Source organism: Schistocerca gregaria, chromosome 4 (assembly GCF_023897955.1).
Source record: "Schistocerca gregaria isolate iqSchGreg1 chromosome 4, iqSchGreg1.2, whole genome shotgun sequence".
Classification (NCBI taxonomy): Eukaryota; Metazoa; Arthropoda; class Insecta; order Orthoptera; family Acrididae; genus Schistocerca; species Schistocerca gregaria.
Genome location: NC_064923.1, coordinates 130850423 through 131085742, shown reverse-complemented (window position 1 = coordinate 131085742; position 235320 = coordinate 130850423). Strand labels below are relative to the sequence as shown.

At 41.3% G+C, this 235320-nt stretch overlaps 2 protein-coding genes across 2 annotated transcripts; one reads left to right on the top strand and one right to left on the bottom strand.

The window, feature by feature from the left end:
• The first annotated feature begins 60379 nt into the window (after positions 1-60379).
• On the top strand, positions 60380-141453 carry LOC126267633 (odorant receptor 43a-like). Its single transcript, XM_049972930.1, has 5 exons — positions 60380-61179; positions 90322-90421; positions 96875-96976; positions 129785-129940; positions 141397-141453. The coding sequence occupies exons 1-5, from the start codon at positions 60380-60382 to the stop codon at positions 141451-141453; spliced, it is 1215 nt and encodes a 404-aa protein (XP_049828887.1).
• Positions 141454-141598: 145 nt separating this feature from the next.
• LOC126267632 (odorant receptor 2a-like) lies at positions 141599-222028 on the bottom strand. Its single transcript, XM_049972929.1, has 4 exons — positions 221226-222028; positions 199149-199248; positions 176760-176915; positions 141599-141685 (listed from the first exon to the last, which is right to left on the bottom strand). The coding sequence occupies exons 1-4, from the start codon at positions 222026-222028 to the stop codon at positions 141599-141601; spliced, it is 1146 nt and encodes a 381-aa protein (XP_049828886.1).
• Between the last annotated feature and the right edge of the window lie 13292 nt (positions 222029-235320).

Below are 235320 nucleotides of genomic sequence, written 5' to 3'. Positions count from 1 at the left end.
CTCGATACGTCAGCGGATCTACATATTGAAATCGTTGGCAGGCACAAAGCATAATCCGCAATCGCACAAAATATTATTTTTAGCAATTAGTACACAGCCAACTCGAAGTGTACATGGTTGTGATAACGTACTTCACCTCTCAGCGACAATCTTGAGAGGATACAGAATGACATGATGGATACAGGAGTTAGTGACCAGGAGGTCGTTACAGCGATACTGAATACCATGAGACCCAATTCCGCCAAAAATAAACACAAAATCTATCCATTTAAAAAATCAGGTAAAATTTTGCTTGACGCCTTCCTAAGACACAGTCCCCATTCCTCTAACAAGATGTAAACATCGAACAAATGTTGCTCAAATTCTGAGAAATAGAGTTCACTCAAACTCAGAGTTTGATATGAAGTAAATTAATAATAGTTGGTACAGATCCCCCTCCTCTAGTACACAAAACAAGTCAGGATATTGTTGCAAAAACAACAAAAAAGCACGCTTGATGTAAAGGAAAGAAAATTTTCCAACATCAGCGATAGTTTACAGATGCTCCAGGCTTACTGCAGACTTCAGTCCAAGAGGCTTTTACTAATTCCCAAATCTCCCAGTCTGGCTTAAAATCCAAAGGGATTCTGGTCACATGTAATGTAACAGATATTCCAGAATTCGAATCAACAAAAGCTACCAACATGAATCATTTGGAATCAGCGACGAAACTCAACTCGCTTAACAGATCAATGTCTTCCATTCGAGACTATATACCAATTAGATTCCCTTCACAGTACCCCTGGACAATAGCGCCATACTTAGCAATCATATACAGTTGCTCACTCAACAAAAGACCATTACAAATGATTGGAAAGTTGCACAGGTCACACAATAGCCAAGAAAGGAAACTGGAGTAATCCAATGAAACAAAAATCCATACCACTGATGTCGATTTGCAGTACTATTTTGGAATAGATACTGCATTCGATTATTATGAATTACCTCAAAGCAAATGGTCTGTTGACACATAGCGTGGACTCAGAAAATATTATTATTGTCAAACACAACTGACTCCCTAGTCACCCAAAATAATGAATGCTTTTGATAGGGGATCTCAAGTTGATTTCATATTTCTAGATTTTCAGAAGTCTTGTGACACAGTTCCTCATAATCAGCGTGTAATCAAATTGCAAGGGTATGGAGTACAGTAAAATGGATCTGAAAACTTAGGGCCACCTTGACCAACCTTGGACCCAGGGAGCTTCATACATGGCCCATTCCCACCCCTTCCCGCCCCTTCCTCACAGTATGTATGTCAAATCAGTTGGACTGTGCTGAGGCATGAACATATGCTCAGTCATATTAGGGGAATAAAAAATAAAGTAGATGACCTATTAGTGTGTTTAGATGATCCCAAGAATAAGGAAGAGATTGATATACTCTATCTGTCTGAACACCATGTTACTGTGGGCATGGATAGTGTCAGTATATCTGGCTATAATTTAGCATCTTACAGTTGTACATCTAGGATGGATAAAGAAGGAGTTGCCATTTTCATAAAACAAAGGTATAGATGCAAAACATTAGAGGTAAGCAAATCTTGTGTTGATCAGCACTTTGAGTTTTGTGCATGTGAACTTCAGCTAGATAATGTAGTATGGCTATTAGCAACAGTGTACATGTCCACATTAGGAGACTGGGAGCTGTTCATAAAAAAGTTTGACTCCTTACTATGCTCTCGGTCAGACAAAAAGAAGAAGTTATTAATCTGTGGTGATTTCAGTGTAAACTTTCTAAATAATTCTGATAGGAAAAGTGAACTAGAAGTGTTATTAACAACATATAACTTAGAATCAATTGCCCTACACATATAGGTCAGGACACTAGCATGCTAATAGATAATGTATTTTTCCAGAAAGAGGATGTAAAACAAACACATGCTTTCCCTGTGGTAAATGGATTGTCAGACTATGATGCACAACTGATTAACTTACAAAACCTAACAGGGGGTACAGTTCGGAAACCATTAAGTAAAAGTGTGAGGTCCCTCAACCCAGTATGTATAGAGCACTTCAGAGAAAGCTTAAGAAATGTTAATTGGGGAGATGTGTATGATGAGTCAAATACTAATGCTAAATGCAACATATTTCTTGATAAATTTATATCCCTTTTTGAGCATTGTTTCCCAAAGAAAATTGCTAAATGTAACACCACACACTTTTCAAAGAAACCTTGGATTACTATAGCTATTAAAGTGTCTTTCTGAAAAGGAAAAGAGAATTGTATGAGACAGCAAGAACTAGTAAAGGTCTAGAAGCTGTTTTACACCATAAAAATTATTGTAACATACTGAGAAAAGGTGTATGGAAATCAAGAAATATGTATGTTACAGATGAAATTAACGACTCTGGCAATAAAATAACATCAATATGGAATGTTGTTAGGAGGAAGACAGGAAAAGTACTCACTGGAGTAGGTAGTGTTAAAGAGAACAAGACCATTCTAACCAACAGTACACAAGTAGCTAATGCATTTAACAACCATTTGTTACGTGTAGGAGAAAAAATTGGTGAGGACAGTTCAAAAGAAAAAGCCAAGCAGTACATGGAAGAGTCTGTTTTTAAAAAATTTAGTCAGATTAACTTTCATCTAACAACCTCTTGTGAAATAAGAGAAATTATTAAATCTTTGAAAAATTAATGTTCTGTTGGAATAGATGGCATCTCTAATAAGATATTACAACAATGTGGAGCAATTGCCGCTGATGTTCTGTCACATATGTAATGCATCACTAACTGAAGGTATTTTCCCAGACAGATTAAAATATGCCATTGTCAGGCCTCTCTACAAAAAGGGGGACACCATAGATGTCAATAATTGTTGGCCAGTATCCTTGCTTACAGCATTTTCAAAAATCTTCGAGAAAGTAATGTACTCAAAACTGATTAGGCATCTCAACAGTAATGGGATACTAAGTAAATCACAGTTTGGAATTCAAAAATACTGTTCCACTGAGACAGCAATGTACAATTTCACTGTCCACATAATAACCCTTAAACAGTAAAATGTTACCAACAGGAATTTTCTATGACTTGTCCAAAGCATTTGATTGTGTGAACCATGACATGATGTTACAGAAATTACAATTATATGCTATAAATGGAGTAGCATGTAAGTGCTTTAAGTCATACCCACAGAACAGGAAGCAAAACGTTTCCTTATATGGCTCAAGTGATTTAAATAAGTTTGCCACTTCATCTAACTGGGGTGAAATTTCAGTAGGTGTTCCACATGGTTCAGTCATGGGTCCCCTTCTGTTCTTGGTATATGTGAACGACCTCCCTTCCTATATGAAACAGGAAGCTGAACTGACACTGTTTGCTGATGATACAAGCATCATTACTAATCCAGTAAAAGAAACTTCAATTGAAATGGTACAAATAAGATCTTTGGAAAAGCCAATAATTGATTTTCTGTAAATAGGCTTACTCTAAACTTTGAAAAAACACGGTACATCCTATTTTCTGCTGCAAAAATTACAGTTTCTTCAATAAATATAACACATCAACAGAAGTCAGTAGACAGGGTAGAGAATTCTAAGTTTTTGGGTGTACATATAGATGAGAATCTTAATTGGAAAATTCATATTTTGGATCTTCTAAAGCGACTAGGTTCAGCAACTTGTGCAGTCAGAATAATTGCCAATTTTTAGGATACAGAAATTAGTAAGCTAACATACTGTGCATACTTTCACTCTCTGATGTCATACAGAATAATATTTTGGGGTAACTAAACATTTAGACAAAAAGTATTCACTGCCAAAAGAAAGTGGTTAGAATAATGTGTGCAGTTCATAGTCGCACATCTTGTATGCATCTTTTTAAAAGATTGGGAATTCTTACAACAGCCTCACAGTACATCTACTCACTAATGAAATTTGTTATCTACAACATCTACAGTTTAAAAACAACAGTGCCACTCATGATTATAATACCAGAAAAAAGAAAGACTTAACGCTATCCTTTACTCAACCTGCCTTTGGCACAGAATGGGTTAAAACATGCTGCTACAAAAATTTTCTACAAATTACCAGATAAAATAAAATGTCTGACAGACAGCAGTAATAGCTTCAAAAATAAATTGAAACCATATCCTCCTTGACAACTTCTTCTATAAGGGAATGGGGTAAATAATAGAAATATTAATCTTTAACTCTGTAATACACTCACACAAACACACACACACACACACACACACATTGTATATATATATATATATATATATATATATATATATATATATATATATATATATATATATATATATATATACGTATATGTATATATATATACAATCTATGTGCATTGCTTGTGCACTTGACACATTCCACATCATAAATCATAACAGCTACTGTACCATACAACTGATCAATAGAACACGCAACCAACTAACTAACTCAACAACCTCAAATTGTTGACTAAACGTTACACTTGTTGGAACTCAGAACAAATTTTGACTCATTTGCCTCAGCAACTCTCAACTTGCTGACTAATCTCTATGACTTAGTGTAAATAGCCATAGCTTGTCAGCACAAGTCTCAGCTTGCTTAGCCATCTATGTTCCGATTTTGCTGTAACATGATGATGTATGGGGCAACATATATCAGCTTCTGGTGTTAAAGTACAGTTTTGAAAAAAGGGCCACACGTGTGTGGCATAAGGTAGGCTGTACTAAGATGTGTTTGTAAACTTAGTCAACAGTCTTAACTTGCTGTTTTCCTTGTTGGAACAGGTCTTGGCTTGATGGCAGCGACAAGAATCAACTTTCTGACTTATTGCTTTCGCTTATCGAAACACATTGCAGCTTGTCAGAACACGTTTCAGTATGCTTAGTTGGCTATGAATCTGGCAATTCGTTACAATTTTGCTGTAAGACAGTGGTATACGGGGCAACACAAGGTCAGCTTCTAGTGCTACAACACAGTTTTATGATCCATTAGCTGACGCCCTGTATTAAATTACGGTACATACAATGTCACCATGTGTTTTGGGCTAACAGTAGTCATCCATGATCATATTAATACCAGTCACCAAGTCATCTGACCACCATTGCCCCACAGTAGTGTCCACGATAAGTCTGGAGTAATAGTACGCACCGTGATCAGAGTAATGGCAGTCACCATATGTCAACTGACAATGGTTTACCCAGTTGGATTCAGAGTAATGACTGTCACTATGACAGGGTAGTGGCAGTCTCTGTGTCAACTAACCATCGTTGCCCCATAATAACATCTACCATGTGTTCAGAGTAATGGTAGTCAGAGTGATAGGGATAATGGCAATCACCATTTCCACTGACCATACTTGCCCCATAATAGTATCCACCATGCGTTCAGGGTAATGGTGTCACTAGGATAAGTGTAGTGCTGACAATTATTGTTCCAATAGTGTACAATATACACTCCTGGAAATTGAAATAAGAACACCATGAATTCATTGTCCCAGGAAGGGGAAACTTTATTGACACATTCCTGGGGTCAGATACATCACATGATCACACTGACAGAACCACAGGCACATAGACACAGGCAACAGAGTATGTACAATGTCTGCACTAGTACAGTGTATATCCACCTTTCGCAGCAATGCAGGCTGCTATTCTCCCATGGAGACGATCGTAGAGATGCTGGATGTAGTCCTGTGGAACGGCTTGCCATGCCATTTCCACCTGGCGCCTCAGTTGGACCAGCGTTCGTGCTGGACGTGCAGACCGCGTGAGACGACGCTTCATCCAGTCCCAAACATGCTCAATGGGGGACAGATCCGGAGATCTTGCTGGCCAGGGTAGTTGACTTACACCTTCTAGAGCACGTTGGGTGGCACGGGATACATGAGGACGTGCATTTTCCTGTTGGAACAGCAAGTTCCCTTGCCGGTCTAGGAATGGAAGAACGATGGGTTCGATGACGGTTTGGATGTACCGTGCACTATTCAGTGTACCCTCGACGATCACCAGAGGTGTACGGCCAGTGTAGGAGATCGCTCCCCACACCATGATGCCGGGTGTTGGCCCTGTGTGCCTCACACGTTTGCAGTCCTGATTGTGGCGCTCACCTACACGGCGCCAAACACGCATACGACCATCATTGGCACCAAGGCAGAAGCGACTCTCATCGCTGAAGACGACACGTCTTCGTTTGTTCCTCCATTCACGCCTGTCGCGACACCACTGGAGGCGGGCTGCACGATGTTGGGGCGTGAGCGGAAGACGGCCTAACGGTGTGCGGGACCGTAGCACAGCTTCATGGAGACGGTTGCGAATGGTCCTCGCCGATACCCCAGGAGCAACAGTGTCCCTACTTTGCTGGGAAGTGGCGGTGCGGTCCCCTACGGCACTGCGTAGGATCCTACGGTCTTGGCGTGCATCCGTGCGTCGCTGCCGTCCGGTCCCAGGTCGACGGGCACGTGCACCTTCCGCCGACCACTGGCGACAACATCGATGTACTGTGGAGACCTCACGCCCCACGTGTTGAATTCCCACTATACGCCCTCGCTCAAAGTCCGTCAACTGCACATGCGGTTCACGTCCACGCTGTCGCGGCATGCTACCAGTGTTAAAGACTGCGATGGAGCTCCGTATGCCACGGCAAACTGGCTGACACTGACGGCGGCGGTGCACAAATGCTGCGCAGCTAGCGCCATTCGACGGCGAACACCGCGGTTCCTGGTGTGTCCGCTGTGCCGTGCGTGTGATCATTGCTTGTACAGCCCTCTCGCAGTGTCCGGAGCAAGTATGGTAGGTCTGACACACCGGTGTCAATGTGTTCTTTTTTCCATTTCCAGGAGTGTATTTACACAATGTATGTGACAATTGCCGAAAATTTTGTTGTAACATGTGATCTGAGGTATAATGTGTGACACTTTTCCTGTAAGATAGTGATGTATGAGGTAATTTGTTACAATTTTGCTGTAACATGGGGATGTATGGCAAAATTTATTACAATTTCACTGCAAAATGTTCTGGGCAATCTGTTACAACTTTGGTGTAATACGTCGATGTTCACAGCAGTTTGTTACAATTTTGCTGCAAATTGTCCTTTTATTGGTCAGTTTGTTACGATTTTGCTGTAACATGACGATGTATGGGGATAGTTTGTTACAGTTTTGCTATAAAATGACGTTGTATGGTGGGAAAAGTGTCGTGTAGTGTCTGCTGCCTGATAGGATCTGTCATCTGTACAAGATGACAATAAATTTATATTTCAAGATAAAGTTATTACCCTTACATGGAGTCACTATAATGTTTTGCTTCCTTCGAAAAGTAGTTGGAATTGGGATTTCAAAGCATAAAAACCGTTGTTTCTTACATATGTAAATGTGTATTACTACTATTCAGTTTGCTAATTTATCGGATTCTCGTGTACAGTTTCGCTCTGTGACAGCATTAGTTGGCATTATCAGCAGAAAATCGCAAATGTTTGGTGCTGCAAGATGAAGTTAATGCCCTACTTTGGGGGGGGGGGGTGGAGGTCACTATAATTTCTGGCAGACTGATACTGTTTTTAGCCAGCCTACGATGAGTCTTTGACAAAAAATAGACAATTTTTTACTTTGGTACAAATAACAAACTATTCTCGGCGACAAGTGCATGTTAAACTGTAAGTTAGATGAGCAGAACAGCCTAGTGTGTTTTGTAGTGTTATGGAACAAATCTTCATGTATGTTGATAAATAATAAACACAATTTTTGGTTCCTTTATAGTATGGTACAAGTACTGAACCAATCTTATTGGCAAGTGCAGCTTAACCTGTATGCCACATCAGTAGGGCCAATACGTGAGCCATGAGTATTTTTTAAATCTTATAGAACACTTAGGCTATATTAGAAGTGCCACCTTATTTTATAGTCTTTTCCTGTATTTTGATAAATAACACAGACAGTTTTGTTCACAGTCTAGGATCATTTTACGATAAGCAATCTGCATGTGTTTTTTACTCAGAATCTTTAGACATTTGTTAAATAATTTTTTTGGTACAATGATCATAATTTTTGGTATCGAACTTTCCTTTCTTTGATGGACCATGTCCATCATTGTTTTTGACAGAGTTGTGCTGTGTTTATACATCGTATTATGTAGTTACATGCATGTTACTATATTTGAAATTTAAGTGATAAAACACATTAATGTTCTTGTCAAAACGCCTCATTTTTAGCACAGTTTATTGCACTAAAATGTAGAAAAATGTAACATTAAATGACGAACATCCTACCACTATCTCCTACTTTTTGTATTTGTGGCATTATAATTAGATCTTGGTATTGTTGAGCAGCCCTTTATCATTTGGAGAGGAATTACAATCTTTAAACGTTTTAGAGACCCTTGGTAACATAAATCTGATTGGTAAATGTCACAGCCTTTCTTGAAACTTCGTTTTTGTACTGCCAGTGAAATATAACCTCAAGAAGACCTGAGACTGAAAGTCAGCCAGTCACAAACATCGATTGTATTTGTATAGTACAGAACATGATGCATTATATTCTTCTCCCTCTAAAATAGTGCTTGGTGAAGCGAAGCATTACTGAAAAATAATTTCTGAAAAGTCAGATAGTGGAAGTTCGATGTTTCTAACACCAGTAACATTGCCTTATCTAGGCACAAGATCGAAATGTCAACATATTTATGTATTTTGACAAATATTATATACACTTTAGACATGAAAATCACATTGTGACATGGAAATGAACATGATTTGCCGGCATTTTTGCTGTTCATTATAGATTTCAAAATTAGTTACTGTATGTTCCGCCCTCTATGTATTTTAGGTGCAGAAATAATGTTGTGGGCTATGAGATACATATTTCATCTGTGTATTTTGGTGCCTTATTTATTTACACATACTTTAGACATGGAATTAACAATATGACACTTGACATAGCCACTGTGTGTGTGTGTGTGTGTGTGTGTGTGTGTGTGTGTGTGTGTGTGTGTGTGTGTGTGTGTGTGTGTGTATGCATGCACTTACATATTTTTGATAAATAGTTCTGATAATTTGGATGTGGAAATATTCAACTTAGGGGTCCTATAGTGCCTTAAACAAAGTATGATACACAGATTGAACTAAGCTCATTAAGTCCTGCTTATCTTGTAGGTTCTATTTCTTGTGGCAGCTTACACCAGTATATTCTATTTCTTAAGATAGTTTTGATAAATAATCGAATACTTCTGGACTAGGCATAAAATTCAGATAGTTCAGATGTTTTTAAAGATGGCATCAATTTATACCATCACGTCATTTTAAATTTCTCGATTCCGTGCTGCCATGTAAAGGGGCTGCATAGTTTCTGATGCTATGATTACATCATAGAAACGAAACCTGGCTTGTGACACTATAAGTGACTAGTCATGACATCACCAGGGCTCAAAGGGAGTGGAAGTGGCCCAAACTCACCATAGCCATTCCTGCAAGTATCATCTCAGTTATGCAACTGAATTCATTATTTCCTGGCAGAATAGTCACACTTTATAGTAAATGAGGAAAAGTCATCCAGTGAAACTGGAGGATTATTTGGGGTTAAACTGACCATGTAGACTTTTCATTGGCAAAAGCTGAGCCAAAGTTGTTTCCACTTGGCGTTCCAAACAGGACATTACTTTCTACAGCTTCACTGTAAGATCTTTATGTGTCATAATGTCTCAATAATGGGCACGAGCTTCTCCACTCGAACTGATGGTGACAATTTTGTCATTAGAAACCACCATTTTTGAACAAAAGTCCTCAATTTCTTTTCGGTTATTATTAAAATTTGACAATGATTATGTTCCAGCACCAAATTCAACAGCAATAAATATCAACAACCTTAACTTTCATTGTTACAGCATCAAATTCAACAGCAATAAATATCAACAATTTCCTTACATTTCATTCTATTCTGCAAAATATCACTTTTTCAGGCTCACTGCCACCTTCTTTCTCACTAGCATCATGTTAGATTCACAATAAGCAATACAATACTGCATGCTGCAAGTCAGTATTACTCCAAATTGAATTTTCATTCTGCAGCAGAGACAGCACTGATTTGAAACTTCTTTTTAGCCTAAGACTGTGTGCCACACTTGTACCTGGGTGCAAGTGCTCTACAAACTAAGCTCTCCAAGCCTGACTCATGCCTTGTCCACACAGATTTACTACTCCAGGTACCTAATGTCCTACCAATCCAACTTCATGGAAGTTCTCCTGTATACCTTGCATGACTAGTATTCTTGGAAAAAAAAAATATTGCAGAGATACAGGTCAGAAACAACCCACGGAATTGTTTCCAATACACATTTTCACTCAGCGGCAGAGTTTGCACTGATATTATACTTCCTGGCAGATTAAAAGATTGTGGCACACCGGGACTCAAACCATGGACCTTTGTATTTCTCTGGGAAGCTCTCTACAGAATGACCTACCCAAGTACAGCTCACAACCGCCCCCGCCCCCCCCTCCCATCTTACAGTGTCACACCCACCAATATCTCAGTCTTCAGTTCCCAATTTCACAGAAGCTCTAAGGCATGCTTTTGTGAGCAGCAAATCTGGAAGAATGGATATTATGAGTAATGAAACTGGGAGAGATCTCATGCTGTCTGCAATGTTGTCAAGTTCCTCGAAGGTAAAGAAAAATGAAGACGCTCCTTTACCTGCTCTCCTCCAGACCAACTGGGTAAGATATAAATGCTGGGAAATTCAAAGCTGTGTTGTCTATTTAGTCTAAAAATACACTCCTGGAAATTGAAATAAGAACACCGTGAATTCATTGTCCCAGGAAGGGGAAACTTTATTGTCACATTCCTGGGGTCAGATACATCACATGATCACACTGACAGAACCACAGGCACATAGACACAGGCAACAGAGCATGCACAATGTCGGCACTAGTACAGTGTATACCCACCTTTCGCAGCAATGCAGGCTGCTATTCTCCCATGGAGACGATCGTAGAGATGCTGGATGTAGTCCTGTGGAACGGCTTGCCATGCCATTTCCACCTGGCGCCTCAGTTGGACCAGCGTTCGTGCTGGACGTGCAGACCGCGTGAGACGACGCTTCATCCAGTCCCAAACATGCTCAATGGGGGACAGATCCGGAGATCTTGCTGGCCAGGGTAGTTGACTTACACCTTCTAGAGCACGTTGGGTGGCACGGGATACATGCGCACGTGCATTGTGCTGTTGGAACAGCAAGTTCCTTTGCCGGTCTAGGAATGGTAGAACGATGGGTTCGATGACGGTTTGGATGTACCGTGCACTATTCAGTGTACCCTCGACGATCACCAGAGGTGTACGGCCAGTGTAGGAGATCGCTTCTCACACCATGATGCCAGGTGTTGGCCCTGTGTGCCTCGGTCGTATGCAGTCCTGATTGTGGCGCTCACATGCACTGCGCCAAACACGCATACGACCATCATTGGCACCAAGGCAGAAGCGAGTCTCATCGCTGAAGACGACACGTCTCCATTCGTCCCTCCATTCACGCCTGTCGCGACACCACTGGAGGCGGGCTGCACGATGTTGGGGCGTGAGCGGAAGACGGCCTAACGGTGTGCAGGACCGTAGCACAGCTTCATGGAGACGGTTGCGAATGGTCCTCGCCGATACCCCAGGAGCAACAGTGTCCCTAATTTGCTGGGAAGTGGCGGTGCGGTCCCCTACGGCACTGCGTAGGATCCTACGGTCTTGGCGTGCATCCGTGCGTCGCTGCGGTCCGGTCCCAGGTCGACGGGCACGTGCACCTTCCGCCGACAACTGGCGACAACATCGATGTACTGTGGAGACCTCACGCCCCACGTGTTGAGCAATTCGGCGGTACGTCCACCCGGCTTCCCGCATGCCCCTCGCTCAAAGTCCGTCAACTGCACATACAGTTCACGTCCACGCTGTCGCGGCATGCTACCAGTGTTAAAAACTGCGATGGAGCTCCGTATGCCACGGCAAACTGGCTGACACTGACGGCGGCGGTGCACAAATGCTGCGCAGCTAGCGCCATTCGACGGCCAACACCGCGGTTCCTGGTGTGACCGCTGTGCCGTGCGTGTGATCATTGCTTGTACAGCCCTCTCACAGTGTCCGGAGCAAGTATGGTGGGTCTGACACACCGGTGTCAATGTGTTCTTTTTTCCATTTCCAGGAGAGTATGATGCACCGTGTATGGTTTCCATATTTATATAAGATAGTCGATCGAATTGATGACCTGCCATTCCCCTTCCCTAAAATTTATTACTGATCAGTGTAATTTACGATTTGTTATTCCCACTATAATTTCTAAACAAAGAGTTGGTGCCAAGCATTTTCCACCCAATTACATTTATTGTGTTAACTGAGTCACATCTCCTTTCTTTGCGCTCATGTCGTATATACCGGGTGATCAAAAAGTCAGTATAAATTTGAAAACTGAATAAATCACGGAATAATGTAGATAGAGAGGTACAAATTGACACACATGCTTGGAATGACATGAGGTTTTACTAGAACTAAAAAAATACAAACGTTCAAAAAATGTCTGACAAATGGCGCTTCATCTGATCAGAATAGCAATAATTTGCATAACAAAGTAAGACAAAGCAAAAATGATATTCTTTATAGGAAATGCTCAATATGTCCACCATCATTCCTCAACAACAGCTGTAGTCGAAGAATAGTGTTGTGAATAGCACTGTAAAGCATGACTAGAGTTATGATGAGGCATTGGCGTCGGATGTTGTCTTTCAGCTTCCATAGAGACGTCGGTCGATAACGATACACTTGCGACTTCAGGTAACCCCATAGCGAATAATCGCACAGACTGAGGTCTGGGGACCTGGGAGGTCAAATGGTTCATATGGCTCTGAGCACTATGGGACTTAACATCTGAGGTCATCAGTCCCCTTGAACTTAGAATTACCCTGAGCACTATGGGACTTAACATCTGAGGCCATCAGTCCCCTAGAACTTAGATCTACTTAAACCTAACTAACCTAAGCACATAACCCACATCCATGCCCGAGGTAGGATTCGAACCTGTGACCGTAGCAGTCACGTGGTTCCAGACTGAAGAGCCTAGAAGCATACGGCCACCACGGCCGGCCCTAGGAGGCCAAGCATGACGAAAGTGGCGTCTGAGCGCACTATCATCACCAAACGATGCGTGCAAGAGATCTTTCACGCATTTAGCAATACTTTGGTTTTTTTGTTCTAATAAAACCCCATGTCATTCCAAGCATTTGTGTCAATTTTCACTTCTCTATCTACATTATTCCGTTGTTTATTAAGTCTTCAAATTTATACTGACTTTTTGATCACCCAGTACACACATAACATCATTATCTTTATTGTTGTACGATATGGTTCCCAAATAGTTTTTTGAAGTAGTCTTGTCTTGATTGGTATAATTTATGACCCAATATCAAACCTGGCTTGGTCCAAACTATGACATTACTGTGGACGTATACAAACGATGGGAAACTAACACAATACTTAAAAAAAATCTTTGTGATGCAACCTACATGGTCCATTTATGAAGAACATGTATATATGAGTGTTACGTTAAAAACACAATGTGGGTTACACATAAGATCTCGTTAAAGTACAGTGTGGCGATGTATAAACAAATTTACACTGCTATCTCATGATTCCATGTTTAATAATTACATGTACATATTTAAACCACTAGGTGTAGTAGGATGTGATAGTTATGAGTGCACGTTTATTTTAAACAAATACAGTACCACATCCACCGCACCTCACTGCCCCCTATACTGACTCCACCCTTGCAAGCAGCTATCCGACTCACAATTCTTGACTGATGCTCATAGCTGAGCCACTAAACGATTGCCTGACACTGTTCACTGAACGGCTAACACCACATCACCAGATCACAGCCCCTGTACTGACCAAGAGATCCACTGCTCTGTGACCACACTGCTTTATGGCAGTAGAGTGGAGTGTGGGCAGAGTTGAGAGGGATGTTGACATATTACCTGCAGCTGCATCCATGCAACTTGACCCCAGGCAATGCATTCCTTATGTGTGCCATCACCACTCACCTGACAAAGGCAATTAATACTGATACTTCGAAGCGCAATGTACAGAAGAGCATTTATCTCTGTGTCTAGTAGGAACGAAGGAAGGAAAGCATTACAACGATGTAATTATAGTGTCTTACCTGTCGCTAGCGACCACTGGACATGAACAACAACTGAGGCTCTGTGTTCGCTGGCACTCGCATCCTTTACAAACTGCCATCTTCAGCACTACAGATTATTTCCTTGTAAGGTAAGGACTGTACCAGACAGCTAAGCCTCCCGTAACCCACGAAAGCCCGCTGGTTTAAGTGATACAACTCAGCGCAGTCCAATACCGTCTTTTGCCTAGATTTGTATATCCATGGCATATACTCCATTCCTGCAAGACGGCAGCACAACCCAGGAAGAAATCGGAGCTGACAAAGAACTATCCATCTGTGTAATACAGGCACTCTAAAGCAAAGTAACCTATGTATAATATCCAAAACGTCTATTTATATTCTGTGTCCCTCCGGTCCAAAGTATCATTTAAGCTAATGTACATTGTTATGTGTCACAAAAATATTGCATTTTATTATCCAACAGAGCACTGTATAGTGACCTCCCTCATTTAATTAGGTAATAATCATGCACTATTTAGTGCGTTTTGTGTTCCAAATAACATGTTTACATTCACTGAGAAGAGAGTGATTATATCCTGCAACTGCGTTTAAGTCTTGTGGAAGGATGAGCCAAGGATTGCGTTTTTCATAGTAGAGCACTTACACGCTGCAACAGATCTGCAAAAAGAGGCTACCTCCAGAATACTTGTTCCTACTCTTCTGCAGCATTGCAGCACGCTATGGGATACAACGAAAAAAGTTGAAAGAAGGGCAGCCTATCGCGAAATGATGGAGGGAGTACCACGAAAATGAGGCACGACTTGGAATGGGAATCTTCTCCCACATGCACATGCATGCCAGCTCTGGGTCGTTTAGCAAACAGACGTTTCGTGTAGAGAAATACAACCTTTGGAACTCCAACATGTGTACAAAATCGACAGACGTAGTCATAATCTCGAGGCACTGGATTATTGTACGGCCACGATGGGTTATATTAGATAATGCTGGAATCTCCTTACAGATTGTGGTGGAGGATATCTCTATCGTTTCCATATTAGCTGTATTTTCTTGTGATCGTTTTGTGAGACATATGTGAGAGGAATATACAGCCCTGAACATACTTTGGATTCTTTATCAACTGTAAACCTCTCTGTAACACGCAAAATCTCTCGTGTAGCATTTAATACCAATGGAGTTTGTTTAGCATCCTGCGTCTTCTAAACTACTGAGTGCACGCTGCTATGCATTCAATCAATCAGGGATTCTAAAGGTACCTGTGCTATAAGACAATCGATGCATGTGTGTTTTGAACACATCATTTCTCTACTCACCGAAAGACCTACTAGGAAAGAATCTGAAAAGTAAAGCTAGCTTGCATTGCCCTCTTGTAGCTAGACTTTTTACAATACACTATGTTTCATGCAGTTTGTAAGCCATGCTTACACACCTATAGTGGCCTCTTTTTCCCATGGTAGTTTATATTCTCCTTCATTGAAACTATTTCACCAATTTCAATACATTAGTGCTTGGTTTATTTAACTTACATCTCCTCAATTTTGAGTTTTTCATATTAAACACACTTTATGAAATAAGAGTCCAGCCTCAGTCTGTACAATACATTGATTCTTTTTCTCAAGACGTATTGTATGAGATTATTTGTAGAAAACCACTTCATCTACATCTACATGATTACTCTGCTATTCACAGTAAAGTGCTTGGCAGAGAGTTCATTGATCAACCTTCAAGCTGCCTCTCTACCATTCCATTCTCGAACAAATGGATTATACAGGAACTTTTGCTAACTTCAGCATATGATCTTTGACTGGTTATCTCTAATGCAACACATACTATCCAGAATATCCAAAATCTCTTCTTATCTTCCAAGTCTCACAGTTCTGAAGTATCATTGACCTGGTACATATTGCTATATGTCACAATACTACCACATGTTAATGCCAGAACACTTAGAAAACGTAACAAATCTACTAAAGATACTGCATACAGTGCACTTGCATTTGTATGCATACTTTCATCCTAGTACTGCAAAATCTGTGAACACAGACGATAAACCAATACCTTTTATGTATGCTTAACAGACACACTCAGAAGGCATATAATACGAAAACAGAGGCTAATTATAATCATGAAACGAATGTCAGTACCTTGAGGAGGACAGACCACGCTTAACAAAACCAAGCCACCTATTTCAATAGGGAATATTAGCATTGTATATGTATTAAAGTGAGACTTACACTGTAGCTGAGAGTCGAAGAAAAAAACCGTTCCTACTTTATAATTTACAGAGCCTTGCCATCCTGCTCCTGACTCCTTTGCTTGTAAGAGCAGTTCATAACATACTTTCAATCCTATTTCTTTAGCAAATGGCCTATTTTTTCTCTGACAACAAGAACTACATCCAGGAAATTAAAAAAAAAACTGTAGCCCCATTAATCTAGACGAACACCACTTGAGACTGACATGGGCTATTGTGATAGCAGAACGCAAATGCATGCAGTGGCGAGGGGCTGTCTATATGGAAACCCATCATTTCAACCATGTAATGAGCTGTCAAAGCGATTTTGGTGTTCACAAGTACACTTTAATCGATCATTAGTCTATAGAAAAGCATCGATGTTACAATAGCCCTGGGCCTTGAGTTTGCCATTATAACTGAACTCAACACAACAATGTACAAGTCTTCAGTTTGATCAAATATAGTTGGAAGCGCTTCTGTTAAAATTTGTCATACATTGGAAGTCAGTTCACGACAGAATTCAACCCACATGATGTGGGCACAAATGTTTTCTCCAGCAGAGGCGACAGTACCAAAGCAGTAATGGTTGTTACCACCCCAATAGTAGTACTAAAGTGGTGTTACTGGATCCTTAGACTACACATAGCGTATGTTTTAAAAATGTGTTTCAAACTCATAAACTGAATATGATGCTATGTATTTTGCCATAGAAAGAATATGTGAACAAACCAGTTGTGTAAAAAAACTATGACAATTTGGTGGAAAGGATAATGTGACATAAAATTAGTCTGGGCTTTGAAGTGGATGATTACATGGTTACATGTGAACATGATCACATATATGCAGAATTTAACATGTACAAAGGACAATTATTTGTTAAAAATATGAGTAATAGAAGTAATTTTTTTAAAATCTTACAACATATATTTAATTTTGTGATGATGCATATTACTATATTTTCATACTTATGTTATACATAATGCTCCACATTACTATTATCACAGTGTGAGAGATGTATAAAAGTCTTCTGATCTGAAGTATGAGAGTGGCTGTATTCATTATTAACTGCAATGTGTGGTACAAATATCAAACTAAGCTTTTCAGCGAGCGTCGATTAAGCAGTAAGTTACACTAGTATCAATAGTGTCAATATATGAAGTATATGTTTTTCTTACTGCTATAGGTTGGTTGGTTTAGGGAGGAAGGAGAGGGACCAAACTGCTTGGTCCATCGATCCTACTGCTATGGCATTGTAACTTACTTACTGCTACAACATAAATAAGTTCCAACAGTAGTGCTACATGTGTTTTATTCTTGAAATATTACATATTTTTTACAAATAATAAAGAGAATTTTTATTTTTGTACACAGGACTGAATTTTCTAGACTGAAATCAGAGATCTATTTGCCTATTGGAGCAAGCAACATGTATGGTTTTACTTTTTCTGCACACTGTTACTCACAAACCAAAAGAACTACTTAGGAAAGAAACTTCAACGTTTGACTATTTTCCATTGCTATTTACAGTATATGCTGATATTTTGTATTCCCCACAAGCATCCTGATTTTTCCAGACACTATGTGTAACGCAATTAGTAAGCTTTGTTTGCTCATCTACAATGGCCTGCTCTTTTTCCAGCAGCAGTTTATATTCCTCCATCATGGCAAATAATTTTGACATACACTATACTTTTCCTTTCTTTTTTTATTTCTTTCAATTCTATTTCCAGTTTTCTTTTGCATATTCATAACACATTAACTGCACATGGACCTGTAATTTCTTTAATAGCGAAAAGATTAAGTCAATTTGAGGTGTTGGTTTTTTTTTAAGATCTGTGGAAGAGCATCCTTTTTTAGGAAACAGTCCAGAGTTGAGAGTATGTTTATATGATGGTATTGTGGAAATAATGTTCTGAATTAAGAAAAACATACGCTTCTCAGACTTTAATGTAATATTTCTGTATAGCATTTATTTCATCCTTGGTGGAGTCTCTGTTAAAGATCTCCACATAGTTTAAAGGCAGATAATTAAAACTGTAGGCAGACAGAGTCTACTTTATATAAATTATTATTGTTCTTGAATGTCTGAGAGTTGTATTTGAATGCCAATCAACTTTCATGTGTTCTCATTACCCCAGGAAGCAAATTCCAGAACAATGTTAAATGCAACACAGTAGCTCCTTTGAACGTTGTCTGAGAACATACACCATAAATAAGTCATTGGCACAGAGTACGGCAAAACATTTTCTAACTTCTGTTTGGTGGCATTTAATACATTTAGACAGTCTTACACTGAGTCAAACACACCATTAATTCTGTGCATGTCAGGGTGGTTGCAGGTGGGCATGCAGGGTGTTTTCCCAAAACGATAAATGCCAAGATTCAGGGGAAAATGGATGTTTTTCCCAAGAACTACCACTAAGGGATACAATGTTTGTCACAACTGGCTACTGCCACAGAGTGAACCCTACATGGTACAGAAAGAGCATTTCGCTCTCAATAGGAAGAACAGATGGACATGTCCACAGGCTAATGTAGCTGGAAGTTGACAGGCAAGAGAGCGACCCACTGTTGCGGCTGCTACCTCGTCACTCCAGTTGCTCACCTTACGTGACAGCACCTGGTCCTCCCATTGGTGGGTTTGTGGCAGAAAACTGGCGTCTCTCACTCAGAAATACTGAGGTGGCGTCCATAGCTCAGAATAATAGCGTGGGAGCTAGCCACAAGTACTGCAGAGTAGTTCATGTAACTGCTCACACCACCACCTGAGGCTAACTTAAAATGGTGAAAGTACAATATAATAAAAACTTTTTACCTATTTCATCTGTTACCATGTACATTCCATAGCTACAACTTTAGCATTAATCTGGTAGTAGCAGGTTTTTTAGCCAAGGAATACCTCCTCATAGTCATGTATCAGGGAACTTTATACAACTGACAACATTTGTTTCAAATTAATTTCGTTATCATTGGCAATATATCCACTTGAATTGTCTTTCATTATGAACTCACTTTGCAAATGTCAGTGTGATTCTGTAACATATTAATTATCACAGTTAATGAGTTTTATCGTTATTATTGTCACTTTTATTGTACTTACGTAACAGCAATGTCTTAACTTGTTTCTCTTATTCTGTTTGCTGAATTATATCTTTTTGTTGTGTATCCATTTATGCTATCAAAATTAGAGATGTCCTACATTATATCTATATTAAGCCATTCAGGCATCAAGTCGTATATAGTTTAGTTTTGCATTTCCAATCGAGAGATGAACTATGTTTACTTGTGATGATGATTTGAAATTCGTTACTTCTGGTTCCCCAGACGTTGAATAATGTATGTTGGCGTTTCTCTAAAACAATTATATAATAATCGTGCATTATATTCCACAGACACACTATTTTTTTCAACACAATGAAAGTATATATTCTACAGAAGTACCTTCGTTTGCAGTAGAACTTCTGACTCATTTTCTTTTCTCAAGGATGAAAGAGTCTGCTTGATTTCTTCCTTAATAATTAATCTTCCTGCTTTGTTGTCTCTTTCTCTGGCTGCATGTTTGTGATAGCAGCTAACCCCGAGGAAGGAAATGTGTCTTGGTCTTCATTCTCGTCGTAGTATATGGAGTATTAGCATTTTACTTTCGCCCCAATCCTCTGTGTGAGCCTAAATACGAGATAAATTCATATGAACGTATTCTACTGTGGATGATGAAGTTCATGGCGTGCTAGCTCAGGTTTCTTCAATCTTTGGGATACTGGCGAGGACATAGAGACGTTAACTGTAATGACACGACACGTACTTTAGTCAGGATAGTTCCACAAGTTTGGTGGGGATATGGGAAGTATCTTCGGAGAATTGCTTCCCTCCCCACCATCACTTTAAATGGACGAACTAACGGAGGGGAGCCTTTGAGCCTTTCTGTTGGCTCTGAGTAAGACAGAAGTAACTGCATTTCACCCTGCAATAGATATAATAAAGGATCAGAATGTTATTTAAGTGAGCTAATACACTGACACTAGTTCTTTGAGGTTTAGGTCGTGATTAGTTATTTTTATTTGTTGAAATGAGTGATATATTGTTTTTGGCGAGTACTTGTGAATTTTGTTAGAATGCTTTGTGTTCTCGCCAAATGGCCATGTCTTTGTGATCATACAAAGGGATCGTGTCTTGTTTGATTGTTTCATAAATTAAATTTATTGCTATTTAGTATATTACTGCCAAGGAAAGTAAATGCTCTTAACGTAGTTATGGCATTTGCGATATTTTTCAAGTTAATGGACTTGGATGAATCTGCCTCCATGTGAACCCGCATATTTGCATAGGTAGTGTAGAAGTCATGTAGCCTGAGCTTGAATCGCTCATTTATTTAATGGACATGCAAAATTCTGTTCTTGAGTAATTCTGAGGTAAAGTGCTTAACTAACTTTTCATGTTTTACTCATGTGCATCAAATGTTTGAATAGAATACAATTTCATTAATCTAACCAATATCTATGCATCCAATTAATTTTATTCTCTTCCGAAATCTGTATTTTAACGTATGATTTGTTGTTTCACTTATCTTGAGGCACATGTCCACCAGGCAGTCCGTACGCCCCTGTACTCACAATGAATGATTAGAACCCAGTGCTTGGAATGTATCTAATGCCGATTAATGTCCTAAATTTCGCAAAATTTAATGGTTCTTGAATTTTTAATTTCCGCCTGCCTTTGGCACTTTTCTTGGAACACAGTTTTTGCTGTACAGTTTGCATGCTCTTCCATGTAAAAGAGAAGTACCTTGTTTGTGTGGTATGTCAGATGCATCCAAATGCATATGACGACAGTGTGCTTTCCTAAATCCACCCCAAATCCTGCAAGGAAAATAATATTCTTATGACCATGTACATATAAGGAAGTGCTGTCCTCCATGTAAACGCTAAATCATTTTTTTTAAACGAAGTGACCAGTTTTGTTGCATAATTTGTGTATACCTTATGTTTAATAAGAACTGTTCCTTTTACTGTCCAATAAACCCCATGTGGACCTTATTAGCAGTCCATGACTACTATTTCACATAACCCTATCATACTTCCGCTCAAATTTATTAATTTCAACTATCATGTGTTGTTTGAAGTGGATTTTACACGAGAAAAAAGCAGTTGGTCATGATTGTAAATAAATAAATTAATATTATAGGCCTACCAATGGTTTTTTATGAGATATTTAAAAGTTGTTACCTGATATCAATCAATAGTTAAATTCAGTTGTTTCATCAGTGTGGTGAAGATGTCCTCTCCTCCTATTGTTTTATCAGTATTTTACCTTTATTGCCTTTAGCAGCACAGCACTCACTGACTGTCATTGTGAGGGTTTCCTCTTGATAACGAGTCAGGTCTCTCCTGAACCGTCAGTTCAGTAGCTAATGGTTTTTATAATTAGGTGTCGCTATCAGTATCCCTTACCCACTTGAGAAGGTACGTTATATATTCCTGTACCCTGCCAGGAAATATATTATTTTATTCAGAAGAGGTACATTTTATATTGCAGACCATGTCCAGGAGTAAATTATCATTAACATGGAAGTTTTATAGTGCTTTACCCTGTTAGGTTCATACTGTCTTGACACAGTCTCTCTAATTAATAGATATGTCTCATATTAAATAGCTGGCAAGGATCTACGAAATGTCGATAGAGATTTGTGTTTAGCAGTCAGGTACAAATACACACATTTATAGTTGTGTGTATCATGTCTAGTGAATGAATTTCTTTTCAGTTGTCAGATGTGTTGTTGATTTGCTGTGTTGCTTGCATGGTGTTCTGTCTTCTTTTAAAAAGCATTTTTATGTCTCTTAGTGTGTGCTGAAGTTTCCTGGGATGTTGTGTGTTATTTTTGATAGTGGGAAATGTATTGTACATGACGAACTTGCAGAAAAATGTGAGCTTTCATCTTTTATCTAAGACCAAGTGGAGATTTTGAGGGTTCCTCTGCATTAATAATCTTAAGAGCTTTTGCTGTCACTGTTTCTGTGTGTTGAGTGGATGACAATTTTTCATTGCCTAAAATAAAGGTGTTCAACAAGTCTTCTTGCCATGGCTTAAAGAGCACTTCTATGAGGGTGAGAGCAGTTGATGTACGAGAGAACATGGGTGTAGAAGCAGGACATGAGGGCAATGTATGCAATGAATTGCTGCAAAACATAATTGTCATATTTGAGAAGATATGCAGAGGGGCAAGGTATCAAGAGTCCAATTGGTGATCCATGAACTATGACTATTGTTTAGGATTTTAGATCTCTTGATAATTGTCACCCTTTACAACTTCATCGAACGTAAGTTGCTTCCCTGAACTGTGAAAGTATTTTAACGGATGTGTTAGGTTTTCCAGTTATGGCCACCACTACAACGAATACAGACATGATTGAGCAATATTCACAGATTAGAGTTTCTGTTAGCTATGCATATTTCTTTCAATGTCTCAAGCAGTTGGCTGACAGTACTGAGGATTTAAACAATGACTTGAACAAAAGCGTGAAAGAAGACTTTAAAGATTTAAGCAGAAATGTGGAAGACCAGGATGACAGACTGACAGTTAAAATTGCTTGGGTCCAAAATGAATTAGAGGAGGATTTGAAGAATTTGCCATGCAATGCTGAAAGTTGTGAAAGAACAGAAAGCTAGTGTTTGTGAAAGAGAAGAGACTAAAGTAGGAGCTGTTCAGGAAGTTGAAAACCAAACCGAGGAGCATACTGAGGCGCAGAAGGTTACTACAGAATTTGAATCTGCTTCTAACAGCACAGCTGACTATTAAGGCTGAGCAGAACCCACAAGGGGCATTGCCAGCCGGCGTTGGTAAATTAGGAAAAGTTACAGCTGTTTAAGAAGAGAGTGCATCGCTTACGACTTTTAATCCATTCCCAGAGAAAGAGCCTGAGAATATGGTAGCCACTGAGAATTTGGAACCATAGGCAGTAAAATGCAGGAATGTTTCTCAGGTAAAATTAGACAAGAGAAGGGGAATATTCAAAAAGAACACAGTGAAGAGCAGTAAATTCGGAATAGCTGTGACTCAGTTTCTAGTAAACACTAAGTTGGATTCTGTTAGCATTAGCTCATGTCATTACTTATGTCTAACATATGTCTGTTCCTATTCCCAGATGATTGTGAAGATGTGAACAAATTTATTTGTGGGGAAGGTGAAGAGAGCAGTGAAGTTCTAATGGATTTGGCAACTAAGTTCCTTTGTATTCTTGAGCAGGTATCTGTGTAAATGTGTGGAACTAAATTGGTAGAACGCAAGACACAAAAATCACGTTTCTCATCCTGCAGGTAAATCAAGGTTCAGTGTCGTAGCGTTTTGCAACCTTACAGCTCTTGGTTTGTGTTTTAATTAACTTTTCCTCTACATTTTTAAAGAACCAGGCAATTATTCATGTTCATTATTGTATGTTTTATGTAGTGTCAGTATTTTATTAAAGGGTGAGACATCGATCCTGTATTTAATGCTAATTTTACTGAGGACCACACACTAGTCAGGCTACATAATCATTTTCAGATGATGCTTAGGTATTGTTATTGATCATGAAAGTGGTTTCACAGATATTTTTTGTATTCTCCGTATTAGAGTTTATTACCTTTGTGAATTAATTTTCTGAATTATGTCTCTTTTCTCTTGGCTGTATGTGCATGAGGAAGTGGGGGGCTAAGTAATGCATTTCATATAGCGATAGAGGCAGCCAATTAACTTCAGGATGTCTCTTTATGTCTCTTTGCATGTCTCCTTTGATTATTGTTTCTGATACAATATAGGGGACGTGTGAATATTATGGGAACTTTGTGGAATGATAGTGGAGAATGGTTCTGCTGAGTCACATAACATTTTGCCAGATGGTTTAATACAATGGAAATGAAAGATTGTGGATGCTGGATAATTTAGCGAACTTATGAAGTATGGTTTTGATTGCTTGTGTATTTTGAGCTATGGCATGTGGTCGTGAGTAAATATATTTTTTATGTAATTAGACTTATTAACTTGTGTGAATGATTTATGCGAGTGGATTGATATAACGTGAAGGTTTGCTAAACTATTACTCTGAATGAGTGATGGTTCAGTTGTTTTGATGAAGCAAGGCTTCTGTTCTTGTGTGTTGAGTGAATTCTGGTTTTTGTAACTGAACGTGTTTTGTATGTAAGAAAGGTGGTTTGCGAGTGTCATCATTAATGAATCATTAGGAGTTCACTGTGAGAGTGATTGTGTATATGAGATGAAAGTGAGAATTGGTCTATACTTAATGAGAAAGATTTGATCATGAAGGCTCTGAGAAAGCTTGACTTGATACCATCTATTGCTGAATGTCTTGTGAGAAATGAATTAATTAATTAATGAATTTGAGTGTATCTATGGCTGATGAAAGAAAATTGGTTGTGCTTCATGTTGGAAACCGTTAGTAGTTGCCAAGGTGTGGATATTATTGAATGAGATAATGAGTTGTGGCCTGTCCATTAAAAGGTGACCATGTTTGATGATTAATGATGGCGCCAAACTGTGGTGAGAAATGGATAGTGTCTGACACAGGTTGTGCGATTGCTTTGTTTATGGCTGTGCTACGTTCTGTCAATATCAGGTTACCAGAAATTTATATTAGCAGAGGTTCATATGTTGATAGTTTTGTGTGCTGGGTTATGGATTAACCAGGAGAATGGGGGGGTTTGAAGTTCCATGAATGAAGGTTGTGCCAGGTAAAGTGTTTTTATTGTGATTTGTGTTTGAAGTAGACTAAAAAGTCTGAAAGAATACACACTTATATATATAGTAATTAACTCTATTTTTGAGATTATGAAGGATGGACTGCAAAGTATTTTGCTGGTGTCAGGGATATTTTTGCTTGTTTGTGGAATTTGGATGATTTTGACTATGCTAGCACCTGAAACGAAATAGGGCCATACCCAAAGCTGTTATAAGATTTCATTGGCGCCATATATGATGACCTAACGTTTATGTGAAAAGGAGAACACATGGAGAGTATCATAAATTATGTAACGAATGAAAACCTGTTTCTACCATTTAAGCCCCAACACTAGTCAAAGCTTGTTTGCAACTATATGTTTGGAAGAAAGCTAACTGGGATCTACAAGGGTGAAGCCACATTATATTCAGTATGACAGCTGCAGAGGAATGGAAATAGATTGAAGTGTAGCTATTACTGAAATCATTGGGAATGAGTTAATGAGGTATGACAGAGAAAACTGGACATGAAAACAAGGATATGAATAATGGTGTGAAACTTTTACCTTTTTATCCCCTTGTATTGGTGAGTTAGTCCTTTAACCCAAGGTATAGAAGTGATGGTAATTCGTGGTCCAAAATTTTAATAATTTCAAATGATTTTTCTCTCCTCAAAGTGATATATCGTATTAATGTGCATGATGTTAATGAACATGTCACGCTGTGTGTGTGCATGTGATTTGGGAATGACTTGGTGATGAATATTTGTGTGTCTGCATTGATGATGTTTATATAATATCGTTTCTTCTTTTAAATGCTGAACTGGATGGTTGTCTTGGTGTCATATATATTATCTATTTAATATAGTACATTCTAATAACTATGTAGGTTGCAGGAACAGATTTGATTACAGAAACATGTGAATGAATTATTGATGGAGAGCTATTGAGAGTGGTATTCAATGAGTATGGCACTGGAGATAAAGGAACCATTGAGGCGAGTTGAAAGATAAGAAAGGTTAGCCTGGTATATTATCAAAGCAAATATACAAGACGAAAACAAATGTAATATTGCGAGTTCTGGTCTTCAAAGGAGGCGATACAATGAAACAGAAGGTAAGATCCAAATTGTAAGGGAAAGAGTCATTGCAAGTGCTTACTAAGGATAAGTATTATAATCATTTCATTGAGGAGCAGTATACCATACTAATAATAACAGAGGTAAGATGTTAAATTTAATGTGATCGTTTTGTAGCTAATGTAGTTATTATTCGATTCATGTAGATACCGAATATTCTGTATTGAGTATTGGAAGGTAATAGTACATTAGGTTATGAAGGATGTTGAGCAGTCTTGATTTATATTCCTGGGTGGTTGTATGGTCACATGTGAAGAACGAATAGTGTTTGGATGTACAACAGTTGGAATTTTGTAGAAATTGTAGAGTGATAGAAGGGTTTTTGGATGATGCATTAACTTGGTATTTGACAGTTATATTCATAGAATCATCTGATAACTTGCGGATTTGTGCAGATAGTTGGATTGGCATACTGGGACTTAGTGTTCAATTGGGACCACACATGCTACTTTCGAAAGATTAGTGGTCTGGTGTGTCCTTTAGTTTTGTGGAAGATGCAAATAAAGATAAAGTAAGATTATAGATGGTCCAGGACATAAGGACTGAGGCCATTTATTTGAGAAGTCCATCATGGATCTATGTTGTTATAGTTTTGTGATGCTGTGCATAAATTCATTTGCTTAATAACAGCCATTGATATTTCAGTACTAATGTATCTGCAAAGTTAAGAAGTGGATCTTATGTCATTTTTGTTGTACTTTTGTGTTGAAGAAACTTTAGTATTCGAGAAGAAAATACAAGTAATAAATTCAAGTTTGAGTAGATTGAGTAACACTGTAAAAAATTCGTAAGTTACAAGTGAGGTCATATTCTGAGTTAAGAGCAGAAACTTCCAATGTCATAACACTGACTGCAGGAACAATGTAAGGAACACTCAAGGTAGAGCGATGCACAAGCAAACTCCGCTCAGTGATGGGCAATTCACTGGAAGATGTCCTTAAGACTGCCTTCCTGCATGCGTGTTGATGGTGGCAACTCTTCAGTAGTGCAACTACCCTAAGAAGAAGACCATGATGTATATGTGGCATGAGACTACATTATTTGTCTTTAAACTTGTTATAAGAAAATGAGATGAGGATTATCAAGACGAATTCAGCAATGTATGTTGATGCTCCAGCGATTACGCTGGTCGAGATAAATAGCTTTCAGACAATCTTATCTAAGCAGCGAAGTCATTATAGAATTATTATGCAAGGATGGAATGGTTATGGACATTGGAGAATAGATCTACTTTTGCAGCAAGAAATGCGACAACAACCAGTCACCATATTCTCCAAGTTTTGCTTCATGAAGACGTAATCCTCCTCCATAAAAGTCGCAACAACATGCCTCCAGACCCTAGTGTCTGACTGTGCTGCGCGAAGACTTACCACCAGTAGATTCCCGTGAATGTGTGCGACGTCTTTGTTTTCTGTTCTTTTTCTTTTCTCTTTCAACATTTTGAAAATGGCTGATAAAATGTCATTGTCTGTCTATGAAGTATTTAATGCTTCTTGTTATTGCCTTGTGGAAAACCATTTGACAATGATACTCCTTTAGCGTGGCATGGAACTAAAACATTTTATGCTAATGAGTTTGACAAAGTGTAATAATTCTATTTGCTGATCTGCAGATTTTTGTAATGTTCTATTTATGCTGCTGCAACTGAAGATGTCCTCCACTGATACATGTGTATTAATCCAGCCATACATCATGCTGTATGTAATGTATTCTTACATGTCCATATGAGAGATGTGTTTTCCCGTGTTTACTTGTGATGATGATTTGAAATTAATTAATTGTGGTTTCCCACACATACAATAATGTATGTTGGTGTTGTTCCAAAGCACGTAATAATCATGTATTATATTTTTGATGGCTCATATTGGTATCTATACAATGAAAATATATATTCTTTAGAAAGGCCTTCGACTGCAAGGCAACTTCTGACTCATTTTATTTTCTCAAGGATGAAAAGGATCTGTTTGATCTGTTTCATAATAATTAATCTTGCTGCTATGCAGTCTCGTCCTCTTGTTAAATGTTTGAGACATCAGCTAACCTTGACGAGAAATGAGTTTTTTTTAATTTTTAACTTTGAATGAGGAGTATCAGTGTCTTTCCTTTCATCTCAATCTGCTGTGTGAGTCTATATATACAATAAATCGAGCTGAACATATTCGCTTGTGGGCGACGGAGTTTGTAGCCTGTTAACTCAGGTGTACCAATCTTAGGGATCCGACACGTGCACAGAGAGATTACTACAGGTGCTTTCGTCAAGGTAGGTCTACATGTTTGGTGGGGATGTAGGAAGTACCTTTGGTGTTCTGCTTCCCTCCCCACTTCCGCTTTAAGTGGGCAAACTAATGGAATAAAGCCTTTTTCTGTTACTCTTCTTGTGGACTCTGAGAAAGACAGAAGTGGTTGCATTTCACTCTGCAGTGGATACAATGAAGGTATCAGAATATTGTTTAAGTGAGATAATACGCTCACACTAGTCCTTTGAGGACTAGAACGTGATTACTGGTTCTTACTCATTAAAAAAAAATGTGTGCTTGTGATTTTCACCAGACTGATTTATGCTCATGCCAAGCGGCCATGTGCTTGGGGTAATACAAAGGAACCATGTTTTCTCTGGTTGTTTCTTAAAGTACCTCCATTGCTAATGAGCAGAATAATACATAGATAAGTAAATGCATTTAGCACAGTTTCTGAATTTACGATATTTGCGAGTTAAAAAACTTGGATAGATAAGCCTTTGCGTCAACTCCCATAGTTGCTTAGGTTGTGCAGAGGTTATGTAGTTTGAGTTTAAGTTGCTCTTAAGTGTCTCAGTTTTTTAACATGTCCGTAAAATTCTGTTCTTACATAACTGCGAACTGAAATATTTACCTTCTTGTGTTTCACTCTTGTCCAGCCACGCATCCCTGACACTGCGACCTCAGCAACTCTCTTGAAACATAGTTTTTACATCTCTGTCCCATGCATTGTAACATTTTTAAACTTGTGTACTAAAGAATAGAAGTATCTCTTATGTGCGGTATGTCAGGTTGATGTGCATATGGATGTGTATGATGACCATGTGTTATCTTCTGTACAACTCTAAATCCCATGATGAGCAAACGATGCTATTAGGATCACGAATGTATAGGTGTAGACGTAGTTGTAGATGGAATATAAGGAAGTGCTGTCCTCTGTCTAAATGGTAAATTATTTTTTTTTAACGTTTTGCCCAGTTTTGTTAAGTAATCAGAGTATACTTTACGTTTGATAAGAACTCTTCCATCTAGTTAGTTAGTGTTGTGTACATAGTTTCGCGTAGTCATCGCGTACACAAGTTTCCCAAAAGAGCGCCCCCCCCCCCCCCCACTAAGCACAACAATGCAGGCGCAGCGCTCGTCCATCTCCACACTACGAGATGGCACTGTCTTAGAAACGGACCAAATTCTGCTTCCGCCGATCCATGTATTAATATGTAATGCAGACAATGAGATTGCTGCTAATATAGAACCTTTTCTCCTCACGGATCACACTCGCGCAGTGATACCTGAGCGCTTGAGATATTATAACGAGTGTACAGACCTCCGATTAGTCAGTCTGCACCAGTCTGCACCAGTCTATAATCAAGGTTCAGTCTGCGCCTAATATTACCATATTTCTGTACATAGCCATGAAGATAAATGAATAGACACTTTGTCAAGTATCAGAGATATGTGAGAATAAGACTAGCATACCAAGAACAAAGGAACTTCAGATTGTCAGTTGTAAACAGCATCCAGAATCAAGTTAAGTAATGTCTATGCTTTTTAATAAATGTGTGTGAAAATTAATCAGTTTCTGTTTAAAGTTGGTCACCGTCAATCTGCTACTCTAAGCATACAAGTGGCATTTATATTGTCTGACCTAACGGCAGAAGATAAACATGCCACGATAAGACCATGAGACATATTGCTGACACTCGCCTACTTTGTTAAAGCGACAAGTCAAATAATCTGATGGTGTGTGTACCGAAGGTCTTACAGTATGCACACCACAGTTAGTTATATATTCCATAGATCATTGGAATGATTCTTTTATCGAAATGGTTTATAATAAGTCATTTGACAATTGTTAATATTAATGAACACATTATTTTTTAGACCTTACGCCAATAAACTTAAAAACTAGCTTTTTTTTACAGGCTACCACTTTTTAAATTGAAATTTTCCCACGGAATGTAAGGAATAGTCGAGGAGAAATAATTTGAGGCTAGATTTAAAACTTACTTTGCCACATGCCAACATTTTATGTTATCGGCCAAACACTCAAAAATTTTTGTTGCTGCATATTGAGCTCCGTTATGAGCCACTGACTGATTTAATAACGGGTAATAAAGGGCACTTTTTTCTCTAGTGTTGAAAGTATGGATATCACTAATCTTCTCAAATGGTGCTGGATTATTTGTGACTGATTTCATGAGCGAATATGTGTATTGTGATGGTGCAGTTAAAATGCAGATCTCCTTGAAGAGGTACCTGCACGATGACTGTGTGTGAACACATATTATTCATTACTGCTCGCTTTTATGCAATCTACACCTTATTTCTAAGAGTTGAGCTACACCAGAAAATTATTCTATAAGACATTACTGAATGGAGAACTGCATATTAGGAGGCTGATTCATTTGTTTTCAAGACTAAAAATTATACAAAGAACAAAAGTAGCTGAACTTAATTGTTTGGAAAGCTCAGTAATATCTTCTTCCAGTTCAAGTTTTCATCAGTAACTACACCCAAAAACTTGAGCATTATACTCTATTTACTGACTACAGTAGATATATTATATCAGTTGTCATTATTACTCTATTTCTGGTACAGAACTGAATATAGTGTGTTTTCTCAAAATTTAGGGACAGTCTATTTTCAGAGAACCATTGTATAACTCTTTGTAAAACACTATTAACAGTCACTTTTGTTGTTTCCTGTTTATTACCGTTTATAACAACACCAACATCGTCTGTAAAGAGTACCAAGTCTTTCACATATATAAGGAATAGAAGTGGACCGAAAAGTGAATCCTGTAGATCTCCCTTGGTGATATCTCTGTAGTCAATAAAATTTTCTACCTTTTCAACATCACTAGAATTATTCAACACAATTTTATGATTCTGTTAAGTATGAGTCGAACCAGTTGTTTGTAAAGCCATCAGTTCCACAAAATGTAATAAGAGAAAAATATCTGTAAATGAGTCTGTATTCATTTGGGTTAAGGGTAAAGGAGTATGTGAATATAGACATGGTCTACACAATAAAATGCCTTTGAAAGATCACAAAATCCACCAACTGGCGATATTTTGTTATATAATGCTTGTAATATTTGGCAGCTGAATGTGTGACCAGTATTCCCAGAAGAGTAATCCTTCTGGAAACTAAACATTGATATGCCAAGTAATTATTTCTTACAATATAGCACTGCCTTTGTTGTTAAGGAGAATAGTGCAACGTTCATCTGGATATGCATGCATGTGCGAAGGAACAGGCAATGCAATGACTGCAGCCATTATGAAATACATGAAAAGTATTCACAGTTACAAATATGAACAACCATCGGGTGTATAAGGCAATGGCAACAAGGAAAATTTGTGCCGGACCAGGACTTGGCCCCAGATTTCCCACCACCTTCCTCTGGACATGCATGCATTCACATAATTCGTTAATTCGCATATTCCATCTATGGTAAAATAAACACAGCAACATATACACTTCATCGATTTCAAACACTTCTCTTTTTTAAACTTACACTATGTGTAGTATCACAATCCAATAATTTCAGTGCTGTACTAATGAACACAATTACTGTTGACGAGATAACATGACTGCTACTGGTATTGATGGCTCTGCTGGAGAAAACGTTCATGTCCATGTAGTATGGGTTATATTCTGTGCTGAATTGACTTTCGACACACATAGGATTTTAAGACAAGCGCTCTGTTTGATCGAAATGACGATTTCTGTGTTGTTGTACTCAGTCTAGTTCAATTACAATGGCAAACTCAAGGTCTGGCACTACTCCACCATCGACGTATTTTCATCTGAAAGTGGTCAATAATGCGTTCTTGTGAACACCAGCACAACTTTGACAGATTACTACATGTATGAAGTGGTGGGTTTCTGTACACATAGTCTCTCCCATACCTGGTTGCGGACTATCAGTCATGAAAGCCTATGTCAGTCTGAAGTGGGAGGGAGGCTCTAGGGGCTGCTATATTTTTAATTTCCTGGACGTGGGTCTTCTAATAGAAGAAAGCTGAAACATAGGATTGAAAGTAGGTCATGAACTGCTTTTATAAGCAAAGGAATCATACCAGCTTGGTGAAGTTCTACAAATAATAGAATAGGAACGGTTTTTACTTTGATTCTCAGCTGCAACATAAGTGTCACTTTAATATATATACAATGCTAAAATTTCCTCCCAAAATAAGTGTCTTGGTTTTGATAAGCCTTATCTGTCCTCCTCAAAGCATTTGCGTTTGTTTTGCTTTAATTATTTTGATACTGGATCTGTATTCACATATTTCCAGTGCTCGGGTAGTGTGTAACAACTGAAAGCGAAGTGTAATCAGTGTCATTAGTAGAACTGGTACATCTTCTAAGTGCCATGGTAATGACTTGCTGTAGTTCTCTGACATACTAGTTTACATGATATTTTGGATGTGGCAAATAGGTAGACTTTTTGGATATTCTGCATACTTTACAATCCATAACAGCTAAAGCTTAGGTTTTAAGAAAGAGAATCTATGTACAGAACGGACATAGCCAGGCTCTGCTAAACATATTACTCGTTTAAGTCCAGTTAATGTTTAAAACTCGAAATCGAGGAGATCTAAGTCAAATAAAGGAAAATGTAATGTGTTTGGCGAAGTATTTGCTGCGAAGGAGGCTATAAAGTGGTACTGCAGAAAGAGAAGGCCGTTGTAAATGTGCAAGCAAATCTTGCAAATTACTTTAAAAACAGTGTATTAAAAAAATCGGATACAGCAGGGAAATACAAGATATCTGCATTTACTGTAGATAGCAAAGGAATGTGGTCATAGATTGGAGTTTCCTCCCTAAGTAGGTGTTGTACAGAGTAACAGTATACCTATGAAAAATATACATATTGCTTGTCCTATGAGATAGGTATCATTCCAGTCCATGGTTTTGTACGAAATATTAAATTCTGTGTCAGTAAAAATAAAACTGTATGCATTATTTATGAAAATACGTAATATTTCGAGTATAAAACAGGTATATACTACTGGTGTTCTAACATGCTGCATGGAAGTAAAAAAGTACACAGGGATTCCTCATGATAGAACATGATATTAAGCTGCTGTTTATAATTTTATGGTGGCACTAGGCATTTTTCATACTAGCAACCAGTATTTACAATATCTCCCCTGTTATGTGATTCTATAGGGATGTGAACTTTAAAACTGCCTATCGTTTGCTAAAATTGTAGAAACTCTTTTTGTGTACATGAGAATGTGTGGGAAATGTCTGCCTATCGTTTTAATTATTTAATGTGGAAATAGATTACATAAAGTAAACACTATTTATAATTCTGTAGCAAACTTATCGATGTTTTAAAGTACTCTGTGGAAAGAAAACTGCAGTAACCCAGGCCATCGGCAGTTTTAGCAGGTCACTCTAAGGGAAGAGGTGGATAAGCTACAATGTATAGCAACAAATACACAATCATTTAGACAGCACGAGATGCTAAACAAACTCCAGTGGTATTAGATGCTATATAAAAGGTTTTACATATCACAGAGATTTTTACTGTTGAAAAAAAAATCCAAGAGAGTACATTTTGGGCAGCATATTCCTCACACACATCTCACGAAATGATTACAGTGGGAAAATAGAGCTACTATGGAAACAATAGAGGCACTTCCCACCTCACTCTAAGGAGATCTTGGTATTATATAGTGTAGAAAGTAGCGATTCTATAACAATCGTTTGACTTGAAATTATGACCACATCTATCCATTTAACCCACATATTGGAGTTCCAAAGCTTGTATTTTTGGGTCTCTCAGCATAGGGGCTATGGTCTGGTGGTGTCGTGTTACATACACACTGCGCAGCAGGAATTTAGGGACTCGGCCATGGGTCTCAGGGAAGCATTGTGAGTCCAGAGGTTGCTTACAAAAGAAGTGTTTGAGCTGGTGAGGTGTGGAGGACATGGTATTGTATTTATTTAAAATAAACACTCAGCTGTACCCATCACATCCTACTGTACCTGGCAGTAAGGCCTTGTGAAAACTGTTGAACATGGGATATCAGTGTAATTTGTTTATGCATATTGACAGTGTAATTTAATGATGTCATGCATGTGACCTAAACTGTGTTTATGGTGTAATAGTAGCATATACATGTTCTACATAAACAGACCATGTAGATAGCATCAGACAGCTTTTCATCATTCATCATTTTTCAACTTATGATAAGTGGATATTTTAATTTCCCATTTAATTTCACACCATTTGCAGATATCCACTGTAATGTCATAGTTTGGACTTACCTTGAGCAGCCATGTCTTATGGTAGGTCATAAATTCTACTAATAAAGATAAATATCTCTCAAAAAGAAACATCTACAGCCACATTGTATTATAAATTACGGTAATATAGGTAATGATCTCCTGTGTGTATATAGGAAATGAGTGGAAAGAAAGGAAATACTAATGAGTTCATAAAGTAAGTGAAATTTTAAAATTACCATGCTTCAAAACGATTTGACACACAGACCTGAAATTTAGACCTTTTTATTCGGTTTACTGTAGGCTTCAACACATTTGCTACTTGAGTTCATAGATAAAAAGCTAAATTTTCGCAAATAAAGGTTCTTGAAATTTTGGAAATTACAAAATCGGATTTTTTGCTTTGGGCAAATGTATGTGAGTAGTACAATATTCATTAATGTGTGTGCCGAATTATATTTTATTGCAACTTGTATTGCCAACTGTAACTTAACTACTCTTAGCTTGCAAACTGGTTCATAAAACTGCAGTTAAAATCAAGTTATTGAGTACTAATTAAGCACACTTTCTTTTATCGTTTTAAAACTGTACTACATCATGTCATATAACAATAACATAAATAATATAAGGGATAGTATACCTTTTCCATTTTATATTACTTTTAATTTACACTAATTGTAATTAATATTTACAGAACTACAGAAATATATATTCCTAATATAAGTCAAAAATATTGACTTGTGTTGAGAGTAATTCATTTAATTAGAGATGAATTCTTGAGATATAATTAATAAAGTGCTGTTAAGACATAGAGGTCGATTTTCCTGTGCAGCATTCCTCATTAAGCACAGGTGCCCAGGGGAGAAAATGGCTGAAAACTGCTGGCGTCATGACTAAAATTATTAACACACAATAAAATGTTGAAGGGCATATGTTAGAATTCGACAAGTACAAAGCACAATCAATGAAGTGGATTATCGTATTGTATATGTGCAGTTGAAGCATTTTAAACCCAGACATTGCCACATTTGTGCCCCTTTAACACATAAGGCTGTTCATAAAGAATCAAGCCAGTGGCTTAATAAAAGCATCTGAAATAAAAGTCGAAGTAGTTTCTTCAAAATTCATACGAATCAGTTGGAGAAGCAACACATGGTCAGTGTTAACTTTCTTCCAGTGTTTGAGTGGGATAATGTAATATATGCGTTCAGTCGCTCTTTTCTATGTGACAAATGATCGTGCAGCAGAAAAATGGAGCTTGTAAAAAAGATTGCACGACGACATAGCAGTCAAAGGGACTCGGAAGTATCATGCATTTATTTCTACAACCAAAGCTAAAGGTACCAAAAAAAAGTCTTTAATTTTAAGAGGTTCACTGTTCATAAAATTCAAGTTGGTCCAGATGCGCCATGCTTTTGAACAGATTACAGGGATCGTTGCTTGTGTCTATGATAACAAACGTTTGATGGCTTGTGTGCTGTTAAGAGCTGAAGAAGGAGAAGTAAGCCTTTTATTTAAGCATCCCTGTGGACCAGCTATTTATTTTTCATAACCAAGAAGACGATATTGACTGCTTGTAATGCAATAATTTATAAATTAAATCCAACAACTACCACTCGAAAAACATAGACTGTAGGACGAAATGCTGTGAAAAATCTCACATTTTACATTGGAAAATAACGTGTTGAAACTTCACGGAGTAAAACGTTTGTCGCTCAAATAACACACTGGCAAACAATAGGACCTACACCAGTGTTTAATAATGCTGATTAATATTAATGTATTTGTAAAATGAAGGTATAGTTAAGTGAATGACTTATAGTCTTTTATAACGTGTGTTGTTGTCGTGTACATCAAAGTATTATCACAGTCATCACTGTAAACACACCAGTGTTTAATAATGCTGATTAATATTAATGTATTTGTAAAATGAAGGTATAGTTAAGTGAATGACTTATAGTCTTTCCTTAGCGTGTGTTGTTGTCGTGTACATCAAAGTATTTTCACTGTCATCATTGTAAACACACCAGTGTTTAATAATGCTGATTAATATTAATGTATTTGTAAAATGAAGGTATAGTTAAGTGAATGACTTATAGTCTTTTCTTAGCGTGTGTTGTTGTCGTGTACATCAAAGTATTTTCACAGTCATCACTGTAAAGCCAAATGTGAATTTAAATTTATGCGTATAATTTTATAGCGCATTTAAAATAAGCTGCGACGTTTGACAGTCCAGTACGGATGGAGTGGAGGGAAGCGCAGTTGCCAGTGTGTGCTGCGCGCGTCAGCAGGCGACCACACTACAAGGGCCTACTCGACGCAGAATATCGCACGCTCGCTTACTGCGCGAACAAGTCGCGCAAGCCGGCCCATCTGCGATCTTTCTCAAACGAATTTAAGGAAACAGTTCTGTAATAAACTCTCATACTCTCACGTATTATAGTTTAATTCGTCAGCTTCACGATGAATCGCCCTATCATTTCGTTAATGGTTAGTTATTGTGATATTCCGATAGTAGGTCAACCACTGCAAGAAATCCTTAGTCAGCAGAGAAAAACAGGTGCCGTTATGAATGTGTGTTTTGTGTGTGTTAGGTTGCATGTTGCTGCGTATTACATGTAGACAATATACTGTATTATTCCTTAAACTTGGAAGGATCGCTGTTTTCCAATCTCGAGAACACTGAAAGCATGTAAAACGCTCCTTCACGAACTCGTGCGTAGGTGAATTACTCATAAATTCTTCATATCTCATAAATGGTTTGAGATATCTAAACAAAATTTTGGCAAATAATAGTGCGCAAAGACACGATTGTTTTACCACATGATTAACATTCGAAACTTCGATATCTACCGCGATATTCAAGCGACTACAGATTTGCTCAATCGATCGATAGCTGGTGAAACAAGATTTGCTATGGGTTTCGCAGCAATATAAGTGAATAAGTTACGTTTATTTTTGTAATGAGAATGTTTCATAAACTACTGACCTGACTTGCACTAATGGGTCAGTTTAATAGTACACTGTTTCAGAATTATGTCGCAATTTAACAGCATTAGAAAATTACTGAGATGAATATTTCTAAACTGTGCTGGGTTTTGACAAAAGAAGCAGATTTTAACATGGCAACAAGGTAAGTTACTTATTCCTCAAGACTGGGCACAGTCCATCATCAATTAATGTCTCCTCAACTACCTTCTTGTTATGGCTGAAAACTCAAGACCAGTCCTTTCGAGTAACATTTGTAGTGGCTTCTTTTGTCAGTATTTCAATCTCAGTGAGTGCAAACTTCTTGCTCTGTCGGATTTAAATGTGCATAATACGAAGAAAGCTTGATCAATCTATGCCCTTTACGGTTAGCCAGTTCGTCGACCTGGTAGCGTGAAGTTTTGGTTATACAGCACTACAGGTTCCATTAACTTCGCCTTGTACATGCTAGGTTCAACTGTATCTCAGGGAACATTTTTTGTGCACAGAGAAAAATATCCGCTTTACTCCACCGCATTGTTGGAGATTTATGCATCACTAATGTTGAATTCTGAGGAATGTTTTGAAATAGAACATTACCTTCCCAGCCAGTAAACGGTGATACTGAACGATACTTCCATTACAGATCTCTTATTCAGATGTACTGCACTGCTGTTATTAATTTAACGCAAACAAAAACACTTCTTCACAATACCGGACGGATACAGAACATTTCAATGCCAAAAAACACAGCTTTACAAAATGGTTCAAATGGCTCTGGGCACTATGGGACTTAACTTCTGAGGTCATCAGTCCCCTAGAACTTAGAACTACTAAGACCTAACTAACCTAAGGACATCACACACATCCATGCCCGAGGCAGGATTCGAACCTGCGACCATAGCGGTCGCGCGGTTCCTACAGCTTTACAAAGATAGTTGACGAACGTTGACGCAGCTAATAGTGACGCCACGTAGTACTGTTTATTCATGTTGTGGCAACAGGGCGCTTTCCCAGGCGAACCACTGGCCATGTGGTAGGGAAAGTCGGCTCGCCATTGGTGTTACCTGTGCAACGGCGTCACGTCCCCCTCTGGTCAGCCAAACGTCAAAAGCCGCAACTAATTTTAAAAGCACCATTTTTTAATAATAATGTAATGCACAAAAGTCACTAAATAAAAAATAATAATGACTTGACAGCTGCATTTGGTTTCTGACATTTAACGCTTGCATTACAACTTGGTAATAAGTCCAAAATTCTTCAGAGTACACTCTATGTGCTGCACTTAACTATAACATAAAATTTATTTTGTTATGTTGCCATCGGAGCACCATCATGTAATTTAACGTGCACATTAACAAATAATATATAGTGACATATTTGTTTGTTTCAAAACAAAAAAGTCCGATTTTCAAATATTCAGAATTTAAAATGTTTGATCTAAGAAAATTCAGCACCGTTACGAATATTGTCAAGTGGCACAATCTTTTAAAGCTTATAAGAAACTGAATAAAATGATATAAATCTTAGGTCTGTAAGTCGAATAGTTTCAGAGCTAATATGATTTTAAGGTTTCAAAATGTATCAAAAATTACATAATACTATTTTTTAAATTAATAATTCAAAATTTAAATGTCCAAAATATACTAATTTGAAATTTTCCATGAAAAAAGCTACTACTATCAATGTACAAAAAAATTATCGAAATCTGGTATGTCGAGGTTGATTTCATATGGACTGGCCCAAGATCCTTTCTTCCAGGAGTGCTGGTTCCACCAGTTATGCAGGAGAACTTCTGTGAAGCTGGGAAAATAGGACACGAGGAACTGGCAGATGTGAACGTGTGAGGGAGGCCATCAGTCGTGCTTGGATAGCTCAGTAGAGACAGCTCCTGAAGATGAAAAAACTAAGTTCTGAGCTTCGAGTCCTGGTCTGGAAAATAGCTATAATCGGTCAGGCTTAGTGTCAACTTGTTAACGGAAACGAGTCGCTGAAGAGTCGATGTTACAACGTAGCAGTGTGCCGTGAGAATTTAGGCTACTCTAGGCATGGGGTGTGGAGTGAGAGATCTAGCGTTACCTCCATTAACTCCCTCTCGCACGTAGTGATTTGACAACTGACTGGTTTTATCCGATTGGTGAGCCGATTGTTTCATTGTTCAGCTGTTTCATTTTTTTCAGTCCAATGAACAAACAGAATTAAATTTTATACGACTGCATAGAATTCCACAACCAGAGCCAGTTGACACGAAAGTTTTCTGAGTATTGTACTGCGTCATAATGTAAAGAACTGTGGTGGAGAAAACGTTTCGGCTACTGTTACAATGGACTTCTTTTAGGTCTACCGATGAAACTACTCTATGATCACGTCTGTCTATCTGTCTGTCGTGTGACGGCTCCGCCACCGAGTAGGTATCTTAAAAAGACATGCACTCGGTATCCAATCGATAGTCCTGTCCCGGGAAAACGTTAAGCCTCGCCTGCTCAACGTGTTCACGTAGTTCTGTAAGAGTTGTTTATTGACGAGCTGCTCGAATCACTTCTCGTCCCGTCATATCCCGCATGTCCTCAATTGGAAAATTGTACTGAAATGCAGGAGGATCGACAACGAATTGACGCATGGTGCAGGGAATGGCAATTGAATCTCAATGTAGACAAGTGTAATGTGCTGCAAATACATAGAAGATAGATCCCTTATCATTTAGCTACAAAATAGCAGGTCAGCAACTGGAAGCAGTTAATTCCATAAATTATCTGGGAGTAGTGATTTAAAATGGAATGACCATATAAAATTAATCGTCGGTAAAGCAGACGTCAGACTGAGATTCATTGGAAGAATTCTAAGGAAATGAAGTGCGAAAACAAAGAAAGTAGGTTACAGTACACTTCCAGAATGAGATTTTCACTCTGCAGCGGAGTGTGTGCTGATATGAAACATCCTGACAGATTAAAACTGTGTGCCGGACCGACACTCGAACTCGGAAGCTTTGCCTTTCGCGGGCAAGTGCTCTACCAACTGAGCTACCCAAGCGCAACTGACGCCCCGCCCTCACAGTCTTACTTCTGCCAGTATCTCGTCTCCGCAATATCCTTTCTTTCAGGAGTGCTAGTTCTGCTAGGTTCGCAGGAGAGCTTCTGTAAAGTTCGAAATGTAGGGGACGAGATACTGGCAGAAGTAAGGCTGTGAGGAGGGGGCGTGAGTCGTGCTTGGGTAGCTCAGATGGTGCCGGCACGGTAGCTCAGCGTGTTCGGTCAGAGAGCCGGTTGGCCTCTGTAATAAAAAAAAGCTGAATGGAAGGATCAACCACCGAACTTGAACAGGATGTCTTGCGACGTCCGCAACGACCGTACAGAGCACTTGCCCGCGAAAGGCAAAAGTCCAGAGTTCGAGTCTCGGTCTGGCACACAGTTTTAATCTGCCAGGAAGTTTACTACAGTACACTTGTTCGCCCACTTCCCTCACCAGTGTGGGATCCGTACCAGATAGGGTTGATGGAAGAGAGAGAGACGATCCAACGGAGAGCAGTGCGCTTCGTTACAGGATCCTTTAGTAATCGCGAAAGTGTTACGGAGATGATAGATAAACTCTAGTGGAAGACTCTGCAAGAGAGACGCTCAGTACCTCGGTACGGCCTTTTGTTGAAGTTTCGAGAACATACCTTCACCGAGGAGTCAAGCAGTATATTGCTCCCTTCTACGTATATCTCTCGAAGAGACCATGAGGATAAAATCAGAGAGATTAGAGCTTACACAGAGGCATACCGACAATCTTTCTTTCCACGAACAGTACGAGACTGGAATAGAAGGGAGAGCCGATAGAGGTAGGCCTACTCAAGGTATCCTCTGCCACACACCGTCAGGTGGCTTGCGGAGTATGGATGTAGATGTAGGTTTTAGTCTGGAGATCGTGTTGGCCATGGAAGTTACTGCACGTCTTTCAGAGGACGCTGAGTTTCACAGGCAGTATGTGGGCAAGCAGCCTGCTATTGGAGCAACACATCACCTTCCTGTTGCAAGAACGGCAAAATAGTGGATCTAACAACATTTTGCAGCGATCAGCGTCCCCTCCAGAAACACCAAAGGTGAACGTGGTTTGTAGCTTATCGCACCCGAGACCATTAGACCTGGGGAGGGGCCAGTATGTCTTGGACGAATGCACTCTACGAGACAGTGCTCACCAGGGCTACGCCGTACGCGACAGCTACCATCAGTTGCGTGCAGGCAGAATCTGCTTTCATTACTGAAGAACATGGCGCGCCATTCCATCTTCCAAGTGGTCCTCTGACGGAACCAGGTGAGCTGTCCACCTGGGTGCTGTGGTGTGAGTGTAAGACGGGCTAGAGGTGTGCGTACCCTAGCCCACTGCTAATAACCGGTTCGCAACAGTTCGTGTTGACTCGTCTGGACTCACAGGCCCTCTTATCTGTGCAGTGGTGCCTGTATGTTCTGTCACTACTGCCCTTACAATACGACCATACTGGCGGCCGTTTGTGCTGCATGGGCTTCCAGAACCTCGTCTATAGGTGTAAGAATGTTGATCACTGATACCATCGTCGTTGCGGAATTGACGCAGCTAGTCCACTTGTGAGGCAATCCACTCGGAAGACTACAATTTTAGCCCTTTCAAACTGACTCAGTTGGCTGTAGCAGGCACGGGCGCGTTTTCGTGGAATGGTTGCCTGCTTGCATCAAACGTCTGCACCACACGAACCCTTCTGGCTGTGAGCATTCCGAGTTAAAGGGTAGACACAGATGGTGCTCTGGTAGCAATGCCATTTTACTGTCTATGGCCGACGACATTGAATCCATCAGTACATCTACTATACCTAAGGAGCCGTGTGCCATCATTGTATCAAAATCGACTTCGTCTTCCCAGATGCATTAATTTTTTCCCACAGTGTATGTATATTGTCTCCAGCCGCTACGGTTACACATGCTCCATGAGCTGCGATATTTTTTTACAAACAAATATGGTATTTTGTTTGAAGGAAATATAAACAGCAAGTATGATCAAGTGGCTCTGGCTTCCATTCCCGGCTCGGTCGCGGATTTGCTTCGTCCGGAACTGTTTTGCGTGGTGTTCTCACCATAATTTGACCATTATCTAAGCGCGAGTTGCCGAAGTGGCTTCAAGTAAAAAAACTTGCATTAGGCGCCCGAACTCCCCAGAAAAGGACTCCTGACCAACAATGCCATACACACAGTTAATTTTATTTCGGCAAGAGCACGTGGAGGCAAGGAGCAAAGTTGTTGATGTTGAATGCACGCGCCATTTTACATTTGTTCAGCTCGCTAGAACTCACGAACTATTCAGTACACAAAGGTGGAACTGGGATCATTGTGTTCTGGAAGAACTGCATTTTGTTTTAATCTTGCGTTTATTAACACCCGTAAATTTTTAAGGCGGTTCACAGAAAATATTTAAAAAAATGTCTCTGAGCATTATGGGACTTAACATCTATGGTCATCAGTCCCCTAGAACTTAGAACTACTTAAGCCTAACTAACCTAAGGACATCACACAACACCCAGTCATCACGAGGCAGAGAAAATCCCTGACCTCGCCGCAGAAAATATTCAAAAATGCCTTACCTCATCACGTCACCGAATTTTCGATAGGCAGTAAAGTTATTGTTATCGGATCTATGTGAACACATAATGTGAAACAAACCTTGAGAATACCATATTTTCATCTGGTCCAAACCGGAGTTCCGTCAGAGATCTGTTACTCGATGTCATTTAGGTTAAATGTGATTCGTAATACTTCACTCTGGAGTGTAAAGTTAAGTGATCGCCTGTTTAGTTTCATTACCAGAAAACTGATCGCTGTATGTATAATCATTAAGAGGTACGTGAAGGTGACAAAAGTCATGGGATACCTCCTAATATCGTGTCGGACCTTCTTTTGCCCAAAGTAGTGCAGCAAAATCGTCGAGGCACGGACTCATCAAAGCCTTGGAATTCCCCAGCAGAAACATTGAGTCCTGTCACCTCTATAGTCGTCCACAATTGTGAAAGTGTTGCCGGTACAGGACTTTGTGCGCGAAGTCACTTCTCGATTATGGCCCAAAAATATTCGATGGCATTCATGTCGGATGACCTGGGTGGCCAAATCATTCACTCGAATTGTCCGGAGTGTTCTTCAAACCAATCGCGGAAAATCATGGCCCTTGGCTTGACATCGTTGTTTGCCAGAATGAAGCCCATAAGTGGATGAATAACTGCAAATGGTCTCCAAGTAGCCGAACATAACCGTTTCGAGTCAAAGATTGGTTCAGCTGAACAGGAGGACCAGTCCATTCTATGTAAACACATTCCACACTATTACGGAGCTACCACCAGCTTGCACAATACCTAGTTGACAACTTGGATCCATGGCTTCGTCTGATGCCCGCAGCAACCAAACCCAACCCTCAGCTCTTACCAACTAAGCCGGCCAGAGTGGTCGAGCGGTTCTAGGCGCTACAGTCTGGAGCCGCGCGACCGCTACGGTCGCAGGTTCGAATCCTGCCTCGGGCATGGATGTGTGTGATGTCCTTAGGTTGGTTAGGTTTAAGTAGTTCTAAGTTCTAGGGGACTGATGACCTCAGAAGTTAAGTCCCATAGTGCTCAGATCCATCTGAACCATCTTACCAACTGAAACCGGGACTCATCGAACCAGGCCATGGGTCGAACCAATATGGTCATGAGCCCGAGGGAGACGCTGCAGACGATGCTGTGTTGTCAGCAAAGGCACTCGTGTCGATCGTCTGTTGTCATAGAGCGTTAACTCCAAATTTCACCGAACCGTCTTAACAGATACGTTCGTCGTACGCTCCATATTGGTTTCTACGTGAACTCCGCTGCTCTCGGTCATTTCGGTCTTTATGTGAAAGCCGTAGGCCAGTGCGTAGTCCGTGGTGAGATAAAATGCCTGAAATTTGGTTTTCTGGGCATTGTGGACATCAGAATACTGAATTCCCTAACGATTTCAGAATTGAAATGTCCGATACGTCTGTCTCTAACTACCTCTCCGCGTTCAAAGTCCGTCAGTACCTGTCGTGCAGCCATAAGCACGTCAGAAACCCTATCACATGAATCACTTTACTACATATGACAGCTCTGGCAATGCACCGCTCTTTTGTACCTTGTGTACACAATACTACCCCCCATCCATATATGGGCAAATCGCTGTCCCATTACTTCTGTCACCTCAGTGCATTGCGATCAAACTTTTTATTAATTTCTAACATAACAAAAATATCTCTTAATCGAGGTGCGGAAATTTTCCAGTATCGAATAAAGAAGAATAGCGATGCGAAATACACCACCTTAGCATCGTAGCAATAATACTGCAAAAAATTAAAGAGATTTATTTAGTGTGACCGAGCCTCAATTTCTGAGACCATTCGGTCTCAGTTGGTGTGCCTCATTATACATACAAAAATGTTTTTTCTGTGCAGGTGTTTCAATCACACATTCAAGGAAATCGGCCTGTGCATATTTTTTGTGTGATGATGGAAATACTACACTGACAATACTCTCGTTCTGTCACAGGTCCCTGAAATGACAGTGTCAAGATAAGGGAAAAGAAGAAAGAAAGAAATACAATTTTTTCTTCTTTTCCCTTATCTTCTCTAGTACGGAAATCACTTTTCCACGATTTGATAAATTTTATTTTATAATTTAACTTGGGGCGGGAGGAGGGAGGGGGGGGGGGGGAGGTAAGGACTCTGTCAGTGAATCGTGTGAACTTTGTTCTGCGTGTTGTCGTATTTAACTGTTTGTGAATCGTATTCTCCGATATCGTGGGAGACAGTCTGAAAACCACACCAAGGCGTTGTAGTATTGCAGCACACGGCGGTTAATCGTCCGCGCAAATTCAATTGGGGTCTGCCCCGTCTCCCGGTTTCTCAAGCTACCGCGCTACGCGTTCCGATGTAGGAGCAGAACGTGTCGTTAGTTAAAGAGATGAGTGCCTCCTCAGTCCGCAACTTTATTTTTATACGTATTTACCCAATTTTCACACACACTTAGTTATTAGTGCAGGTGCTGTGGATAAAAATCGGAATTCGTCGGAGGGGGAAAGGCCTCTTTTCATAGGTAAGTACCACAAACGTCTAGTTACAGTACGTATAAATAAAAGTTGCTTTACGGTTTAATTGATGTTCGGATAGAGTGCAATGAATGAATAAAGAAGTAGGGCTAATTTATGTGCCTACGGTCTTAAGTTAACGAGACAAGTGCTAGATAAATTCTGCAAGTGTGGAAAGTGGGCTGCCAGTCCAATTTTTCAGTATATATACACATTTCGAGAATTTTTATTTGCAAATAGGATTTGTATATGACAATCTCAGTCATCATCCGTGGATTATACAGATCCAAGTCAGTGTGTTTATTTTAAAGTGCTAATAATAGGATACAATAGTATTATTACTTACGACGTGAGAAATGAGTATGTGCAGTTAATATTTTAGTTTCTCTAAGAAGCTCGGCAACACGAGAAAGTGCAGTACAGAATCCACCAAATAGAGCCGGCCGGAGTGGCCGAGCCGTTCTAGGCGCTACAGTCTGGAACCGCGCGACATGTGTATGATGTCCTTAGGTTAGTTAGGTTTAAGTAGTTCTAGGGGACTGATGACCACAGATGTTAAGTCCCATAGTGCTCAGAGCCATTTTAAGCATTTTTTTGAACCGACAAATAGATATGACTATAGCTTCTTCTCCTATGACAGAGCTTTGACGGTAGCACCAACAATATATTCGGGCGCAGTGTCCTGCGTCATATCACATGACACGACAGAGATTTACGTGTGCCAGCGGCCTTCTCCGGTGGGGAGCGAGTTACTACACTGACGGAAAAAATCGCAACACAAAAATATAATTCATGTAGAGTTATGAACTTTCGGGAATACGTTTGTCTAGGTCACATATTTAAGTTATTAAGATTGCTAGAACACAGGTATGCCATTGCAAATGTGGAATACTGGAACACTAATACCTGGTGTAATCGCCAGAATGCAAACGTGCATGCAATGTGTCGTACAGGAGCCGGATGTCAGTTTGTGGCGTGGAGTTCCATGCCTGTTGCACTGTCGGTCAACACATAGATGGTTAATGCTGGTTGTGGATGATTCTGGAATTGCCATCCGATGGTGTAATGCGCCAGAGCCATTTGCCGAATACGATGGTCTTTCTTCTAGGTAGTGCCACGTGGCCGTCCGGATCGCACATTCTCGCGACCACCGCTATCAGCAATGATTTACAGTGGCAACATTCCTGCCACGTCTTTCTGAGATATCCCAGAAGGAACTCGCAGCTTTTCGTAGCTCTATTACCTTCCCCCCGCCCGTTCAAAGCCAGTGAGGTGTAGAATATGGTGCCTTTGTTGCCTTAAACGCATTTTGACTGGCATTAACTCAACACGTCTAGTCTCAAATGTAGCCAACGCTGTCGACTGTTACGGCGAGTATTTAAAGCAAATCTGATTTGCATCCTCATAGTGACATTATTAGCGCCACTCTTCTTCTGAGACTGGCACGAAATTTGAATAGACACCATCTTTCAGATGTAGAAACACGCCTACCAACTTGCGTTTCTGCCGCACAACTCCTACTAGGTGTTGCGATTTTTTTCCGTCAGTGTATTTTAGACGAATTTAATAATTCTTAACTGCACGTTTAAATACTGCTAGCTCTCGATAACACACGACAAGGTTATGACCTTCAGTGGGTATCTTCTCATTGACATTGATTTCCTGTGGGCCTTGAATGGAACTGTGCGTTCGCGATGTATGGCGGGCAAGGCGAATTGTGGTGACAGTTGCCGCATACAAGCAAAATGCCTTTGCATCTGTGAATCTCTTCAAAGTTTTAAGCCAAGTTCATTCCATATATCAAATGCAAATTATTAACGTGTCTACGAAAGGCTTGTAGAAAATCCGCTGTACTTTAGAACAAAATATCTTTGTAACACAAATGTAATGACATTAAAAACCTGTACTGTGCTTCGGATAATCATTAGACCGCACCATATTCATGTGAACGTTGGCAAATGTTACGTTGGGGACAAAACATCTGTTCTGAACGTTTGAATACTCACACAATAGATATTCCTAATCTACATTGTGATTGCACGATGACAGTCCTCTTGAGACAGAATCTTCGACGAAGATTCCTTGTAGTAGTAGCAGTAGTAGAGGGGTTTCGGGCGCACGACAGCAAGGTCTTCAGCGCCCGTTCAGTAATACAGAGAGACGGGTGTCAAGAAAAATCCCAGAACATGAATATAAAACGAAACAGAAAACATGGGTAACAATCGTTGAAAAACATGTGCTCATCCACACCAAAGCGTGGGATGAAGCAGAGCGTCAGCAATAAAACATGGACAACACAGGGAGAAAATGATAGAGGGAGCTAAAACAATGTAGCAGATGGAAGTGGCTGGCTGCCCGCAAGGAAAAAAGGGGAGGAGTCAGCCACTCTGCAATACACTACAACTTCCAGCCTAAAAGTTTAGGCCAGAGTCCAGACACATCACAAAACTTAAAAACCCTAGACACCCACGTCTTATCATTAGCTAAAACAGAAGGCAGATCCATATCAACTTGTGCTTCTGCCTGTGCATCACGGTATAGCATGTAGTCTGTTAAAATGTGCCGGACAGAGATGTGCACACCACAAGCATCACAAAACGGAGGATCCTCCCGCCGTAATAAAAAGCTATGTGTGAGAGGACAGTGCTCGATCCGAAGACGTGTGAGGGCCACCTCCTCCCGCCTGAGCAACCGGCAGGAGGAACGCCACGTCCGAGTGGTTGACTTTATCAACCGCAGTTTATTGGCCGTCACCGCCAGCCATTCATCCTCCCACAACTCCATGAACTTCCTGTGGAGTGCAGCGATGACTGTCTGCAAGGGAATAGGACACTGGACCACATCATGCTCTCTGCAGGTCTCTTTGGCAGCTCGATCGGCCTGTTCATTGCCGCATATGCCGACATGACCAGGCACCCAGCAGAAGGATACTTCCGTACCCCGCCGTTGGAGCAAGTACAGTTGGTCATGTATCAGCTGGACCATCTCCTCAGTTGGGTACAGATTCTGCAATGATTGTAAGGCACTAAGAGAATCGGAGCAGAGAAAAAATCGATCGCCCCGAACACTATTCACCTGCTCCAGTGCCTTCAGGATCGCGTGGAGCTCCGATGCGAAAATGGTATATTCAGCAGGGAGGCGAATCCGGGTAACTTGATCAGGGAACACTATGGAACAACCAAGGAAATTCTCCTGTTTGGAGCCATCAGTGTAAACGACAGTGAAACCGTGATGCACATCTTCCTTGAGTGACTGTCACGTCGAAAGCCGTGTAGCCACATTTTGGTGTGTAATAAACTCTGTTGTTCAATGTTCAACGATTGACAAAACGGCTAATAAATTTATGACAGAATCAAGTTGAATTGGTGGTGCTATCCCATTTCCTAATGCTACTGATCCTGCTCCATCAACGTGAAAGTTATGTTGGTCATACGTCCTCACATTTAAAGTGAAACTGAGGAAATCTTATTTATCTGCTCTTTGTATCGTTGTGTTTAGCTTTACTAACTGTTTCTCCAATGCAAACGTATCGTACCGACTCTGCGAACTGGAAACTAGACAGTAAGTGCTTGTTTCAGTCATTACTGCGAGAGGAGAATCCACATTTGGAATAAGTGACTCACAAGACAGTTGAGGAAAATAAAACACACATGAGATGCACGTGTTCTAATGTTGCAGAGATTGAACGAGACAGTAGCCTAAACAAGAGTAAATAGACCTGCGTGTATTCTGCAGAAGCTCTGACTGGATTACAAAAGAATTGTCCATGCTGGAGCATCGTAAAATTCAGGAAGACTCCAACAAAACTTTTTATCGGCCTCTGTTTTCATACATGACAAAGTATTTTCGGAAAAGATGTTTAGGAATGGAAAACATGAGAAAAATACAGTGTCTGTTGGTAATTCTAGGTGAGATTGCTAGGGACCAGTGGGAAAACTCATCACGCTATTTCCTAATACATGTATTTTATGCTTTCAAGATTCCTGACCATCGAAATTTAACGGATTTCTAATAAGGAATTTCACTGTTGCTACAATAACTTTGTAGTCGAAGAAGTCTTGGAGTTTACAAAAATGGTTCTCTTCATTTCATTGTTGCCATACAGCCACACAGCTACTTACGTAACAATGGGAACTTCTCCATTGACAGAGTACTGATTGCTATTTACTTCCTCAACAATTAGTGATCACACATTAGGAAAACCAAACTGCTCCCTACTGTATATACACTTCCAACTTACAACACATTTCTAATTTTTTATAATGTACTTCAGTCTCAAGTCACTCAAATAGTGTGGTTAAAGTTTTCGAATTATTGGCAAGTCATAATCAAATGCTTACAAAACAAGAAAAATAGGAGCAGTAAAATGCTAGGAAACTAAATTGCAAATCAAAATAACTTCTATAGAAAACAATTCATAACTGATAAGTTGATAAAGTTAACAGCAACTCTTCAACTGAACAACTCTGTACATAAGTTCATATTGTGAACATAACTGCGCTTTAATTGTTCGAACTGAAGGCTACAGTTAACTATATAACAGTGTAAAATTGGTAATTCTTAAATAGTGAACATGAGACTAAGGATATGCACTGTATAAAATTGACGATGAGAGAAATCTTTACCGAAGTGGAAAATACAAAAAAGTTACTTAACTATTGGTGTCGGTAAACTAGACGTGCATTAGGTATTCGATAGATACCGCCCAAATGCAGAAGCAGTCCGCGTTTTGCAAACTAGTAGCTGACGATCGCAAGTATACATAAACAGTCAGAAAGAAACAACTGTTAAATCGATTATTAGATCTGAGAATGCAGGAAGAAAATGGAATCCCAACCACTGAAAGGCTAAAAACAGGGACAAGAGCCATCACAACCTGGCCTGGCATCACTTAAACTGCCGTATCCAGGCAACGACATCGAAAGCCCCAGGCATTTGGGTCAACCATAAGTTGGCCAATTGCCATAGTGTCCCGTGTGAAGAGGAGACATGAGTGAGGAAATCCATAGAGTAGAAATATCACTGGAATGACCATTCATTTGCGCAGAACTAATTTTGTGTTATCAACAAACACTGCCACCATGGTCACGTGATTTCAGGACGCCCATGTTTAAGTGTATTGCATCCCATAAACCACATACTTTGAATGTCTTTGTATCGCTAGTACAGATAGAATCCCTTCGTAAGTACTGTGGATTTCGTGCACGCGTTTTGTAGACACCATAACAATTTGCATTTGATGCCTAGAATAAACTGCGCTGTATTTATACTTTCTGACACGTCATGTCACGTCTGTTCTCTTAGCCTATTAAAGAACGATGAAAGTGAGGTTAAGGGTCATCATCCGTGATACAAAAAGCTAGAGTATAGTGTCAGAATTGAGGAACTGACAAAGAAAATGTTCATTAATGGCCAAAGTTAATTTCATAGCGTATTTTCTTGATCAGCTTTTTTACAGTGCTGAGAAGTGAAACATTTCAAAACATCAATATTTACTTGCTAGCGAAAATAAATATGCCAAACACGTCAAACAATAGCTAACAAGGACTAAATAAAACCTGTTTACCTTATCCATTATGTTTCTCTTCTTACATAACTGATAATGTCATTTATAATCAACTGTCTTTTTCTCCTTTTCACTTAAAATGTTATGTAATGGAAACTTTTTCGTCAATTTATGTTTTTATTTATAAACATTGTGGGTGTCGTCTCTGTCCTGTTATTGTAGAACATAGATAATTTTTCGGCTCTCACATATCTGACCTCGTTTGTCTAAGAACACGTAATCGAAAAAATATGCAAGTCGTCAAGGAAGATTTGTAGTTGCATCAAAAACAAAGCAAAAACAATAAAATTAAAGTTTATGAATACAAAAAAGCACAAAATTTAATATTGTAAAACGAGTGGTAGCGGCGAGATGTCAGCAGACCACGATACAGTCAAATCTTTCTTCCCGTGAAACCTTGACGACCAGTGCCATATGATGTGGACGGTTCCATGACGACATGTGCGAAATCCTCATTCTAAAACGCATTCTACAATGGTTTGATGTGACGTGAAATGATGGCCAACATGGGTTGGCTTTAAACAAACAGGGTCATCCGGAGATCACGTTACAATTCCAGCTTAATGTTGACAACATGCACAGAACGCAACGCTCGCTCCACAGATGTTTCTGTTCTATGGGGAAATCTCTCCTCGTTTGTCTTTCAGTGCTGACAACACGAACTTGCGGGCGCCTTGCACAGATCAGCAGCTATAATACGAATAAAACTATGAAGAGTTAAAAATTTTTAACGAATATAAATGATCCAAACTTACGTAAGTCGGTGTCCTACAGGATCGAGATATTATGTTTGCGGCGTTGACGTGTGAATGAAACGTATGCTTGTACAGCTACCGCACAACTCTCTGGCTGCAGGGGCGGCGGCGCGGTGTATCCCATCTCGATTGACGCTGGCGTCTCACTGTTATCAGCAAATGAAATATGGAAAACAAGTGTATAAGTGAGCGTCTAATGGGATCTCTTAGGAGCATAATGACGTATTTCAAGGTGTTGATCTATGCATACCACCTTACGTCCAGTGAAACAACGAGCAAACTCTTCATATACTTTTCCACTCTAAGTCAATACAACGAATTTATTTTTCCCCTTTCCTTTGTATTTCGCTTCAATCATTTAAACTACACGTCCACTTTTTAATTAATTTCTTATTCAAGTTAATGACGTCCTTAGCTTCACAACCGTTAGGCACAGCTACTTGTTTTAATATATCAAGTTCAAGATCGTACTCGTTCTGATTTAAAGATACGCTGTGTAATTTATTTATCATGGACTGGAAATACCGTACATCTACTTATATTGCAGGGGATAGGTTGACTTCTGATTAGTGATAGCACTGCACAGGTGAGCGTATGGTAGACGCGAAAGTGTGTTTTATACTGTTTACTTATGGCAAGATCTACAAATTTTATTTTGGAGTAAAATGCATACAACTTCGCAGTATCCTCTGATAACTCGCCTATGACCCTACATATGACTGCCATTGGCATGTCTACAACATTACTCTTTTTTTACCTTAATTGTGTATTAACTCAAGAATATATTTTCTAAATCATTCATAAAGATTTCATCCATTACGTTCGAAAGATTACTGCCCGTAGTCAGACCATCAGTTTCATTATACACCTTGTTATCAAAACTGAAGCAACTGAACGTAAAGGGACAGCTCTAACATATCTATTGGCTTAGAAATCTCCCTTGTACTCTTTGTGTCATGTTTAAGCAGATTACATCTACAAATACGGAGCGTGTTGTCTATTAGCACGTTCTTAAATGAAGTGAGAACAGCGGGAGATTCTAAAATTACCCCAGACGAAATATTAACATCTTCAAGCTTCTGAGTGAAATCTTTGAGGAACGACTTTGAGAGAATATTTTCATAGGTTATGTCGTTGTAATACACGAAATTACAACTGGGACATGCTCTTAAACTGTGACGAAACACCAAGTAGTGAAAGATGATAAACACGTGGGACAATTTCCACAAAACTGTCAGTTTCGCACAGCGAGACGGAGAAGTGCTAACCACGTGAGAAAAGGAAATATCAGCGTGATAATATCCATGAATACTTTTCACAATGGGATACTATCAATCCGTCTTCATCTCGATATATGCGTTTTCTCTCTTCCTCATTAGAAAGAACATTCTAATACAACGGATTGTGTTCTCAATACCAGGCAGGCCAAAGCTCTTTATTCTTGTAATGTGTTAATAATTGTTTATGAGAAGGTATATGCAGGAAACTACCAATGCAAAAGTCCCGGTTAAAAATATTCCATAATGCATCACCTGTGTCTTACAAGAATGTTATGTGTGAAATTGTTGATGGCACGCAATATCATGAGTTAACACACCCAAGTAAACTGTTAGATTTTAGGGGTGGCATACAGAAAATAAGAATACAGATACAAAAAAAGATAAATTATAGGATGTCCTAGTTAAATATTTACGTTCAAACATCCTTTAGCGCGATAAAGGTATAAATGATTGGTTTTCATGTAGCTAATTTGTTATAAAGCTCCCAGAAAATAATGACCAACAAGTTTTACGGCCTGAAGTAAATACGTGAAACGTATTATGCTGAAACAGTACTACGCTGCTTTCTGATTATTCGACAGCTCTTCTAGGTAACGTATATTTGGTGATATATCTATTTCGTAAATCCTACATAAAATAATGGAGTATAAATTGGCATTTGTCTGTTGTTCGTGGGTCTGGTTGCTTGGCCCAAAGCTTGAAATTTAATACCACTCAGCGAAGAAATATAAAGTGCCGAAATATGAGGTACTTTGAAAGTTATGTATTGCCTCAAGCAGGATTTTAACGGAATCTAGTAGAGCCACAGAGTATTCCGATAGACTTTGTCGTGAAGTAAACCGAAACTGATATTTTTCAGACAATAAGTGCCTTGCTGTAGATATATCTCAGTCATGCGATACCCATACTAAATAGGACTAAAAGAGCATACTAAACGTATACAAGGAAGGGCAGCGCGAATGGTCAACGTATATTTGAACCACGGGAGAACGTCACGGAGATGCTAAAACATCTGAGCTCCCAGACGCAAACTATCCCGTGAAGGTCTGCTTGGAAAATTTCACGAACCAGCTTAAACTAATGAATCTTGGAATATACTACAACCACACATACTGATCAATCGGAACATTATGACCACTGAGGTACTATCGATATAAACCCGTCCAGGCGGTAGCAGCATCACCTAGCGAGGATTGCTGCACGGTGCATGTAGTATCAATGAGCGTATTGTCCGTGTGCAGAATGGGGAAGGCACGAGATCTGTTTGAGTCTGACCGAGGGCAGATTGTGATGGCCTCGAGGCTCGGCACGAGCATTTCGGGAACTGCACGACTTGCCGGGTGTTCAAGGAGTGCGGTAGTGAGTGTCTTCAGCATGTGGCGAAACCAAAGTGAAACCACATCCACACGTCATGAGATTGGGCGGCCACCACTCATTACAGATGTCGGATGTTGTAAGCTGGGCAGACTGGTAAAACAGGACCCGCGGCGAACTGTGGCGGAACTAACATCAGGCTTAAATGCTGGGCGGAGTACAAGTGTCTGAACGCACACTGTACCCAACACTCCCAAGACTGGCCTCCACAGACGACGATCCATGCACGTGTCAGTGTTAACACCACGACATCGACAACTACGACTCAAATGGACACGTGACCATCGGCACTGGACGTTGGCGCAGTGGCAGAGCGTTATTTGATCTGATGAAACGCGATACCTTCTTCATCCTGCCTATGGGAGGGCGTGAATTCGTTTTCTTCCAAGGGAACAAGAGCTCCTTGTCACCTGCTCTGCGGGACGAAGACAAGCTGACGGCAGCCCCATTATGCTCTGGGGAACATTCACGCGGGCATGCATGGGTCCAGTGGAGCTCGTGCAAGGCACACGTGACAGGCAAGATTTCTCGTACACTGGTTGCAGACCACATACACCCCTTCATGACGATCGTGTTTCCCAATGACAGTGGCATTTTTCAACAAGATAATGCGCCGTGTCACGAGCTCAGGAGTGCGATGGTGTCGTTCGAGGAACACAGTGGCGAGTTCCAATTAATGTGCGCCCCCGACCCAACTCGCCAGATCTGAACCCTATCGAATACGTTCGGGATGTGATTGAACGTGGCGTCATAGCTCATGCACCCTATCCCGGAATTAACGGCAATTAGGTGATTTTCGTGTCCCTACAACGACCTACAAAGGGCTCATCACTTCTGTCACGACGCGTCGCCACTGTTATCCTTGCCAAAGATGGACATACCGGCTATCAGGTAGGTGGTCACAACGTTCAGGCTGATCAGCGTATGTGTTGCTCCCATAGGGATAACGAGGACAAGATTATTTACAGTGTGTGTACAGAGGCGTTTAAGCAGTCATTCTTCCCACGCTCCATACATGAATGCAATGGTAAAAAGCACTAATGACTGGTAAAATGGGAAGTACCCTCTGCCATGCATTTCACAGTAGCTTGCAGAGTACTAATGTAGGTGTAGATTATCAAAGTCACGGCCGTAGAACTCATAACATACTGCTACGACAGCTAGGTATACGGAGAATACGCAAAGCATTTCCTTGACTAGTACCAGCCCCTCTTTGAATTATTACAACAATCTACAACCTGGTTCTTAGTTGGTTAAATTACTTGGAATGCTTTTCCTTGGGACAAAGCGACTTGTTTCCTGAAGCACTTAGCAGCATCGATCGTGCTGTGTGGCGTATACCTATTAACCAATCTGCATAGAGTCATGCTACACTATCTACATTTACATGAAATCATTCACAAACAAACTATTCAGTTTTAAAAAACATTTTACACCTACAAAAGATATACTAATTAATAATTGATGGAAAAAATAAATTTTCGACAGTAAAAACAAGTGTTTAATGTTCTTCTATATATTCCACGACAAATATGGTCAACATTTCTAGATGGTTTATAATATTGAGAAAACATGGTGGCCATTACGGTAAGTGCCTCTTGACAAATACACGATAACAATACCCGGAAATATTGTTAGTGTTCCTTAGAGGGATCATTTACGTCTCCAAACTTTGACGTCCAACATCTCATTAGCTTCATATCTCAGTGTCAAAAACCCTCCAGATTCTCTGGAAAGTAAAAAAAGAGTATGTCTGCAACTGCTGTGTTGATTTACCAACAGAAAATTTTAAAAATAAAGACGTATCATTTTGATAATATAAAAGCAGTACCGTTGTTTTACAGTAACTGCGTTCAGTCATAAGAAGAAAGAATTTGATATATAGAGACATGACTTCTTAACAATGCAGGAGCAAAATGGCAGCAAGGTGCAGCCAGTTTATGCCTGAAGCTCTTATTCAATATGCTGGAGGGGCTGTCCGAACCGCTATTGAGGTAATAGATTGTGGTCTCTCGTTGAAGTGAACAGCGCCTGTCATCTGGGATCGGAGATCATGCGTGGTTCAAACCAGTGACTTTCACAGTAGGTTGAGACGATCATCCTTGTTCACGGAATTTCAACTATGCTCATTAATACCATTGACCACAGAACAGATCGTGCAGACTGAAACTGCATAAAAGTTAGATCTTTTCGTTTAACAGCGAAGGCAATTACGAAAATACGCTGGAAGATGTTCGCATGTTTCATAAACGAGATTAAGAAACTTTTTTCTCAAAACCTACTTAATAATATGAATTGTAAACGTTATTTGAAAATAAAAGAAAAGAAAAATCTACTTATCTTTCAATGCTGATAACTTTAAGCAAATTCGGAGGAAGAAGAGGCGGCAGAAGTTGTCAAAGAAACATTCACTGAAATGTGAAAGTTTGAGATTTAACTCATGAAGTATATTTCAGTGCTCCAGGAGCTACACATCACCACGCGTGGATGGTGGAAAGCTATTTAGCGCTTGAAATTGTGTATGTTCTTGATAAAATTGACTTTCATCCATAAGAAAAACGTATCATTTGTTATATTTGTAGAGTATATTCTGAAGCCTCTGTGCCGATTCTGAAGCCAAAGCGTCACATTTGGATTTCATTAATCTTTCAAAACCCTTATGAATATTAGGTTGTCGTTCGTGATACTTCTAACAGCCATTTACAAAAATTAAGCATTCATTTATGGTCTCTTTTTCATGTTCTATCACCTTGCGCATCCGTTGTCCTAACTGGACGCCAAAAACAAAAAAGAAAATAGTCAATGCATTTAATAGTGAGACAGAACCACCAGACGAAAATAATAAAGGGATTGAAGTAGAAACCGGCCAAGTCCCATAAATTAACAGTAATGAGTTCAAACAGTTTGTCTATAATAAACTGAAAGTATTTTCACCAGATCTGATTTAGGTAAGACTGACATCAGAGGTGGAATGAAAACTAAGATTTTCGTCAACGTTTTACACCTAGTCACTAAGGTGAAGGCTGAGAGACTGCATTATTAAAGTTAATGTAGCAGTATTAATAATTATGTTGAAAGTAATAAAGGTGTCGCTTGCTCAACTACTTCCGAACAAAGCTCTTAAGAGAAGAAATAAATAAAATATAATTGTGACTTTTTCCACGTATAAGGCCCTTAGTTGTGTCCTATTGAGCCCAGATTACACACAACTAACATTTTGCGCAATAAAACCAAACTGAGGGATAACACAAAGGAAAAAGCCAAACTTGGGAAATAAGGGTAAAAATATTGAACAACTACACGCACTAAAATCCGTGACATAGTAACTCGTTGGCCAAACAGGCCAGAAGATACGCTCAAATGAGGACTTAGTGATAAATAGGCTACGATTGTTGGTTCTGAATGCCACAATTAACTATATAACGGTACACAGATAGCAACTTTTAAACCTCTGATACGTCATTAAAAATATTCACCATATTAAACTGATTATGAGAAATGTCTTCTCAAACTGAAAGCTCGTAGAAGATTGCGGTACTACAGATGCAGTCGTGGACTAGTAGAAACACAGCAGCTGTCGTCCGATTGAACACTCGATTCACGAGTAGCAGTTCCTGTTTAACATGCAGCACATAAAAACGTGGCAAAATTACAGAGGACTGTACACTAAATCAAACCATTTGCTATTGGTATGAGAATCACTGTCAACTGGGGATCGTAGATATCAGTGAATTTACGTATTATATATGTTTTTTCATCGATACCCCTCAGGATAATATTTTGCGTTAGCTCCTCTCTTACAAAAAACTTGTTTATTGGTGGAAGTAGTAAAAATAGTGTGTGATTTCTACTTGGTGCTATAATTACTTCGAGAATCTTGCAGAAAATAACGAAGTAAAAATGCGTTTAAAATTGGGAGTTATCTTTTGTTCTTCGGCTTGGTTGTAGTACCCAGCACCAGGAAATTTATGTTATTTTGCAAAGAAATATTATGCATCGAAACACAAGATATTTTCATATTGTCCTACACAGGATTGTAATGACATTCAGAGTAACCTGTGTGTAGTCGGATAGAGTTTGTTGTCAAGCTGTCATCTTCTAATTGGTTGCAAGCTTTAAGTACAGTTTCAAAACTACATTTAATCAGTAGCGAAGTATTTACAATACGTAAGTAGAATGAAAATTGCTCAACACCGTCTACCAGCGAATATATCTTTGGCACAGAGAAAAGCGAAGTACTTAGCTACATAACCGTTTAGCAATTAATCTGAAAATAAAATTTGTGATACTAAACTTATTTTAAACTAGTTCCTTTTTGGTAACTCTTGCTACACAATGGAACAATAGTTGAAGCAGAAACAAGCAGTCTGTTTAAAAGAGTAACTACGATAGCACAAGACATAATTCAAAACCTTTTTTAAATTTTGCATTAAGACACATTTTCCCATGTATTTGAGAATTAAACTCAGTACCGTGAACTTAATATTCTTTCTCATAAACTATTAACATTTTTAAATAGGATAAATAAGTGAAAACCCGTATCGAGCTGACAAAGTGTGTATTCTGAAATACTATCCATACATTGTAGTAGATAAGACATTAAAATACATTAAACGCCACTGATCATAGGTATGACCTTCTGTATAGGTGATATAAAAATTAATTATTCACGTGTTTTATAACGCGGAATTACGGACTGCTGAAGTTAAAAGAGCCATAACATCCATAATGTGATTTATTATACACCTGTGAATGGCCTGCATAGTGTCATAAAAATATGTTTCTGGATGTACTGAAAAAACTATTGTTCAATTGACACATTGCACACAGCACCTCATTATTATCAGTGGAAAAGTTGGGCAGCTCATTACTGTGTGAATGTGTCTAATTAAATCACGCACTTTATAATAACTTAATATCCTTGATGCGCAGACAGGTCGTACTTTTTAGGATATTAGGGGAAGAACACGAAAATTTTTTATCTCTAAATTAAAATGACCTTTTCTGAGGCAAATCAAGTCTCTTGATTATTAGAGTTGCTTTACACTGCCGCAGGTCACGGATAGGCGTCATGTCTACCGAAATACTGTACCACAGAACTCCCAAACTGAGTACTACCGTCACAAGCTTCACATATTTCAAAAAATGTAACAAAACAACAGGCGATGTAATTGCGCACAGTGACTAAATAAAGTGGATTTCGGCCGCTGCAGCTGCTGACTCTATCGCCTGAGGACTGTTTCCCCCGCAGCCCGAGGGTGGGGTGTATAATTTACCGCCCCACTACAGACATACCTGCCTGATGGAATATTTACTCTCCTTATTGACTTGCTTTCATTTGTAATATTAACGGCAACAGAGTATAAATTCACCGCCCTGGGCTACATCCGAATTCCTCGCTTTAAGTACCCCCGATTCTTCTACTGAGATGCGACGGAAACTGGTGAGTTACCAGAGCCCTCGTTGTTAATTTACCATTCCCTTTGGCGACAGTTCAGCCGCTGACCGGGGTGAGATTTACAAGGGGCACGCCGCGTATAATATCGACGAGGGTTGCCTATAAAAATAAGCAGCAGAGATGCACGGATCACTAGCGGTCCCGTCAGGTCCCTGGCTCACGCGTTTCTCCGTCGGGCGATCGTATCAGGACCACCCCGAGAGCGATGGCCGACCGCAGCGCTGGAGCTCCGCTGACGTGGCGGTCCTCCGCAGATTCGGTGCTCCGCCCCAACATCCGTCTGCTTTGCACGCTGGGCCTGTGGCAGCCGGCGGACTCTGCGCTGTTCCACGCCTACACTGTGGCCGTGTTGGCGGTGGGCGTGGCGCACATCGCCGTCGCCGCCGTCGGCATCTGGTACCGGCCAGGCGATCTCGCCGAGGTCACCATCGGGCTGGCCAATGTTTTCGTCATCTTCACCGCCCTCTCCAAGTCGCTCTTGTTCGTAAGCCGACGGCCGCTCTTCTACGCGCTGGCGCGCCGCGTGGACCTGATGACTGTAGAACAGCAGGCGTTTTGCACCAGCGACCCTACCCTCCAGCACGCGGTCTCGATCGCCCGGAGGCGTGCGGGTCGGCTGAGCGTATTCTTCCACTGGTACGTCTTGGTGGCCGACATCTTGTGGTCGCTCATTCCCCTGGTGCAGGCCTCAAAAGAGAAACGCTGGCCCTTCCAGCAGATGCCTTTGGGCACCTGGGAGAGGTCACCCTTTTACGAATTGTCTTACCTGCTCCAGTGTGCCTCCACCGTCTTCTTCTCCCTGATCAGTGTGGATGTGGACTGCTTCTTTGTGGCCGTCATGATCCACATAACAGTTCAGCTTAGAATCCTAACATCCCGCTTCGCCACTATTGGCACCGGAATGAACGTAACTGTGAACGAACTGGACTGTCAGGCCTCTAGGCTAAAAGACGCCATTCACGAACAACTGCGCGCTTGCGTCGAGACTCATCAGAATCTCTTGAGGTAAGTAAAACAAAATAATCATATCATGGACGTTGGACTCTTATACTAGTTTCATTGCTGCAGACTGAGCTCCAGTATACACTGATGAGCCAAAATACACTACTGGCCATTAAAATTGCTACACCAAGAAGAAATGCAGATGATAAACTGGTATTCATTGGACAAGTATATTACACTAGAACTGACATGCAATTTGGGTGCATAGATCCTAAGAAATCAGTACCCAGAACAACCAACTCTGGCCGTAATAACGGCCTTGATACGCCTGGGCATTGAGTCAAATCAGAGCTTGGATACCGTGTAAAGGAACAGCTGCCCATGCAGCTTCAACATGATACCATAGTTCATCAACAGTAGTGATTGGCGTATTGTGACGAGCCAGTTGCTCGGCTACCATTCACCAGACGTTTTCAATTGGTGAGAGATTTGGAGATTATACTGCCCAGGCCAGCAATCGAACATTTTCTATATCCAGAAAGGGCCGTACAGGACCTGCAACATGCGGTCGTGCATTATCCTCCTGAAATGTAGGGTTTCGCAGGGATCTAATGAAGGGTAGAGCCACACGGTACTCCCGCTTATTCTGAAAATGGTGAAAATGGCTCTGAGCACTATGGGACTTAACATCTATGGTCATCAGTCCCCTAGAACTTACAACTACTTAAACCTAACTAACCTAAGTACATCACACAACACCCAGCCATCACGAGGCAGAGAAAATCCCTGACCCCGCCGGGAATCGAACCCGGGAACCCGGGCGTGGGAAGCGAGAACGCTACCGCACGACCACGAGATCCGGGCCCGCTTATTCCAGATTCATGAAATTTTGCGAGGAGAAAGGTCTTGTAGTATCATTGCCACAGAATAGTACTACAACGTCGCGCCAACACAAGGTTGGCAGCCCGTCGTCTGCCGAGCACAGCGCACTCTAGCGGGCTGTGCAACTAGACGGAACTGGAATGTGCCTCGTTCACTTCTTAGCTAGATTTCAACCTAGGCAGACGCACTTTCATAATCGACCCTCAGGCGGTTCTGTAATGTTTGCATTGATTCTCTGAGGAGGGCCCATCACACTTAGTCTCTGAGAATATGTTTATTAGTTCATGGTAGTCCATTTTACGAGAGTGTCAGTCTATTGCCGCAGCTGCAGTCCTACAAACTAATGAAGATAAGTATTTTCATTGTACTATGTGTTTCTCGAATAACAATCCTTCTCTATAAGAGTGGGCCGTACCGCATATTATTGCGACCTGGACTCCTTCAGCTCCTATCAACTTGGCCTCCTACTTATTTGCATTTAATAAAGAGCTGAAAACACCCACGCGTTTTGTGTCTCTAAGCATTCAGACACAACAGGTTTCATACTACAACGGAAGGAAAAAATCCGAAAATTGTTAATTTTTAGCTACACCAAAAGAATAGATATTTCTTTTGTCATTTGTTATCGGACTTCAAACTTGAAATTGAAACAGTGTCAATGTCGATAACAGACAAAACTCGTTGAAATTCTAAATTTCCGGAATGGATGGACTTTCTATATAGGTAATTAAGTTTGTACGGAACCCCCAGTGCGCGAGTCCTACTGGCATCCGGCCAATTTTTCATGCTGAATCTTCTCGTTCGTGCATGAAAACTCGTTTACTCTGGCTCCTCTTAAAAACAGATTTTATAGACATAACAACCTTTCACACAAGGAGAGGACGGGTGTCGGAGATTGGTACTGGAGAACGGACGGAATGACGATATAGTTTAAAGGGCCATCAGCTATCTCACAGTACGGCAGTTCTCGTGATGGTTCTTCCCAAGAGAGATACCGACCTCAATAAGGAGATAAACTTAGTTACACACCAGTAAAATGGTACGGGTTTTCGGGGTGGAGAAATAATTGAGTGTGTATAGTGATGAACTGGAATGTTAGGGGTCATGGGTTCGATGCAGGTCTGGTGACAATTTCATTTTTGTCAGTATCGAAATACTTTACTATGTAAGTTACTGGCAAAATGTCAGATCAAAGAGCTGTACTGAAAACCTAGGCAGTATAGAGAATGCCCAGAACTTTCAGCCAAGCTGTTTAATTCAATCTTAATTTAGTACTTTCCCTAGGAAACCTATAAAATGCCTAGGTATTTTATAAAATGCGAAATGGACAGGAAGATGTATAAAATTACCATCAAATAATACCTTAAAACTAAAAATTTATGTATTTAACTAAAACATGATAATTATCACAATTGTGCTTCTCTGAATATTACCTTATCGTGAAGTGGATGTATTTTCACAGTTTTTAAGAATTTCTAATAAGTAATAAGCAATTAAAATACCATTTAAGGGTTATTAGTAATGTATAAGAAACAATAGTTGAATTTAAATGTTCAGTTTTATATACTTCGAAGCTGTAATTATTCGATGCTTTATTAGCTATAGGAAGCAGAAGTGAAATTGTATTCTGAATTTCGAGTAACTTTTGTTTTTATAGACAAACACATAAGATTCTGGCATATATTTTTGCATACGCATTTCGCAAATCCTTATCCAGTTCCAGTACATAGGTGACCTGCAGATGACCTGAGAGTCACTTATTTGTCTATTGGAACATATTCAGACATTTTCCTCATTATCTACATAAAATCTTTGTTTCATTGCATGTGCACGATTATCAACGATAACAGTTTCACAGTCATCATGCAGCCTCCATTTTAAAGAAATTGAAATTCTCATACAAGTGTACTCCACCCGAACTGGAATGAAACTGTTGCAGCAATGATGTCTTTTAAGTATCAAAATATCTAAATTCCCTTTCCTTCATACTTTACATTCTATTAAATGTCTACCTAAAGTACTAAAGTACAAACACACATACCCATGCCCGAGGGAGGACTCGAACCTCCGCCAGGACCAGCCGCACAGTCCATGACTGACAACTCGGCTAATCCCGCGCGGCGCGCATATATATATATATATATATATATATATATATATTGTTATGGTTGGTTAGTTGGTAGGGGACCAAATAGAGCGACGACCGCGGTGGTCTCGCGGTTCTAGGCGCGCAGTCCGGAGCCGTGCGACTGCTACGGTCGCAGGTTCGAATCCTGTGTCGGGCATGGATGTGTGTGATGTCCTTAGGTTAGTTAGGTTTTAGTAGTTCTAAGTTCTAGGGGACTAATGACCACAGCAGTTGAGTCCCATAGTGCTCAGAGCCATTTGAACCATTTGAACCTAACAGCGGTCTCATCGGATTAGGAAAGGATATCGGCTGTGCCCTTTCAAACGATTTCGAACGAACCATCCCGACAATTGCCTTAAACGATTTAGGGAAATCCCGGGAAACCTAAATCAGGACGGTTTCAACCGTCGTCCTCTCGAATGCGAGTCGAACATGCTCAACACTGCGCCATTTCGCTCGATCATCTTGTTATGCGGTTATGATTATCACTTTATGTAACTCTTCGCAGTGCGTAGTCGAGAACAGAGGCAGATCTACCAAATAGTCGCCTAGGCCGCCGAAACTTGAGGGAGAAAGAAACATTTTGAGCGCAAACCCAGAAAATTTTAACAAACTCTGTTTTACGTTGTTATCAGTCTTGCCTCCTAACAAGCAAAATTAAAAACATAGGTTTTGAGACACAGCTCTGTGCTGCTCTGCAACACAAAAACTCATAGTGGTCTGCGAAGCCCTAATTGCTCTTTAACATGTTCCTTGAAGCGGGCGCAAGTGAACGGGAAAAGACGTGTGTGGTTAGACGTACTACAAAGCGGACATTGCTACTGCACGCACAGAGAGAAAGCTTTCATGACGGCGAGAGGTAAAAGGAAAACAGCAGTTCTTGTTTTCACCGCGGCCTCAGCGTTATATGCCGTCAGATAACAAGAAACGAAGGAAACGGTCGTTATAGGTGAAAGAATGGATGAGCAGAAGGAGAACAGGAGAAATTTGACTTTTCTGCGAAATTAATTTGTTTTACAGAATTCCTTTCGAAATTAATTCTAATTAGATGGGTAATATAAACGACTTCTAGTAGACATTGTGGAACAGAAATTAACGAAGCAGGCACGGTGATGAGAAAAACAGAAACTTTTCCAGGAAATTATGGTCCACTCTAATATTCCATGCCACTGGAAGTTTGTCAAAAAACTATACTTTCAGTATGCAAACATCCCACTTGCAGCACTACTTCTCTTCGAGATCTCATTGACTTGGGTTTCTCGGCAGTACTGTGAACACAGAGGTTTTATTTTGGTTTTGATTTCCTCCGCTGCTGTATGCGATTTACACTCGTTTAACGTACAGCATATTTCGTTTGATGGGACAGAAATTGTTCCTTTACGCCTGATGTTAAAAAGTTGCGGTGCAAGTCAGTACTGTCAGTTGAAACACTTCCGCCTTCTTTGCACAAAGACATTACATTCTACGTCCTTTCTTCTTGAAACCACTTTGTCAGCACGCCCTGGAAGCTGTGATGCGTACAGCATCAGACGTCTTCACCGCTGAAGACACGCCTGTGAGAATTTTCAGCTTCTATCAGAAGCATTCATATAACATCAGGTCCACTTCCACACACGGACAGACTTGACTTCGGTTCCGTGCAACACAGCAGCAGGGTGGGGTAGCTCAGACTCTTGTGCACTAAAAGGAACGTGCCAGGCAGTAATACTACGAAACTAATTTTCATTAGTAACTGGTTTGGAACTCTCTTATGAAACGAGCGAGCCCTAGAGAGTCGTCATAACATTTTCATATTATACAGACCACATTTTCATATTATACAGGATGTGACTTCCCCCCATGAACCATGGACCTTGCCGTTGGTGGGGAGGCTTGCGTGCCTCAGCGATACAGATAGCCGTACCGTAGTTGCAAGATGCCAGACAAACGTGTGGTTCCTGAAGAGGGGCAGAAGCCTTTTCAGTAGTTGCAAGGGCAATAGTCTGGATGATTGACTGATCTGGCCTTGTAACAATAACCAAAACGGCCTTGCTGTGCTGGTACTACGAACGGCTGAAAGCAAGGGGAAACTACGGCCGTAATTTTTCCTGAGGGCATGCAGCTTTACTGTATGATTAAATGATGATGGCGTCCTCTTGGGTAGAATATTCCGGAGGTAAAATAGTCCACCATTCGGATCTCCGGGCGGGGACTACTCAAGAGGATGTCGTTATCAGTAGAAAGAAAACTGGCGTTCTACGGATCGGAGCGTGGAATGTCAGGTCCCTTAATCGGGCAGGTAGGTTAGAAAATTTAAAAAGGGAAATGGATAGGTTAAAGTTAGATATAGTGGGAATAAGTGAAGTTCGGTGGCAGGAGGAACAAAACTTTTGGTGAGGTGACTACAGGGTTATAAACACAAAATCAAATAGGGGTAATGCAGGAGTAGGTTTAGTAATGAATAGGAAAATAGGAATGCGGGTAAGCTACTACAAACAGCATAGTGAACGCATTATTGTGGCCAAGATAGATACGAAGCCCTCACCTACTACAGTAGTACAAGTTTATATGCCAACTAGCTCTGCAGATGACGAAGAAATTGAAGACATGTATGATGAAATTAAAGAAATTATTCAGATAGTGAAGGGAGATGAAAATTTAGTAGTCATGGGTGACTGGAATTCGAGTGTAGGAAAAGGGAGAGAAGGAAACGTAGTAGGTGAATATGGATTGGGGCTAAGAAATGAAAGAGGAAGCCGCCTGGTAGAAGTTTGCACAGAGCACAACTTAATCATAGCTAACACATGGTTTAAGAATCATGAATGAAGGCTGTATACATGGAAGAACCCTGAAGATACTAAAAGGTATCAGATAGATTATATAATGGTAAAACAGAGATTTAGGAACCAGGTTTTAAATTGTAAGACATTTCAGGGGCAGATGTGGACACTGACCACAATCTATTGGTTATGACCTGTAGATTAAAACTGAAGAAACTGCAAAAAGGTGGGAATTTAAGGAGATGGGACCTGGATAAACTGAAAGAACCAGAGGTTGCAGAGAGTTTTAGGGAGAGCATAAGGGAACAATTGACAGGAATGGGGAAAAGAAATGCAGTAGAACAAGAATGGATAGGTTTGAGGGATGAAGTAGTGAAGGCAGCAGAGGATCAAGTAGGTAAAAAGACGAGGGCTAGTAGAAATCCTTGGGTAACAGAAGAAATATTGAATTTAATTGATGAAAGGAGAAAATATAAAAATGCAATAAATGAAGCAGGCAAAAAGGAATACAAACGTCTCAAAAATGAGGTCGACAGAAAGTGCAAAATGGATAAGCAGGGATGGCTAGAGGACAAATGTAAGGATGTAGAGGCTTATCTCACTGGGGGTAAGATAGATACTGCCTACAGGAAAATTAAAGAGACCTTTGGAGATAAGAGAACCATTTGTATGAACATCAAGACCTCAGATGGAAACCCAGTTCTAAGCAAAGAAGGGGAAGCAGAAAGGTGGAAGGAGTATATAGAGGGTCTATACAAGGGCGATTTACTTGAGGACAATATTATGGAAATGGAAGAGGATGTAGATGAAGATGAAATGGGAGATACGATACTGCGTGAAGAGTTTGACAGAGCACTGAAAGACCTGAGTCGAAACAAAGCCCCCGGAATAGACAACATGCCATTGGAACTACTGACGGCCTCGGGAGAGCCAGTCCTGACAAAACTCTACCATCTGGTGAGCAAGATGTATGAGACAGGCAACATACCCTCAGTCTTCAAGAAGAATATAATAATTCCAATCCCAAAGAAAGGAGGTGTTGACAGATGTGAAAATTATCGAACTATCAGTTTAATAAGCCACAGCTGCAAAATACTAACACAAATTCCTTACAGACGAATGGAAAAACTAGTAGAAGCCAACCTCGGAGAAGATCAGTTTGGATTCAGTAAAAATACAGGAACACGTGAGGCAATACTGATCTTACGACTTATCTTAGAAGCTAGATTAAGGAAGGGCAAGCCTATGTTTCTAGCATTTGTAGACTTAGAGAAAGCTTTTGACAATGGTGACTGGAATACTTTCTTTCAAATTCTGAAGGTGGCTTGGGTAAAATACAGGGAGCGAAAGGCTGTTTACAATTTGTACAGAAACCAGATGGCAGTTATAAGAGTTGAGGGGCATGAAAGGGAAGCAGTGGTTGGGAAGGGAGTAAGACAAGGTTGTAGCCTGTCCCCGATGTTATTCAATCTGTATATTGAGCAAGCAGTAAAAATCCATGGAGAAGAAATAAAAACTTTGAGGTTCGCCGATGACATTGTAATTCTGTCAGAGACAGCAAAGGACTTGCGAGAGCAGTTGAATGGAATGGACAGAGTCTTGAAACGAGAGTATAAGATGATCAACAAAAGCAAAACGAGGATAATGGAATGTAGTCGAATTAAGTCAGGTGATTCTGAGGGAATTAGATTCGGAAATGAGACACTTAAAGTAGTAAAGGAGTTTTGCTATTTGGGGAGCAAAATAACTGATGATGGTCGAAGTAGGGAGGATATAAAATGTAGACTGGCAATGGCAAGGAAAGCGTTTCTGAAGAAGAGAAGTTTGTTAACATAGAGTATAGATTTAAGTGTCAGGAAGTCTTTTCTGAAAGTATTTGTATGGAGTGTATCCTTGTATGGAAGTGAAACATGGACGATAAATAGTTTGGACAAGAAGAGAATAGAAGCTTTCGAAATGTGGTGGTACTGAAGAGTGCTGAACATTAGATGGGTAGATCACATAACTAATGAGGAGGTATCGAATAGGATTGGGGAGAACAGAAATTTGTGGCACAACTTGACTAGAAGAAGGGATCGGTTGGTAGGACATATTCTGAGGCATCAAGGGATCATCAATTTAGTATTGGAGGGCAGCGTGGAGGGTAAAAATCGTAGAGGGAGACCAAAAGATGAATACACTAAACAGATTCAGAAGGATTTAGGTTGCTGTAGTTACTGGGAGATGAAGAAGCTTGCACAGGATAGAGTAGATGGAGAGCTGCATCAAACCAGTCTCAGGACTGAAGACCACAACAACAAATAACAACAGGGTGTGAAAAAAAATGTGACCGAAAGTGTTGGGCAGAAAGACAGCTTCAAACGAAGGAATTTAAGTATAGGAACTAGGGGTCGCACTTGCGTATTTATGGTGCTACAGTCGTCAACATCAACGCCATCCGTGTGGCGGTCTTCAAGTGTGAAACTTGTTTATGTTTGCCAGATGTAAACAAACTTAACACTACTCACTGTCACTATATTGGACTCGTGTACAATGCAGAACGTTGGTTTAGTTCAAATGTTTCAAATGGCTCTGAGCACTTTGGGATTTAACAGCTATGGTCATCAGTCCCCTAGAACTTAGAACTAGTTAAACCTAACTAACCTAAGGACATCACACAACACCCAACCATCACGACGCAGAGAAAATCCCTGACCCGGCCGGGAATCGAACCCGGGAACCCGGGCGTTGGTTTAGTACTCTTTTATCGTATTCAGCAGGTACAGTAGCTTCCAATGAGTGAGTTGAGTGTCATGAAGCAGCATGGAGCTGTACATGGCAATGCAAGGTCGGCTCGTAGGATTTACAGAGAACGTTACCAAATCGCAGGCTGTTTCTGTTTCAGAGAACTTGCAAATCCCGGTATAGCCGCAACGTTCTAGATTCAGTTTGAAGATTTGCTTCGACAGACTCATGTTAATTAAGTGGTGGCAACTCTGTGTACATGACCATAGACTTTTTCATTAACTTTGACCATTTTAGGACGTGTTGTAACATGGACATGTGATTATTTTCATTTCTAGAGAAGCGATGCATGGTACATCAGCTAAGTACGATACACAAGTATGTGCTACTATAAGTTTTCCTTGTTGTCATCGTGACGATTAATTCGTCCAAACGTTTTGTTTATGTATACTTTTTCTGTGAACTGCTTTTTCCTTTTAAGTAGATATGTCAGATTGTAATAACGTTTATCCAGCGTCGAAAATATGCAATTGCAATCCCTAGTTGCCATACCCAAATTCCTTCCTTTAATGCTGTCAAATTGGTTTTCCGCGCCCTACATATAATTAAACCCATTATTCGGCCACTGTGCAGAATGGAAACACCATCAAATTTAAAAGATCAGCTTGTAATATACCTCAAGTACAGGTCGCCTAACCATGACAGAAGTTACAGCAGATAGGGTTCACAAACGTAAATCTGTTTCACAGTTACCAAAATTTTATTCATATTTAAAAATCAATATGAAATCTTACTTTTTTTTTGTCTTCTGACTGATTTGATGCGGCCCGCCACGAATTCCTCTCCTGTGCGAACCTCTTCATCTCAGAGTAGCACTTGCAACCTACGTCCTCAATTATTTGCTTGACGTATTCCAATCTCTGTCTTCTTCTACAGTTTTTGCCCTCTACAGCTTGCTCCAGTACCATGGAAGTCATTCCCTCATGTCTTAGCAGATGTCCTATCATCCTGTCCCTTCTCCTTATCAGTGTTTTCCACATATTCCTTTCCTCTCCGATTCTGCGTAGAACCTCCTCATTCCTTACGTTATCAGTCCACCTACTTTTCAACATTCGTCTGTAGCGTCACATGTCAAATGCTTCAATTCGCTTCTGTTCCGCTTTTCCCACAGTCCATGTTTCACTACCATACACTGCTGTACTCGAGATGTACATTCTCAGAAATTTCTTCCTCAAGTTAAGGCTGATATTTGATATTAGTAGGCTTCTCTTGGCCAGGAATGCCCCTTTTGCAAGTACTAGTCCACTTTTGGTGTCCTTGCTCCGTCCATCATTGGTTATTTTACTGCCTAGGTAGCTGAATTCCTTAACTTCATCTACTTTGTGGCCATCAATCCTTAAGTTTCTCGCTGTTCTCATTTCTACTACTTCTCATTACCTTCGTCTTTCTTCGAATTACTGTCAATCCATACTCTGTACTCATTAGACTGTTCATTCCGGTCAGCAGATCAAGTAATTCTTCTTCACTTTCACTCAAGATAGCAATGTCATCAGCGAATCGTATCATTCATATCCTTCACCTTGAATTTTAATTCCACTCCTGATCCTTTCTTTTATTTCTATCATTGCTTCCTCGATGTATAGATTGAACAATAGCGACGAAAGGTTATATCTTTGTCTTACGCTCTTTTTAATACGAGCACTTCGTTCTTGGTCGTCCACTCTTATTATTCCCTCTTGGCTGTTGTACATATTACACATGACCCGTCTCTCCCAATAGCTTACTTTTTTCAGAATTCCGAACATCTTGCACCATTTTACATTGTCGAACGCTTTTTCCATGTCGACAAATTCGATGACCGTGTCTTGATTTTTCTTTAGTCTTGCTTTCATTATTAACTGCAACGTTGTAATTGCCTCTATAGTGCCTTTACCTTTCATAAACCCAAACTGATCGTCATCTACGCATCCTCAATTTTCTTTTCAATTCTTCTATATATTACTCTGGTATGTTACACTTAAAATAAAATTACAGAAAACTAAAACAAAAAATCGAAACTAATTACGCGCTACTTTGACTGAAATGGTTTGGAAGACTGAATGAAGAAAAAAAAAAGTTTCTCATGTGACCAACTGGCATTTTCAAATTAGCAAGAGAAATAACAAGTTGTGTTCTGCACTCTAGGTGCAAAAATGAAGTTAAATGCGAACCGCTTAGAGTACGGACTCTGATCTATACCCAACAACTCATGATATCTGCTTTTCTGCAAAAGAACGAAAGCCGGGAAGCGAATTCATAAAGAATACTCTGCCCACCGTTCTAAGCTGAACACCCAGCCGAAAACAGTTGGGGACGCGACAGCATACTTGTTGCCAATGTGACAACAGGAAATGTTAAATTACTATTTTCGATACTTGTTAGTGGGTCACTAGGTACTGAGAAAAGTAACGAAAAATGTTGTCTCCGTGGATCACGCTGGAACCTATATTCACTGGCGCTGCAGAGATATTTCCATTGGCCATACTGTTCGAGGGAGTACTAATCAACATGCAAAGGAATTACTGCTATACACTTGGCACTGTAACGCATAGTCACGCGGAAGCATGTATACAAAGATTCACTTATTCTTAGACAAAGTTCAGTTACAAATCGACAAGAGTAACGCGCTATAAAAAAAATCAAGTCATCGTGAGAACCCTAAAATCACGTGATGCTTTATCGAGCTACATACTCTTCAGTTTCTACACAAGTAAACCACCAAAACGGAAATGTTCTGATCAAAACCAATCTACAGAGTTGGGACCTAACACCAGCGTCCGCCAGACAAGCATCTGCGTCCAAACAGAAAACAGAATAACCAAAAATTTTGCTTAACCATCCTTCTCTAGTCCCCATGAACAAAAGAGTGCACTTAATGGTTCAAATGGCTCTAAGCACTATGGGACTTAACATCTGAGGTCATTAGTCCCCTAGAACATAGAACTACTTAAACCTAGCTAACCTAAGGACATCACACACATCTATGCCCGAGGTAAGGATTCGAACCTGTGACCGCAGCAACCGCGTGGTTGCAAACTGAAGCGCGTAGAACCGCCTGGCTACAGCTGGCGGCAGAGTGCACTTAGACTAGTACTGGCCAATGCGAGATCGTGGCCTTCTTGTGAGACAATGACATGATAGGAAACTACTGTCCCAATTCCTCTTACTAACAGAAAATTCAAAATGACGATCAAGCATCTGTATAAATAAAAAAAGGCGGGCTTAGTGGTAAACGCTATGTTGCGGAGTTCCTCTGCCAATAAAATTTCAAATTAAATGCCACGTCCACTTCGCAAACAAGAAGAATGTGACTTGCGATGGAAACCGCCTAGGCGAGGCGGCAGACTGATGCCTCTCCTGGAAATGAAATATGACTGTACTCTAGAATTCCTCACTTCAGAAAATTCGAAACGTGACCAAGTTCTCGGGGAAGAAGAATAGGGGACTGCCTTTCTGAAAGTTAAAATAGAAATCATCTACAGACAGTGGTTGTCTTAGACGCTCAGTCGCCTTCCCCCATGGCGTAAGGCACGACGGCACACTGGTGTCTCTCTCGCCGGAAAAATCCGAATACTTGACGGAACCTATAATCACTCAGTAAAAGAGAAAATTGCTCGCACACTACCTCTACACCGAGCGCATTAATTACAAGAAGAAAATAGGATATGAGAGGTGCAAACTACATCCCTTTTGCATTTATTTCCGATACTCTTTGAAGTTTCTACATTCATTAATTTCGTCAGTGCTGGAAATTAGTATCTCATGAAATCAGTCATCAGATGCGTTTCACTACCTCAGAGACGGGAAAAAATGCGCAGGGCATGTTTCAATCAAGGAAATGTAGTGAGGTATTCCCAAGCAATTTTTATATACTGTCATCTGAGTTGTCACGACATTGTGAATGAAGTTGTTGGGAATTGGAGTGCGTACCGGCAACGTCAATTATTCTTTATTACATATTGCTTACTTTTAAAGAAATCCACTAATTCATCCCTATACGACAATCACATTTTCATACACACATAGTTCTGGTGTGCCAAAGAAAAAAAAACAGTATGTAATCCTCATTCATTCCCTAAATCTTACAAATTTGGCTTTATTTGATCTCCTAAACATTCATTCAACATCATCATAATTTTATTGATATCATAATTCATACATTTTAGATTACGGTGGTACCAAGATATTTTTTTTTCTTTACAAACATAGAGAAAGAAAACCACCCTAGAAATCGAGAAAAACTCTTTCAAACTTTAACTTTATAACATGTTCTTCAATAACTATACACACATCCAATCACACGTCAAGAATTCCAGAGAATTCATTCAGTTACGCATGCCAAATAAAGTTTATATTATACATCGACACTAATAATATTCAGCTACACTGCGTACAATAAAGAAAATCAGACTTTTGTTGCACGCAGTAGTGCAGTAAGTATCAAGAATATAATACATGCAATTTAGCTTGACGTCTAAGCAACTCTGCACTGAACAAAATTGTATCTTTTTAAATAAGAAAAGAGGTAAAATGCTGACCGATTGACACGAATATCAGAACAAAACCTTAGAATCTAGCTCTTAAATAAATGGTGAACTAATAAACAATAGGTTATTGTACAGCTAACACAATCTGATCAAAAGTAGATCTGTAGAAGAATATATACACACCAAACATGTATTGCAGAAAATGAAACGTTATTTACTTGCAGTAGTTCTGTCACCTTGTAGCTGAAGGTCATCCAGTTATTTAAAATAAACACGTCATATAATAATTACATTTCCTTTCTTTATTTAGTACTGGTTTTCCATCTGAGCTCCTGTATACACATACCTGCTTCTTTTTTCTTCAAAAGCCTCTTTAATTTTCCTGTAGCCGGTATCTCTTTTTTCTCTGGTGAAACATGCTAGCCACTGCCGCTCGCCCATTCCTGTCAATTTCATTTCTTAGATGCTTGTATTCGCTTTTGCCTTCTTCACTTGCTGTATTTTTATCAGTTTAATTCTATATCTCTTGTTTTATCCAAGGATTTCTACTAGGCCTTATCTTTTTATCTATTTGATTCTCTGCTGCCTTACTATTTTGTCTCTTTAAGCTACCCATTCCTCTTCTGGTATAGCCTATCCCCGATGTTATTCAATCTGTACACTCAGTAAGCAGAAAAGGAAACAAAAATGTCATTAGAGTAAGAATTAAAAGTCCAGGGAGAAGAAATAAAAGCTTTGAGGTTTCCTTATGACACTGTAATTCCGTCAGAGACAGCAAAAGACTTGGAAAAGCGATTGAACGGAGTGGACAGTGTCTTGAAAGGAGAATATAAGATGAATATCAACTAAACCAAGACAATGATAATGAAATGTAGTCAGTTTAAATCGGATAAAGCTGAGGCAATTATACTAGGAAACGATACACTTAAGTAGTAGATAAGTTTTACTATTTGGGCAGCAAAATAACTAATAATGACCGACGTAGAGAGGGTGTAAAATATAGACTTACAATGGAAAGAAAGTCGTTTCCGAAGAAGAGAAATCTGTAGATATCTAATATAGGCTTAAGTATTAAGAAATTAAGAAAGCTTTTCGAAGGCATTTGTCTCGGATGTAGTCACTTTTGTAAAAATGTGCCCCTGGGATACATTTTCGATGATCAAAGAGGGTGGGGCTTTCGTTCTTGTTACCTTCCATTACATGTATAATCGTATCTGATGAAATGGATTTTGCCTGAAACTAATAAGTAAATAAACATATAAAAATATTTGAAAGTTAACCAGTTGTTATTGTGTTGTTTCTTGTCTTCCCATAGTTCTAACACTGTGTCAAATTGCTATTGTTTCGCAATTTCAGTTTTTTGTAAAAAACTGAGTGATGTGTGGGGGGGCAGAGCAGGAGGGAGGAGGAAAAGGATATAAGATACGCTGCTTTCCTAGGATGCGAACTACATTTTTCATGGAATATCTTATAATGTACTTACTTTTAAAAGCTCTCTTGCTGTTCTCTCGGGTATGTAATCAATATTGATAGTACGATATTTTAACATCTTTGTTTGCAGCAAACCTACACCTGATTTCTTCCCTGCTATTCTCTTCTGTAAAAAAAAAGTGTTTTAAACAACGGTTATTAAATTTGAAGTATAAACAATAACGATCGACCACAAGGAACATCATTTTCAAGTGTCATGCTACGTTGTAAATAGAGTAAAGTTAGTAGTTTGTAAGCCAATTTTCTTATGCGGCCTGTTTCATCAGGAACATCAAATATTATAGGTGCTAGAAGTAGAGACTAATTCGAATAATACATTTTTTATGTTTACAATTTTATTGTTTAGAGAGATGTAGCTGCTTACAGACGTAAGTTCTCATTTCGCGTGTTGGTATTCCAGTTCGCATGAATTTATTTATACCTGCGTTTTCAGTCCTGTTGTGCATCTTTGATTTGTTTTCTTTTTTTTTGTAATTACATACAATGTGAAACGTCCCCTAAGAAAAATTTATGAATGATTTTGCTGGAAAACCTCTTACGTTATTTGCTTTTCAAACTGCCAAGAGAAAACTTAACGTGCTCAGACATTACTCTCTTTACTTATTCTGATCAACACTAAACCGACACACAATATTTTTAGCGCAACGCAATCTGACTTTCAACAATCCCTACAAAAGAATGGCCCTGACTAACAATAACCTATAACCTTCATGAATCACATTCCTCACAAAAATCTTCATTACTCGAACTACGGCAATACAGCGGAGCGCCACTACTGCGAGCTAAATAAAAGATTCTAACTACTGAAGGCACTAACTACTGATAGGCATAGTCAACAAATGAAAGATTTTGATAGAGAACAAACAATGAGTTTACCTTAATAATGTTCCATATATAAGTTCATGATATTCAGTATTACAAATTTACTCTTTCTTATGGACACATGTCCAGATTATCCGCTCTCAAAATTCTGCCATTTCTCTCCCCACATCCAACACTGCTGGCGGCTCACCTCCAACTGCGCAACGCTACGCGCTGTTCACAACCAACTGCGCAACACTACAATAGTAAATATTCCAACAATGCAAACCAGCCACAGACTGCACACAGCACAGTCTGTGATTTTCATACAGAGCGCTACGTGGCGTCAGCAACATAAAAACCTAAACAGCCAACTTACAAATGTTCACACGCCTTACAGTTCAACTTCACCTGGGATCATACGTTTTCATACACAGAACGAGATACGGAAGGGAAGTTGCCTGTCCATACTCATCGAGAGACCCATGTTGTTGTCACCGCTCATTTCTTTCCCGTTTCCGTTATGTCCAATGTGGTGCTATTTTTAACTGTTTGGCACGTGTGTGCGTGCGTACCTGAGCGCGGGCCAAAGCGCGCGCGCGCCTGTGTGTGTGTGTGCGTGTGTGTGTGTGTGTGTGTGTTCGAGAGAGAGAGACGGGGGGGGGGGGGGCGCGGAGGTGTTTGAGGAGCAGATGTCTTATGATAATAGAAGTTGATATGCTATTTTTTCTTCTAAGAGCGTCTTTGTATAGTTCATAAAGTGTTGTAAACAGTATTTTGCTGCATAGTACTATGTATTCCTTCGAAACTTTAGTTCCGTGTATTTGGAAGAGACTATGCTAAAAGTTTAGTGTGTTGTCACTTTTTAAGGCTCTGAGGTGCTCAGTCACAACATTTTTAAATACCTTTGATTTACTGCCCTCTTTATGAAAGTTAGTGTATAGTTTTCTTCTATGGAAGGAAAGGGAATTTTACATTCATTCTATTCTGTTGGATGTTAAGTTCCGTGTGGCTCTTCTTCCAAGGTTACGGACAGAAAAGAACTGTTTGTGCAGTAACTGACAAGATCTGCTTATGTGTATAACTTAGAAAATATGCACTCTCGACTTAGTTGAAATACCAATGTTTTTAACAGACCATTATAATGAATCTTACTGTCCTATACTGTAGCTGTAAAACTGTGTTCTGTGTTTGTTCCCCATTCTGTAGCTAAGAAATTAGTGCACGTTCAAGTGGTGCGCAGTTACAAATACTGGCTGTTATACACTGAAGAATTTAATGACGTGGTACTGTCTATTACGGTCCCTGCGTCTGTCTGCGTGTTAGGGTCGCTACAGCTAAACGCAGTCCTGTCCACGAACACGTAAGGGACCCATGCACGCTCAACATTTATTGCGATTCTGAGCATTGCGCAATAATATTGACCGCCTGAGAGAGGTATTATTTGAGCAATATATTGAAGGAGACTGCAGAGCTTTAAAAATACTACAGCTTGCTCAATATATAGCGCAATATATAGTACTGTGTAAGGGTAATCTCGTTCAGTACACGGCAGTTCGTGCCGAGACTTCGTGACTTCCGAACCTGTTAGCAACTGCTCCAATGGGCGCTTGTTTAATGCCGAAGTGACACAAGCCGCCGCTTGGGTCGCTATTTAAAATTTTTATTAATGACTTATAAGAATTATAGTAGAGGCCGCGTGTGGTGCCAAGCTGAGAGGGGCGCCAGGTGCGACCAACTGCAAAATTTATGTACAGTGTGTATCACTTTTAGTAGCGGAAATTTGATACGGGTAGAAGTGTGTGAGGGGAGAGGTGGGGAGCCAAATGACAAATCGCTTATGTGGAAAAATGTTCACGAACACGTGAAAGGAAAGCCGCAACAGTAGGAGTAGGCTCTGGTCGGAAATGCCACGTTGCAAAACTGGTTGGCTTTACGTGTGGCTTTTCCGATCGTTTTATAAAAATGACATTCCTTCAGATTTTTTCCATGCTTAGCGCTGGCTATGAATGAATTACGTAAGTACGTTTAAATCCTTTTTTTCTATTTTTGGTCTGGTTAAAAATGAGAGACTAAATTTATGCGAGAGAAGCGAGCTCCAGTAACATTTATACACTTTCTGGTCACAAATATTTTGCTATTTATTTCCAAATATGTTGCGATTTTCGAGTTTGTGGTTAGGCATGAACCTGAGTCCACAGCTTAAATTATTGCTGCGAGTGAAACGGTCAAACCTGTTGGTCGGAAGTACCACGGTACGTGTGGCACCTATGAAAGGATCGGAAACGCTCAGTCCGAAAATCCACTTTTGTCTTGGCCTTGCACATTTGCGCAATATGTTGATACAATAAATACTGAGCGTTTAAGGGTGCTAAAAATGTCTACAGTAAACTCAGCTAAAAGTGCATACTGGGCGAGGGAATCGTAAACTTCAGGAGGGTAACGAAAGCGTACCATTCACACCGCCTTCCGTGAACTGTAAGCTTGGCAAACTGTCTATAGCCCGCAGGATAGGCGTAGTTATAAGTGGTAGTATCATGACGTGCCGTTAGGTGCCGTATAGGTGAAACACAAGCATAAGTGTGAATTACAGTTGCCAACAATCAACAAGGGCAAGGTGTCCAGGGCTTTACTCGTAAAGCTGGTTTGTCAAAGCCACAGCAATAGTGTTGCTACTCATCGCCAGTATCGACACAGTGAAGGAATACGGAAAGCCATTTTCCTGCATCACGGTTGAGGAACGTGATTCGGAAGTTCGAATTAACAGGCGACTGCGCCACTAATTGTTGAAAAAGTTACTGTTGCCATGGCTGAGAATGTTCGACGCTATGTGCGGTGTACAAGCTGTGCATGGGCCGTGTCATGACAGATGAACATTCCATTGTCCACCGTTCGAAAAGAGCTGCGAACGATAATGAAACTTTGTCCGTACAAACTTCCGTGGATGCAGGTGGTCGTAACACTGAGCAACTTTTGCCGTCGGAATGTACATATGGTACGTAATTAACAAGTGTTACTCCTACGTGGGGGAATTAAAATGTGTTTCAATGGTTTGTTACTTATTTCCCTTCTGCATGTCCTTACAAAAGTTTGGTCTAACTCTCATTGTCCTATTATCAATCGTTTTGCATGGGGGCCATCTCAAGTTGTCAAACTTTAAGTATAACATGTATATATACAATGAAAATGGATAAAATATGTAAGAAAAGGTAATTTATGACAATATTTTATTAAATATTTAATGTAAAACGAAAATTTCAACTGAATTAGACAGCTGCCTACTAAATGATCTTAATATGCAGTTAAACGTATCAGAAACACGAAGACTACATTAAGAAGGTACGTTTTACATTACTTTATTGCTTGTTTTGGAAGTCTACACTGCACTAATAAAAGATAATTAATTTCGGTTCCATCTATTTATTTAAATTTCCATTTTCACTGAAATTACTAAGGTATCCTACCTTACCTTTCATTATGAAGCGCAATAAACAACCATAGTCAGAGAATTTCACTGATCGGAAATAATGTTTTTGTAGGAGGAAAATGATCTGTCCACGTTACAAAACATTGATAGTGCAGACGTTAGCGGATGAAATATTTCTGTAGAGAAGTCCACTGCAACGTCTTCTTCTCCCCCTCTGAGAACATTTGCGATAGCAGCAGTAGTCGAGTAAACTGGATTTCTTGCCAAAACAGCGTCAAACGTATTCATTACCCTCCATATCACCTCTAATGTCAGATTCTATTTTACATTCTAAACAACTTCTAACGATTTTTGCAAGGTCAATCAGGTAGATTCTAATTCTTTAACGTTGCTGGCAAGATATCGAAGTTGCTATGAATAAACGCCAGAGTATTTTCGACTTTTCCGTTCTGAGAGATAATTTCGTTCCTCTCTTATTGAAACTGAAGATTCTCTGGGAAATTAAATAAACACTCCTTCCTGACTAGAAAACATTCATTATAAAAACCGACAGCTTTATGTATCATATACTTCCTTAGGACACGCTCAGTCGACAATGTTAGGTTCGTCAGGAGCTTTCTATAGAGCTGGAGTATTTTGAGAAACATTGTGTTGATCATGAAATTATTTTATTAACTTCTACGTAGCTGCTGCACACTCCAGCGATACATAGCAGTGCATGGAATAGACAGGTGAAAGCACTGTAAGACTGTCATTTACAAAGCGAATTACTGTTGATTGATTCATACGTTCCAACACTTTACAGGAAATCAGTATGGCTTTGAGGGTTCTTCTCCGTCGAGTTTGCCAACAACGAGACTGCTAATGAAATGTCCACATACGTCCGTTGTTTCGTCGGCTATCTACTCGCGGTGGTAATTTATATATCGCCGCACACTTTTCAGTACCTTCTAGTTACAAAAATCTAAATAACTTCTCCTTATTATCGATTCATTAGGAATCTGTAGCCTGTATTATTTTGTACAATAGAATATTCACAGCAACCATATACCACCGCCGAGCATATATGGAAAAATTATTGCAGAATTCTCGGATAGTTTAGATCTGCATCAGTAACATCTGCTTCTCGAACAATTGCTGTGCTTTATTCTTTGTGTGTGCATTACTAAGTGTGTGTTACCGAAGTTGGCACTTTGTACCAGATTTGCCGACTATAATCTCGATCTGAACAAGCTCTCTGTCAGTAGCGCAATCAACGCCCATCTTAAACCAAGATATTAATTAAGATGATAATTTAATGCCATAAGAGACATATTGAACACAAACAATCGTGAGATATTAAGAAATACTTTTCTTTGTGTACTCACTCCCTAGTTATGAAATGGTTAGTCTTCAGCTTTTGTGGCAGATCGGATTCGAGTATGTGCCTAAGGGACGGCGTGCAGAATCCGGGGAAACATGAAGAACAGTAGAAAAGCGATAAAATGAAATGTTAAGCCACACAGTTACAATACGTTAAAATGTGTAATTATGACCTATGTAAAAATATGTAACGAGAAAATAACATACATCAATGTCGGCAACGTAATTCGCGAACAGTTACATTTTACACGAGCTAAGAGTGAGGAAAATGAAATATAATTACATAAAAATCCGGGCTCGAAGTATCACTGACATTATTAACATTTACTGAAATTATGAACCACCTCTTTTCCACTGTTGTGGTTGTGGAAAACAGCTTGCATAATTTCATCCCACCAAGCTTGATACTATAGCATTGGAGACTATTTCTTGACACCACTAAAAAAGTCTATTGAAGCTATTTAAGTACCTCAGTCGAAGCACATAAACATACGTTGATTCAGGCGACTAGTATCACCTACAAAATTCTTTGTCTTGGCGAAATTTCAGATTTATATTCTCCAAATCAAATGTAATACTTCCATACACACAACGGCAACACTCTATTCTGCTTTTTCTCTGATATTTGTATTCAAATGTTTGAGTAGAGTGAAAACAAGACTCCCCAGGAATTACGCAATGAATTTTTCTCCTTATTTTCATTGCCAAACGAAGAGTGGGAAATAGACAAATAGGGTATTAAATTAACCAGCGTGAGTTCTAGCTTTGCAAAAAAAAATATTGAACTGCCTGAAACTAACCAGAGTAATTAACAAAAATTTATTGGTGTTTCAAAGGAAAATTACACAGTAAATCTTTGTCCGAATTATCATGGCCAAAAGAAGAGTGGGAAATGGACAATAGGTATCAAATTGACGAGTATGAGGTCAAGTTGTGCGAAAACAGATTTAATTGCTTGAAAAATATTTCGCTAACAGTTGCTGCTAGCTATATAAATGAAGTGTCAAAAAATATCAAATCATAGGTTAAACCGAAACTTCTGTGCTTTTTGTGAAATGATTTGTCAAACAGGAAGACATGATATAGGTTAGAGAACCATTTGTCGCGTCTTTGAATGCCGCTTGAAATCATGTACAGCAAATGAGATGCTGATTGAGAATTTAAAGTTCAAAGTTGAACTTGGAAATTTAAAGTGTTGGATTATATTTTTCTGTTGGAATTTTCCACTTAGTAGTCCCCTTACATCACTAAAGTATGAGTATCTCAGCTGCTGTACATTATTTAGCGTCATTCAAAGGGTTGTCAAACGTTTCTTTTATCTATTTTGTTTCCTAATTTCAGAGAAATCATTTTAGAACACTTTTGACCGGCTTTTAAATTTTTTTATTGTAGTAGTTTTAGTTTTTTATATTTGTTGTTCTGCTATCCTCATGTCAACCAGGTTCAATCGACGTATTATGAACATGTCTAGAATGGTAATAGAACCGACAATATGTGAGGGCTAATTGTGTTGTGATTCACTCAATCCTGTATAAAATTGGCCATCATCGTAATATGAAATTTTACAGAAGGTAATTTGAATTAAAAAATATGTTGCAATTATGGTGTATGGGTTAATTCCGTCACCAGTTACCATTACTAAAGAAGCTGGCTCACATGATGGTGGAAGTGACATGCAGTGTGTCTCCAGAGATGGAACTGTCTTTATGTTTTAAGTAATCGTATGATGGCAACACTGATGGGATTCAAGCATATGTTTCTATTTTGGCTGTAAGTTAACAAAAGAAACAAACATTTTGTAAAGTATTTCTTTGCTACTCGAACCACGGTATTACCTCAGACATCAAATAGAGTCGTGGCTTTGTAATTCTGGCCAAAACACGTCTACAAGCATAAGTACATCCATGGAAGTTATGGATCTGGGTGTCCACTAATGCCCCCCCCCCTCCCCGCACCCCCCTCAAAAACACACACATGTGAACAGCAGTGTCATACAACAGTTTGATGATCAAGGGCATGTAATGACGGAGCTATTCTGGACTTCACAATAACCGGATTTAGATATTATTGAGGCCTTAACGACATGTGAAAGACAAAACGATTAAGATATTCTGATCCAGTCAGTTACTGTGAAAAGATGAAACCGTGTTTTCAACTTCACCTCCTACTACGCGCAATTTTCGACCATGTCTTCAGAATCATAGGGTAGTGGAAATCAGTACAAAGGCACGATTCCTACGAAAGTAATATACAACTTCATAAGCAAACATGTATCGAATTTGATGTGGATGTAGTAAATGAATGTAAGACATAAACACTAATGACGGAATTACGTAGTTTCTTTCATAACACAAGAAACAAAATAAGGCGTTTACATTTCCTGGATGGAAACTGGTATAAACTCACTCATTATCCTGTTATGTTATTGAATTGTTAGTATTTTGTCCAACTTCCGTTCTTCCTAATTACTTCAAAAATTCTCTTCGGCATTCATTTATTGATTTCGTTATAGTTTGTAGCTCATGCAGTGAAATTGCCCCCTCCTCTTCTCGTATCGCTCTTTTCAACTTACATAGGCCTAAAATTGCCTCCCATTGCGATAAACGCGCCCTCCCAGGCTACGTGCAGGAGAGTGCAAGCCATCAATGTCTTTATCTTAAAATTACTTTTTTTTGTGCGGAAACCTGGATAGATACATTATCTTGCTGAAACATTATATTTTTGTCTCCAAGATTCTCATACATTCTTATCCATTCTCGCTCTATCACCTCAGTGCACATATCACCCAAGCAATGTGTGATTTACATTTGGTGCAGCACGCTGCGCAGATCATAACACTTCTACCAGAAACATTTCTGCCCGATCTTACCTGCTGCTCTATTCTCAAATCTGCCAATCATGTTGAAACTCATCCACATCTAAATTAAACTACTTCTCTTCAGCGAAGATTGCTTTATCCCATTCTCAAAGCTATGACACATGATTTTCAGCAAACTCGAATTGAGCCTGTTTACTTTTGGGTGTGAGAACAGGTTTCTGCAATCGTTTCTTGAATGCAAGGTGTTTTCATTTGACAAAAATTGTCGTACACGTCTGACAGTTACTGGCAGCTGTAAATCAGCAGCAACTGAAAAGAATAACGGTTTGTGGTCCTTGGTTTGCGCAAAAGTAAAAGTAACCATTATGATGCCTCAGATAATTTTCTACTTTGCCCGTATTTTCCATTCTGTCCATTTGGTGCACGAATCTAACGAAATAAGGAATCACTATACTTGAACGGTTCCACTTTTTGGCGGTTTGGCAGTTGCAGAGTTCCAGTTCCTTCTACGCACGCATTTTTGCTTTTTCATCACACGATAATCGCTTTCCTCGTGGCTGTGTCACAATCGAGGTTTCTGTACACAATACGCACTGCCAGTAATGGAGTCTCTCTCCTATCTGCAGGAAGGCACGTACAGACACAATAACACCACACAGAGCCGAGTGCCTTAATACCGAGTTCCACCCTCTGCCAGCTGAATCGTCGACATCTTGTTGTGTACTGCATTAAAGACATTAAACGCAAATGCGTCTGTTGGTATACTGGATCTCAGACTGTTGCAAATACATTGTGCTCGACTGTTCCAACCGACAATATTAAATTTCCTGCAAACGTCCATGCCATTATACTGATTTCCATTACTATAGTAGAGTGGGTCAGGAGTGACGATACATAACGCTGCAAAAGGGTGTCACAGCTCTACATAAATATGAGTCGATTACAGATTCAATTAGATATTATATATTTTGATAAAGACACAAAAATCCATTAATAATAACGTTTGCACGGTTGAAGAAGGTAGAAAGGTACGGAAATAGGTGTCAAAAATGTCCGGATAAAGTATAGTTATTACTCGACCGGGAGAAAAACGCTTGTCAATCAGAACAAACCACACACGTAAGTAATCAGAGAATACAAAATGAAAAAATAAAACGCGTAATTCAGGGCGAGCGACAGGGATAATGCCTATTGATGTCATATGGTAGATTACCTTTAGTGGCTGCCTGGAGGTGCGATCCTTACTACGGATTTCCATCCTAATACTGGGTAATCTAATTGTTGCTATTAGCAGGCATCCATATCGTTGATCGTTTCTCCGACTAACTGCCGATCATTTATCGACTTTCTGTTGCTTGTAGCAATCAGTTAACTGCTTCAACTTGGTGCCTATACTATACTAGCCACGGAAACACGTCTTTCGGGCAGAAGAATTAGAGTCACAGTGAGGCAGTTGTGAAAGTTATTTAACCATTAACTCGAGAGGTGTCCTGTCTCAGACTGCGACAATTTTGAAAGTTGCTCTCCAAGGTCAGTTCCAGAAGAACAGTTGAATACCCCCCCCCCCCCCCCCCCCTCATATCACCACCACCACCATTACCACCGCTGCCGCGCGTAGTGGCCGTGCGATTTGAGGCGCCATGTCACGGATTACACGGCCCCTCCCGCCGGAGGTTCGAGTCCTCCCGCGGGCTTGGATGAGTATGTTGTTCTTAGCGTAAGTTAGTTTAAGTAGTGTGTAAGTCTAGGCACCTGAGCAGTTTGGTCCCTCAGGAATTTACACACGCTTGAACATTTGAGCCACCACCACTCCCCGCTCTCCTTAAATTGCCAACCCTACAGTGCTAATCTCGGTTGCATTTTCACCTTCTGTGTTTGTTGTTGACACGCTTTGGAATCGCCTAGAGCACACCCACGAACTGCGTACCTGTTTTCTTCAGCATAGTGCAAAATGTGTTTAAAGGAATTTGCTGAGTTTAACGATCCTAAGTTTGATGAAACTGTTAGATGGTGAATGGAGGAAGATGTCAGTAATAAAGGTTAAGAAATAGACGAGGACGACTACAACTTTGCAACAGCCAGTGATCAAAACTCCGCTAGCGAACAAGAGGATGATTCAGAGGCAGAAATTTAGGAGCCCCTTCCTGTTTCGCCAATAAAGTACTTAGTGTTAGGTAAAATCAAACCCATTCTGCATCATGGTAAAGAGAAACGTAGACCCCAGGACTGAAATTCAATTTTGCAGACTTTCGTTTTGCACCTATCGAGAGCAATTTTGTTCGCATGTATAAAGTCTGGAATTTGTGTGAAAATACAGGGTGATTCACGAAGATACGCTAATATTTTAATATGTTATTCTACAAGTAAAACTAAAGAAAAAAGTTCGTATAAACATAGGTCCGCAAATGTTTAGTTATGGAGTTACGGCTAATAAAAGATTTTGCCTCAAATTTAGCAACTTCGCTAATATGAAGCCAACGCAAAACTGTACGAGATTAAAATGAAGCACGATTTCTATTTATTTGGTTGTTATTGGTCTGGTGAATCTAATAAAACATGTCCCAGACGTGTATCTGCAATAGTTTTCCAGAGGAGCAAAGATTATTATACAAGCAAATTTGTTTACTTTCTATTAAGAATGTAGAAATGTTTATGTCATTGTTGGCAACCGTTAGTGAGTTGTTTCAGTCGATTCCTAACCTTGAAACGAGTTAGTTTTCTGTATAGTTCAGTGAAAGAGCATAATAACAACAGTGTAGTTGTAGTTTGCAGATTATTTATGAAATAGGGATGTCATTCAAATGTATGACTGAGGAATACGCCGACATGGTGTTTATTTATGGCAAATGTGATGGTAACAACTTCTGTTGAAAACTTTGTGCAATCATCTGGAATATAAAAAAAGAAATTGGGCCAAGTAGTTAACAAATTAAAAATTTTACGAAATTTCGTCTTTGTTTCTCTGGATGTTCTGGAAAACTACTGGAGATACATGTCTGGGACATATTTTATTAGATTCACCAGATCAATAACAACAAAACAAATGGAAATCGTACTTTACTTTAACCTCATACAGTTTTGCGACGCCTTCATATTAGCGAAGTTGCTAAATTTCGGGCAAAAACTTCTGTTAGCCGTAACTCCGTAACTAAACATTTGCGGACATTTTATATGAACCTTTTTCTTTAAATGCGAACATTTTTTCTTTAGTTTTACTTGTAGACTAACATATTAAATTATTTGCATATCTTCGTGAATCACTCTGTATACTTGCTACAGAGATTATACAATTTTTCACTATATAAAATTCAGTTCTCTAACAGTCCATTTGTGTGCAACATTTGGAAAAACACTGAAAAGTATGTAACTTTGTGTAATAAAAAGTAAAATACTGCAGGTTTTATTTAGTGCAATAAAATCATCAAAGAGTATTTAAACAACACGTAATGAATTGTTAAAGTAAATTTATGTAGTTAAAATTTTCAAATGACTTATTCCTTAAATCTCGGTTTAAACATAGGGGTCCCAGAAACCACACTTCGCATGTTATTGAGCTAAGGGTTAAAATGCTGTGTTTCGAAGAAAACCAATGACTGCGCTGAGGACTCTGGTTTTCGTAGCCAAATTAACTTTGCCCACTTGCACAGCTTTTGGCAGGCTGTTTGGTTACGTTAGGCCGATTTCTTCTAACGGCCAGAACCGCTCCTCTGCCGCCTCTGAGGTGTATTCATATTACGAACTCAATTCAAACTTACCACAAAGGGCTCCCTTACAAAGGAAAACCCCATGTTGGTAAAAATTTCTAACTTCTGAATTAACTGCAGTTACCACTAGTGACAATTATTGACAATACCTGTATACCAGAACAGTATTACTGTTTGGTACCGAGCGAGGTGGTGCATTGGTTAGCACAGTGGACCCGCATTCGGTAGAAGGAAGGTTAAAACCCGCGTCCGGCCATCCTGCTTTAGGTTTTCCGTGATTTCCCTAAATCGCTTCAGTCAAACGCCGGGATGGTTACTTCGAAAGGGCACAGCCAACATCCTTTCCCATCATTCCTAACACGATGGGACCAATGACCTCGCTGTTGGGTCCCCTCCACCGAATCAGCCAGCTACAACACCCTCATTGGCATTGTAGCGAGAAGGAAGTGCTTCTCTGGGCGGTATCACTAACCTGGTGTCTTGCTGCTTCGGTAAGTCCCTCGTAGCACAGAAGTAGCACTCAGTCCAAATGGTTCAAATGGCTCTGACCACTATGGGACTTAACATCTATGGTCATCAGTCCCCTAGAACTTAGAACTACTTAAACCTAACTAACCTAAGGACAGCACACAACACCCAGTCATCACGAGGCAGAGAAAATCCCTGACCCCGCCGGGAATCGAACCCGGGAACCCGGGCGCGGGAAGCGAGAACGCTACCGCACGACCACGAGCTGCGGACAGCGCTCAGTCGCCAGGTTCCATGTAGGTGGTGATCCTGCTGAATTGGAGCGTTTAGGGATGCCAGTTATTAATTGTCAGCCGGCCGCGGTGGTCTCGCGGTTCTAGGCGCGCAGTCCGGAACCGTGCGACTGCTACGGTCGCAGGTTCGAATCCTGCCTCGGGTGTGGATCTATGTGATGTCCTTAGGTTAGTTAGGTTTAAGTAGTTCTAAGTTCTAGGAGACTGATGACCACAGCAGTTGAGTCCCATAGTGCTCAGAGCCATTTGAACCATTTTTTAACTGTCAACAACGTTTGTACTATGCTTGTTTTAATACAGAGATTGCTTTGTTACACACGTCACAGAATCTGCATTTACAATATGGCGGCTCTGGACTCCGCCATTATATTCGACCCTTTACACACATTAATCCCGTTTTCTGACTTTACATAATGATAGACCCTGCCCACGACACATGGCGTTCTTATAACTAATAACTTCACTTTACATCTTGTTTAACATCTGAAATATGCACTCGCGACCGATCTTTTAGAGCTACCCCGGTTACTCGACCGTGCGTTATGAGTGGCTCCTCGCAACTAACTCGCCCTGTCTTCCCGAAGGACAAGAGAGACGACCCCACCTTTCTCCCTCAGCCAATAAAGACTCTTCTCTCGTTCCCTGTATGTATATATGTTGTGTTGGCAGGAGAGCCAACACCGTGTTACAAGAGGAGGCCGAAATGCACGCGTTTTAGCTCACGCAGGCTGGCGTGAGGAGGGAAGGACTATACTGACGTGAGGTCTGGAACACGACAAGGAATTAGAATTCAGAAAGCGGACGGAATTAATTTGATACTTAACTTTAATCCATTAATGACGAACGTCGGTCTGGACGGTACATGATTCTCAACATCAATAGTAACTGATAATGGCGCCTTGGTAGGTCGTAGCAAATAACGTAGCTGAACTATCGTCTCGGCAAATGAGAGCGTATTTAGTCAGTGAACCATCGCTAACAAAGTCGGCTGTACAACTGGGGCGAGTGCTAGGAAGTCTCTCTAGACCTGCCGTGTGGCGGCGCTCGGTCTGCAATCACTGATAGTGGCGACTAGCGGGTCAGACGATCCGACATATACTAACGGACCGCGGCCGGTTTAAAGATTTAAAGGCTACATCCTAGCAAGTGTGGTGTCTGGCGGTGACATCACTATATATCCAAACTTTCAGCCAATGGGCGTTCAGTTCGCTGTTGCTAGGCGGATCTGACGTCACGTTTGCGGACATTGAACGGGAGTTTGTCTCGGAACACTGTCTCAAAGATCCGAATAGTCGGATCTTGTCCCTACTAAGGTTGCACAACATTGCCTCCTATGATTTCATCACTTATGCTCGTTGCTGACGCTTAATTGTTCAATGTACATGTAGCCTGGCTGCTACTGAGAATTTCCGATCGCATATAGGGAATGCACATATGCATTACACAGCCAACCACTGTTTGGTATCTGTTGTCGATCATCACAACACACATAAGTCATGAACTAAATAAAAGCCATACAGGGCTATCAGTACTAGCCTAAAAGGGCTGTTAATTTCTAAATAATCTAATTCTGATGTGGCAATAATAGTTTTCACCCTTGGAAAGTACAGCATCTTAAGTTAACAAGTAAACGGGACGGTCTCTTTATTAGGAATTGTACAAGCTCTGTTCGAGCACCAGTGGGGTTCACCTGGTTTGGATGTCAACGGCGGCCCCGCACCGTACCACGCGCCTGTGCCCATGTAACGCTGTCCAGCATTGCCTGCTAGCCCCCGTGGCCCAGCACAGCCCCTGGTGAGCCGCGTGTGCCTGCCTGTTGCAGGCTGGTGAGCTTCCTCAACGTCGTCATGAGCCCCGTGGCCATGCTGCAGCTCGCCGTCGGCGCCGTCAGCTCCTGCATGGTGCTCTTCCCAGCCACATACGTACGTATGTAACACACCACCTGTCTCTATACTTGTCTGGCTAGTGTGCTCGTTCATATGCTTTGAAATCCCTGTGTCTGTGACAGGTTATAGTAGCGCATGTCATTATACATCCATGAAGCTAATGAAGTGGATAAAAGACGCATAAAGAAAGTAACAATACATACAGGACATAGCCTACTTGCAGTTTCATATACCTTGTGCAAAACTTCTGTGAAACTACCTACATCAGACATGGGGGCAACCTTTGGTGACCCATTGGGCTGACACTAACTTGCCAAACCTCGCTGGCCATTTCGTCAAGTGACGCAGCAGCAGCGCTCCCAGTGTATAAAGTCAAAACTGCAGTGCCCGTGACAAAACTGGGGTTCCAAAATTTAGCAATGACGTTGATAAAGTCCTACAAGAGAGTGCGAGTATTCAAATACCTAGGGGCACTTTTCATTGAGAACTAGTCAAGTGAAGCAGAGATCAATGCCAGAATACAAGCAGGAAACCGATCTTACCACAGCCTAGCACAACTGCTTCGGTCCAGATATCTCTCCAGACAGTTCAGGATTCGACTGTACGAAACCCTGATCCAACCTGTTGTTCTATATGACTGTGAGACATGGAGTATCCGGAAAGAGGACTTCCATAAGCTCCTTGTTTTTGAGAGAAAAGTGCTTCGGAAGATCTTTGGTCCGGTTCTGGATGCAGATACAGGGGAATAGAGGATCAGATACAACCAAGAGCTTGAGGAACTATACCAGCAGCCCAACATAGCAGGAACTGTCAAGATGGCCTCGGATGCTCCTGGATTTCACACCTACAGGAAAGAGACCGGCAGAGAGACCCAGGAATCGTTGGAGGGATGGATTAAACCAAGTGTCAATAGATGTGGACGGATGGCGAATAGCAGCAATGGACAAAATACAGTGGAGGAGGAACTTTGTAGATGCGTGCGGTCCACTGGGCCTGATCACGTAGTAGCAGTAGTAGCTGATAAAGAACCGACGGTCACGACACGTAAATAAATGTAAACATTTGGAAGTGGGGCGCCAATCGTTGGAGGGATGGATTAAACCAAGTGTCAATAGATGTGGACGGATGGCGAATAGCAGCAATGGACAAAATACAGTGGAGGAGGAACTTTGTAGATGCGTGCGGTCCACTGGGCCTGATCACGTAGTAGCAGTAGTAGCTGATAAAGAACCGACGGTCACGACACGTAAATAAATGTAAACATTTGGAAGTGGGGCGCCAGGCATCTTTAAATTCACCATGGGAAAATAAACGCCTATAAAAGCAACTACTTACAGCTAATTCATTATTATAAATTACCTTCAGTTTCAACAATTGTTAGTGTTCTAATACGTCCACAATCATTCACCAATGTTAATGTGAAATAGAATAGAAAAAACAAAGTACGGAAATGAGATAAACAATCCCAGTCGACAGATTACTGTGAATAACTTTGCAATTTTTTTGCCACGGGCAAGTCATTACATGTTAATATCTACAAATACCATTAGTAATCATTTTTAAATAGTTGTCCAAAAATGCTTCTATTGTTAATACCAGAAATTTTACGAATCAACTTAGTAAAAATACAAGAAACACCTTTATGAAAATAGCAAACAACCAGCACAGGGCTTTGTGCATGAACCGACAACAGGTGACTAGTTCGTTCACCACTGCTGCCATTGTTCAAAGTGGCACATTTTGCGGGTAACCTATCATTGCGCAGTACGGCTGTAGGCAGTAAGCAGTACAGGGCTTTGTGCATGAACCGACAACAGGTGACTAGTTCGTTCACCACTGCTGCCATTGTTCAAAGTGGCACATTTTGCGGGTAACCTATCATTGCGCAGTACGGCTGTAGGCAGTAAGCAGTAAATAACGTGTCCGTATTGTCAGCATTGATTCAGAGGAGAAATACTTCACCAGCACCCCTTAAAGGTAGTGAGGTGTTTTCTCCACTCTCCGATGCATATGAGCAAAATGGACATAATTTCGTGCTGAGACTGGAAACGTGTTTCTCTTTCTTGATCAAATCCTGAGGCGACAAAATTCCATTGCTCATGCGCGGATTAAGCAAAACTGTCACTGGTGGGCGTCATGAGGTGCAAATCGGGTCGAGCGTCGATGAAAATATCCGAAAATGCGTCCCGCACGGAGTGCATTGCGAGCGCTCTGCTCTCTCTCCCATGAATTTTTTCCTTGGTCCAGATTGAAATCAATCGCGGGTCCGATACGGTCCAAAGGCCGCCAGTTGCCCATCTGTGATCTAAATCATCGAGTTCACTCCTGGGGAACCACAAAGCAACCATGGACATTATGCCCAAGAAATAAAATCATATGCTGTCAGAATTTATGATATAATAATTAGTATGCAGTATATGAAATTATTTCATTTTGGAAACAACGAGTGCAAAACTTGGACTATGAGTGGAAGTACTATCAGTGTCATATATAGTAAGCGGTACTCTTTACGTATCGCTGGTTGTATAGAACTTTCGGAGCTGAGTGCGGCTATTTCCAGCAGAGAAATTGTGTTACGTACAACAATGGCCATGCGCTGAAGGCCATGCGCCAGAATTCGAGGAAAGCGTCGTTCGAGTTTCTTGCGGAAGTTTCGCGTGCAGTTGTATCATTGCTGTTAGTTGCCATTTCTCTATTTTGGATCTATCACGTAAATAATTATGTCGTTTTACAGAAATGATGAGTTAATGTTAGCGAGAAATTTAAATTGTTTAACGATCAGATGAGTGGAAAAGTTTGTTAATCATTGAAATAGTGAATGGACTTAAATGTGAGTGTGCCACCGTTACGGTGAAAGAGTTTTTGGGACTTGATACGAAATTAAAATTTCTAAAGTATGAGTAAAAATGAGATGCATGTTTTACAAAATATGTAGTACTGTTTTTAAAAGCAGAGTGTGGAACACGTGAGTTGGTTTTCCCCATTATTTAGTTTGTGTAACTGAAATAAAATCTCCAGGACACATCAGCATTTGGTATGAGTGTATAAGATTGCCATGTTTAAGTGAGTGAAGTGTCCACAAACTAAGATGTTGGTATGACTAAGAACTGCTTCCCATTTTTTCCTAATCATTTCCTCGTGGTAATTTTGGAGACTTGTAATAAAAAATTTACTTGTTGCTATACTATTCTGTCTCGGTGTGACAACTACCAGTGTCGTTTTTGCATGGTTATTGGACGTGATGAAATACTTCAGTCCATTATGGAGTGACTTGCTGTATTTTTACTTCATTTCTTTAATTCAGTGTTCGCATCTGAGACATTCTTCTACCGATTAAATATATAAATTCCTGTTATGAACAGCCACAGTGAGTATAACAATTAAGCCACCAATTCCAATTGTAACACTCTCTCCACGCTAGGTAGCTATTGGATGCTGAATTTTTCTGTAATAGCGTGTCTGTGTCACGTAATGAGCTCAGGAAGTGGCAAGCGAGTTTTGAGACTCCATTCTAGTCCTCTGAGGTCTGTTCGCGTTTCTGAGAGAAATGCTACCAAGGGTCTGAGGGCTCCGTGCAGGGCAAGTAGCCCATGGTCTGTTTTCTTTTTACCGGTTGCTCGACAGTTAGCGGTTACAAACGCTTCCTCTGAATATGGTGAACAGCACAGCGTGAGACTGCGTCTATGCCACCTCTGAGTCCACGCTTATGAACCAAGATGAAAACTTGGTCCTGTGCAGAACACTGCTCATTTTTACGAGCCAAAGCTCTTAGACTATACAATTTCGTTTCCTGCAGTCGGCAGTCTTTCTAGAGAGCAGATAAAGAGCTCTCTTTTTTTCGTGGAATCGAATAGCTGACTTCGTTGTAGAATTTATTTTCGCCCCTAGTGTAGGCGAGTTTCAGTCAGCCAGACGCCTTGTCTGTACTGGGTGAACAGCCTCTCAGGTCTTAGAAAATGCAAAAAAGAGCTCCTAAAGAAACTACAATTTTCTAAGAATTACAGATGCAGGGGAACCGTAGAATGGCTGAAATAAAAATATCTTCGAACAGTGAGAATTTTGCACTTAATTTTTAGGAACTATGCTCACGGAAACACAAAAATTTCACTGGTTGATAAAACATTTCCTAGGAGGGGAGTTTGGCAGTTCTGCTACGAACATTTGCGTTCGCCGTAATTTAACAGAGCCATCCTGTTGGCGAAGGACAGTTTATGTGAACTGCGAGGAGTGGAGAGAAGAGAGAGCTCAGTCAGGGCACTCTGGTGTGGCACGTCTGGGAAAGCACTTGGGACAGTTCTGTGAGAACAATTTTGTCTGAAAATTAGTGTTACGTATATACCACAGAAATTTTGTAATAAATTGGTATAATTTTACATTATGGCCTCTGGTTCCAAGGGGAACGATTTGCCTCTCGGAAGGTCCAAAAGATGCAGAATATTGTGACTGCAAGAATGCACGTCGAGTTCGGTTGGCGTCTTTCGCGAGGAAAGGGACCTGCAGCTTAAAGTGGAATCCGTAGCACATTTCATTCTTGGCGACTCCCCACATCGCTGTTAGGTGATGCTAAATTAAAGACAGACTGGAAATTTCTCTGGCCTGCCCGGGGCTCTACTCCGCGACCTCTCGATTTCCAAGTCAGCCCTTTACCACTAGACCACCAGGTCCGACATCCACCAGATCGTATACTATATACGTTTTGAACAGTAATGGCCCTGTCACATTTTCTTGCGGTATAACTGATATTACCTTTATATCTGGCGATATCGTTCCGTTAAGAGCGACGCTTTGAATTCTGTCTACAAGAAAGTCTCGACCCAGTCACAAGTCCGGTCTGACATTCGGCAAGCTCGTATTTTGTTCAGTAAACGACAATGTGGAACTGCATCAAATGCCTTCCTGAAATCAAGAACACGGCCTCAACCTGAGCGCCCATATCTGTAAGGCTCCGGATCTCATGGACGAAGAACTGAGTTGTCTGTTTGCAGAATTCATCACGTCTTAATACTTGAGCATAAAACACGTTGTAGAAGACTGCAATAGATTGGCGCCGGCGATACAAGCGTTCAATTATGTGCATCTGGCATACAGCCTTTCCTGGAAACGGGAATCACCTGCGCCGCGGTGGCCGAGCGGTTCTAGGCGCTTCAGTCCGGAACCGCGCGACTGCTACGGTCGCAGGTTCGAATCCTGCCTCGGGTATGGATGTATTTAATGTCCTTAGGTTAGCTAGGTTTAAGTAGTTCTAAGTTCTAGGGGACTGATGACCTCCGCTGTTAAGTTCCATAGTGCTCAGAACCGTTTGAACCATTTTTTGGAATCACTTGCGCTTTTTCCCAGTCGCCAGGCGCCACGAACCATTCACGGCTCCATCCGGTTTTAGAGCTTTGTACTCCCTTTGACTCTATGAATATTGCAGGCTGGGCTTTAAACGAAGGGCTTAGTTAACCGTTAATAATTTTTGCACAGAAGTGGTGTGCCGAGTGTGTGTTGGTGTTTCCGCAGAGCACGGACAACTAGTTAACCGTTAATAATTTTTGCACAGAAGTGGTGTGCCGAGTGTGTGTTGGTGTTTCCGCAGAGCACGGACAACTAGTTAACCGTTAATAATTTTTGCACAGAAGTGGTGTGCCGAGTGTGTGTTGGTGTTTCCGCAGAGCACGGACAACTAGTTAACCGTTAATAATTTTTGCACAGAAGTGGTGTGCCGAGTGTGTGTTGGTGTTTCCGCAGAGCACGGACAACTAGTTAACCGTTAATAATTTTTGCACAGAAGTGGTGTGCCGAGTGTGTGTTGATGTTTCCGCAGAGCACGGACAACTAGTTAACCGTTAATAATTTTTGCACAGAAGTGGTGTGGCGAGTGTGTGTTGGTGTTTCCGCAGAGCACGGACAACTAGTTAACCGTTAATAATTTTTGCACAGAAGTGGTGTGCCGAGTGTGTGTTGATGTTTCCGCAGAGCACGGACAACTAGTTAACCGTTAATAATTTTTGCACAGAAGTGGTGTGCCGAGTGTGTGTTGGTGTTTCCGCAGAGCACGGACAACTAGTTAACCGTTAATAATTTTTGCACAGAAGTGGTGTGCCGAGTGTGTGTTGATGTTTCCGCAGAGCACGGACAACTAGTTAACCGTTAATAATTTTTGCACAGAAGTGGTGTGCCGAGTGTGTGTTGGTGTTTCCGCAGAGCACGGACAACTAGTTAACCGTTAATAATTTTTGCACAGAAGTGGTGTGCCGAGTGTGTGTTGGTGTTTCCGCAGAGCACGGACAACTAGTTAACCGTTAATAATTTTTGCACAGAAGTGGTGTGCCGAGTGTGTGTTGGTGTTTCCGCAGAGCACGGACAACTAGTTAACCGTTAATAATTTTTGCACAGAAGTGGTGTGCCGAGTGTGTGTTGGTGTTTCCGCAGAGCACGGACAACTAGTTAACCGTTAATAATTTTTGCACAGAAGTGGTGTGCGAGTGTGTGTTGATGTTTCCGCAGAGCACGGACAACGCAGCCGCCATGAAGTGCTGGGCAGCTCTCCCAGTGCTGGGGATTCAGCTGTACCTCTACTGCTCTACAGCACACCACCTCAAGGACCAGGTGAGTGAGCCTTTCTGCACAGTCTCCCAGGAGGGGACTGGCAACAATGCCAAAAGTATTGTAGTTTAGTTGTCAACATCAACAAACCTTCACACATTCTATTAAGCTTAACGTGGATGATTTTCGTTTGGGCTGAACGGTGTGGTGATATCGCGAAATTTAGGATTCGTAGAGGTTTAAATCTGTATAGCAAGTTCAAGAGTGGAATCAAAGTTCAGAGTAACAGCATACAAATGATAACATTAACCGACGACATAACTATTCTCAGTGAAAGTGAAGAATTGTCTGTCCAATCAGTGCAGAATATAGACAAAGTCAATCGAAGAAAAATGAAAGTAATGAGGAGCAGCGGAAATGAGATTAACGATAAACTTAGCACACTTAGAGGCCACGGAGTAGATGAAGTTAAGCAAGTCTGCTGCCATGGAACATGGAAGCAAAACAACATATCACGGAGTTAGAGGGATTCGAGCCCACACAGAGACTTGCCAGAACTCGTTCCTCCTGCGAAACATTCGTGAGTGGAACAGGAAAAGGGGGAGGTGACACCGGTAGGCAAAGTGCTCTCTGCCACACACCGTACGTGGCTTGTGGAGATTACATGTAGACGCAGAATCAAAAGGGGCATAAAAAACATGCTAGAACAGATAAATGGGCATTCCTGGACAAGCGAAGTCTACTAGTATCAAACATGGGCCACAATTTCAGAAAAAAATTCCTGAGAATGTATACCTGGAGCACAGGATTATATGGTAATGAATCATGGGCTGTGGGAAACTGTAAAGAAGAGAGTCGAACAATTTTGCATGTAAATTATGTGGAAATCTATGACAGGCAACGGATTCCATTGCTCAATAGAGTACTGGTTATTCTTCAATAGCAAACTGCATCTGCCACACGGAGTGGCTGCGCGGTTCGAGGCGCCATCTCACTGACTCTGCGGCCCCTCTCGCCGGAGGTTCGAGTCCTCCCTCGGGCATGGGTGTGTGTGTTGCTCTTAGCATAAGTTAGTTTAAGTAGTGTATAAGTCTAGGGACCGATGACCTCTGCAGTTTGATACCTTAAGAACTCACACACACACACAAATTGCATTTGCAAATCTTATGGTGAAAATGTATGTTACATAGTCGATTTCAGTACTCCGCTGGAGCACTTATATTTTTTCGTAGGCAAAATACATTTCAAAATCAGGAAAGGGGAGAGGTGTACGCTGTAGATGACAATAATGTTAATAGAACATTAGTTAATGAGGGAAAGTGATACCACAAAAATTCCCTATTAAAAAATGGGGTGGACGGGCGTATTTTAGAATATCTCTTTGTGGACAACTGTTATACATACAAATTCATGACTCTGAGTGAGTAATGGCTATTGTCTGTATGCAAACTGCGCTTCATTATGGGGGGGAGGGGGTGTACGTCATAGAAAGTAGTAGTTTTTTTATAGAATATCTGTTAATGGCGGGGTGCAGTACCAAACAGCAATACTCTACCAAAAAGAAAGTGAGCTAATTGCTGTACATAACGCAACCTGCAGGATATTCCACTAAAAAAAGGGAGCCTAGCGTAGACACCAGCATAGACGACATAGGTATTATACACAGGTAAGCTCTATATTAAAGCCGAGGAAACTAATTATTCTCAACCTGGCTCTTTGTCAAACTTACATACCATGCGCTGAAATTCCGTATCGAGGCGGAAAGCAGCTGAATTGCATTTTAAGGGCTGCTGATTCATCAGGGAAAACAACATTGTCACTGGAGGTCTGCACAAGAAAGATGTGATTCAGCAGCTTGCTATTACGTGTACTCACTACACGGATGCTTCACCAGTGGCAGCATCAAGGCCTGTTGGACTTTATACCGCGACTGGAATTGACGTATAAGGGTATGATGTCATCCATATCAGCTTCTCCAACCACCATGCGCCATCCATTAAAGTAAAATGCATACCTGGTCCAAAGATAATTTGTAGAGGATACTCGATATAAACAACAATATGCTCCAAATGGCATAGGTAAAGTTAGAAGCCGGTGCATGTTACCAATCGTGACGTGGTCGGCTGGTGGGGAAAACCTAGAGTAATCTGGGAAAAAGAAAATAAATTAAAAAAATGTAACTTTCAGGCTAAATAACGACACGTGAAAGAACATCGCATAATACTACTTCCTAACTAACGAACAGCAACCGTCATCATCTCAAATGCAGGTACAGTGTGCTAACCATAGCTCCATATCGCATGGTGAGATCACATGCAGTGGAAGAATGAACGCAGCCAAAAAGGGAGTGGGGGAATGTATGTTATCTAAACGAAATTACACTCGACCTAGTTGATTTGTACTAAAATTGAAAGGTGTTTTGATTTTCAATCTTACAATCAAAAAGTGATATGGACTGTTCATAGTCAATAAGGTCATCGACAGATTTAAACTATCGATACATCGACAGTACTATCAGCTATCGCCCATCTCTACTTCAGTCGAGACCAACTACTGCACACTGCTTGAACACAGTTATTGTTTTCATACTCAGTTCAGTTCTTACTCGCAGTTGGATTTAATGTAAGTGAGAAAATGTCTTTTTAAGAAAAATCTCTCCTGCGTGATTTTATGAACCAAATACTACTTTTATGAAGGCCTACTGCAAGCAAAATGAAAATTAAATCCTGGCTACATCCTTGGTAGGAGCCAACAATGAAGAGGGCAATTATGACGGGAAACACAGCCAATCCAACACTGAGACAGTTCGGAATTTAGGTAATCACGAACGTCCGAACTAAAGTGTGGTGGAACAGCGTCTGGTTGCAAAATGAAGTTTACACTATCTTGCTCAGTATGTGGCATAAGTCATTTCTGCTGCATGTTCAGGTATGTGAAAAAAGGCACTGTTTGTTCCGCAAAGAATAATGATCCATTACCTTTCGAAGGGGACGTGACTCAAAGGGCCTTAACTTTACGTGGATCACGAATGAGTTCCAGAATCTCGTGCAAATTTTCTACGCTCCGAACAGGCACGTGAGATGATACACCTTTCCAGATACATCAAACGTAGCTTCGCCACTGAAAACCAGCTTCTGTGAAAAACCGTCTTCCTCTAGAAGCCACTGCCAAGTGATTATAAAAGCCAGAACGAAGAGGATCGTCCCGAGCAGTCAGTGCATGTAACAACTGCAGCCAGTATGGTTTTACACAAGACGTCGTTGGCGTAGAGTGCGCCAGACAGTTGACTGCAGTATCTGTATTTATCAGATCTCATGTGTCGTCGATTTCTTCGGGCTCCGGACGTATGACTCCCGCACACGCTTCACCCTCTTTGTTGACGGTCCCAGTCAGCCTGTTTTCTTCGCCACACTAAGGCAGTCTCACAGGGTATGTTGTTACCACCCACGGATTGTTTTGTCTATTGAAGCTTTAACCCGATATTTGGTATGAAATCGTCGCTGGACCGCCGCAGCTGGTTCACATTTAGCGAAGTCGAGGACACAAAACTCACTCATTGCTCCGTTATACACCATGTTCCGACACGCCTGCCACCTAGTGGTGAGCCCTGGAACAACACAACGCCACGTATTACGAATCAAAGCTTTAAAGAGGCGCTCTGTGCACCGATATCTTTCATATTCCTGTGTGTCTTGTAGTTTAGCGCAATGATCTTCTGAAACCTCGGAGGTACTTATGAATAACCGTATGCGTTCCTCAAGAATTCATGGCATGACTGCAATTCGCCGCATAAGAAGAAGCAATATGTTGGTTGACTCTTCTAGTACGTTCTCGAACATTAACTGTAAATTATAGCGTGATGCAGAACGCCCCACTTGCAGCGTCTGCTATTTGAGATGGCTGAGCATCTCCGTGACGCTTTCTCTGTTACTGAATGACTGTATGAGTCCTGTCTGGGTCTGATTCCATACTGGCGAGAAGTATTCAAGTATTGGTTGAACGAGTGTTTTGTAAGCTGCTCCCGCTGCTGATGGACTACGTTTCCTGAGGATTCTTCCAGTGAATCTCAGTCTGGCATCTGCCTTACTCTCGATTTATTTTATGTGGTCGTTTCACTTCAGTTCGCTCCATACGCATAATCGTACATATTATATGGAAGTAACTGCTTCCAATGATTGTTCTGCAATTTTTTAATCATACAATTAAAGGTCTTTCTGTTAGTGTATTCGCAATAAGTTACATTTGTTTATGCTGAGCGACAATTGCCACTCCCTGCACTAAGAGTTGATCCTCTGCAGGTCTTCCTGTATTTTGCTACAATTTTCTAGCGTCCCGACTCCTCTGTATACGACAGCATCATCGGCGAAAAGCTCCATGGAACTTTGGATGGTATCTACTAGGTCGTTCATTCAGGGTGAACATAAACTGCCGCAGTTGGCGATCGGCATGCGATTCATCATCCCATATCTATACAAATGTGTGTCTAACAAAACCCATTGCCGTCAATAGGTTTAAGACACATGCAATTTAAAAATGAGACTCTGTAAATGCTGTAACTGCGTGCAGCGTGGCCAAAAACAGGTAGCATGAAGTCTGCGCCTTCGTAGAGCTGTCCCGTCAGCTTAGTGAGACGAGGAAATAATGTGGGGAACGAATATGCAGACTCACCGATGATTGAGTCGCATTCGCTCCAAACATTTTCCTTTCAGCTGAAGCATCAAACTGTATCCTTTTTACACCTCCACAATTCAGTGTATTTCTATCTGTTACTATTACTTTTATCTAAACATTAAGACGTAACATGAACTTTTTACAGAGATAAACGACCACTTCTGTTTCTTCCATGATACAAATAAAACCAACAAAAAATAATAGCTGTTACAGTAACATGGTCTGCATCCAATGAGGTACAGAAAACAATAGGTGGGCTACACTAGGTTACGCATTATGCTACGCACAAAAATTCCATTCTATACGTTTGACGTCCAGGTTTATCTTCACGGAGCCGGTACATACACGCACGAGCGATGTTCACTTTGGGGAACATGTTCAAGGCCACCATATTTTATTCGCAAACACTTCGCCTCTCGGTAGATCATACTTTGCTGGACTCTATGCAACACATCTGCAGCCACAAATGCTGAAGCATTATCCAAGCAAGAGAATACGTCGTGTACATCCACGGGTAGCACGCTATGCACTTGTTCCTTGAAGTGTACCACAAATAAAAATCTAGCGAATTAAGGAGGAGGAGGAACGACCCATCGACAACGAGGTCATTAGAGAAGGAGCACAAGCTCGGATTAGGGAACAAAATCGGCCGTGCTCTTTCACAGGAACCATCCCTGCATTTGCCTGAAGCGATTTAAGGAAATCACGGAAAACCTAAATAAGGATGACTTAAGGTTCGAGGAATGTGAAGACCAGTACAACGGACTTCTACTACTAGTCCATTTCCTTAGAAACCCTTGATGTACATAGTTATATACAGTCATTCCAAAATGCGGCGGTGCACATTTATTCTACTCCATGTAGAAATGTCGAAGCACTGATAGCTCGCTTTCATGTTGCTCTTCTAACTGTGAATATCGATTAATGTAAGCTGATTACAGGAGATAGGCATAAAAGTATTAGAAAGCTAGCTTCGTGATCACTAAAAGCAAAATACAAAAGGAAGAAATGAACGTGCTGAATGCACAGGTAACGTCCATCACCCCCTACTGCGTACGCTGAACAGATCTGAAACGTGCTCTAGAGGAGACCACCAGGGAACATTACAAATTAATACATCACATCCTAACACGTTGTCAAAAAGATAAAACTGCCTAATAAGAATATTAATTTAAAAGTGTATTAAATTAAAATTGAACAATAACCTTATGGCAGACACTTTTGACTTAATGATAAGCAATGCTGCGCTATCGTTTAGCAAAATGAAACTTAATGATCTTAGTATGTCACCATACCAGTTGTGTTAATACAAAAATTAGGTCATGTGCATTTGGTATTTGCAAATCGGATTTAAATTTGATTAACCTGACTTTAAGGAAATTAGTAAATAAACAAGTGTGCAACTGAGCTATTAGGAAGTAAAATGATCAAATTAATCTAAAATGAGAAGAAATAATTCTTAAAGGCATAAGCAGATACATGTCCTCAGTAAAATATGAGTTTAAGGCATCACAAGAGAAACAGAAATTATTCATGTTCATGAACAAAGTAAATAGTACAAGATGCTGATATAATGCCCTATAAATAGACCTTTAAGTAAAAAAAAATTGAAATCATATACCAATAACATTAGATATGTAGTGTAGATGTGTTACATATTTGTGTGTGTACATCAGTCTTACTGGAATGAAGCAGCGCGGGTTTAGCCGAGCGGTCTAGGGGGCTGCAATCATTGACTGTGCGGCTGGTCCCGGCGGAGGTTCGAGTCCTTCCTCGGGCATGGGTGTGTGTGTTTGTCCTTAGAATAATTTGGTTTAAGTAGTGTGTAAGCTTAGGGACTGATGAAATTAGCAGTTAAGTCCCATAAGATTTCACACACATTTGAACATTTTTGAACTGGAATGAAATTACGTTAGATTAAATAATTTGATGAGGACAAGCACTCAAGTATAATATTTTTAAAAGTGTCTTTTACACTTGTACATATACTCCCATTTAAACAAGATAATATGAAACAAGAATAGTCAAATAATATTTAAGTAGAACTAAGAGACATCAATTGCCTAAAAAAAACTGTGAAAGGGTCAACATTGTCTATACAAAGGGAAAGCTCTTTACAAATAATGTAGCCTAGATCTGAATTCATGAATTCCCTAAGTATCTTCTCGGCGTTACTAAGAGGTCAAAGTATTGCAAAATTGTTAATACATAAAAGAGACATCATTAAATGTTAAGGGGAACGAAGATGGCAAAAGAAATTTTCGACAGGGAGGCTAAATTATTTTGGCAACTGTTTTGTGGACAGAGGACACACACACACACACACACACACACACACACACACACACACACACACACACACACAAGTTTGCATATGATGATTTAATCTCATAGTTATTGGTTATGGGGGTACGGACTCAACAAAGTACACTTATTTGTTGCTCGTGCTAGATAAGAAAGTTTCGTTTGAAAATATTTTGTTTTGTTTGATTTTTTGAACTCTTACTTCCTTGGGTGGTTGGTTGGTTGTAATTTTGTGCATTTCCAACAGTGAGAGCTGTCAAATATACATCTACATGACACTACGGAAGCCACTGTACGGTATGTGGCGGAGGGTTCCCTGTACCACTACTGCCTGCAACAATACAATGTGAATTTGGCCATGTTTTGTTATCTTTCTAAATAATGGTGCAAACTGATTAAATCCTCAACTTTACTATTAATCTCTTTCATTAAACATAGTGGTTCAAAATGGTTCAAATGGCTCTAAGCACTATGGGACTTAACATATGAGATCATCAGTCCACTAGACTTAGAACTACTTAAAGCTAACTAACCTAAGGACATCACACACATCCATGCCCGAGGCAGGATTCGAACCTGCGAACGTAGCAGCAGCGCGGCTCCGCACTGAAGCGCCTAGAACCTCTCGGCCACCGCGATCGGCTAAACAAAGTGGTCCCTGTGCAGTTATGATCTGCCTAATATTGCTGTTCGTGAAAGGGCCCCTGAGCGTTGATAATTTTCGTAGTAAACTGACCCTGAAATTAATAATATATCATATTTCATAATAAAATTGCTTGGAAACACGGTGCTTGCTTCTCTCTGTGCGCCAACTGCAAATTTCTAACTACAATTACTGAGAGCTCAGAGCAGTGCTCCAGACAACAAGTAAACTATTTTATACACATCATTGAGTGGGACACTCGTTAAATACAAGTGAGTAGGATCGAGGTCGTGGACAATGTTCTTAAGTGAAATATTTATTTAACAAACTGTTTTCAAATTATCTGATATGTAAGTGGAGTTCTAAAAGAAACGAGTCGGAGGCATAATTACAGAAACCAGTAACTGTATGTTAGAAGTATTGACCCTGACTGTTGAGACACTTGTCCCACTGTGACACAAGGCAGTGAATGGCTGTCTCATAAAATTCCCGGGGGCTGCTGTGTTAACCAGTTCTGCACGTACAGCTGGACGTCGTCGGCCGAGGTAAATCGGAAAGGTTATGCTGACGTTCTTCTTTGACCAAGGCCCCCTTCTGATTCACTTCCTACAGCACGGGACAACAGTGAATGCCCAGCGTTACTCGCAAACCTTGACCAACCTTCGCCAAGCGATCAAATCAAAACGACCAGACAATTTCAGCCGTGGGGTCATTCCGCTCCACGTCAATGCAAAGCCTGATACAGTTAACACAGTCGTGGCACTCCTACAGAAATTCGAATGGGAGGTTCTCGGCCACCCTCCATACAGTCCAGACGTCTCTCCCTGTGATTACGCCATTTTTGGACCCCTTAAAAAGGCTTTGAGGGGCAAACGATTCACCTCGGACGACGACGTAAAGCTGTATGTGTGGAGCTGGTTAACATCGCAGGACAGGGAATTTCGTGAGACAGTCATTCACCGCCTTGTGTCAGTGGGACAAGTGTCTCAACAGCCAGGGTCAGTACTTACAGCATACAGGTACTGGTTTCTGTAATTGTGCCTCCGACTCGTGTATTTTTAAACGCCCCTTATATTATTAGGTGTGTGAAATTCATGTTACAACATTCATTAACATTGACAAACGGCAACATTGAAATCAAACTCTTACTCTCATAAATGTTATACTATTAATAAAAATGAAAATTACCTTTCCGTGAAAATTACTCAATCTTTAAGGAATAATCTTCAATTCCCTGATATGAACGTCTCATTCAAAAATGGTCCCAAACCACGCCCGACTGCAGTGCAACAAACAAAAAATATTACCTTCATTCCTCTTCATCTGCTTTTCTAGTCTCATTACATTTCATTTCATTCTAAATCACTAATCGAATCTTTCTCCTCTGTTTTACAATATTCAAATACAAATAATTTTACTTAAACACAGATGCACTTAACTTTACGTCTACATTGCCACGAGTCCTCTGTTCGGCGTCCGTCTCACTACTCCTCTAAAGATAGACCTCCCGAGCTCCTCGCAGCCAAGCAGCGATGATAAAACAACCACATCTTCCAGCATCACAGCTACTGTGACCAAAGACTGTGCAAGAATAATGAACGATTCAAAACTGTTGCCTAAATTCCAGAAATACAAGTAACAAACTCCCAGTAGATCTATTTTACTATGTCACAGCATCTACGGCCAGTATTTTGCAGGTTAGTTTTTGCATATGGCAAAGATTGTACTGAAAAATTCGTCTATAGAGTATTACACAAAAGTGGTAGTAAGATGGGAAGTACTACAATATAGATTAAAGAAACACAGAAAGATTACAGAATATACAATATACACTTGTGACATGAATATGTGCACTGTAAAGAAATCGTCAAAGACTTTTTTGTTTTGTAAGTAGTTATGCTCGGACTCATATAAATTAATTTGCAAAAATCTTTGTACATTGCATGTTCATGTGCACTCCTAGTAAAGTTAGAAAAGTTGCTTACAATGCTGCTCAAATGCACTCAGAATATGTTACATTTAGTTTGAAAGAAGACCGCACAAGTTAAAGAAAATTGCCAATTACATTAGTGTGCATTAGTTATGAAGTCATCAACTGTGGTAAAAAATGACATTCATGGCGTTATTATTCCTGTATTTATTTTGCACAAAATCTCATGAGATTAACTACGATTACATTGTCTTTTAGTCGTAACAAATGTGTCGAAGCAATGTCTTTTCGTGGTACTCGTAAACGAAGCTGTTGACGTAAGTGTACACAGTTCACTACTTGTGACATATTGAAGTGTCTTTTAGCGCTTATAACGATTTAATAACTCATTAAGTGAAAATGTTGTATCATGACTGTTTACGAGGAGGCTAAGAGCAGACTCAGTGGATGCAGCATACGTTCATAATAAATCCAGTGACAGAGCCAGACCACTCACTACCACGTCATTTTCACCAAATGTCTGTGAAGTCATCTAAAATCATGATAATCGATGTGACATACCTAGGTAAAGAAAACGTTCATAATATCTTGAACTTTCTCACAGGGCAGAGACTAACTCTACATCGATATTACAATTTATGCAGAAGTGTCGGTAGTGACATCTCAAAGAAAATAATCAAATCAAAATATGTTTTCAGAATGAGATTTGCACTCTGCAGCGGAGTGTGCGCTGATATGAAACTTCCTGGCAGACTAAAACTGTGTGCCGGACCGAGACTCGAACTCTGGCAATTGCTCTACCAACTGAGCTACCTAAGCACGACTCACGCCCCGTCCTTACAGCTTTACTTCTGCCAGTATCGCGTCTCCTACCTCCCAAACTTTACAGAAGCTCTCCTGCGAAACCCTGCAGAACTAGCACTCCTGAAAGAACCGATATTGCGGTGACATGGCTTAGCCACAGCCTGGGGGATGTTTCCAAAATGAGATTTCCACTCTGCAGCGGAGTGTGCGCTGATATGAAACTTCCTGGCAGATTAAAACTGTGTGCCGGGCCGAGGCTCGAACTCGGGATCTTTGCTTTTCGCGGGCAATTGCTCTACCAACGGTTTTTTTTTTTTTTTTTTTTTTTTTTTTTTTTTTTTTTTTTTTTTTTAAATCTCGGTTTGTTCCCTTTAGTTCGTTGCATCTGCTCGAGGCGCACATCGTAAGACATCAATTTAAGTTCATTGTTGGTCGATTAACTCAGTTATGACTTACAGGCGACAGACAAATGTAACAATTTCCCTTTACCTTGTATCCTTATGCACATTTAATCGAGCTAATAAAAAAATGCATTGTGCAGAAATTACGATTGGCCAACTGAGCTGCCGGCCGCAGTGGTCTAGCGGTTCTAGACTCTCAGTCCGTAACCGCGCGACTGCTACGGTCGCAGGTTCGAATCCTGCCTCGGGCATGGATGTGTGTGGTGTCCTTAGGTTAGTTAGGTTTAAGTAGTTCTAAGTTCTAGGGGTCTGATAACCACAGATGTTAAGTCCCATAGTGCTCAGAGCCATTTGAACCAACTGAGCTACCCAAGCACGACTCACGCCCCCTCCTCACAGCTTTACGTCTGCCAGTATCTCGTCTCCTACCTTCCAAACTTTACAGAAGCTCTCGTGCGAATCTGTTTCATACTATGAGAGGAAATAAACATTAAAATATATTAATCATCACATGTTCAATGCATTGTGTATATATCCATAGGCAAACACTGTTATCAGTCTTCTTACTTTTTACATGGGTGTGTCTGAATTACCCGTGTTGTTATGGAGAGTCCAATCGTAATTTCTGCAGAATGCATTTTTTATTAGCTCGATTAAATGTGCATAAGGACACAAGGTAAAGGGAAATTGTTACATTTGTCTGTCGCCTGTAAGTCTCAAAATATAAAGTAAATGAAAATGTGATCACTCACCCTTAACCTATGCATGTGCCAATTACTTATAATTACCCCAAATACTAAATTTAAATGGTATCAAGATGAGTACTACGAACAAGCAAAATAAATATACAGAATGAAAATAATCAAGAAATTATGTCTTTCCGATGAAATCGGTTAACTTTAGCTGAAAAAGAATGAGAAATAGTGGTATCCTGTGAATGGGAGAAAATCAGTTAGCGCAAGCAAATTTACAAACTCATCAAAGCAAGTGCATGGAAATAAGCGTGCTCAATCCTTCACGTTTCTATTTACAGAGAAAAAGATACATACTGTTAAAACAAAATTTTTATCTTCCTCTTTATTCATAGACTTGTATTATCATTTTGATAACACCTTATCACAAACCATTACAAATACTACTGATCAGAGAAACACACCAAACAACAATCAACAAAGTATGCACCAAGGGTTAAATCATCACATAATCCCTAACAATCCCTAATATTAATATTCCATTTCATAAACGATAAATCACAAATATCTGAACAGTAAACATAAAATGTCTGCGATCCTCACTTCTTATTATCTCATCATATCCTCGCTGTAAAAATCCGTAAATCATCGCTTTACATACTTAATCTGTAACAAATCCTTATATTTGATCACTTCATATACGAAAACTGTAGTAAAACTCTCACAGTCTATAAAGAAACCCTGGTTATGGCTCAGTGTTAGTATATCTCAGTGCAAGATGATGAAATTAAATATCTCCTTCGACTATTGGCGGTACATGTTATACCTGAACAAATATATATACGCTACCTGTTTTATCATTACTATGTGGAGTCCATTATTGCATACTACTGTGCCAGAGCCTGTAAGAGAAAATGCATTATGACGCGCAAAATCCGATGTTATTGTTTCTAGTGTTGCTTTTATCTGCTGTGATGTTTTTGTCTTTAAAAAAACCATTACTGCCTTCTTTTACGTAACCTTTTCTTGTAAAATTATGCACTGTAAAGATCTGGATCAGTTGCCTTAGCACAGGACATTTTATGTGCCCTGTAACAAGCATTATGCCTGTTTCATAAAAGTCATGGCGCAGTGAAAATAAACATACGACATGGCTTACTCTTATAGTATTATATGGGGCAAAAGAACTGTTACTGTTATGTATACATACACGTAAATAAAAGAAAACCTGTAGAAAAACTTAATTGCTAACTACGTACAACCTACTGATGTAAAAAGAAAATGAAATATGTGCTACTACAACGTGACCATTAAATATCGGTGCGTTGTTGACATCATTAGGAAAACAAAAAAATCAATTAATTCCTCAATGAACGGGTTTTTGTTGGTTATGTGACGAAAAACTTCTCGAAGCTTTGGTTCTGAGTGTTTCAAGATGTACTACGTTGGGATGTGGAATTCGCCTAATACGAGAGGTTTCGTTATAAAGTAATGCAAATTTCTGACACTTGTTCTTTGCTTTACAAGAGCATTGGTGTGCTGTAACTAAAAACTCTTGGTCCAACTTCGGATTTCTTAGAGTGACTTACTATTTTTGTGACATTTTCCTCTTCTCAGCTGCCTTTTTATATATTAGTAATTGCACTATCAATTTAGTTCACGATGACATAAACACTTTATTTTATCTGGCGGATTTTTATTCTTCAAAACCTAATCTGACGAGAGCAAAGTTGAATCACTAAGAATTGAATTAATGGCGTTCTGAAAACTCAGAATATATCTGTCCCATTCAGTGTGTTGTTTGTAGCAATAAAGTCTACATAGTTTTCCTCTCTCTTTCATTATTCTTTCACAAGGGTTGGAGGAAGCGTGGTACCTGGAAATTAAATTCGGGTTTAATCATTCTGTTGTGAAATGTACGTGTCAAGTTGTACAATGAAATTGTGGTCCATTGTCAAATATAACCTTTCCTACATGTCCAACGTGTGGTAAAAAAAAAAATCTTAGTGAATAGAGTTGAAACACTTTTTAGCTGTAGCTCTGCGAAGTGGCGCAAGGGAAACAAATTTAGATGTCAAATCAACTGCAACAAATATGACGAAAAACCTTTTTTGTTCTTCTGAATAGACTTGTAGAGGTCGACCGTCGCTAAATGACGTAATTTAATGGAGGTAGTTGGGAAAAGTGGAGCCAAATGTGACGTAACGGAAGATTTTACTTTCTGGCAGAGTTTGCATTTCGCCATAAGTGCCTAATTCTCTTTTCCATGATTATGAAATAGGATGTTTGACGAAGTATGAGTAAACACTTACTTGGTCCGTAATGCGCGTAGCCCAGATGTATAACCATATCGATTTGTCGACAAGATCACCAGGAATACAGAGAAGCTACGTGTTACTGTCGGGTTTTAAACGTCTGGAAAGGATGTGATTTCGTACCAAGTAAAGATGCCTGATAGTAGAATTTTCTTTGTTATGCCATCATTGTTTGATATTCTTCCACGTTGGATCCTTATCCTGTTCTTTGGCAATATATTTTAACGCAGAGACACTAAGTTTTCAAACGCAACTTGTTGAATGTGAAGAAGATTGAAGTTTGATCGACGGATTTATGTGAAAGCAATAGTTTGAGAACAAGTTAGAGGTCTTGATAAAGCTTCAGAAACTTCATTTTGTGTGCCTGGGATATGAATGACCGTGAAACTGAATTCTTGTAAATAAGTTTCCATCATACCAAACGATGATTTGAAAATTTCGCAGACATGAGGAACTTAATTGCACGATAGTCTGTATTCACTTTCGTAGGTTCGCCATATAAGAAATAAAGAAAGTTTTGTAAAAGCCCAGACGACTGATAATGTTTCGAGTTCTGTAATGCAATAATTTCTTTCTGCTGGGGAAAGTACACGACTGGCAAAAGCAATACTTTTCGTGCCCATGACTCCTTTTTCTTCTATTTCCTGGTAGAGAAACGTCAAGGGCCGTTTAGAAGCTGTCTGTTGCAGTACAAAAATCTTTGGAAAGATCTGAGTGTGATGGTAGAGGAGCATTCAGCAAAGCGTGTTTAAATTCAGAAATTCAGTTACTGTCCGATCATTCCAGAACCAGTTTTGAGTTTTTACCACTTAGCTGACAAAGTCTTGGTGTATCTAAAGCTGTAAAATGAGTGAAACCCCCTAAAGAAATGATGAGGGCATGGAAACTTCATAGTTGCATTTTAGCTGTGGAAACAGTGATGTCTCGGATAGCTTAAAGTTTGTCTGGGTCAGGTTCAGTTTCGTCACCAGAGATGATCTGACTAAAAACTTAATAGATGATTTTCCAAACTTTGATTTACGTAGATTGACTGTAATACCATGGCGTCAGAAGGTATCCAGTCGTGTATTCAGAGTACTGTTGTGTTTATGCTATGTTGCTTCGCAGTAAGTATGCCTTCGACATAAGTTGTGATGCTTTCTTTTAAATCAGAAGGGAAAAGAATAGTGTACGTGCCACGAACGAAAGCTGCTGATGATATAGTAAGACCAAAAGGTAATTTGCAGAATTGCTATCAATTACTGGAGCATAAGAAGGCAGTGTATTTACGACAATGGGGATGAAGCTCTGTTTACCAGAATCCAGACTTTAAACCGAACGTCGAAAATACTGTTGCTCCATCAAACTTTTGTAGCAATTCATCAAGTATCTGTGGTCTGCCTGTTTCTGTAACTATGTCATTAAGCTGTCGTAAGCCACCGTTTCAGTAATGCTTTCTGCGAGCCTGGTTTCTAATTCTTGTTTCACTTTGTCTCTATAAACAAATGGTAACGAGTAATGGTTTGAAGCAAAAGTCTTACGAGGTTTTGCTTGGAATCCATACACAAATCCTCGTACAGTTCCGGGTACATCATCAAAAACATGTGAAAGTGTTTGTAAAACTTCTTGAAAGTGTTGTCTGTCTTCGTCCGTTGCTGCTTCACAAGTGTCTATGTGGCTTGGCTTGTCTGCGAAACGTTAAAATTAGAGTCTTCACCTGCACTGTCGGTAGCAAAAGACGTGTTAGTGAAAAATGATGAACACCATTGTGTATTCTTTGCGTATAAAAAAGCTCTAATCTGTTAATGCAACTTTCTCGTTACTGTTACGAAGTAGAATATAAGTATCTTTAAAGTCAAATATCGTTCCATGTTATGTCTGGAAATTCATAGCTAGCGTAATTTCCATTGTTAAAAGTGGGACGATTCAAATATTTGCAAAAAAAAGTGTGGCTACGAATTGTAAATTTTAAGTCTGTCTTTCCGTAGCTTTACATCTACTCCTTCTCCAGAAACTGCCTCTCTAACCTTAGTCTTTCGTAATGGTAATATATGGCAAGAATTATTCGTATTGCATTTATTAAATGCTGCATCACTAATCACTATAGCTGGAGATCCAGAATCAATTACTGCGGTGAAATTATGTTGTTTGTTGATAATCGGATGGTTGATATTCTTTTATAGCTGTTCTTTTTCCTGCAATGAAGTGTCTCCTATATCTTCCAAAGTGAGAATAGTTTCTGTAACTACGTTCCTACTGTATGTAAATGACGTATTGCTTTTGATATCTACAGTATGCTGAGCTTCTAGTTATTGCCTGTCAGGAGGATGGAAGCCACTTTCTGGTTCACTTAATACGCAGTATTGTTTCTGTCCATAAGTATCATTTTGCCTGTTATCATTGCAGTTACTGTGTCTGTAATTCCGACTGCGGTTCTGTTGTCTGTTGTACCTTCTGTTGTATGGTACGTGACGAATGCAATGTAACTCATTATTTCGATTAACACAGTTGTTTTCCAATTTATTATTATTGTAATTGTGCTGTGATCCGTAATTTTACAGAGATGAATTTTGATCGCTATTATGTTGGTGCTGAAACTGTTAGGTATTGCCAGCAAAATTTTGGTTGAGTTGCTGACAATACTGCGGCTGACCGTTAAAACTGTTTCGCCTGTTGTAGTTATTCTGATACCGATGACTACTGCCGTATCGTTTGTTGTGTCTGCTGTTAAATGCTCTTTTATAGCCTAGACTCCTACTGCCTATGTGACCTGTGTTGCTTTGAGATAAACTTTTGCTACTGAAAGAATAGCCGAGTTGCTGAATTTCAAGCAACTGAAGTAGCTCGTGGAATGTTTTAATACTTTCTTTTTGTTGATCTGTGAGAAAATAAATACGTAGCGAACTAGGAAGCTTTGAGATACAAAGTTGAATGGCGGCTGACTGACTGTGTGGGTCTGTTAAATCCTGACTTTGTTGCATCATGTACTGAAATAGCTGGGTAATGTCACAAACTGCGAGTTCTCAAAATCGGGTAGGTTGATTAATTGATCTTTGACGGCTCACTGTGTCATTTCCGACCAACAAGCCGCTGAAAATGCGTTCTGAAATTCTTCAACAGAATAGCATTGTTTGGCCACTGGGCGCATTTGTATGGTGGGTTCACCTTCTAAGAAACCCAAATGAACTCTAATTTGTCAGTTACTGGCCAAACTGGAGGTAAAGAAAAGGAGAATTGCTCGATCAAATCTAACGGATGCAAGTAAATACTTCCATTTTTAAAAACTTGGAATTTTCGTAGAGAAATAAAATGCTAATAGTCAGCTCCGTAGTGTCCTGGAGAATTTTGTACATCGTTTCTAATGTAAAATGTTTGCGATTGTTGCTGTTCTGTTTCAAGTCCCGATTCTTCTCATTCTGTCTATCTTTTGTTCATATGTAAATCCTATCTGACTGTCCATGAAAAATATGCGAGGAATCAGAAGTGATTTGTTCATGTGACATGGTCTTCACAATGTTGGCAAAATTACTTTGTTGTCTGTTAATCTCATGTGCGTTGTTGTTGTTCATTGCTTGCTGGTCATGTTGAAAACGCTGTAATGAAAAAAATTCTTCTGTTTGTATAAAAGATGTGGAAAGTGTGTCTACCGAATCTGAGCCTGCGTTGAGTTCTAATTGTTCAACCTCCTCAGAAATGTCTTCTTTTTGTGCTGTTAGAAGTTGCAGTTGTGTCGTAGTGTCATTGTCGACTTCATTAATTTTCGATTCCAAATGACTATCTGTTCCGAAAGCTTGAATATTTCACGTTGTAGTCTTGCGTCTGTACCGCTGGGATCTACTTTATTTATTTTCTTGAGAAGTAAATCTTTCTCTGTGTGTGTTGTTTCTTTAATATGTTTTAACTAATTATCTACTTCAACAACCCGTTGCAAAATTAAAGACTGCAGCTGTGTTTGGTTTTCTGTAAGCGCGTGTAAATGGTCAGAAATGTTACTTAGTTTCGTGTCAGTGTGGTTTGTTAGCTGATTTTCAAGTGTTTCTGTGTGCTTTCTTAATTTTTGGTCACTGTGACTTGATAGCTGACTACCTATAATTTTTTTACTTTCCTTCAGTTTTGCGTCAAAATGTGTCGCTAAAATTTTATTACTTCCTTGTTGTTAAGTCGCTAGAATTTTGTTGTCTTCTGAGAGTAAAATCTGAAAGATAGTTCGAAAGTAAAATCTGAAGCATTGTTCGAAGATAATTGGTCTGAGAAGAATTGCCGTTAATCATAGTGTGATGGGCGGATTGTTTATCAGTAGTCTCATTGTCTGCTTCTGTTGTGACCTGACTTTTGCATGTCTCTGCTGTGATGGATTCAGCGTGTCTTAAATCTAAAACTTGTGACGAAACAGATACATCACTGACGAAAGAAATATTTAGTCTTCCAAACACTTTGCTATACAAATTCGGTAACGTTTGCATATTTGTTGGAACGAACCTGTATGTGAGGGTAGAATCTACCTCTTGCATTGTCGAGTTTGTCTGACTTTCTGAAATATGATGCAATAATTCGTCAGGAATCGCGGTATTATTTTTTGTTGAAGTAGCTAATGATTGAACAGTGCTGGTATGAGAGCTGCTGTTTACCATGTTAATGTGTCAATAAAGAACAATATTCACAAAAAATACACTGTCAAAAGTATGTTGACTTGTATGGGAAATAAAACACAAATGATTAATTTATAAGTGAAGCGCAAAAACTAATTACGAACAAAATGTTACACACAGCAGTGAACATGTCTAACCACAAAATTCTCAAAGATTCCCCGACACCCTAAAAGAGTTGTCACCAAATGAAATTTTCCTTTAACATTATGTTGTTTTTGTTGGATTTTTTGAACACTTACTTGCTTGGTTCGTTGTAACCTTGCTGTGACTTTGTGCATTTCCAACAGTGAGAGCAAACAAATACATATCTACATAAACACTCCGGAAGCCACTGTGGAGGGTACCCTGTACTTACTATTGCATGCGACACTACAACATGAAATATGTCCTGTTTTGTCGTCTTGATAAAAAATTGCAAACTGATTAAATACTGAACTTTACTGTTAATCTCTTTCATTAAACAAAGTGGTTCCTGTGCATTAATGATCTGCCTATTAATGCTATTCATGAAATGGTCCCTGTGCATTGATAATTTTCGTAGCTCACTGTTCCTGAAATGAATATGTCTTACATCATAATATAATTACTTGGAAACACGGTGCTTGTTTCTCTCCATGCGCCAGATGCAAATTTCTAACTACAATGCTGAGAGCTTTGTGCAATGCTTCAGACACCAAGTAAAGATTTTAATACACATCATTGAGTAAAACAATCTTTAAATAAAAATTATTTGGATCGAGAATGTGGACAATGCTCATAGGTGAAATATTTGTTTTTTACGATTTGTTTTCAGATTATATGATGTTTTCTTACTTGCATGAAATTCATGTCACAACACTGACAAAGGGCATCGTTGAAATGAAAATTTTATAGTCATAAATGTTACACAAATAATTAATAATCATGAAAAATAGCTTACAGTGAAATTACTCAGTCTTTTATGAAAAATGTTAAGTTCCCTTATATGCACGTCTCATTCCACAATGCTCACAAGCTACGAGCGACTGGAATACAACTAGAAAAATATTACCTTCATTCCTCTCCATCTTCTTTTCTAATCTCATTACATCTCAATCCATTCTAAATCACTAATAAAATCTTTCTCCTCCCTTTTACAATATCCGAACACAAATAATTTCACTTAAACTCAGAGGCACTTAACTCTACGTCTGTAATGCCACGAGTCTTCTTCTTAGCGCCTGTCTCACCTCTCCTCCAACGATAGAACTCACGCGCTCCTCGCTGCCAAACAGCGATGACAAGACAAGCACATCATCCAGCGCGCAGCTACTTTGACCAAAGACTGCGTGTGAATAATAAGATATTCAAAATTGTCGTCTAACTTTTGAGACATCCAAAGTACACTACTGGCCTTTAAAATTGCTACACCAAGAAGAAATGCAAATGATAAACGGGTATTCATTGGACAAATATATTATACTAGAACTGACATCTGATTACATTTTCACGCAATTTGGGTGCATAGATCCTGAGAAATCAGTACCCAGAACAACCACCTCTGGCCGTAATAATGTCCTTGATACGCCAGGGCATTGAGTCAAACAGAGCTTGGATGGTGTGCACAGGTACAGCTGTCCGTGCAACTTCAACACGATACCACAGTTCATCAAGAGTAGTGACTGGCGTATTGTGACGAGCCAGTTGCTCGGCCACCATTGACCAGACGTTTCCAATTGGTGAGAGATCTGGAAAATGTGCTGGTCAGGGCAGCAGCCGAACATTTTCTATATCCAGAAAGGCCCGTACAGGACCTGTAACATGCAGTCGTGCATTATCCTGCTGAAATGTAGGGTTTCGCAGGGATCAAATGAAGGCTAGAGCCACGGGTCGTAACACATCCGAAATGTAAGGTCCACTGTTCAAAGTGCCGTCAATGCGAAGAACAGGTGACCGAGACGTGTAACCAATGGCACCCCATATCATCATAGCCGGGTGATACGCCAGTATGGCGATGACGAATACACGCTTCCAATGTGCGTTCATCGCGATGTCGCCAAACACGGATGCTACCACCATGGTGCTGTACACAGAACCTGGATTCATCCGGAAAAACGACATTTTGCCATTCGTGCACCCAGGCTCGTCGTCGAGTACATCATCGCAGGCGCTCCTGTCTGTGATGCAGCGTTAAGGGTAACCACAGCCATGGTCTCCGAGCTGATGGTCCATGCCGCTGCAAACATCGTGGAAATGTTCCTGCAGATGGTTGTAGTCTTGCAAACGTTCCCATCTGTTGACTCAGGGATCGAGACGTGGCTGCACGATCTGTTACAGCCATGCGTATAAGATGCCTGTCATCTCGACTGCTAGTGATACGTGGCCGTTGGGATCCATCACGGCGTTCCGTATTACCCTCCTGAACCCACCGATCCCATATTCTGCTAACAGTCATTGGATCTCGACCAACGCGAGAAGCACTGTCGCGATAGGCTACAATCCGACCTTTGTCAAAGTCGGAAACGTGATGGTACGCATTTCTCATCCTTACATGAGGCGTCACAACAACGTTTCACCAGGCAACGCCGGTCAACTGCTGTTTGTTTATGAGAAATCGGTTGGAAACTTTTCTCATGTCAGCACGTTGTAGGTGTCGTCAACACAAACCTTTTGTGAATGCTCTGAAAAGCTTATCATTTGCATATTACAGCATCTTCTTCCTGTCGGTTAAATTTCGCGTCTGAAGCATATCATCTTCGTGGTGTAGCAATTTTAATAGCCAGTAGTGTATAAATAAAGCTCAGAAATGCAAATAAAATACTCCCAATAGACCTGTTTCAGATATACATTGTTGTTTGTAAATGTTTCTGTATGTGAAACAGTTCTCAACATGCTCTAGGCACTGCAGACTTGCTGAAGTGTGATGGACGGACCCAGGACTACTTGCTTCTCAGCTCAGGCCAATAATGCAGCTAGCGCCTCATTATATACAGGGTTCACTTCTGCCAGGCAGACCCATTGTCCTCCGTATTCTTCAGCAAGGTCGACTAGTTTTGTGCCATCAGCCTACAGCTGATCAGTCAGTCTGTACGTAGTGCGATAGTGTCTCAGTCATGCCATCCACCCTCTGCTTTGATGAATGAAAGCACACAGATGAAATAGTCTATCAGCCTCATATGAAAAATCCACATACATACATACATACATGTTATTTATACACTTTATTTCACTAGTTGGACTTCTTACATTACATTATAATAGTTACTCTATTCCTTTAGAGCTCAAGAAATTCTTTTATTTTAACCATTCATTGTTTACACTAATAACCTAGGTAATGAATATCATAAGATAATTCTCACATTGAAACAAAATAAACAACATTCATGATAGGCACAAAGCATCAAGGTACGCAAAACAGATTATGTCACAAATGGTTAATTCAAGGATCCATGAGATGATGAACTATCCTGTAACCACGAGACATTGCTCATTACTACCAAACAAATTTTAAATAAATCACAATTACTTCAATGTTACAAAAATACCAAATCGTCTACTGTTATCTAATTCCAACACCAACTGCAAACTACTTGTTATAATTCATTGGATGCCTATTGTCCTCATGAATATGCTGTCTGCCTGTAGAATGATATGAAATGTTAGTCAAACCTGATGTTACCGCAAAAGTTGATAAGATCTAGCCTGGATTGTATACACTCTCCTTTTAACCTACCATTTCACTTATAACAAAAGTTGGATCAGAATACATTTTTACAGCTGTCATTGTGTCCTGCAGCTTTTCTCTGTTCCCAGAAATCATCGGTAATTAGTACAAGCATTTTCTTCTGTAATGTATTATTAAAAAACAAGTCACAGCACAGTATTCATTGAGAAAAATATAAATTTTACATACAAAATGACAAAATCGTATACATGCACATACATACTGCCTAGTACATAATAAATCATTGTCATACTTATCTCTCTCTCTCTCTCTGCCCCCCTCCCCCCACCTCTCTCTCTCTCTCTCTCTCTCTCTCTCTCTCTCTCTCTGGTTCATTTACTTGCATGTTTAATTATACTTCACCCTTGGCGTCGTCTAAGTTCCACATCTTACCATCTTTATTTCCATCCTAGTTTCATTTCCAACACTTTCTTAAGTTTCTACAAAAATTCTCATTCGATTACACACCCATGGCATTTACAATGTTTATATGGGCTTTGGACTTAATGCTATGTGAATATCAAAAAACATTATTCAAAATTCATGTGGGAATAAATGAAATTCAAAACTTTTCATTTAAGGCAAATTATCATTCTTTATAACTCTGCTACTGCCTCAGCTTCTTGATGTGATGTATATGACGTATTCCTTTACACCCCTTATTTTAAGTGTCTCAACCGCAACTGCGTTTGGCTATACCACGTTTTTCATTCCACACGATTAAAACCACACAGGAAAAATTGTGTACAATTATGTACCATTTGCTGGATCGGTTATGTGATCTTATTAACACTTATAGCCATATACTATTTTGACCATATCTTACCCAATGAAAGCTGACTGTTCAGTACTAAAACCGGAGGTAAAGACTTCAAATCAGTTGCCAGTTTTATGTTGTCTCGTTGTCTCTACAGACTTGTACCAAGGGAGCAAGGCGAGGATTCTGCTTGGTGACCAGTATCCTCCTTCCATAACACAAACTGCATGCATATGTAAACTGGGTTAAAAGTCATTGTGATACAAGCTCTCTGCAATGGTCCATGCTAGCCTCTCTGCTGGTGAAGTATAAGCCCAAGATGAGCACTATTCTGCTCGTTATGTGCTGCCTGATTCTAGCTAGAGGCTGTAACTGCAAGTCCATCTCGGTGACTCGGGGATGGCAGACTGGAACTCACTCGGTGCAGCAGACTGGCTCTCCAGTCCGCGGTGGCGATCTAAATACTGGTGGCTTACACCAGCACAGGCAGTTCATTTACAGCTTCAAACTAACTCTTTTACTTTATCAACATCGTCAAATTTACTTTGGTTATCTCATTAACATGAACAACTTCACTTAGAAAGTGACTCAGAAATGCTCATGCAACTAACTGACTAGTAGCTTTCCTCAGTGACGTGAGTGGTGGAAGTCAGATCCACAGCATCTTAGCCAGACGCTGTGGCCTAGCGATTCTAGGCGCTCCATTCTGGAACCGCGCTGCTGCTACAGTCGCAGGTTCGAATCTTGCCTTGGGGATGGGTGTGTGTGATGTCCATAGGTTAGTTAGGTCTAATTAGTTCTAAGTCTAGGAAGATGATGACCTCAGGTGTTAAGTCCCATAGTGCTTAGAGCCATTTGAACAGCAACTAAAATATGGAAACATTCTAAAACGAAATCATATATGTTTTTTAACACAAACTTATGTTTTTTTTAAATGGACCTCCTATATTTTTCTTCGGCAATCCTTAGCATGACAAAGCACATACACAATGGCGTTGATTGCATCGCAATATTCCCATTACATCCCGAGATATTGAGACGCGAAGTTGACGCTTGAAACACCTGACATGCGCTGCTAGCGCACGTCCTGAGGCTCAGGCGTGAACCCCATGCTGCCCGTAATCGCGATGTGATTGACATGTGTAATCACACCTCCAGACTTATCAAGGGGTCTGAAACGAATAATACGGTCTGCTGCCATCAACTCTCATAAGCAAATAATGGTTTCCCTCTTCCACGTTTTACGTATCTACGTACACAATATGAATCAGTACCGATCGGTGTACACCCGTTAGGTTGTCTTATTTATCCTGCACACCCAAAATAAGGTTTATCTAATGCGTTATATGAACCATTGTGCCTGTCGCGCAGGGCCTGGCTCTACCTAGTCAAGTGTCCAACGTAGTTCCCAATAATGCCACAGTTACCACTTCGCCGAGTTTATGATTTGCGACCCATGCAAACTCCTGTACTCCACCACCCTCCGAGCATCCCATTTGTTGTTGCTTTGGCGTGCAGTACACCGCTTGCCAGTGAAGTCGTGCATCAGAGTAATCTAGTGACGGCACGCAGGTAGTACACATTGTGAATAAACGTTGTGTTGTGGAACTTATACTGTACAGTATAATGTACACACATGACGATATGGTAGAAATGCTGCTGATCTATGGAGAATGTACGTTGACGGGAAATACGTTATAAGATTGCTTGTTTGTTGATAGTACTGTTAGCGAACATTTTGATTATTAAAGTAATATGTCTGTTTTCTACCCTACTCTACACACCTGTACTGTACCCTGTTGTAGGTGCTGTTCAGGCAGAACGACTGTACAGAAGACGATTCCCTGACAAGCCATCACCTTTTCACTGGATGTTTCTTCGTCTCACATCTCGTCTACCTGAAACGGGAAGCTTAAATTCAAGACCTCGACATCGTCCTAGAAGACGCACAGATGAACGTGCTGAAGTTGCAGTGCTCGCTACCATAGCTGTGAATCCTCAAATCAGCACACATCAAATTGAACGTGAAGTTGGTGTGTCGAAATCAAGTGCACAGCGTATTCTTAAACGTCATAAATTTCATCCTTACCATGTTCATTTACACCAGGATCTTCATGGAAATGACTTCCGCAATAGGGTAACATTTTGTCGGTGGGCTCAGATAAAACTTCTGACTAATCCAAATTTTTTTGCAGATGTTCTCTTTACCGACGAGGCATCATTCTCCAACAAAGGAATTGTCAATATGAGGAATATGCATTATTGGTCCGCAGACAGTCCAAAATGGCTCCGTCAGGTAGAGCATCAACGTCCGTGGAAAGTTAATGTTTGGTGTGGGATTATTGGAGATACCATTATCGGACCTTTCTTTATAAATGGCATCCAAAATGGCAGACAATACTCCAGATTTATACTACACAATCTTCCTGTTCTCTTGGACACCGTACCTCTGAACCGGAGAATGGTCATGTCGTATCAGCATGACGGATGCCCTGCACATAACGCCTTACGAGCACGACGACTTCTGAACCGTAAGTTCCCTGGTAGGTGGATTGGACGAGGAGGCTCAGTTAGGTGGCCTGCCCGATCTCCGGACCTGACACCGCCGGATTATTTTCTTTGGGGAGCAGTGAAGGATGCTGTTTACCAACATGAACCAACAACACCAGAGGAGATGAAGCAACGCATTATTGATACTTGTACAGCCATCAAAGAGGAAACAGTAGCACGAAGTAGGGCATCCTTCATCCGTAGAGTGACCCTATGTATGCAAGCCAATGGGCATCACTTTGAGCATGAGATGTGGACGCTATGTTTAGTATGTAGTGCTGGTATCACAGTGGAAGTTTCTACAAAGGGCCATTTTACCCAGTGATGTTAAGAAACATTTGTTTGCAACAATTTGTCATTTAACGCATTAGATACACATAACATTGATAATTATGTGATAATAAAATTAATTGGTTAAACATGTTTACATTCATCTTCTATCTCCTACCTGAACTTCCCAAATCAAAACATTTTTACCCAAACAACGGTAAAACTTTTATTCCACTTGTTCGTTTCACTAAAACCATCAACATGAATTTTCTATTACGGATGAATGATTAACTGTCAGTTTCGCTAGATCTACAGTAAAGTAAAGTTTTAACGTTGATCGGCATTGCCTTTTTAGTAACGGATTAACGATAAGCGAAGTTAACTTTGTGACTAACGTTGCGGTACACAGATATGTTACAGAACCGCATCACCCCTTGCCTATGGGATAAATACCTGCTGGAATGTACGACGTTAATGCAGGATGGCAGCAGACCGTATTATTCGTTTCGGACCTCTTGGTAAGTATGGAAGTGTGATTACGCATGTCAATCACATCGCGATTACGGGCAGCATGGGGTTCACGCCTGAGCCTCAGGACGTGCGCTAGCAGCGCATGTCGGGTGTTTCAAGCGTCAACTTTGCGTCTCAATATCTCGGGATGTAATGGGAATATTGCGATGCAATCAACGCCATTGTGTATGTGCTTTGTCATGCTAAGGATTGCTGAAGAAAAAATATGGGAGGTCCATTTAAAAAAAAACATAAGTTTGTGTTAAAAAACACATATGCTTTCGTTTTAGAATGTTTCCAAATATGTACATTCATGGGCCCCAGCCCTACATTGATACCGGTGAAAGTCGTTTTCCAATAGCTGTTATTGTTCCAGAGATATTTTAGGTGGACAAGATAGCTGGGACACCCTGTATATAAAGAAACCTGTTCTAAGAGATCTACTTTGAGAACTTTTGCCTGTGAATTTATATGAACATTTAACCTGGGAAAATGTAATGAACTGCATTTTGATTATTTAGACTCAAAATAACCCGTTTCACTAACGAAGTTATTGAAGTGAACTATATCAGAATCTGGTAATCAACCCCAAAAAGCATAAATATAGCAAAATCCTATAATCACTTCGCAAACAATAGCAGAATAGTTTGTACTATTGCTCAATTATTACTGCGAAAAGCAAATAAGTCGTATACGGTCATGCAGTAATATGACGATCTGTAGACTGTAAGAGTTAATTTTCGTAGTTGGTCAACTGTCAAATTTAAAGTATCCACCGATTTCACGCCTTCTCCAAATGAAAGCGAGCATCTTTGGTTCCATTGGTTAGAACCTGCAAGCTAATGCCGGACGACGCAAATCTCGTAATTTATCATGTACCGTTGTTAAATGCGTAAACATACTCCCTCATACTCATATAAAATCATACCCGTCCGAAAGACACGTAAAATACGGACAGTAATTTCCAAAATAAAAATCAGAGATGATAAATATTAACGACGATGACTAATAACAAGATAAACAATGTGAGCAACTCATGAATACCCTCGCTGTAAAATACATTTGTTTATAGAAAGAGTAATGGTGGGGAAAAGTGCGTCGCAAAAGGAAAGAAACTACAATGTAAAGTTTTTAAACTGATTTCTGAGTCTTCGTAGACACAAAACTTTGCGTTGTAGCATATTAGTGCAGAGGCGTTGATAAGTGAAGTCGTTAGTGTAATTAAATCAGATCCTCGGCGATTAAATGTACCCGTCTTCTTACCTGGTACGTGATCCATTCGGTGACAGTGCTATCCTTCCATTTCCCTTTCAGCATATGTTGGTCGGTAGCAATTATTGATGCTGTTTGGATTACAATCTGAAACTGCGCACCAATAACGTTTTTGACACACACTCTACAATTTTTCACAACATGGCACACGGATTGAAACAGTGAAAAATTCACTTTAACTCGCCAATCGAGAAGTTAGTTCATCCGCTTTTCAGCAAGCGAATATGTTTGCGAATTTGCAGTTTGGCAAACCAGTTTCACATGTAGTTAACAGTTCAATGGTTTCTGTAGCGACGGTTAACAATTAAATGCGAGCGGAAATCCATTCTGTAGCAAGCGGAACAAGACCCTTGAAAAGTACATTAGATTCTGCAGCTCGCTTCGCTGCAAAACAATTTGGTTGTAATGACGACAATCAAAGTCCACTCACGTGTGCATCGTCACATCAATTTGTAACACAACGAAGCACGCAGTATTCAAAAAGTTTAACATTTTCTTTCATAAAGTTCACGTCAATATCTAGTCAAACCGCATCCGAAACATAACAGCTCCGCAGTATATTCTGTGTGTCATTTTTATCGGCTGCAGTACTGACACGTTACACACATACACGTGCTCACTTCCCACTGCAGACACACTGACTGTGTGTTCGACTGCAGCTATCGATATCACTCTTGCACCATAGTTTTACACATCACATTTAACTTTATATGTTGCATTTGAAAATATGTATACCAAAGAAGATCAAGAAAAACTGAAATTTTTCATACTCGAAAATAAGAGTAAACGTATTAGTAACAGCTTCATATTGTAACATAAATAAAGCAAGATATATTTCACACTACAGGATAAAAAAAAAGAATGGATTGGCGCACCAAAGATATATGCATAGGGTAATCAGAAGTGAAAGAAAAGAAAAAAAATTATCTCTTGCACTTAGCATTGTCTTCACGCCTAACAACGAAATTCAGTACCCATATGCCTCTCCACCTGTACACTTTTCCAACAATTGCCCCTTTCAGCTTAGTTACCTTAAATGAAGAACCGGTCACCTTTACACTTCTGTAATGCTCATCTACTTACACAGAAACCGAGCTACTCATATCCAGAACACAAGACAAAATAATTCAGTTAACACATATTCGAAGCACTGGACTCAGCAAATAATTTGCATTTTTCTGACCCTCAGTAAGCAAAAGTTCTCTCAGGTCTTCAGGCGCTGCAGTCTGGAACCGCGAGACCGCTACGGTCGCAGGTTCGAATCCTGCCTCGGGCATTGATGTGTGTGATGTCCTTAGGTTAGTTAAATTTAAGTAGTTGTAAGTTCTAGGGGACTAATGACCTCAGACGTTGAGTCCCATAGTGCTCAGAGCCATTTGAACCATTCAGATCTTCAAAATTCAGCATGTTCACTTGTTCATAGCTGCTGTTTGTCATATTTTCAGCAGCGAAGTTAGGTGTGGACAGCATTTGTCAACCACATGGTTGAAGGCTCTCTGCACACACGTCGTTCCATGGGTCAGTATATCGCATCTTCGTAGTATACGGACGTGAATTTCTATCATTCCAGTGACCACCTCTGACATTTCCATTATTACCTCGATTATGACAAAATTGTCTACCATTCCAGCCATCTCTGCCTCTTCTAAAACTGTTATCTCATACGATCAGGCATGTCATGCTGATATCTCGACCATTTTCACATCCATAGTGACGTGAATTAGGATCTTAATTATGACTCTTTTGTGGCCTGAGATGAGGATAAGACAACTGACTATCATTCCTTCAATGACTACTCTCATCACTGCTATCATATTCCAACTCTTGCAGTATGAAATTCTTTTAAATCATCTTTAACACGGTCAGCATGAATAATTCGTTGTAAATGTGAAGGATGTTTTTTAAGACAAAAGCGAATCAACAGGACGGTAGAGGCTGTACACAAGTTGACTTTTCAGATACATATGTTCGAGGAAAAATGCAGTTTTATTCGCAACGGAATTATTGAAATTTTGCATGATTAGAATACTTTGTTGGACTCTGCGTTGTGCTGCCTCAGACCAATATGCAAATAAGAACAAATGTCTAAACTACTCATAAAATTCACAATTCCTAACCATAAAACGCTTTGCACGGTATGCTTATCTCCCAAATAACCACATATCAATTTAATCTTATGAGCAGCTGGCCATGTTAGTGGGAGTGAAATATCAAATTGCTGTAACTAAGCACAAGGATGACAGGTATTTGATGTATTATGAACACAGGAGCTTTCTAATAGATTGTAAATAATTATGGTCAAAATTAGACAAGCTTTCACAATTTGCATTCTCATATTTGAAATGACTGTGAATATAATGGATTCTTCTTCCTTCATAACACAGGATCCTGGTTATCTTCATGACACAACTTCTCATTATCATCATTTGCATGACTACAACGACGTCCCACAGCAATATCTATCAGATCTATAACTTCATTTTATTTTTTGCTATTTGAAAATAATGAAGTATATACTCTTTGACACAGATCATATTGCAGGTCCATCAGCATCAAGTTATTTCGTCTATTAAAGAAAAACTGTCGAAAAATGAACATATGTTTGACATTTTCCTTTTAGAATACCTCTTACTGTATATCCGTCTCCGCCGGAAACATTCTACATACAATTCAAAAAAACCAGAGTGCAGAGTTTTGTTGATTTGTCATAAAACAAAGAAGGCAGTCAAATTAACAAATCACAACAAGAGTCTGCTATCACACATTTCTAAATCTAAAGCAGAACGTAAGCAAATAAATTAATCATTCAAACTGTGCCTCACGATAGTTGAGACAACGAAAATAATGTTGAGATCAATAAAAAAGGATTTCAGCATTCCTTTGTAAACCACTCATGTTGCGCGCTATCCCATTAATTTTCTTCAATATTCCACTTCAAATACAAATTGTATTAATTCTCTAGTGTGTCTCTCTGATAATTGATAAAGATAAGACTTCCAGTCCAGACTGTACATAGATTAGGTTCCTTTTGTACTAACTGATCTCCATAGTTAGCAACAAGATACAAGAGATCGCATGACAGAAGATCCGTACGTGAAAACTGGAAAGTGGCACAGATCACACCAATACTAAAGACAGAAAATAGGAATAACCCGCTGAATTATAGAAGCATATCACTGACGTCGATTTGCAGTAGGATTTTGGAACATATGTATTGCTTTCGAAAACTGTGAAATATCTCGAAGAAAACGCTCTACTGAGATAATCATCCGGAGTTCAGAAAATATCGTTCCTATGAAACACAACTAGCTCTTTATTCAAACTAAGTAATGAGTGCTATTGATAGGGAATCTCAAACTGATTCCTTATTTCTAGGTTCCCAGGCGGCTTTTAACACCGTCTCTCACAACCAGCTTCCAATCAAACTGTCTCTGGAGTATCACTTCAGTTGCGTGAGTGAACTCGTGATTTCCTGTCAGGAAGGTCACATTTGGTAATAAACGACGAAAACCATCGATTGAAGCAAAAGTGATATCTTTTGTTCCCTAAAAAAGCTTCATAACTGCTTTGTTGTTCCTGCCTACTTAAATGATTTATGAGACAGTCTCAGCAGCCCTCTTAAATTGTTTATTGGTAATGCGGTCATTTACCGTCATGTAATGTCACCAGAAGGACAAAACAATTGCAAAATGATTGAGACAAGATATCAGTAGAATGAGAAAAGTGTCAAATGACTTTTAAATAACGAAATGTGTGAGCTCATCCACGTGAGTGCCAAAAGATATCCGTTAAATCTCGGTTACAAAAAATTACACATATCTGAAAGCTGTCAATTCAACTAAATACTTAGGAATTACAGTGACCTACAACTTAAACTGGAACACTTAGAAGACGTACAGGTTTGCTAAAGAGACTACACTGTCTGTCCTCTTATGGAGTACTACTCTGCATTGTGGTGTTCGTAACAAATAGGAATGACGGAGAACCTCGGAAAAGTTTTAAAAAAAGGCAAGTATTACCGCAAAATAGGGGAGAGAGTTTCACCGATATGGTACGCAAGATGGAGTGGCAATCATTAAAACACAAGCATTTTTCGGCACACCGAGATCTTTTCACTAAATTACAGTAAGAATTTTTGTCCTCCGAGTGCGGCAACATTTTATTGACGCCACCCTACATAAGGAGAATCTATCATCATAATAAACCAAGAGAAATCAGAACTCACAGGGAAATAATTAAGAGTTCGTTCTTCCCGCTCGACAGTGAAACGGTAGAGAAATGGTCTGAAGATTGTTCGATGAATCCTTTGCCGGGCACTGAACTGGAGAGCAATCATGTAGATGTACAGTGGGTCCGAAAAGTCTTTCCCTAATTACATAAATTGATAACTCAGGCTAGAAGTAAGATACAAATATGGAACTGGTGTCTAATTGTTTACAAACTATCGAAGTTTTTTTCACACATCAGTAAAATTCCACTTCCATTGTTGCCCAATGACAGTACACGTCGATATGACTTTGCGGTCGAAATGCTATCACGTATTGAGGACGATGATGGTTATCTCAGACGAATTGCCTTTCCCGACGAAGCAACCTTTTTTGTCAGTGGAGTAGTGAATCCTCATAATGTGCGCATTTGGGGTTCACAAACCCCTGGGGAGGTCATGGAGTGCACCAGAGGCAGTCCAAAGGTGAATGTTTGGTGCTCGCACGATCGAATTATCTGGCCATTCTTCTTCACAGAGGCAACATCTGCAGTGTATCTGGACATGTTGCAACTGTATGCTGTTCCTCAGCTGCTTCAGTATCAACCCGATGTCTTGTTTCAGCAAGACGGTGCACCGCCTCATTGGCGTTTGGACGCCCATGGCTACCTCGATATGACCTTTCCTGGGCGATGGATTCGTCGTGATGGGCCAACGGTTTGGCCTCCACGCTCTCCTGACATAACCCCATTAAACTTCTTTTTATGGGGTTATGTCAAGGACGAGGTCTACCGAACACGTGTACCAGATCTTGAAAACCTGCGGCAACGGATAACCACAGTCGTTGAATCGATCCCTCCAGTGATGTTGCCTAATGTGTGGACGGAAATTGAATATCGCCTAGATGTGCTACGTGCTACCAAGGGTGCTCATGTGGAAGTTTACTGATGTGTGGAAAAACTGTGATAGTTTGTAAACAATTTGTATCTTACTTCTAGCCTGTGTTATCATTTTATGTAATCAGGGAAAGACTTTTCGGACACCCTGTGGATGTAACTGTGGATGCAATAGTTTATCACAAATACATACTATACGACCTATTTAATATATTCGTTATTGAATGTAACTGTGAAGGGTTTTAAACGCCTACCATGGACTTGGTGTGTTGGACAGTTAATGAGGCATTGCCTAGAGCTTCGTGTTTCCGACTGTTTACACGTTATGCTTCGTGTACGCAGGGGGAGGCAGTGTCGAGTGCGGTGTACTGCTGTGCGTGGCCCGAGAGCGGCTGCCGGCTGCAGCGGTCCCTTCTGCTGGTGATGTGCCGAGCGCAGAGGCCACTGGTGCTCACCGCCGGCCTCATGTTCCCCATCAACAGGGCCACCTTCCTGTCGGTAAGCACCGTGGAGGTAGAATAAGGGGAGATGGCGCTGCAGACGTAAGCTGCACGTTTTTTAAGCCAGCGGACGTAACCTGCCGCCATCTTGGATCTCCCAAAACATTAGCAGACGAGTGTTTACAATTGCTTCTTGTTCGTTATTTCTGTCGTGTGCACGTGACAGTTGTTTTACACAGCAAATGTTACACTGTTTTAGTGAACAACACAGCATAAGGAACGCAACTTCAAACGTTTTCCTGGTATTAAATGCGTATTCGATACAGTAATGTTGTTGTGGTCTTCAGTACTGAGACTGGTTTGATGCAGCTATCCATGCTACTCTATCCCGTGCAAGCTTCTTCATCTCCCAGTAACTACCGCAACCTAAATCCATCTGAATCTGTTTAGTGTATTCATTTCTTTGTCTCCCTCTACGATTTTTACCCTCCACGCTGCCTTCCAATACTAAATTGGTGATCCCTTGATGGCTCAGAATATGTCCTACCAACCGATCCCTTCTTCTAATCAAGTTGTGCCACAAATTTCTCTTCTCCCCAGTTCTGTTCAATACCTCCTCATTAGTTATGTGATCTACCCATCAGATCTTCAGCGCTCTTCAGTAGCACCACATTTCGAAAGCTTCTGTTCTCTTCATGTCTAAAGTATTTACTGTCCACGTTTCACTTCCATACATGGCTAAACTCCATACAAATACCTTCAGAAACGACTTCCTGACACTTAAATCTATACTCGATGTTAACAAGTTTCTCTTCTTCAGAAACGCTTTCCTTGTCATTGCCAATATACATTTTATATCCTCTCTACTTAGACAATCATCAGTTATTTTGCTCCCTAGATAGCAAAACTCCGTTACTACTTTAAGTGTCTCATTTCAAAATCTAATTCCCTCAACATCACCCGACTTAATTCGACTAAATTCCATTATCCTCGTTTTGCTTTTGTTGATGTTCATCTTACATCCTCCTTTCCAGACACTATCCATTCCGTTCAACTGCTCTTCCAAGTCCTTTGCTGTCTCTGAGAGAATTACAACGTCATCGGCAAACCTCAAAGTTTTTATTTCTTCTCCATGGATTTTAATACCTACTCCGAATTTTTCTTTTGTTTCCTTCGCTGCTTGCTCAATATATAGATTGAATAACATCGGGGACAGGCTACAACCCTGTCTCACTCCCTTCCCAACCACTGCTTCTCATTCGTGTCCCTCGACTCTTGTAACTGCCATCTGGTTTCTGTACAAATTGTAAATAGCCTTTCGCTCCCCGTATTTGACTCCTTCCACCTTCAGAATTTGAAAGAGAGTATTCCAGTCAACATTGTCAAAAGCTTTCTCTAAGTCTATAAATGCTAGATACGTTAAGTTTACGTTTCCTTAATCTTTCTTCTAAGATATGTCGTAGGGTCAGTATTGCCTCACGTGTTCCAATATTTCTACGGAATCCAAACTGATCTTCCCCGATGTCGGATTCTACTAGTTTTTCCATTCGTCTGTATAGAATTCGCGTTAGTATTTTGCAGCCGTGACTTATTAAACTGATAGTTCGGTAATTTTAGCATCTGTCAACACCTGCTATCTTTGGGATTGGAATTAATATATTCTTCTTGAAGTCTGAGGGTATTTCGCCTGTCTCATATATCTTGCTCACCAGATGGTATTGTCGAAACTGGCTCTCCCAAGGCTGTCAGTATTTCTAATGGAATGTTGTCTACTCCCGGGGTCTTGTTTCGACTCAGGCCTTTCAAAGCTCTTTCAAACTCTTCACGCAGTATCATATCTCCCATTTAATCTTCATCTACATCCTCTTCCATTATATTGTCCTCAAGTAGATCGCCCTTGTGTGGACGCTCTATATACTCCTTCCACCTTTCTGCTTTCCCTTCTTTGCTTAGAACTGGGTTTCCATCTGAGTTCTTGATACTCATCCAAGTGGGAGTAATACGACACGAAAATATGACGCTTTTGGCCTCAGTACTGTAATTCCTTCTTGTTTATACATTTCGAATTACCGAGAAGTATATGCCATGAAAAGCGTGCTTTCGTAATCCATTTCTATTCACTTTCATTGTGTTTGTGTCGATAATTGATAAAGCCAGAACTCCAAAAGCAATGACTGATTGTTTAGAGGCACCTGTTTGTATTCGTTGCATATTCAAGTCAAATGCAAATCTTAAATGTTCAAGTTTGCAAGAAACTTACCTTATTTTCTTTGGTGTCCCATAGATGTATGCAGGGATGATATAAACAAGCCAGCTGTCGTGTCAACAAAGTGAAAGATCCGCTAAATTACGAAGGAAAAGAACGGAATTTAAGATTGTCAGGCCCATTGTAGTTTACACATGAGCTTTGTTTTTATATTGTTCGTACCAAATGACATCAGTGTGGCAAATATGAGGAATTTACAGAGTAACACGACAACACAGTGATTAATGTAATGATATAAATAGCCTCCTCCCCCCATGAACCATGGACCTTGCCGTTGGTGGGGAGGCTTGCGTGCCTCAGCGATACAGATAGCCATGCCGTAGGTGCAACCACAACGGAGGGGTATCTGTTGAGTGGCCAGACAAACGTGTGGTTCCTGAAGAGGGGCAGCAGCCTTTTCAGTAGTTGCAGGGGCAACAGTCTGGATGATTGACTGATGTGGCCTAGCAATAATAACCAAAACGGCCTTGCTGTGCTGGTACTGCGAATGGCTGAAAGCAAGGGCAAACTACGGCCGTAATTTTTCCCGAGGGCATGCAGCTTTACTGTATGATTAAATGATGATGGCATCCTCTTGGGTAAAATATTCCGGAGGTAAAATAGTCCCCCATTCGGATCTCCGGGCGGGGACTACCCAAAGGATGCAGTTATCAGGAGAAAGAAAACTGGAGTTCTACGGATCGGAGTGTGGAATGTCAGATCCCTTAATCGGGCAAGTAGGCTAGAAAATTTAAAAAGGGAAATGGATAAATTGAAGTTAGATATAGTGGGAATTAGTAAAGTTAGGTGGCAGGAGGAACAAGACTTCTGGTCAGGTGGCTACAGAGTTGTAAACACAAAATTAAATAGGGGTAATGCTGGAGTATGTTTAATAATGAATAGGAAAATAGGAATGCGGGTAAGCTACTACAGACAGCACAGTGAACGCATTATTGTGGCCAAGATAGATACGAAGCCCACACCTACTACAGTAGTACAAGTTTCCACACCTACTACAGTAGTACAAGTTTATATGGCAACTAGCTCTGCAGATGACGAAGAAATTGAAGAAATGTATGATCAAATAAAAGAAATTATTCAGATAGTGAAGGGAGATGAAAATTTAATAGTCATGGGTGGCTGTAATTCGGTAGTAGGAAAAGGGAGAGAAGGAAACGTAGTAGGTGAATATGGACTGGGGCAAAGAAATGAAAGAGGAAGCCGCCTGGTAGAATTTTGCACAGAGCACAACTTAATAATAGCTAACACTTGGTTCAAGAATCATAAAAGAAGGCTGTATACATGGAAGAACCCTGGAGATACTAAAAGCTATTAGATAGATTACATAACGGTAAGACAGAGATTTAGGAACCAGGTTTTAAATTGTAAGACATTTCAGGGGCAGATGTGGACTCTGACCACAATCTATTGGTTATGACCTGTAGATTAAAACTGAAGAAACTGCAAAAAGGTGGAAATTTAAGGAGATGGGACATGGATAAACTAAAAGAACCAGAGGTTGTACAGAGTTTCAGGGAGAGCATAAGGGAGCAATTGACAGGAATGGGGGAAAGAAATGCAGTAGAAGAAGAATGGGTAGCTTTGAGGGATGAAGTAGTGAAGGCAGCAGAGGATCAAGTAGGTAAAAAGACAAGGGCTAGTAGAAATCCTTGGGTAACAGAAAAAATATTGAATTTAATTGATGAAAGGAGAAAATATAGAAATGCAGTAAACGAGCAGGCATAAAGGAATACAGTCGTCTCAAAAATGAGATCGACAGGAAGTGCAAAATGGCTAAGCAGGGATGGCTAGAGGACAAATGTAAGGATGTAGAGGCTTATCTCATTAGGGGTAAGATAGATACTGCATAGAGGAAAATTAAAGAGACCTTTGGAGATACAAGAACCACTTGTATGAACATCAAGAGCTCAGATGGAAACCCAGTTCTAAGCAAAGAAGAGAAAGCAGAAAGGTGGAAGGAGTATATAGAGGGTCTATACAAGGGCGATGTACTTGAGGACAATATTATGGAAATGGAAGAGGATGTAGATGAAGATGAAATGGGAGATAAGATCCTGCGTGAAGAGTTTGACAGAGCACTGAAAGACCTGAGTCGAAACAAGGCCCCCGGAGTAGACAACATTCCATTAGAACTACTGACGGCCTTGGGAGAGCCAGTCCTGACAAAACTCTACCATCTGGTGAGCAAGATGTATGAGACAGGCGAAATACCCTCAGACTTCAAGAATAATATAATAATACCAATCCCAAAGAAAGCAGGTGTTGACAGATGTGAAAATTACCGAACAATCAGTTTAATAAGTCACAGCTGCAAAATACTAACGCGAAATCTTTACAGACGAATGGAAAACTAGTAGAAACCGACCTCGGGGAAGATCAGTTTGGATTCCATAGAAATGTTGGAACACGTGAGGCAATACTGACGCTACGACTTACATTAGAAGCTAGATTAAGGAAGGGAAAACCTACGTTTCTAGCATTTGTACATTTAGAGAAAGCTTTTGACAATGTTGACTGGAATACTCTCTTTCAAATTCTAAAGGTGGCAGGGGTAAAATGGAGCGAAAGGCTATTTACAATTTGTACAGAAACCAGATGGCAGTTATAATAGTCGAGGGACATGAAAGGGAAGCAGTGGTTGGGAAGAGAGTGAGACAGGGTTGTAGTCTCTCCCCGATGTTATTCAATCTGTATATTGAGCAAGCAGTAAAGGAAACAAAAGAAAAATTCGAAGTAGGTATTAAAATCCATGGAGAAGAAATAAAAACTTTGAGGTCCGCCGATGACATCGTAATTCTGTCAGAGACAGCAAAGGACTTGGAAGAGCAGTTGAACGGAATGGATAGTGTCTTTAAAGGAGGGTATGAAATGAATATCAACAAAAGCAAAACGAAGATAATGGAATGTAGTCGAATTAAATCGGGTGATGCTGAAGGAATTATATTAGGAAATGAGACACTTAAAGTAGTAAAGAAGTTTTGCTATTTGGGGAGCAAAATAACTGACGATGGTCGAAGTAGAGAGGATGTAAAATGTAGATAGGCAATGGCAAGGCAAGCGTTTCTGAAGAAGAGAAATTTGTTAACATCTAGTATAGATTTGTCAGGAAGTCGATTCTGAAATTATTTGTATGGAGTGTAGCCATGTATGGAAGTGAAACGTGGACAATAAATAGTTTAGACTAGAAGACAATAGAAGCTTTCGAAATTTGGTGCTACAGAAGAATGTTAAAGATTAAATGGGTAGATCACATAACTAATGAGGAGGTATTGAATAGGATTGGGGAGAAGAGAAGTTTGTGCCACAACTTGACCAGAAGAAAGGATCGGTTGGTAGGACATGTTCTGAGGCATCAAGGGATCACCAATTTAGTACTGGAGGGCAGCGTGGAGGGTAAAAATCGTAGAGGGAGACCAAGAGATGAATACACTAAGCGGATTCAGAAGGATGTATGTTGCAGTAGGTACTGGGAGATGAAGAAGCTTGCACAGGACAGAGTAGCATGGAGAGCTGCATCAAACCAGTCTCAGGACTGTAGACCACAACAACAACAACAACATAAATAGGCTGGACTTAGATAGGGAACTTTGGTTTTACAAATATGTAACCCTTTAGATACTTATAATTTAACCACTGTCACAGGTGTTCTACACATTTGACTGAAGATTTAATTAACTACATGTAGTTACATTACTTTTACATTAAAGTATTGCATTTTAAAACATTAGTGCAAATTTCCAAGATATTTCTTGCCAGGACTTTTCAGTTACTTGGGAACAACCAAACAATGAAAACCAATTGTATTGCTCACCTCCAGAGAGCTCTTCGCGTTGGACTGATAGAAATCTAAAGTCAAATCACAGAAATAAAACCATACTGTAAAACTTTACAGTTCATCAGAATTTCAAGTATATATAAGAAAATAGCGCTTAGACAGGTCCACTTACGAATGAAATGTGATTTGTTTAAACTTTAGACTACAATCAGAACGATTAGTACACCCGTAAGCGACGCAAGCCGTCATTTTTTTTTTTCAAAACACTGCATGACTACATGGAATCAAATCAGCAGAAGCGAATGTTTTGGGGTAGCTAACATGGCGGATCTTCACCGGATCGGCTTCACGTTTGTGACGTCATGACAGCTTATTTTTACCCCATGGTAAGCACACAGCTGCCTGGAGTCTTAGGCCAGCTACTGGCTGCAAGGTTGCAAAGCCCCACGGTGTGTGAATGTGAAATCTTACCGGAATGATGGAACTGCCCAGGTTCCGTCACACATCCCATAAGATCCAATCTCAAATTTTAATTGCCCGATGGAATCACTATCTTAAAAATGACCCAATCATGGAATCTTAAGGCGTAGAATTGCTTCAAATTTGCACTGAATTATTATTTTCACTCAGTTGACAAATAACAGTAATAGTACGAGGGTGATTCAATAATTAAAGCGACAAATAGAGCAGTGCCTTAATTTGTATCTTATCTCTTTTTTGCCCTTCCAAGATTGTAGGCCAAAAATATTCAGTTCTATAGGCTATATATCAAGCGAGTCGATAACACAATAAATGTGATCTTGTGACCTGCTTTCCTCAAGAATAGATTTATATGTTAAGTCTACCTTCAGTCACTCGAGATAGATACTTTATGCTTGACTGCTATGACTGAGTAAGTGACTGATCACCAACTCCACTAAAATCGATTTTTTCCGTCTGGTTACGCACGTTATATTTCATTCACTTAAGTCGAGGATTAGTTGCCATTCCTTGCACTAGTCACCATGAGCTTGAAGTCTCTCAGCACTGCACACCAATTTCCTAACGATTTCATCCTGCTGTAGCCAAAAGGATAGTCTGTAAATCGTTTTACAATAATTATTTTTACACTTGCATATTTTGCTACAGTTCTACATATATAGAATGAACATTTAATGCTATTGCAGGCCGTAAATATTTAATTATATGAGATATACAATCGAATCTTAACGAAAGGTGTTTTTCTGTGTTCCTTGCTTAACCTTCTATGTTTACGCAACAAACTCTCTGTATGGTACTCAGTAATCAAACCTTCGAGGTTCAATAAATTTTATGTTCAGGATAAGGTGCATTCCTGCTTTGTGAAACATTTTTGATTAATTCTTTCGAAAACTATTCTTCAGGGCCAGTTCGTTTTACTTTTCTGCCAGAACAGCAACCATATCGACAATAAAAAGAGGAACCTTCGGCATCTCGATAACAAGGAGGGCAATCACATGTTATCAAATGCCACAACGATTTTTTAAAAAAAGGTAGATTCGAATTTAACATCGTCTCGACGTCGAGATCATTACAGATGTTAGAACATCTCTCGATGTATTTCTCTATCGAGGCTCTGAAGCGTTAGGCACTGTTTCTAGCGCCCTTCGTTGATTTTCCCTTTCTAAATCTATTCTGATTAAGCCTACAAATTGCCTATTGTCAATGCTGTATGCTCTCACTTCTTTTCACGGTAAGAATTGCCTGTTGTCAGTTCCCTATACTGCCACTTCTTTTTTAAAGTAGGAATTGCCTCATTTCAGTTCCACAACGTCACACTTCTTCTATACGGTGACCTCAACCGTTTCCTATGAATTTGATATTATTTCTCGAAAAAGGTAACCACTGTAAAATTTTGTTATGAATTTTACTACAATGTCTTTCAATAGCTGTTAAAGTCCGTGTTGTGTCAGACCCTGGAGTCTTGCCCATTTTCAGCGTCAGCATTGCCATAGCTATTTCATCTTCAGCCGGAGATATTACTATAGAGGCATTCTCTTACGACCTAACGTTTGTTCCCATAGTTGTTTTTTTTTTCGATGTGTCACAGTTCGCGTTTTGAAGCAAAGAATCACATAAAAAATTTAACTGAACCATCGCACTTCTTTGCTGTAGTACCCTCTCGTTTTATCATGGTGTACAGTATCACTGGGGAACCAAAACTCTTCTTATTTTTAAAAAAGGGAGATTAGAATTTAACGTCCTCTCTACGTCGATATCATTAATAGAGCACATGCTCGGATTACGGAAAAATGGAGAAGGAAACCGGCTGTGCTCTTTTCGAAGGAACCGTCCCAGCATTTGCCTCGAGTGATCTCGGGAAATCAGGGAAAACCACGTAGGTGGCCGGACGAGAATATGAACCGTCGTTCTCTCGAATGCGAGTCCATTCTTCTCAATGTTGCGTCTCCTCACTCAGACTAATCCAGCAGTTCCGAAACTTACCCCTTAGTACAATCAAATATTAGCTAGTAACCCCCTCCCCTCTTCCGTCCCCTTGCCCACCATAACACAACCACTATCAACCGTCAACAGAATCTTCCATTGAGCAGTTACATATCTGAATGACGAAAGGTAAATGATATTTAGTGGTTGTAGCTGTTTCAGTGAATCACGAACTATCTAACAGCACTTTTGTATAGAACGATGAAACAATTTTCAGGGCATCGCATTTGCTACGTACAGTGCCATCTCTGAGAAGAAAGAAACTATCCCCATTGAGGGTAGACACTTGTTACAAAATATGCTTGCTGTGCACTACTTCTATTCCTGCGACACTTGCTTCACCCACACCCTGCACCCCCATTTAAAATCAACCAAATTAAAATACGTTCACGTAAACTTGTTGCTTGAAAATCTTTTGATGGCTCGAGCCTTCCTTCTGAATTGGCAGGAATTGGACAACTTCTGGCTGTGAGAGCCCTGTGTCTGAATACTGCCGCTAATAATAGTAATAACAATAATAATAATAATAATAATAATAATAATAATAATAATAATGTGTTGATCCTGCTGCAGTGGAGCAGCGTTTACGTAGTTACTGTTCCGTTGCACTGTCAATTAGTTCGTATATGGTTGCGAGCAGGGAGCGAAAGGCTATTTTCAATTTGTACAGAACCCAGATGGCAATTATAAGAGTCGGGGGACATCAAACGGAAGCAGTGGTTGGGAAAGGAGTGAGACAGGGTTGTAGCCTCTCCCCGATGTTATTCAATCTGTATATTGAGCAAGCAGTAAAGAAAAAAAAAAATTCGGAGTAGGTATTAAAATCCATGGAGAAGAAATAAAAACTTTGAGGTTTGCCGATGACATTGTAATTCTATCAGAGACAGCAAAGGACCCGGAAGAGCAGCTGAACGGAATGGACAGGGTCTTGAAAGGAGGATATAAGATGAACATCAACAAAAGCAAAACGATGATAATGGAATGTAGTCGAATTAAATCGGGTGATGCTGAGGGAATTAGATTAGGAAATGAGACACTTAAAGTAGTAAAGGAGTTTTGCTATTTGGGGAGCAAAATAACTGATGATGGTCGAAGTAGAGAGGATATAAAATGTAGACTGGCAATGGCAAGGAAAGCGTTTATGAAGAAGAGATATTTGTTAACATCGAGTATAGATCTAAGTGTCAGGAAGTCGTTTCTGAAAGTATTTGTATGGAGTGTAGCCATGTATGGAAGTGAAACATGGACGATAAATGGTTTGGACAAGAAGAGAATAGAAGCTTTTGAAATGTGGTGCTACAGAAGAATGCTAAAGATTAGATGGGTAGATCACATAACTAATGAGGAGGTATTGAATAGGATAGGGGAGAAGAGGAATTTGTGGCACAACTTGACTAGAAGAAGGGATCGGTTGGTAGGACATGTTCTGTGGTATCAAGGGATCACCAATGTAGTATTGGAGGGCAGCGTGGAGGGTAAAAATCATAGAGGGTGACGAAGAGATGAATACAGTAAGCAGATTCAGAAGGATGTAGGTTGCAGTAGTTACAGGGAGATGAAGAAGCTTGCACAGGATAGAGCTGCATCAAACCAGTCTCAGGACTGAAGACCACAAAAACAACAACATGGTTGCGAACTGAAGAATGAAGCAGTTTGTGGTGTATCGCAGGAACTATGTGTAACTCAGAAAAGGCATTGTAATGAGATATTTAAGTATCTGTGATATATACGTCTCCATTTTACTGTTGTAGATACATAGTAAGAAGTATGTATGTGATGGATTGACTATGTGAGGAAAAGTTTGTTTATAAATTTGTTTCACAAGCTGTAATCTGCACCACACTGTGTCGCACGTTAATGCTTGTATTTTTTTTAAAAAAATGTATTTTTGGTAACTTGTGTAATCAGTATTACAGTCTCAAGACTGAGCGGTAACAGAAAGGGTTTTGAAAGATTATTTAGTTTCGTGATCGAATGTCAATTGAGCACTTTTGTTTTTATCCCTCAGATATTTTCGTTTTATCTCTCAGGAGGTAATCACCATCAGGTTGGAAACTACTGGTCTAATCTGTCCTGTCACTCCTTTCTTCTTACGGTATTGACCAAACGTTGTTGTGGAATTTCGCTTCTCGCTTTTTCGAAAATTATTCCTTCTCACAGTCTTCAAAAGTTTGGTGGTTAACTGTTTGAGAGTAATTACTATATTACGCACGTTGTGGAGTTCTGTTGGCATTTTGCGTCCCATCTCAGCAATGTGATCTGTCCCACCATTATTCTGTCCGCCACAGCGCCTACATAGCATTTCGGTAAGTAATATCCACTCTTGTTTTCATATTCATTCACGGATGTGTGTAGTTTTCAACCCATTCCAGTTCCCTATCGATCAAGAATAGGACACATACTCATAGGACATTTTCGGTTCACTTTCACACGTAGGATCACCTCACCATAAAGTTCTTCTAAAACGTTTCGGGTTAGACCTCTTCGAACATCTATTTGGCCATTTCTCTATTTATGAGCAGATTGCTGAGTTTTTTCTAGTACATTCGCTTCGGCAAAAGTTGGCCTGTTGCACATTATTTTCCAGTTTTGCCACAGGTGTTTTGTTACAGCGTAGTATACAAACTATTAGGAGTTTTATTCTTCTTTTTGCGCCCTTTCAGTTTATGACTGTGTTCTCCAAACGTGAAGAAATTGGTTTGTCTGCTTTGCAACGCTTTCTGACGTCTCCCAAAGTGTGAGTGATAATTTTTTTTGCTACCACCAAATAGTGTTTTACTAACACGGGCCGAATCTTATATAAAACTAACCCTCTCGCCACTGTGGGAATTGTTTCCAATATGTGATGTTGAGTTTACTTTACGACCCTGCTTTGACAGCATGTCTGTATGAAAGCATGGAGATCCACTTGTTCTTACTAACTCGTAACTTTTCACCATACATCAATAAGTTGTATCAAACTGCTGTTATTTAACTCTCAGCTCTGCTTCTTTTTATGATTCTTTTACAGTTGGTGAATGCGACTTACTCGTACTACACAGTGCTGAAGCATGTGAACAACCGCTGAGAAGAAAGAACACTAGCTGATCACCTCTAGCGTCGGACCGCTTGCTTCCTCGTTCGTCATTCTGCTCATCCTGAGGCCTTAAGATGCTCCACACGCTTGGCTCTCCACCAGCGGACACGGATCTTATGGCAAATGCGATGATGATTCACTTGTTAGAGCAGCACTGCGTCACTAAATTACACTTAATTCTACCAGAACATATAATGAGATTTAATTCTTCATTGCACATATTCTGTAACAGAGTAAAAGAATAAAGTCAGTGTTAAAGTATTGTATGTAATGAATAAGGAAGCAAAAGTTATCGTTTATATCGTTGTAATCGATTATCGACTGTGAAACGAAAGTCGATCACGACACCTATAAACACACACTCTGACCCAACCCAAACTTTGTATCTAGTTAAATCCAGTTTTGGCTTATGCATAAGATAAATTTGTGACAAAAGCACAGGACTGATCCCATACAATCCTCCCGAAATTGTATTTTAGGATTACCCTGGAAATCCATATTTCGTATGTTGTAATCACTTTAAAACGTTATCCCGTTTTTTGCTACCATGAACAACTGAAGACCATAATAGGATAACAAGTTTCGTGGGGGACCAACTCATTAGGGTAATACCAAATTGTATCACATATTAACAAAGGGAACTGATGTGCAATATTCAGATTCAGTTACAAGGCTGTTTTGAAAAGTAATATTTATTCAGCAGATGCTGGAAGACACAATATCATGTTTTAGACACACAACTGTAACTCAAATGGACAACAGAATTAATATTAGTGGTATACGCATCATAATATTAAACTCTACCTAAGTTCGGAAATATTACAGTCTCTTAAAAATCTAAGATCAAGTTTGGAATCAGCATGAAAATTTCTTTACGATGAGACACTGGCACATAAATTCTCAGTCGTTTTAAATGTCGTTAAAATTTCACTTATTTCAGTTTGCTGAGATGAAAGACAAGTGTCCAGAAATAATGTTGGACTCACGTATAGTGTTACCATATTAATATACATTCATACTTTTTTTTTTTTTTGAACGTCCAGTGTCGGTTGGCCAGTCAGTGTGCTCCCTGCAGCCGTTGGATAAGCAGCTGCAGCAGCAAGTCGTATAACCCTAGCTTACTTATTTGTTAGATAGTTTAATTAATTTCTTTGCGTGTTTTTGGGTACTTGCATTGTTTAATTCATATATTTCGGGCGTATTATAGTATTTGACAGTTGTAGCATCGCGCTTTAGTGTTTACTTCGTAGATTCTTATTTAAATTGCGTGTGAGTTTCGTATAGGAGGTGCAATTTCGAGTTTTAGTTACTGTAATCGTAAATTCAGCAGATTGTAGCGCAGTCGTTAGGCATTTGTACAGGTTAGTTGATACATTCTTTGCGTGTTCCGCTTGCGTTATCTAGGCACGGACTCGTGTTTCGGTAACTGTTGTTAAACATCGATTAGAATGGACAGGGACTGCAATTGCTGTGTTCGGATGAGGGCTGACTTGGCATCCCTTCGCTTACAGCTGCAATCAGCACTGACTTCGGTCGCGCAGCTTGAGGCTGTTGCCAATGGGCACCACTGTGGGGAGCCGGACTCGGGTATCACGGGGATGTCAACCTCGTCCCGTCTGTCCCCAGATCGGCCTGCCGCTGTGGTTGCCCCGGTTGCTGCCCGCAGTGGGGCTGAGCCCTCGCCTGTGGTTGATTGGGAGGTCGTTCCAAGGCGTGGCAGGCAGCGAAAGGCGTCCCCGGAGGCTGATCAGAAAGCCTCCCCGGTGCGTCTGACAAACCGGTTTCAGGCACTGTCTCTGGCTGAGCCAGATGCAGCTGCCTGCCCTGTTTCAGAGGATCATTCTCAGCCTTCAAGGTCCGGGCAATCGCAGAGGGTGGGCTTACTGGTTGTTGGGAGCTCCAATGTTAGGCGCGTAATGCGGCCCCTTAGGGATACGGCGGCTAAGGAGGGGAAGAAATCCAGTGTGCACTCCGTGTGCATTCCGGGAGGAGTCATTCCTGATGTGGAAAGGGTCCTTCCGGGTGCCATAAAGAGCACAGGGTGCAGCCAGCTGCAGGTGGTGGCACATGTCGGCACTAATGACGTGTGTCGCTTTGGATCTGAGGAAATTCTCTCTGGATTCCAGCGGCTATCTGATTTGGTGAAGGCTGCCGGTCTTGCTTACGAGATGAAGGCAGAGCTCACCATCTGTAGCATCGTTGACAGAACCGACTGCGGACCTTTGGTGCAGAGCCGGGTGGAGGGTCTGAATCAGAGGCTGAGACGGTTTTGCGGCCGTATTGGCTGCAGATTCCTTGACTTGCGCCATAGGGTGGTGGGGTTTCGGGTTCCGCTGAATAGGTCAGGAGTTCACTACACTCAGCTGGCGGCTACACGGGTAGCGGAGGCTGTGTGGCGTGGACTGGTCGGTTTTTTAGGTTAGAAGGCCTCGGGAAAGTGCGGGATGGGCTGCAATGTCAAAGGGTGCTTGGCAATTACAAGACGTGCTTGGATCACGGAACAGTCGGAATTATAGTTGTAAATTGTTTTAGTTGCGCTGGAAAAGTCCCTGAGCTTCAAGCGCTAATAGAAAGCACAGAAGCTGATATCGTTATAGGTACAGAAAGCTGGCTAAAGCCTGAAATAAGTTCTGCAAAATTTTTTACGAAGTCTCAGACGGTGTTCAGGAAAGATAGATTAGGCAGAATTGGTGGTGGAGTGTTTGTGTCTGTCAGTAGTGGTTTATCTTGTAGTGAAGTCGAAGTAGATACTCTGTGCGAATTGGTGTGGGTGGAGGTTATACTTAACAGCCGAATTAAGTTAATAATTGGCTCCTTCTACCGACCCCCAGACTCCGATGATACAGTTGCGGAACAGTTCAGAGAAAGTTTGAGTCTCGTAACAAATAAATACCCCACTCATACGATTATAGTTGGTGGGGACTTCAACCTACCCTCGGTATGTTGGCAAAAATACTTGTTCAAAACCGGTGGTAGGCAGAAAACGTTTTCCGAGATTGTCCTAAATGCATTCTCCGAAAATTATTTTGAGCAGTTAGTCCACGAACCCACGCGCATTGTAAATGGTTGCGAAAACACACTTGACCTCTTGGCCACAAACAATCCAGAGCTGATAGAGAGCATCATGACTGATACAGGGATTAGTGATCACAAGGTCATTGTAGCTAGGCTCAATACCATTTCTTCCAAATCCATCAGAAACAAACGCAAAATAATTTTATTTAAAAAAGCGGATAAAGTGTCACTAGAAGCCTTCCTAAAAGACAATTTCCATTCCTTCCGAACTGACTATGCGAATGTAGACGAGATGTGGCTCAAATTCAAAGATATAGTAGCAACAGCAATTGAGATATTCATACCTCATAAATTGGTAAGAGATGGAACGGATCCCCCGTGGTACACAAAAAAGGTCCGAACGCTGTTGCAGAGGCAACGGAAAAAGCATGCGAAGTTCAGAAGAACGCGAAATCCCGAAGATGGGCTAAAATTTACAGACGCGCGAAATTTGGCACGTACTTCGATGCGAGATGCCTTTAATAGGTTCCACAACGAAACATTGTCTCGAAATTTGGTAGAAAATCCGAAGAAGTTCTGGTCGTATGTAAAGTACACAAGCGGCAAGACGCAGTCAATACCTTCGCTGCGCAGTGCCGATGGTACTGTTATCGACGACTGTGCCGCTAAAGCGGAGTTATTGAACGCGGTTTTCCGAAATTCCTTCACCAGGGAAGACGAATGGAATATTCCAGAATTTGAAACACGAACATCTGCTAGCATGAGTTTCTTAGAAGTAGATACCTTAGGGGTTGCGAAGCAACTCAAATCGCTTGATACGGGCAAGTCTTCAGGTCCAGATTGTATACCGATTAGGTTCCTTTCAGATTACGCTGATACTATAGCTCCCTACTTAGCACTCATATACAACCGCTTGCTCACCGATAGATCTGTACCTACAGATTGGAAAATTGCGCAGGTCGCACCAATGTTCAGGAAGGGTAGTAGGAGTAATCCATTTAACTACAGACCTATATCATTGACGTCAGTTTGCAGTAGGGTTTTGGAGCATATACTGTATTCAAACATTATGAATCACCTCGAAGGGAACGATCTATTGACACGTAATCAGCATGGCTTCAGAAAACATCGCTCTTATTCAACGCAGCTAGCTCTTTATTCGCACGAAGTAATGGCCGCGATCGACAGGGGATCTCAAGTTGATACCGTATTTCTAGATTTCCGGAAAGCTTTTGACACCGTTCCTCACAAGCGACTTCTAATCAAGCTGCGGATCTATGGGGTATCGTCTCAGTTGTGCGACTGGATTCGTGATTTCCTGTCAGGAAGGTCGCAGTTCGTAGTAATAGACGGCAAATCATCGAGTAAAACTGAAGTGATATCAGGTGTTCCCCAGGGAAGCGTCCTGGGACCTCTACTGTTCCTGATCTATATAAATGACCTGGGTGACAATCTGAGCAGTTCTCTTAGGTTGTTCGCAGATGATGCTGTAATTTACCGTCTAGTAAGGTCATCCGAAGACCAGTATCAGCTGCAAAGCGATTTAGAAAAGATTGCTGTATGGTGTGTCAGGTGGCAGTTGACGCTAAATAACGAAAAGTGTGAGATGATCCACATGAGTTCCAAAAGAAATCCGTTGGAATTCGATTACTCGATAAATAGTACAATTCTCAAGGCTGTCAATTCAACTAAGTACCTGGGTGTTAAAATTACGAACAACTTCAGTTGGAAGGACCACATAGATAATATTGTCGGGAAGGCGAGCCAAAGGTTGCGTTTCATTGGCAGGACACTTAGAAGATGCAACAAGTCCACTAAAGAGACAGCTTACACTACACTCGTTCGTCCTCTGTTAGAATATTGCTGCACGGTGTGGGATCCTTACCAGGTGGGATTGACGGAGGACATCGAAAGGGTGCAAAAAAGGGCAGCTCGTTTTGTATTATCGCGTTATAGGGGAGAGAGTGAGGCAGATATGATACACGAGTTGGGATGGAAGTCATTACAGCATAGACGTTTTTCGTCGCGGCGAGACCTTTTTACGAAATTTCAGTCACCAACTTTCTCTTCCGAATGCGAAAATATTTTGTTGAGCCCAACCTACATAGGTAGGAATGATGATCAAAATAAAATAAGAGAAATCAGAGCTCGAACAGAAAGGTTTAGGTGTTCGTTTTTCCCGCTCGCTGTTCGGGAGTGGAATAGTAGAGAGATAGTATGATTGTGGTTCGATGAACCCTCTGCCAAGCACTTAAATGTGAATTGCAGAGTAGTCATGTAGATGTAGACGCAGAACACGAAAACACTATTCAATTAATACTAAAACAAAATAAATTAGGCAGCTTAAGTCTATTATTAAATGAATGTTTGTACTTCGTTTTATTACATCACATCCCTCACACTCGCAGGGAGAGGAATGTCTTTATTTACGTTTTATAGAAGCCAAGCTTCTCTTTACTTTGAGCTAATGTGGTAGATCAGATAGACCTGCAACATTTTTAATTTTTTTGGATGCCAACCAAACGTTGGTTGGCAAAGGTGCATAAACAAGTTCAATGTCAGTCTTGAGAGTGTTTTGTATGTTTTTTAAGAAGTCAGTACTGAACTGTGGAGACATCTTTCGGATTATTAACATTTACGTGGCAGATAGAAAACCGGGCAGCGCAAGTGAACTTCTGGGCCATTGACCTGGAATCAACTGCGGCCATTACATTCATCATTCTACATTTATGAAATCCATGAGCTACATTTGTGGCATAGTATTTTGAACTGCCGATTCAGACAGAATAAAACCATAAATCACGTATTCAAACTGTGTCTCCGAAATACACAGCAATGGTCCATTTGGAGTTTACAGGTGGTAGAGCTTTATATTGCAGCAGACGTGCGGAAATTACATTGAAGTGAAATCAAATCTTGTTTCTAATCAATTCATATTTATGACAAAGTGGTTCAGCAGCTAAGAGATAAGTGTAAGACTACAAATCCCGAAGATCTACGATTCAATCCTTAGTCTGATCTTTCCATTTCTTTCGATTCTGACAAAAATTTATAAACCTACCTCGTAAAGTGCAACAATGTTCAAACGAAGCATTGAATTGAAGATAGCCTTACCTTAGTTTTATTACAAAACGTCACGGTATCTCCCATGCCTGCTGTCACCAGTTAGTGCCCAAGATCAACTTTATGCGTAATCACTACGTAATTTAAATGATTTAGCCAGAGTACTTTTCAGAAGGGACGCAGGGCTACGCGAACCGCTTAAAAATCTGAAGTCTGTTTAAGAAAAAAGATTTGTACATTTCCATCTGGCCAGGAAATATAATTTCCAAATATGAAATTCATTGTCAGCTGGCGTCAACAAGCTGTTCACGACAGCTGGAGACGCTTTCGAGTATGTTCGATTGTAATCGATCTATCGAAACAGTTTCTCTTGGTCGGCAACTCGAAAGTAAGTATCAGAATCGAAATATTATGCCACACTATTATCTGCTCGACTAAAGCTTTGCTATATCCATCTTACTTGAAGAAATGTTACTCTTTTAGGCAAAAACAGGTATTTTAGTGCTACATGTTCGTTGTATAGTTATTTTTATCGACACTAAGAGTAGAAGACAGCACATTCACGAGACCAAACTGTGGCCCCGGAAAACACAACAGTGGTCTATTTGCTATTTACGATCGTTGGATTTTTTTCTTTTAAATTGTGTTGGTAGCCAGGGCACCTGAATAGAAACGATTTGGCGGTGCGTACTGTAACTATAGCGAAAATGATTTTCCGTTTTAATAAGCACGCACGAAGTGTCTGGTGGCGATTTAGGTTGTTGTTTTGTGTGTGTGGTTAGTCTTGAAGGTTGAAGAAAACAACGAACTATTTTATATCCAACCTGAAAAAGCTTAAAGTTAATGATTCTAATGCAAACAATGTCAGGAGATGCCAATAGGGTCGTGCAGTGACGGGTGATGCAGGAGAAGATCAAACAAAGAGCTTTCAATAGCGTATTGGGACGCAAGGCATTTCCAAATGTTGGGATTTGGAGAAAAAGCAGGAATTTTGCAGTAAATACGAATTGTTGGTGGTAAAAAATAAAAATCTTGGCTGTAGAATTTGAAAGGATGTTGGCACCATGGGAACTGAAAGCACATCACGAGGGATGAGCATTTCACAGGAGTGGGTTTCAGTTCCATTTGCATAAAAGATAGAAATGAAAAGTAATACCAGCAAATACTTTCTCTCTAAAAACAAATATTTAAACGCAAGCAGAGTTCCACTCATCAGACTGCAGTTATAGCACTAAAAACCAGAAGACTGAAAACTTTGAAAATGCATGCAGTAAGGCTTTCTAGAAAGATAGGGAAAACTGCCAATATATTTCGAACAGCATATAAAGTACACTGCGTAAAAAAATTTAAAGATCATCCCGTCAATTTCTCCCATTGCGACTCGTAAGTTTGAAATTCGACTCAAAGGTGCCTACAGCTTTCCTCTGGAGTGGTGCAAAAGCGTGGTGCCCTGCGATGTCAGCCTCGCGCTCGGCGACTCCTTAAACAGCAGGGTGTCGACATATGGCGAAAAAAAGGCCAGAGCCCAGACGTTCGTGTGAGGTGTAAGGTTGGTTAGTGATGTCACATTGGCACCAAATTTCACCACAATTCTGACCAACGCCATCGTGGGCGAATCACAAGGTGGGAAGGTCGCCACACCCCCTCTTACCCACATTTCACACCTTATTTTGACGTCTCGTAGTCAGAACCGCGACGCCCAGCGCTCTAATCACGAGGTTTCCTTATGGATGCCAGAGGAAAGCATTTCAGAGACGCCGCCACACGAAATCGATACCAAACGCCTCAGGAAGCGCATAAAATGCGTTAATGAAGCACCCCTTCCTTGGGGCGTTGATTTCCACAAATTTCACAGTTGAAAATGAATGTTCACTTTGCAGTGAGCAACAAGGAGTTCGACACTACTGTCAGCCACAGATGATTCAATTCGTATGTAGAGACATCATGGGATTGCGTTCTTTGACTTTTTGGAGAGTAGTGCGATGAAACTGTCACAGTTACAACAATAATAAAAATAATAATTGTCTTGAATTTCAAATATACAATATTAGCGTACTTAACCGAAACAAATAAATGCAATTGGGATTCACAAATCTTTCTATTTATTCATTCCATGTGTAAAAAATAAATTTACTGAAACTACCTGGCAGATTAAAACTGTGTGTCGGATCGAGACTCGAAATCGGGACCTTTACCTTTCATAGGGGAGTGCTCTACCAAGTGAGATACCCAAGCAAGGCTGACGACCCATCCTCTCAGCTTTGATTCTGCCAGTACTTCGTCTTGTACCTTCCAAACTTCATATCAGCGCACACTCCGTTGCAAAGTGAAACTCTCATTCTGGGAACATCCCCCAGGCTTTGGCTAAGCCATGTCTCCGCAAAATCCTTTCTTCCAGATGTGCTAGTTCTGCAAGGTTCGCAGAACAGCTTCTGTGGTAGCTCAGCGTGTTCGGTCAGAGGGTGATCTAACCTCTGCAATAAAAAACTGAGTGAATGGCTCGACACTGAACTTAAACAAGCGTCATGGAACGTCCGCCCCGAACAGATACAACGACCAATAAAAACATAAAAATAAAACTAAAGTTGTTAGAGCAGTTGACAGAAGCAAAGGTCTCGAGTTCGATTCTTGGTGCGGCACACACTTTTAATCTACCAGGGAGTTTCATAGCAGTGCACACTCCACCGTAGGTTGATAATCTCATCCTAATAAATTCACTGCTTTCCAGTTCATCAATTTAGATTTATATAGAAGTTCGAATCCAGTCTGCACCATCATAACGCATTATGAAATATAAGTATTGTGGTGTCACCGCCAGACACCACACTTGCTAGGTGGTAGCCTTTAAATCGGCCGCGGTCCGGTAGTATACGTCGGACCCGCGTGTCGCCACTATCAGTGATTGCAAACCGAGCGCCGCTACACGGCAGGTCTAGAGACACTTGCTAGCACTCGCCCCAGTTGTACAGCCGACTTTGCTAGCGATGGTTCACTGACAAAATACGCTCACATTTGCCGAGACGATAGTTAGCATAGCCTTCAGCTACGTTATTTGCTACGACCTAGCAAGGCGCCATTATCAGTTACTACTGATATTGTCAATCATGTACCTTGAAGAGAGACGTCAATCATTAATGGATTAAGTATTCCACCAGCTACGTCCGTTTTTCTGAAGTCTAATTTCCTTGTCCTGTTCCAGACCTCACACCATCCTGCGTGAGCTAAATCGCGTGCCTTCCGGCCTCCTCTAGTAACACGGTGGTGGCTCTCCTGCCAACCACAACATTGGTGACGAGGCAAAACCGCGTTCTTCTCTAAACTGCCCTGATTTTCTTGTGTAATGGCTTCGCCACAATCTCCAGATGTACTGTCCGAATTTTATCGCTTACAGAATCAGCAGACGCAGGCCTTACTGGATGCCCTTGGACAGCTCGTCCAGGTCAACGTGCGATGCAAAACGATGCGGCAGCAGCCGCTTCACCGCTAACGCAGCCACAACAAGCTGTTGCACCAACTTTTCGACCTTTTGATGCTGCACTGGAAAGCTGGACGGAGTGGTCACGCCAGTTTAGATTCCATCTCGCCGCCTACAGAATTCAAGGTAACGAGCGGCAGCCTTTTCTCCTTTCTTCAGTAGGTGTGACCACGTACCGTGTGATAGTCAAATTATTTCCCCGACGCGACGTAGCAACTCTATCCTACGAAGAAATTTTGTCTGCATTAGATGCATATTTGTAGTTGCCAAACGGTATACCTTCTTTCGTACAAAACGTACGGCAGGTCAGACTAATCGGGAGTGGGTTGCAACCTTGTATGGCCTTACTAGGGATTTTGCTTTTGAGTGTCAATGTGGGCTCCCTTATTCAGATAGTATGGTGCGTGATGCAATTGCACAGAACGCTTCTGATGTTCGTATAAGGGAACAGATATTGGAACTAGTAAATCCCTCCCTTCAACAAGTGATGGACATATTGGATCGGCAGGACACACTTGACTTTGTTCGGGAATCATTTGAAACTTCGCCAGCAGTGTGTCAGGTTCACCGGCCCGCCGAGTGAGCTGCACGGAGCAGTAAACAGCCCTCGCGCCCGGCTGCGCCGCTGCCGCCAGGCTCTCAGCCACGTGTGCCGCGCCAGCAATCAAATGCAGTGATCAAATCATGCCCGCGGTGTGCTACTAAACATTCGCGTGAGAATTGCCCGTCACGCCAAGCTATTTGCTTTTATTGTTATAAAAAAGGACATGTTCAGAGTGTTTGCCAGAAAAAGCTCAGATCAGAAGCTTCACGCCGGAATCGGAATCGCACCAAGGATACTCAGGCTCGCCAAACTTCGCCCATGGAAATTCATGTAGTTCATTCCACTCCGCCCAGTGCCACTCTCTCTAACAGTGACTGTGTTCGTCCCACAAATAGTGTGCGTCGACTTCGCCGGAACTACCGTCAAGTCGCAAGTGATTATGTACCAGTGTCAGTTCACGTTGCACGAGACAGTCGCTCTTGTCGTCAGCAGGACAATAAACTTTTTGTAGACTTGGACATTAACGACAAAGTGATACAATTCCAGTTCGATACCGGAGCTGCAGTTTTACTGATCAATCAAGACACTTACAAACTGCTGGGCACATCTCCGTTGCGTGCCGCAAATATTAAGTTAACTAGCTATTCAGGACAAGAGATCCTTGTGTTAGGACAGTGCAGCCTTCTTGCAACATACAGAGGACAAACAAAACTTGTGTCATTTTACGTCCTTCGTTCTTCTTCTGCAGTGAACTTGTTTGGTTTCGATTTATTTCAGTTGTTTAACTTGTCTATAGTAAATCAGGTCCTATCAGTGAAACAGACGGTGCCTTCAGACAGTGTTTCTAATCTATGTGAAGAATTTGCAAACATTTTTGCACTGAGCCTCGGTTGCGCTAAGAAATATAAAGCACATTTGGAACTGAAAGTAAACGCGCAACCGAAATTTTTCAGAGCTCGCAATGTTCCCCACGCATTGCGTGATGAGGTCGCAAAAACATTCCACGATTTGGAGTTACAAGGTGTAATTGAAAGTGTGCAGGCTTCTCTGTGGGCATCACCCTTAGTAATTTTGCCAAACCCTTCCGGAAAGTTGAGACTTTGTGTGTTCTTCTTCCGTCTTTCCGGAGATCACAATATCGTCGGCAAGTCTCGAGCAAAAAACACACATTTGTCCTTCCGCAAGCGAAGACCATTTTGTCGCAAGACTTGAAATAATGTTCTGAGATTGGCCAAATGTTCTTCTTCCGTCTTTCCAGAGATCACAGTATCGTCCAGATAATTTGCTGCAGTAGGGACCGACGCACAAACAGTTTGTAGATATTGCTGAAACAATGCAGAGGCGGATGCACACCCGAATGGCAGTGGTTAGAGTTTAACGTCCCGTCGACAACGAGGTCATTAGAGACGGAGCGTAAGCTCGGGTTAGGGAAGGATTGGGAAGGAAATCGGCCGTGCCCTTTCAAAGGAACCATCCCGGCATTTGCCTGAAACGATTTAGGGAAATCACGGAAAACCTAAATCAGGATGGCTGGAGACGGCATTGAACCGTCGTCCTCCCGAATGCGAGTCCAGTGTGCTAACCACTGCGCCACCTCGCTCGGTCACAAGATTTGAGCCCTAATAAGGCTGTTCACATTTTCAGTAAATACGACTTGTACTAAACTCACGGCTATTTCGATAAACGATGTGAATTTAATGGCAATAACACAACACTGCTTTACACGTACTTATTACGGATTGCCATTATTGGTTTCTCCGCTTGCTGAATAATAAGTACAAACAAAAGAAAAATTACTGAAAAAGAATCAAAAATGAAAAAATACGGATGAAAATCTAACAAGCATTGTAGGAATTAAAAAGATAAATTACAAATAAGAAACATTCATGCATATTGTGTACTTTGTTCTTTCCATCACTACACAACATTGGAAGTTACATACGGTGGTCAGATTTAATCTGTCTCATACCATTTAGCACTTCGTACGACTCTTTTGAAAATGTTTGAATCCTTGGTAAGCAGTCTGAACATCTGTTGCTACAGTGGCTCATATTTTATGGTGTACACATGAGACTTCATGTGTAACATAAACGCCGAACATAATAAAGATCTGTCATTAGTTCCACACAAAGCAACATGGTCCAAAGGACGTACGGCTGCTCATTTAATCAATACCTTATATCTTTCAACATAGCTTCTTCCAGAATTAAAGTATGTTGTAGTCAGTTAACTACATTTTACATAGATAATTTTCATAATTTCTTTTGAATGATGTAGACAGAATTATTATGCAGGCTTTGTATGTACAATTTGTTTGTGCATATGGGTGCATGCTGGCTGTTTACAGAATACGAAACAGCGCAGTAGTTTCAATTTAACTACTAGTCTTTCTCACTATTCACATCACCAGTGAAACATATTTATCAACAAAGTAAACATATTTTGCGGGTGTACAATGCATACTACCAATGAATTAAATATATTAATGAAATATATGTTTACAGACTAGAAGTAATTATCCTGAAACAATTATTTGAAAATTTATTTAAAATTTGTTTCCCTACCTGTTGGAGATTTTGTGTTATTAGACAAACGACCAAGAGTTTTGTAGTTACATATTAAAGTTTCTGGAGTTCCTAACTATTTTAGCGATGAGTAGCGCATGTAATTTATTCTTCTTCTAGTTGTAGCTTTGCAGTGCTTCCTATTTTTTAACAAATTATTTTTGACAAATTTATTTATAAAATATCCATATTGTGAAGCTGCAGTTAGAAAGTTTAACTGCTTGAAAATGTGTCTGCAAGATTACTGTAGATGGACATTACATATTAATCTCACTACTCGACTTAAGCCAATCACAACTTTCTACTAAGTAACGAGCTGCCCAAAAACTTATAAGAAAATTATATCAAAAGGCTTTAATAAATGGAACTACACAAAATAGGTTATGTTGAACTGTAGGTTTCCTAAACCACTAACTATGCCAAAAGGAGAAGTTGATGAACTTAGGTGTTTGTGAAGCTCAGTAACGTATTTCTTCCAGCTTCATCCAAAGTTTTGGAACGTTTGACTCCCATTAATGTGCGGCTTTAATGATGTTATTCTGCTTGTTTTTCAGAACTGAATATATGTGTCCTTTTGAAACTACAGATAAACAGTTATGAATTAACTTTTTATTGTGTTGCACACTCTTTAATTAGGTTAATTATAATACTGAAATCATTTTAAAAAGCACGAATTCTGCACAATCTATGTCAAGCCTGTAGTCTTACCATGAAAAAATAAGTTCTACTTTGTATACCAATAAAATGAATATTTTGCATATTCAAAACTATAATTGAGAACGATCAGTAGAACCAATTTTTTAGCTGATTAGTCTTTTTTGTATTCATTCATTTGTTGAAGCCTATTATCAAAATGTGTCCTCATGTTTTTATTACGTATAATGATATTGTTTAGGTATTTCATATTAAAGTAAGTTTCTAACAAGGACAACATTTATAACTAATCTTGTAGACACAGATCTTCCAGCCACAACTCATCCCTATCAAGACGATTTCGTAACTCCATCTTGCAACTGAACTACAAATAACAATTCATCGTACTAAGATGTTAATTTGCCACAGATAGCGTGATGAACATAAATTCCATTCATCCAGCGATTTGGTGATTGAAAAAGCATATTCAAAGCCGACCTCCTAGATTAAATTGTCAAGGTACACTAAAATTCCAGATGACTGGAATGGTGGAAAGCATGGTACCACTCCTCCAGTATTCTTCTCTGAAACTACTGCATACCAGCAACTTAATGTATTTTGAATGTAAAGATTACCATTGCAGCTCGTGGTCGTGCACATAAAGTTAATTACCAGGTGCCTCATTTAAGACTGTGTCGCGTTATGGTCCATCGATATCACTTATATCAAATGACATCTTGCTGAAAATTTTCTTACAAATCTGACTATCTTATTTAATTCCCAGAGATCTTAATGTTCATGCAACAGCATAGGTGCCGGGCAACAGACAAAACGGTACAGATATTTTCTCACTAATAGAGGACTAAAACCTTGTAGTGTTGAACATGCTTTAATACATGATAATGTCTCCACTTTATCAAAATAAACTGATGATATTTCTGTCTGCTCTCCATATTTAGGAACCCGTAGTGCAGAGAACTGTGGCGATATTGTAAAAGAACTACTCAGGTCAGACCACCTTACAGGATAAAAATGTCAAAAAAAGTGCATTTCTTGAATGATCATTTCTACTTCTACCCAGGTAACCTTGCCACTACTAGTGACCAACATAGAGAAATGTTATACTAAAGTACGTCTCAAAGATAAAAATTTTATCAAATACTGCAATGTTGTGCGACTACTGCTGGTCCTTACAAGACACGTTCCTAAAACAAGGTATCACAGTAATCGGAAAGGATGCATTTTAAGCATAATTTTTTACTTTTCTTTGCCCTTATGTTGATTCTTTGTGTAGTGGGAATCCTGTTGCGAGAGCATGACATATTGGCAACTACATGTAATACCCAGTGTACCAAATAATTAATGAGAAAACTAGCATTACATTCAGACTGACAACTTTATTTGAATTTCACAGTTATATGGATTCAAAATAATCACCTTGCACATCCACACAACGTTTACATCTGCCATACACGTAGAAAGAACGCTGCAAGTCCTTGTTGTGTACCTCCTTCAGTCTGTTGGTCACTGAAATGTTTCTGTTTTAAAACAAATTTAACTTTCGAAAATTAAAAAAAAATAGTCTGAAGGTGCCAAATCAGGCGAACAGGGTGGTTTTCGAGCACACGAATCTGTGTTGATGCTGAAAACTGTTTCACAGGTAGTGCACAGCGAACCAGTACATTGTCATATAGAAGAACCCAACTCTTGTTTCTGGACAGATGCATCCTGACGCGACGCATGCTGGCAAAGAGACGTTGCGTGACTCGTAAGTAGATAGTACTGTCCGGTCGCTTTTGTGTCCTCAGGAAGAAACAAAAGAAGGATCACTTCAGAAACATCGAAACAAAAAAAAAAAGCACTATTGTCCTGAGGCGTGATTTCTGCTGTCAGAGTTTCTTCTGCCTTGGTGGCTATATTCCATGCCATTTTGTCTCTGGATCGAATTGAAGAAAGCAAATTTCATCCTCGATTAAATTTCGTTTCAACGGATTAGGATCCTCAATAACTGCGGTGATGATCCTGGAGCCAAAATCCTCTGTCTTTAAAGTGCACCTGCTTGTTCCCTTACTACCACATGTTTCATTGCACGTATTTTAGTGATAATTCGTCTGGCAAACAATCTCCTTGGCTCTTTCCACATAGTCATCGGCCTGAACAGACACAGGACGTCCAATGCGTTGTTCCTCTTCTAAGGATTCCCATCCATTCTTAAATGCTCAAAACCAGCGAAACACTCGTATATGACTGCGATAATCATCCTCTTAAATAGTTATATGTCGTTGCAAGTTTCTGATGTTTTTCCTTATTCACAGTAAAATTTTATCACAGCTCTTTGATCCGGGGTGCAATGTTTAATTGTCACTACTCACATAACGTTAGATTCATGGCAGCTTACGAACACTGGCTGAGTCATCGAGTCAATCGTAGCATCTGCGCGTTCAGTACTATCTAGCGGGTGGAATGGCAACAACATTTGAAGGGTTTCTTGAAAACGTTCCTGAATAAAACTAAGTTATCTGTACTTATTTGGCATACTGTGGACGCTGTCGTAAGCATTTACAAAAATCATTATTACATGAAATCTGAGAGACCGGCACAAAAATTTGAAGTTGTCTCTGGATTCAGAGGTTAGTTAGTGTTCACCAAATTAGACAAAATATTGTGCAGTACCGTAGCATTAAAAGCTGCCTCTAAGAAGGATACCTTATGGATTGCTATGTTTTCTTCGATTTTGTTCATACTTACAGAATTTAAAGGTAATTGTATGGACGACAGTTTTAAATACTAACTGCTGTCGACCTCATCAATATTATCCTGTGCTAGGTCGATCATACAAATAATTACTCTTCCCTACTGGTATGAGGAGTGAGCTCTGCTTTTAAACGTTGGTATCCATTTTATAACAGTCTCTGCGATCATTGCTTACGATGACGACCAGCTCCGTAATACTTTAAGTTCTGACCAGATTACACACATGCACTTGGGATACCCCCGTATGTTGTTCGTTTATTCATTCACAAGTCTATCAATGATGGCCCAGGAACTAATCATTAAATAAATAATGTGCAACGGAGAACCTCTTTTGGATACAAGTACCTTATGTGAACGGCATGCGAGTGGATCCCAAGATAACGTCGAGAGCAGTGCGAAATATTACTTTCAAGTTATGGTGAAAATTGGAAAGTTGGCTATTATTTCCGCTGTTGCGTGTCTACACAAACTCTGAGTCTGAGATATTATTATTGCGAGTGGTAGCAAGCAAACTGTTGTTGAGAGCAGTCGGACGCAGCCTGCCCTGACGATGCTAGTGGAGCCAGAGGAGATTTTTGTAGTACTGGAGTATTTTTGGTAATTTGCCTCTGCTGTGCGTTGTTGTTGCTTGCTAGCGCACTGGAGGGATTTTGTCAAATTTGAATATGCGTTCATCGAAAGTAATATTCGCATCTTTCTTGTGACCAGATACGTGATTATTGATTAAAGATGTTGTGGAATAATTCAAGATTTTGCTAATTAAACTGATCAACGAAAAGAAAGGGTTGAATAAAGTTTGTCAATGTATGAATCGTCAGTTTTTCAGAATATAGTAAATTAAAAGTTTTTATTCACTTCTTCCATTTTTTACTCCAGTTAATGTGTGTTGCTTAAACCTCTCCTTGTCATTGAATTTCTATTTTAAAAAAGGGAGTATTTGCATCAAGAGTTGTGACCATGCATTGCACTCTGCATGGATTGCAATATTTCTTATGAATTATTTTGGCATGTTGCTGGATACAGAATATTCATGCAGTTGCAGCGGCAAGACGAGATAAGTTGTATGCTGTGTGGAGGAGCATTACAGTATAATTGTTAGCAGATGTTAGAGAATACTTTAAAAATCGCACTCAGATACAAGAGAACTGATTTTTTATTATTTATAGGAAGAGTAATTAATTTCTGTTTTTTGTTCTTAGTGAGAGTACTGATTGTCACAGATAGAGCTCCACACATTTTTCGTGCGACCATCATTGGCACCAAGGCAGAAGCGACTCTCATCGCTGAAGACGACACGTCTCCATTCGTCCCTCCATTCACGCCTGTCGCGACACCACTGAAGGCGGGCTGCACGATGTTGGGGCGTGAGCGGAAGACGGCCTAACGGTGTGCGGGACCGTAGCCCAGCTTCATGCAGACGGTTGCGAATGGTCCTCGCCGATACCCCAGGAGCAAGTGTCCCTAATTTGCTGGGAAGTGGCGGTGCGGTCCCCTACGGCACTGCGTAGTATCCTACGGTCTTGGCGTGCATCCGTGCGTCGCTGCGGTCCGGTCCCAGGTCGACGGGCACGTGCACCTTCCGCCGACCACTGGCGACAACATCGATGTACTGTGGAGACCTCACGCCCCACGTGTTGAGCAATTCGGCGGTACGTCCACCCGGCCTCCCGCATGCCCACTATACGCCCTCGCTCAAAGTCCGTCAACTGCACATACGGTTCACATCCACGCTGTCGCGGCATGCTACCAGTGTTAAAGACTGCGATGGAGCTCCGTATGCCACGGCAAACTGGCTGACACTGACGGCGGCGGTGCACAAATGCTGCGCAGCTAGCGCCATTCGACGGCCAACACCGCGGTTCTTGGTGTGTCCGCTGTGCCGTGCGTGTGATCATTGCTTGTACAGCCCTCTCGCAGTGTCCAGAGCAAGTATGGTGGGTCTGACACACCGGTGTCAATGTGTTCTTTTTTCCATTTCCAGGAGTGTATGTCACTGTGTGCAGTAAATCTAGAATGAGAAGTGGTCTCTTGTTTCACATTACACGCTGACTGAACCTAAAAAGTGAATGCGGTTCTCAGCAAGAACTCCAGGACAAAGAGCAGATAGCAAGTACAGTACTCACTGTTACTGATTTAGTTCACCCACACAGACTGTTTACATATCATCGAGTTTCTTACTGCAGTAACGTTATGTAAATATATTTTCATTTAAAGAAGAATAAATAATTCTCAGTAACAAGGAATGTGCCAGTTTCAACAGTTCGTCGAAGAATTGGTCCTGGCTCTGCTTAATAGTCTTACAGTATAACAACGAGCAATGTGCAATGCCTCTGCTGTGTCAATATTCAGAGATTATAATGCTGCACAATATTACGAAATTTCTTTAGGCACATTATCCATAACACATCCTTGTTGAAACCATTAAAAACTGTTAACTCTTCAGTTCGTTCTGGGGGATAACATAAGTCCTTCATAAAATATTGTCATTGTGGTTTTCTTCACAAATTATAGTGTCATTTCTTGCTCTTCCAAGTACCCTCCATAAACCGATAAATAATGTTGGAACTGATAAGTCAATATTCGTCAACCAATCTTTTATTAGCCGTTTCCTGTTCATAGGTCAAAATTTCCATATTTATTTAGTTGATCGGCCAAATTCGATTTGGCCCATCTAGATAGTGTACGACGTTGATCATTTATTTAGTCGTAGCAGTATTCAGAACTTAACTGCAGATTAAACTACAGTGAACCTATTTGCATTATCTCTGGCGACGTCGGCTGATGATTGAAAAAGTACGAGTATATAATTTTAAAGAAGGTACAAACGCTTTCGATATATTAACAAACATTTTACTTAATGAGTTTGAGATAGCGTTATATCGTACTCTAAAGTACAGTTTTACGGTAACAGAGCAGTATAGGGGTGAATTTTCCCTTTTCAACAAGGAATCCAATGACAGCACACTGTCGAAAAGAAACTTTGATGTAGGCCATTTTGGAAGTTCTGCCCGTTGTCATGTGATAGAGGGTTAATGACTTCACAGTATGGCAGATTGTTGGGTCAATCTATAGATTACGATCCTGCAGTCATTCTTGTTATATTGTTGTAAGTGAAATTTTAGCAATGAGTTGCTCACGAGTTTCAGTATGGTCCTTGTATTTGTTGGTGGCATAGACTAGTAGAGATAGCAACTTTCATTTTTTGAAACACAATAGTCCGATTAAAATTACTTGACAGAAGATCACGTCTGAACCGTTCGAAATTACTAAACTGCGGCAATAGTTAGTTCACTTGCAATTCTTTGTCCGACTTTTTTTTCTTGATGTGTCTGGAACCTGAAGCCTGGGCTTGGCTCTTTTATTTCTTATTTCATCACACACGACAACCACACCAAAACCAATACGCACGCGCGCACACACACAAACACACACACACACACACACACACACACACACACACACACACACACACACACACACGCACGCACGCACGCACGCACACAATGCTAACCAAGTACAGAAACTTTTCATAGACAGCTCTACCCAAACACTAATGGACCCCTTACGCACAAGACGCGATTCCGCTTCACATATACAGTTATTAAAAGCACAGAGATGAGCTTACATTAGCCAGGCTTTGCACAACATTACGTGAAGCTGACTTTTTTAAGGCTGCATTTAATTGTGAGTAGTCCAGCAGAGTCATAATTATTCCAACTGCTCACAATAAAATAGCTTAGAACAGTGGTTACCACATAAATCTGATGTGTGAAAAATCGTGGGTTAGAATCTTGGTCAAATGTAGTGAAATTTTTTATTTTACTAAATCTAATCAGAAGAATCTGATTACCATTTTTATTCAATTTACTTGTGTAAGTGTTATTTTTGATTTATAATACTTTGCTAGGTCTTATTGTCATCATCGCACTGAATTTTTATTTGCTCCTATGTTTGCTTCTTATCAATCTTTTTTCGTTTGGAATCTGCTTGTGTTGCCTGCAATCTGCAACCAACGTCAATGGCCAAACACGACTGCTCATCGGTTGCTAACACGTTAGCCCATGAAGCCAGTGTGAGTATACTTTCAGGTAACTAATGGCGGCGAGAAATTGCAGTTTATTTTTACTACTGAAACTGAAATTTTCTGTCATGATCTTGTTCGTAGCTGTTAGCTTTAAACGCTTTGAACAAAGAAATGTGATTTTCAGTTCTGCCGCATATTGTTGGTCGCCGTTTTCTCGGATAATTGCAGATCATGACATCGTGGTTGGTTTAGCATATGAGCTTACATTCAAGGCTACTAAACGCATTGTCTGATGCAGTTCAGTAATTGGTCACTTAGAATCAGGTGTCGACAGAGCATCTCCCGTTTCCGTCATACATCCCTCGCAGCGGCCGCTTCCAACATTGCACCGCATTACATATTAACAGCGAGTTTGTGTGTTGCCTGCGAGGTGGCGCAGTAGTTAGCACACGGGATTCCCGTTCGGGAGGACGTCGGTTCAAACCCATGTCCAGCCGACCTGATTTAGGTTTTCCGAGATTTCCCTAAATCGCTCCAGGCAAATGCGGGGATGTTTCATTTCAAAGACACGGCCGACTTCCTTCCCCATCCTTGAGTCAAACCGAGCTTCTGCATTGTTTCTAATGATCTCCATGTCGACGGAACGTTAAATCCTACTCTTCTCTGCGTCCTCCGAGCGGTAGACGACAGGCCCATACAGGGTGCTCCATTGATCGTGACCGGGCCAGATATCTCACGAAATAAGGGTCAAACGAAAAAACTACAAAGCACGAAACTTATCTAGCTTGAAGGGGGAAACCACATGGCGCTATGGTTGGCCCGACAGATGGCGCTGCCATAGGTCAAATGGATATCAACTGCGTTTTTTAAATAGGAACCCCCATTTTTCTTACATATTCGTGTAGTATGTAAAAAAAATTATGAATTTTTTTAGTGCACCACTTTTTTCGCTTTGTGACAGATGGCGCTGTAACAGTCACAAACATATGGCTCACAATTTTAGACCAACAGTTGGTAACAGATAGGTTTTTTTAAATTATAATACAGAACGTAGGTACGTTTGAACATTTTATTTCAGTTGTTCCAATGTGATACCTGTACCTTTGTGAACTTATCATTTCTGATAACGCATGTTGTTACAGCGTAATCAGCAGCAATACCACATTAATGCAATAAATGCTCAAAATGATGTCCGTCAACCTCAATGCATTTGGCAATACGTGTAACGACATTCGTCTCAATAGCTAGTAGTTCGCCTTCCGTAATGTTGGTGCACATGCATTGATAATGCGCTGGCGCATGTTGTCAGCCGTTGTCGATGGATCACGATAGCAAATATCCTTCAACTTTCCCCACAGAAAGAAATCAGGGGACGTCAGATCCGGTGCACGTGCGGGCCAAGGTATGGTGCTTCGACGACCAATCTACCTGTAATGAAATATGCTATTCAATACTGCTTCAACCGCACGCGAGCTATGTGCCGGACATCCATCATGTTGGAAGTACATCGCCATTCTGTCATGCAGTGAAACATCTTGCAGTAACATTGCACTCTTCTGCCCAGTGGCAGAATTGTACACGACGTTGAGAGTCGTCGCAATACAATTCCTGATGCATAGAAATATGGTACGGGTGCAATCGATGTTGATGTAGCATATTCAGCATCAACGTTTCTGAGATTCCCGATTCTCGCGCAATTTGTGTGCTACTGATGTGCGGATTAGCCGCGACAGCAGCTAAAACACCTGCTTGGGTATCATCATTTGTTGCAGGCCATGGTTGACGTTTCACATGTGGCTGAACATTTCCTGTTTCCTTAAATAACGTAACTATACGGCGAGCGGTCCGGACACTTGGATGATGTCGTCCAGGATACCGAGCAGCATACATAGCACACGCCGGTTGGGCATTTTGATCACAATAGCCATACATCAACACGAGATCGACGTTTTCTGCAATTGGTAAACGGTCCATTTTAATATGGGTAATGTATCACGAAGCAAATATCGTCCGCACTGGCGGAATGTTACGTGATACCACGTACTTATACGTTTGTGACTATTATAGTGCCATCTATCACAAACCGAAAAAAGTGGTCCAACTAAAACATTCATATTTCTTTACGTACTACACGAATATCTAATAAAGAATGGGGTTCCTATTTAAAAAAAACTCAGTTGATATCCGTCGACCTATAGCAGCGCCATTTAGCGGGCCAACCATAGCGCCATGTGGTATCCCGCTTCAAGCTAGACGAGTTTCTTTCTTTGTAGTTTTTTCGTTTGATGCTTATTTCCTGAGATGTTTAGCCCGGTCACAATCAGTGGACCACCCTGGCTCAAATGTTCAAATGGCTCTGAGCACTATGCGACTTCTGAGGCCATCTGTCGCCTACAACTTAGAACTAATTAAAACTAACTAACGTAAGGACATCACACACATCCATGCCCGATGCAGATTCGAACCTGCGACCATAGCGGCCGCGTGGTTCCGGACTCAAGCGCCCAGAACCGCTCGGTCACAACGGCCGGCGAACTCGTTACTAGCGATGTGGAAGGCGTAGTATACCGTTAGCAGAGCAAGTTCTGTTGATGGTGCGAATGGAGCGGCCTACTGCCTGTCGAGTCTCTGGAACAGTTCTGAAGCGAATGCCACGAAGTGGTTCCTTCATCTTCGGAATCAAATCAAATTCACAAGAACTCAAGTCCGGGGAGTATGGTGGATGGTACAGTACTTCCCAGTCCCATTGACTGAACAGAGTAGTCACAGCTTGCGCTGTATGCGCCCGCGCATTGACGTGCAAAATGATGGGTGCGTTGCGCAGAAAGTGTCGCCGCTTCTTTCACAAAGCTGGTCGCAGGCGATGCTCCAAAAACGAACAGTAATACTGTGCACTGACGGTCTGCCGTGGAGGAACGCAGTGCGTTAGGATAACTCCATCACAGTCGTACACGAGAATCACCGTACTTTGACCATACTGGGGCTCTGACACACTTTCAACTTTCTCGGCGACCCATAATGGCGCCATTCGTTGGATTGGCGTTTCAATTTTGGCTCGTACGATGTAGCCCATGTCTCACCCAGTGTTACGACACGGCGTAAGAAAGCCTCTCCTTCGCGCTCCAAGTGCGTCTGAGCAGCGTCGTAACGCATCCATTTCTGCATTTCCGTCAAGTCATACGGAACCCATAGTGGTGCAATTTTTCGCATGCCCAGGAGCTCCTTCAGGATGCGAAGCACAGTCGTATGGGCTAATCCGGTTTCGTGGGCGAACTCACGAATTGTATGGCGTCGATCACTGTCCACTAATGCGGCAACAGCATGCACTTCTTCTTCAGAGACGCTAGGACGACCTACTCGATGAATGTCTGCCACAGTTTACCGAAATTCGTTGAAGGCTTTTACCCAACGTGCCACTGTTCTCTACGGCAATGCTGATTCCTTGCACGTCTCTTGAAGACCTTGTTGCACTGTCGTGCTGTACGACCTCTGGCACATTCAATCTTGATCCAACTCCGTTGTTCCTGTTTCGAAAACATAGTGACATCGATACGTTAGAGCGCTCGCCCACAAGATACTGCGTTTTCCTCGATTGTGCGCTCGCCGGTGACGTGGGACGGGCGAGTCCTTTTGCCTGGAGGTAAGGTAGGTATCTCAACAGCGTGTGCTATCAGCGACAATAGTCGGTCCCATTGCATAGTGTCTCCACAGCAGTTTTGCCAGTATTTGAGTTCCAGCCTACGTAGTTATGACACGCAATGCCCCACAGGATAAGTAGAAAATTTGGGGGATTAATCTTGAAAAACGAGATGACTTTACGATTATTGTACTTCTTACACTTAATGACTGTGTAAATGAATCTGGAAATTATAAATCTGTTCCGTTGTCGACTATAAAAACTGTAGCGTAACTTTACGCTAGCACAGGAAAGGTTCAGTTAATGAAAGTACTAGGCCACAATTCTCAAACATGATTGACTTTATTACAATATAACTCTCTGAGCAAGTTTCATAACTTGGTACATACGAAAAAAAAGCACAGAGCATAAACTTTAAAGACAAAATTTCTCATAAAAACATTACTCTAATTACATACAGAAATCTCAAAAACAAAATAAAGCTGACAAGTAAATGACTTTAGAGTTAACTTCTGCAATAGTTCAACACAGGATCATTAAACAGCACTAAACAAACTCGTGGTTTTAAACTTGAGCCACCACTCACGCAACTACAAATGCATCAAGAGATAATGGTTATAATTGGAGGCGTATACTTAAAGCAGTGTTGTATACATGGAAGAATCCTGGAGATACTAAGAGGTATCAGATAGATTATATTATGGTAAGACAGAGATTTAGGAATCAGGTTTTAAATTGTAGGACATTTCCAGGGGCAGATGTGGACTCTGACCACAATCTATTGGTTATGACCTATAGATTAAAACTGAAGAAACTGCAAAAAGGTGCGAATTTAAGGACATGGGATCTGGATAAGCTGAAAGAACCAGAGGTTGTACAGAGTTTCAAGGACAGCATAAGGGAACAATTGACAGGAATGGGGGAAAGAAACACAGTAGAAGAAGAATGGGTAGCTCTGAGGGATGAACTAGTGAAAGCAGCAGAGGATCAAGTAGGTAAAAAGACGAGGGCTGCTAGAAATTCTTGGGTAACAGAAGAAATATTGAATTTAATTGATGAAAGGAGAAAATATAAAAATGCAGTAAATGAAGCAGCCAAAAAGGAATACAAACGTCTCAACAATGAGATCGACAGGAAGTGCAAAATGGCTAAACAGGGATGGCTAGAGGACAAATGTAAGGATGTAGAAGGTTATCTCACTAGGGGTAAGATAGATACTGCCTACAGGAAAATTAGAGAGACCTTTGGAGAGAAGAGAACCAGGTGTATGAATATCAAGAGCTCAGATGGCAACCCAGTTCTAAGCAAAGAAGGGAAGGCAGAAAGGTGGAAGGAGTATATAGAAGGTTTATACAAGGGCGATGTACTTGAGGACAATATTATGGAAATAGAAGAGGATGTAGATGAAGACGAAATGAGAGATACGATACTGCGTGAAGAGTTTGACAGAGCACTGAAAGACCTGAGTCGAAACAAGGCCCCCGGAGTAGACAACATTCCATTAGAACTACTGACGGCCTTGGGAGAGCCAGTCATGACAAAACTCTACCAGCTGGTGAGCAAGATGTATGAGACAGGCGAAATACCCTCAGACTTCAAGAAGAATATAATAATTCCAATCCCAAAGAAAGCAGGTGCTGACAGATGTGAAAATTACCGAACTATCAGTTTAATAAGTCACAGCTGCAAAATACTAACGCGAATTCTTTACAGACGAATGGAAAAACTGGTAGATGCGGACCTCGGGGAAGATCAGTTTGGATTCCGTAGAAATGTTGGAACACGTGAGGCAATACTGACCTTACGACTTATCTTAGAAGAAAGATTAAGAAAAGGCAAACCTACGTTTCTAGCATTTGTAGACTTGGAAAAAGCTTTTGACAATGTTGACTGGAATACTCTCTTTCCAATTCTGAAGGTGGCAGGGGTAAAATACAGGGAGCGAAAGGCTATTTACAATTTGTACAGAAAGCAGATGGCAGTTATAAGAGTAGAGGGGCATGAAAGGGAAGCAACGATTGGGAAAGGAGTGAGACAGGGTTGTAGTCTCTCCACGATGTTATTCAATCTGTATATAGAGCAAACAGTAAAGGATACAAAAGAAAAGTTCGGAGTAGGTATTAAAATTCATGGAGAATAAATAAAAACTTTGAGGTTCGCCGATGACATTGTAATTCTGTCAGAGACAGCAAAGGACCTGGAAGAGCAGTTGAACGGAATGGACAGTGTCTTGAAAGGAGGATATAAGATGAACATCAACAAAAGCAAAACGAGGATAATGGAATGTACTCAAATTAAATCGGGTGATGCTGAGGGAATTAGATTAGGAAATGAGACACTTAAAGCAGTAAACGAGTTTTGGTATTTAGGAAGTAAAATAACTGATGATGGTCGAAGTAGAGAGGATATAAAATGTAGACTGGCAATGGCAAGGAAAGCGTTTCTGAAGAAGAGAAATTTGTTAACATCGAATATAGATATAAGTGTCAGGAAGTCATTTCTGAAAGTATTTGTTTGGAGTGTAGCCATGTATGGAAGTGAAACATGGACGATAACTAGTTTGGACAAGAAGAGAATAGAAGCTTTCGAAATGTGGTGCTACAGAAGAATACTGAAGATAAGGTGGATAGATCACGTAACTAATGAGGAGGTATTGAATAGGATTGGGGAGAAGAGAAGTTTGTGGCACAACTTGACTAGAAGAAGGGATCGGTTGGTAGGACATGTCCTGAGGCATCAAGGGATCACAAATTTAGCATTGGAGGGCAGCGTGGAGGGTAAAAATCGTAGAGGCAGACCAAGAGATGAATACACTAAGCAGATTCAGAAGGATGTAGGTTGCACCGGGTACTGGGAGATGAAGAAGCTAGCACAGGACAGAGTAGCATGGAGAGCTGCGTCAAACCAGTCTCAGGACTGAAGACAACAACAACAACAACTTACAGCCTTCCTTTCATTACACATGAACTGCCGCTCTTGGTACCAGCCCTTTTACTCTCCAACAATCAACAGGCCCAGCTCGCCCGTATCCTCAGGCTGGTCTTTGTACACACAGGAAAGAACACAAAGTAACAAGACAAGCTTCTAAAACACACAATCAGATGGTGTTAATTCAACAAGCCTCAAAAACATGTTCAAACGTGCTTCAGGAAACACAGGCCAGACAATAACGACAATTTAAACTATGGCCTGGAAAACTTCAAGCAACCCATTGGCCCAGTAAATAAAATTTAAAAAAAATTAACCATACTTGATAAACCATCAAAACACGGGCATTTCACTACTAAGAAAATCGTTCAGGACTGGCAGGTGGCAATACCCATAGCACAAATTGAAGTACCTGACGAGAATTTCAAATGAGGCAACAAGAGTCAGCAATACATTAAATCAGGTTGTTACCACAGTTCATGGCCTGAAATTTTGCTAGCGCAAAGAAAAAGAATATACATGGTTCTAATGCAGTCGTGAGCAGAATCAAGGCTGTCCACTCAGAGTCCCGCGAACCAATGGACGTCAGAATCAGCAACGCCAGTACCAACAGTCTCAGTTCTACGCGCTGCCAGCTTATCTGTCGCCTACCGTGCATCCAAACATAGTGCATGCGCGCCTCATGTCTCCTAGAGGCTCCGTGTTGACTGTCTCTTCCCGTGTCTCCTCTCAGGCGCGCGCTGTGTGGGTAAACTTTACTCCAGACGGGATCGATATCCACTAGGCCGCCGGTGTGTACACATCAATAACATTTTAGTGCACTATAAAATGTAATGTCGTGGTATGTTTTTACTTACCTGAAACTTGGCTGAATTTTACGTAGAGACAAATCTTGGTACTTTTACTTAGTACAGCAATATGGAAAAGTCTCCGTTAGAAAAACATATTTCTGATTTTTAGCATTTTTTATTTGCGATAGAATATAATGCTTTAACAAAGACACTGGATAGTGATAGGTTTACTTTTATCATAGCAACTAATACTAATGTACGTAAAACTACTGCATTACAAGCCTAATTAACATATAAACACTAGCCTCAAGGAAACTAGGTTTCTAGAATAGTATAACTTATGTTACAATGTTAATTTATGCGACAGTGTTGTTTACAGCGTGAAAAGTCACTTTGGTGCAAGGATCTCGAACAATTACAAGTTCATTAAAAAGTGAAGGTAGGGCAAAACAAAAATATGTTTTATGATTTTGTATAAGGCTGTGACACAGTTGTGATGACTGCAGGTGTTGACAGCCATGCGTGAGTTCCTGCGTCTTTTTTAAGCTCGGCCGAAGAACGTAACGATCCCGACTGGCTTTTTCGTACTTCCCAGAACCTTTAAGATGCTCTCCACCGTCCTGCGCAGGAGCGCCGTGTTCCTTCTTTCCCATCAGTTGTTCAAATTTTGAAGAAGTGTGTAGTAAGAGTACGTTGCTTGAATCAACTGAAAACAGTAATTTGATATGAGATTTAAACATTAGTTGCTCGTAAGGTCTGTCATTAGCATAAGCAATCTTTAATATGCTTAGGCATTACCATGGTCTCATGTACAGATTGGCCGAATCTGATGTAATAATTTTGGTTAACCGTACGGAATACCATAAAACAAAGAAAACGGAAGATATAGAGAACATTGTACCTACACAGGATGATCCTTATTAACGTTTAAATACTCTGAAGCGACGCACATGAAGCTGAGATAATTAATTTAATACACTACTGGCCATTAAAATTGCTGAACCAAGAAGAAATGCAGATGATAAAAAAGTATTCAGTGGACAAATATGTTATACTAGAACTCAGTCTCAGGACTGAAGACCTCAACAACAACAACAGAACTGACAAGTGATTACATTTTCACGCAACTTGGGTGCATAGATCCTGAGAAATCAGTACCCAGACAACCACCTCTGGCCGTAATAACGGCCTTGATACGCCTGGGCATGAGTCAATCAGAGCTTGGATGGCGTGTACAGGTACAGCTGCCCATGCAGCTTCAACACCATACCACAGTTCGTCAAGAGTAATGACTGACGTATTGTGACGAGCCAGTTACTCGGCCACCATTGACAAGACATTTTCAATTGATGAGAGATCTGGAGAATGTGCTGGCCAGGGCAGCAGTCGAACATTTTCTGAATCCAGAAAGGCCCGTACAGGACCTGCAACACGCGGTCGTGCATTATCCTGTAGAAATGTAGGGTTTCGCAGGGATCTAATGAAGGGTAGAGCCACAGGTCGTAACACATCTGAAATGTAACGTCCACTGTTCAAAGTGTCGTCAATGCGAACAAGAGGTGACCGAAGCCTGTAACCAATGGCACCCCATACCATCACGCCGGGTGACACGCCAGTATGGCGATGACGAATACACTCTTAAAATGCGTGTTCACCGCATTGTCGCCAAACACTGATGCGACCATCATGATGCTGTACACAGAACCTGGATTCATCCGGAAAAACGACATTTTGCAATTCGTGCACCCAGATTCGTCGTCGAGTACACCATCGGCCGCTCCTGTCTGTGAAGCAGCGTCAAGGGTAACCACAGCCATGGTCTCCGAGCTGATGGTCCATGCCGCTGAAAACGTCGTGGAAATGTTCCTGCAGATGGTTGTAGTCTTGCAAACGTTCCCATCTGTTGACTCAGGGATCGAGACGTGGCTGCACGATCCGTTACAGCCATGCGGATAAGATGCCTGTCATCTCGCCTGCTAGTGATACGAGGTCGTTGGGGTCCAACACGGCGTTCCGTATCACCCTTCTGAACCCACCGATTCCATATTCTGCTAACACTCAATGGATCTCGACCAACGCCAGAAACCATGTAGGGCTACGACAAACCGCAATCGCGATAAGCTACAATCAGACCTTTATCAAAGTCGGAAACGTGATGGCAAGCATTTCTCCTCCTTACATGAGGCATGACAACAACGTCTCACCAGGCAACGCCGGTCACCTGCTGTTTGTGTATGAGAAATCGGTTGGAAATTTTCCTCATGTTGTTGTTGTTATTGTTGTTGTCTTCAGTCCTGAGACTGGTTTGATGCAGCTCTCCATGCTACTCTATCCTGTGCAAGCTGCTTCATCTCCCAGTACCTACTGCAACCTACATCCTTCTGAATCTGCTTAGTGTACTCATCTCTCGGTCTCCCTCTACGATTTTTACCCTCCACGCTGCCCTCCAATGCTAAATTTGTGATCCCTTGGTGTCTCAAAACATGTCCTACCAACCGATCCCTTCTTCTAGTCAAGTTGTGCCACAAACTTCTCTTCTCCCCAATCCTATTCAATACCTCCTCATTAGTTACCTGATCTATCCACCTTATCTTCAGTATTCTTCTGTAGCACCACATTTCGAAAGCTTCTATTCTCTTCTTGTCCAAACTAGTTATCGTCCATGTTTCACTTCCATACATGGCTACACTCCAAACAAATACTTTCAGAAACGACTTCCTGATACATAAATCTATATTCGATGTTAACAAATTTCTCTTCTTCAGAAATGCTTTCCTTGCCATTGCCAGTCTACATTTTATATCCTCTCTACTTCGACCATCATCAGTTATTTTACTTCCTAAATAGCAAAACTCGTTTACTGCTTTAAGTGTCTCATTTCCTAATCTAATTCCCTCAGCATCACCCGATTTAATTTGAGTACATTCCATTATCCTCGTTTTGCTTTTGTTAATGTTCATCTTATATCCTCCTTTCAAGACACTGTCCATTCCGTTCAACTGCTCTTCCAAGTCCTTTGCCGTCTCTGACAGAATTACAATGTCATCGGTGAACCTCAAAGTTTTTACTTCGTCTCCATGAATTTTAATACCTACTCCAAATTTTTCTTTTGTTTCCTTTACTGCTTGCTCAATATACAGATTGAATAACATCGGGGAGAGGCTACAACCCTGTCTCACTCCTTTCCAAACCACTGCTTCCCTTTCATGCCCCTCGACTCTTATTACTGCCATATGGTTTCTGTACAAATTATAAATAGCCTTTCGCTCCCTGTATTTTACCCCTGCCACCTTCAGAATTGGAAAGAGAGTATTCCAGTCAACATTGTCAAAAGCTTTCTCTAAGTCTACAAATGCTAGAAACGTAGGTTTGCCTTTTCTTAATCTTTCTTCTAAGATAGGTCGTAAGGTCAGTATTGCCTCACGTGTTCCAACATTTCGACGGAATCCAAACTGATCCTCCCCGAGGTCTGCATCTACCAGTTTTTCCATTCGTCTGTAAAGAATTCGCGTTAGTATTTTGCAGCCGTGGCTTATTAAACTAATAGTTCGGTAATTTTCACATCTGTCAGCACCTGCTTTCTTTGGGATTGGAATTATTATATTCTTCTTGAAGTCTGAGGGTATTTCGTCTGTCTCATACATCTTGCTCACCAGCTGGTAGAGTTTTGTCATGACTGGCTCTCCCAAGGCCGTCAGTAGTTCTAATGGAATGTTGTCTACTCCGGGGCCCTTGTTTCGGCTCAGGTCTTTCAGTGCTCTGTCAAACTCTTCACGCAGTATCGTATCTCCCATTTCGTCTTCATCTACATCCTCTTCTATTTCCATAATATTGTCCTCAAGTACATCGCCCTTGTATAAACCTTCTATATACTCCTTCCACCTTTCTGCCTTCCCTTCTTTGCTTAGAACTGGGCTGCCATCTGAGCTCTTGATATTCATACACGTGGTTCTCTTCTCTCCAAAGGTCTCTTTAATTTTCCTGTAGGCAATATCTATCTTACCCCTAGTGAGATAAGCTTCTACATCCTTACATTTGTCCTCTAGCCATCCCTGTTTAGCCATTTTGCACTTCCTGTCGATCTCATTTTTGAGACGTTTGTATTCCTTTTTGCCTGCTTCATTTACTGCATTTTTATATTTTCTCCTTTCATCAATTAAATTCAATATTTCTTCTGTTACCCAAGGATTTCTAGCAGCCCTCGTCTTTGTACCTACTTTATCCTCTGCTGCCTTCACTACTACATCCCTCAGAGCTACCCATTCTTCTTCTACTGTATTTCTTTCCCCTATTCCTGTCAATTGTTCCCTTATGGTCTCTCTGAAACTCTGTACAACCTCTGGTTCTTTCAGTTTATCCAGGTCCCATCTCCTTAATTTCCCACATTTTTGCAGTTTCTTCAGTTTTAATCTACAGGTCATAACCAATAGATTGTGGTCAGAGTCCACATCTGCCCCTGGAAATGTCTTACAACTTAAAACCTGGTTCCTAAATCTCTGTCTTACCATAATATAATCTATCTGATACCTTTTAGTATCTCCAGGGTTCTTCCACGTATACAACCTTCTTTCATGATTCTTAAACCAAGTGTTAGCTATGATTAAGTTGTGCTCTGTGCAAAATTCTACTAGGCGGCTTCCTCTTTCATTTCTTAGCCCCAATCCATATTCACCTACTATGTTTCCTTCTCTCCCTTTTCCTACACTCGAATTCCAGTCACCCATTACTATTAAATTTTCGTCTCCCTTCACTATCTGAATAATTTCTTTTATTTCATCGTACATTTCTTCAATTTCTTCATCATCTGCAGAGCTAGTTGGCATATAAACTTGTACTACTGTAGTAGGTGTGGGCTTCGTATCTATCTTGGCCACAATAATGCGTTCACTATGCTGTTTGTAGTAGCTTACCCGCATTCCTATTTTCCTATTCATTATTAAACCTACTCCTGCATTACCCCTATTTGATCTTGTGTTTATAACCCTGCAGTCACCTGACCAGAAGTCCTGTTCCTCCTGCCACCGAACTTCACTAATTCCCACTATATCTAACTTCAACCTATCCATTTCCCTTTTTAAATTTTCTAACCTACCTGCCCGATTAAGGGATCTGACATTCCACGCTCCGATCCGTAGAACGCCAGTTTTCTTTCTCCTGATAACGACATCCTCCTGAGTAGTCCCCGCCCGGAGATCCGAATGGGGGACTATTTTACCTCCGGAATATTTTACCCAAGAGGATGCCATCATCATTTAATCATACAGTAAAGCTGCATGTCCTCGGGAAAAATTACGGCCGTAGTTTCCCCTTGCTTTCAGCCGTTCGCAGTACCAGCACAGCAAGGCCGTTTTGGTTAATGTTGCAAGGCCAGATCAGTCAATCATCCAGACTGCTGCCCCTGCAACTACTGAAAAGGCTGCTGCCCCTCTTCAGGAACCACACGTTTGTCTGGCCTCTCAACAGATACCCCTCCGTTGTGGTTGCACCTACGGTACGGCCATCTGTATCGCTGAGGCACGCAAGCCTGCCCACCAACGGCAAGGTCCATGGTTCATGGGGGGGGACGTGATGGTACGCATTTCTCCTCCTTACATGAGGCATGACAACAACGTCTCACCAGGCAACGCCGGTCACCTGCTGTTTGTGTATGAGAAATCGGTTGGAAATTTTCCTCATGTCAGCACGTTGTAGGTGTCGCCACCGGCGCCAACCTTGTGTGATTGCTCTGAAAAGCTAATCATTTCCGTATGACAGCATCTTCTTCCAGTCTGTTAAATTTCGTGTCTGTAGCACGTCATCTTCGTGATGTAGCAATTTTAATGGCCAGTAAAGCAGAAGACGCATGGGATCGCAAATGTTGTGAAATACCCCAAAAGTGGATGACAAATTTTGAGCATGTGAAATCATCACATAACTGCCTCGCCACAGATGCGGCGGTTGAATCTGGCGGTATGTCACACCTGATCTTCGAAAGCCAATTCAACTGTTCAGGTCGATGTGGCTGTAGGTCCACTTGGTCGACTTAGCTCCTGGAGCTCATGATAGAGTACTGCGTCTAGCATGCAGTATTTTCTTCATTGCGTTAAACACTTACGTGTTTACATATAGGTAAAATTTACTGTATTATTTACTGTTGGTTTATTGTAAAGTACAGCACATTACTACAAAAATCTACCGTACTGCGTCACAAGTGAATGAGTGTAAGCTTCTGGATTGCGCCGTTGCCGATAAATTACCTACACTACTGGCCATCATAATTGCTACACCACGAAGATGACTTGCTACCGACGCGAAATTTAACCGACTGGAAGAAGATGCTGTCATATGCAAATGATTAGCTTTTCAGAGCATTCACACACGGTTGGCGCCGGTGGCGACATCTACAACGTGCTGACATGAGGAAAATTTCCAACCGATTTCTCATACACAAGCAGCAGGTGACCGGCGTTGCCTGGTGAGACGTTGTTGTGATGCCTCATGTAAGGAGGAGAAATGCTTACCATCACGTTTCCGACTTTGATAAAGGTCGTATTGTAGCCTATCGCGATTGCGGTTTATGGTATCGCGATATTGCAGCTCGCGTTGGTCGAGATCCAATGACTGTTAGCAGAATATGGAATCGGTGGGTTCAGGAGGGTAATACGGAACGCCGTGCTGGATCCCAACGGTCTCGTATCACTAGCAGTCGAGATGACAGGCATCTTATCCGCATGGCTGCAACGGATCGTGCAGCAACGTCTCGATCACTGAGTCAACAGATGGAGACGTTTGCCAGACAACAACCATCTGCACGAACAGTTCGACGACGTTTGCAGCAGGATGGACTATCAGCTCGGAGACCACGGCTGCGGTTACCCTTGACGCTGCATCACAGACAGGAGCGCCTGTGATGGTGTATTCAACGACGGACCTAGGTGCACGAATGGCAAAACGTTATTTTTCCAGATTCTGTTTACAGCATCATGATTATCACATCCGTGTTTGGTGAAATCGCGGTGAACGCACATTGGAAGCGTGTATTCGTCATCGCCTTACTGGCGTATCACCCGGCGTAATGTAATGGAGTTCCATTGGTTACACGTCTCGGTCACCTATTGTTCGCATTGACGGCACTTTGATAAGTGGACGTTACGATGTGTTACGACCCGTGGCTCTACCCTTCATTCGATCCCTGCGAAACCCTACTTTTCAGCAGGATAATGCACGACCGCATGTTGCAGGTCCTGTACGGGCCTTCCTGGATTCAGAAAATGTTCGACTGCTGCCCTGGCCAGCACATTCCCCAGATCTCTCACCAATTGAAAACGTCGGTCAATGGTGGCCGAGCAACTGGCTCGTCGCAATACGCCAGTCACTATTCTTGATGAACTGTGGCACCGTGTTGAAGCTGCATGGGCAGCTGCACCTGTACACACCATCCAAGTTCTGTTTTACTCAATGCCCAGGCGTATCAAGGCCGTTATTACGGCCAGAGGTGGTTGTTCTGGGTACTGATTTCTCAGGATCTATGCACCCAAATTGCGTGAAAATGTAATCACATGTCAGTTCTAGAATAATATATTTGCCCAATGAATACCCGTTTAACATCTGCATTTCTTCTTGGTGTAGCAGTTTTAATGGCCAGTAGTGTACGTTTTCTGATGTCTGTATACGAAGAAAGAAGGGATGAAAGTAAAGAAACATAAAATAGAGAGACACTTAATGATCTGATTATTGTCTGCAAAGACCGTAATCGGTTCCCATGAATGAATATTTAGAAATTAAGTCCGATTACTTTATTAAACTGGATTTTAAACCGCTTTCCTGCAACCACGTTGTCGGAAATCGTATAGCCCTCCGTGGTTGACTCCTGTCATAGACTTGACTCACCGAGAGGAAGGCGGCCCTCTTGACGGCGTAGAGCTTGCCAGCCGTCAGCGACAGAGGCTTCTGGGCCCGGCTGATCACCAGCTGCAGCGCGCGCTTCAGCTTGCTGCTGCTGTCGCACCAGGCGCAGTCGTATGCCGCCATCGCTACCGCCTCACTCTGTCAACACAACAGTACAGCATAACATAGTCTCTGCGCGCCACACACTGGAGCTGTATTATCAGTATCTATTTTCCAAAACGCAGCGCGTTTATTGGCGAAAGCTTGTTGAAAGGGGCTACATAGGCCTAGGGAGGTGAGGGTAAGCCAGAGCTTGGAGTTCGGCGATACACTGTTCGCGAAGCTACCGAAAGTGGTTGTCTGCCAAAACTAAGTCCACAGTGCCGCAGCACCGGGAGAAGCGCGAGATGTTCAATGCTACAGGACGCGCATCCGACTCGCGGGAGAACAAGAATACAAGAGAGTGGGCCCGGCGACTGGCGGCCGGGTATATTCGACTCGCCACGCGGCTTCCCCCGCCCTGATTGGTCAGGACCGAGCAAACCGTGCGGGCGACACGGAACTTTCCAGAGCGTTGCCTGCTAAGCGACGCCTGGGGCGGCGTTAAAGCACATGAGAGAGGCGCGTGAACAAGGTGCCCTTCATCGGTGCTGACTTCCTGTTGCTAAACCGTGAGACGAAAGAATTTGCAGCTAACATTGCCGGCTGTGGCTTGGCCGCAACGGAAAAATGAAGTTACCGTTTGAAAGCTCATATAATAAAATAAAAGCTCCTACTGTCTGGCTCATCCTTTACAAATGAAACACCTTTCAGTGTTTAGTTTCCAGACTTATTTTATTTTATTACCAGTTTCAGCGTTTTACTACGCCTTCTTCAGGCCCCTGACCGACATGCAGTAAGGTTCTGCCTCGGTTCTGATCAAACCATGAGCCAGCAATACTTGTATCAGTAGATTTTTGCTGTAGCTATCACTTCAACCATCATCTACCATTATATGAGCCGGCAGATGACGGTTGAAGAGATCGCTACAGCAAAAATCTACTGATACCAGTATTGTTGGCTCATGTTTTGATCAGAACCAAGGTAAAATTACCCTACACGTCGGTCAGGGGCCTGAAGATGACTAGCCAAATAAAATAAGTTTTGAAACTAGACGGCTGAAGGGTGATTAATTTGACATCCTGTATCGAACAGCCGAACACAGTAACCATCTCTACAAAGATGGACATACAGATCTTTGACAATGTTCTTATCTTTATCCGTTTCCGAGGTACAGAGGATCAAAGTTACCCTACTTGTACACGTAAAATCCGGTGTGACGTAGCACGGAGAAATATGTTGTCAAGTCTCTCCATTACCATCTGGGAACCCCATATCGTAGTACTGAGCTATATGTAGTTTTGTCACCTGAAATCCAGTGTGATGTGTAAAATTAGTTTTGTGTTGTTTCAATTTTCATCCAAAGATATTCGCGCTTTTTATACTGAGGGAGAAGACCACGATGGCAGTGGCAAAGAGACGGACAGAAGTAAGTACTTGAACTTAGTAGACAATGGGTATGTTATAGAAAGAGTGTAGGAGACAATGGCCTCGTGAGAGAAAGAGAGGGATACATGGCAGAGGAACATAGTTGACAGTGACAGAACAGTGCTAGAGAAAGAGCGGAAGAGACAGTGCCAGAGGGAGAGGAATAAAGAGAAGAACAAAAATGGTTCAAATGGCTATAAGCACTATGGGACTCAACATCTGAAGTCAACAGTCCCCTAGACTTAGAGCTACTTAAACCTGACTAACACATCCATGCCTGAGGCAGGATTCGAACCTGCGACCGTAGCAGCAGCGGGGTTCCGGACTGAAGCGCCTAGAAACGCTCGGTCACAACGGCCGGGCAATAAAGAGAAGAAAAAGATGGAAATGGCTGAGAGCTACTGATAATGAGAGACAGAGTGTCCGACAATGACAACGAGGGAGAGAGATAGTGACTGTGAGAAGGGCAGCAGCGGTAGGAAGGAAGGAATGAGATATTAACAGGAAGAGAGGGCAAGAGGGAGACAGTGTCTGTGAGAGAAGACTGTAGTAGTAGGACAGAACGAAGAGGACTGTGCGTGTGACACAGGAGGCAATGGCAAAGAGACATAAAGATACAATAATATTCACTTGGGTTCAATGAGGGCTTGAGTGACTGATAATTGGCAAGCGGGTGTGGATGGGTATGGGCAACTTGCAGCGATGGACTTGTAGGTGTGAGTGAGTTATAGTTAGGGGAGCCTAAGAGAGTTTGAGGTGTACTGCATGTTAAAAAAGCACGAATGTGTTCGGGTGCCAAATTTTTTGGAAAAAATTTTAAAGGTTCTAAGGAACGTAGAATGAGGCAGCTAGTACCACACTTTTCAGTCTGAGTCTTTTAAGAGAAAAGGAACACATTCGCATTTTTTGTGTTCCAGTAAGAACATTTTTCCACTGGTCTACCATAACGCTCAACAGTAGGGCCCTGTATGAGAAGAATCATAACTAACATGATCGGAGATCTGTTCACCAAAACGAGTAGTTAAACTCCTTTGTGCATTAGAACTAAACATTTGCTAGAAAACTTTACAATAAGGTCTGTCGAATGTATTTTCAATGGTACATTTAATTCTCCAGTACACATTTCGGAGCACAGCTTCATCAACACTTCAGTTGGTTATCAAACGCACTCCATTGTGATGTCAGCACGCCAGAAACGCTTATCTGCGAATTGCAGCGAAGTCTACATATTCCTAATACCATCGAGGTATTTCAAGTGTGCATGTATAATTCTATCGTTATTTGCGTAACAAGACTTATGTATCTTCTTCATTTCCTCGTACGATTAAGCGGTCACAGCGATACGCTGCACAAGAAGGGAAGGTTCCTCTTGTAGACTACTGCTTCGAAATATTTAATCTTGAATCGTACACAGTGACGAATTCTTATCAACTTACAGCATCAACTGTTCCAAAATCGTGCCCAGGTTTATATGTCTCCCATGAATGGTATTTAGTCGTAACTTTCCATGATCGCTGGTGACGGGGCTTACTTTCATACACTTCTCGCTAATAGAGTGGATGGCATCTCGTAGAATTTATCGATTTTCCCGAGGGGCTCAACAAGGGGGCGTGGGGTGAGGGCGAGACATCTGGTGAGAGTCAGCAAAATTACAACAGTGGCATCTAGAGGGCAGCAAGAAAGACGGGGACTGCAGGGAGGCACTAGAGCTGCTGACAAGTGTGAGTGGAAGATTCATTTGCGTCTTACAAATTCCAGTTGCTGGACACCAATCGGGAAGGGCCAGCCACATATGACTGTGGTGCTCTAGTATATCTGGAACACTCAGCGCAAGAGCAAACTTGTTCATATGGAAGACAGAGTCCCTTGTAATGATGATCTTGGATAATAAACGACGATTACCGAGAAAGGGGCCACACCTGGTCAAACAGCGAATGTTGTGTCCTATGATTGTTGTTTGGACCGTCAGCGAGAGGGCACAGCTAGTTCCTTCTACTAATAAGGCCAGTACACCGTTCGCTTGTTACAATTTTTACGAGCTTCAAACAGGAGCGACTTATTTTCAGTTAACTGTGTAGTTACTAGTTTACTTTTGTAATTTCTTTCATGTTCGAGTGCTTTCTAGGCATAACCTTTTATTTCAATAACAGTGTAGTGTGCAGTACCGCCGTTGCTATCGACCATTGTATCGACCCTCGTATCGCACACGCTTTTGTTTGTTTGATTAGAACAGCTCAGTGTCAGTTAGACTGTCAGTGAGAGAGCACTTCGATTTCCTGCTGCTAACAAGGTGAGTACACCATTCGTTTGTTGCATATTTTTATGAGCTTAAAGCAGGAGCGAATGCAGTAATGGATAGGAACTGTGATTGTTGTGTACAGATGCGAGCTAAGTTGGCGACCCTTCGCTCACAGCTCCAGGCTGTGTTGGCTTCTGTCACACAGCTTGAGGCTACTGCCAAGCGGTGTCACTGTGGGGGATCGGACACGGGGATTCGAGGGACACCGTGCATGTCCCACATTTCCTCCGATCTGTCCACTGCTGTGACTGCCCTGGGTACTGCCTGCACTGAGGTTGACCCCTCATCCATGGTCGAATGGGAGATCCTTCCAAAGTCTGGCAGGCAGCGAAAAACTTTCTGAGGGGCCGATCGTAGGGCCTCCCCAGTTCGTTTGACAAACAGGTTTTGGACATTATCTGTGGCTGACAATGTCTCTGAGCCGGATGCAATTGTCCACCCTGTTCCAGAGGAAGCTTCTTGGCCCGCAAGCTCTGGGCATTCATACAGGGTGGGTTTGCTGGTAGTTGGTAGCTCCAGTGTTATGCACGTAATAGGGCCCCTTAGGAACATAGCTGCCAAGGAGGGGAAGGAAGCCAGTGTGCACTCCGTGTGCATTCTGGAGGGAGTCATTCTGGATGTGGAAACGGTGCTTCCGAACCGGATGTCATGAAGACAGGATGCAGCCAACTGCAGCTGGTGGCTCATGTCGGTACCAACGACGTGTGTCGCTTTGGATCGGAGCAGATTCTGTCTGGTTTTGGGCGGCTAGCGGAAACGGTAAAGACTGCCAGTCTTGCTTCCGAGATTAAGGCGGACCACACCATCTGCAGCATCTACAGAAGCGACTGTGGTCCTTTGGTGCAGAGCCGAGTGGAGGGTCTGAATCAGAGGCTCAGGCGGTTCTGTGACCGTGTAGGCTGGAGATTCCTTGACTTGCGCCATTGGGTGGCGGGTTTGTGGGTTCCGCTTAATAGGTCAGGAGTCCACTACACACAGGAGGCGGGTACACGGGTAACGGGGGCTGTGTGGATGGGACTGGATGGTTTTTTAGATTAGAGGGTCTCAGGGAACCACAGAACGGGAGTCCATCTAAAAGTGGGCAGGTAAAACACAGTAAGATAGTTGTAGAAACGATTGGTATTGTAGTCGTAAATTGTCGTAGCTGTGTTGGGAAAGAACCATAGCGCCAAGCCCTAATAGAATGCACTGAGGCTCAAATAGTTCTAGGTACAGAGAGCTGGCTAAAGCTGGAAATAAGTTCAGCCGAATTTTTTTCAGACGATATAACAATGTTCAGAAAGGATAGATTAAATACAGTTGGTGGTGGAGTATTTATTGCTGTCAGTGATAGTTTGCCTTGTAGCGAAATTGAAGTAGGTAGTTCATGTGAAATAGTATGGGTAGAGGCTATACATCATAATCGGACTAAACTATTAATTGGATCGTTTTACCGACCCCCACACTCAGAAGATGTAGTTGCTGAACAAAGAAAGCTTGAATCTCACTTCAAATAAGTACCCTGGTCATACAATTATAGTCGGTAGTAACTTCAATCTATCCTCGATATGCTGGAAAAATTATACATTTAAAGCCGGCGGCAGGCATAAAACGTCATCCGAAATTGTACTGAATGCTTTCTCAGAAAATTATTTTGGACAATTAGTTCATGAGCCCACTCGAGGCGTAAATGGTTGCAAAAGCAAATTTGACCTTTTAGCGACAAATAATCCTGGACAAACGGTGAGTATCGTGACGAATACAGGGATTACCGACCACAAGGCAGTTGCTGCAAGGCTGAATACCGTAAAACCTACAACCATCAAAAAGAAACGCAAAGTATATCAACTTAAAAAAGCTGATAAAAATGCTCTTAAGGTCTTTTTAAGAGACTGTCTTCACTCCTTCCGATCTCCTCATGTAAGTGTAGAAAGGCTGTGTAATGTTTTCAAAGAGATAGTATCGACAGCAAATGAGAGATCTATACCACATAAATTAATAAGTGATGATACTGATCCCTCATGGTACACAAAACGGGTCAGATCGTTGTTGCAGAAGCAACCACATAAATTAATAAGTGATGATACTGATCCCTCATGGTACACAAAACGCGTCAGATCGTTGTTGCAGAAGCAACGAAAAAGCATGCCAAATTTAAAATAACGCAAAATCCCCAAGATTGGCAAAGTTTTACAGAATTTTGAAATATAGCGCGTACTTCAACGCGAGATGCTTTTAATAATTTCCACAACGAAATTCTGTCTCGAAATCTGCCAGAAAACCCAAAGACATTCTGGTCAAACATAAAGCACACCAGTGGCAAGAAGCAATCAATACCTTCACTGCACGATAACAACGGTGAAGGCACTGATGACAGTGCCACTGAATCAGAGTTATAAAACACGGTTTTCCGAAACTCCTTCACCAAAGAAGACAAAGTAAATATTCCTCAATTCCAATCAAGATCAACGGCCAAGATGAAAAACATGGAAGTAGATATCCTCGGTGTAACAAAGCAGCTTAAATCACTTAATAAAGGCAAGGCCTCCGGTCCAGATCGTATACCAGTCACATTCCTCTCAGAGTATGCTGATAGAACAGTTCCATATTTAGCAATTATATACAGAAGTATCCGTACCTAAAGACTGGAAAATTGCTCAGGTTACGCCAATACCCAAAAGGGGAAGTAGGAGTAATCCGCTGAATTACTGGGCTACATCTTAACGTCGATTTGCAGTAGGGTTTTGGAACATATACTATATTCGAACATTATGAAGTACCTTGAAGAAAACTATTTATTGACACATAGCACGAATTCAGAAAATATCATTCTTAGGAAACACAACTAGCTCTTTATACTCATGAAGTAATGAGTGATATCGACAAGGGATGTGAAATTGATTCCATATTTTTAGATTTCCAGGATGCTTTCAACACCGTTTCTCACAAGCGTCTTCTGATCAAACTGTATGCCTACGGAGTATCGCCTCAGCTGTGCAACTGGATTCGTGATTTCCTGTCAGAAAGATAACAATTCGTAGTAATAGATGGAGTAATACATCACGTGAAACAGAAGTAATATAATGCGTTCCCCAAGGAAGTGTTATAGGCCCTCTATTGCTCCTGATCTATATTAACGACATAGGAGACAATCTGAGTAGCCGTCTTGGATTGTTTGCAGATGATGCCGTCATTTACTGGCTTGTAAAGTCATCTGATGATCAAAACGACTTTCAAAATGATTTAGATAAGATATCTGTATGGTGCGAGAGGTGGCAATGGACCCTGAATAAAGTGTGAAGTTTTTCACATGAGTATTAAAAGAAATCAGCTAAATTTCGATTACGCGAGAAGTCACACAAATCTGAAGGCTGTAAATTCAGCTAAATATTTAAAGATTACAGTTACAAATAACCTAATTTGGAACGATCACATAGAGACCGGTAATATTGTGGGTAGAGCAAACCAAAGACTGCGATTCATTGGCAGAACACTTAGAAGGTGCAACAGGTCTACTAAAGAGACTGCTTACACCACGCTTGTCCGCCCTATTCTGGAGTACTGCTGTGCGCTGTGGGATCTGCATCAGGTGGGACTGACGGATGACATTGAAAAAGGGCAGCTCGTTTTGTATTGTCGCGAAATAGGGGAGATAGTGTCACAGACATGATACGTGAATTGGAATGGCAATCATTAAAACAAAGGCGTTTTTCGCTGCGATGGGAACTTCTCATGAAATTTCAATCGCCAGTTTTCTCCTCCGATTGCGAAAACATTCTGTTGGCACCCACCTACGTAGGGAGAAATGATCATCACGATAAAATAAGAGAAATCGGGGCTCATACAGAAAAATTTAAGTGCTCGTTTTTCCGACGTGCCGTTCGAGAGTGGAATGGTAGAGAGACAACTTGAAGGTTGTTCGTTAAACCCTCTGCCAGGCACTTTATTGTGAATAGCAGAGTAATCACGTAGATGTAGATGTCGATGTGGATGAGAAGCTGCAGTACTTGCTATGAAAATGTGCGGTGTTTCCTGTTCCAATGCACGATGTAGGCGGTGAAGACGTGCCAAGGGAAAGTGCAGGAACTGAAGAATACAATGAGTTTGAGTGGACCGGAACGAGTACAGGTAAAACAGCTCCAGTGACATGGTCGATGACGAGTGACAAGAACATTAGCGGCTATACGGGCAGGTCAACACATCTCCTCAGAGCCGACTGTTACGAGAAAAGGAGAACAAAGAATTGCGTGGAAGCACATCAGGGACGGAGCGCGGACCGCAAAGGTTATGGGAATTGAGAACATCCACAATCCATTTAGAGGGGTATACCAGGAATAATGAGTATCTGAATCCAGACACAAACACTGCCAGAGGAACACATACACAGAACGCTTAGGTGACAAGTCTGTAACACGTAAACTGTCTTTATCATGTTCATTGTATGTGGTATGCTTCTTTATGTAAATGGTTAGCAATAGGACGATGTTATAATTGTTTAGACAGATGAAGGAAGCTGGTAGGTTTTGATGTACTTTCCGAGACCACAAAGCGCCACACAACAGTAATTTTGGTATTAAAGCTCTCCGTCTTCAGGCCACAAGCGGACCATCGACCGCCGTGTCATCCTCAGTTGAGGATGCGGATAGGAGGGGCGTGTGGTTAGCACACCACTCTCCCAGTCGTTAAGATAGTTTTCTGTGACCGGGGCCGCTACTATTCGGTGGAGTAGCTCCTCAATTGGCATCACGAGGCTCAGTGCACCCCGAAAAATGACAACAGCGTATGGCGGCCTGGATGGTCACCCATCCAAGTGCCGACCACGCCTGACAGCGCTTAATTTCAGTCATATCACGGGAACCAGTGGATCCACTGCGGCAAGGCCGTTGCCCCCAAGTTTGGTGTTAGAGATCCCGTATACGAGTATTACGCACTTGTTTTTTCCTTTTCTTTCCTCTTTGGATTTTCTTTTTGAGTCTATGTAACAAAATAACGTTTTAACAGTAAATATAATCAGTGCGTCAGACTTGTTTACTGCACATAGTTACGGAACATTTTTTCGTCTAAAATCAACCCCAGCATTAACAAATCCGCCGGCCGCGGTGGTCTCGCGGTTCTAGGCGCGCAATCCGGAACCGTGCGACTGCTACGCTCGCAGGTTCGAATCCTGCCTCGGGCATGGATGTGTGTGATGTTCTTAGGTTAGTTAGGTTTAGGTAGTTCTAAGTTCTAGGGGACTGATGACCACAGCAGTTGAGTCCCATAGTGCTCAGAGCCATTTGAACCATTAATAAAACCGTAAATACAAAACAAAAATTTGGGCCGGTGCCAATGGTACTCGCTCACTGACGTTTCCGTAGAAACATAATTATGTATTATTTCCAGGAATCGAGATTCTCGACGATTTTTGCCTGTTATCGACGTTAATACTGGCAAGATACAAGTCCCAAGGATTCCAAGACATTAGAGAATATTTTAATTTCAGGTCTGCAGTCGGATAACAAATGACAAAATGAGGTTTTTCCGTGTGATATAATTACAAATTTAAAAAAAATTTATAATTTTTTTATCCTTTACTTGTATTGTGAGATCTTTTCTTCTTTTCAAATTTCATGATTCTACGCCAAGGAAACGTACCCTATAGGTTTTAATGAGTGAATTTCTAAGTATCAAAACATGTGGCATAGATTGCTGTAACTCTTGACTGCATTGACTCAGAAGCTTCACTTTTTTATCTTGAGAATTGGAAAACAGTATGTTGCCTGATATTTTATTTTAGTGTATAAGCTTATTTCGAGTTTATTGCCTTAATCAGTACACCTCCTGAAGTTTTAGATGGGCGTATGTCAACTTTCAGTAAACCATTATTGCTGTCTGTAATTTCTGGTTATAATATTATTTGGAGCAACGCAGCATACTCTTTTCCAATTACCAGCACAAATGGTTCTGAGCACTATGGTACTTAACATCTAAGGTCATCAGTCTCCTAGAACGTAGAACGACTTAAACCTAACTAACCCAAGGACGTCACAGACATCCATGTTCGAGGCAGGATTTGAAACTGCGACCATAGCGGTCACACGGTTCCAGACTGAGGCGCCTAGAAACGCTCGGCCACACCAGCCAGCACTACTAGCACAATGTTCTACTGTAACATAATATGTGCTGCAGATCCCACAATAAAGCATCTTCACTTTTTTTACAACGCAAAGGGAGCGGAGTCCTTAACATGTGATCCTATAAGAGTTCCGTTTTTACTGACGTACGGAGCCGGCCGTAGTGGCCGAGCGGTTCTAGACGCTACAGTCTGGAAACGCGCGACCGCTACTGTCGCACGTTCGAATCCTGCCTCGGGCATGGATGTGTGTGATGTCCTTAGGTTAGTTAGGTTTAAGTAGTTCTAAGTTCTAGGGGACTGATGACCTCAGAAGTTAAGTCCCATAGTGCTCAGAGCCATTTATACAAATTTTTTGAGATACGGAACCAGAAAAATAATAGTTTTGTAAACAATCTGATCCGTGCATGAACTACAGTTTCCAAGACTCGTGCCAATTAATGAATACGCACACACGGACACCAGCAGCGCTCACCTGATCCAGAATGTGCTGAGCTCCTGAGCAATACAGGAACAGCTGCGTAAGCAGAAGGGGAAGAGAACCCCAACACTTCAGCGCGGAATTGCTGTCTGGGCTCTGCAGGGAAACAAAACCGTGTTAGTGATACAAGAGTCCAACGGCGCTAAAAAAAACCAATGGACGGGGATACAGAGCATGTACAAAATAACCATAAAAATAGAGTAACATGGTGTATAGCCGAATGTGGAATTTTATACAGACTTCGTTTTCTCTGAGGTTCTATGCATACAAACTTTGAATAGAAATTGGTAGCATTCTATTTGATACGAGTACTTCCCAAAGAACCTTTCAGTTTTTTCAGAGATTAGGCGGTGTGTAACGTAACTACGCCTATGAGCGAGAAACAGCGTGTTGTAATAGAGTTTATAAACTGAAGAGTTCACCTACACACGAAGCTTCTTTTCCTTGAGCTTGACAATCCCAGACCACACATGAGTGCTGCGACACTTGCAACAATCCAAAATCTTCGGTTCACTGTCATTGATCATCCTCCATACAGTCCCGACTTGGTCCCACCCGATTTTCATTTGTTTACAAATCTTAAAGAACACCTTCGAGGAGTTCCTTTTGATAGTGATGAAGTTGTGCAAGCAATGGTAAGGTTGTGGCACCGCCAACAAAGTCAGAAATTCTATACTATCAACAAACTGGTCTCTCGTTAGGAGAAACATGTTCGTCCCTGTGGTGACTGTGTCGAGAAATACACACATAAAAAAAAAATGCATTACCCCAGTTCCCAGAACTTCTGAAGATAGACGTTAACTGTGGATATTGTATCACAGTCTCTTTGACTGTTCAGAGATGTCAATAAACCCGCACAAAGCTGTAAAAAACCATGCATGAGCAGCGCCTGTTAGACAGAGGGCGTCCGACAGCCGATCAGTTCCAGTCATTCCACCAGGAAGGAGGTACACGGCTCGTGTTGTCTGTAGGTCAACCATGCGTAGACGGTCAATACCGCAGTTCGATCGCGTCCGCATTGTTACTTTGCGCCAGGAAGGGCGCTCAACAAGGGAAGTGTCCAGACGTCTCGGAGTGAACCAAAACGATGTTGTTCGGACATGGAGGAGATACAGAGAGACAGGAACTGTCGATGACAAACTCGCTCAGGCCGCCCAAGGGCTACTACTGCAGTTGATGACGGCTACTTACGGATTACGGCCAGGAGGAACCCTGACAGCAACGCCACCTTGTTGAGTAATGCTTTTTGTGCAGCCACAGGACGTCGTGTTACGACTCAAACTGTGCGCAATAGGCTGCATGATGCGCAACTTCACTCCCGACGTCCATGGAGAGGTCCATCTTTGCAACCACGACACCATGCAGTGCGGTGCAATTGGGCCCAACAACATGCCGAATGGACTGCTCGGGACTGGCATCACGTTCTCTTCACCGATGAGTGTCGCATATGCCTTCAACGATACAACCATCGGAGACGTGTTTGGAGGCAGCCCAGTCAGGCTGAACGCCTTAGGCACACTGTCCAGCGAGTGCAGCAAGGTGGAGGTTCCCTGCTGTTTTGGGGTGGCATTACGTGGGGCCGAAGTGCGCCGCTGCTGGTCATGGAAGGCGCTGTAAAGGCTGTACGATACGTGAATGCCATCCACCGACCGATAGAGCAACCATATCGGCAGCATACTGGCGAGGCATTCATCTTCATGAGCGGCAGTTCGCGTCCCATCGTGCACATCTTGTCAAAGACTTCCTTCAGGCCGGCCGCGGTGGTCTAGCGGTTCTAGGAGCCCAGCCGGGAACCACGCGACTGCTACGGTCGCAGGTTCGAATCCTGCCTCGGGCATGGATGTGTGTGATGTCCTTAGGTTAGTTAGGTTTAAGTAGTTCTAAGTTCTAGGGGACTGATGACCACAGTAGTTAAGTCCCATAGTGCTCAGAGCCATTTGAACCATTTGAACTTCCTTCAGGAAACGACATCGCTCGACTAGAGTGACCAGCATGTTCTCCAGACATGAATCCTATCGTACACGCCTGGGATGGATTGAAAAGGGCTGTTTATGGACGACGTGACCCACCAACCACTCTGAGGGATCGAATCGCCGTTGAGGAGTGGGACAATCTGGACCAACAGTGCCTTGATGAGTTTGTGGATAGTATGCCACGACAAATACAGGCATACATCAATGCAAGAGGAAGTGCTATTGGGTATTAGAGGTACCGGTGTGTACAGCAGTCTGGACCACCACCTCTGAAGGTCGCGCCGTATGGTGGTGCTACATGCAACGTGTGGTTTTCATGAGCAGCAGAAAGGGCGGAAATGATGTTTATGTTGATCTCTATTCCAATTTTCTGTACAGGTTCTGGAACTCTCGGAACCAAGGTGATGCAAAACATTCTTTGATGTGTGTAGATATGTAGAAATGAAGAATAAAGAAATGTAATGTTAATAACGTCAGTTTTATTTATAAACCATTTAGAGTTTCACATAAATAATTTGAAGGCATTACTTTTGAGCACGCCATCGTATTTTACCAGTGCAAACTATAAAATTTAGATTAATAACATTCAGTGCCGTGGCAATCGAAGAAGTATCATTTTATCTTCATGCCCATCACACCAGCGGTCGGGGTATTAAACAGGGGAGGCTAGTATGTGTCGCCAGTTCGCACCCCAAGATGGCCAGAAGACTCTACCCCAAGGTTTCGAGGGTAGAAAGTTACAGACATTCGCCAGTTGCCCGAAATTTCTTGGAACTAGGCTAATTTAGTCTAACGTTGGTTGCGTACGTCGTAATTTGAGTCTGTATTTAATTTCTTTCTTTCTTATCTTTCAACTTTAAAGTTTATTCACTTGTAATTTGTGAAACCAAGCATAATACGATTATTTAGAATAGGACTATCCGCTCAGTTCCATAAAAAAATAAAATTGTCCTGCTTTACTAGGTAGCGGGGTAGCCGCGAGGTCTAGGGTTCTTGCAACAGTTCACTCCCCTCCCCTCCCCCCCCCCCCCCCTCTCGCCCCTCGCCCGTCGGTGGTTCGAGTCCTCCCTTGGCCATGGGTGTGTGTGTTATCCTTATCGTAAGTTAGTCTAAGTAGTATGTAAGCCTAGGGACCGATGACCTCAGTAGTTTGGTCGCTTAGCAATTTACCACCACCACCTTCCTTCAAGAACACGTATCATTTTCCTCGCAAAGACTGGTTTTCTTACTTTACAGGTGGTCACTGCTTCTGGATCATTAAGGATACATTTCAACTAGTAACAAGTACTTGCAGTAGTACCCCAAGACTCGACACTAGGACCTTACTTGAATAGAGCTTACATGGCAGATCTTCCGTTGTCATCTCGTATCAGCAAATACAAACGACCCGAAGACGATGCTCTCATCTGCAGGCATAAACGACAGATGTGATAAGAAGACTAGGCTGACTGCAGAGATATAGAAACATGGGAAACAGATTCGCGGATTAAGCTCAATGCGCCAAAACTCAAGCGACTGTCCTCACCAAACGATGACCACGAGCAACAGGTGACATAATTCTATTCGGTGCACCAATACCATGGATTCCGAGTGCAAAATATATTTGTGTTGCGCTTGATCACCAACTACCGTGGAGAGACCATTCAGACAAAGTCTGGAAGCAATCATCTGCCATCTTGGCTTCCCTATATCCAGTCTTTAATGAAATATCTACACTCTCTGAATAATGTGGGTTGCTAATCCTTAGCTATACATGTCCCCGGTGGGAACCCGCAGTCAAGACACATACACTATGTGATCAAAAGTATCCGCATACCCCCCAAAAACATACGTTTTTCATTTTAGGTGCATTGTGCTTCCACCTACTGCCAGGCACTCCATATCAGCGATCTCACTAGTCATGAGACATGGTGAGAGAGCAGAATGGAGTGCTCCGGGGAACTCAAGGACTTTGAACGTGGTCAGGTGACTAGGTGTCACTTGTGTCATACGTCTGTACGCGAGATTTCCACATTTTCAAACATCCCTAGGTCCACTGTTTCCGATGTGATACTGAAGTGTAAACGTGAAGGGACACGTACAGCACAAAAGCATATAGGCCGAACTCGTCTGTTGACCGACAGAGACCGCCGACAGTTGAAGAGAATCGTATTGTGTAATGGGCAGATACCTACCCAGACCATCACACAGGAATTCCAAACTGCATCAGGATCTACTGCAAGTACTATGACAGTTAGGGGGGAGGTGAGAAGACTTGGATTTCATGGTGGAGTGGCTGTTCATAAGCCACACGCCACACATCACGCCGGTAAATGCCAAACAACGCCTCGCTTAGTGTAAGGAGCGTAAACATTGGACGACTGAACAGTGGAAAAACGTTATGCGGAGTGACTGATCACGATACACAATGTGGCAATCCGATGGCAGGGTGTGGGTATGGCGAATGCACGGTGAACGTCATCTGCCAGCTTGTGTGGTGCCAATAGTAAAATTCGGAGGCGACGGTGTTGTGGTGTGATTGTGTTTTTCGTGGATGGGGCTTGCACCCCTTGTTGTTTTGCGTGGGACTATCACAACATAGGCCTACATTGATGTTTTAAACACATTCTTGCTTCCCACTGTTGAAGAACAATTTGGGGATGGCGATTGCATCTTTCAACACGACCGAGCAGCTGTCCATAATGCACGGCCTGTGGTGGAGTGGTTACACGATAGTAACATCCCTGTAATGGACTGGCCTGCACAGAGTCCTGATCTGAATCCTATAGAACACCTTTAGGATGTTTTGGAACGCCTACTTTGTGCCAGGCCTCACGGACCGATATCGATAACTCTTCTCAGTGCAACACTCCGTGAAGAATGGGCTCCCATTCCCCAAGAAGCCTTCCAGCACCTGATTTGACGTATGCCTGCGAGAGTGGAAGATGTTATCGAGGCTAAGGGTGGGCCAACACCATATTTAATTCTAGTATTAGCGATGGAGGGCACCGCGAATTTATAAGTGATTTACAGCAAGGTGTCCAGATACTTTCCATCACATAGTGTATGCTCTCCTGCGCATCCACCTCGTCCAGGAAATTTACTAGTTGCTATCCCCACGAAGCCGCAGGGTAAATACAAATGCACCAACGTTTCAAAGACCACACGGCAAAATTACATCATAAGTCACGATACTCGCTTAATTGTTTCATCCGACGCTGAGGTGTCAGATGCCTGTACTTCATAAGACACTGCCGGAGAGGTTTAAATATTTCATCCAAGATACTGATGCAAGGTTTTGTAATGAGAACTTAACACCACCACTTCCCTTCCATTGATCTGAAAGTTTCTCCCACTGCAACGCATAGAATCGAGCGCCAGCAGAGGCTTGCTTTAGCAACCTTGGCAACCGAGTCACGTGATTAGTTGCAGAGACTGTACACCATAAATCCGGGTCAGGTTTGGCTTTCTTTAACCATGAACATGATGATCTGGGTAACTTCATCTTCGTCCCATACAACTATCTTCAATCAAACTAATCATTTCAGGATTTTACTTTGGGATTAGTGGGTCTAACACTCTGGTGGTCTTATTCCTGCTAGCACACTTTCGCCTTATATCTACGGCGATGATTCCATGTAACATCGAAATCAAACATTGCTTGCAGCAATGTAGGCTATGACGCTGTCAAACAGTTTCTTTCTCTGTGTTTCATGTTTCGTAACGAGTTTTGCATTTCGTAATGAGTTATGTTGTTAATAGAATATTCTTTAAAGATGAATTTTCTAACTTAAATATTTTGAAGCGTATAAAGTAAATCAAAAGTTGTTTTAGGCAAGCATTCTCCGTGTATTTATTCATTTTCTCTTTTTATGCCACTTTTAAAGTCAGATCTGTACGACATAGTGTCAGAACACTTGATTTTCACGCCGCTGTGCCCTCGGGCTCTTGTAAGGACAGCTTTATCTGAATTGAAAACGAATATATTTGTCAGCATACTGCGAATTTCGTTGAAATAGTTTGATTAGATATCGACTTGTTGATTCTCATTAACGCGGGGGACTTTGTAACACGTGTATGTATGGGTTTGTGCGTTTGGCAATGTTCACAGAATCCTAATAGCGTTTGCCCTTGACTCTGATCTACCATCCATGACGAAACTGAATTCAGATAATTCTGTGGGAAAGCGACGTGTTCTACGGCGTATCCACAGGATAAGCTTGCCGAAGGAACTTCATCATAACTCATAAATATTTTTCCTGTAACGTCAATAAATGAGTTTCACCACGTTAGAGCTCTTTCCTCTTTAAGTATATTTTCTTTGAATATCAAATTATTGCGTATCTAGGAAGCAGTGTAATTTTTAAATTAAAATATCTATTGTTACCCAGGTATTTCCAAGAAACAAATGAAATATTTTGTGTAGGGTTTATCTTTTTTATTGTCATGGAGAGGATGCATTAGTTTGAAATCTGAATAATACTACTAATGATCGTAACTAGTTTGATAAGGTTACCAATGTTCTCATTGAATGTTGTATTACTCTTTTACTTCTGCAACAATATTTTTCCACATCTGGAGCAATATTTATTGTGTATCGGTTTTTAGCGTTGTCTTAAGTACGCTGTGTCGACTGTAATTCTTACCTCTGATTCCTATTTTTTGCCTTCCGCATTGTTTCCACTATGGCTAAAGCTTCAACACTGTTTGTAGTGTAGACGTTTATATTATTGTTTGTGGTGTGTTTTAGGATAGAACATGAAACACCTAACTAAGTGTTCTCCTATGATTTTACATACGTCGATGTAGATACCCAATTTCCTCCTTTAAAACTTAAAAATGGGAAATTGAAACTGAAATTAGGCTGCTGGATATGGTGTTCATACACACAATAAACTGTCAGTAGTTTAAGAGACAGTTTCTGTTAACAGTTAAAGAACGGTAGTTCATTCGAGGAATAAATTGTTTCAGATAAATATTTTAGTGCAATGTAACTGCTGCAGATGGTACTGTATTTGTCTGCGACGAACTCTGCTTTAAATATCATAGAGCTTACTGTAGTTTGTAGTAACTAAACTGTCCTATTATGAAACTTGTTTAACATCTGTATACAAATATCTGTTTCCTCATTTACATTTCTCTGGTCTGCCCTAGCAAATCATTTGTTGGGGTAGTTCGCATAGTTACGAAACAAGTATGAAAACAAATGAGTTGTAATCTATACAATATTTACAAAATATTTTGGTTTGCATTGTGATATAAAGTAGGGCGCATCCACAAACCTTATTAGGGAGCGCTGCATTATTTACAAGATTGAGGGATGTTTAGCCAATCAAAACTCAAGAAATAAATCGAAATAGATTGATGAACTTATTGCAGTTGTTTTTGAAGTTCACAAAATGTGATATCTAAGTCAATCTTGCATCGCATATGATATCGAAGAGTTGTACTTGTAGTTCTGGACCTTCATACTTGCTCCACTCCCCTGCCATATGCGCATAGTTTTAAGTTTCGCGAAGTAGTAGTAGTAGTTGTTGTTGTAGTAGTAGCTTTATTCATCCGTAGATCTGTTTTACAAAGATGTAAGATATGTCAAAGTACTTACAAATTTACACTCCTGGAAATGGAAAAAAGAACACATTGACACCGGTGTGTCAGACCCACCATACTTGCTCCGGATCCCTGCGAGAGGGTTGTACAAGCAATGATCACACGCACGGCACAGCGAACACACCAGGAACCGCGGTGTTGGCCGTCGAATGGCGCTAGCATTTGTGCACCGCCGCCGTCAGTATCAGCCAGTTTGCCGTGGCATACGGAGCTCCATCGCAGTCTTTAACACTGGTAGCATGCCGCGACAGCGTGGACGTGAACCGTATGTGCAGCTGACGGACTTTGAACGAGGGCGTATAGTGGGCATGCGGGAGGCCGGGTGGACGTACCGCCGAATTGCTCAACACGTGGGGCGTGAGGTCTCCACAGTACATCGATGTTGTCGCCAGTGGTCGGCGGAAGGTGCACGTGCCCGTCGACCTGGGACCGGACCGCAGCGACGCACGGATGCACGCCAAGACCGTAGGATCCTACTTCCCAGCAAATTAGGGACACTGTTGCTCCTGGGGTATCGGCGAGGACCATTCGCAACCGTCTCCATGAAGCTGGGCTACGGTCCCGCACACCGTTAGGCCGTCTTCCGCTCACGCCCCAACATCGTGCAGCCCGCCTCCAGTGGTGTCGCGACAGGCGTGAATGGAGGGACGAATGGAGACGTGTCGTCTTCAGCGATGAGAGTCGCTTCTGCCTTGGTGCCAATGATGGTCGTATGCGTGTTTGGCGCCGTGCAGGTAAGCGCCACAATCAGGACTGCATACGACCGAGGCACACAGGCCCTACACCCGGCATCATGGTGTGGGGAGCGATCTCCTACACTGGCCGTACACCTCTGGTGATCGTCGAGGGGACACTGAATAGTGCACGGTACATCCAAACCGTCATCGAACCCATCGTTCTACCATTCCTAGACCGGCAAGGGAACTTGCTGTTCCTACAGGACAATGCACGTCCGCATGTATCCCTTGCCACCCAACGTGCTCTAGAAGGCGTAAGTCAACTACCCTGGCCAGCAAGATCTCCGGATCTGTCCCCCATTGAGCATGTTTGGGACTGGATGAAGCGTCGTCTCACGCGGTCTGCACGTCCAGCACGAACGCTGGTCCAACTGAGGCGCCAGGTGGAAATGGCATGGCAAGCCGTCCCACAGGACTACATCCAGCATCTCTACGATCGTCTCCATGGGAGAATAGCAGCCTGCATTGCTGCGAAAGGTGGATATACACTGTACTAGTGCCGACATTGTGCATGCTCTGTTGCCTGTGTCTATGTGCCTGTGGTTCTGTCAGTGTGATCATGTGATGTATCTGACCCCAGGAATGTGTCAATAAAGTTTCCCCTTCCTGGGACAATGAATTCAGGGTGTTCTTATTTCAATTTCCAGGAGTGTAGATCAATTTAAACCAAGCGAACTTGTATACACATATATTTACAGACTTCTAGTTAGAGACAATCATTAAATTTACTCCTGGTATACAATACTTTTTTACAAATAGCTTATTAAATAATGTAATGCCACATTGTTCACTCATATCTCACTATCGGTCACTGCACACAATATACACACAGTGTTTCATAACACTTCACTCACTACACACACACACACACACACACACACACACACACACACACACACACACACACTGGTGATCTCTGGGCCATTTTCTGTACCGAAACTTCCCATTTGCTATCGTGAAAAACTGAGTCAGCATCCCTCCATAATGAGTGACATGTTGAGCTCAGAAAGAAGGAGAGGTGTTAGTATTGTGCCATGCACAGCTTGGGGGTAAGTATTTCTAGAAAGCACAAAAAAAGAAGGAAAAACATAAAGTGAAGAGGGGTACGTATTTCTAGAAAGGACAAAAAATGAAGGAAAAAACATAAAGTGAAGGTCTGATGTGGAATGTTGGAAATTTTATAATCATTATTATTATTATTATTATTTATTTGTATAACATTTTTTATCAAACCCCTACTCTGTTTGTACAATGTATAAAATGTATATCATAACAGGAATTTTTTGCCGCCTTTTTAAATAAGTGTATTTTTGCAATTTCTTTTCTCTTTTGTTAATTTATTGTACAGTTTTATTCCTTGGTAGAAAATGCTGTTTTGAGTTTTATGTTTATTTTTTCTTGGTAGATGTAAGTTGAGTCTGTCTCTTGTTGCATGGTCATGGACAGAGCTGTTTCTGCAGTAATTACCAATGTTATTTTTGATCTGTACAACTGCCTGCTAAATGCATTCACATAGAATAGTTAAAAATCCCCAGTGTTTTGAACAGATCTTTACAATGAGCTCGACTAGTATTTTTGGTTATTATTCTTATGACTCTTTTCTGGAGTTTGATAACTGTGTTCATATTTTGTGCATTTTTCCCCAAAAAAAACCTGTGGGCGTCAACAGTGTTGATGTACGAGGGATGTTCAATAAATAATGCAACACTTCTCTTTCTCGGTCAATTTTGGTTGAAAAAATTCCGCGTTCGTTACGTGAAATGGTGAAATATTTTCAGTTCTGCCCCTGCAGTTTCCGTAAGTTCCAATAGATGGCGGCGCTATGTATAGCCTCCAAAATGGCGCCTGTAACGGAGGTGCGTTCCAAGCAGAGAGCTGTCATTGAGTCTCTGTTGGCGGAAAACCAGAACATCGCAGACATTCTTAGGCACTTGCAGAGTGTCTACAGAGACCTGGCAGTGAACAAAAGCACGGTGAGTCGTTGGGAGAGGCGCCGGTCATCGTCGAATCAAGGTCGCGTATACGTGTCCGATCTCCCGGCCAGCCCCACGTAGCTATGACTCCTGCAATGTTGGAACGTGCGGACACTCATTCGAGGCGATCGACGGATCACAATAAACCACCTCGCTGCTCAACTGGACGTCTCTTTTGGTAGGCCTGACACACTAGTCCGCCAGTTGGGGTACTCAAAGGTGTGTTCCCTCTGGGTACCTCGCCGACTAACAGAAGACCGTAAAGAGCATCTGTGTGGAAATGCTTGCGAGTTACAAGGCTGCTCGTGACAATTCCTTGTCGAATATCGTCCCAGGCCATGAAACATGGGTTAATCAGAATGAGATTTTCACTCCGTAGCGGAGCGTGCGCTTATATGAAACTTGCTGGCACGTTAAAACTGTGAGCCGGACTGAGACTCGATCTTGGGAATTTTGCCTTTCGCGGGCAAATGCTCTACCAACTGAGCTACCCAAGCACGACTCAAGACCCTTCCTCACAGCTGGCGGAATTAAAGCCGCGAGGACGGGTCGTGAGTTGTGCCTGAGTAGTTCAGTTGGTAGAGCACTTGCCAGCAAAAGGCAAAGGTCGTGAATTCGAGTCTCGGTCCGGCACACAGTTTTAATCTGTCAGGAAGTTCCATATCAGCGCACGCTCCACTGCAGAGTGAAAATCTCATTTTGGAAACAACCCCCAGGCTGTGGCTAAGCCATATCTCCGCAATATCCTTTCTTTCATGAGTGCTAGTTTTGCAAGGTTCGCATGAGAGCTTCTGTAAAGTTTGGAAGGTAGGAGACGAGGTACTGGCGGAATTAAGCTGTGAGGACGGGTCGTGAGTCGTGCTTGAGTAACTCAGTTGGTAGAGCACTTGCCCACGAAAGGTAAAGGTCCCGAGTTCGAGTCTCTCTCCAGCACACAGTTTTAATCCGCCAGGAAGTTTCATGGGTTAATCAGTTCCATCAGGAAACAAAACGGCAATCCTTGGAGTGGCGGCACACCACATCTATTCCAAAAAAAAAAAACAAAAAACTTCAAAACCGAATTCAGATCCGGTAAAGTCATGGTATTCGTCACCATAAAAATGTAAAGAAACGTCTCCTTTTCCATGACAACGTAAGCCCTCGCACACTTCATTGGACTGCTCTCCCTGCCGGCCCGGGTGGCCGAGCGGTTCTAGGCGCTACAGTCTGGAACCGCGCGACCGTTACGGTCGCAGGTTCGAATCCTGCTTCGGGCATGGGTGTGTGTGATGTCCTTAGTTTAGTTAGGTTTAAGTAGTTCTAAGTTCTAGGGGACTGATGACGTCAGAAGTTAAGTCCCCATAGTGCTCAGAGCCATTTTGAACTGCTCTTCCTCATCCACACTTCAGCTGGTGTCTCGCGCCTTCCGACTTCCACCTGTTCGGCCCAATGGTGGATGCACTCCACAGGAAGCAGTCATGGATAATGCAGCAGGACGTCGACGTCGACCAATAGAGGTGTATCTTGCGGGCATACAGGCCCTCTGAGTAAGGTGGTACGGCCGCCACACTGAATGGAGATTACGGTGAAAAATATGGTGTTGTAGTCGAAAGAGTGGGAAATAGTACGGTGTACTGGGTACCTGAATAAAACAAAATTGCTCTCAGAAAAAAAGTGTCCCGTTACTCGCTAGGATGTAGCTAGGAAAGTTTCTGCATTCCTGCAGGGTGAAGCGTTACGTACGTAGGTGGCTGAGAAGAGCACCACGCAGGAGGAGACGGCTCCCACCAGGAACTGCAGCATCGTCACTGGGTTCATCAGCGACTCCAGCAGGCCAACCAATCTGAAAACGTGTGGCAGGTAGTTACAGTGTCCATTAACGACGTAGAGGAAACAAAATTTGTCCTTGAACCGGTGAACCCATACTTACCAGTGTGACACAAAATGCCTAATCCCACACGCATCATTAAACTGGGACGTTGCAGGGGGAGGTCGGGTGCCGGCCGCTGTGGCCGAGCGATTCTAGGCGCTTCAGTCTGGAACCGCGCGACCGCTACGACTGCAGGTTCGAATCCTGCCTCGGGCGTGATGTCCTTAGGTTAGTTACGTTTAAGTAGTTCTACGTTCTAGGGGACTGTTGACCTCAGATGTTAAGTCCCATAGTGTTCAGAGCCATTTGAACCAATTTGAGGTCGGGTAGTATCGCACAGCGGAATCTATTGGACAAAAGCTGTGATAGCTGTGACAGCAGATGTCGCACCATTTCGGAACGGCGACAAGTTATCTGCTCCTAATGATTTTTTCGATGCAAGAGCTTAATTTTTGTAGTGTTGTTTTTGCTTTGCAGAACACATTTTTAAGAAACAAGGGATTTTATCTGTATGCTGTAGGCTATGACAATCTCTAGCTCGAGTAATAACAGTCAAAATATTAAACTACCACAGCGGTATATTTGAGTCCCACCAGACACTGCAATTTTGACTTCTACTGGACAAAACACATAGCATAAAAACTTAAATTTTTACTGTTTTTTAAATAACCAGCATTGGAGAAGTCGGTACGTAAATGAGCTGAAAACTTTTTATTTTTATTTATTTATTCATAATTAAACTAGGACGATTAGCGTCATCACGCCCTCCGCCAGGTCTAGCCAGCCATTCTACATAACTGCACATTATACGAGGTGCTACAGTTGAGTAATGAGACTGATGTGAAAGAAAATGTTGCTTACAGTTTTAGTTAAGTTTAGTGTTGTCGCCTTCAAAGTAGTTCCCTTCTGATTGCACACACTTTTTCTAGCGCTTCTGCCATTGATGGTAACATTTCTGAAACTCATATTCTGTAATATCTTCCAAGACCCTCGTCACAGATTTTTGGACATCTTGTGTTGTTTGAGAATGGTGTCCCTTGGCCGCCGTTTTGACTCTTTGAAATAGAAAAAAGTCGCACGGAGCGACATCTGGTGAATAATGTGGCTGTGGTGGTACTGAAATTTGGTTTGAGGTTAAAAATTGCTGTACTGACAGAGCAGTATGGGATGCCGCATTATCGTGATGAAGAATCCAATTATCACCAATGTTGGCACGGACACGAAGAACTCTTTTACGAAGTCTTTCTAAAATTTCTTTGTAGTAATATTGGTTAACTGTTTGTCCAAGAGGCACCCACTCTTTATGAACATTTCACTTTTGACTTTGACATGCGAGCTTTTGGTCTGAGTGATCCCTTTGAGCACCATTGCGAACTTTGGCATTTTGTCTCTGGATCGTACTGAAAAAACCAACTTTCATCACTAGTGATAACACGGCTCAACAATTCTAGATTGATTTCCGTTTGCTCTAACAGATTGGCTGCACATTTTTCCTTGTTTCTCGCTGTTGTGGTGTGAGACTTTTGGGGAGCATTTTTCACAAATATTTCTCATACCAAGATCTCCAGTTATTGTTAGACGAACTGTTTCTCGATTGGTGTTCAGTTCTTCTGCAATAATTTTCACGGATAATCTTCGATCAGATCGTACGAGATTACGCACGCTAGCTAAGCTGACATCCGTCCGTGGGGTTGATGGTTGTCCACTGCGGTCTTCATCTTCAACATTCGTTGAGGCTTTCACTAAACATTTTATGCCAATGAAAAACTTGAGCTCATGACATAACCTCCTCTCCAAAAGCCTTCTGAAGATTACCGTAAGTTGTCGTCACGTTTTCACCCAATTTAACGCAAAAATAATTGGCATACCGCTGCGCAATATTATGCGATTTCATTTCCGTGATGAGAGACACAAACACGTGTTAACTTATTACGCCACAACTCACGACTGAGCAGTTGCATCGATGTGCCGCTTGGACTAGAAGCAGCTTTTAGACCAAGGTAAAAGATATTGTGCCTACCCAAACCAGCAGGGTTGCCATATCTTGCAAAGAAAATCAGTCTCATTACTTTATTGTCGAGTCTCATAGACTATACTAGCGAACCTGGCATTACTTTGCAGTTGCTAAATATGTATGCGAGTCTGATATATGTCCTAATCTCCTTCTGCTCCCCTCTCTGTTCATCTTCTCCTCCCCCTCTCTCTGTCCATCACCTCCTTCCCCCACTCTATGTCAATTTCTTTCTCCAATCTATCTCACCTCCTCCCCCTCCTCCTTCTCCTCCTCCTGAACCTCCCTCTCTCTGTCCATTTCCTCCCAACCCATCTCTATGTTTATTGCCTCCCACCGTCCCACATCTGTCCATCTGCTCTGTCCCGTCTATCTGACCTTCAGTCTTGATTGGGAATTGGATGTGTTTAAAATGAATGCGTAAATCGTTTGCAATTATTAGCATATGGGAAGTGAGAGACTTCTCCTGCTGCTGGATCTTTGAGGATAAGCGCTTCTAAGACGGTGTTTCGCATAGTTTTAATCTGAAAAAGGTCTAATCATAAAGTTTCGAACGATTTAGTTTCCATAGTGGTATTTATGACAAGCCGATAGCTATAAGCACAACTTTCTTGTTTTCTGTTCAAACCCATTGCGAAGAAAAAAACAAAACAGCACATAGTAGTGTATGCAATTTTTATTTAAAATTATTTATAAGTAAGATGAATGTATATGAGAGAAACAATTTGTCTAATGGTTTAAGCGCCCTGCTATCGTAGCTAAAACGGACCGTGAGAAATAAAACAAAACCGCACATTTTCACAGCATAATAATTTCTTTATTGCAGTCAGTTTTAACAATAAACTTGTCCATTGTTGTTTAAAAAATATATAGCCTATGTCCGTCTGAATTTTCATTAGGAAGCATGTAAATTAGAAAGCGTGTATATGAAACAAGTTGGTGAATAACTTTTTGAGATTTTTGCTAACAAGGTTTCTTTATCTTACATTATATGTAAATATATATTGTATACCTTAAAAATATATAGCCTATATCCGACCAAATGTTCGTTAGAGCATCATGTATGCTATGTCAGATGCACAATTTGTGATTCATCTTTACTCTTGCTCAGCATCAGTTGTTAATACATACTGAAACAAAGGTTATGTATGGAAATTTATATGTATGATAATTTATGTATGTTTTGTATACGTTATAGTATCGGTGTTGGTATGACTGCAGCCACTATCCATCGAAGGTAGAAGCTGTCACAGGTCATACAAGACTCCCTCGATGGCGGCCACAGATCCCAGCATCAAAGATCGCGCTAAATGCGAGAGATGGTCAGTATAGAGAAAACTGAAGGCTTCCCGGAAGAAATAACCCTAATGTTATGGGGCGAAGAAGAGCCGATTTAAGACAGGAACTTGGCCAAAGTATGCATAAGAAATATTTGCAACTCGGAGATATGATTTTCTAATTATTGCCACCGAGCTAATACGCTACGCTAGTAGCTTCACAGAAAGTAAGACTGTGCCATTTCAGACAGAAAGTTCTGTAAATGACTTGGCGGTTGCTTAGAGGGATTTTTTTATAGTACAGTGCTGCTGTAAACTTTAATATAATTGACTGGATTTTAGAAAAGCTGAGTAGTCGCAAACAAACGGGTACTAGCTGTTTTTTTGGTGAATTTGACTGAATACATTTATTTTCAAGTGGCTCCAGAACTGCTAATCAACGAGAAAATCACTAATGGAAAGAAATGGTTATTTGGTCTTTTTGACAGTTTGTTGTGAGAGGCGCGTAAAATCTATGATCACTTTCTTAATCACGTTTCTGAAATTGGAAATATAGACAACAACCTCTCCCTTTACTATTTTTCGTTATGCCCTACAGTGGTCAACAAACACCATGTAAAAAATGTAATAAAAAATAAAAACAAAAAATGAAGTTTGAAATGCTTAGTCCCTTCCCTATGTACTACTCTGATCAATGAATCAAGACATATTTTTCTGTAATTTTGATATGTTATCCTTGTAAGATACATAATATTTTTTATATATGTTGAGAGGTACGATCACGTGCCCACGCATTAAAGTGATGCTTGTTTTATTGTGTTTAAGTGCAGGCAGACAATCACCTTTCACTTTACTATTTTTTTACGTGCAGATATTTCATGTATTTTTGTTGTTGTATTTTACTGTTTTAACCGTCAGTAAAAATTTTGGCATTTGGATAGCCGTAATAATAAACCACATGATGCGACAAATTTCTTATGATTTTATGTCTGACGAACAGTCCACAAATGTAGTTGCAAATCTTAATAAGTCCTTTTGTAATTTTCGACTAGTCATATATATCCAAGACAAAATGCTTTTTCTACAATTCTGTAATATACTTTCGTAATCTAAACAAATCCGTTTGTAATCTTCGACAAGTCATGTCTTTCCAAGATAAAACATCTTTTTCTACAATTTTGTAATGTACTTTCTTCTACTTTGTACTCCTGCAATCTGTGTTTTAATATGCCTACGTGTAGTCACGCAACATGTAGTTTAAGTTGTTATTGGTTACTATATTAACTTTTCGTAAACATTCCAGTATTTGCACAGCTGTAACGTCGTAAGGTGGAGCCCTCTTGCACCGCGTGGTTCACCTAGCAAGTGCGAGCACACTGAAGTAGCAGTTTTCCATAGTCCTTCTCACGACCAACATTCCTTTTTTCCAAGTTTAAATTACATGTCACACCCTTTGGTTCATGGTGTTACGAGTAAGGAACAAACTGTCAAACCTATTTTTGCTATGAAGTGATATGTATTGATTCGATTTTGCGCTTTCTTGTTAACATTTGGTGTTTTAAAAAAATGTATAACTAATTATTTGTTACATTGTTTATACCAGAAAATCTGAATATGGGCAGAGTCCGATACATATAATTTTTAATAAATGCACCAGAAACAACTACGACCTGTTTGTTTGCAACTACTCAGCTTTCCTCAAATCCATTCAATTTTATTAATAATAATGGCCACATACCTCTACCGGCAGTATCAGGTCGACATACGTAATTATAGTTAGTTAATGATCGTTAAACAAAGTCATTGTCACCACAAACAGTGTTTGTATTCTAGTAACTTAAGTTCCGAAAACCACATCATGACTGAAAAGAATATACAGTGAAATCAGATAATTTTGTCGCAAAATATAGGTATATTTTCTTCTGAATTGGAAGTTCACTTCTCATTGATTAACCAAAATCGTTGCTTGTGAATTACAAGAGTCATGACGGATTTTTCGAAAGTAATATTTATAATATCTACTGAAAACTATTGAATCTGCCAAATCAGAATGACTTTTTAACTTTTTCATAGCTACACTGATACCTTTATGTATTTATATATTGACGTCTTGGATGCAATATTTTGAATTTGTTATCGTATTTTGTTGTTATTTGGAAGTGAGTTCCATTTAATTAATACATTCTTGAGTGAAAATTATAAATATTTGCAAAAATTTCTAAATAAAAATTAGTAACAATAAAGAATACCGTGAGGTTACACTACGCAATTATTATTACATCTCATATCACAATAGTTTGTTTAGCTTTAATTTTTTCTTTAAGTTCTTTAAAGACAACTTGTTTTTTGGAATATATACCTAGATTGGATTTTGTGTTGACTTGCCTACACAAGTTTGCTCCCACATGAGTAATGGCCATTATCACCTATAACCATATTACTAATTGTTATGCAAGCTTCAGTTCCATCAGCTCCAACTAGTTTCAGGAATCAAATGTCCGCTTTAGGACTGGTGACTGCCTTCTCTTAATACGACATTAAAATTTCGTTAATTTGAATTTTGTCATCAATAGGGACTTCAATTAATCATTGAAAATTAATCTTTCTAGTTACATATACTTGCACTCACTCGTTATTAAGACAGTGGATTAACTTATCATATTAACGACTAGTTATACACTTTTCCATATCATTTCGATTTATTTCTTCAGAATCGATGCCTTTCCGATAATTTAGGTACACGTAAGTATGGTCGATTGCAACATATATCGAGGGCTGTGGGAGATTTACATAATGTCTTAAACCGTTGGAAATCCGTGAGCGCCTTCAACTGTTATTCCACCACTGCAACCTTCATAATTTATTAACTACTAATGGAAATAGCCCTTAACATTGTATTGGCACATGTGATAGTGTTCAGTAGTAGTTTCCAAATGTTTTTATTCTCAGGATTTCAAATTAAATAAAAACAGAAAATTGAATTTAAATTTATAATACGATAACGACAAAAACGCACAAAAATTCACATGCTGCAGACTCTACTAACGGAAATCACACACAGACAATACTGCAGGCAGCAGTATTTTTCTAAATATTTTCATACCTGTGAACAGAGAAATAAAATGTACATCAAACAAAGCTGGCAGCAGGGGAGTATGGTCTTAGCCAAGCCATCTTCAAATCTCCAAATAAAGTATTTTATCTCAGCTAATGATCGAAAACTGAGCGTTTTCCAGTGCAGAATAAAATAGTGCATCAGGCAGCATTAAAAATTTTCATCGTTTTTCCTACCACATACACTAACGAGTACATCAGTCATAAACTGAGGGTTACATAGTAAGATATTGATAGATGCGTTTTGGACACCATTAGGAGAGACTGGAAAATAGAAATAAATAAGTCAATAGACGAAATGGGTCATTGAACAGTTTGTAGAGGAAGATATAACTACAACTGTAGTTATAATGATAAAGAGTTGATCTGGACATGTAGTCAGGTGAATGGGCGCCACAAGGGTCAAGGAAATACCTGCTGCATTTCCAAAGAAAGAGAAGATTAAAAAAAGGATCTAATCGAAAATAGGTAAATGACACGAGAAAATAAGTAGTAGTGAAGTGGCTGTGCACTGCTAAAAACAAACCTTTTAAATTTTTATAACGGCTGACGAAAATTTTTCTTTAAAGTACCACGCTCAGAAACTTCTCCAGAAAGTAAGTCTACTGGTAGAGGTCTTATATATATGGTGACTAGACATGGGCAAACTGAAACACATAACTGTTTCGAAACAAATGAGACAGTACAATACAACGTTTCGAAACGCTGTTTCGAAATAGTGAAAGAGTTTGTGTTTCTTAATTGTATAGGCCTACACATTATATCATACTGAGTGTCTTTTGTATAAATATTGCCATATAGACACAAATGAGGTGCGGTAGCGCCAATCATATCGCAGAAAGTATGAAACTTTCGCTTAGGTTTCTTGGCAGTTTCGTATTTCCTGCGGCAAATGCGCTGCTTTCGAGTCATGTGACTTTCATATTTTCCAAGTGGCTGAGGTGAGAGTTTGTATGTTTGACGTAACAGATGTTGCCAAACTCTTTTCCCTGTATTCGAGTGTCTAATTTTGATAGGTTTTATGAATAATGATCTATATGTGCACATGAAAAGGCATATCATGGAATATAATTTATTGAGATATCATTCTGGGAAGCGAGGTACTGAATTAACATCTATGAGTGTGCCTCTCACACTTTTCTTACTCGTGGTTAAATTTTCCATTGGTTTCGGTATGTTTCCTTGAAGTATAACATCCAGATTAAAATTTAAAATAATTCATACAGTGTAATGCCTTTGTGATACCTATATCATGGCAGATTTGGCTTTACACCACTTTCAATTCTTGTTAAGGAAGTTTGTTTGATGTACAGGTATATAGAATTCCCTCAAGTACTCACAGCAAGCAGATATATTATAATTTTATAACAAACTTCCCCAGGAAATCAAAGATAAAGTTAATCTACTGTCGAAATGCAATTTTTATAACATTATCTGAAAACCAAAAACAAAAGTATCACAGTACTGTTGTTGATTTTTCTGAAAATTATCTATGATCAATACACACGATGCCTATATTGTGTAATAATCAAACATAGCACATCTACAACACACAAACATATACTTACATAAATCAGATAATTATTCTCGAACACATAAATAAATAAACATACTCAAAAAAATACACTCACTGAATGGTGAGCAAAAACGTAAGTGTCTTCTGGGTGCAACAAATCTGAGAAAAATGTTCTTGTAAGGTAGCTACATTTAAGATTTAGTGGACTAAACAAAATACAGTCAAATACAAATTGAGTGCAAAAAAATGGTTCAAATGGCTCGGAGCACTATGGGACTTAACGACTATGGTCATCGGTCCCCTAGAACTTAGAACTACTTAAGCCTAACTAACCTAAGGACATCACACACCACCCAGTAAATCTAGTACACATTGGCCAGAGAAGAACAAAATCATCAGAAATTTTACTGTTTCATTTCTGAGTAGATCTACTGAACCTATTCTAAGTTGTAGTTTAGAAATAACATTTTTGATATTTTTTAGCTTGAAAGGCGGGATCGTCTGTCTGTTTGCTTTGAAAATATGTGCTCACATGAAGCAGAGGTGTCCATAACACAAAGACGTCGTTTCATTGTGTGCGTTTCATTGTGTGCGTTATCTTATTATTTGTTGGTGTTTATAAAGCAGATATTACGCCATTTCGGAATAGGGCAGTCAATTAGAAACGAAGCTTTATTTTCGGAAACCTTAAGCATCGTGCTGCTGTTTGTCAAAAAGATTTCGACATATTTGAAAGTGTTTCATGAAGTCCGGAGTTAAATGTGTTTCAGTATCTGTGCCGTGCCAGAATCTCGTCCGAGATAGAGTGGAATGAAACGTCACTGTTTCGAAGCAATTCGTCCCTTCCAATCACAAGTGGACTGAAAGAGCGTTATTTTGAAGCAGGATACAGTTTCTGTGTCTGGCTAGAGATCGAATTTGGTCCCATTTTCCGAGACAGAGCGGTATGAAAAACTACTGTTTCGAAGCAGTGAAACATAGCCGTTTCGAAACACTGAGACAGTTCTACGTATCGATACACTGGATCGAAACATGGCAACAGTGGCCAATTCTAATGGTGACTCTCGACTTGTAAAGTAGTGCTCCAGTCCGACATATCCTGAAATTTTTTACGCAGGAAGAATACACAGAAAGAAACAGAATGTCAAAATTTTAGTAGCTAAAACACACTATAATTATTTTCTTAAAAATGTTGCAAATTGGTAGATTCGTAGTTCGCCAACCGGCTGAAGAAATGTCCACTCCTACCGTAGCTGTAGCGGACTGCACAAGTGCAACAGGGCAGACACCTAGCTTTGGCTGACGGCGCATCGGTACACAGATAACAAGGCATAAGGTGCTCGTAATTTGTAAAGCGAATTTAACTTTCCGTTGGTAGTTTCTCTGATACAATTGTCCACGATTGCTCCTGCAGCTCATTTAACATGCATAATAATTTTCTCTTGCCTTTGCGGTATCGTTAACAAATGTTAACATCGCTGGTAAAAATCAATCAAATTTCTGTGTCTTTCTTTCGTATATGCATAGGTGTTTTTACATGAACTTACTAATTATCAATTAATGAACGAAGAAAAGATTTTTATTATAACTTCTCTGACTGAAATAAGACGCATGATAGACAATTCAAAGAGGTGAGTTGTATGGTTAGTCGTCTAGTACATTTTCATCGGTGCAAAGGACCAGTAAAGACATTCGAATGAATTTGTTGGAAGAGACAGGACAATATTTTCAATACGAGAACAAATTGTGAACAACTGTGAGGTCAATTTCCTTTTAGGATGATCCTTATAAACTGAAGTAAATTGATAGCTGTGTTGATTCTTGAATTGGTGTTAAGATTTTTGCACTTTCAATTTTGTTGGATTTTCTCCCATCTTGACTACAGGTATATCTCATGTGTATGTATCTTATTTTAATACTTTACCAATGGTGAGATGCTCCACCTGACAGATTTTTATTCTCACAGCGTATTGAAATAGTCAATTTGATTTAATAACCAGAGTATATATAAAACTGGATTGACATTGTTAAAGCTACGCTTTTTACGTGAGTGTATCGGCTTTTAACATAGGCAGAATTTTATTCTTGAAATTTCTATATTTGTATGCAGATTATTCTGTATATAACGTATTGATGTGATTCAAACGGTTAGTCATCAAGATAGATTTTTACTTTGTCAACACATTTTGAAGATAATACACCTGGCAGATCTTGATTTTTACAGTGAGTTGTAATAGTCCACTCATATTAAACTCCACCTATGGATCAAATTGGTTTGACATGTGGTAAATTATGCTTTTTATACGAACATATCTGTTGTCAGTTTTTAATATAGGTAGAGTTTCATTCTTGAAATTTCTGTATTTGAGTGCAGATTGTTTGATAAATAACCCATTGATGGACTCAAATGGTTAGTCATCAAGATAGATTTTTACTATTTCAACATACATTGGTAATAAGTATGGATTGTTGATCTAATTACCATGGGTTCAGCAATTCCAGAGCCCTTCATCTTCACTCTTTGCACTTTTACGGCACGTGAACAGAATAATGAATCTTGTATATGTCATCTATATCATCAGCAAGTTAAACAGAGCTGGAAAGGCTTATGGACAGGATATGTGATAAATTGGAAGAGCCACACAGTTACAAGAGCTAGCCTTATCCTGTCATTAATTTTAGGTATGTAACTGTTATTGGATCGTTTGTATGTTAGGTCTCGTCTTTGTTATAGTCTGTACAATACTGTAATTTATACAATGTTCAGTTCTTTAGATAGCGACCAGGTCAAATAAGACCTTCATGTACGCTTTTCATTATGTATTTTTCTGTGTGTCAGGATATCATGATCGTATTTAAAAAAAATTACTACGCTATATGACGATAGTGAAGATAAGTTTTAGTTTACGTTACGTTATTTGTCACATTTTGTAACTGAATAATCGAGATATATATACATAGGAATATCGTCAGCATAACGAGAACTTTGGGCTGTGACCACAAGTCACTTTGTATTTTCATATGAATAGGGCGATTGCTGCACTTCTAAATGCTATAAATGAGTTTTTTTATTGCGTGTTTCATGTGGATTGAAATATTCAATTGTTTGTGTTCCAGTATTCACGACAAATGAAATGTTTTAAGTGATTTTCGGAAGTATATTATTATGCGATTTCTAGGTGTCAATTTGTGTTGTCTTAATGTTGTTTTACAAATTGGAATTTTGTGTTTTTAGGTACCAGATGACTGCTTACGGCCGAAACTGGTAATACTATGAAAGTCCAGTTAATGCAGCTAAGCGTCATGACTTTTTTAAAAATCTTTCGTATTTTTTTAAATATCATCTGTCTTCCTGCAGGTTCCAGAGTTATGTGGAATCCAATTAATTTTTTAAAACTTGCGGAGATGAGATAAGAAAATATAGTATGCCAATGAAATCACGTTCTCTCCTAAAGACCTTCATATGTGTTATTTATTAGTTAATTTCTGTGACATTCACTCGAATCATATCCATATTTCGTTAGAACCTGTGGAAGAAGAATTAGATGAAACAGGAAATAATTATGACGATTCCGAGAAGTATAATCGTGCGATGACTGTTGTGATGCATAAGTCAAGAACAAAAATACAGTACCTACCGAGCACGAAGAAAACATGTACAGTATTAGCTTTCTGTGACAAAAAAATGCTGCAAATTTGTTGGTTAAACAGAGAGAGAAAACGCTTAGAGTTAAGCGGTGTGCAATGCCGGTTTCGTTTCGTAAAATCTCAACTTCGATTTTATAAATAGATGAAAGCTTTACACAAAGTACGAAATATGTGCCAACATGAAGCTCGAAAAACTGTCAAAGAAAAACTATGTGGAAGGTTTAGAACGGGACAACATCATTTCTGATAGCTGTTTGTTATTTCAGATTTATCAATAAAACAGTATTGTTAAACTTTGGTCATTTCTGCGTTGTCAGTTTGCATCACCACGTTTTACGAATTTGATCAAGCATGCCTGGTACGCAGCCCAATATACAGAACAATGGCCACGACCGTTTCTTACCCATCCCAGTTCTGTGTAAATGAAACTAGTAACTACTGTGAAACGCCTGAATCTACTAGTTTTTTCTTTCAAAAGATGTGCCTGGCGGCAGGAAAATGTCAGTTTTCGTCAACTAGTAGACACTTCACATTTTTGTGACGACTAAAGAATAAATAAGTTAGTAAAATATATATTGAAACTTCCTGGCAGATTAAAACTGTGTGCCCGACCGAGACTCGAACTCGGGACCTTTACCTTTCGCGGGCAAGTGCTCTACCATCTGAGCTACCGAAGCACGACTCACGGTCTCTACTCACAGCTTTACTTCTGCCAGTATCCGTCTCCTACCTTCCAAAATTTACAGAAGCTCTCCTGCGAACCTTGCAGAACAGAGATTTTCACTCTGCAGAAGTAAAGTCACTTCTTCTTCTGCGTGTTTTTGCTTTTAGGAAGCTTTAATAGTCGAGTGCTATTAAGTGTTCCATAGATTTCGTGTTTGTTTTGAATACAGTCAGAGAGAGTCCCTTTAGTCAGCCATAGTGCCAGTAGTGTCAGTGTCGCCCTAACCGCCGTCTGCTTCACGTCTGCTGTGCAGCGAGCTACCTTAATTTTAAGTATTAACTGTATTTTTCTTACTTGTCACTTCTTCTTCTGCGTGTTTTTGCTTTTAGGAAGCTTTAAAAGTCGAGTGCTATTAAGTGTTCCATAGATCTCGTGTTTGTTTTGAATACAGTCAGAGAGTCCCTTTAGTCAGCCATAGTGCTAGTAGTGCTAGTGTTTGTTTTGAATACAGTCCAGAGACAGGTAGTGCTATTTTCCTTGTTTTCTACAAGGAGTGGTTAGCAATCACACTTTAGTCAATAATCAACCGCCTTTAGTGAATTAGCAGTCTATTTAAAAGTTTATTAACACTCTATAGTAAATTGACTCCTTAGGATGGATAGGATGTGTGGCTGCTGTGTACGGACGCAGGTGGAGCTGGCCACTCTTCGCGAACAGCTGAGCGTGTTGATGGCCGCGGTCAGCCGTCTTCAGGCTGCTGCCTCGGAGTGTAGCGGCAGTGGGGAGTCTGGTGCGTCGCAAGGTACACCCCAGGTGTTACATGCTTCACCCACTGTCCCTGCTGTCGAGACATCTTCGCGGGCGCGGTTGGGCCACCCTCTCCCCAAGGGGAGTGGCGGGTTCAGCGGCGTTCGCGGCGCACGAGGCGGAGGGTCAATGTGGAGGCTGGCCGTGTGGCATCGCCCGCTCTGCCTGTGAGTGGACATGTGGCTGCTCCTTCAGCAAGGTCCGAGCAGGCACATGGGGGGAGGGGTTTATTAGTTATTGGGAGCTCCAACGTTAGGCGGGTGATGGAGCCCCTTAGGGAAATAGCGGAAAGGTCGGGGAAGAAGGCCAGTGTTCACTCTGTCTGCTTGCCGGGGGGTCTCATCCGAGATGTGGAGGAGGCCCTACCGGCAGCGATAGAGAGCACTGGGTGCACCCGACTGCAAATTTTTGCTCATGTCGGCACCAATGACTCCTGCCGTCTGGGTTCAGAGGTCATCCTCAGTTCGTACAGGCGGCTGGTGGAGTTGGTGAAGGCGGAAAGCCTCGCTCGCGGGGTGGAATCAGAGCTAACTATTTGTAGTATCGTTCCCAGAACCGATCGCGGTCCTCTGGTTTGGAGCCGAGTGGAAGGCTTAAACCAGAGGCTCAGACGATTCTGCGGAGAGCTGGGGTGCAAATTTCTCGACCTCCGCTATCGGGTGGAGAAATGTAGGGTCCCCTGAATAGGTCAGGTGTGCACTGCACGCCGGAAGCGGCTACGAGGGTAGCGGAGTACGTGTGGAGTGCACATGGGGTTTTTTTAGGTTAGAGAATTCCCTCCCTAGGCCCGACAAGACGCCTCCTGAGACGCGGCAAGGCAGTAGGCAAAATGCAACAAGGAATAACAATATTAATGTGCTTATAGTAAACTGCAGGAGCGTCTATAGAAAGGTCCCAGAACTGCTCTCATTAATAAACGGTCACAACGCCCATATATTACTAGGAACAGAAAGTTGGCTGAAACCAGACGTAAACAGTAATGAAATGCTAAACTCGGATTGGAATGTATACCGCAGAGATAGGCTGGACAGTGAAGGGGGAGGCGTGTTTATAGCGATAAGAAGTGCAATAGTATCGAAGGAAATTGACGGAGATTCGAATTGTGAAATGATTTGGGTGAAGGTCACGGTTAAAGCAGGCTCAGACATGGTAATTGGATGTCTCTATAGGCCCCCGGGCTCAGCAGCTGTTGTGGCTCAGCACCTGAAGAATAATTTGGAAAATATTTCGAGTAGATTTCCCCACCATGTTATAGTTCTAGGTGGAGATTTTAATTTGCCGGATATAGACTGGGATACTCAGACGTTCATAACGGGTGGCAGGGACAAAGAATCTAGTGAAATATTTTTAAGTGCTTTATCTGAAAACTACCTTGAGCAGTTAAACAGAAAACCGACTCGTGGCGATAACATATTAGACCTTCTGGTGACAAACAGACCCGAACTATTTGAATCAGTTAATGCAGAACAGGGAATCAGCGATCATAAAGCGGTTACTGCATCGATGATTTCAGCCGTAAATAGAAATATTAAAAAAGGTAGGAAGATTTTTCTGTTTAGCAAAAGTGACAAAAAGCAGATTTCAGAGTACTTGGTGGCTCAACACAAAAGTTTTGTCTCAAGTACAGACAGTGTTGAGGATCAGTGGACAAAGTTCAAAACCATGGTACAATATGCGTTAGATGAGTATGTGCCAAGCAGGATCGTAAGAGATGGGAAAGAGCCACCGTGGTACAACAACCGAGTTAGAAAACTGCTGCGGAAGCAAAGGGAACTTCACAGCAAACATAAACATAGCCAAAGCCTTGCAGACAAACAAAAATTACGCGAAGCGAAATGCAGTGTGAGGAGGGCTATGCGAGAGGCTTTCAATGAATTCGAAAGTAAAGTTCTATGTACTGACTTGGCAGAAAATCCTAAGAAATTTTGGTCCTATGTCAATGCAGCAGGTGGATCAAAACAAAATGTCTAGACACTCTGTGACCAAAATGGTACTGAAACAGAGGATGACAGACTAAAGACCGAATTACTAAATGTCTTCTTCCAAAGCTGTTTCACAGAGGAAGACTGCACTGTAGTTCCTTCTCTAGATTGTCGCACAGTTGACAAAATGGTAGATATCGAAATAGACGACAGAGGGATAGAGAAACAATTAAAATCGCTCAAAAGAGGAAAGGCCGCTGGTCCTGATGGAATACCAGTTCGATTTTACACAGAGTACGCGAAGGAACTTGCCCCCCTTCTTGCAGCGGTGTACCGTAGGTCTCTAGAAGAGCGAAGCGTTCCAAAGGATTGGAAAAGGGCACAGGTCATCCCCGTTTTCAAGAAGGGACGTCAAACAGATGTGCAGAACTATAGACCTATATCTCTAACGTCGATCAGTTGTAGAATTTTGGAACACGTATTATGTTCGAGTATAATGTCTTTTCTGGAGACTAGAAATCTACTCTGTAGGAATCAGCATGGGTTTCGAAAAAGACGGTCGTGTGAAACCCAGCTCTCGCTATTCGTCCACGAGACTCAGAGGGCCTTAGACACGGGTTCACAGGTAGATGCCGTGTTTCTTGACTTCCGCAAGGCGTTTGACACAGTTCCCCACAGTCGTTTAATGAACAAAGTAAGAGCATACGGACTATCAGATCAATTGTGTGATTGGATTGAGGAGTTCCTAGATAACAGAACGCAGCATGTCATTCTCAATGGAGAGAAGTCTTCCGAAGTAAGAGTGATTTCAGGTGTGCCGCAGGGGAGTGTCATAGGACCGTTGCTATTCACAATATACATAAATGACCTGGTGGATGACATCGGAAGTTCACTGAGGCTTTTTGCAGATGATGCTATGGTGTATCGAGAGGTTGCAACAATGGAAAATTGTACTGAAATGCAGGAGGATCTGCAGCGAATTGACGCATGGTGCACAGAATGGCAATTGAATCTCAATGTAGACAAGTGTAATGTGATGCGAATACATAGAAAGATAGGTCCCTTATCATTTAGCTACAAAATAGCAGGTCAGCAACTGGAAGTAGTTAATTCCATAAATTATCTGGGAGTACTCATTAGGAGTGATTTAAAATGGAATGATCATATAAAGTTGATCGTCGGTAAAGCAGATGCCAGACTGAGATTCATTGGAAGAATCTTAAGGAAACGCAATCCGACAACAAAGGAAGTAGGTTACAGTACGCTTGTTCGTCCAATGCTTGAATACTGCTCAGCAGTGTGGGATCCGCACCAGGTAGGGTTGATAGAAGAGATAGAGAAGATCCAACGGAGAGCAGCGCGCTTTGTTACAGGATCATTTAGTAATTGCGAAAGCGTTACGGAGATGATAGATAAACTCCAGTGGAAGACTCTGCAGGAGAGACGCTCAGTAGCTCGGTACGGGCTTTTGTTAAAGTTTCGAGAACATACCTTCACCGAAGAGTCAAGCAGTATATTGCTCCCTCCTACGTATATCTCGCGAAGAGACCATGAGGATAAAATCAGAGAGATTAGAGCCCACACAGAAGCATACCGACAATCCTTCTTTCCACGTACAATACGAGACTGGAATAGAAGGGAGAACCGATAGAGGTACTCAGGGTACCCTCCGCCACACACCGTCAGGTGGCTTGCGGAGTATGGATGTAGATGTAGAAGTACCGGGCGAGAGTCGTGCTTCGGTAGCTCAGATGGTAGAGCACTTGCCCGCGAAATGCAAAGGTCCCGAGTTCGAGTCTCGGTCGGGCACACAGTTTTAATCTGCCAGGAAGTTTCATATCAGCGCACACTCCGCTGCAGAATGAAAATCTCATTCTGGAAACATCCTCCAGGCTGTGGCTAAGCCATGTCTCCGCAATATCCTTTCTTTCAGGAGTGCTAGTTCTGCAAGGTTCGCAGGAGAGCTTCTGTAAATTTTGGAAGGTAGGAGACGGATACTGGCAGAAGTAAAGCTGTGAGTACCGGCCGTGAGTCGTGCTTCGGTAGCTCAGATGGTAGAGCACTTGCCTGCGAAGTTCCGAGTTCGAGTCTCGGTCGGGCACACAGTTTTAATCTGCCAGGAAGTTTCATATCAGCGCACACTCCGCTGCAAAGTGAAAATCTCATTCTGAAAATATGTATTATTCAAGAATTATCATGAGAACAGTGCTACAAGAGTTATTGTAAAATATCAACAAATTGAAGTCCGGATCGACGGAAGTCATCTGTAATGTACTGCCTTGATTTTCTTCTCTCTACTAGTCACTTGTGTGACAATTACATCTGCAAAAATTTAGCTGTCGATATGAACTGCAAGTTTACAAAAAATTCATTATTTGAGATTTTTTGATATGGTTTAAATGCTTAAAATTCGTGCGCTTCCACTTTGCAGTTCTCGCTCTGGGGCGCTACGTTCTCTTATCATGGATGAGTCTCCCTATTGGCCAGATCCGCTTAGACAGGAAGGGCTGTACAAACCGCTGTTATATGAGCTGTGGCAAAAACTAAACGGACTATTACTGTAAAATATTTCAATTCGAAAACATACACCTGGACATGCTCCTCTCTTCTATCCCTACAACGTTCCACGCGAATTTTCTAAAGATGGAAACTGGGCTCGAAGTCTTCCTCTATGAGCTCCTTGATGACACTTGCTGCTTTTTCTTTCACAGCATCAACGGACTGAAATCTTGTTTCTTTTACTGCAGATTTTACCTTCGTGATTAGTTAAGAGTCACATAGTGCTGTGTCAACTGAATAAGGTCTTGCTGTAACCCACATTCGGTCGTTTTTTTTCTTATTTTGTCACGGGTTTGAGCAGCAACCTCAACGTAGTTTGTCCTTCAGGAAGTCAGTGATGATACACAATTCCTTCAATATCGAAAAAAAACCAATCATAATCGCTTTGAATCTAGATTTGTTCATTAGAGTTCTCTCTCTCACGGTGAAGCTGGACCCTCACGCTACAGGTATTGCAGCATAGTCTCTGGATCACAAGTGAAAAACCAAGATTCGTCAGTTGGTATCACACTTTCCAAGAAAGTGGGACCGTTTTTAATGGTATCCAAAGTATCAGTACTGTACAAACGTCTTCACACTCTATTCTCATGTTAAATTGATTATGTAAAATTTGCCTCACGCGACATTTGTCAATTCCCACACATTCAGCAATCGAGCGAATACTCAATCGACGGTCAGATCCAGTCAGATTATCTATTTTTCTATATTTTCACCCGTTTTTAAAGTTGAAATGCCTCCCGGGCGTGAAGCATCTTAAACATGTTCTCAGACAGCTTGGAAACGCTTGAACCACGAAAAACCTCGCGTACGTGATAAAACAGTCTTTTTAATAACAGATAGGTTACAGTGGCACTTTCTCTAAGTTTCATTTGAAACTTGACGAGAATTCTTTGCCCTATTCTTCCACTTAACATTTTTCAGAGAAAACAAAATAACAGCTCTTATACGCGGTGGAGCAGAGGAAACGCATGTTTTTTGAGCCGCTAGTACGCGACGACGAGAGAGGGTATTGACCTTGAATGAATGTTGGCAGACTGCCCATAGAATGCAGTTTCAGTCTCTACGGAGCGTTGGAGCGTAGAGCATCGTGTTCGTTGCCGAGCAATACTTTAGAAACAATGATTCCGTAATCACAGTGCAACGTCTTTTCTGTCAGAATTTTAGAGTTGTACGTCAAAGTGCAGTGCCTGATGGAAATATTGTACTCAGATGGGTTTCAGCGTTTAGAAGTATTGGATCTGGGATGAAAACGAAACCACCTGGTCTTCCCCGTTCAGTTCGTACTCTGAAAAATGTAGACCGAGTAAGAACGGCACTTCTAACTAGTCCGAAAAGATCGGCTACACGACAGGCTGTAGCGCTCAGTACATCACGTCGTTCGCTTCACCGCATCTTACACGATGATCTTAAGTTTCACCCGTACAAGATAACGATCGTCCACCAGCTTAATGAAGGGGATTTTGTCCAGCTCAGAGAGTTTTGTCTCGTAATGGACGAAATATGCACGGAAGGTGCAGATGCTATAGTCTTCATGAGTGATAAAAAGACGGTTACGTCAATGTTCAAAATTGTCAATATTGGGCGCCGGAAAACCCACATGAATTACACCAAAACTCTCTCCACAGTTTAAAAATAACAATTTGGTGCTGCATTTCAAAGATGTGGATTGTTTGATGCTATTTTTTTGAAGAAGAAGGAACTGCAGTTATCGTGCCATCAGTGCTCTACGTTAAAATGTTAAACAACTTTCTTTGCTCAGAATTTGCGTCAAGTGAACATGGGAGAAATATGGTTTCAGAAGGACTGGGCCACAGCTCACATGGTGACAGCATCTGTGGGAGTGGTTCGACAAATTTCCCAGGACATGTTATTTCGAGATATGGTGATGTTTACAGGCCCCCTCGCTCATCCGATTTGTCGATATGCGACTTCTTCTTGTGGGGATATTTAAAATCAAAAGTCTACATGAACAAGCCTCGTACAATTGATGACCTGAAGAATTTCATTCGTAGGGAGATTGAAGCCGTGCGGAATGAAATGTTGGAAGAGCCATGCGTAACTTTCGGGAGAAATCCAAATTTGTACCCAGCAAGAAGGACGTCATCTACAAGACATTATTTTTCGAACCTAAAAAAGTATGTGTATTTCAAAACTGCATTAAAAACCCTATCACTTAATGCTTGTTTTTATAATTTTTATCAAACCGTGTCCCAGACATTCAATAGTGAAAAACATGCGTTTCCTCTACTCACACGTGTACAAACGAAGGCCACGGCCACACTGATCTGTCTGCAGACACCGGAGATGGCGCATTCAACTGATAGGGCTTCATGTTTCACAGCTATCGGTAGTTCATCTTTGGTGCATGCGTACGAGGGGCGTTCAATAAGTAATGCAATACATTTTTTTCTGAAAGTAGGTTGTTTTATTCAGGATTCCAATACAGCATATTTTAGTGACGAAAGTGACGAAACCCTATTTTTCAAGATAATCATCGTTCGTAAGAGCAAACTTGCTGGTGCATCAATAACCGTCCCATCATCAAAATACTGCTTCCCATGGAATGCGTCCTTCATTGGGCCACAGACATGGTAGTCGGAAGGTGCCAGACCCAGGCTGAATGGCTCATGACGAAGAACAGTCAAATGAAATTTTGTGTACTCTTGTGTGCGCAGACTTGTCCGATGTCCAGTCGAGTAGCGAGGTGTTTGTGATCAGGTGATCCGCGCGTTCCAACACTGCAAAAGTCACAGATGTGGAGACGAACTAGCACTTGGGAGATCAGACAGGTTTGCAGTCTTGTTGCATTGGTGACAGACGCTCGCCCAGCGACTCACCGTGCTTTTGTTCACTGCCAGGTCTCCGTAGACATTCTGCAAGTGCCTACGAATATCTGCGAGGCTCTGGCCTTCCGCCAAAAGAAACTCAATGACAGCTGTCTGCTTGCTGCTCACCTTCGTTTACAGAAGGCACTTTGAGGGCAACGTATAGCGCCGACACCTATCGGAACTTCAAGTGAGGCTGAAGTGGGAATATTCCATGGTGTCCCACAACAAATTCCGCATTTTTTTCAACCAAAATCAGCCGAGGAAGAGAATGTGTTGCATTATTTATTGAACTCCCTTCATACTGACCCTGTGATTGGATCACTCCCATTGTTTTTTAGGCACACCTTGTAAGAAGGTTTTCGTGCAGCAGAAATGAGTAACTTCAACATTTTTAAAAAATACTTGAAATGTGCCTTAGCAGGTAAAATTTTGATTGTGAATTTCTTTTGGTGCATTCCTCCTACGTCAAAAATTTCAAGGTATGTCTTGGCACGTCGAATTGGATCATTCCATTCCCTTGTCATTTGACGTTGCCTTCGAATCTACTTTCACCTGATCGAATTACATGTTCCTAGAGACATACTCGGTCTTAACTGAAGTAATGAAGTAAAATTTGTGTCAAAGGCAGGATTTAAACCCAAGTCTCCCACTCACTGAGGCAAATGTGCTATCCACTACACCAAGGGTTCCCAACAAAATTTTCTTGAGGACCCCCTCATCGAGCGTGATTGGTACCTTGTCATATCATAGTATCAAGTGCCTAAAGAAGCCAAATTAAGAGTCTTTCTAAACATTTTCTATTTTTGGTACTTAGAAAAAACATTGACATATTCATTATTGAAAAAATATTGAGCTTAAAACTTTTTTAATTTAGCCATCATTGTTAATGTTAAATTTTTTATTATTGGTCAAAATCTTTGTCTGGGTGTTTAGAATAACGAACTCTTTAAAAGAAATAAAAATTTAGTATGAACTGAAAATGACAGGAAAAAATTAAGACTGAGTATATTGGTCTTCCCAGTGTACTACACTTGAGACTGCATTGAGTGGACATGTGTGAAAGATAAGAAAACAATAATTTCATACAAGGTGTTATTTATTTTAAAAAATACAGTTACAACAGAGTACGCCATCTGTATACAGCTAGTTTTAATTTTCAGTTCTTAATGAGATGATTTCAATCTGACCTTTGAGCCCATTATTTCTATAATATTAGGTTGCAAACTTGAAACTTTCACTCCGAAATCTTACCGCATGTCTTGCGGGCCCCTCTGGCATAGCTCGCGGACCCTGGGGGTCTGCGGACCACCTTTTGGGAGCCACTGCACTACACCATTCTGGCACTCTCACTGACACCGCTGCACAGTGGGAAAGCACTGACTAGAGTAGTTTGTGTAGTTGTGTCAGCCACAGTGCCACGTTGCTGTAGTGGATAGCACGTCTTTCTAGTAAGCAGGAGGCCAGGCTTCAAGTTCTGGCCATGTCACAAATTTTAATTTATCACTTCAACTTCTATCCTACTATGCCCAATACGAAATGTTACCAAGATCTGCAAAAGTTTCGAGATACTGACCAGTTACAGAAATTACTTTAGGATCACCTACCTGATGAGCTCTTTATGGGTGTCGACGCATAAGCACAGCTCATTATACATGTCGCCGTGAAGTGTGGACACATCATCGGATTCAGTGCAAAGTTTTATCTTCTGTGATCTTTCCCGAAGGCGCAGTCCCGCTATTCTCGAAGCCAGGACCTTGAACTGCATCGAGATGTGTGCCATAATAGCCGCGAAAAAGCAGTCTGTGTTCATGTCGATGGAGCAGAAAAAGAAGGTGGCCAAACACTGGTGGACGTACAGGAACCAATAGGTGGGTTCCCGGGTAAGGTTGGGCCACGGGAGCTGCTGAAAGGGGAATATGCGCACCTGGGGATACATCGAGAGTGGCAGCAGCGACCACACGATCAGGGCGGACAGGACGGACGAGAAGAAGAGGAAAGTGAGTTTGACGGACCAGCGCCGGGTCTCGCGGAGGGCGGCCGCCAGCTGCGGGTCGGCGTCGCAGAAGTCGCGCTGGCGCGCCCGGAGCGCGTCGACGCCTCTGACGAGGGACGAGTAGCGGCGGTGGCGCGCGACCAGTAGCGCGGCCTTGGCCAAGCCCGAGGACACGGGGAAGGCGTTGGAGAGCGCGAGCGTCAGCAGCTGCAGGTCGCCGGAGGAGGCGTAGACGGAGCAGGCGGCGCCCACCAGGTGAGCGGCGCCGAGCGCCATGAGGGCGGCGGTCAGAGCGCGGAAGGCTCGAGGCGCGGGGGCGGCGGGCGGCCACACCCCCAGCGCGCACAGGAAGCGCACGTTGTGCCGCAGCAGCGAGCCGGCCGCCGAGCGCCACGTCACCGCCCCCTCCTCCATCCCGCACCTGGAAGGGGCAGCTGTTTTTCCGTGACAAGTACACTGCTGGCCATTAAAACTGCTACACCATGAAGATAACGTGCTACAGACGCGAAATTTAACCGACAGGAAGAAGGTGCTGTGATATGCAAATGATTAACTTTCCAGAGCATTCACACGATGTTGGCGCCGGTGGCGACACCTACAACGTGCTGTCACGAGGAAAGTTTCCAACCGATTTCTTATACGCAAACAGCAGCTACCGGCGTTGCCTGGTGAGACGTTGTTGTGATGCCTCGTGTAAGGAGGAGAAATGCGTACCATCACGTTTCCAACTTTGATAAAGGTCGTATTGTAGCCTATGGCGATTGCGGTTTATCGTATCGCGACACTGCTGCTCGCGTTGGTCTAGATCCAATGACTGTTAGCAGAACATGGAATTGGCGGGTTCAAACGGGTAATACGGAACACCGTGCTGCCCAACAGCCTCATATCACTAGCAGTCGAGATGACAGGCATCTTACCGGCATGGCTGTAACGGATCGTGCAGCCACGTCTCGATCCCTGAGTCAACATATGGGGGCGTTTGCAAGACAACCATCATCTGCACGAACAGTTCGACGACGTTTGCAGCAGCATGGACTATCAGCTCGGAGACTGTGGCTGTGGTTACCCTTGGCGCTGCATCACAGACAGAAGCGCCTGAGATGGTGTACTCAACGACGAACCTGGATGCACGAATGGCAAAACGTCATTTTTTTGGATGAATCCAAGTTCTGTTTACAGCATCGTGGTGGTCGCATCCGTGTTTGGCGACATTGCGGTGAAGGCACATTGGAAGCGTGTATTCGTCATTGCCGTACTGGCGCATCACCTGGCGTGATGGTATGGGCTGCCACTAGATACACATCTCGGTAACCTCTTATTCGCGTTGATGGCACTTTGAACAGTGGACGTTATATTTCAGATGTATTATGACCCGTGGCTCTACCCTTCATTCGATCCCTGCGAAACCCTGCATTTCAGTAGGATAATGCACGGACGCATGTTGCACGTCCTCTATGGGCCTTTCCGGATACAGAAAATGTCCGACTGCTGCCCTGGCCAGCACATTCTCCAGATCTCTCACCAATTGTAAACGTCTGGTCAATGGTGGCTGAGGAACTGGCTCGTCACAATACGCCAGTCACTACCCTTGATGAACTGTGGTATCATCTTGAAGCTGCATGGGCAGCTGTACCTGCACACCCCATTCAAGCTCTGTTTGACTCGATGCCCAGGTGTATCAAGGCCGTTATCACGGCCAGAGGTGGTTGTTCTGGGTACTAATTTCTCAGGATCTATGTACCCAAATTGCGTGAAAATGTAATCATTTGTCAGTTCTAGAATAATATCTTTGTCCAATGAGTACCCGTTTATCATCTGCATTTCTTCTTGGTGTACCAATTTTAATGGCCAGTAGTGTAAATACTCAATTCCAGAATGAACATTGACTACGCAGCAGATTGTCTGCTGATGTAAAGGTTCTTCACAGATTAAAACTGTTTGCCGGACCAAGACTTGAGCGTGAGATCTTCGCCTTTTGCAGGCAAGTGTTCAACCAACTGAGCTGTCAAAACACAACTCATGACCTACACTCCCACACATTGCTGGTACTACTCTGTCCCTGTTTACTGGATACTTCTAGGGTGTCTCAAACCTTTTGGGTCAAATTGAAACAGGCAATAATGTGCCGAAAACCGATTGTATCGAGATAGGGAACCATTGGTAGGAAATGCGTATTTATCATGTTACGGACATCACAGCATACACTGCATAACAAAAATGTAGCTCATTGTAATTGTTCAAAGCAATGACTGTCAGTCTCAGTGCATGCATTCCAACACTCTTATAAAGATCCTTGGTGTCTCTTGTACCCACGAACAGGCAATGGGTGATAAACAGCATACACCTTATACAAGAAAGTAGGCTTCCGCGGCCTGTATCATAGTGATTAAATTTCTTCTGGGTATTATGCCACGGCATCAGTCGTGCCCTGAGGAAGGCCGTTGCAATTCGCCCGAAACGTCGGTTTTAGTTTATCATTGTTGTTAGATTTTAGCAATGACACGGTATAATACCCAGAAGAATTTTAATCACTATAGCATACACCTTGACCTCAAAACAGACATACTGTGCACAGCTTAGCTCATAGCATGTGCGTCATTCGATGAACATAAGCATCACACCAGCACATTACTGTCCCACACACACCATTGTCACTTATGTCAGTTGTCCATTGTATCAGACAGCTTATGGCGTGCCCATGGTGATGTGTGTTGCTGTGTACAGTGCACAGAACATTACTCATCACGAAAGATGGAGGACATGCATTTAATGTACTTTGTGAAGGCAGTTCAGTATTGATACACAAACATATAACACGAAGAATTATCATCATTACATCACCAAGGTAACAAAGATATTTCTTCATTTGGCTTTACTTGTGTGTACGAAAGGCATTTAATAAATATCGTAACATATTTTTCGGTCAATTGCAGGTGAAAAATGCGGAATTTGTTATGGACATCGTGGCACAGGACTGTTATTGAATTTCTTTTGACGGGAAACCAGGGCATCACAGATATTCATAGGTGCTTGCAGAACGTCTTTGGAGACCTGACAGTAAGCAAAAGCATGGTGTGTCGTTGGCCGAGGACATCATTGCAACAACATCACGAGAACGCCTGCGATTTCCTGAGTGCCGTCCAGTCGCAGACAGCTGTGACTCCTGCAAAGTTGGAATGTATGGTCACTCTTATTCGAGGTGATTGATGGACCACAGCCAAACATATCGCTGCACAAATGGACTGAACTGCCTCACACAAGTCTACACAACCGAGAGGACACAACAAAACTTCATTCGCTCTTCCTCATCTACCCTACAGCCCAAATCTCGTACCTTGTGCCTTCCATCTGTTGGGTCCAATGAAGGATGCACTCCTCGGAAAGCAGTACGTGTCTGATCCAGCAAGACGTTGGCAGCAATGTCGACCATAGAGTGGTACCATGCAGGCATACATGCTCTCCCAATAAGGTGGGGTAAGGCCGTCGCATTAAACGGAGACTGTTTGAAACAGGGTCTTATAGCCAAAACAGTGGAGAAAATATTGCGTATTTAAATCCTGAATAAAACCAGACTGCTTTATGGAAAAAATGTGTTGCGTTACTTATTGAATGCTCCTCGTATTTAATATACACTCCTGGAAATGGAAAAAAGAACACATTGATACCGGTGTATCAGACCCACCATACTTGCTCCGGACACTGCGAGAGGGCTGTACAAGCAATGATCACACGCACGGCACAGCGGACACACCAGGAACCGCGGTGTTGGCCGTCGAATGGCGCTAGCTGCGCACCATTTGTGCACCGCCGCCGCCAGTGTCAGCCAGTTTGCCGTGGCATACGGAGCTCCATCGCAGTCTTTAACACTGGTAGCATGCCGCGACAGCGTGGATGTGAACCGTATGTGCAGCTGACGGACTTTGAGCGAGGGCGTATAGTGGGCATGCGGGAGGCCGGGTGGACGTACCGCAGAATTGCTCAACACGTGGGGCGTGAGGTCTCCACAGTACATCGATGTTGTCGCCAGTGGTCGGCGGAAGGTGCACGTGCCCGTCGACCTGGGACCGGACCGCAGCGACGCACGGATGCACGCCAAGACCGTAGGAACCTACGCAGTGCCGTAGGGGACCGCACCGCCACTTCCCAGCAAATTAGGGACACTGTTGCTCCTGGGGTATCGGCGAGGACCATTCGCAACCGTCTCCATGAAGCTGCGAAATGTGGATACACACTGTACTAGTGCCGACATTGTGCATGCTCTGTTGCCTGTGTCTATGTGCCTGTGGTTCTGTCAGTGTGATCATGTGATGTATCTGACCCCAGGAATGTGTCAATAAAGTTTCCCCTTCCTGGGACAATGAATTCACGGTGTTCTTATTTCAATTTGCAGGAGTGTATTTCACACATATTTGTATACATATTCCACCTGTATCTCTAACGAATTTCGCCATACAGTTTCATTTATATGCAGCTCAATGTTTATGACTTTTCCCCTGAACTATATACTGTAAAAACAGGATAATTTTGCACATCCATCCGGTGATATATAGTGAGACAATTATTAAACTGTATGTCCGCCCTGATAGCTGCGTGGTCAGCGTGGCGAATTGCCGCCCTATAGGCCCGGGTTCGATACCGGCTGGGTCGGGGATTTTCTCCGCTCAGGGACTGGGTGTTGTCTTCTTCATCATTTCATCCCCATCCGGCGCTCAGATCGCTCAATGTGGCTTCAAATGTAATAAGAGGTGCACAAAGGCGGCCGGACCTGCCCCGTAAGGGGCCTCTTGGCCAATGCCACTAAACGCTCATTTCCGTTTCCATTGAACTGTATGAAATAAACTCGTCATAAGTTCTGAACGGTTTGAGTTAGGACATTCAAAGTGAACGGTTGGGAGCGGGGCTTGATGGGAAATAGTATGCTCATGCATGTGTGGATTAGCGGCGAAGCCCACTTTCATTTGGATGGGCTCGTCACTAAGCAAAACCGGCATGTTTGGGGGACTGAGAAACCGCGTTTCGCGATCGAGAAGTCTCTTGACCCTCAACGGATGATTGTGTGGTGTGCAATGTCCAGTCACAGAATAATCGGTGCGATATTCCTGGACGGCCGGCCGCGGTGGTCTCGCGGTTCTAGGCGCGCAGTCCGGAACCGTGCGACTGCTACGGTCGCAGGTTCGAATCCTGCCTCGGGCATGGATGTGTGTGATGTCCTTAGGTTAGTTAGGTTTCAGTAGTTCTAAGTTCTAGGGGACTGATGACCACAGCAGTTGAGTCCCATAGTGCTCAGAGCCATTTTTTTTTTATATTCCTCGACGACACAGTGACTACCGAATGGTACATGAGGTTTTGGAAGATGATGTATCCTCATTATCCAAAGTGACCCTGATTTCGATAAGATGTAGTTCCTACAAGACGGAGCTCGACCCCATCGAAGCAGGAGAGTCTTTGACGTCCTGGTGGAGCATTGTGGGGACCGTATTCTGCCTATGACGTGCACGGAGACCACTAGCGTGGGCCTCAATTAGCCACTATATTCTCCGGATCTGAACACATGCGACTCCTTTTTGCGGGGCTATGTGAAACACAAGGTATACAGCACTAACTCCTAAGCCATTACTGATCTGAAAACAGTCATTCCGGAAGTCATCGACAGCATCGTTGTTCCGACACTTCAGCGGCTCATGCAGAATTTCGCTATTCATCTGTGCCACATCATCGCCAATGACGGCAGACATATCGAACATGTCAGAACCTAAATCTGAATATCTGTAGTGACGTTTACATGTTGCATCAAGTGTGTGCACTCAATAGTTTGTAACTAATTTACGTTTTTTTATAGCATTCAATAATTTGACACTGTATGTGTCTAGTGTCTACAAAATATGTTGCGAGTAGAGTTAGTAGTAAAGAAATAATAAGTTAAAAAGTCAAGCATGATGGGGCAGCTTTTCACGCATCTCAGTTATTATGACGTCATATCTCCTGATCTACTGTATGAGTCGTAAAATGATGTAATTTTTCTTAGTATATTCAGTTGTAGATCTGAATACTGTCGGCAAAATGGCTCGGAAATACAGTTAGTGATAAGAAAGAAATAGGTTAAAACGTCATGCTTCATGCAGCAGTTTTACTGCATGGAACGTGAAAATGTAATAAGTGAAAAACATGTTGGAAAGTATGTGAAAAGTTCGTTGAAAGTCTTTAAGTGGTGTTGTTCTCAAATACTGCATGACTAAAGCATCGATATTAATGCGTTGTGGAGGGCACTCCTTTTTCACCCCCACTCCTCTGATATGTAGGTGGTTCTTACCTTCACAGCCATGATTTGCAGACAATAACTGATATGTGCTTCAAGTCTGGTTGACATTGGTCCAGTAACAGGAGGAGATGTGTAATATATATATATATATATATATATATATATATATATATATATATATATATATATATATATATATAAGGTGGTCGGAAATAGTCTGAAAAGCTGTAAGGGTGTTGCAGGGTAGGTTGTGCTGAGAAATAATTGTTAAGAAAAAATTCGATACTTTGCGCAGTTTCCGAGTTAATTTGCATTGAAGTTAGCTAATCAGGCAGTTGCATGCGCAAATTCAACTGGTCTACCCTATACAGTTGTTTCAGTTGTTTTCATAGCGTGTAAGATACTGCACGAGACTGTTCAGTCTTGGGTCGGGTTTGACCTGACTGCCGCCCTATGTCTAATGTTGTTTTTACGAACTAAACGAAGAACAAGTTTGGAGACAGCCTTTCTGGCTGCTGCTTGAACCTCACCTGATAGGTTAACTTCAGTGCTAATTACCTCGGGAACGACGCAACGTATCGAATCCTCTTCTTAACAGTTATTTTGCAGCACAGCCTACCGTGAAACACCCTTACAAGCTTTTCATTATATTTGGGATCAGTCTGTATTCAAATGTCCATTTATATAATATTATTGTGTTTATTATGGTTTTATAAGTCAATGTGAATTCTTTTCATAATTACCGAGATTTTCCCTGAGTTCTGGTTTTAAATTGTCAATGTTTTTAAATATAATTCTATGCACACTTTTATCCCTTGTGAGGCTAAGACTACTGCCTACATTACTATTAGCACTTGCTTCTCAGAACATACATTCCTGTGCGGACCATCTGTTACACCAACTGTTGCTGCCTACCACCACGCTCTCATCAGTAGTTCGTCATGTGCTTGACCTTTAAATGACTATCTTTCTTGTGCTGAAGGCAATTTGACTCGGTGCAAAAACTTGTGATGAAAATACTCGGAACAGATCGTGTTATTTTTCATGCAAAAGTCACAATACCTCATTTACTGGAGATACGGTACTGGTGGAAGTAAGGCTGTGACGGCGGATAGTGAGTCGTGATTGGGTTGTTCAGTCGGCTGAGCACTTGCACACGAAGGGTAAACTCCCAGGAACGAACCCCAATCCGGCCCAAAGTTTTAATCTGAAAGGAACTGTCAAGCCCAGAATTAATTTAAATAGTCAGCTGTGAGCCGTGCGTGGCTCGTAGCTCGCGCTCGTGCCATCTCTTATTTTACATAATGTTCCTTTTTTTCGTGTTGCCACCTTGTTATGTTAGTTTCAGTTTATGTTGTCAATGAGTTGCTGCTTTATCTGCCGGTCAGCGGCAGCAGCAGCGCCTATCGATATAGCCCTTACGTGTTATCTTTGCTGCACTGCTATTACTTCCCGGTTGTCGTCTGTCGGGGAGTCAGTTGGAACGTGCCAGGAGGGCAGTTTGGACCTGCCAGTCATGGAGTTGGAATAGCAGTGAGGCCTGGATGTCCATAGTTCGGCCGACCGTTGCTGCCACGCATAACTTGAGCCGGGGACGGTCTGCGTGGATCGTCGGTCGGTCGTCCTACTGGGCGACGTGAATTGGCTCGTTTATGGGTTGCCTGTGTGTGTACCGACTCCCGATTTGTCTTTGATTGCACAGCCACTGCTGAGTGTCGTTAAAGTCTTCGTGCAAGTGTTTGTCAAACTGTGTGTGTAGTTGGTCATTTCCACTGACAACTTGTTTCAAATGTTGTCGGCGTACGTGCAGTCAGTCGGTCGGTTGGTGCGGATCAGGGAGGATCTCTGTGCGGTGCAGTCGGCTGGGTCCGCTGGCAGTCACTGCACAGTGTCTGAGCGTGTGTGGAGCTGTCCGATCGCTACGACCTTCGTGGCTCACCGACCCAGGACGTCTAGGTTGAGTGGTGTGTTAAGTACCCAAGCCACGTCCATTCTTGTTAAGTCGTTCGTTTCGGTGATTAGCTGTTGGGGAGCTGTTCCTGTAAGCAACACAGAGTGTTTGTAGTGGTGAAATAGAGCCGCCGTGCGGTGGAGTTAACTATATTGATTCACTACACCAACGGAATTTTCTGCCTTGTGGCCTTTAGTGTTCTGATTACATGCCCTGGCCAGTAATGTATTTTCAGGCAGTGTCCTTTCCTCACCTGTTGCTGCTGTCAAACGTGGTGTGTAGTTTTGACAGCTTAATTCATACTTCATTGTGGATAACTACGTCCATAAGACTTTGAGTTTTTATGTACCGATTGGTGGCGAGCAAGTGTTTGGTCGGTCGGTCTGTGACTGTCTCTATGTTGGCTTACTGACGGATCAAGTGCAGTTGGGCCCATCATCTGTCTCACCTAAGTGAACGTTAATGTTTCGAGGGCAGCTCCCCCTCCCCCCGTGGAAGCATGAGTGCCGTTGTCTGTACTGTCCTTTTCATGGGTGTTTAATGGTGTGTTAGTAATCTTTTGTAGCCAATGTTTTAAAAGATTTTTATTGTTTTATGTAAATAAATTGTGGGCCTTCAGCCACTTAAAACCTTATTCTTAAATTTAGTTATTATCGTTGCGTTGCTTTTCATTTAGTGTGCGTTCTGCCATTGAAAATTTAAAAGTTAAGGTATTTTTGAATTTTTGGAAAATAAGCTGTGGGCCTTCAGCCGCTGAAAGCTTTATGCTCAGAATTTCCCCTTAAGCGAAAACATTGCGGCCTTCTGCCCTAAAAGATTATGGTAATATATTTTAAAATCTTGAAACTTAAATGTGGCCTTCAGCCGTTTGTATTGCACCTTGCATATGTTCTGTCTACTTTTGCCTTGAGGTTTTCCACCTAGGTCTGGTAATAATTTTTTAAACATATAGCAGTCTGATGGGGGGGGGGGGGGGGGGGGGGGGGGAAGGAACAGGGGCAGGGAGACCTCTAGCTGCCCTCAACCATAGTCAGAGAAATGTTGAAAGTCGACTGGGGATCTCCAAAGTACTGTGGTGTTTGGTGGCAGGAACTGGCGTAGCCCTAGTACTTGCTGTTGAGCTGCAGTGAAGGCGATATTTGGAGAATTACGGCTTCATGAAGAGCACTGACAAATTGATACATCAAGGGGACAAAGAGTACAGGTATCAAGATACAAGAACTCCGATACCACAAGAATGCTGTCAACGAGGAACTTGCTTAACGAGTGTTTGTACATGTTTTCCTTTTAGCATGGGAAAAGCGGATAGAACGATGGTAAACGTTTTTAGCACATAACTTGCCTGACGTGACCTGAGCCTCTTTAGTACTAGGCTTCATGAGTGACACTTCACTGCTATTCCAGGTGTAAGACACTTCAATTACAGCTTATAACTCTATCAGTACGTTGGTTTGAGATCATTAACCATCAGTACACCTTGATGTACTCTGCCAAAGCAATGTTCTCTCATCCTGAGCTTGTGTCTACACTAGTGATGGCCCTCTGCTTGTCATACACGGGACTTGATAATTGTATGCAAAAGCTCTCCAGGAATAACCTGCCAATATCCTATGTATATCAGAGCAATATCTGAAACTAAGAAAAATTTGTTCCTAGAATTTTGTTAACATAATGGGTATCTTGTTTTCTTACTTCACTCACAGTGATATGAAGATATTGTTGATTACAAGTGTTTTGTGAAAAGTAACTGGACTTAATTAGATGTGGTGCAACGGAGAATTTGATGCAGACATTGTGCTATTTTTGTGTTCCTGCAACTGGACTAGCTAATCTCTTTATTAAAACAATTGTAAACACTATGGTGCTATATTTTATTCATTAGTCCAATGTAAGAAACTCCTTAACGGTAATAGTGATCCGCAAGGCAATGGACGTAATTACTTAAATAACAGGAGAGAAAGTACATTGATAGTGTCTGTAGTAATAATCATAATAGCTATGTTAGCAGCAATACTAAGTGTTTCTTGTAGTTGAATTATTGGGTAAGCTGATGGTAGCACTCGAAGTTGGATGAAATACGGTTTATTTCAAAAAAAATTCAATGGATTTCACGGGATTACACCTTCTACAGATGAACTGAGACAGAAACATAGGGTGAATTTCAAATTACACACACCACTACAAAATTTATTTTCTGAAGGACCATCAGATTTTACAAAATAAAATATTTATTCAGAAACAGTCGTATTTCTTTCATGTACAGGAATGTGATTCCTATAGTCGTCTTTTGCGTTAAAAAACTGGTCATAAACGTATTCTCGGGAAACGGCGCAATACAAGCGAAGCTTTGCAGAGCCTCTCTCGTTATCGATTACGGTATATGGTTACTATGTTCTCCACGTTCTTTACGTTGTGGTGGTTCACTTTTCCACTTAAATGGAACGTAGCGTCTGTGCTAAACACTGAACGTGTAAGGAAACTGTCAGTTTACCCTTGCACGCCCAAAATAAAAACTTTACACAGTTACTCATCACCATCACGAATGGCGCAGTTGTTAATCGATTTGCACCTGTTGACACGAGGAAAGCAAAACACTTGTTCTTCGTGTGTTATTGCGATCTCGGCTCAGTGCACATTGGGTAATCCAGAAGCCGGCGAGACAACCAGCTGCACCAGAGGACCTCTACCAGCAAAGACATGAACCAGCAATTTACAACGGGGACCAACGTGAACTTTTAGTTTCGATTCGCTCCAGGTTACTATTGTCATTCATACAGAGCAGTGACCGAGGACCACGAACTGATAGTAGAGAGCGGGGACAGTTTCGTTAGCTCGCCGTGACGTTTCAGGTTGAGTAACGTGGATTTTTCCATCGCTTTCCGCTTGCTGTGGTATGAGATAAGTAATTTCGCTAGTAATTAATTGTTTTTGTTGTATACCCTATAGTACTTGCGTGCATTACTGTCAGACTTGGTAAATTGAAGGTTTTCGTTTTTATTTGTATCTGAATAGGAAAAGGGAAGTTTCTGTTTAGGACAATTTCGAGCATACGCAAACGCTTGTTTACATTCTTAATAGACGTTAAATACGCGGGATTATCAATTAAGTCAGTGTACAATACTCGGTTCCTTAGTGTCGTTTAGACACGATACATTGAAGGCAGCAGTTTTCATACACTACTGGCCATTAAAATTGCTACACCAAGAAAATGCAGATGAGAAAAGGGTATTCATTGGACAAATATATTATACTAGAACTGACATGTGATTACATTTTCACGCAATTTGGGTGCATAGATCATGAGAAATCAACGCCCAAAACAACCACCTCTGGCCGTAATAACGGCCTTGATGCGCCTGGGCATTGAGTCAAACAGAGCTTGGATCGCGTGAACAGGTACACCTGCCCATGCAGATTCAGCACGATACCACAGTTCATCAAGAGTAGTGACTGGCGTATGGTGACGAGCCAGTTGCTCGGTCACCGTTGCCCAGACGTTTTCAATTGATGAGAGATTTGGAGATTGTGCTGACAAGGGCAGCAGTCGAACATTTTCTGTATCCAGAAAGGCCCGTACAGGACCTGCAACATGCGGTCGTGCATTATCCTGCTAAAATATAGTGTTTCGCAGGGATCGAATGAAGGGTAGAGCCACGGGTCGTAACACATCTGAAATGGAATATCCACTGTTCAAAATGCCGTCAGTGCGAACAAAACGTGACCGAGACGTGTAAGCAATGACCCTCCCTACCATCACGCCGGGTGATACGCCAGTATGGCGATGACGAATACAGGTTTCCAATGTGCGTTCACCCCCAAACACGGATGCGACCATCATGATGCTGTAAACAGAACTTGGATTCATCCGAAAAAATGACGTTTTGCTATTCGTGCACCCAGGTTCGTCGTTGAGTACACCATCACAGGCGTTCCTGTCTGTGATGGAGCGTCAAGGGTAACCGCACCCATGGTCTTAGAGCTGATAGTCAGTGCTGCTGCAAACGTCGTCGATCTGTTCGTGCAGATGGTTGTTGTCTTGCAAGCGTCCCCATCTGTTGACTCAGGGATCGAGACGTGGTTGCACGACCCGTTACAGCCATGCGGATAAGATGCCTGTCATCTCGACTTCTAGTGATACGAGGCCGTTGGGATCCAGCACGGCGTTCCGTATTACCCTCCTGAACCCACCGATTCCATAATCTGCGAACAGTCATTGGATCGTGACCAACGCGAGCAGCAATGTCGCGATACGATAAACCACAATCGCGATAGGCTACAATCCGACCTGTATCAAAGTCGGAAACGTGATGGTACGCATTTCTCCTCCTTACACGAGGCATCACAACAGCGTTTCACCAGACAACGCCGGTCAACTGCTGTTTGTGTATGAGAAATCGGTTGGAAACTTTCCTCGTGTCAGCACGTTGTAGGTGTCGCCACCGGCGCCAACCTTGTGTGAGTGCTCTAAAAAGCTAATCATTTTCATGTCATAGCATCTTCTTCCTGTCGGTTAAATTTCGCGTCTGTAGTAAGTCATCTTCGTGGTGTAGCAATTTTAATGGCCAGTAGTGTAGTTTTATTAGGTCATTCTCGCATGTACGTAAACGTTTGTTTACATTATTAATAAGAGATAATCAGTTGGTGCAGCTTATCGTAGGTTACTGATTTTTTCTTTAATAAAATTCACTAGATAGCCCCCAGCAGGATAATAAACACCAGATCTAGCTTCTACCATATATGTTTTTCATTGTTGAGTGTCCTTTCTTACAAGTAGAGTGTAGCTAGTAACATTGGGTTGCAGTAGGTTTCTTTATGTTTATTGTAGTAAATCACGTATTAGCTGGATGTATAAGGACTGTATCTGTTGTGCGGATACACGAGAAGTTGGCCACAGTCCAAACACAGCTGGAAGCTTCGTTGCCCACAGTCAACAGGCTCCAGAGTGCCACCTTGAGGTGCGGTGGGGATGAGGTGCCTGGGGCAGCCTCTGCTGTAGTAGAAGGGCAGGGGGGCAGGGGGTAGGGGACGATGTCGCAGCTCTCTGTCACTGAGCCGACCTCAGGTGCGACTGAGCCGGCCGGCCCTCTCTCACCTCAGTGCGGGTGGCTGACTGTGTCGAGGCCTCGAGCCTTGAGGCGAAGGCTGCATGGGGGTCGCAGGCTCCTGCCAAATCCCATGCACTTTGCTAATAGATTCAGTGTGTTGTCTGATGGTGGGGAAGGGAAGGGGGGATGCTGAACCGCATCACAATGCACCTTCTGCCACGATTGTGGGCGCTCCTTCAGCAACGTCCGGACAGGCACATGGGGATAAGGCTTTGTTAGTTATTGGGAGCTCCAATGTTAGGCGGATCATGGAGCCCCTCAGGAACATAGAGGCTAGGGCGGGGGAGAAGACGGCGTGCCTGCTGGAGGGCCTTGTCCGGGATGTGGAAGAGGCTCTTCTGGCGGCTATCGAGCGTGCGGGGTGCAGCCAGCTGCAGATTGTTGCACATGA

Excerpts from the sequence above, each read along its gene's own strand:
- LOC126267632 (XM_049972929.1), bottom strand. The coding sequence starts at position 222,028 with ATGGAGGAGGGGGCGGTGACGTGGCGCTCGGCGGCCGGCTCGCTGCTG. Across the intron at positions 199,249-221,225 it reads ACCCATAAAGAGCTCATCAG|ATTGGTTGGCCTGCTGGAGT; the intron begins GTAGGTGATCCT and ends ACACGTTTTCAG. Across the intron at positions 176,916-199,148 it reads TGCTCTTCTCAGCCACCTAC|AGTGAGGCGGTAGCGATGGC; the intron begins GTACGTAACGCT and ends TTGTGTTGACAG.
- LOC126267633 (XM_049972930.1), top strand. The coding sequence starts at position 60,380 with ATGGCCGACCGCAGCGCTGGAGCTCCGCTGACGTGGCGGTCCTCCGCA. Across the intron at positions 61,180-90,321 it reads ACTCATCAGAATCTCTTGAG|GCTGGTGAGCTTCCTCAACG; the intron begins GTAAGTAAAACA and ends TGCCTGTTGCAG. Across the intron at positions 129,941-141,396 it reads ACAGGGCCACCTTCCTGTCG|TTGGTGAATGCGACTTACTC; the intron begins GTAAGCACCGTG and ends ATTCTTTTACAG.